General features: G+C 44.0%; 2 protein-coding genes across 4 annotated transcripts in view; both read right to left on the bottom strand.

Moving 5' to 3' along the window:
* Nucleotides 1-9948: 9948 nt before the first annotated feature.
* CUL1 (cullin 1) lies at nt 9949-180963 on the bottom strand. 3 transcript variants are annotated; one of them, XM_082258155.1, is made up of 22 exons: nt 180734-180963; nt 108716-109028; nt 93368-93542; nt 92257-92424; nt 72802-72852; nt 71515-71605; nt 64227-64390; nt 58667-58829; nt 56371-56501; nt 50255-50362; nt 50060-50166; nt 49878-49926; nt 47370-47501; nt 44771-44888; nt 40389-40465; nt 38397-38528; nt 37261-37353; nt 25543-25590; nt 23045-23127; nt 21932-22037; nt 17625-17738; nt 9949-10543 (listed from the first exon to the last, which is right to left on the bottom strand). In XM_082258155.1, exons 2-22 carry the CDS (start codon nt 108853-108855, stop codon nt 10463-10465), a joined length of 2331 nt encoding a protein of 776 aa, XP_082114281.1. In that variant the 5' UTR covers nt 108856-109028; nt 180734-180963; the 3' UTR covers nt 9949-10462. The 3 variants fall into 3 exon arrangements, with proteins under 3 accessions (XP_082114281.1, XP_082114279.1, XP_082114280.1); XM_082258153.1 differs by having other exon boundaries at nt 92257-92445; XM_082258154.1 differs by lacking the exon at nt 180734-180963 and adding an exon at nt 146724-146869 and having other exon boundaries at nt 92257-92445.
* Nucleotides 180964-250159: 69196 nt separating this feature from the next.
* CNTNAP2 (contactin associated protein 2) overlaps nt 250160-262142 on the bottom strand; it is a 2507009-nt gene continuing 2495026 nt past the window's right edge. Inside the window, exons 23-24 of the mRNA XM_082257542.1 lie at nt 259350-259424; nt 250160-250991 (exon numbers count right to left, since the gene is read on the bottom strand). Coding sequence (XP_082113668.1) covers nt 250792-250991; nt 259350-259424 — 275 coding nt within the window. The 3' untranslated portion in view covers nt 250160-250791. The remainder of the gene's footprint in view (nt 250992-259349; nt 259425-262142) is intronic.

Genomic DNA, 262142 nt, shown 5'->3' on the forward strand with positions numbered 1-262142 from the left:
TAAGACTGGGAATGTGGTCCAGCATTTGCCCTCCTCAGCCTTTATTGGTAGAGATAGGTTTACCATCTTCTACCCTGGCCAAATGAAGCTGTGTCACAAATGTGGAACCAAGGGACATTTCTCCTCTTCCCGTCCAGAACAGAAATGCTTTGTGTCATGAACTGGGGAAACTAGCGAGGGGACTGTAAGATCAATAAATATAGCTTATGTGATAAGATTGGTCACACCTATAGCCAGTGCCCCGAGGCTTTGCACAATAAGCCAGAGTTAGTGGAGGAATTCTTCCATCTGGGTAGGCTGAGGTTGTGTCAAGGGATCCTAGTGCCTCTGTCCCATCAGAATCTGTGTCTGAGGTGTCAATCATTAGTATCTGTGGCACTGGCTGCATCTTGGCAAATACGGCCTGGAGGGGGTTTGATGGGGTGAAAACCTTGTACAGAAGGGCTGAAAGCTTCATGCTTGTGAATAGTTGGATCAGACTGCCCTTTGGGGTTGGCTTGGGTGTGCGTCAGGGGTGTCCTTTGAGTCCTCTGCTGTATGCGTTCACAATCGATCCTTTCATCAGGAGGTTAGAAAGCAAACCGTTGTGTGGAGTGCCTTCAGGCATAGCCTCTGAGGGTCATGGCCTATGCTTGTGATGTGTCGGTTTTCATCTTTGGGGCAGTGGAGGTGGTCTCGGTGATGAACCATGCATTAGGCTGAAATCAATTAGGATAAGAGTGAGGTTTTCTGCATGGGGAGGAAGGCAAAGGCTTTGAGCTCCTGGATGCCTCTACAGAGCCCCAGCAGGAAATTAAAGTTTTAGGCATCAAATTTGGTCCCGGCAATTTTGGCCTTGCAAATCGAGTAAGCAGGCTGCAAGATGCCAATGCTAAGGTTGCCAGCTGGAAGGATTGGAAAATCTCTTACAGGAAAAGGATTGACATGATCAAAATGTACCTGATCCTGGCATTTCTGTATGTCAGCTTTGTCTGTTTGCCATTTTCTCTCTATGTGAGAATCTACAGCTGTTAAGGAGGAAACAGACTGAACCTTAAGGGGTCTGTAACCTACCTTCCCAGGCAGATGGGTGGGTTAGATAGATATGGTCAACACGGTGGTATTCTTTTCTATGATATTTTTGAAACATAATTTTGGTAATATGGTGGCAGAGGAACCGCCTCAGTGGGTTGGTATTTTTCAGTCCTGGTTTAAGGCCTTTTCTGTAGAGCTGGGAGAATGGTGGGCCAGTGAAAAGCCTGAAGGTCCAACATGGTAAGCTACCGGCTTGTTGCACCGTGCCTGAAAATGCTTCTGCAGTAGCGAGTGACAGCAGAGGAAAAGTGTCTGCCTAGGAAGGCCCTGAAGAGGAGGGTTGTTGAATCTGCCTTTAGCAAGCCATTGGCATTGAGGGATCACCCGGGCTCTGTTATGAGGGAGGGTCTGCATTTGAATAATCTGGAGAGAATCCCTTTTAAGTTGTGGGACTTGGACTAGCGCTCTTTCCATGGACTCTGTGAAGGTCAACCTGAAGCATCGCTCTGTGGAGAACCGTGGTTGTCCAAAAGTGTAGTGGGGTGGAGGAAATGATGCATAATTTCTTGCTTTATTGCCCCTTCAATGTAGAAGTCTATAAGCGGGTGGGTCTCTGGGTATCCCTTTCCTTTCCCGCTTAAGTTATGCGGAGTGGTCATGTGGAGCCTTTCCAATTCACTGGGATTTTGATTTAGAGACACTTTCTCTTATGTCCTCTGACAGTCACAGCCTGTTCGGTATACCTTCACAAGTGGATAATGGTACCCTCTGCAGGAGTAAGCTTGGCAGTGAAAGGTTAACAAAAAAACTTCACACTTAGACACACCTCTAGGGGGCCATCCCTCTGACACAGTTAGCAACTGTTATCCAGTTTTATGCTGCCTAGCGTCAGTAGGTCTAGGTTCCCAGCTGGGACCTATGTCTCAGGGGTGGTGCAAGATGTTCTCGCCCAAGGAGTCATACCAGTCCATCAACGGGACAGGTTTCGCAGGTTCTATTTCAACCTGTTCACAGTGCCCAGGAAGGAGGGCAAGGTGCGTCCAATTCTGGACCTAAAATCACTAAACCACTTTGTGCGGATACAGAAGTTCCGGATGGAATCCATCCGGTCGGTGGTGGCATTGTTGAGTCCAGGGGACTTCCTGGCCTCCATCGACCTAAAGGATGCATATCTGCACGTTCCTATCCTCGAGGGTCATCAGCGGTATCTCCGCTTCGCAGTGGCAGAGAAGCATTTTCAGTTTGTGGCTTTACCCTTCGGTCTCGCTTCAGCTCCCAGGGTATTCACCAAGGTTCTGGCTCCGGTGCTGGCTTTGCGGTCCTCTTATCTGGACGACCTCCTGTTAAGGGCAAGTTCGCATGCCACTCTGGCGATCTCACAGTCACGGTTCAGACGCTCCAGGAATTCGGGTGGACCATCAACTTTCAGAAGTCGGCTCTGACCCAGTCAGTTCACCTCAATTACCTGGGGATGGACTTGAACTCCGCTCAAGCAAAGGTTTTTTTCTCCTGGAGAAGAAGAAACTTCGGACCCTACAGGGCGAGATCAGGTCTCTCAGGGACAACGATCTCTCCTCTCTGCAGGCCTGCATGCGGGCTCTGGGTCTGATGGTTTCGGCTTTCGTAGCCAGCCCGTTGGCTCAGTTTCACACGAGAACTCTGCAAGCAGAGATTCTTGCCCGGTGGGACAGAAAACCTCAGTCGTTGGACAGGAGGATATCTGTGATCCACCTCACAAGGATGAACCTTTCGTAGTGGCTCCTGTCACCAGCTCTGACACTAGGTAAATCTTTTTGGCCTCTACTGTGGACGGTGTTAAAATCACGGATGCCAGCCTGTCGGGCTGGGGTGGAGTTCTGTGTGCACTTTGTGCCAAGGGGGTGTGGTCGGCGGAGGAATCTTCCTTACTGATCAACATCTTGGAGCTCCGAGCAGTAAAGCTCTGCTTGTTCCATTAGACTCAGCTACAGGGTCACCCGGTTCGTGTTCAGTCAGACAATGCCACCGCGGTGGCTTACATCAATCACCAAGGAAGTGGCCAAGATCCTGTCTTAGGCCAAGACGCACGTTCCAGTAATTTTGGCTGTTCACATTCTGGGTGTGGAAAACTGGCAGGCGGACTATCCGAGTCGCCAGTCCCTGGACCAGGGGGAATGGTCGCTGCATCCGGAGGTGTTTCGCCTCCTGTGTGCCCAGTGGGGGACTCCGGACCTAGATCTGTTCGCATCCCGTCTCAACAAAATGGTGGGAAGGTTCGTGGCCAGAACCCGCGATCCTCTGGCAGACGCCACGGACACGTTGGTGGTGCCCTAGTACCAGTTTGGCTGATATTTGCCTTTCCTCCTATTGAACTGTTATCCAGGTTCCTCCGCAGGTTGGCGTCGGAACAGGTGCAGGTAATTCTTGTGGCCCCAGACTAGCCGCATCGGTCTTGGTACGCAGACATCGTGCAGATGGTCGTCGATCCTCCCTGGTGGCTGGTTCATAGGGATAAAGGGGTCTTGAGACCCAATCAATCTTTTCTTCCCAAGGTGGTATCTGCTTTTCACCTCAACGAAGATATTGTTTTACCTTCGCTTTGTGCAAAACCCAAGCATCCCAAGGAATTTGCCTTATATTCCTTGGATGTGGTCCGGGTCTACTTGTCTGCCACAGAGTCATTTAGGAAGTCTGATTCCCTGTTTGTCCTTCCTGAAGGACCTCAGAAGGGTTTGGCTGCGTCTGTGGCAACCATTTCTAAATGGATCAGACAGACGATTGTTCAAGCCTATTCAATCGTCAGGTTCCTCCTTTCCCTGTAAGGGCACATTCTACTAGAGCTGTCAGTGCCTCTTGGGCGTTTCACCATCAGGCTTCTGTGGCTCAGGTGTGCAAAGCAGCGACCTGGTTGTCTGTGCACACTTTCACAAAATTTTACAAACTTGATGTGATGGCATCATTGGATGCTTCCTTTGGCCGCAAGGTTTTGAGTGCGGCGGTTGTTTGAAGAGACGTGTTGTTACGTCTCTTTTCTGGGGTGGAAGTTATTTTGTTCTGGATTAGCTCCTGTTGAGCTTCTGTTGCTTTGGGTTTTTTCTCTGGCCTGGTTGACATGTTGCCTTTTCTGTAGGTTGTGTCTTCCCACCCCTCACACCTGCACTGCTTTGGGACGTCCCACTAATGAAGGTATACCGAACGGGCTGCAGAGGACGAAAAAGAGAAAATAGAGTTTTTGTGAGAACTTACCGTAAAATTATTTTCTCTGAGTCCTCTGACATTCGCAGCCCCCACCCCTCTGGTTTTTTTCTTTGGGGTTGTTGCCTTCCGGTACTGCTTGCTACAAAACTGGAGAACAATGTAGATTTTTTTTTTTTTATTATTTATGTTGTATGCTTGTAAGGTTTTTAATAAACAAAAAATTACAATTGAAGCAAGCTCATCCTTTTAAAGGATAAGTTCACCTTTAGGAACATGTTCCACTTCATTTCAGGGTGGAACAGGTAACCGGTTTCTAGTGCTACAGTCAGCAGACCTTTTTCGGTCATGACCCTGTTGGACTAGCTGCCGTACACACGGGCTGAATGTCGGGCGGTTTCTATTGAACTGGCTTGATGCTGTCTGACATTCTGCCCATGTGTACTAGACTTACCTCTAGAATCCCTAATTCACGTGCTTCATGTTTGTTTGGTATAGTGGATCAGACAGAAGTTACTGAATTGCAAGTCATGCAACCAGCATGTGTCTCAAGTTCAGCAATGATGGTCTGCATATTTCCCATCATATTGTAAGACAAGCCAGTTTCAACGGTTATACGCACACATACACACTATGAGGGAGGTTTACGAAACCTGGTGCACACAAAATTTGGTGCAGCTGTGCATGGTAGCAAATCAGCATCTAAATTCTGCTTGTTAAATTAAGCTTGGACAATAAAACCTGGAAGCTGATTGGTTTCTATGCAGAGCAGCACCAGATTTAGTACATCTCCCCCATTATGTTAACTGAAAGACATAGCATAACAAGAATACCTTAAAAACAACCCTCTGCTTAAAGAGAAAACATTACATATTTAAAAATGTTTTTCATCCATTTAGTACGCATAATACATCACAATAACATTTCTCCTTTCAAAAGAGACATGGATGCTGCTAGTTGTCTGGCTGGTACATCAACTATTGTATCTTTACAGGGGTAGACGACTCTTTAAACTTTCTAAAAATTGCTGTCAGGCAGGATTTTTTTCCCCAGTCTATTCTGTTATAAATGCTTCCCTTTACTGGTATGTTGGTAATGTACACTGAGTAACGCATGCGCACCTCAGCAGGCATTTGCAGCTTCGTTCTGTGCCAGGATAATGTGACTCCTGTGCGCATGTGTGGGAGTGACATCATTGTGGCCCAGCCCATTTTTGTGGCCGGAGAAATCGAACCTAGAAAGAAGACCGGGCAAAGATGAAAGTGCCTATGACCAGCAGGAGCTGGGTCTTTACAAGGATAAATTACTGCACAGTACATATAGCTAGAGAGCTGAGTGAGGGCGTCTAAGGTATTTACATAACACATTCTGGATGGAACCTCTGCACACTGCTACACCCTTTCCAGCACACTATGCAATGAAAAAAAGGGGATATTTAGTTCACATATATTGCAATACATGTTTAAGCTGACCAACTGCATCAAAGTAATCCCTCTTCTGGCCAGTCCTACACTGCCTTGCCACTGCAAATGCTATGGGACACATACCTTGGGTTTTTATGCCCCGTGTTGGCATGGTGACCCATAGCAGTTGCAGTGGCAAGGCAGTGTAGGACTGGCCAGAAGGATTACTTTGATGCAGTTGGTCCGCTTAAACATGTATTGCAATATATGTGAACTAAATATCCCCTTTTTTTTCATTGCATAGTGAGCTGGAAAGGGTGTAGCAGTGTGCAGAGGGTCCATCCAGAATTTGTAGTGTTACTATGTGGTCACACCCCTTTAGCACCCGATAGTTCAAATTCATGAACAAGCTATTGGGATTTGAGCACAGGTATATCTTTTTGTAAGGTATTTACGTATTCTTTAAATTATACCTGTGCCCAGACTATGAACATTATGATTTTTAAGTCAGACATGAAGCAATATAGTAAACTTGACAGGAAACTAGCAAAAGCAAGCAATGGCAGCGCCAAGGCTCTCTCAGGAATGGGTTCCTTTAAAGCAGGGGTCTTAAACTGGTGGCCCTTTCAGCTGTTGCAAAACTACAATAAGGCATTGCAAGGCTGACACAGCTACAAGCATGACTCCCATAGGCAGATGCATGATGGGACTTGTAGTTTGGCAACAGCTGGAGGGCCGCCAGTTTGAGACCCCCTGCTTTAAAGGCTTCTCCGCAGTAATATCTGTTACTCGTAAGGCTGACATCATTATGAAAGTCACGTCTGCTATTTGGATTAATGGTCCCACACAAAAATATTCTATGATTTAACCCAGCATGTTAGGTGAAACGTGGAGGCTGCCACTGTTGACCACCTCCTCTGAAAATGCTTGTTGCTTTGCTGTCATGAAAAAATTCTCTTACTAACTTCACTGCTTTGAAACTGTGATCCTTAACAAGTATGCAGGTTTAAAATTCTGAATAACTTGATTCGCATAATGGTCTCAAGTCAGTGAAAGCACTGCATTAGTATAACACCAGCACTTGCAGATCAGCTATGGCACTACATATTTACTTTGAGGGATAATATAAATTGATAAGCCAGATTCACGCACTTCAAGCTACAGCCCATGTGACTTCATCTTGGTACACAGAGACTTGGCATAACTTAAAGTAGTATCACCCGCACATGAGAAGCTTGCTAAACCACCCAAAGGATCCAGGGGTCTTACCCCTCTCGCAACTGTTATCCAACACTGGACGAAGGAGACGGCAACTCAGCACAGGAGAGGTGGTGTGACCGCCTGCGTACACAGAGCCCACACAACCCTGCCTTCTCTATCTGTCCAAAGCAAACACTTTACATTTTTCTTGAAGCCTTCACTCACTGTATATTGCAATCTCTTCAGTCACAGCTTTAGAGGTCGACTTCTAAAAAATATTTTACAGTACACTATTAATCACAGTACCTTCTGCTTCGGTTGCAAACACAGACAGCCCTGTTCAGAGTGGTGTACACTTGTAAAACAAAACCAAAGACATTCCCAGCTCACTTTATCAACCAGCCTGTTAACCGACCGAATTGTCCTGTCTAAAAGTATGCGTTAAAAAAGTGGTTTAATTTGCACAACATTTGATAATACATGCGTAAGCTACAAAGCCCCATCAAGGCGCCCCAGTATTTTCTGTAGTCCTAACTAAATTTTGAGAACCTCCAAAAAGGAAGCACATGTATTATAATGGATAGGCAGAAGGCAGAGGGGAGGTGAGCTTGGAGGGAGCCCACCCCTCCTTAAATGCACAGGGGCGCAATGGACACCCAGCATATTGCACCATGGCAGCACAGGTGTCCAATACGTCCCCTCAACAATATTTCAACAGTAAAACAAATGGCCACTGCCCTCACATATATTTGGCCTTTGCGCTGTTAGACAGGATAATTTGGTTGGTTAACAGGCTGGCTGGGAAGTTTAGCTCGGAATTTCTTTGATTTTGTTTTGCATGAGTTGCCCTTCCACGTGCTCAATGCTGCAAAGGCCAGTTTATAGGTGAGGGCAGTGGCCATTTGTACTGGTGTACACTTGTGTCTCCCTACGGCACAAACTGCCCTGGAGAGAATAGCTGTTTTAGCTCATGTCCTCAAGAGAAGGTACTATGATTAAAGGGGGCATGTACTGCAGGAAAAATGGTCATTTGGAACAGTGTTCTCCAAATTGTGGCTCAAAGGCCGGGAGTGGCCCTTTGCTTGCATTTATGCGGCCCTTGGGACACCCCCCCCCCACGATACAGCCTACTATTCCGCCCACTGACACCAATGATGGGGCACTATTCCACTACTGATACAAGGCACTTCCACCAACAGTAATGATGGGGCACTGTTCCTTCCACCAAGAGCAATGATAGGGCACTATTCCTCCCCACGGATACCAATGAGGCTGCACTATTCCTTCCAGTGACACCACGGATGGTGCACTATTCCTCCTACTGATACCAACAATGGGGCACTATTCTTTTCAATGACACCAAAGATTAGGTTCCATTTCTCCTCCCACTGACCATGTCTGGGGTGTTTATTCCCACTGACTCTGGGACATTTTCTACTTCCACTGGCTACAGTCCGGTCTGATAAACTGGCCCTGTGTTTAGAGACCCCGATTTAGAAGTTGATCTCTAGAGCTGTGATTGAAGGGATTGCTTTAATATGCAGTAAGTGGAGGCATCAAGAGAAATTGAAAGCATTCGATGTGGATGGATGGGTATTTGTGGGACATTTGGAGTACTTGCTTGTCATTTGGGGCTCAGTCTCTCTTTCTTGTTACTTCAAAACAGGGAGCAGACAAGAGATTTGGAGGCACAGGGCTACAGACAGTTAGGGGCTCAGTGCTTACTGTAACTCCCCCATAAGAAAAGCCCATAATTTAGCCTTCAGAAAGAAGTGAAGTACAGTCAGCACTGACAGAAATAAAATATTTTATTTGAAAACCCTTGCATATATTTTAATAAAATCAAGTGCAATGTGCACTGAAATCCCCAGTTTGGGGGCGGGGGTGTTATACATCTTCTGACGATACTTGTATAAGAAATGCCAGTTTTGTGCTACAATGTGAAAATCTGAAAGCAAAATAAGGAAATAGATTGCCATCTCTTGTTTTAAAAAACATTCAGTAGATGGCACCATTACACTGAAAAGGAGCAGTAGAATTCCAACAGCCTGATCACTTACCACAAATTCACTAGAAGGTAAAATATTTGTGGACAACTCTTCAATATATTAAAGTGGTTGTAAACCCTTCTATATACCCAGTGAAGTGACTGGCCTCAGGTGATACACAGAGAGAAAACAAATCTTCCTATATATGTTGTACCTGTTCTTCTGCAGCTTTCCCCTACATCCAAAGTGCAGGATGTCTCAGCTCTGAAAAGCAGAGAGCAGAGGTTAGTGAGGAGAGCTCTGAGAGCTAATTGGAGGAAAGTACATGCCCCCTTCACACAGCAACAGAGCTGAGGCTGCTCCCTCCCATCACCATTTTTGTCATGGTGTCAGGAAAACTTGTCAGAAGTGACTCATGCTGATAGAGGAATGGAGCAGCAGACAGAAATGGCATATAGTGCTCTGTATTGAGACAAGCACACACTAGGGGTATGTTCAGGTCATATTTCATGTCTGAGGCTTACAACCACTTTAAGTTTCCAAAAAAGTCAGCTGTTATGGCTACAGCACACAAAGACATATAAGACAATTGTGTGCCTCCAAGCTTGTGGCAACAGTTTGGGGAAGATTATTTTCTGTTCCAGCAGAAATGTGCCCATTGCCAGTTCCATGAAGATGGGTTGAATAGGTTGGTGTTGAGGAACTTGGGTGTCCTTCACAAAGCCTTGCCATCATTGAACACTGTAGAGATGAAGTGGAATGCTGAATCCGAGCCAGGTCTCCTTGTCCAACATCAGCACCCGACCTCACAAATGTGCTATTGACTGAAAGTTCTCACAGACATGCCCCCACATCTTATAGAAAGCCTTCCAGAAGAGTGGAAGATGTTATAGCCGCAAAGAGGAGGCTGACTCCATATTAATGCCCAAAGTTTGGAAAAGTCCAAAAGCCCATACAAATGTGATGGGCAGAGGTCCACAAACATTTACCAATATGCTGCATCTCCACCCATCCATTCATAGATATCCCACATGGGTTAAGGACTTGCACATCTTGCCACTGTGAGACAAGCATTTTATATTTCCTTACCAACAGATGGTCATTCTATGACGATTTTAGCTGGCGATCACATTTCAGAGGGGTTAACATCTGAACACAACTCGTACAGAAATGTTTGAATTTTTTTTTTTTTCGGTTTTATTTTCACACATTAAAAAAATGAAACACACTATACAAATGGGATTTCATAGCAGATTACATTAGGTCCATTCCATACTCTAGGTCATTGTGCTGCCAATATAATTAGAACTAGCTTCATTGACATCTGGTGCCTGTACAGCAAAATTGGACTGATTTAAAAGGAGGGAGGTGGTAGCATGCAAACATCAGTTTGGGTACAGGCTCCCCTCAGTTCCTAAATTAAAAGGGCTTAGGTGTCCATATATCCATATTTACATGCTTGAAATGGTGGCAGTCCCCAGGCTGGCATTTGGGAGTCCTGTTTCTGGGTTGTTAAAAAGTGTCGGACCAAGTGGCAGCAATTCAGCTCCTATGAAGTTCCTCTGTGTCACCATTCTTTCCATCATACCACTTTCACTATCTGCTGAGTGTCACACAAATGACATTTATCCAATCAGGCAATTTCTAAATAATAAGTATAAAATTTTCTCTTTTTTTTCTTATTCAAGCCAGATAACTGTATGTGTCCTTTTCTCCATCTACGCGCTCCAAGTACTCCTTTTCTATAAGGATATCGATACATTTCTGGGAGGGGAAAAAAAAAAAAGTGTGAGAGGCCATTTCAGTACAATCAGACAATCAATTCCAGGGATATGTTAGGACAATACAAAGAAATTAAGATTCGTGTGTATGCAGGCAGAGTGACCAATTCTCTAAAGTGAAGTCGTAGGCTTGGAGAAGGTAGTACAGAAAGTACGCATAGCCTTTTTTTTTTTTTTTTATAGTTCAGGTTTTAAGGTATTTCGGAAGGGTGATAAAAACTACTTCAGCTTTACCCCCCTTTCATGATCGAGACAATTCTTGCGATACGGCACTGTTACTTTAACTGAAAATTGCGCGGTCGTGCAAAATTGTACCCAAATAAAATTGATTTTCCCCACAGTTAGAGCTTCCTTTTGGTGGTATTTGATCATCTGTGGTTTTCATTTTGTGCGCGATAAACAAAATAAGACCGACAATTTTGATAAAAAAAACAATATTTTTTACTTTCTGCTATAAAACATATCCAATACAATTTCTTTCCATCAATTTAGGCCAATATGTATTCTGTTTTTTGTAAAAAAAAAAAATCCCAATAAGCGTACATTGATTGGTTTGCGCAAAAGTTATAGCGTCTACAAATTATGGGATATTTTTATGCAATTTTTTTTTTTTTTTTACTAGTAATGGCGGCAATCAGCAACTTATAGCGGGACTGCGGCGGACACTAAGTGACACGTTTTTGGGAACCAGTGACACTAATACAGTGATTGGTGCTAAAAATATGTACGGTTACTGAACTAATGACACTGGCAGGGAAGGGGTTAACCTCCGGGGCGATCAAAGGGTTAAATGTGTTCCCTGGGAGTGCTTGCTAACTGTGTGGGGGATGCTTTGACTGGGGGGGGGGGGGGAAGGCAGAGATCTGTGTTCCTGCTTAGCAGAAACACAAGATCTCCATCTTCCCCTCTCACAGAACGGCGTTTTGCCTTGTTTACATAGACAGACTGCTGTTCAGCCTCTCTCTGGAATGAGCGCCGAATCCCGTCGAACATCGTGTCCGACTGACTCCACTGTGTCCTATCACAAGTACGTGATTTCACACTGAAGGGTCACTCGACAAAACCTACCAAAGAATCTCCAGAACCTCTTCAGCCATGGAGCGGTATGCATTTTGTCATGTGACAACAGCAGCAAAATTGTACCGCGTTTGGGGTGCCATTACGAAATAATGGCACCACAAGCGTATAGGGTGCTTTACTACGTTTCTGTAAACGCTGGCAGGAACATGTGATTCTGCCCACGTTTTCAGAGCAGCCAAATGTTAATGGGGCCTCTAGATTGTTTAAAGCTGAACTCCAGAAAAAACGCTAAATACAGATAAAATACATTACTGGAAGCCATTTTGCTTGCCATCGATTTGTATTTTTCTGCATCCAGCTTTCTCATGCACCACTAGCAGGATAAGAAAAATGGATTTTTGTAAGATCTTACCGTAAAATCCTTTTCTCTTAAGCTCATTGACAGACGCAGTCCTCCTTGATTAATATCAACTTGGGTTATACTGCCCTCTACAGGAGTAGGACTAGGCAGAAAAGAAAAACGTTCTGGCCACACCTTAGGGGCAGTCCCAGAGGGTATATCCTCTCTCTCTCTCTGCTACATGAAGTCAGTTATGTCACAAAGCAGTGTTTAGAGAATTTAACCCAACCCAACTCAAAAACAGAGGGGCGGGTACTGCGTCTGTCAATGAGCTTAAGAGAAAAGGATTTTACGGTAAGATCTTACAAAAATCAATTTTTCTCTGTCGCTCATTGACAGACGCAGTCCTCCTTGATTAATATCAACTCGGGTCGTCCCAAAGCAGTGCCACTAATGAGGGGTGGGAAAATGGAAATCAAAATCCAATCTAGAAGGCCCAACCGGTGCCAACTAGAAGTTTTAAAGGCTCATCAATCAAAAGATGAGACTCAACTGAAATTCCAATGGGAAAAAACCCTCGAGGTAGACCACCGGTCTCCTCAAATTGCAGCCTGCAAAACCTTGCGGCCAAATGAGGCATCCGCCGATGCCATCACATCAACTTTATAAAATTTTGTAAAGGTATGCACCGACGACCAGGTAGCCGCCTTGCACACCTGGACCACTGACTCCTGATGGCGGTAGGCCCAGGAAGTACTGAGCGCTCGAGTGGAGTGCGCCTTAACAGGGAACGGAGGATTCTGACCCTTAATAGAATAAGCCTGTACCACCGTCTGCCTAATCCATTTGGAGATAGTCGCGGCAGATGCAGGCAGCCCCTTTCTGGGGCCATCCGTGATCACAAAAAGTGAATCCGTCTTACGGAACGATTCCGTAGTCTTCAGGTATACCGATTGCCCGCACCACATCCAAGGAATGCAACGCACATTCTCGAGGATGACTGGGCTTAGGACACAAGGAAGGTAGCACAATATCTTCATTCAGATGAAAGTCTGAAACCACCTTAGGAAGAAAGGATGGCTTCGGATGAAGAACTACCTTATCCCTATGAATCACCAGATATGGGGAATGACACGATAATGCAGCCAGTTCTGACACCCTGCGTGCAGAAGTGATAGCCACCAAGAAGGCCACCTTCTGGGATAATGTAAGCAAGGGAATCTCCCTAATATTTTCAAAGGGAGGTTTCTGCAGAACCGACAACACCAAATTAAGATCCCAGGGCGGTAAGGGCGCGCGCACTGGCGGAGCCAAGTGCCGCACCCCCTGGATGAAATTCCGCACCAAGGAATGAGTAGCCAGAGGCTTCTGAAAGAAGATTGCTAACGCTGAAACCTGACCCTTGATAGTGCTCAAGGATAGTTTCTGCTCAACCCCCTTTTGCAGAAAAGCCAAGATTCGGGTCACCGAATAGGTACGTGGGGGAAATCCCAAACATTCACACCACGCGATATAAGCCTTCCATGTGTGATAATAGACTTTGCTGGAAGTCGCTTTCCTTGCTTTAATTAGAGTAGGGATCACTGAAGCTGACAATCCCCTGTCCTTCAGTACCTGGGTCTCAATGGCCAGGCCGTTAAAGCCAGCGACTGTAAAGCACGATGGAAGATCGGTCCTTGAGACCCCAGATCCTCCCTGAGAGGAAGTCTCCAAGGAGCGTCCGCGACTAGTCTGCCCAAGACGGCGTACCCGGCTTGACGAGGCCAGCCCGGAATTACCAGGATAACTGGAGTTCCTTCCACCTCTATCCTGCGGAGAAATCTCAGCAGCAACTTGAGAGGGGGGAGGACATATAGTAGCTGATACTGCCCCTACGGGGCGCTCAGCGTGTCTGCTGTGTCCGCTTGAGGATCGCGGGTGCGAGCTACCAACCTCCGCGCCTTCCTGTTGAGCCGACATGCCAACAGATCCACCTCCGGGATGCCCTATTGAAGACACAGCTGGTGAAATCCTTGGTGATCGACCTAAGTCATCACCATGGCATTGTCTGACTGGATCCGAACCAGGCTGCCCTAGAGCTGCTTGGTCCAGGCAATCAGACCAAGTCTGATCAGTTCCCACACATTTATCAGAAACTTGATTCCTATCGGAAGTGATAACTTTTCCTGGCTGAGCTTTAGAGAACGGAGTCACCGGACCAGAGACTCCCTAGTCCGCTCGCTCAACCGGATCCGATTCCTGGAGGGAACTGGGAATGATCTTTGGAAAAAGTAAAGAAAATGTTCTGCTCAAGGAACGGAAACTACCGCTCCCTGTAGCATATGAATGTTGGAAGGGAAGAATTGCACCGGTAGAAGTGATCGACACTCCATCTTGTATCCCGATCGTATGATCTCCTGAACTCCTTAGTCCGGGATTCAGGAAAGCCCTGGATCTGAACACCGGTGAAGACGTCCCCCCCACCCCTGAGCTGGGTGGGGGCGCACCTTCAGGCTGTATTAGTTTTATCTTCAGGTTTGGCTGAGTCGGTCTTTTGTTTACCCGACCAGCGCCCTTTGAAACCTCCTGAAGGGGCTTTGCCCTTCACGCTCGCCCCAGCGGAGCGAACTAACCTTTTATGAGCGGAAAAGGAAGGTCCTCGCCTGTTACGAGGTCCTTTAGCTTTAGCAGTCTGCGGCAAAAAAGTGCTCTTGCCCCCAGTGACATCCTTTATGATCTCATCTAGGGTGGCCCCAAATAGGCGATCCCCCTGAAAAGGGAGATTAGCCAAAGCTTTCTTGGAACCTTGATCCGCCGACCAACACTTTAACCACAGCACACGTCTGAGGACTACAGCTGACATCGATGCATGCCCTAACAAGAGAGTGGCATCCAGGGCTGCGTCACAGACGAACTGTAGTCCTCATATAATTTGCTCCATCAAATCAGACGCTGCCGGGGGGATACTTCTCCCCTTTAAGTCATGGTGTAGCAATTTTGCCCATTCTGTCAATGTTTGTGAAACTAAACCAATGGCAACCACTGGTCTAAAGGTTGACCCTATCAGGGAAAAAACAGTGCGGGATTCCGCTTCCATTTCTCGATCCACCGGATCCTTAAAGGACGGAGCGTCCTCCAACGGGATAACAGTGGCTTTATTTAGTCTGGAAATCGGTGGATCCACCACTGGTGGTACCGTCCATTTTTTAATGAGGGATTCCTCAAACGGATAGCGTCTAGCAATGCGTTTGGAAATAGTAAGGATTCGTTTCGGATGATCCCATTCCTCTTTAATTTTATTACCAAAACATTTGGGTAAGGGAAAAACCTTCGCCGTCTTGGTAGGCTTACTAGTCCCAAAAGGAATTTCCATCTCGGTTACTTCTGCCGGTGTAACCTCAAGTCTTAAGGTTTCCCGGACAGACACAACTAGTGCGTCCACCAACGCTTCTTCTTGTGCTATGGCGGAGGTAGAAACATCCTCCTCACTATCTGAGGAGACATTATCTGAGACAACAGCCCCAGCAGGGGGACCTGCTGCTGCAATGACCATTTTAGAATCTGAAGTATCAGATGAAATAGGGGTAGGCGGGGGTCGCTTTCTTGACCCCCGTCCCTGACAGGCCATCTCCACCCGGGATACCAAAGACTCCAAAACTGCTGATAATGCATCAATACTCTGTGAGGAACTGGAGGGTCCTGCAGCCACCTCGAGGGGATCAGGTGGGGGATACATGTGTGGCAGGGTCCATGATATACAAGACACTTGCCAAGAAAAATAAAAATTGCAATTTTAAAAAAAAGAAAACGTTTTTTTTTTTTCTTTTAGTCCCCCAGCGCAGCAGCGCCCCTCAGTGTTACCTGCTTTTGGACCCCACAGAGAGAGAGAGAGACCCCAAGGTTCACCACCTGATGCTCAGAAGTTTCTATTCACCTGCTTCCAGCACTGTCTGTTACAGACAGGAAGTCTTTGGCTTGCTTTCCCATGTAAAGGAGGCGGCTCCGCCCCTTTAGACGCCTTCCGGCGCCTCCCAATTACTCCACAAGGTGTTTGGTCACCTCAAACATGGCCGCCCCCATGCTGGAGACACAAGGCTACGCCAATATGGCGGCCCCGTGTGATCTGTGGGAAAATGGCGGCGGCTTGTGCAAGGTAGCAGCGGCCTGTGGGAGGTGTGCGCTCGGCCTGTGTGGCCTGCGGGAGGTAGTCCTCGGCCTGTGGGAGGCTGTGCGGCCTGCGCCGGCTTATGGAAGGATGGCGACCTGCGGATGCTGTATCCAGGCATAGGCATCGGCCTGTATACTGTCAGGTAGGATACTATCACCTCTATACCTCAACAGTAATGCCTTTTAGCAGTCTGCCACTGACTACAGTCATCTCCCTTACGGTGTCATCTAGTGACTATAGATAGTCAGCTCCCAAACCAAGCTTTTAAGAGGGGGATGACACCTGTTAGGATCACGTCCATCCATCCCAGAGAGGGGCCCACGTCCACCAACAAACCCGGCAGGGGGAGAGGGGGAACATTTTACTCACCATACCGGAACCAGGCGGAGTGGGGGGGCTGTCGACCAATCTGGACGCCGTGACTCTGCTGGTCATTGGCGTCCAGGCGAGACGTTTAACTCGCCGGGTCAGTCCCCGTCCAGTGGGACTATGTCGCGGCCGACCCAGCGCGGAGCTATGGCCTGCACGCGCTCGCAGGCTGAACTGGGGTGACCACTGGATCTCAACATCCAGCCCGTCGCCCAGTTTCAGCGTACTTGCTTGAAGATCTCACAGGAACACTGGAGAAGAAAAGCTGCCTAAAAAAGTATTTCTAAAAAATCTTGCCAGGACCAAAGATCCCAGCAAGGAACTTAGGTCCTTACTCCTAACTAGACAGAAAAAAAACTGACTTCCTGTAGCAGAGAGAGAGAGGATATACCCTCTGGGACTGCCCCTAAAGGTGTGGCCAGAACGTTTTTCTTTTCTGCCTAGTCCTACTCCTGTAGAGGGCAGTATAACCTGAGTTGATATTAATCAAGGAGGACTGCGTCTGTCAATGAGCGACAGAGAAACCTAATTTTTCTTTGATGCAATTAACACTTGCACATCTTTTCCCTTTCCCAACCCCCATTGAACAGTAAGGACAGTTTCACAATTGTTTGATATGGTCACACACACACACACACACACACACACACACACACACATATTATTGTGCATTGCATTAAAGGCAACCCATTCATTTTTAATGGGCTGCTCACACACCCAATTTATGTGTAAAATACTGCACCTGACGTTTTTCAGGAAATACAGTGCATTGGGGCGAGATGCAGGGTGAGTGTGTTGGCTTGGTGCAACTGGGTGCTATTCATTTCTGGATTTCATGTTTAAATAATCCATTGCAAAAGCTAATAGTGTCAGCCATTCTGCATCAAGTTCCTAAAACCCCAGTCCAGGACTGCCAAATTGTTATCACTGCAGACTACAAACAGATCAGGATGATCGCAGAACAGAAAATGTTGCAATGGTGGTTTGCCTTCTTGCACTACATTTTGTAGGACAAAAAAAGGACATGAACCTGATGAGCAGAAAAAAAAACCATCAATCCAGGGTCTGTTTTCCCATGTTTCAAATAAAAGGGATTCACAGAGAAGTTTTTTTACTGGGTGACATAGGTATGAGCAGGTAACATATGACCCAGGCATTCCACACAAATCTGAAATAAATTTTATATACCTTAATTACAGGAACGCGTGGCTTGAATCTTGATGATAGCTGGGTCAAGACTTCTCCAAGAAGTTGCTGGTGTTTCAAGACCTTTCTCATTTTCATAATTCGTACAATGGCGGCCTAAAATCAAAGAAAATATACATTAAATATAGAAACAAATATATAAAACAAAATATAAACATTCCAAAAACATCAATGAAAAAAAAAATTATATATATATTTTTTAATATATATATATATATATATATATATATATATATATATATATATATATATATTTTTTTTTTTTAATATATATATATATATATATATATATATATATATATATATATATATATATATATGTGTGTATATATTATATACACACACAAGTGTGTGTACATATATTATATATATATACATACACACACACATACATACATACACACACACACACACACACACACACACACACACACAATGTGTGTGTATATAATATATACACACACACATATAAATGTATATCTATGTGTGTATCTATCTCTATATATGTATCTATCTATCTATCTATCTATATCTATCTATCTATATATACACACACACGCACACATATATAATATATATATATATATATATATATATATATATATATATATATATATATATATATACATACATATACACACACATATACATACACACACACACACTAATTATAAATCTGCTATTCTATTTAAATCTATCCTATTACTAGGACAATTCTTTCAATCTTGTACTTCTAACAAACACTACCTGTAATCCAGCATAAGCTCTCCCTGTTACAGACTTCTGCTAAGAAAGAACAATCTACACTGACCAAATTAACATTATAGCAAAGTGAATCTATGACATCAAACCTAACCAAACTGGTGTCCTAAAAAAAAAAAAAAAAAAAAATATGGCAGATGGGTATCTCTGCTTTTGGATATGGCCTATCATTCAATTTTTTTCAGTAGCAACCCACTAAATTGAATTACTCATCTCTTTCTGTGGAAGCAATGTTTTTTTACGTAGATGTTTAAAAGCTAGAAACAACTTACCATATAGAAAAAAAAAAAATAAATCCACTTACTAAGTTATGTTGATAACTTCCAAGACTGAATTTAGTTGGAAGACTTCCCTTTGTCAGAGGCTGTGATCACGTTAGAATGGGGAGCAGGTATCTTATACAATACCCAACATGTGTAAATGACTGCAGGCCCTACTCTGTTCGATATCTGAATGAAAAGTATCCCAACTAAGAGCCAGCAGCTCAACATACATTTTTAAGTACTGGCATTGGAGTTAATGGTCCCTGGTTTCCCAGTCAAATCCTCATAAGTTCCATGGTAGGGAAGGTTCAGGACTGTTTCAAAGTGTTTACACAGTAATCAGAGAGTACCTGAATGGAGGTCTTGTAATACATGCCTCTTAAATTCATGCTATACCCCCCCCCCCCCCCCCCCCATTTTCAGCATATACTTGTAGGCATCATTTACATCAAAATTATTTCTTCTGTGTAATTTCCTCACATCTCATTTTTTTTTACTTACCTTCTTTCACTAAGTATAGGGAAAGGATTGGAACACAAAACCAGTATAAACAATTCAATTATACCTTGACTTTGGAATGGTTAGACAACATGATCTGCCTATTTTCAAAGCTTCACCATGTGGAATCTGTAAGGACTTTCTATGCGAACCACTAGAAAAAGCATCAGGCTTTATTAATTTGCTGACAGTTAAAAAGGGACACTGTCACCATTCCGCATATTTATGTGGAACATTCACATAAAAGCAGTCTATGGGCTCTTTCACACGGGCGGTCCGATCAGATCCGCCTGTCAGTTTAGGCGGATCTGATCGGATCCTCCATGCAGCTCTATGGGGCAGCGGGTGTCAGCGGAGACACCTCCGCTGACACCCGCTGCCATCCGCATCCGATCCTGTGCGTGAAATCTGGACGGATGGAAACCCTATTTTTCCATCCGTTCAGTAATCGGATCGGATCTGATGAGAGCGGACAAGCGGTCCGCTCTCATCCGATCCCCCATAGAGGGCAGCGGGGGCTGAGACACCTCCATCTCCGCTCTGCAAGCGGAGACGCAGCTGTCATCCGCCGGCTCAGCGGGGATCGCGGATCGATCCCCGCTGAGCAACACGGATCCGCCTACGGAGGCGGACCGTGTGCAAGAGCCCTACCTCTGAGGCAATTTGCCGATATGACCAGGCAAAGTCATTTACCCCCTCTGCAGCAAATTAGAGCACAAAAAAAGTAGGGGATCAGGTTAGTGATGAATTCGGAAGATGCCTGAGCTCATCTCGACATCTGAGATTTTCTCCCAGGTCTCTTGTGTGTTACATGCTCCCTTTAACCACTTGCCGACTGCCTAACGCCGATCTACGTCGGCAGTCAGCCCCTCACAGGCAAAGTGACGTAGGGCTACGTCACTAGCTTGTGAGGGTCTAGGGAGCGAGCACGCGCCCCCGGAGGCGCGCTCCCGCTCCTGCGTGGTCACGGACCCCCCCGCGCGTGTGACTGGCGGACCCGATGTCCGCCGGTCACTCGGCGATCGGCGGGGAGAGGGAGAAAGTCAGGCGGCTTGTGTAAACAAGCCGCCTGTCATTCTCCTCGGTGTAAAAACACTGATCACACGGATCTACTATGTAGATCCGTTGATCAGTGTCCTTACAGCTCAAGCCACAGCCAATCACAGTAGAAAGCACGCCCCTAGGGACACACACAGCCCCTCCCTCCCAAATAAAGTTAACCCCTTCACTACCAGTGTATTTTTACAGTAACAGTGCATATATAGCGCACTGATTACTGTAGAAATGTCACTGGTAACCCCAAAAGTGTCAAAAATGTCAGTCAAGGGTCCGATCTGTCCGCCCCAATGTCGCAGTACCGCAAAAAAAAAAAAGAAAACCGCAGATCGCCGCCATTACGCGTTAAAAAAAAAACAACAAAAATGACAAAAATCTTTCCCTTTGTTAGTAAACGCGATAACTTTTGCGCAAACCAATCAAAATACGCTTTTTGCGATTTTTTTTACCAAACATAGGTAGCATAAAACAAATTGGCCGAAAATGTTAAAAAATTTTGATTTTCACATTTTTTTGGGGGGGGAATTTCATATAAAAAAATGTGAAAAATATTGCTATTTTTGCAAAATTGACTCTCTTTTTTTGTTTATAGCGCGTGATCAAAAAATCGCACAGGTGATCAAATACCACCAAAAGAAAGCTCTGTTTGTGGGAAAAAAAGGACGCCAAATTTGTTTAGGTACAGCGTCGCACGACCGTGCAATTGTCCGTTAAAGTCACGCAGTGCCGAATCGCAAAATACCCCCTGGTCGGAATGGGGGTAAAATCTTCCGGGGCTTAAGTGGTTAAATATATATTTTTAAAATTGCAATATGGAGTTGACCACTAGATTTATACATTTTTCAGGAACTCTGGAAAACCTACATCAGTTCCAACTTGCACCTGTTCCTTTGGTTATAACCACAATCTTAGATTTATGTATTTTTCATGTTTTACATCAGAGGCAGAGACATTGGGTTCTAAATACTGCAGTCCCCAAGAAAAACAAGAAACTGGTTAATTTAACCCTCGCCATCTACCTGAAATGAAGTAACATCAAACCACTGTTACCCATTTAAGCCACGGTCCACCTCGTAAGTGAAACCCATCTGGTCCGTTAGATAAACTCTGACAAACCCCCCACCACCCTTCAGCGATCTTCACTGTTAAAAGTCCTGCTTTGAGCAGAAAATCCTTCTTTACAAAAGGTTCTCATGGTGTCCTCTTCATCCTGTGCATCGTGGCCCTACTCATTTCTCAGAGAAGCTGCAGTCATGGTAGTCTCCAGCATTCTGTTAAATTACCATTCTCCCCAAAGGAATGAATTGGACCGCAGTGCACATGTCCAGGATAAGGAGAATGAAGCCCACTTTCTGCATCGCTTGATAGGCTCTGTGAAGGGCTGTAGAGTGTAGATACAGGGACAGAGGCAAGTATTGGCCCAGGTGGGCTGTACTATTTACCAGATTCTAAAGATGAGAACCGTTTCAAAAGGTAAATTGATTCCATGTAGGAATTCCACTGCTCTTTTCATCAAGTAGATGATATTTAACAGGTGTCCTATTCTAAGCAAATAAACAGCGATGGCGAACCTTGGCACCCCAGATGTTTTGGAACTACATTTCCCATGATGCTCAATTACACTGCAGAGTGCGTGAGCATCATGGGAAATGTAGTTCCAAAACATCTGGGGTGCCATCACTGTCCTAGACCTAGAATTCAGTGTATTACCTGGATAAGAAGTTTTCGATCTTCCTCAATGTTTTTGTGCGTCGTCTCCTGTTCCTGTTTCTGCTCGGTTTTCATGGGGACGTTAATGTTAACTCTAAGCTTCTTACTGCCAAAGCAGACATAGAAAAAAATCGAATTATAGTGCTAGCCAATGCAAAGTTTAAAAATAAAAAAAGTTATCTTTTAGAACTGAAAGTGAAGACCACAATTTTATCAATTTAACCACTTGCCATTGTTTCGTGCAATAGCCAGTGGGGGGCGCGTTGGTTGGCCAGAGGGGGAGCTAATCAGCGGGTCTGGCAGACATGTCTGCCGGCCACCCGCAATCACTCTCCATAGAGACAGAACGACGGTCTGCCTATGTAAACTATTCAGGAACACAGATCTCTATGTTCATCTAGTGAGTCCATCCCCCACACAGTTAGTAAGCATCCCCTAGGGACACACTTAACCCTTTGATCGCCCATATTAGGGTTTTTAGAAACCGGATTTGAAAATATATTTCGTAAAGATGTGCGACTGCTTCCTGCTTTGTACTGTTGTGCAGTCACTGCACTTTACTTCTACTCTCTCAATGCCTGTCTAATTCGATTGATGGAAGAATTTCCATTCCTTGTTCAGGTATCATAACTGTCTATCTAAAAGACAGCAACTAAATTCTACAAATCTGTATAGAAAACACAAGAACTGAAACATGGAACATCAAGCTAGTAAAAGTTACATAGTCTTTACAAAAAGCGTACTTACTGAGCAGAGACTATGTTTTCTCATTAATACAAATTTATCCGAATAACATAGGAGCCAACAATACTTCTTTTGAAATATTTAGGCTTTGGAACGGTCGTACTGATCCTTGTTGCAACATCTAACATGTCTGAATACCCATTCGTTTTACACGAGTGATCAGCAGCTCATTAACTAGTAAAGATAAGGACGACAGCCCAGAGCCTACATCTTTTTTAAAAAAGCCAGCAACGGCAGGCCCCACATTTTGGTCTTCAAAGGTCCCACTTACAGGACAGCTATATACCAATCTATTCAGCGGAAAGAAAAAAAACCTATACCAAAATGATCCAATAGAACACAAACTGTTAGGAATTTACATCTACATACTTTTTATAGCCCAAATAAAGCTTTATTAAGATATCCGGCCTCAGCTCCACTTCATCAACATTTGCATTTTCATCTTCTAATACCTGTAGTAAAGGAAGAAATAAAAGAACAGAACATTGTTATTCAGTAATATCTGAATCATAACATATTTTTGGGCTTTCAGCAAATCTAGCATACTATTATAGAAATATTTAGAGGCAAGCAGTACTTAATTTTCAAGCAGGGGGTATAAAATAAAAAAAATAAAAAAATCTATGAACTACGCTTTTTCCATTTTTAATAATGTGAGAAGACCTGTCCAGTGTTTTTTCCACTCTCCCTGTCCATATTGCAGAGATTTCACCCATTTCCTGTCTTGGTGAGCATAAAGGAATTAAGGGAAAACCTTTCCATCAGGGACATAGATGGCAATAAAAAAAAAAAAAAAATGACAGAAGTTTTAATCCACCCCCCAAGCAACTAAATTTGTTTTTTTTTTTTTTTGCTGTCTGTTGGAGATTTTACTTTCACTTGCTTTGGCTATAGATCCACAGGGGGCCCATTCTTGAACATAAAACATTTAAAGTGGATGTAAACCCTCACCTTATACCCAGTGAAGTGAACAGCCTCAGATGATACAGAAAAATGAAACAAATCCTCCTACATAAGTTTTACTTGTATATGTGCTGTCTTCATCTTTCTACACCGTTTAGAAAGTGCACATTGTGTTACAAATCTTGTTTCCTCATTTAGCAGTGGGTGTGGAGTCTGGGCATACACTGTGTGGGAGCTGATTGGAGGAAAGGCATATGCCCCCCTCCACATAGGCAGAGGGAAAAAGAAACTTGCAGAGTTGTACTGTGACTAGACAAATTATCTGCTTATCTATCTCTAAACTCCCTCCCCAACACAAATTTCCAGCTGCTGTTATCTTGTGTGTGGGAGAACTTGTCAGAAGTGACTCTGCTGATAACAGATGAACGGAGAAGTAGAAAGACAGCACTTAGAGCTTTGGAGAGAGATAAGTAAACACTACAGATATATGTGCATAGGTCAGATTTCATGAATGGGGTTTACAACCACTAAGTAAAATGCTCATCATAAAAATAATCAGAGAAAATACAAAGAAATTCGTAATATATCTAAATTTTTGTACTTCAAAGCTGAACCCCCAGGCAGATACTATTTCATGCAGTCATGTAGTTATTAAAAAAAAAAAAAATCCTTACATTATTTTTAAAGCAGATGGTCAAAATTCTAAATCATATACTCATTTCCACATTGTATTTCAAATATTCCTAGTCTAGTCCTATTAATCTGAAGGACGTTTGTAAACTTAATTGGCGAAGACCCCCACACATTTGCTTCCTTGAATTCTGTGTCACATAGTCACTATGCCCTGTGAGTAGGCACTGCTGTGTCACACATTTCACAGAGCCTGCTTTCTGAACTACAGAAGTGCTGAGAGGAGGAGTTTCAGGAGGTGGGGTCCACACAGAAATCACTGTTTTCAAGCAGCAAGGTACCATGGGATATATAGTCACTGAAATTGTAAACAGCAGAGGAGAAGCTGCAAAGCATGCAGGGAATCCAGGAAGTTAAGAGATGACCAACAGACAGGAAGAACTCACAACATGACCGGAGATTTTTCAAGTAAGCTTATACTGGAATCTCTAAAATAACTCTTGTTTTCTTTGCTACTACCATGCTGATGTCATAAAATGTATGTGTATGCTGTGGCCATAAAACTCCTTTAAGCCCAGGTTCACACTGGGGCTCGCATGATTTCAAGTCGGCATTTTTGGCCGACTTCGGGGGCGATTTTACTGATATCTGTGCGGGTTCACATGACAAATCGGACCAATGTGAATGTGGGCTAAATGTAGCTAGTAGTGGTGCACTCGGCCAAACTGGCAGTTTTTTAAAAAATATATATATATATATATATCTTTATAAATAACCAATATATCTGACTTTGAATTATTATCATGAATTTAAATGAATTTGAATTTAATGTCTGTCATTAACTGCACCTTTTGAAGCGGTGTTAAAAATAAATAAATAAAAAACTGCACCAAAAACACACCTCCCTAGTGAAATGCATCGAAAACGCAGCAAGAATGCATCAAATTGCACCTGTGTAGCGTTTTTTTGATGATTTTTTTAAATCACATTCCTATGAAAAAGCACACCATAAGCAAGGTAAAATTGTGTCAAAATTGCCGTAAAATTGTGAGCGCTTTCGGAAGCCATTAGTGGCACTTTTTTTTCCTTTCGTCACAACGCTGAAAACCCTATTTTTGGCCGACAATTTTCAGCGGCCGAAATTTCAGTGCTAGTAGCTAGTGTAAACATCTGGGAATTTGACTTGGAATCAGTCTCTTGTAATTCCCTGTACAGTAAAGAGAGGGCTGTGTAAATCTCAGGACTGGACGACCAGAAACACAAATTCTTTGCCTGGCATTCAGCTTTAACAGCACACATTTTTATCATAATAAAAACAGTGACAAAATACTCACCAATAACTTTGATTTAAGCAAAATTTGTAGAACCTGTACCAGGATATCCTGCAACAGAAACAATACACCCATCTTAAAATCCTTGTGATTTGTTAGCATTAAGTCCAATATTACGTTATCTGGACAGTTTTCCAAAAAAATGTAAGTATGGCTCATTGGGGTTTCCTTGTATTTCTCTACACATTTCCAACACTAACAGATTTCCAAGCAGAACTGTAGTAGAAGTAATGCAATGCACAAATATGATGAGCAACTTATTCCCAGTAATACACCATCAGAATCTGATCGCCCCCCTTTAGACACAACCTTGGACTCCGCCCCCCTTCTCTTCCACACGGGTAGCCTGGCCACAGCTGTCAGAAGCATCTCAGATGAACTTTGTGTATTGGTTCCCATTGTACCACTGACAACAGCATGCACAAGTTTTTTGTTACCACAACAAACTGATACACATACATAGGAACTGTATGATTGATTAGATCAGATTGGGTTGCCTCTTAGAGAGCCACCTATGACAAAGATCTTTTTAGTGCCTATGCAAAGTGCTTGAAGATCTCAATATAGCAGAGCACATGACAGGGTAAGGACAGGGCAATTGCAAATTAAGCTCTGGAAGCTGCTGGATGTAAATGAATTCTGAGAATCCTAGAGATGCCTGAAAGATGTGCAGCTGTGTGCATTCATGCACGCCATATGGGAAAGAAAGAAATTAAGGACATGGGTAAAAACACATATGTTTGCAAACAGGACAAGGAAACCGCTTTAGGCTAGGTTCACAATGTTGTAGGTGCGGGACAGTGTGTAAATCGCACCTTACATAGTTACATAGTAGGTGAGGTTGAATAAAGACAATAGTCCATCCAGTTCAACCTGTGTGGGTGTGTGTGGCTGTAATCATCTCACATAGCCCTTAATGTCCTGATCCTTGAGATGTAAGTCTAAGAGTCTTTTGAAAGCCACCATACTACCCGCAGAAACCACCTCTTGTGGTAGAGAATTCCACCTATTCTAGCACTTGCAGCCACCCACAGCCAAAGCACACTGCTCTTTAGCAGATGTGCAGGGCTGCCATTCATTCTTAATAGTATCCCCATGCATTTAAAGACGTAATGCGTTTTTTAAGTGCGGAAAATTTCACCACACTTTCTCTGCGGCTGAGCTTTTAAAAAGGTGTAGGAACCTTTTTCCTGCACGTTCAGCAACCCATTCAAATAAAAGGGCTGATGTGCCCACGCAAACACGAGCCACAGCAAAGGCATAGGTGTAAACCTGGTGTTAACTGGCATCAGGAATAAGCCTATTAAAAATGGATTTTTGTAAAATCGTACCGTAAAATCCTTTTCTCTTAAGCTCGTTGACAGGCGTAGTCCTCCTTGATTAATATCAACTCGGGTTATACTGCCCTCTACAGGAGTAGGACTAGACAGGAAAGAAAACGTTCTGGCCACACCCTAGGGGCAGTCCCAGAGGGTATATCCTCTCACTTCCTGCTACAGCAAATCAGTTATGTCACAAAGCAGTGTTTAGAGAATTTAACCCAACCCAACTCAAAAACAGAGGGGCGGGTACTATGTCTGTCAATGAGCTTAAGAGAAAAGGATTTTACGGTAAGATTTTACAAAAATCCATTTTTCTCTGTCGCTCATTGACAGACGTAGTCCTCCTTGATTAATATCAACTCGGGACGTCCCAAAGCAGTGCCACAAATGAGGGGTGGCAAAATGGAAATCAAAATCCAATCTAGAAGGCCCAACCGGTGCCAACTAGAAGTTTTAAAGGCTCATCAATCACACGATGAGACTCAACTGAAATTCCAACGGAAAAAAACCCTCGAGGTAGACCACCGGTCTCCTCAAATTGCGGCCTGCAAAACCTTGCGGCCAAATGAGGCATCCGCCGATGCCATCACATCAACTTTATAAAATTTTGTAAAGGTATGAACCGACGACCAGGTAGCCGCCTTGCCCACCTGGACCACCTTAACAGGGAACGGAGGATTCCGACCCTTAATAGAATAAGCCTGTACCACCGTCTGTCTAATCCATTTGGAGATAGTCGCGGCAGATGCAGGCAACCCCTTTCTGGGGCCATCCGTGATCACAAAAAGTGAATCCGTCTTACGGAACGATTCCGTAGTCTTCAGGTATACCCTGATTGCCCGAACTACATCCAAGGAATGCAATGCACATTCCTGAGGATGATTGGGCTTAGGACACAAGGAAGGTAGCACAATATCTTCATTCAGATGAAAGTCTGAAACCACCTTAGGAAGAAAGGATGGCTTCGGATGAAGAACTACCTTATCCCTATGACCCACTAGATATGGGGAATGGCATGATAATGCAGCCAGTTCTGACACCCTGCGTGCAGAAGTGATAGCCACCAAGAAGGCCACCTTCTGGGATAATGTAAGCAAGGGAATCTCCCTGATATTTTAAAAGGGAGGTTTCTGAAGAACCGACAAACACCAAATTAAGATCCCAGGGCGGTAAGGGCGCGCGCACTGGCGGAGCCAAGTGCCGCACCCCCTGCACCCCAAGGAATGAGTAGCCCAAGGCTTCTGAAAGAAGATTGCTAATGCTGAAACCTGACCCTTGATAATGCTCAAGGATAGTTTCTGCTCAACCCCCTTTTGCAGAAAAGCCAAGATTTGGGTCACCGAATAGGTACGTGGGGGAAATTCCAAAGATTCACGCCACGTGATATAAGTCTTCCATGTGCGATAATAGACTTTGCTGGAAGTCTCTTTCCTTGCTTTAATTAGAGTAGGAATAACTGAAGCGGACAACCCTCTGTCCTTCAGTACCTGGGTCTCAATAGCCAGGCCATTAAAACCAGCGACTGTAAAGCACGATGGAAGATCGGTCCTTGAGACCGCAGATCCTCCCTGAGAGGAAGTCTCCAAGGAGCGTCCGCGACTAGCCTGTCCAAGTCGGCGTACCCGGCTTGACGAGGTCAGCTCGGAATTTCCAGGATAACTGGAGTTCCCTCCACCTCTATCCTGCGGAGAAATCTCAGCAGCAATTTGAGAGGGGGGAAGACATATAGTAGCTGATACTGCCCTTACAGGCTGTTCAGCACGTCTGCTGCATCCGCTAGAGGATCGCGGGTGCGAGCCCTGTTGAGCCAACCTACCAACAGATCCATATCCGGGGTGCCCCAATGAAGGGACAGCTGGTGAAATACCTCTGGATGAAGAGACTATACCTCTTGATCCAGAATCTGACGGCTGAAATAATCTGCCTGTCCACCACCGTGATAAATATCGCGGAGAGAAATGGAACAACTGTTCCCCCAATAAGAATGTTGGCCACTTCTATGGCCGCCAGGGCACTCTTGGTGCCCCTTGGTGATCGACATAAGTCATGACCGTGGCATAGTCCGATTGGATCCGAACCGGGCTGCCCTGGAGCTGCTCGGTCCAGTAAATCAGAGAAAGTCTGATCGCTCTCAGTTCCAACACATTTATCGGTAACCTTTTATTGGAAGGTTGGGAAGGAAGGATTTTCCGGCACATAGATTCTTTAAAAAATCAATTTTATTCAAATAACATAACACAAAAAGCAATCATGAGAAACACACAAAACATATAAACAAACAAAACAGAAAATATTGATTAAAAATTGACTGGAGCCAAAATGGGTTAACCAGTCAGAAATGAATAACATACAGCAGTTCTATTTGATGTAATCATACACATATTCATATTATTAGTCACATAATGCGACTACATGTACATATTTATATACTTAGAAACGTGATGACAGAAATTAGTAGTACGCTTGATCAGGTTGCTCTACATGTTTCGCCTCATAAAGAAGCTTCATCTGGAGCCTGCTTGTGATCAAAGAAAATGGTTCTATATAGGATAGAAACATACAGAGTTACTGATGGTATAGGTAGTTTTCAAACTTTGTATTATAATAATGAACATCTAAAATCAGAGAACTACATGCATGTTCATAGTGGTGTATTCAGTCACCGGCTGGGTCAGTGCAAACCAGGTGAGCGGCTAAACTCCATGGGCGCAATGGGCAGTGCACCCCGGAGGTCACCCATAGAATCACATGTGGGGGGCCACGCAGTGCTTATTTTATCTATTGGGTATAAGGAGGTGGTATATATACCAAAAAATAGCTGGGTACATACATACCTGTATAATTGTTATGCAGGACAACTGTCACCGCAGACAAATGGTAATGAATAACGAAGGGACAATCATGGATAGGTACAGAGCTCGGTATATATAGAGAGAAGATTAACCCAGGGGTAGTGGAGCCTGGGAGCCACCTGGATAAGGATGTAATAGCATACCCATTAGTACTAGTGTTAGGTAATATATATTGTCTATAAGGACTTATAGAAGGTTGTAGAGCCATAAGTAAGTATATAGGTGAATCGTGATGAAAGACTGATATACACCTCCCAAGAAAAACCGTGTGGAGACATATAGGAGTAAACAAGTACACACAGTAGTATCTTACCAAACAAATTGTACTATGGAAGCATCTCTCCATATATTACATGGAGGAAGGCCATGTGGATATGCCAACAGGTGTTAGTATGTCAAAATCCTAGGTAGATATAAATAAACTCTTTAGGGTATATTCTATAAGTTTCCAAGGGTCAGAGAAGGGATAGTTAGACTTGCCGAATAAAGATGGCGTATAGAGGTGGTGTATACCTTTCATTGGCTCTGTCCTAAAGTTCCATGATGTCTCCTCCGGATGGGGAACCGCCGCCATATTGAGGCCAGCGTGTATGGCCTCTTTATAGCGTGGACCCCAAGCGAAAACTGAATACCTTGAGCTGATCGGATGGGCATACCAATCAGCTCTAATTGATCAAGACACATATGACTTTTTGAATAACCGCTTCCCCAGACAAGCGACGTTTTACGCCTTACCTAAAACACACAAAAACCTTACATCTCCACCTGGTCGACCCATTGTCTCTGGCATTGGGAGTCTAACGGAAAATGCTAGCAGATACCTTGACTTTTTTTTGTTACCACATGTAATTAGTCTTCCATCCTACATCAAGGACACACTTGATTTTCTTAAAACATTGAATGATATGGTCGTTCCTCTCGATGCCCTGCTCGTGACTTTGGATGTTGAGGCATTATATTCCAGCATCCCTCACGAGCAGGGCATCGAGACGATACGTACCTTTCTATATGAACAGAATCATCGAACTTGGCCTTTTTGTGAATTTTTGTTACAATTACTTTCTTATATTCTTAGACATAACTGCTTTGTCTTCAATGGTTCCCACTACCTCCAGGTGCAGGGCGTGGCCATGGGCACTTGTTGCGCACCGGCTTACGCCAACCTGTACCTGGGGGGGTGGGAACGATATATCACATCTGCTGATGTTTTGTCCGAATATTTCGTCTATGTAGCCGTATGGCTTAGATACATAGACGACATATTTGTGATATGGACAGGGTCCAGATCTATGCTAGATGAATTCATTACAGCACTGAACTTTAATACTTTTAACCTAAAACTAACAAGTACGATCAATTCATCACAGGTCACATTTTTGGACCTTACAGTGCATAAATTAGCAAATGGACATTTGAGTACGGACCTGTACCGAAAGGAAACCGCAGGGAATGTTATTCTTCATGCCTCCAGTGCACATCCCCCGGCATTAATTCGTAGCATCCCGTATGCTCAATATGCTCGTCTCAGACGTAATTGTACGTCTGATTCTGATTTTAGAAAACAAGCAAACTCACTCCGTGATCGTCTTAAAATTAGAGGTTACAGCAAACGCATACTCAGAGACGCATTCAATCGAGCTGCAGAACATAATAGGAATGATTTGCTGTTTCGCAAAAAAACAGTTCCTACTCAACAAACTGTCAAATTCATCACAAAATACTCTGTACATACAGATATTTTACGATCCATTCTACAAAAACAATGGCACATACTCCACAACGATTCTACTATCAAAAAATACATTACGGATTATCCCCAAATAGTTTTCAAACGTACAACATCATTGAGAGACCATCTTATGTCTAGCCACTATGAACCATCGAAAACCAAATCTAAATCTCCTAGAGGTACATATAAATGCAGACGGTGTGAGTTCTGCCCCTGGGTTGAAGAAGCTACACAATATCCATTACCCAATGGGGAAACGTTAAGACCTAACTTTAGGGCAGATTGCAATACCCGAGGCGTAGTGTATTTAATGTACTGCGCCTGTGGTATCTTCTATGTCGGAAAGACAATTAGAGAACTACGACAACGGATAAAAGACCATGTCTATGTATCAGCCGGGGGGAAAATGCTCACACCAGTGAGTAGACACATAGATCTTCACCATAGATTTAACCCTAAGAAGGCTAGGTTCTTTGTCTTAGAGATTATCCCCCAAGATCCCCGAGGGGGTAACTGGGATAAACGGATCCTCCAGAGGGAAACCCTCTGGATCGAACGACTAAATGCCACTCAGAGGCCAGGAATCAATGAGATGTTATCATATAAACCCTTTCTATAGTTTTAACCTTTAAATGGCTAACTCATCTGGGGGTACGTGTTCCAATATCCCTAGATAATATTCTAGTCTATGTATATGTCCTTTGTTTGTTTCTCTGGTCACGGTCTATGAGTATATCCTTTCACTCAAATCCAAAATATACCATAAAAATAATCTTATTTTAATTCCAAACATAAGCTTCCCTTTCATTGGCCCAATATTATTCTTTGTATTTGATTTATTTCATTACTTTTGGTATTTTTTATATAACTAACATAATGTTTGTTATTATTATTATAACATTTTCAAATTGTTATATTTCAAAGCTATTACTGCATTTTGTATGGTGACAATTAGGTACGCTGATTGACAAATTTTATAATTAGATTTGTTATAATTAATTATATGCTTTCCTTTTTTTGTTTATTTCCTTATTTTGCTTGGTTCGCTGTAGTGGTGATCCACTTTCAGTCACGGACTGGGGTTTGCTTGCTATGCGGGCGACGACCATGGGTGGCGCTGGGCATGCTTCCTCGGTTTTTCCCCCTTTGACACATGTGCGGCCAGACAAGCCGCAGTGAGGTGACGCACTTCCGGTGCGCATTTCCTGCGGCATAATGGGCGGATGCAGGGACACCACGTGTCCCATGCACACGCCTGTTCCCGCTATACGTACCCGCGTTTTCCCGATGCGACCCATGTGATCGCTCGGGTCATTATGTGGGTACGTCGCGGGGCGTGGCCGAGGCGGCGACGTCATTGACGAGCCGCTTGGGGTCCACGCTATAAAGAGGCCATACACGCTGGCCTCAATATGGCGGCGGTTCCCCATCCGGAGGAGACATCATGGAACTTTAGGACAGAGCCAATGAAAGGTATACACCACCTCTATACGCCATCTTTATTCGGCAAGTCTAACTATCCCTTCTCTGACCCTTGGAAACTTATAGAATATACCCTAAAGAGTTTATTTATATCTACCTAGGATTTTGACATACTAACACCTGTTGGCATATCCACATGGCCTTCCTCCATGTAATATATGGAGAGATGCTTCCATAGTACAATTTGTTTGGTAAGATACTACTGTGTGTACTTGTTTACTCCTATATGTCTCCACACGGTTTTTCTTGGGAGGTGTATATCAGTCTTTCATCACGATTCACCTATATACTTACTTATGGCTCTACAACCTTCTATAAGTCCTTATAGACAATATATATTACCTAACACTAGTACTAATGGGTATGCTATTACATCCTTATCCAGGTGGCTCCCAGGCTCCACTACCCCTGGGTTAATCTTCTCTCTATATATACCGAGCTCTGTACCTATCCATGATTGTCCCTTCGTTATTCATTACCATTTGTCTGCGGTGACAGTTGTCCTGCATAACAATTATACAGGTATGTATGTACCCAGCTATTTTTTGGTATATATACCACCTCCTTATACCCAATAGATAAAATAAGCACTGCGTGGCCCCCCACATGTGATTCTATGGGTGACCTCCGGGGTGCACTGCCCATTGCGCCCATGGAGTTTAGCCGCTCACCTGGTTTGCACTGACCCAGCCGGTGACTGAATACACCACTATGAACATGCATGTAGTTCTCTGATTTTAGATGTTCATTATTATAATACAAAGTTTGAAAACTACCTATACCATCAGTAACTCTGTATGTTTCTATCCTATATAGAACCATTTTCTTTGATCACAAGCAGGCTCCAGATGAAGCTTCTTTATGAGGCGAAACATGTAGAGCAACCTGATCAAGCGTACTACTAATTTCTGTCATCACGTTTCTAAGTATATAAATATGTACATGTAGTCGCATTATGTGACTAATAATATGAATATGTGTATGATTACATCAAATAGAACTGCTGTATGTTATTCATTTCTGACTGGTTAACCCATTTTGGCTCCAGTCAATTTTTAATCAATATTTTCTGTTTTGTTTGTTTATATGTTTTGTGTGTTTCTCATGATTGCTTTTTGTGTTATGTTATTTGAATAAAATTGATTTTTTAAAGAATCTATGTGCCGGAAAATCCTTCCTTCCCAACCTTCCAATAAATTCTATGCAAAATTTGAGGATTGGCACCTTTAACAGTAACTTAGATGCTCAGATGGCTGCTATCTGATTGCATTATTATCAAACGATATTTATCGGTAACCTGGAATTTATCAGAAGAAATGACTTCCCCTGGCTGAGCATCGGAGACCGAAGCCACCAGACCAGAGCCTTCCTGGTCCGCTCACTCAATCGGATCAGATTGTCCAGGGAATCGGGATTCCGATTCCATATGGGAAGAATCTCCTCTTTGGAGAATTCGGGTATGAGACTGGGCAAACGGTACTGCCTCTAAGGAGGCGACCATCAATCCCAGCCAGTTGACGGACAGCAACCTCCGAATCATTGACTGAATCTTCTGGAGTTTCTCCGCATGGAGAAACACTCTTGCCAAGGATGTATCCAAAATTAGGCCCAGATAGTTCAGTCTCCTGGTGGGAACCAGGGATGATCTTTGGGAAAAGCAACGAAAACGCTGATGTCCTGCGAAGATGGGGATATGAGGATAGGCATCCTAAATGTCTATGGACGCCAAGAAATCCCCCTGATGCAGGGAGGCCACCACTGTATGGATGAACTCCATCTCTTCCAAGACCAGAATTGGACGCACCTAGCCCTTTTTCCTGGGCATTGTGAACAAGTTCGACTAGAACTCCTCCAAGGAATGGGAACTACCACTGCTTGTTGTATCAAGCTGTCCCCCACAAAGCTTTTTAAGCGACCCGGGGATGTCGAATATTGGAAGGGAAGAATCGCACCGGTGGAAGTGATCGAAACTCGATCTTGTATCCCGACCATATGACCTTGCGAACCCCTTTATCCGGGATTCTGGAAAGCCCTGGATCCGGAAACCGGTGAAGACGTCCCCCCCACCCCAGAGATGGGTGGGGCCCATTCTGTCAATCCAACGGGATAACAGTGGTTTTATTTAGTCTGGAAATCGGTGAGTCCACTATTGGTGGTACCGTCCATCTTTGAAATGAGGGATTCCTCAAAATGATAGCGCCTAGCAATGCGTTTGGAAACAGCAGGGCTCATTTACGGACGACCCTATTTGGGCAAGGGAAACCCTTCACCATTTTTGGTAGGCTTGCTAGTACCAAAAAAGGAATATGAGTCTCAGCTACCTCTGCCGGTGTAACCTCAAGATTTAGTGCTTCCAACGCTTCTTGTGCTATGGCGGAGGCAGAAGCGTCCTCCTTACTGTCTGAGGAGACCGTACCTGAGACAACAACCCCACAAAAGGGACTGCAATGACCAGCTCAGAATCCGTATCTGAGGTATCAGATGACATAGGGGTAGGCGGGGGTCGCTCTTCTTGACCCCCGTCCCTGACAGGCTACCTCCACCCGGGATACCAAAGACTCCAAAACGCTGATAATGCATCATCACAAGTGGGGTACTGGAGGGTCCTGCGGCCACCCTGAGGGGATCAGGTGAGGATACATGTGTGGCAGGGTTCATGTAACAAGACACTTGCCAGAAAAACAAAAAAAAAATTAATTGCAAGAAAAAAACATTTTTTTTTTTTTTTTTAACTTAGTCCCCCAGCGCAGTAGCGCCCCTCAGTCTACCTGCTTGGACCCCTCAGAAAGAGAGAGAGAGAGAGAGAGAGAGAGAGAGAGAGAGAGAGACCCCAAGGCTCACCTGATGCACAGAAGTTTCTTATCAACCTGCTTCCAGCACTGTCTGTTACAGACAGGAAGTCTTTGGCTTGCTTTCCCTGGGCCAAGGAGGCGGCTCCGCCCCTTTACACGCCTTCCGGCGCCTCCCAATTACTCCACGAGGTGTTTGGTCACCTCAAACATGGCCGCCCCCATGCTGGAGACACGAGGCTATGCCAATATGGCGGCCTCGTGCGATCTGCAGGAAAATGGCAGCGGCCTGTGTAGGATAGCGGCGGCTTGCAAGCTAGCAGCGGCCTGCGGGATGTGTGCATTCGGCCTGTGCGGCCTGTGGAAGTGCCTCGGCCTGCGGGAGGTGTCCTCGGCCTGCGGGAGGCTGTGTGGCCTGTGGAAGTGACCGGCTTTCTAGAGGGATGGCGATCTGTGGCTGCAGTAACTCAGGCATAGGCATCGGCCTGTGTACACACTAGACAGGTAGGATACCTCTATACCTCAATAGTAATGCCTTTTAGTAGTCTGCCACTGACTTCAGTCACCCTTACAGTCATATAGTGACTTTAGATAGTCAGCTCCCAAACCAAGCCTCCTGGTTTCTATTCACAAAAATCACACTCAAATTGGGGGATCTGTGACCTGTTATAGGATAGAGGGGAGACCCAGAAAACCGAGTGTCCGACCATCCCAGAGAGGGGCCCGCGTCCACCAACAAACCCGACAGGGGGAGAGGGGGAACATTCTACTCACCATACCGGAACCAGGCGGGCGCCAACTCCTGACAGACCCCCTCTCCACCGGGGTGGGGGGGCTGTCGACCAATACGGACACCGTGACTCTGTTGGTCATTGGCGTCCAGGCGAGACGTTTAACTCGCAGGGTCAGTCCCCGTCCAGTGGGACTATGTCGCGGCCGACCCAGCGCGGAGCTATGGCCTGCACGCGCTCGTAGGCTGAACTGGGGTGACCACTGGATCTCAACATCCAGCCCGTTGCCCAGTTTCAGCATACTTGCTTGAAGATCTCACAGGAACACTGGAGAAACAAAGCTGTCTAAAAAAGTATTTCTAAAAAAAAAAAAATCTTGCCAGGACCGAAGATCCTAGCAAGGAATCTAGGTCCTTACTCCTAACTAGACAGAAAAAAACTGATTTGCTGTAGCAGGAAGTGAGAGGATATACCCTCTGGGACTGCCCCTAGGGTGTGGCCAGAACGTTTTCTTTCCTGTCTAGTCCTACTCCTGTAGAGGGCAGTATAACCCGAGTTGATATTAATCAAGGAGGACTACGTCTGTCAATGAGCGACAGAGAAATCTTATTTGCCCACATGATTGGTTGAATGCATTGCCCTGTTCAGAGCCTTGTTGCAAATCAATGTTAACATACCCCAGCCAAACTAGTGTCTTATATATTTAAAAGAGGGCACTTGGTGGGCTTATGGTGTTATTTGAAAAATATTAATAAAATAAAAATGATCTATTTATTTTACGCACAGACATATAAATACATGTAAAACGTAGCATACCATTTTTATCTGCGTACTATCTGTCAGTTGCTGTACTGTGTATATATCTTCTGTGTTGTATTGTAGCAGGATTGCCATCTGGAATGTGGACGCCTAATAGGCAGAAAAATAACAGATATTGTATACTGCACCATATGTATTTTTTGTATGCATTGACGCATCAACAACACTTCAGCAAAGCGTTAAAAACAGAACATTAAAACCTTCTGCACTGGTCCCAACAATAGGGTGTAATTTTGATGCGTGCATCATGCTCAGTGCATGGGTAGAGAGATGCAAGCTGTATGGCAGGTTACAATAGCTCATAAAGCATTGTTAATTCCCCACTGTTCCCACCTCCTTCCCCTTAGTCTCTAACTCTTTACCTCTATATGGAATTAGGGCACTGAATAAATTACATTTGAGAAGATGGATCAAGAGATTAGTTGTGGAAGGTCCACTTCAGACATAATCAATGAATGGCAATCATCTCTTTATAATAACATGCTGCAGGGGTCAGCAAAAAAAAGTAGATTGCGATTTACTTGCTAATCAGTGTCATGTGAGAGGTAAATCACAATCTGCCACACTGCCCCTCTGTCAGAAGTGGTCACCCCCTCTTAGACCTTAGATTGAAGCACCAAGCAGCATTGCAGAGCCAAAGAAAGTCCTAGGCTCCTTGCTGGCTCTAAAACATACGAAACAGCCAAGGGAAGATCTGGAAGGATTTCACCCAATCTGCTGGGCGCCGTTGCATCTGAGGTCTGGCGAGTCAATCTTTCAGAGGAGGGAGGAATTGTGTCTGATTTAAGCTTGGGGGGGGGGGGGTAGGAGGGCAGATATTTGCACTGGAAGGGGGTATTTTTGCAATATGTGGGGGGAGGGGAATGTGTGTTACTACGGACCCTTGAACTTTTGTTACTTAATAATGACCACTAAACTTTGCATTACTTACCACTGACCCCTATACTCCCCAAACTCTCCTCACTTTTTAAATTGGGCCTTGTTAGGTTATTACCGAAAAAAGAAAAAGCAAGCTACACCCTGGTGATCTTTGATCTCTTTTATGTTGTTTGGGGAGATCTCCACCTCTCTCTAGGGTTGCCTACCTCTGTTTTTCAGTATTATCTTTCACAGCTCCCAACAATGTTACCAACCTGCAAGGTATATCGGTTTTTAAAGCAATTAGTAACCAATTCTCCTTTGGACAATTGATATAACCAAGTTAGTTTCCTTCCACTGTGGCGACTGGCATAAAAAGCTGTAAATCTCTGGTAACTGCGCTCCAACTGAAAGAAAAAAAAAAAAAAAAAAACAAACATTTACAGTTTTGCGGGGGTTGGGAATAAAGGTTTCACACAATGTATGTGGTAAGAGGGAAAAAATGCCACTTAACATTAACATACTGTGATTTGAAGTATAACTCTACTTTCATTAAAAAATTATATTTGTCCTCGCCCTGCAGCAAATGAAAAAAAAAAAAAGTCAAATGAATGGGATACTTTTCCTGAAGATAAAGGCCGATTCCAGCAGCATGGGCTGGTTCCAAGTTTACAGTCCACATTGCTGATCAGCTGTTACAGGCCACCACTAGGAGGTGCTAGACTGGAGCTGCATTGGGCTAAAAGTGCATTATTTACCAACAGCACCTAATTTCAGAGCACAGCAAAATGTGCACATCAAATTGGTGGAAACAGGATTTATCTTCAGGCGAAGGATCTTTATTTTTATTTTATTTTTTATTTGCAGGGACAGGTACAAATGTATAATGCATAGCAAAAGTTCTACTTTACCACTTGCTTATTGGGCACATATACCCTCTTCCTAACAAGGCCAGTTTTAAGCGATCAGTGCATTTTGAATGACAATTGCACGGTCATGCAACTTTGCACTCATATGACATTTTTATCATTTTTTGTTTAGAGATATAGAGCTTTCTTTTGGTGTTATTTATTTACCACTGAGTTTTTTATTTTTTGCTTAAAGCGGTAGTATACTCTTTTTTCTTTTACCTACAGGTACACCTATAATAAGGCTTACCTGTAGGTACAATTAATATCTCCTAAACCTGCACGGTGCCCTGCATGCAGCTGCTGATGCTAGTGGTGCATGCGCTCTGAAGGTCCGGCGGACGTTCAGAGTTCCTTGCCGGGCACTTGCTGGAAAGTGACTCCCGCGCGCAGGCGCATCGCCGAACCCGGAAGAGACGCCGAGGGAGCATGACCGCTCCCACAGCGGTGTCTGGGTGTCCGTGTCAGGGCTTTGTTTTAAGGTAAGTATTTCATAATGAGCTAGTATGCGATGCATACTAGCTCATTATGCCTTTGTCTTGCAGGGTTTGTTTTTCGTGGCAGTATACAACCGCTTTAACAAAAAAAGACGCAAAATTTTGAGGAAAAAAAAAAAAAGAAAACATTTTTTTAGTTTCAGTTATAACATTTTTCAAATAAGTAATTTTTCTCCTTCATTGATGTGCACCTATGGGCACTGAGAGGCTGCACTGATGGGCACTAATGGGGCTGCATTTCCTACTTCTTGCAAAAAAAAAAAGGTTTTGCTTTAGATATAATACAGCAGCTGCTCTTACTAACTACTAGAGGAAGGTACAGGTACAAGAAAGAATAAATCACCAGCACTAGTTGGGTTACCTTCTGTACTGGGTAACTACAGGGCTAATACTCATGCTTTGCAGACATCAATCTATTATGTGTTATTTTTGGTTTAACATTGGGAATCTTTACCTACCAAACAAAAGCTGACATTGTACAATATATTCAGCCTCACATTCAGCTTACATAGATATAAAAGCTGTAATGTATGCAGGAAAATTGATATTTTGTGGTATTAGTGTCCTGAAATGACTGCATAATTCTAAATGCCATAATGCTATTATTCTCCCTGATGTCAGCAGAAAATAACAAATATCAACAATCTGGAAAAATCACACTTTTTTTTTCTTTACACTTCCATGTCTAACAGACATTGCATCATTGATTAAGTTATCTCCCAAATGTATAGTAACATGTCTAACAATTCTTTTTAAAAAAAAAAAAAAAAAAAAGAAACCCACAGCTCTCAAAAAACTGTCTATTCTTCATAAAGGAAATGAGTAAATCCTTATTATGGAGGCAAATGTATCCATATCATACCTCAGAAGGTAATGCAAATGTGCAGAACTGTTGAAAAGGCCATGATCCAGAGCTGAGGACTTGTATGCTGAAATCCACTGCAAAGATAAAACACAGAAAGGTTAAATGCTTGTTACATATGAAACCAGACAAATGTCCATATAGTAGAAGCCCCCTACACAGAAACAGCGTTATAGTGTGATAAACTCTTTCCAAACGAGAAATCTGTACCAAGATGAAGGCAAGGGAACAGAAAACCAAAAGGTTTACTTGTTCACAAGGGGGCTTTTAGCTTTTTTTTTTTTTTTTTTGAGAGGGAACAAATCTAGTTGTTTTAATAAATGCTACTGATTTTTTTAATTTTATATATTGGATAAAATTACATCCTGGCAAAAAGCTGCAGCACCAAGGATCCAAGGCGGCTGCAGCACCAAGGATCCAAGGCGGCTGCAGCACCAAGGATCCAAGGCGGCTGCAGCACCAAGGATCCAAGGCGGCTGCAGCACCAAGGATCCAAGGCGGCTGCAGCACCAAGGATCCAAGGCGGCTGCAGCACCAAGGATCCAAGGCAGCTGCAGCACCAAGGATCCAAGGCAGCTGCAGCACCAAGGATCCAAGGCAGCTGCAGCACCAAGGATCCAACGCAGCTGCAGCACCAAGGATCCAACGCAGCTGCAGCACCAAGGATCCAACGCAGCTGCAGCACCAAGGATCCAACGCAGCTGCAGCACCAAGGATCCAAGGCGGCTGCAGCACCAAGGATCCAAGGCAGCTGCAGCACCAAGGATCCAAGGCAGCTGAAGCACCAAGGATCCAAGGCGGCTGCAACACCAAGGATCCAAGGCGGCTGCAACACCAAGGATCCAAGGCGGCTGCAACACCAAGGATCCAAGGCGGCTGCAACACCAAGGATCCAAGGCGGCTGCAACACCAAGGATCCAAGGCGGCTGCAACACCAAGGATCCAAGGCGGCTGCAACACCAAGGATCCAAGGCGGCTGCAGCACCAAGGATCCAAGGCGGCTGCAGCACCAAGGATCCAAGGCGGCTGCAGCACCAAGGATCCAAGGCGGCTGCAGCACCAAGGATCCAAGGCGGCTGCAGCACCAAGGATCCAAGGCGGCTGCAGCACCAAGGATCCAAGGCGGCTGCAGCACCAAGGATCCAAGGCGGCTGCAGCACCAAGGATCCAAGGCAGCTGCAGCACCAAGAATCCAAGGCGGCTGCAGCACCAAGAATCCAAGGCGGCTGCAGCACCAAGAATCCAAGGTGGCTGCAGCACCAAGAATCCAAGGCGGCTGCAGCACCAAGAATCCAAGGCGGCTGCAGCACCAAGAATCCAAGGCGACTGCAGCACCAAGAATCCAAGGCGGCTGCAGCACCAAGGATCCAACGCAGCTGCAGCACCAAGGATCCAACGCAGCTGCAGCACCAAGGATCCAACGCAGCTGCAGCACCAAGGATCCAACGCAGCTGCAGCACCAAGGATCCAACGCAGCTGCAGCACCAAGGATCCAACGCAGCTGCAGCACCAAGGATCCAACGCTTACAATGCCGAAGGCAACATTATAAAAAGGACCCAAAAATCAACTACATCAGTACATGAAAAATACTAAGGCCAGAATTGTCAAGAAACAAAAATGATCGTACTAACCTTCTGCTAGTGAAACTAAATGTTTACTCTCAACATCAAAAAGGTGTCCTGAAATAAGTTCCTCAGCATTGTACATATCACTTTCAGTATGTCTCTACAAAAAGATGGTTCCCTAATTTATGGTGTTTAGGATAACAGTATAAAGTAAGAAGGAGGAGGAACTTATATTGTACTAATGAAAAAAATAATTTTACTGAGAGAAAGCAACAATATATGCCTCAGACGCCTCTGTTATGGTATGAAAGTGGACGCAAGGTTTAAAAAAAAAAAAAAAAAAAATGGACACAGCCAGCATTAAACATCAAAATAAATATAAAAATGCAGTTATTCAAACTAAAGAGCATCTCTGATCACTCTGCTAGAAGTGGGAGGCAAATTGTTTCTCCAATAAAATCACAACCGCTGACCTATGACTAAGCAGGAGATGTAGAAGTGGTCGCACACAAGGCTTATGTGTAATTTTTTCCACACATATAGGACTGTTAGGAGCATGAACAGAAAGGACTAGAACCACTGTTTTTCTGAAACTGCATTGAGATTTTACACTATATTTATGTGATCAAGCTGGATACAGCAACTAGCAGGGCTCTTCTTCTACCAGCATTTAGGAACATTTCTTCAACTGGCTACTATAGTAGGAATGACTGACTGTGACCAGGGTAAGAACAGCACGTTGCCCGTCCGTGGAGTGATACCAAGCACACAGGTCAGCCATATTAACTACATAATTGCTTTCTAAATTGGAACTCTAGCAATAGCTTTTTCCTTCTAGGCTTGGATAGAGCAGGAAGCTCTAAAGCTTTTTTGGCTGTATGCCTCCACCTTTACCATTTGTCCTGGTAACTACGGTCAAGGTGAAATGCAAACATTTAAAATTGACACCACAATAGGAGTGGTACCTACTAATGGGGGCACATTTATTCCAATGACACCCGTCGAGGGTAGGGCTTCCAATTACTCTAGGGAGATTTCCACTGTCCCTAATCAATAAAGACAGGAATTAATACCTGATAGTTGCTAAACCCTTGCCCACTATATTGGGCAAGAATAAATTGGGCTAAAATAAATTGTTGTCTGAAGTTAAAGGCAATGGGGTAGGGTCACAAACTATTTTATCAATGTAGTGCACATTTAGTCCAATGTTTATTTTTATTCTTAAGAGTGCTGGAAAGCAACATCAAGTCTAGATGAAAGACTGCATTTTAATTAAAGTAGAACTATAGGCAAAACTTTTTTTCCCCATTTTAGATAGAGTAAGGGAGGGTTATAACCCGTCAGATTTTTTTTTTTTGCCATCTGTGTTTCATTGGGGAAACATACCTTCACTTTCTGTTCTGTAATCAAACAGGAAGTGAGGAATTTTTTGCAAAAAAAGGAATCCATTAGGGCCACCCAGGTCACCAGAACTAGGGGCAACATTGGAAGATTTACCCTCTATTATTTTTCCGGGGACAAGCTAAAATTTGGGAATTTCTTAAACTTTCACTTTCAATAATATTGGCAAACAGGACAGATAGAGAGGGTGAATCTCCCTAACGGGCCACAGACAATAATAAAAACCTAATAGATGTTCTAATCTATCTTCAATCTATCCAAAACAGGGGAAAAAAAAGTATTGCCTTTAGTTATACTTTAAAGAGGAAGTAAACCCTCCTCAGGAAGTTGTACCTATAGGTAAGCCTATGATAAGGCTTACCTATAGGTACTGTAAATATCTCCTAAACTTGCACCGTTTAGGAGATATTTACCTTTAATGCAGCCAGTGACGTCACTGGCGCATGCGCTCTGAAGGAACGGCTGATCGTGCCGTTCCTTCAGAGCCCCGTGCCGTGACCGTCGGCTCCCGCGCGCGTGCGCGGGAGTGACGTCACCGCGGCTCCGGCCAATCAGATGACCGGATGCCGCGATCCCGGAAGACGGGCGACATGTCATGTCGCCCGTCATACAGGTAAGAGAGCGGCACGGCGGGGGCTCGTTCTAAGGTAAGTATTTCATAATGAGCTAGTATGCGATGCATACTAGCTCATTATGTCTTTCTCTTGCAGGTTGTAAAAAAAAAAAATTTTTTTAAACGAGTTTACAACCTCTTTAAATACTCCAGCCATAAATGTCTTTGTGACAAAAACAAGCGATGGGCACACTGACCTAATGCAATACTATTAAAACATTTATTGAAGAATAAAAGGTAACATACATCATACTCACAAACAAATGTAGTAAAAAGTGCATGTCAAAATACTGCATAGACGGGTTGGCCTCCAGGATATGGACTAATCCAATACTGCAGGAAGAGCAGATGGCATCTGTAATGGCTGGGCTGATGCATTTCAAGGGCAAACCCTATTCCTCAGAGCCCTCTGAGGACTCCGAGGAGGAGGGTTCGCCCTGGAAACGCATTAGCCCAGCCATTACGAATGCCATCTGGTCTTCCTGCAGCATTGGATTAGTCCATGTCCTGGAGGCCTACCCGTCTATGCAGTATTTTGACATACATTTTTTACTACATTTGTTTATTAGTATGATGCATGTTACCTTTTATTCTTCAATAAATGTTTTAATAGTATTACACTAGGTAGGTGCGCCCTGCTCTTGTTTTTGTCGCTCTAGTACTTGTGGATACCCCTGGTTCTGAGAGGGCAGCAAGACCCCAGGTGCCGTCAATAAAGTCCAGGATACACTCCATTTCCCTGAGCATAACACCTGAGTGCAGGAGAGTTACGTTATAAATGTCTCAGTATAAAGGTACTCACAGTCAAGAGGTTCTGAATTTGTCAGGTGCTTTTTAAACTGTTCATTTAAGTCTTTGCTGACACCAATGTCTTGGAACATCCTTTGAAGCTTTGAGGTATATTCAAAACCACAGGCTTGCTGTAAAGATACGAGTGATAAAGCAGTGCAATTAGCTCTCCACCCTGACCTCAAATACCAAAACAGTGGGTGTGGAGGTGTGACATATTTTAATTAGGATTCAGTTATGCAGTATAAAAAGAAAATACATTTCATTCATGTAAATTAGTTTCGGCAAAGCTAGCTGAACCATGACCATACAGTATATGGCTTTTACAAGCAGGTACTTTCCTTTAGAGCAAAATAAGCTGGATTCATCAGTAAAAGCAGGGATCCTCAAACTACGGTCCTCCAGCTGTTGCGAAACTACACATCCCATGAGGCATTGTAAAACTCTGACATTCACCGACATGACTAGGCATGATAGGAGTTGTAGTTCCTGAACAACTGGAGGGCCATAGTATGAGGACCCCTGAGTAAAAGAAACAATGCTCTCATGTGCAGGTGCTTAGTTGACATGTCCCATCTCAGTAGCTGAACTGTTCCTTCAAAGTGGAATATAGGACACACCAATAAAGTCAGTGCAACAATGTAGCAGTATAGGTTCAGCAGGCTATACTACTTTCGTGACCAGCGCTTTTTTTAAGCTTAGATGTCCAGACCAAGTTGAGCTCACCAGTTAACTTGACACTAGGGGGGAGATTTACTAAAACTGGTGCACTCAGAATCTGGTGCAGCTGTGCATGGTAGCCAATCAGCTTCAAACTTTAGCTTGTTCAATTAAAGGGTAAATTCACCTTTTGACAAAAAATAATAAATGCAAATTTTTTGGCAGACCTGATGCAATGCAGGTCTACTGCAGATCCGTCAGTGTATCTGTTTGCTCGTACCTCGTTCTGACAGCGTCATGGCAGTTCATAAAAAACGACAAGCCGAGAGCCACAAAAGGCTGCCAGATCTTGTAGTTTTCCACTTACAGACCATTGTGAATGAATGGGTGAGAGGAGCCCTGCACGGCCGTGTTTTTTAAAAATGTTGACAGCTAGCGGGGGGAGAGAAGATTCCCTGATAGCGGTCACAGCGGGGTGCGGGAGATGGGGGAGGTTGGTGCATTCATGACAAGTTACATGTTATATCCTGAATATGGGCAACATGTTATGAAAGGTGAATTTATGCTTTAAGCTTTGAAATAAAACCCAGAAGAGAATTGGTTTCTATGCAGAGCTGCAGCAGATTTTGCACTCTATAGTTTGAGTAAACCAACCCCTAGGACTGATTTTTCTGACAGTGGGTCTGAAAACTAGGAACACACATTTACATATGTCTAGTTCTCCACTCAAGGTTATTTAACGTTCTCTGAGCAAGTAGTATTTTACACTTGGATGTCGTATTGCAGTTAAATAAGATACTGAAAATAGAACAGATAAAGTGAAGTAGGTGGGCTTGTTTATGATCAGTGCCTTATTAAGTGTCTTTAACGCTGGCGCCACCCAACCCTTTACGAGGTTTCTGATACCAGGATTTCTGATCATGTGAGCACCGTGACTGGCTGTCACAGCAGTCGCATGATTGGAAAGCTCCCAACTAGAGCCCGGGAGCTTTCCCTTAGCCGCTAGTAGCTGTGGCAGGAGCGCACAGGGCTATTTACATTCCAGTATGCATATATACCTGCTTGGCATTAAGGCCCACACACCAAGAGGTTGCATATATGCATTTGGTTACCTTGAAGCAATACAGAGTATCTTATTAACCTCTTCAAGCCAGCCAATTTCATTTAGGGATAGCATGCAAAACAGGGAACATTTAAATATAGATAATACTGATCTTTCCAAGAGGCAAACATACTAAAAATGTTCATCTTTTATAGTTCTAGGTTTAAAGAGGTTGTAGTCAGAAGGATTTTTTATCTTGATGCATTCTATGCATTAAGGTAAAAAGCCTTCTGTGTGCAGCAGCCCCCCTCAGCCCCCATAATACTTACCTGAGGTCCATCTCTATCAAGCAATGTCCACGAATGCCTCGGCTATCCTGCGACTCTCCCTTCTGATTGGCTGAGACACAGCAGCGGCGCCATTGGCTCCTGCTTCTGTCAATCAAAGCCAGTCTGCCAATGAGGAGAGAAAGGGGGCAGGGCTGAGCCACAGCTCCATGTCTGAATGGATAAACAGAGCTGTGACTCGGCTCGGGTGCCCTCATAGCAAGCTGCTTGCTGTGGGGGCACTCACCAGAAGGGAAGGGCCAGGAGAGTAGAAGAGCAGGATATGGGCTGCTCTGTACAAAACCACTGCATAGAGCATGTAAGTTTAACATGTTTGGTATTTTTAGTTTAAAAAAAAAAAAACTGAGAATTTACAATCACTTTAAAAGCCCCATTACGAAGAGGACCAGAAAGAACCACAATTTTCCTGTACAGAACCTGCACTGGGGTGTTAATCCACTGATGCACCCACACGGCATCGCAAAACATTTTTACTGCCATTATCCAAGTTAAATAAAAAAATAAAGTCTTCCTACCTAGGTTACTGACCAGCTAAACAAAAGATATGCTCTCAAATCACTTACCTTAAGTTTGGATATCATACTCGCTTCTGCATCATCGCTGGCACTGTTTTGGTGCACTAAACGTTTTGCAAGCATTTTTGCATAGAATTTCTGAAATACGTCTTTATCTTCTATGTATTTAAATACCACCATCTGCAGAAGGAAATTTTCAGAGTTCGTAAAAACCCCTTTGCCTTTATCAATTAAAGGGTAAAACAAAAAACACAAAAAATATACCAAACACATGAAATAGCCATTCAAAAAGAGCAAAAAGAGCAATAGCTGGTCTTTGCACTAGTACATATTGGTATATTTAAGTACAATAGGAAAAGGAAGAAGTGAGTTTAAAACAAACACATTTCAGAAAAAAAGTTTTTATGTCAGCAATTTTTAAAGCAAAAATATGCAATTTGCATAAGGCCCCTTTCACACTATCCGTCCGTCGGACAGATTCCGTTTTTATCAGCGGGGGATCGAGCCGCCGATCCCCCGCTGAGCAGCAGGAGGACAGCTGTGTCTCTGCGCTGTGTGCGGAGACACAGCTGTCAGTTCCCCGTGCATCTCTATGGGGGAAATCGGATGGGAACGGACCGTCGGTCCGTTCTCATCCGATCCGCTGGACGGATGGAAAATAGGGTTTCCATCCGTCCAGATTTGAGGGATCGGATGTCAGCGGACATGTCTCCGCTGACATCCAATCCCCCATAGAGATGCATGGTCCGTTCAGATCCGCCGAAAAAAATGGACAGGCGGATCTGAACGGTCCGTCTGTGTGAAAGGGGCCTAAGTGTGTTTTACCCAAGCACAATATGGCCACAAAGCACTGTTTTCATTGTAGTTTAAACTTGTAATAGACTACTTCAGTATAGAGCAGTGGTCTTCAAACTGCGGCCCAGGGGCCGAATGTGGCCCTTTGCCTGCTTTTATCCGGCTCTTAGGGCATTATCCCCTCCCCCACACTGACAGCAACAGTAGGGGAATAGTTTGTGTCACTGACCCCAAAAATTGGGCACTATTTACCTCAATAATGGGACACACTTCCACCCACTAGCACCAATGATGGTACACTATTCCTCCCACTGGCAACAAAAATGGGGCACTATCCTCCCACTAACACCAATGATGGGAAACTATTCTTTCACTGATACCAATGCTGGGACACTTTTTTCCCCACTAATATCAGTGGGGAAAAAAGCATCCCATCATTGTTAACAATGATGGAACATTATTCCTTCCACTGACACCAATGATGTGGAACCATTCCTCCCCACTGATAGCAATGCTGGGGCACTTTTCCTCCTACTGATACCAATGATTGTACACTATTCCTCCCACTGACACCAAATGATGGGACACTGTTCTTTCACCGATACCAATGATGGGGTGCTTTTTTTCCCCCACAGATAACAATGGGACCCTTTTTTCCCCTACTGATAACAACAATGGGACCCTTTTTTCCCCTACTGATAATGATGGGGTGCTTTTTTTCCCCACTGATAACAATGATGAAACACTATTCCTCCCACTGATACCAATGAGGGGGACACTATTCCTCCCACTGATACCAATGAGGGGGACACTATTCCTCCCACTGATACCAATGAGGGGGACACTATTCCTCCCACTGATACCAATGAGGGGGACACTATTCCTCCCACTGATACCAATGAGGGGGACACTATTCCTCCCACTGATACCAATGAGGGGGACACTATTCCTCCCACTGATACCAATGATGGGAACACTATTCCTCCCACTGATACCAATAAGGGGACACTATTCCTCCCACTGATACCAATGATGGGAACACTATTCCTCCCACTGATACCAATGAGAGGGACACTATTCCTCCTACTGATACCAATAATGGGAACACTATTCCTCCCACTGATACCAATGATGGGAACACTATTCCTCCCACTGATACCAATGAGGGGGAACACTATTCCTCCCACTGATACCAATGAGGGGGACACTATTCCTCCCACTGATACCAATGAGGGGAACACTATTCCTCCCACTGATACCAATGATGGGACACTGTTCTTTCACCGATACCAATGATGGGGTGCTTTTTTCCCCCACTGATACCAATGATGGGACGCTATTCCTCCCACTGATACCAGTGATGTAGACACTATTCCTCCCACTGATACCAATGAAGGGGACACTATTCCTCCCACTGATACCAATGAGGGGGGACACTATTCCTCCCACCGATACCAATGAGGGGGGACACTATTCCTCCCACTGATACCAATGAGGGGGACACTATTCCTCCCACCGATACCAATGAGGGGGACACTATTCCTCCCACTGATACCAATGAGGGGGACACTATTCCTTCCACTGATACCAATGATGGGACACTATTCCCCGCACTGATACCAACGATGATGCATTGTTTACTCCCACTGACTCCAGGACATATTCTTACTGATCACAGTCCAGCCCTCCTAATGTATGCTTGGTTGCCTAGAAAATTTGGAGACCCCTGGTATAGAGCAATGATACAATGTTGATTCTTACAACTTGATTAAGTGTGTCTTCCAATTCTGCCTCTTCTGGATTCTTGGAGCTATGAATAAACAAACAGAATAGAGTAAGAACAATTAAAGTACATACAAAGAAAAGAAGACAATGTGTATACTCCCAGATAAAGGAAGGATGAGAGTGTAATTTGCTTATTATAAGGCCTAAAAGATGCTTACCTCTTCTTTAATAGAGAGTCACAATAGCGGGCAAGTAGCTCTGGAGATTTGCTGGAAGACTGTGCCATTTTTGTCACTGCATTGTTATTTATAAATCGGCCACAAGCCTGTTGTGAAGAGCAGACTTGTATGTGGAAATTGTTCGGAATTAGTGGGTAAAACCGTAAATAGAAAACAAAATGTAAAAATACATACCTTGTCCAGTGCAGCCACAAACCCTGCATCATTGTTGAATGCTGACATAACTAGTGCATTATATTTCTTGTGGACATCCAAGACTGTCTGTACATACATTTTTGGATCCTGGGAAAACATTACAACAGTTTGTGTAGAAAAAAAAAATACAAATACATGCACAAACATATACATATCTATACATCTCTCACTATACATAAATCTCGCTCTCTCTCTCTCTATATCTATATATATATCTACACACACACACAGTGCTCAAAAGTTTGCATACCCTGGTAGAAATCATGACATTTTGGCATGTATATTGAAAATATGACTGATCATGCCAAAATCATGTATTTTATTTAAGGATAGTGATCATATGAAGCCATTTATTATCACATAGTTGCTTGGATCCTTTTTAAATCATAATAATAACAAATAACCCAAATGGCCCTGATCAAAAAAATTTCCATACCCTGGAATGTTTGGCCTTGGTACAGACACACAAGGTTACACACACACAGGTTAAAATGGCAATTGAAGAGTCATTTCCCCCATCAGTGGTTTTTTAAACTGCAGTTAGTGTCTGTGTATAAATAGTCAATTCGTTTTTTAGCGCTCATGTGGATGCACTGAGCAGGATAGATACTGAGCCATGGGGGAGAAGAAAAGAACTGTCAAAATACCTGTGTAACAATCTTCATAAAGATGGAAAAGGATATAAAAAGATATATAAAGCCTTGAATATGCCTGTCAGTACTGTTCAATCACAAATTAATAAGTGTAAAATTTGGGGATCTCTTGATACCAAGCCAAGGTCAGGTAAAATAAGAAAGACTGCAGCCACAACTTTCACAAGAGATATTTAGGATACAAAGAAAAACCCACAGGTAACCACAGCAGAATTACAGGCTGTCTTGTAAAAAGACAACGTGGTTGTTTCTCAGAGTACAATATGACGATACTTGAACAAAAATGAGCTGCATAGTCAAGATGCCAGAAAGAAGCCTTTAATGCACCAATGCCACAAAAAAGCCCCATTACAATATGCCCGACAACACCTTGACACACCACACAGCTTCTGGCACACTGTAACCTGGAGTGACAAGAGCTAAATAGAACTTTATGGTCACAACCATAAGCTCTATGTTTGCAGAGGAGTCAACAATACCCATAGCGACAAGAATATCATCCCCACTGAGAAGCCATGTGGCGGCTCAATTATGTTTTGGGGGGGTGTGAGTTCTCAAGGCATGGGGAATCTTGTGAAAATTGATGGCAAGATGAATGCAGCATGTTAGCAGAAAATACTGGCAGACAATTTGCACTTTTCTGTCACTGAAAGCTGCACATTGGGCACTCTTGGATTTTCCAGCATGACAATGACCCAAAGCACAAGTTGAACCTATTGTGGTTACAGCAGAAAAAGGTGAAGGTTCTGGAGTGGTCATCACAGGGTCTTGACCTTAATATCTTTGAGAGACTCTGGGGAGATCTCAAATGTGCAAATCATGCAAGACGACCAAAGACTTTGCATGACCTCGAGGCATTTTGTCAAGACAAATAGGCAGGTATACCACCTGCAAGAATTAGGGGCCTCATAGAGAACTATTACAAAAAAGACTGCACGCTGTCATTGATGCTAAAGGGGGCAATACACAGTATTAGGAAAACTAAGGATATGCAGACTTTTGAACAGGGCTCATTTCATTTGTTTACTTATTGCAATGTTTTGTATTAGGATTGTGCATTTCTGTTATGACCTACAGTTGAATATAAACCCCACCAAAAAACGGCGGCAAAGTGGCTCGTGTCTCTCCTGTGCTGGGTCATGTACCTAGTACTTGATCAAGCAATTTTGGCTAGGGGCGGACGGGCCAGCGCACGCACCACCGGCAAGCCGCTTATGCTGTGATTAGTCACAGCATAAGCTAATTAGCAGGTGCCGGCCAATGGATGACCACCGGCATCCGCTGATCGGCGAGGAGAAACTCAAAACAGAGCTCTGCCTATGTAAACAAGGCAGAGCTCTGTCCTGTCAGTGTGGATGTGCTGGATTTTGTTTCCCTGCAAAGGGAATAAAACCCAGCCCATTCCTTAGTAAAAGCACAACATAGTAAACACAATAACACTGTTTAGGTACACATTTAACCCTTTGATTGCCCCTAGATGTTTAACCCCTTCCCAGCCAGTGTCATTAGTACAGTGACAATGTATACTGTTAGCACTGATCACTGTATTGGCGTCACTGGTTCCCACAAAGTGTCAAAAGTGTCCACTGCAATATCAAAGGCCTGCTAGAAGTAGCCCGCCATTACTAGTATAAAAAAAAAAAAAAAAAAAAAAAATTCCAGTATACAGTATATGCACATAGTTTGTAGATGCTATAACTTTTGTGCAAACCAATGAAACTCTTACTGGGATTTTTTTTTTTTTTTTTACCAAAAATATGTAGCAGAATACGCATTGGCCTAAATTTATGAAGAAATTGGATTTGTTTTATTGGAATCTTCCCTTAACCCCCGCTATTATAGACGAGGTTACTAAGCTTTTTTTCTAACGCCCACCTAACCACCTGCCCCCTGGACCCTGTTCCCTCGCAAAAGCTTTGGTCACCCTGTGGCTCTATTCTACACTCTCTAACTCACATCTTCAATCTCTCCCTCTGTTCTGGCATCACTAAAACATCCACTAGTCACCCCCATCTTTAAAAAGCCCTCACAGGACCCCACCAATCTTAACATACACCCCCATCTCCTTACTCCCCTTTGCCTCCAAACTCCTTGAATGTCTGGTCTACAACCGACTGAGAACAAACTTCTTGATCCCCTTGAGCCCGGATTTTGCCCTCAACACACCACGAAAACTGCTCTCCTTAAACTCACAAATGATCTTCACTGCTCAAAAAAAATTATTATAGTATAGCATCAAGTCAATTAAACTCCTGTGATATTGATCTGGTCAGTTAAGTAGCAGAGGGGGTTGTTAATCAGTTTCAGTTGCTTTGGTGTTAATACAATTAACAGGTACACTAGATGGGCAACAATGAGAAAACCTGGATGAATGGTTTACAGGTGGACATTTTTTTCCCTACTCAGCTTTTCTGACTGTTTTTCCCTAGTTTTGCATTTAGCTAGGGTCAGTGTCATTACTGGTAGCAAGAGGCAATACTTGGACCCTATAGAGGTTGCACAGGCAGTCCAACTCCAGAATGGCACATCAATACGTGCCATTGCCAGAAGGTTTGCTGTGTCTCCCAGCACAGTCTCAAGAGCATAGAGGGGATTCCAGGAGACAGGCGGTTACTCTAGGAGAGCTGGGCAGGGCTGTAGAAGGTCCTTAACCCATCAGTAAGACCGGTATCTGCTCTTTTGTGCAAGGAGGAACAGGATGAGCACTTCCAGAGTCCTACAAAATGACCCCCCGCAGGCCACTGGTGTGAATGTCTCTGACCAAACAAACAGAAACAGACTTCATGAGGGTGGCCTGAGCGCCCGACATCCTCTAGTGGGCCCTGTGCTCACTGCCCGGCATCGCAGAGCTCAATGTCTGGAGCAGCCGTGGAGAACGTTATGATGCCTGTAACATCGTTCAGCATGACCGGTTTGCTGGTGGGTCAGTGATGGTCTGAGGAGGCATATCCATGGAAGGACACACAGACCTCTACAGGATAGACAATGACACCCTTAATGCCATTCGGTATCGGGATGAAATCCTTGGACCCATTGTCAGAGCCTATCCTTGTGCAGTGGGTCCTGGGTTCCTCTGGTGCACGACAATGCCCAGCTCCATGTGGCAAGAGTATGCAGCCAGTTCCTGGAGGAGGAAGGAATTGGTACAATTGAATGGCCCCCACGCTCGCCTGACCTAAATCCAATAGAACACCTCTGGGACTTTATGCGTCGGTTCATCCATCGCCGCCAGTACTGCACCTGAGTCTGTTTAGAAGCTCAGTAATGCCCTGGTCCAGATCTGGGAGGAGATACCCCAGGACACCATCCCTCGTCTCATTAGGAGCATGGCTCGATGTTGTCAGGCATGCATACAAGCACATAGGGGCCATACAAACTACCATTTTGAGTAGCTGCAATAAAATTTCAGCAAAACGGACTAGTCCGCTGCATCATTTTTTCACTTTGATTTTCAGAATGTCTTCGAATTCAGCCCTCTGTAGGTTAAGAATTTTTAATTTCCATCAAATGATGTGGCATTCTTTTGTTCCCAACACATTACCCAGTCCATATTATATCCAGCATATTTTTCCCCATTGAAATCTGATGTGTTTTCAACGTTTTCCTTTAATTTTTTCTTAGCAGTGTATTAACGGCTAAGACCAATGGACACTATTCTGTACTCCTACTCCTGGACATCTCTGCTGCCTTTGACAATGTTGACCACCCCCTTCTTCCTGAAAAACTCTACTCCTTTGGTCTTCAGGACTGTATTCTATGTTGGTTCTCTTCCTATCTATTCCACTGCACCTTCAGTGTCATTTACAATTCTGCTCCCTCTTTTCTTCGTCAAGGTTCCCCAAGGTTCTGTTCCTGGACCTCTCCTCTTCTCAAACTACATCACCTCCCTGGGTCAGTTGATTGCTTTCCATGGCTTTCAATACCATTTCTATGCTAATGACATCCAAATATATCTCTCTACCCCTCAGCTCACTCCATCAGTCTCCTCATGAATCACTAAAATACTAACAGACATATCAGCCTGGATGTCACACCACTTCCTAAAACTCAATCTATCCAAACCAAGCTCATATTTCCTCCCCCACGTGCCCTTTTCCTCTGACTTCTTCGTCAAAATCAACAGCGCAACTATCAACCTATCCCACATGCCAGGATTCTAGGTGTAATCCTGGACTCAACTATCCTTTCAGCCTCACATCCAATCACTGTCCAAAGCTTGCCGCCTCAACCCCCGCAACATCTTCAAAATACGCCCCTTCCTAATAACATCTCCTGCCTCACCTACTGCAACTCCCTCCTCGCAAGATTACCTTTACATAGGCTTTTCTCCCTTCAGTCCATTATGAATGCTTCTACCAGACTCATCCACCTTACCAACCGCAACTGCTCAGTGTTCGCTACCCTTCTCTGCAAATCCATTTACTGGCTTCTGCTCACCCAGCGAATTAAGTTCAAGATGCTAACTTACAAAGCCATCCACAACTCTGCCCCCAGCTACATCACTACCTGTGTCTCAAAATACCAACCTTATTGTTCCTTTCGTTGCTCCCAAGACCTGCTATCTAGCTCCCTCATCCCATGCTTGCCTCTCTAGGACTTCTCTAGAGCTTCTCCCATCCCCTGGAATTCCCTACCCCCCCCCCCATTTACATTTGGCACTTTTTTTTTGGGGGGGGGGGGGGGACCCAATTTTGACAGGTACCTGCTTCCCCACTTCCATTAAGATCGCCATGGCAATCTGAGGAGGAAGCTCAGTCCCCCCCCCCCCCTTTCCATGCCCCATAGCCTTCTGGAACACATCACAGGTTCAAGAAGTCTGAGGAACCATTCACAAAAGCACCGTGCATCTCGCGCATGCGCAGTTGAGAGTAGGTGCCTGCACCGAAAGCCGATTGAAGAATCAGCTGGGGTGAGGACAGCGCTGGATACAGGGGCAGGTAAGTGTCCTATTAAAAGTCAGCAGCTACAGCATTTGTAGGAGCGCCTCTTTAATTTACCTTCAGCTTCCCTATAACCTAATCTGGTGCATTACTGCATGCATGTTAATAGGTAGTATTTTGTGAATTAACATGAGCTACATTATAGTAGTTGACACCACAACACACCTGAAACCAGGCATGCACTGTTATTGCACAGCATCCAGTGTGCACTGCAATGTGCTGAAATGCATGCACGCATGTGAAGGTGCACTGGCAAGATGTGTTGGGGAACCAATAAAAATAAATTGCACTCTGTATTAGCTGCTACCACGCATTGCAGTGTTGCACGTTTTTCCACACATTACCACAATGCATAAATGCAAGCCTGCCTAAATGTCAACACAAAATCAGGAGATAAAAAAAAAAAAAAAAAAATAGCAGTTGAGCAAGTTGCAGATGAGGCTTCTAAGCTATGTGTACAAGTTTCAGCCCTTTTCTTAGTGGTGTAACAAACATTACTTACATTCTGTGCTGCCTCTCCACACTTTTCTATAGCAGCAAGTCCTTGATTGTGGATATGTGTTTCTAAAAGTTTTTTCAGCTCTCCCAGACCATCCTGTATTCGTGATACAAGATTGTACATTCGCCCCAGATCTAAAAAAAAAATGCTATATGGTTAAACAAGCAGTATATAGAGCCTGCACACTAACTCGAATAAACATTTTTTTTTTAAAAAAAGGGAGTAAACTAAAATATTTTACGAAGTTATGTTGAATAACTTAAAACAGAACTAAAGTCTTTAAAAAAAAAAAAAAAAAAAAAAAAAAAAATGCAGGCAGGTACTCTATTGCAGAAGAGACATGCAATGTCTCTTCTGCAAGAAAATAAAGCACCTGCCTGCTCGCAGTCTTCCCTAGAATGTACACTGAGCTGTACAAGCGCAAGTAAATTTACATTTCAACACAGATCCTGTGTGCCAGAATTACTCAAATTCTGCGCAAGCACAGAAGTGACATCATCCTCCACTGGCCAATGAAGACAGCCACAACAAGCACCCAGAAGAGGCCGTGTAGAAGAGAGATGTCGGACTGTTGTAAGTATTGTGGACTTTATTTACATTTTTAAAGGAAAACTATATAGAATTTATTCAGTAAGTACACACTTGAAGATCTTAAAGTGGTGTTAAACTCCGCAAATCTTATTCACTCTAAAAAGGAATACTCTGTAGGTTTATGCCATAAAGTGCGAGTATGCGGTCATACTGTCCTAGTATGCACCACATATTAGCACCTTATGGCAGACTTACCTGTCAAAGGTTGCCTTCCAGCTCTGTACTGTCAGTACTTGAGCGCTTGCGCTTCCATCTTCTTGCGGTCCTTCTTCCAGGTTTGCTCCATTCTGCCACTTAAATGCTTGGGCCATAATAACGTCACTCCCGCACATGTGCACTGGAGTGCGTGAAGGTCAGTGTACATTAATGATGACAGGCGCAGGGAAGCATTTATGACCGAAGATACCACTATAGGGACTTTTCTGCCATAAAAACTGTGCCTGTCAGAGTTTTACTTTTTTAGTTTAATACCACTTTAAAATATTTAGCAGAAGGTTTTTTCTTTTTGTGACCTTCACATTTTTGATTTCAGAATTAGATTTCCCTCTAGCAGCTATTTGTAGAGCAAGTATTGTAGTCACCGTTCCTGCTGAACGACTGCTGAGAAATAATTTCTGACTTAGACAAAGTAATTTATACCGAGAGGCAAAGCAATACATCACCAGTGTGCAACACTATTAAGTCAGAATCAGAGCCTGAATATTTAGGTTGTAAATTTTTACATATATAAAATTACAAGCTGTATACAGAAACAGGGTTTTGAAAACATTAAACGGAACGGGTCAGAATAGCAATAGTGGGAGACTTTCAGAGTCAGGGGTCTCTTGAAGTGTGGCCTGTTAACCGTCTGACCTCATACACACAAAGGATGGCAAAGAAGATGATGATAATCCTCACCGCTAAGGGCTCAGGCACACATGCTTAAACAATGCCCTTTTTACAGGTGTTCAGTTTTTTTTTTATATGCCCGTAAACGCCTATGTGGCCATGCATATCAGGTGTTTAGATCTGTATTTAAAGGGCAGCATTTAAAGCGCATTTCCACTGCATGGTACGGGTTAGAACGGTTCGGTACGGTTTGGTACAGTGGCGCTTTTCCACTACATGGTACGGCTCACTTAAACAGTACCACCTCGGTTGGGGTTCCAAGCAGGCCGTACCGATACCATATCCCACAATCCTTGCATGCAGCATTGATTGTTTGTCACTACTAGCCACTGATTGGTTAGAGAATCGTTGTAATCCCACCGACTTACTACTAAGTACTACAACAGTGGAAAAGCAAACCGAGCAAGTAGAGCTGAAAGGTGCCGACTCGTACCACGCAGTGGAAAAGCAAACTGAGCCGAGCTGGGCCAAGCAGTGCCGAGTGGAGCCGAGCCAGTACTTGCAGTGGAAAAGTGCCATTAGAAGCAAAAGAAAATTAAAAAAAAACGTAGCAAAGCTGCATTGAGAGAAGCGTATGAGCATAGGTGCAAAAGCGCACCTGTATATGGGTATTTGTATTTCAATGGCCAAAATAATTTAATATTCTGGCGAGTAGAATTCATTTGCACTCAATGCCATAGGTGCATACTTAAATTCATAAGCCTGTGTGCATAAGGCTTAACCTGAAACAGAAGAACGGTGAAGAAAACCATTTCTAAATAATATTTTTACAATTCATTAATCCCAATATAGTACATTGAACCAAAAGCTTCTAAGTCACCTTCATTCTTGTCTGCATCAAGTAAATTCTGGAACTCTGTATGGAAGATCTCCAGGTGTTTTTCTATGAGGACCTGTTCACATTTCCTCGCTAGCTCATCCTGAGTGCTCTCATGAAGATATACCTGTACTCGTCTCTGCTCTTCTAAAAGTCGAGCTTCAGCCTAAAAAGGAGCAAATAATAAAACTATTATACAACAATGACTGCAACATAACAAATCACTTAATAGTAAGGCATATTCATGATGACCAGAAGGTTGAATAGTTCATCTAAAGCAATCCTTATGAAGACAACCCAGAGGTTTATATCTGAAGGAGCCTGCATTGTTTGGATTACCTTTATAACACCTAAACTGCCGGTATCTTGAATGTAGCCACATGCCTGATTTCAATGTGGAAATCCAAGACAGGGACCAATACAGCATTCTCCAGGTGCTAAAGAATTGTGTTGATTTTCTTTTGCAGGGGAGGCACTTGACCTTCGGAAGATTTACCCCCCTTCCTAACCAGGCCATTTTTTGCAATACAGCACTGTGTTACTTTACTATTGCGCAGTCATGGGACACTGTACCCACACAAAATGTATGTCCTTTTTTCTCCACAAACAGAACTTTCTTTTGGTGGTATTTGATCAACACTGCATTTTACATTTTTTTGCGCTATTAACAAAAAAAAGACAATTTTGAAATAATATTTTTTACTTTCAACTATAAAACATATCCAATGGAAAAAGAAAATGTAAAAAAAAAAAAAATGTTGATTAAAAATCGAAATTTCTTCATAAATTTAGGCCAACAGGTATTCTGCTACATGTTTTTGGTGAAAAAAAAATCCCATTAAGCATATATTGATTGGCTTGCGAAAAGTTATAGCATCTAAAAACTATAGGATATATACCGGGAATTTTAAATATTTTTACTAGTAATGGGGGCGATCAGCGTTTGTGAGTATAATGTATGTCGTCTTTGGATTAATAAAACTTTTTTAGTGGCAATGCACGAGGTCGGTGCGCCCTTCTTTTGTTGCTGTTGTCTTTCAGTACATTTTGGATATCCTTGGTCCTGAGGGGGCAGCAAGACCTTGAGTGGTGCATATCAAGACCATACAAGTTCCTTTATCCTTCATTACATACCATCCGAGCGCAGGAGAATATCTTGTTTGGTCTCTAGATCAGCAACTTATAGCGGGACTGCGATACTGCGGCAGACATTTGGACACTGACACTTTTTGGGAACCAGTGACACTTATACAGTGATCCGTACTGAAAATATTGAGTCATTGTATTATTTGACATTGGCTGGGAAGGGGTTTAGCATTTAGAGCGATCAAAGGCTTAACTGTGTGCCTAGCCAGTGTTTTGGTGTACTGTGCAAGGTGCTTTTACTAAGACAAGTAATGGGATTTTATTCCCTGCTTTGCGGGGAAAGAATAACCATTACTTCCACGCTGACAGGACAAGGATCTGTCTTGTTTACAAAGGCAGGGCTCTGTCCTGTGGAAATTCAAGAGGATTGCGAGCACCAGCAGTAATCCAGTGGCCGGCATTCGCTGATCAACATCTGCTGTGTTTAATCAACTGGAGCACACACATTCCCTACCTGGAAGCGCAAGATCATATAATCTGGCGGAGCAGAGCCACCTTGCTGCCGTATATCTAGGTTAGATATATAGGTTTATCTAGATGGGCAGATACAGGCTGTTCCAAGGATCAGGTTGAAAACCTAACTAATGATAAATATAAGCTGTAGGCCACGAATCACTGAACATCTGTTATAGGGCTGAACGATATTCAATGTAACATCGAATATCGTGCTGCGGGCGTGGGCGATAGTCACATCGCCGAATCAGCCGATATTGGAGACTCACAGTGAAGAAAGGTGGAAGAATACAGCCCGACCGTCCCGCATGTTAAGTCCGTCCTGCAGCTCTCCTGACTGAGCGGTGAGCAGCGCGCCATGACCAGCGGAACAGGGAACCAGTCACGCGTGCCTGCTACTCACTACGTGATTGGTTCGCTGTGCCGCGCTCACAGGGGAGCTGCAGGACGGACTTAACATGCAGGACGGATGTCGGGCTGTATTCTTCTACCACCACTGTGCGTCCCGATTTCTCTACCTATGCATCCACAGCACAGTCACACACTGTCATGATCATCTTATTAACCTGCAGTTCCCTGGAGTGTCCACCCAGTTCCCTACATTACCATTAACCCTGGCCTGCCCTGTATGGTGCAACTGCAATGACATTTAGAAGAAGGCTGCTGCTGCACTACTTCCCAAATCCTACTACAGTAACATTAACCCTGGCTGGCCCTGTAGTACAATCAGAAGAAGGCTGCTGCACTGAATCCCTACAATAACATTAACCCTGTATTTAGCCAGGATTGATGGCTCTCTCAATAATCGCAATATATATCGTCGGGAAAAAAAAAAAAATCGCAATGTACTTTTTTCCCAATATCATGCAGCCCTAATCTGTAATATGATGAGGTAGAAGGAAGCAGAACTTCTCTCAGTATCTATGTAGCCATTTTTCTTTTACTTAAAAAAAATTATTTTGCATCCTAGAAATGCAAACACTACTTTATGTATTCTCCAATGTTATATTACAGTTAAAATCATAATGAAATGTTCCCTATTTATTTTATCCACCATCCATCCCTTAAACTTTATGACATTTGAAATGCTGAATCAAAGCCCAATTATAAAGCAATAGTCTCTATCTCCAGCACACTGTTAACTTGTTCCTGAATGCTGGATTACTAACCATGGCCATGCTAATATGCTTTAAACAGATTGAGTCAATTGCCTTTTGTTCTTGTCAGAAATGCTTCTCTCCCCATACATGCAAATAAAAAAAGCAGCTTAATGCAGCTTAGGAGGTCAAAAAAAGGTCCGCAGAAGGTCAACTGCAGATCAAATTCACTTGTCAATGAACTGCAAATGATCTCAGAAGTGTCTCGAATCAACGTCGAATGCAAGCAGAACCCAGCTGAAAGAAAGATGAATTTTAATTCAACACAAGCCCAAATCCTATTGACATAGGCCCTAAGAGAGTTCCTGTAAGCCTACGGAGAATCTAGCATTGCACTGTTACCGCAGAATCTTTATGCGTATGTATGAAGAATACATGAGGAACGAGGAGTATTTTAAAATATCCAAAGATGGACTCAACTTGTGCTTTGTTTCCAAAATGGTTTTAATATTGTTACCATTGATTCACAAAAAAACAAACATTTAGCGATACAGAGGATTTGCATCAGGTTCCACAGCCTTATTTGCCAGTTCTAGTTAGACAGCAGCGTGCTAAGCACTGCAATGCTCTCTGTGTTCCAGCACTGAAAGACACTAATGTGGGCGGTGTTATCGCGGTTATCACAGGGTTAAAGCTGATCTCCAGCTTTTAGTGAAGTTTAAAAGTGCTTTAGCTTCACTAAGATATATAGTGGCTATGTGCGCTGCATAAATTGTATGTAGTCTCAGCTGCATACACTGAACAGCACTGTGTTCCAGCAGTGGGACCAGACCTTCCTGTCCCGCTCCCAAAGCAAAATCGAGTTGGTCTCTATGGATGAATACAAAGCTTCCTCTGATTGGCTCAGTTGGAGACTGAAACACAGTGCTGTATACCGTATGTAGCTGAGGCTACACACGGCGGCTGCATCTCATAATGAAGTAAATAGTTCATATGGACCAAACCAACTATTTCAACTTCACTATAAGCTGGAGATCCGCTTTAACTTTCACTGCTACTGACCATCAATTCAGGGCAGCTGGGAGTTTAAATTTCACTGCCAGCGATCACCAGTTTGGGGGTAAGGTTAATTGTACTGACACCAATGCTGGGAGTTATTATTGCGTCCATTGACATCAATACTGGGGGTTATTGTGTCCACTGACATGAATGTTAAAGTGTTAATAAACCCACAACCGTAAAAAACAGTCTGTATTTGCAGTAAAGCATGCTGGTTATAGTCACTGTGGGACCTATACGGAGTTAATCCTTTGCATTGTGTAAAAAGGCTGTTTGATCCTGTCTTCTCTGACTCTCCCCTTCTTCCACAGTCTCCAAAACATTTCCTGATAGACCAGAGCCTTGGGGGCAAGCTGCACATGCTCAGTTTGGTGTGTATTGCTAGGACTTTTTTTTTTTTCTTGGGAGAGTGCATGTGATCAGTACAGGGCCAATCAGCATTGTCCAGCAGAGGGCCAGGGGTCCTGCAGCCTTATAGGACAATCAGGGGAGAATGAAAACTCCTACATGCTTTAATCAGACTGATAGAAGTCAAAAGATTGCTCTAACTGCTGATGAGAAAAGATATTTAGCAGTTTATATGTACTAAAATAATTGTATTTCCATGTTCTGTGAACTGTGAGAGACCAGATATAGTGAATGCAGGGTCATGGGTTTAGTAACACTTTAAAGATTATTATTGCACTCACTGGACACCAATGCTGAGGGTTATTATTACGGACACCAATGCTGAGGGTTATTATTACGGACACCAATGATGAGGGTTAATATTACGGACACCAATGCCGAGGGTTATTATTATGGACACCAATGCCGAGGGTTATGATTACGGACACCAATGCTGAGGGTTATTATTACGGACACCAATGCTGAGGGTTATTATTACGGACACCAATGCTGAGGGTTATTATTACGGACACCAATGCTGAGGGTTAATATTACGGACACCAATGCCGAGGGTTATTATTATGGACACCAATGCTGAGGGTTATTATTACGGACACCAATGCTGAGGGTTATTATTACGGACACCAATGCCGAGGGTTATTATTATGGACACCAATGCCGAGGGTTATGATTACGGACACCAATGCCGAGGGTTATTATTATGGACACCAATGCTGAGGGTTATTATTATGGACACCAATGCTGAGGGTTATTATTACGGACACCAATGCTGAGGGTTATTATTATGGACACCAAAGCTGAGGGTTATTATTACGGACACCAATGCTGAGGGTTATTATTATGGACACCAATGCCGAGGGTTATGATTACGGACACCAATGCTGAGGGTTATTATTACGGACACCAATGCTGAGGGTTATTATTACGGACACCAATGCTGAGGGTTATTATTATGGACACCAAAGCTGAGGGTTATTATTACGGACACCAATGCTGAGGGTTATTATTATGGACACCAATGCTGAGGGTTATGATTACAGGCACCAATGCTGAGGGTTATTGTACTCTAACTTCTTCATTGTGCTTTGGTATACGCTGCAAAAAAATACAGCAGTATCACTCACTGAGGAGAGTTGCGAATAGAAAATTGCTGTCCAGTACTACTGCTTAATGTCCAATTCACCAACATCAAACAAATGTTTACTTTATCCATGTGTGTAGATTGCAACCTTTTGATTCTTAAACAAATTTTAGGCCCCAACAACCAGCAATTGTACTGAAAAAGCAAATTCATGGTTTTTCTTTCACAGCAGTATGCAGTAGTTGGATGATTTTGCTTGAGATTTAAACTTAATAAATGAGAAAACAGACAAGGCTACATTGCCATGAACTGAAGTCACCTTCTTCATGTATTCTGTGACGGGGTTCTGCTGTAAAAACTCTGTGCTCTCTCTTGTGTAGAACCTCTCTGTGTCAGCCAAAAACTGAGATTCAAAAGATTCTTTGTACACGGTCAACGTGGGGCCTTTGGCAAATGCATCATCTTCATTCAAGCCCAGCTCGACTGCAAATAGAAAAGAATACCGTCAGGCTATGGTTTCAAGAGAGCATTGTGTTAGGAATTCTCAGGCCCAATATTCCCATTCTCCAATGACTGTAAATAGGGCACACATGTCAAATCCCATTTCCCCTATGCTTGCTCAATCTAAATGAGGTGTGCTTACTTTCAATTACCGCAGGGTCTTTTATTTCAAAGTGTTTATAAGCACGGATTACACAAGTCTGAGAAACACACACATTTTTATATTTGATCAATAACAGGACATTTTTTGCCAAGCTCTGTACTCGGGTTAATACAAACGATTTCATGACCGCAAAGAAAAAATTGATTGTAAACAGTCATGTGCTTTCCTAAACCAACAAAGTATTTCTTTAATCCTAAAACCTGTAGAAACATTTACCAGCAATCATCCTGTAATGACAGAATTTTTGTAAAAGTGCACAAGCAAACTAACTGATCTAGTCACTGTAGTCCGTTATCACTATGACAGAACTATGCACTTTGTATGAACTGTGTAACAAACTAATAAGGCCTAATACTTTATTTATTGGGTAAAATAAAATATGAATCTTACTGGCTATTAAGGGAAAAAAAAAGGCACAAAAGATATCCAATTATTTTTTTTGGAGAAATGTTTATTTAACCACACGACCTCCAGAAGATTTACCCCCCCCCCCCTCATGACCAGGCCATTTTTATGCGATACAGAATTGCGTTAATTTAACTGACAATTGCACGGTCACTGTACCCAAAAAAAACGTATGTACTTTTTTTTTTCCACAAATAGAGCTTTTGATCACCCATGCGGTTTTTATTTTTTTGCGCTATAAACAAAAAAAAAAGACTGAGATTTTTGAAAAAAAAGAAAACAACATTTTTAACTTTTTGCTATAAAAACACATTCAATAATAAAAGAAAAGAAAAAAAAAAAAATCACATTTCATAAATTTAGCCCAATATTCTGCTACATATTTTTGGTATAAAAAAAAAAAAACTTACTCAATAAGTGTATATTGATTGGTTTGCGCAAAAGGTATAGGGCAGTGGTCCTCAACTCCGGTCCTCGGGGCCCACTAACAGGCCAGATTTTAAGTATGACCTTAGGGAGATGCAGACTAGAGTACTGCAATCACTGAGCAGCAAATTATATCACCTGGGATGTATTTCAGTTATCTTGCAAACCTGGCCTGTTAGTGGGCCCTCAGGACCAGGGTTGAGGACCACTGGTATAGGGTCTACAAACTATGGGATATTTTTAGTTATTCATTTTTTACTAGTAATGGTGGCGATCAGAGACTTATGGCGGGACTGCGATATTGCGGCAGACATTCAGACACTTTTTGGGAACCAGTGATCAATGTCAAAAATATGCAGTCACTGTACAAATGACACTAGCTGGGAAGGGGTTATCGGGGGCGATCAATGGGTTAACTGTGCCTATCCAGTGTTTATGTGAACTGTGTGGGGTGCTTTTACTAGGGGAAGAGATGAAATTTATTTACCTGCTTTGCAAGGACACAACTCCATCCCTACAACCTTGTTTACATAGGCAGATCCCAGTTCTGTCTCTGCCTGACAACCGGCAGGTGCCAGCAGACAGAGTAACCGAACACTCGCTAATTAGTTTCCGATGTGTGTAATCTTGGCGAAAGCGAGCCGGTGGCGGCGTGCATGCATGCCCCCTACCCAGAAGTTCGGGATCACGTATATATACACATGCTCTGGCACACAGCTGCCGCCCTATACCAGTAAAACTGCTATAGTGTGGTCTGTAAGTAGTTAAAGTAACCCTGTGACTACAGGGTCAGAAGAGCAAAGAGCAAACAGCAGAAAGGAGAGACAGTATACTGGCCTCATTCACAGGGGCTAACTGATCAGTACATCCATGCAGAGGATTGTGCTTACCCACCTGCAAGGCACAGATGGTCACTGCAGCTTCGTGCAGTCAGTGTGTTCAAACCTACGACAATCAAACAACTGTACGGATCTTCACGCGCGCCGCTGGGTGTTCGTCTGCACAGGACCAATGCGCGTCTCCCAACGCAGTCTGTCTTTGTACTGATCTGTGCATTAGTCCCATACGGATGTACACCCAAGGATGCATGTGGAGATATGTGAAGCCACCCCCTATCATTGATTTGGATAGGCTGACTCAACACAGCTGCATGGACCACCTGTGCCTCCAGGACCTGCATTAGTGTACTGATCAGTATGCCTGTAGGAATAAGACACTAGGCAAGACAGGTTATGAAATGCCACCAAAGTGCTGCTCCTCAGCCGCGTGGATTCCTGCTACCCTCTGCTGTATACGGTGGTTACTCCCACCTGCTTGTACATCACTGAAGGACATACAAGCCTGCAGAAGAAAACAATGTGTGTGTGCACAGGTCAAAAATGGATACTTGACTTTTTCGGCTGGTCAAATAATTGTGGTGGCTAAGGACCAGCATCATGGCAGCATTTCAATAAAGGTAAAAAAGTTAGAAAGGTAAATATATTTTTTTATTCTTCCTGAAGGCATAAGCCAAATATGCAGATAAAGGCATAGAAAGTATATGTAGTATTGTGCCCCATGTTGCCAGATGCTTTCCAACCCTAAGAGACAGAACTGAGCCCCGGTTCACACTTCTGCGAGTGCCGGGTTCGCATGTAATGTCGGAGCGCACTGCTCCGACATTACATGCGATCAGCTGTGCGGTGCGAGTTTAGCCATACAGTTTGTATGGCTAAATTCGCATCGCACCCGGAGCAAACACGCACAGGAGGCATTTTTGCAGCCGCATCAGGATCGGATCGCACAGCGGTTCACATTTGTGCGATCCGCTCCTGTGCGAACTGCACGATCGCACTGCGATATGCGATCAAACTGGGGGTGTCGTTAAGATTACATTGACACCCCCAGCGTATCGCATATGGCAGTGTGAACTGCCGGGGGTGCGTGTGCGATGCGGGAACAGGCTGCGAATTCGCAGCCTTCCCGCATCGCATAAATGTGAACCGAGCCTGAAAGGCAATTAGGACAGATCTATATTAAATGCTTACTTGCAGTGTTTTCCGTTTAAAAAAAAAAAAAATTTTATTCACTTGCAATGTGTCTTTGAACTTACTATAAAAATTCACTTTGCCAACTAATTAGCACAGCCCCTCCCCACTCTTTGCATGTCATAGCCCACCCACCTTCCAGCAGAGTGTACAATTACTCTCTGTTAAAGCCCCCTCCTCCCCTTTAAACAGAACCTTTTATGCAGCTGCCAGGAAAGGAGCAGAATACATTAGATTCATTTGAGTGACAGCCCTGAGTCTGTTGGGTCTGCTGACATCATATTTGTGATGGTGGCACCCAGCAGCAGTCTCAAAGCTTCTGGATATCAATTCAACACAAGAGTGGCTTTTACAGGTAAAGAACATGCATACAATATGTTAAATGCATATATACACACATACATATATACACATACATATAGTGTAATCTCACAAAAGTGAGTACACCCCTCACTTTTTTGTAAATATATTATATCTTTTCATGTGACAACACTGAAGAAATGGCACTTTGCTACAATGTAAAGCAGTGAGTGTACAGCTTGTATAACAGTGTAAATTTGCTGTCCACTCAAAACAACTCAACACAGCCATTAATGTCTAAGCCGCTGGCATCAAAAGTGAGTACACCTCTAAGTTATAATGTCCAAATTGGGACCAAGGTGTCAATATTTTGTGTGGCCACCATTATTTTCCAGCACTGCCTTAACCCTCTTGGGCATGGAGTTCAACAGAGCTTCACAGGTTGCCACGGGAGTTTTCCACTCCTCCATGACGGCATCACAGAGCTGGTGGATGTAAGAGACTTTGTGCTCCTCCCCCTTCTGTTTGAGGCAGCCCCACAGATGCTCAATAGGGTTTAGGTCTGGAGACATTCTTGGCCAGTCCATCACCTTTACACTCAGCATCTTTAGCAAGGCAGTGGTCATCTTGGAGGTGTCTTTGGGGGGTCGTTCTGTTTGAGTACTGCTCTGAAGCCAGTCTCCGAAGGGAGGGGATCATGCTCTGCTTCAGTATGTCACAGTACATGTTGGCATTCATGGTTCCCTCAATGAACTGTAGCTCCCCAGTGCCAGCAGCACTCATGCAGCCCCAGACCATGACACTCCACCACCATGCTTGATTGTAGGCAATACACACTTGTCTTTGTACTCTTCACCTGATTGCCGCCACACACGCTTGATATCATCTGAACCAAATAAGTTTATCTTGGTCTCTTTAGACCCCAGGACATGGTTCCAGTAATCCATGACCTTAGTCGGCTTGTCTTCAGCAAACTGTTTGCAGGTTTTCTTGTGCATCATCTTTAGAAGAGGCTTCCTTTTGGGACGACAGCCATGCAGACCAGTTTGATGCAGTGTGCGACGTATGGTCTGAGCACTGACAGGCTGACCCCCACCCCTTCAACCTCTGCAGCAATGCTGGTAGCACTCATAAGTCTATTTCCCAAAGACAACCTCTAGATAGTGTGCACTCAACTTCTTTGGTGGACCACGGCGAGGCCTGTTCTGAGTGGAACCTGGCCTGGTAAACCGCTGTATGGTCTTGATCACCATGCTGCAGATCAGGGTCTTGGCAATCTTCTTGTAGCCTAGGCCATTCTTTATGTAGAGCAACAATTCTTTTTTCAGATCCTCAGAGAGTTCTTTGCCATGAGGTGCCATGTTGAACTTCCAGTGACCAGTATGAGAGAGTGAGAGCGATAACACCCCATTTAACACACCTGCTCCCCATTCACACCTGCTCCCCATTCACACCCGAGACCTTGTAACACTAACGAGTCACATGACAATGGGGAGGGAAAATGGCTAATGGGGCCAATTTGGACATTGTTAGGAGTGTGCTCACTTTTGTTGCCAGTGGTTTAGACATTAATGGCTGTGTGTTGAGTTATTTTCAGGGGACAGCAAATTTACACTGTTATACAAGCTGTACACTCACTACTTTACATTGTAGCAAAGGGTCATTTCTTCAGTGTTGTCACATGAAAAGATATAATAAAATATTGAAATATTTACAAAAAATGTGAGGGGGGTGTACTCACTTTTGTGAGATACTGTATATATACACATACATACATTTTCCTCCTAGGAAAATTTTTGAAAAAATGAATGGTCTGAGCAGGAGGCTTTTGAATACACACCTCCGTGAACTCGTGGACACAACACCACCACCAGCTAGAGTAGCCTCTCACCTCACTTTAACCACTTACCGCATATCGACGTAGGGCTACGTCGGTAAACTTTGCGGGCTTATACCGGGATGATGCCTCTAGCTAGAGACATCATCCCGGTACCGTGGTTTGAAGCAGACGGTCGGCTTTCCGTCGGTAATGACCGATGCGGCTCGGGAGCCGCTCGATCGTTACCCGGGGGGGCGGGAGGGGACGCCGCCTTCCGTGGCTTTGCTCGGGGCTCCCGTCCCACCGGAAGCCCCGAGCACCCAGCCGGCACGTCCGCCGGCTGGATGGAGTCCCGATGAATGCCGGAAACTGCATCGATCGGGTCTCCGATGACGTAACCCGGAGGCGACGTCCATGACGTCACTTCCGGGTTACTGTGCTGCAAAAGGCGGCAGTTTTAAAAAAACGGCTGTATGCAAAAATGCAGTTTTCGGCGTTTTGCATACAGGGAAGTGTAGTGGAGGGATCTAGGGTCTTTTAGACCCTCGATCCCTTCATAAAGTGTACCTGTCACACATATTGCTGTCACAAGGGATGTTTACATTGCTTGTGACAGCAATAAAAGTGATCAGATTTTTTTTTTTTTTTTTAAAAAACTGTAATAAAGTTGAAAAAAAATAAAAAATAAATAGGAAAAAAAATAAAAAAAAATTTAGCCGCCCCCGTCACTGTTAGCTCGCGCACAAAAAAAACGTATATGCAAGTCGAGCCGCGAATGAAATCGCTTTTCAAACCCCACATATGAGGTATCGCCACGATCGACAGAGCGTGGGCAATAATTAAAAAAAAAAAAAAGAGCTACACTCTACCTCAAAACTGGTAACCGTTAAATAAATTTAAAGCGTCGCAGATTGAGATCTCTATTGACCGTAGTTTGTCGCCATCCCACGGGGGGGGCGCAATTTTAAACCGTAACATGTTGGGTATCTATTTACTCGGCATGACATCTTCCACAATACACAAAAAAATGGGCTAACTTTACTGTTTAGTATTTTTTAAATGCAGTGAAATGTGATTTTTCAAATTTTTTCCAAAAAAATGGCGTTTTAAAGACCGCTGCGCAAATACCGCGTGACAAAAAATTTTGCAATGACCGACATTTTATTCTCCAGAGTCTTTGCTAAAATAATATGTATAATGTTTGGGGGTTCTAAGTAGTTTTCTAGGAAAAAATACTGGTTTTAACTTGTGAACAAAAAGTGTCCGAAATAGGGCTGGGGCTTAAGTGGTTAAGACCCAAGAGTCGCCCCGGGTCTCACACAGCTGTCCCCACAGTGGGTTATTAGGATGATAGTCCCCCAACAGAAGTATAAACGGATTCCAGGTGATGATTCAGATGCTCTCCATAGCAAGATACCAGACAGAGTGGAACCTGGAATCAGTTTATACTTCAATTGGGGGACTATCATCCTAATACCCCACTGTGGGGACAGCTGTGTGAGACCCGGGGTGACTCTTGGGTCTTAAAGTGAGGTGAAAGGCTACTCTAGCTGGTGGTGGTTGTGTCCACGAAGGTGGTTTACCATAAGTCTTCTCATGGGATCTTTATGATGGACTTTAACACAATTTAACTGCACAAGCATATATTTGGCACTTTTTAAGGAATTGGTTCAGCACTATTTTTATATTATATATATATATATTTTTTTTTTTATGTATTGTTATTTGGATTTGTACACATATTTTATGGTGTCTGGCGCAGCACTGTTGTATTATATTTAGTTTGTTTATGTGAAGAGTGAACACATTTGGTGTATGCAGCCGGATTGGGATTATTTCTCAATTATTTTTCATTTTTTATTTCACTTTTATTAATAGATCCCGTTTACACATTTATATACCGTAATTTTTGTGCTGGTAGTTTTTTTCACTATTTTTAAGTGTTAACATGTCAATGGGATCTTACCATAAGACTGCACAACTCCACTGATGAGCCTTGTGTTTATGGTTTCTCCATTTCGCTCTTTTTCAATCAATTTGAGAACTGCATTTGTTACCTAAAAAAAAAAAAAAAAAAAAGGGCTCATATGAATTTTCACTTTATATACAGAGGTGCTCAAAAGTTTGTATACCCTTGGAGAATTGGTAATATACAGTATGCACCATTTTTAAAGAAAACATAAGGAAGCAGGGAAAAAAAACACATTTCTTATGAGATTCAACTTCAGGTCCTAGCAGAATGGCACAAACATAAAACAAAACATGACAACAAGTAAACAAATGAAATGATCCCTTCTGGCAGTGATTAAACAGCATGGACTTAAAAATTTGAGGCTTTGGGTATCTTTTTATATATCTTTTTCGATCTTTATAAAGTTCTATTACCTTGTTACGCAGGTCTTTTGACAGTACATTTCTGCTCCCCAAAGCTCAGTATCTAGACTGCTCAGTGCATCAACATGAGCGCTAACAAACTCACTGACTATTTATACACAGATACCAATTGCAATTTAATAAGAAATTACCCTTGAATTGCCATTTTAACCTGTGCATGCCACCTTGTGTGTTTGGCCTTGGCACTGAAATTCCAGGGTATGTAAACATTTAATCAGGGCCATTTGAGTGATTTTTGTTTTAAAAAGGAGCCAAACAACTATGTGATAATAAATGGCTTCATATGATCATTATCTTTAAATAGAAGACAAGTTTTTGGCACGATTAGTCATATTTTCAATATAAATGCCAAAATGTCACAGTTTCTGCCAGGGCATACAAACTTTTGAGCACAAATGTGTCTCCAACAACCATGCCATGTTTAAAGTCACTTAAATCCAGGGTGGATAAAAATCCATGATTAAAAAAAAAAAAAAAAAAAATGTTTTTTTTTCATTTAAATCTGATTTTTTAGATTTTTTAATTACATTTATTTTAATAAAAAGGCCCACAAAGTGTTAGAGGTATCCCAGATGCAACCCTACTTATCAGGCTGATTTCCTTATCCAACAGCATTTTACCCTACGCCTAGTAGTATTTCAAAGCGAGTATTTGAATTGAACCTTGATTCTGTAAGAATACAGATGTAGCTTAACTGTTTTCTTTGTTTTCATTTGCAGATGTCGACATTTATTCTCAAAGCCCCTTTAAAAACCACATACATAGGTTTGTTCTTATAAGGTCAAACATGTCATCTGTTCTCACTGAATATCCGTTTCAAAGGGAGAGAAAAAGAATCAATGATGCTTGCAGCTCTTACCTGTTTGTTCAAAGGCCGGAAAAGGCAATCCCTCCAAGTAACTAAGGCAAGCTGGAAAGAAGAGAAATAAATGATCATTAGGTGTCCATTGCAAATAACAGAATGAACAATAATAAGCCCACCAAATAAGAAAATTAAGACTCAATTTATTAAAATGTGCAGGAAACCAAAGTTTTCTTATAAAAAAAAAAAAAAAAAAAAATTAAAAAAAAGGGAATGCATAACCGATATGCATAGATTATTATCACTATTATGGTCAACATTTTTTCCCCATCATGGTAACATTACATTTTACACAAAAACATTATGTTGTTCTGGAGAGCCAGCAGGTGACAAATTCGTTTTCTATTCAAATGCATTTTCACTTTCTCTACCACCTGTCCTGCTGTAAAAAGCATGTTAACAAAACACAATAGCTCAAGCTACAATTTATGCAACTGAAAGACAAATCACAGTGGTCCATATCTCTTGTCTGGCGGTTCACTCAGAGCTTTCAAATTAGGCAAAGCAGTGATAACTCATAGTGCACTCGGAATCCTTTGTCACAAAAATAAATGTTTCTTTTCAAGATTGTGAACCTAAATTCTATAGAAAGCATTCACCCCTTGAAAATTGATATATTTTAGTCATAAAAAAACTGCATCACAGTGGATTTAATTTTTCTCTTATTGACATGGATCAACAAAAATGCTCTCTAATGTCAAAATGACCGCAACCCTTTAAAAGTCAGCATTTAGTAGATGTGTTTTTTGGGCAATTACAGCCTTGGGGATAGTGCAGATTGGGGTCTATCAGCTTTGCAGATCCAGACACTGCAATTTTTTCCCAAGTGATACACATTTGCTATTGGATTGAGATTTGGACTTAAATTAGACTATTTCAGAACATTGTTTTTACCCTTTTTCTATTAACACAAAATTTTTAATTTTTTTCCCCACACATGGTAAAACCAGCATTTTTTGCTAGTGCTAGAAAGTTACTTAAACCCCCCCCCAAACAATTGTGTATTTTCTGAAAGCAAAGGCCCTGTAGAATAAAATGGTGCCAGTTACAACTTTTTAATGTCACGCGATATCTGGCACAACTGTTTATCAAATCTATATTTTCAATAAATACACTAAAATGAATATTAGTGCACATAAATAAAACCAAATCATAGATTCTATTACTATTCGTAGAATAGTATCTGACGTTCGGCCTGCCCCTGGGAAGAGGACACCGATGATGAAACGTGTCAGGATTGGCTGTTACTGAAGACATCACGTGTACTTAGCGGTTACTCATGGCATTCCTTTCTCATGAGCTGATAGTCTGCTGGTTTTTGACTCTTTTGTGCCTGTATACAACTCATTGAGGCTACGTTCACATGTTAGCGTAGCGGACTGCGGGCAGAATCACCGTGATTTTGCCCGCGATCCGGAAATCATTGCAAGTCAAGGGACACCTGTGCGTTGCAGTTAATTTGCAATGGCTTCCGAAACGCTGTGCGATGGTGCCGCTATTTCTGCCTGCCGAATCACGGTAACATCGCGCAAACAAAATTGCAGGTTGCATGACGCCCAAAAAAGGTACAAGAGCTTCTTTGGGGCGTCATGTGACCCGCGATTTTGTTTGCGCGATGTTACCGCGATTCGCCAGGCGGAAATCGTGGCAACATCGCACATTGTTTGGGGGTGCCATTGCAAATCGCGGGACGCCTGTGCGTTGCCGTTGATTTCCGGATCGCGGGCAGAATCGCGGTGATTCTGCCCGCGGTCCACAACGCTAACATGTGAACGTAGCCTGAAGGTACTTCTTATATATTTTAAATAAAAGATCCTAAATGTTAGCAGGCTTCACTATGCTTCATTTTTTTTTTTATATTCCCGATCCATTTGGAGCTGCTGCCGTTTATCTCGGATGCCGGGTTATTTTCTGCTTTTTTGACCATTAGAATTTATGGTCTATGCTACCTGGTAAGAATCGTATGCTAAGTGTTGGTGAATTTCATCAATTAACGTTACTTATACACTTTTTTGCACTTTATGGACACTCTTGTTTAATATTAAAAAGGACTTTTTCATTGAAAAGAACTTTATGTTCACCTAACACTGGATTTTGGACCAATTTCATTATATCACTTTCATATTTATTTTTTTCAGTGATATTTTTTGCTCATAATTTTTTCACTGCACGTTTAGTTGTTTTCATGCCACATTTTTTACCATATTGTTAATCGTGACTGCACTATTAGAATTTAGCATGCTTCTTATTTAGATTGATCATTTACAGCTGGTATCATAGTTGGTTAAGTGGCTGCTTACATTTTCGTTCTTTTTGCTTGACCTAGCGTGGATTTTTTCCCGTTTTAGAATAGAATACTAATTTTTTTTTTTGGAAAAATAAAAAAGAAGATTAGGTAGCATAAAGTGCCAAACATGGCAAGACATGGCAAACAAAAAGAAAAACAATGGTACCCAAAAATGTCCAAATCACCAAAAGTGATGCTTAAAAGCCTTTATAGATCATCAGTTTAGAGTTACCCATGAATGTTGGCCCTAAAACTATAGTTCTGCGTGCTATTTCAGAGACTCCCAAAGTGCTAAAAAGCGGTTTACACATATGCATTTGCATTTAGATGTAAGCCTGGTATAATAGGGTTACTTTAAAAAAAACCTTTATTTTTACATTTCTGCAGCACATTTTTTTTTTTTTATTTAAAATTACTGCTATAGCAATTGGACTAACAAGTCACGTATGTGATAGCATTGGCAGGTGAATGGTTCTCTTTATGGAGACAGTAGGTAGTCTATTGGGCCCTTAAAGCAGAACTGCATCTGAGCACCACAAATCAAAAACACAATTTTAATAATTTTTAATATTCAAAGCAAAGCCACCCATCCATCCATGTCTCCATGCTTTATTCTGCTAAGAAATCATTTTAAAAAACACCCCCTAGCATTTTTGGCCATGGCCATCTGTAATAAGAGCAGATGATTCATGTAGCCTTTACTTCCTGGAATTCATCTGTCCTTAGCTAAGGCATGCAGGTAGGAGGTTGTGCTTAGCTGAGACTCCAGGGATGTAGGATATAAATTTGCCTAGGCCTAGAACCAAGAAGTAACTAAAGAAATGTTAAAAAAAAATAATAAATATGATCTACTTTCCTATCCATTTACTAATGCTAGCAGCGTAAGGATTAAATAGTGTTAATTGAGAGAGTGAAGTTCTGCTTAAGGCCCCTTTCACACTATCCGTCCGTCGAACGGACTCCGTTTATCTTAGTGGGGGATCGATCCGCCGATCCCCGCTGAGCAGGAGAATGACAGCTCTTCTCCGCGCTGTGTGCAGGGATACAGCTGTCAGTTCCCCATATATCTCTATGGAGGAATCGGATGGGAGCGGACCGTCTGTTCGTTCTCATCTGATCCGATCCGCTGGACAGATGGAAAAAATGGATTTTTGTAAAATCTTACCGTAAAATCCTTTTCTCTTAGCTCATTGACAGACGTAGTCCTCGGTGATACACCACCTTCGGGTTATGTTGCCTCCACAGGAGCAGGACTAGACAGGAAATTAAAAAGCTCTGGCCACACCCTAGGGGCAGTCCCAGAGGGTATATCCTCTCTCTCTCTGCCTCAGCAAATCAGTTATGTGAAAAAGCAGTCTTTAGAGATTTTAACCCAACTCAAAAAACAGAGGGGCGGGGACTACGTCTGTCAATGAGCTAAGAGAAAAGGATTTTACGGTAAGATTTTACAAAAATCCATTTTTCTCTAGCGCTCATTGACAGACGTAGTCCTCGGTGATACAGCACCTTCGGGACGTCCCAGAGCAGTATCACAACTGAGGGGTGGGAAAATGAAATCAAATCCCAATCTAGAAGGCCCAACCGGTGCCAACTAGAAGTTTACAATGCTCATCCTTAATGATGAGACTCAACAAAAAAAGAGAAAAAAATATTTTTTTTTTTTTTTTTTTTTTCAAACAGAAAAAACCCTCGAGGTAGACCACCGGTCTCCTCAAATTGCGGCCTGCAAAACCTTGCGGCCAAATGAGGCATCCGCCGATGCCGTCACATCAATTTTATAGAATTTTGTAAAGGTATGTACCGACGACCAGGTGGCCGCCTTACATACCTGGACCACTGACGCCTGATGGCGAAAGGCCCAGGAAGTACTGAGCGCTCGAGTGGAGTGCGCCCTAACAGGGAACGGAGGACTCAGACCCTTAATAGAATAAGCCTGTACCACCGTTTGTCTAATCCATTTGGCAATGGTCGCGGCAGATGCAGGCAAACCCTTTCTGGGGCCATCCGTGATCACAAAAAGTGAATCCGTCTTACGGAAAGATTCCGTAGCTTTCAGGTATACCCTGATTGCCCGAACCACATCTAAGGAATGCAACGCATGTTCCCGATGATGCTTGGGCTGAGGACACAAGGAAGGTAGTACAATATCTTCATTCAAATGAAAATCTGAAACCACCTTAGGAAGAAAAGATGGCTTAGGATGAAGTACTACCTTATCCCTATGAATCACTAGGTATGGGGACTGGCATGATAATGCAGCCAGTTCTGACACCCTGCGAGCAGAAGTAATAGCCACGAAGAAGGCCACCTTCTGGGATAAAGTAAGCAAGGGAATCTCCCTGATGTTTTCAAAGGGAGGTTTCTGTAGAACCGACAAAACCAAATTAAGATCCCAGGGCGGTAAGGGCGCGCGGACTGGAGGAGCCAGGTGCCGCACCCCCTGGATGAAATTCCGCACCAAGGACTTGGTAGCTAAAGGTTTCTGAAAGAAGATTGCTAATGCTGAAACTTGACCCTTGATGGTGCTCAAGGCTAGCTTCTGCTCAACCCCTTGTTGCAAAAAGGCCAATATTCGAGTCACCGAATAGGTACGTGGAGGAAATCCTAAAGATTCGCACCACGCAATATAAGTCTTCCATGTGTGATAATAGACTTTGCTGGAAGTCGCTTTCCTTGCTTTAATAAGGGTAGGAATGACTGAAGTAGACAAACCTCTGTCCTTCAGTACTTGGGTCTCAATGGCCAGGCCATTAAACCCAGCGACTGTAAAGCATGATGGTAAATTGGTCCTTGAGACCACAGACACTCCCTGAGACGAAGTTCCCACGGAACGTCTACGACTAACATGTCCAAGTCGGCCAAGCCGGCTTGAGGAGGCCAGCCTAGAATTTCTAGGACCACTGGCGCTGATAGAATCTGAACCAGGCGTCCCTAGAGGTATCTGGCCACCGACCATCCGAGAAAGTCTGGTCGTTTTCTGTTCCCACACATTTATCAGATACCTGATTGTTATCAGGAAAGGTGATCTTTTCTGGTTGAACCTCAGGGACCGAAGTCACCCGACTAGAGGCTACTTGGCCTATCTGGTCAACCAGATCCGATTCCTGTGAGGTATCGGGACTAATCTTAGGAAAAGGTAAAGAAAAAGATCTATTCAGGGAACGGTAACTACTGCTTCCTGTAGTACTTAAATGTTGGAAGGGAAGAATCGCACCGGTAGTAGTGGTTGATGCTCGATCTAATGTCCTGAATACCGGTGAAAACGTCCCCCCACCCTGAAACCGGGTGGGGGCGCACCTTCAGGCTGTGTACTCCTTTGCTTCGGGTTTGGCTGGGTTGGTCCTTTGCTTGTCCGACCAGCCCTTCTTGAACCCTCCTGGAGGAGTCTTGCCTTTCCCGCTAGTACCAGCCGGGCGCCCTTTATGGGCGGTAAAGAAAGGTCCTCGCTTGTTGCGAGGTTCCTTAGCTTTAGCAGCCTGTGGCAAAAAAGTGCTCTTGCCCCCAGTGGCATCCTTAATGATTTCATCTAGGTTGGCCCCAAATAGACGATTCCCCTGAAAAGGGAGATTAGTCAAGGTCTTTTTGGAACCTAGGTCAGCTGACCAGCATTTTAACCACAGCACACGTCTGAGGATCACCGCTGACTTAGATGCATGCCCTAATAAGGGAGTAGTGTCCAAGGCTGCGTCACAGATAAACTGTAGCCCTTGTATAATCTGTTCCATCAAATCAGATGTCTCCTGGGGAATATCTTTTCCCCTAAGATCTTGGCGTACCATTTTCGCCCATTCCGTAAGTGTCTGGGAAACTAGACCAATAACAATTACTGGTCTAAATGCTGACCCTATCAGAGAGAAGATGGTGCGGGACTCTGCCTCCATCTTTCGATCCACGAAGTGTCCTCCACTGGAATAACCGTGGCTTTATTCAGCCTGGAAATAGGTGGATCCACCACTGGTGGTACCGTCCATTTCTTAATGATGGATTCCTCAAACGGATAGCGTCTAGCAATACGCTTGGAAATAGAAAAGGTACGTTTAGAATGCTCCCATTCTCCTTTAATCTGATTACCGAAACATTTAGGTACAGGAAAAACCTTCACCGTTTTGATGGGCTTATTAGTACCAAAAGGAATCTCTGTTTCAGTTGCCTCTGCCGGTAAAGCCTCAAGTTTTAAGGTTTCCTGCACTGCCACAACTAGTGCGTCCACCAATGCTTCTTCCTGAATTATAGCAGGAGAAGAAGCGTCCTCCTCACTGTCTGAGGGGGCTTTACCTGGGATAACAGCCCTTGCAGAGGAACCTGCAACTGCAGTGACTATCTCTGAATCTGAGTCAGAGGTGTCAGATAGTATAGGGGTAGGCGGGGGTCGCTTCCTTGACCCCCGTCCCTGACAGGCCGCCTCCACCCGAGCCACCATAGACTCCAAAATTGCTGTAAATGACTCTATACTCTGTGCACCGGCGGGTCCCGTGGCCCCCTCGAGGGAAACAGGTGGGGGAATATGTGTGGCAGGGTCCATGATAATTCCAGTCACTTCCTGGATAATATAATTCTAAAATAAATTTTTTTTTTTTTTTTTTTTTTCCAGACCCCCAGCGCCACAAAAGCCCCTTAGTGTTACCTGCTAGGGATCCCTATCGATCGAGAGAGAGAGAGAGATAGACCCCCAGGCTCACCACTTGATGCTCAGAGTTTAACCACTTGCCGACCGCCGCACGACTATCTACGTGGGCGGTCAGCCCCTCACAGGCAAAGTGACGTAGGTCTACGTCGCTCGCCTGTGAGGGTTTAGGGAGCGAGCGCGCGCCGCCGGAGGCGCGCTCCCGCTCCCGCGTGGTCACGGACCCCCCCGCGCGCGTGACCGGCGGACCCGATCGCCCCCGGCCACTCTGCGATCGGCGGGGGAGAGGGAGATAGTCAGGCAGCTTGTGTAAACAAGCTGCCTGTCATTCTCCTCTCTGTATGAGAGCTGATCACATGGATCTACTATGTAGATCCATTGATCACTCTGCATACAGTTGAAGCCACAGCCAATCACAGTTAGAATCACGCCCCTAGGGACACACACAGCCCCTCCCTCTCAAATAAAGTTAACCCCTTCACTACCAGTGCATTTTTACAGTAACAGTGCATATGTATAGCACTGATTACTGTAGAAATGTCACTGGTAACCCCAAAAGTGTCAAAAATGTCAGTCAAGGGTCCGATCTGTCCGCCGCAATGTCGCAGTACCGCAAAAAAAAAATCGCAGATCGCCGCCATTACGCGTTAAAAAAAAAAACAACAAAAATGACAAAAATCTTTCCCTTTGTTAGTAAACGCAATAACTTTTGCGCAAACCAATCAAAATACGCTTTTTGCGATTTTTTTTACCAAACATAGGTAGCATAAAACAAATTGGCCGAAAATATTAAAAAATTTTGATTTTTACATTTTTTTTTGGGGGAATTTCATATAAAAAAAAGGGAAAAATATTGCTATTTTTGCAAAATTTACGCTCTTTTTTTGTTTATAGCGCGTGATCAAAAAATCGCACAGGTGATCAAATACCACCAAAAGAAAGCTCTGTTTGTGGGAAAAAAAGGACGCCAAATTCGTTTCGGTACAGCGTCGCACGACCGCGCAATTGTCCGTTAAAGTCACGCAGTGCCGAATCGCAAAATGCCCTCTGGTCGTTTAGCAGCCAAATCCTCCGGGGCTTAAGTGGTTAACTGCAACAGGTTACAGCGCTGTCTTGACAAACAGGAAGTCTTTTGGCTGGCTGCCCAGGAAGAAAGGAGGCGGCTCCGCCCCTCTACACGCCTTCCGGCGCCTCCCCCAAGCTCCACGAGGTGTTTGGATCACCTCAAACATGGCCGCCCCCATGCTGGAGACACGAGGCTACGCCAAAATGGCGGCTCGTGCGATCCAGCAAAAAAAAAAATGGCGGCGGCCTGTACTGAATAGCGGTGTGCTGCAGGGCACACAACACTCTCTCTGCATGGGGATATGGCGTGGTTGGCGGTACCGGCCCTGGCGGACCGCATGGCCATTCGGGAGGCCTGCTAATAGCTGGAGATCTGATTAGGAAGGCAGTCTACATGTCCGTGGCTTCTGACTGGTAGGTAGCTTATTCTTAACACCGTAAGATTCCCAGAATGCCACAGATTACATCTTTTTAACATGTATACAATTAGATTGTTAGCTCCCAAACCAAGCCTCCTGGCTTTTTGCACATAAAATCACACTCAAAGTAGGAGGATCTGTGTCATGTTATAGGATAGAGAGGGACTCTATCTTACCATACAGAGAGGGGCCCGCGTTCACCACAAGACCCGTCAGGGGAAAAGGGGGAACATACTACTCACCATACCGGAACCAGGCGGGCACCAACTCCTGACAGTACCCCTCTCCACCGGGGCGGGAGGGCTGTCGACCGATACGGACGCCGTGACTCATGGTCTTTGGCGTTTCAGCGAGACGTTTAACTCGCGTGGACAGTCCTTTAATGGGACTTTGTCGCGGCCGACCCAGCGCGGAGCTATGGCCTGCACGCGCTCGTAGGCTGAACTGGGGTGACCACCGGATCTCAACATCCAGCCCGTCGCCCAGTTCAGCTTTCTTGCTTGAAGATCTCACAGGAACACTGGAGAAAAAAAAAAGCTGTCTAAAAAATCCTTTAAGAAAAAATTCTTGCCAGGACCTAAGATCCCAGCAAGGTATCTAGGTCCTTACTCCTAACTAGACAGAAAATAACTGATTTGCTGAGGCAGAGAGAGAGAGGATATACCCTCTGGGACTGCCCCTAGGGTGTGGCCAGAGCTTTTTAATTTCCTGTCTAGTCCTGCTCCTGTGGAGGCAACATAACCCGAAGGTGGTGTATCACCGAGGACTACGTCTGTCAATGAGCGCTAGAGAAATAGGGTTTCCATCCATCCAGATTTGACGGATCGGATGTCAGTGGACATGTCTCCGCTGACATCCGATGCCCCATAGGGATGCATGGGGGGGGATGCCCCATAGGGATGCATGGGGGGGATGCCCCATAGGGATGCATGGGGGGGATGCCCCATAGGGATGCATGGGGGGGATGCCCCATAGGGATGCATGGGGGGGGATGCCCCATAGGGATGCATGGGGGGGATGCCCCATAGGATAGCATGGGGGGATGCCCCATAGGGATGCATGGGGGGACCGCTGTGTGAAAGAGCCCTTAATGTATCCCTAGACTGCTTGATTGGCTGATAACCTGGCATTTCAGGTGAGGGTTTGACAGCACCGAGCATCTCTCGGCTCATTATTCGCAGAAGAACAGGAAACGTGTTCCTCCTGCTCGCCATCCCAACAGTTTATTTTGCTTTCATTTCTCCCATAGAGGAGTAGGAGAGCCCAAGATCCATGACAGTAAAGGGGGAAATGTGGCCAGGGGGACAGCACAATAAAGTTATTGGACACCTCAAAACTGCCTGGATCTCTTTTTCACATGAGCAGGGAGCTGGCTAACAGCTCTAGCCAGTGCCAAGCAACAGAGAATAATTTCCTTAAGATGTTTTGGAGCCACCACAAATACCCGTAGGACCTCAAAAACTGGGATAGGCCACTGTTTATACACAGGTTCAGCTGTGCATGAGAACGGATCAGACGTGCAGCCACGCGGAAACATTTAACAGTCTTAAAGCTGATGATACCCTGCTGACGGAGTTAAAGAACCTGCCATTATTGGTTCACAAACATGGAAGGTCTCTAAGGGACTTACTTGTCTAGGTGGACCCTAGACCAAAATAATGTTAAATCAGTCACCAGACTATCACAGAAACAGGGCTGTTACAGGTATTACAAATCTAACATCTGCACCTCCTTAAAGTGGTTGTAAACCCACTCTGATCACTTTTACCTATAGGCAAGCCTTTAATAAGGCTTACCTATAGTACTGTAAATATCTCCTAAACTTGCACCGTTTAGGAGATATTTACATTTCATGCAGCCGATGATGTCATCAGTGCATGCGCTCAGAAGAAACGGCCACCCGTGCCATTTCTTCAGAGCCCTGTGCCGTGACCAGCAGCTCCCACGCGCAGTCCAGGAAGGAAGATGGCATTAGATGGATGTGGCCGCAAGCAGGGACGAAGAGGGCTTTGTTTAGAGGTGTCACATAATGTGCTAGTATGCGATGTGTACTAGCACATTATGCATTTACTTTGCAGGGAAGAAAAAAAAAAAAAAAAAAGTTTACTTTCTCTTTAATATGCGGTGAAATCTTTGCACATTCACAAAATGGCAAGCCTTACCAGATACATAATTATTTGAACTGCACTACTGAATATTGTGTATCCCTTTTAAAATGCCCATGTGCACTGGTATATGTAGGCAAGACGAATGGCCCCTTTAAGCTGAGATTTTAGGGACACAGTGACATTAGGACAGCCTTAGCGAAGTCCTCACCAAACCCTTGGCTGTACATTTTGTTCCAAAAAACAAAACAAAAAAAACACATCAGGTACATGAATTTAGGGACATGGTAATTAAACATTTTAAACGTCTGGTAAGAGGTTGTGACTGTGATGGTCTCCTCTTACGCAGGGAGGCTTACTGGATTTATATGTTAAACACTCTACAGCCCATGGAACTTGACTCCAACCCAGGGCTTCCCAAACTTTTTTTGGGCCGAGACCCAATTGTGAATACAGTTATTTTTCGGGACCCACTTGCTTGTAACTGAATATTGTAAAGCACTACAGAATTTGTTGGCGCTATATAAATGCAAATAATAATAATACATATTTTAAAGGGAGGGGGATGTTTAATTAAAATATAAATTTACTACTTTTCAATATATTATTGAATACACTTGCCAGATGTTCTTAATGAGGGGTCAGAAACCTGTTGCATGTATGGCATATAAGCAGAGTTGTAAGTAATCAGCACCCTCAGACAGTATAAAGGCAAACAGAGGACAGAAATCAACCACACCAGGACAGTGATCAGCAGGCTATATGGCACCCACCCCCCTTCCTCTCCCAGCGGTCCACAGTGAAGGTGAAGCCCCTTATTTGCCCTCTGCAGGGTCCAGCACACCTCACCCAGAGTCTCCATGGTGAAGAGCTCTATGCTGATCTTGGTGTCCTGGCTCTTCTCCTTCAGATCCACTACTGGGGTCACAGAAGCAGCCGCAAACTCCTGACACCGCCAGGCCACCTGGTCCTCCTATGACACCGAGGCTGCCGTCTCTGCCTGCTATAGCTGAGAGAATCCCGCCGCCAGTCTAGCCACCACCGCTGCCGCCAGCAGGACCGAGGAGCTGGCTCTGCAACCCATGTACATATTCTACATAACAGCCCACATACGTACTCACTGATGCAAGTATCCTCCTCACGGGAAATGCAGACCAGCCTCCGTAAACTGTGTTGGCGGGGTCCTGAATCCATTGCAAATTTGACTGCTCTGGCTCCCACAGCACAAAGTAAGCGGGCCCACTCTCAGTGATTTCTGGCTCAGCGCGACCCACTCAAACTCAGCTCGCGACCCACCAGTGGGTCCCAACCCACAGTTTGGGAGCTCCTGCTCTAACCTATCCTTTACCCGTTTCCTTCATGAGAGATCATTTGGCATCGGACATGTTCAGGACTAAACTCTGTACGTTTATTTTTCACATTTGTCACCATTCCCCCCCCTTTTTCATTCCTCTTCTCCCCCCTCCCCCTTCTTGCTGCTTCTTTTTTCTTTGTTCTGTTCTCCATCTGCCCCCTTTTTTCTCTTGCATTCTTCTCTTTTCCGTTTCTTTTTTTCTTCCTTGTGTTAATGCGGTTTCGTAATTTTTATATCGTTCGTTTTTAATTTTGTATTTAAATTTTATTTACATTTTTTTTTTTTTTAATTTGCATTTTTTTTTTCTTTTGTTTCTATTTTTTTTTTTCATTTTCTTTACATTACTTTAAGTTTTTCACACATTATTTGACTTTCCTTTCCCATTCCCTGTGCTCGCTCTTTTTTTTTTTCCCCCTTCTTTACTTCTTTTTTTCTCTGCATTATCGACTACTCGGAGCTCCAGGACATTGATCAGTAGCCTGGACTCTTCCAGAGTCCAGACCCCCTGAACACACTCTGTGCCAAGGACGCCTCCCACACCCGGAAAGGCTGGTATTCGTGGTGACCACCGTCCAGTACAGGGGAAAAAATGATTTTCCCTGACGAAGTGCCAGAGAACAAAGCCACCAAACCAGGGACGCCCTCGTACTCTGGCTCAACAGGATCAGGTTGTCTAGAGACTGAGGATCCTTGTTCCATTTCACCAGAATCTCCTTTTGCAGAGGTTTTGTGGGGAACTGTGCAAGCAGAACCGCCTCGAAGGTAGACACCATCAGACCCAGCACCCGCATGCAAGTCTGAAGAGATGACCATCTGCTGGACAGCAGAAGCTGAATTGCCTCCAGCAACTTCTGAAGTTTTTCCAGAGGAAGAAACTCTGGCTGAGGCCGAATCAAGAGTCAGAACCCAGATAGTCCAGGCTTGTGGACGGAACCAGAGCAGACTTCTGAAGATTCAGAAGCCAACCAAACTCCCTCAGAGTTTGCAGAGTAACCTTCAAGTGGTCCAACAGAGCAGTTGAAGACTCTGCTCGCAAAAGCAGGTCGTCCAGGTACCCCAGCACAGCAATCCCCCGCTGACGCAGTAATGCTAGAACCGGGGCCAATACTTTTGCGAAGAACCGAGGAGCAGAAGCTAGACCAAAGGGTAACGCCACAAACTGATAATGCTCCTCGCCAACAGCAAAGCAGAGGCAAAGCGGAGGAAACGCTGGTGGGCGACACATATTGGGATGTGAAGGAAGGCATCCTTTATATCGATGGAGGCTAGCAGAAAAATACACTGACCAAGATCAGTGATTTAGCACTCACTGTCACAGCATGAATGAAAGTGAGCACACTCACAGGCAAATCATACGTGAAAAATTAATCAAATCATAACATTAAAGGAAGAAGCACAAGTATAGAACCTCATCCGTGGACCGTGAATCTTCACTGTGTGATGTCCATTGGGCAAAGAACAAAAACGATAACAGCAGCAAATTCTTTCTAATAAGAACAGTCTTGATTATCCAAAGGGCAGGAATGCTGTCAGGACCGGCAGCTCCTAGAGAGGTTGGGATCCCTCCAGACAAGCAGAAAAAACAAGAAAGCAAGGGCGCCAGGTCAAAAGGAGTAAATGAAAAGTGATAACTTTATTGTAGCAACTTACATTGGTAAATACAATCATCAGCCTGTGTAGTAGCCAGGAAGGATCCTCACAATGAAGGCAGATGGTGCGTGCTCATCTACAGACTCCGGCGGCAATCCTATCCTGTGTGAAGAGCTGTGCAGGCACTGGGCTGATGCTGGGTATAGCGAGGGCTCCCTGGATGGGCAGCCTCACTGTAGCCCGTGACCGGAAGTGACGCAATGGCGCACTACTGGTTCCTCCATGGAATCCGACAGGGGCCAACAGCAGAAGGCAAAGCGAATAGTGGAGGGCGGGCCGCAACGTCGTTTCGGAGGTCCACCTCCTTCATCAGGCAGGCCCGCCCCTCCACCATCAATGAACTTCTATGCAAGCTATGACTTTTGACCTCAATGAAAAAAGTGGACTTTGATTAAAAGACATCAAAATAGAGAAAAAAGAAAAAAACAAGGGACAATTGGAGGATTCAGAAAGAACCCTCATAATTATATCGTAGAAAAGCTGTATGGACAACTATGTCCTATTGTAAACATTGGTTTTCTCGAGGGTTGGTGTAGTACACCCCCACCTCAGCTTCACTAGTGCAGGATCCATCCCTTACATATCATTAAAAACTGCACAGCTGTGTATATCACAGAATTGCATACACATATTAAAAGAGAATAGGATAAAATAAATAAAAATTAAACGTTAAGACAATAAATGACTAATCTAAAAAGGAAGATGTTAGACATTACAGCATATTACAAGTACTTGTATATATCCAAATATCTTAACTCCTAATTATTTTTATAAAATTCTTATTAAAAACAATGATGAACTTATCAGAAAAAATGATGAAATTATGAAAATGATGGTAATTGGTTTACTGGTGAGATGTCGCCAATGATCATCAGTCTTCATCACAGGATGGTGTTTATTTCCAGCTTCTCATTTAACCCCCCAAGGGGCTAAAGAATTGAGGTTGGAAATCCAAAAAGTTTCCCTATAACAGAGGGACTGGAACCATTTTGCAATCGAGTCACAGGGAGGAATGGTCTCAATGACCCAAATACGTAATCCCTCAGTTGACCGATTGTGGTGTAAACGAAAGTATCTGGGAACACTATGTTCCACAGAACCCTTCTCTATCAGTCTCCTGTGGTCTCCAAAACGGGCCCGCACTGTGCGGATAGTGCGACGCACGTAGAGGAGACCACAGGGACATGTCAAACAATAAACAAATTCAGTGGAACAGCTGAAAAATAGTTTGAGAGTATTTCTTCCCAAGTGGGCCCTGAAACCATTTCTGTCTGGCACATTTTGCATTGGATTTTCTTGCACTGAAACATGCCCACTATGCTGCAGAAGGTGGTAAGGGACTGTGAAAAAGTCTTGGGCCTGGTGATTCTACTAGGGGCTACTATGTTTTTCACACTCCTTGGTCTCCTATAGATCACTTGAGGGCGCTCTGGTAGGACAGACGCCAATTTGGGATCCTGCTTGAGAATCCCCCAATGGCGTCTAATGATGCGTTCCATCTTTTTATAGGCATGTTGATACTTCATTGTGAGGATCCTTCCTGGCTACTACACAGGCTGATGATTGTATTTACCAATGTAAGTTGCTACAATAAAGTTATCACTTTTCATTTAATCCTTTTGACCTGGCGCCCTTGCTTTCTTCTTTTTTCTGTCGATGGAGGCTAGACAATCCCTCTGATGTAGGGACGCCACCACTGTGGAAATGTGAACTTCTGTACCCGAACAAAGCAGTTTAGCGCCTTGAGGTCCAGGATTGGATGCACCTTGCCTTCCTTCCTGGGAACTGTAAACAGGTTTGAGTAAAAACCTTAAAAAACGTTCCGATGCTGGAACCATCACCGCTTGAAGAGTAAAAAGTCTTGCACTGCCCCGTAAAGATCCCTTAAAGTGGAGTTCCACCCTAAAATGATACTTACCTCCATCCTCTCGCTCCGGGTCACCTGAAAAACAAATGGATAATCGCATTTTTTTTTTTTTACTTACCTCGTAGAGGATAAAATATACTTACCTTACTTCCTTCTGCCTCCCCTCGGCAGCCACGGCCCGTCGTCACTTCCTGGCTTTGCAATGATTCCTGGGAGCTGAACGTCATCGCTCCCAGGAATCATTGCGCCTGCACCAGCCCCGACGTCAGTTCCGGGGCGCGCGGGTCATTCCCTTCTAAACAGCTTCTGGGCATGCCCAGAAGCTGTGGAGGGATGACGCGCATGCACCGGAAGTGACAGCGGGGCCGGTGCAGTGCATCGTGGGACCGAAGAAGACGGAAGAGGACGCCGAAGAGGATCGCGCTGGCTTCAAGCTGCCCACACCTGAGATGGCAGTGCTGGACAATACTTTTTCAAGGTAAGTATTTGTCCTAAAAGGTAAGTGCAACCCAGGACAGATCAGAGGCTAGCCATTGTGGAATGTACTAGCCCTGACTGTCCCAGGGGTATTTTTTTAAAAAAAAGTATTCCAGGGTGGAACTCCGCTTTAAGCCACAGGTGTCAAAACACAAGGCCCGCAGACTGAATGTGGCCCCCCTGGCCATTTCATGTGGCCCTCGCACCTCTCCTGCGGCACCCCTCGTCTCTGCCCCCGCCTTGTCTCAGTAGTCAGCAGCAGAGAGGACAGGACTCCTTTGCCAGATCCTGCACTCCTCTGTGCAGCTGCAGAAAGGCTCGTGTTGCCCCCACCCCAGTCCGCAGCAGAGAGGAGGGCAGAACTGCCCCTGACCCACCCCCCCCCCCCCCAGTTTTAGCATTCAGCAGACTCTAGAAGCTGACTGCAGCCCTCCTTTGGTTCTTCTCCAGACCCTGCACGTTCTTCTTCTTCCCAGATCCACCCGCATCTTCCTAGCAGCAGCACAAGGTAAGGGATGCATTATAATGTAAGGAAGAGTGGGTGACTCTTGACTTGTCATGTAAGGGGGCGTGGGGTGCTCTGGACTTTCAATCTTACAGATATAACAGGCCCTTTGAGGGCAACCATAATGCTGATGTGGCCCGTGATGAAATTGAGTTGGACACCCCTGCCCTAAGCGAGTGCAGGTTGGAAGGGAAGAACCTTTCCGGGGGATATGATCGAAAGCCGGAGCGAATGACTTTGTGGATCAGGGATGTAGCCCCACCCCAGATAGGGGTGAGGGCACCCCTTCATGCAGTGGAAGTCTTGTCCGCAGGCCTGGCAGAACCCGCTCGTGGTTTGCCCGACCAAGACCTTTTAGAACCCCCAGCGGAGGCCCTGAAGGACTTAGATCCCTTGTCTTGAGACCCTGAGGGACAAAAAGGCCACTTGTGAGCTGAAAAGAAAGGCCCCCATCTACAATGGGGCTCTTTACCCTTGGAAGCCTGAGGAAGAGTATTCTTTCCCCCTGTGATGCCTTTTCTGAGGTCATCCAGAGAAGCTCCAAACAGGCAATAACCCACAAATGGAAGATCGGATAAGGCCTTCCTAGAAGCCTGGTCCACAGACCAGCATTTTCAGCCAGATATTACGGCGCAGGACCACTGCTGAGACAAATAGTCTAGAAATCAGGAAAGCGGCATCCAAAGAGGCGTCACAGACAAACTGTAGCCCTTGGACCAACTGATCCACCAGCTCTGCAAATGCGGGGGGGGCAGTTTCTCCTCCAGGTCCCGGCACAGAAGTTTTGGCTACAGTTTGTGACACGAGGGCAATAGTAAACACTGGTCTAAGTGCTACAGTGAACATATGGGTCAAGGCCTCTGACCTCCTATCAGCCAGATCTGTAAAGACAGGGACTCTTCAACCGGGATTACAGTGTCTTTATTCAACCTGGAAACCGGGAAGTCCACTACAGGTCCTTATGAGGATTCCTCATAAGGGTACCGCATCGCAAAACGTTTGGGGATTGCAAAGGTGCATTTTAGGCACCCCCACTATTTTGTGATAATATCGTTAAAAGACCTTCCCCCGCCTTTAAAGGACCTCTGGGTGCCAAAGGTGACCTGCGCCTCCGATGCTGCGTTAGTCGCATCCTCCATATCTAAGGTTTCCCGCACTGATACAATCAGTGCATCCACTAGTGCCTTTTCATGTTCGGCTAGAGGAGCAGAGGAATTCTCCTCACCATCTGAGCATGCAGGGTGCATGGACGCAGACCCCGAAGGGTAACTCGCAACAATGGCAGCCGAGTCAGATTCAGGATCTGATGAGACAGGGGAAACAGGTGAAGGCCGGGGGACGCTTTTTGCTAGCCCGTTTGCCCAGGACCAAATCTACCTTGGACACCAAGGACTCCAGGACTGCCGTCAGTGCAGTCAGTTGGTGGGACCCAGAGACTCCATGAATGGAGAGGGGAACCCACAAAAAAAGTGCACTACAATCCCCTGGGTACTACTACTGCAATAGCGGCAGGGCAGAGGGAGAGGAAAACCTCACACAAGGACTCACCACCAGTCAGGTACTCACAGTCTGAACTGCACACCATGCAGCGTTAAGAAAGAGATCCAGAAATCAGCACTAGAGGTCGAGGAAGGGCTCCCACCCGTCTCCAAAAACATTGCCGCTGCTTTTTACAATGGGAACCCACATACCCATTGTGGCTACACAAACATGGCGGCCGATCTGTAGGATAAAGGTCTACAAGAAAATGGCAGCAACACGCGGCTCCCGGGGGCCCCAGAGCCCAAAAAACGATCCCAACAGGAAGGGGGGCCCCAGCAGGCCCAACCCCCACCTGAGGATCAATCGTTAGCGCGCTCCCCCCACCGCCAGTGCCGCACCCCACGTCGACCTAAAAAGGTATGTCTAGTCTTACAGATATAACCGACCCTTTGAGGGAAACCACAATGCTGATGTGGCCCGCAATAAAGTTGAGTTTGACACCCTTGCTCTAGGGGTAGTGGGGGGGGGGGGGGGGGGAGAGCTACTTGGCACACCAGGAAAAAGGTGGGCACCGCCCTGGACAGGGCACCACTCCTTCGCAATGTGGGTGCTGTCAGCCAGGAGGAAATGATGAGACTCATGCCAAAGCCAGTTCGTATGCGCCTACGCAAAACGGTTAACTCGCAGGCCAGCCCCGTCCAGTGGGGCTATGTCGCAGCCGACCTAGCGTGGAGCTGCGGTCTGCAGGTGCTCACTGCCTGGACTAGGGGGACCCTAAAGGATTTATATGATCCAGTTCGTCACTCAGTCCAGCACTTGATTGTAGCTCTCACAGGAACAAAAAAATAAAGGAGGAACAAAATAAATTAATTCCATTTAAAAGAAAAAAAATGCCAGGACCAGAGATCCCAACAAGAAACTAGGTCCTTACTCAAGACTAGGCAGAGAAAAACTGAAAACCTATAGCAGAGAGTGGGAGTATACCTCAGGGACTGCCCCATGGTCAAGATTTTTTGTCTGCCTAGTGTCCTACTCCGGTAGGGGGCAGTATAACCCAATGGTCATGAAGATGAGAACTGTGTTCCTCAATGAATGAAAGAGAAATTACATTTTTGCTGCAGAGGATACCTAAAATAAAACTTGAATCTTAGTGCAGACTTCTGCGAAAATCGATGAGCCAATCACAAGCAGGAAATTACATTTTTGGAGGTGTTTTGCACAAAAGTATGCAGAACTCCTTTTAGGATGTTATATCGCATTGAATTTTACAGAAAATACATCACTATTACATAACAACATTACAATATGGCTACAATATTAATTTTTTTATTTGCTAGGTGTTTTTCCCACAAGAGTAGAATTACCCCTTTTTGTGGTTAACGTGCATCTCTGCTGACAATTTTCAAAAAAAAAAAAAAAAACACAAATTCACTGCAAGTCAATGTTAAAACATAAAAATACTTTTTAGAAGCACTAAAAATATATGTTAAACATCTGTTTAAAAACTTGTAAGATTAAGGAAAAAAAAAAAAAAAAAAAAAGGATTTTGACCCTAAACAATTATGGTTTTTCGGTACTTAAAGAATTAAGGAAGTAGAAAGAATAAAAAACGCCTACCGAGTAAATTTCATATATTCCTTTGCGCCCTTCATCACATTCACGCCGAACCCAATGGCGGTTGAGATATGCACAAATGCCATTCAATACTTTACTAGAAAACCGATAGTCTTCCCACTGTTGTGTGTAAAACTTTAGTACACTTTCATCCATGAGATCTTCTCCATCCTGCAGAGTGAGCACATAAACCTAATCATACAAAAGATTCTAGGGTCATGTTCTTGGAATATCTATGTTGGTTAGCAATATTTTAGGACAGAAATACATTCTATTTTACTCATGTTCCTACCACACATTCTAGTCAAAAAAGTGGATATCCCGTTAAAGTTCATACGAATCAGTAAGGCCTCATTTACACTGCTGCTGATAAACTAACGTTTAGGTGGCGTTTTTTTTCAGCAGCCCCTGAACTCTCCTCTATGTTATCTTATCTATCCACGTACACAGACATTTAAAGTCGTTTAGAGGCAGTTGAGTTTAGTAGCATTTTTTTTAAAGCAAAAAAACCAGTTTAGACGGAAGTTTATTGGCATTTACTATGCCAAATGCTTGTAACCGCGTGCAAACACATCTAAATGGGGTAACTTGCGTTTATAAGCGTTTCGTTTATAGGTGTTTTCTGACCATTTTACATTGTAAAAATGCTGCTAAACGCAAATGCCGCTAAATACGCATAAATGTGGCAAAACAGCGTTTTTCCCCCTCGGTTACTAGCTGTCATGTTCAGCATTCAGAAGAGGTTTTCAAACGTCCCGTGTACATGAAGCCTAAGGCAGATCACATTATTATGAGTAAATAAATAGTACCTTTACTTGCCATGCATAAAAAAAACGCTGCTCCCGAGCTCCCTCGTGTGACACAGAGCCTAGATCACATGCTTTCTGGCCACCAGGAGCACAGTGGGCGTTTCACATCATTAGAGACTGCAATGAAACTATTGTCAATCAGACAGACTCTGTCTGGTAGACTAGACGTAAAATAAGAGGAGCAAGGTACAACTATTGTGAGGTAGAACTAAGCAGCAACCAGGCTTACATTAAACTAATCTTTCAAATATACAGAAGACAAAATAAAAAGAAAAAAAAACTTCTCTTTAAAAAGAAACACTCACCTTCAGAAGATTTGTTAAATAACTCTTCAAAAACTCTTTTAATCTCTTGTAGAGTTCAAGCCCAACAAACTGAGCCCCTCCAGGGGTCTGGCCTTTTTTGGACTTTGATGGTGGCATTCCAGAACCTCGTGCTTGATTAGATTGGTGTACACTTGTACAGTAGTTATAAACGTGACTGAGCTGACAGGTTAAAGAGCAAAATAACTAGGATACATAAAACGCACATTTAGAATAGAAAACACAAAAAATGTCATGACATGGAAAAAAAAAAAAACACAAAAGTTAGCCCAATTTTTTAGTATAAATGTGAAAGATGATGTTACACAGAGTAAATAGATACCTTACATGTCAAGCTTTAAAATTGCGCACATTAGTGGAATGGCGCCAAACTTTAGTAACTCCATAGGCAACGCTTTCAAACTTTTTACAGGTTACCTGTTTAGAGTTTCAGAGGAGGTCTTGGGCTAGAATTATTGCTCTCACTCTACCATTCATGGCGATACCTCACGTGTGGATTGAACTGCATTTACATATTTGGGCGCGACATACGCATGCGGGGACTTGGGGCGCTTTAAAAAATGTTTTTTTATTGTTTATTTTTTTTTACACTTTCCCCTTTAAAAAAAAAATTTTGATCACTTTTATTCCTATTACAAGGAATGTAAACATCCCTTGTAATAGGAAAAGGGCATGACAGGTCCCCTTTATAGAGAGATCTGGGGGTCAATAAGACCCCAGATCTCTCCTTCAGGCTGGAAAGCCAGAAAAAAAAAAAATGATCTTGGCTTTCCAGCCGAGATCCTGGCAGTATTTACATCTGCCAGGCCGGACATGACATCATAACATCGCGCCCGGGCCTCCGAAAGTCAAAGAGACTGCTGGGTACCATCTGGTCCTCTGTATTCTCTCTGGTGTACTTCCGCCACTGGTGGATTCCTTCTCCGGCTCGCGGATCGCACAGGCTCGCTGGTAGAAGCACCGGAGGGCAGCAGGAGGGACGAGTGGGGGGTATCATTCAGATATCACCACTCAAAGCCCAGGAGATCACATAACGTTCTGTGGTATGTTGTGAATATCCTCCGTTCATCGTTGTCAGATCCTCCTCGCAGCTGTCAACTGCTAAGCTCAGCAGCTGTGAAAGTCTCTTGATGCCCACCTTCCTTTCTCACCTTCTCCTCCATTAAGAAATTCCTTGTATTGTTTTCACAGAATGCAACACATTCTGTGAATTGGGGAAGGGAGGATAAATGAGATGATCCCCTCTTCCACTCACAGAATGTGAGTTTGTGCTTAATGAAAGAAGGGGAGGGCAGGTGTTGGGGGAACTTTCTGTGAAAATTATCTTTCCACAATATCTTGTTTTGCAGATAGACTAAAATTGTGTTGGGTCCGGGTTCACATCTGTGTGGTGCATTGCATTTTACATGCAGTTTAGGGCACGTTAGCAAAGTACTCTATAGCAGTGGTCCTCAACTCCAGTCCTCGGGGCCCACTAACAGGCCAGATTTTAAGTATTACCTTGGGGAGATGCAGACTAGAATACTGCAATCACTGATTAGCAAATGAGATCACCTGTGATGTAATTTAGTTATCTTGCAAACCTGGCCTGTTAGTGGGCCCCGAGGGCCGGAATTGAGGACCACTGCTCTATAGAATGTGCATTTTCATGAAAGCACATCAAAGATGCAGCAAGCAGGATTCTACTTCCATACTGCACCTAAAATGTTTTGTCCAATCCAAAAAAAAAAAAAAAAAAAAAAAAAAAGGTTCAAGGAATTTCCAAGACGATCGGTTTAGTTTATGCTCAAAAATTACCAGTAAACAGACAAATGTCAAATAAAATTATTATCAGTGACAGATGTAAACTGTTGGTAATGGGAGTAATCAAAGAACGATCCCAGAACTGTGACATCTGTAGAAAATCTGCTACCTAACAGCACATATCACTGCAAAAATAAGTTATCTCCAGGAAAATGTAGGCTTTTAATAGAAATTGTTTGCATTTTGAATGATGTTACAACTTATACAGCTTCTTGTTCAAATCTTTGTGGGATTGGATAAAAGCGTTCTATAGCCAGCCCAAAAATGGGAGGGTGTGCATTGTGAGCCCATTACAAACTAATAGAAAATATTATTCGTAAAATCCCAAGGGTAAGTTTCTAAGAAGACCATATACAGTTCTTTTGGTAAAACGAACCCTCAATTATTTTAAATCCCAACTGAAGATTTACAGCTTTTTATCTTTATCCACTTGCTGACCGCCCTATAGCACTTTTACTGCTACAGTGCAGCAGCTGTGTGCAGGATCACATATTCATAAATTATTCTGCACTTCCGCCTACAGGGGAGGTGCACCATTTCTGCTGGGATTATTCAAAGCAGAAGCCGACCACTGGGTGCCAGGCACTATGTCTGCCGGCACCCGACGATCATCGGGAAGAGACTCGGAGTGGAGCTCTGCCTACGTAAACAAGGCAGAGTCCTGTACTAAAGGGGGAGGGGACACATTCTGTGTTCCTGCAAAGCAGGGACTCAAATCCATCTCTTACCCTAGTAAGGGGCACACATAGTAAACAAACACTGGCTAGGCAAACATTTAACCCTTTGATTTCCCTAGATCTTTAACCCCCGTCCCAGCCCGTGTCCTGAATACAGTGACCGTACAGACCGTACATATTTTTTAGCGCAATCACTATTAGTGTCACTGGTTCCCCGCAAAGTGTCAGTGTCGGATTGTCAGCCGCAATATCGCAGTCCCGCTAAAAATCGCTAATCACTATCATTTCTAGTTTAAAAAAAAAATTCTAATATATATATATATATATATATATATATATATACACACACACACATATATATATATATATATATATATATATATATATATATATATATATATATATATATATATATATATATATATATATATATATATATCCCCCACAGTTTGTAGACGCTAAACCAATCAATATACGCTTATTGGGATCGTAGAATACATATTGGCCTAAATTTAGAGAGAAAAATTCAATATTTTTTTATCGGATAGCTTTTAGAGTAGAAAGTAAAAAATATTGTTTTTTGTCAAAACTGTTGTCTTTTTGGTTTATAGCGCAAAAAATATAAAAAAAAAAAAAAAAGAAGAAGTGGTAATCAAATATCAAAAGAAAGCTGAATTTGTAGGGAAAAATTGTCAGTTAAAGTAAAGCAGTGTCATACTGCAAAAAGTGGCCTAGTCATTAAGGAGAGTAAATCTTCCAGAGGTAAAGTGGTTACAGTTACAATAATGATTTGTGGCTGATTTTCGCATGAAAAAGTGCTAAAATAACTTCCCTCTGTAAAAATTCTGCTCCTCCTCTCTCCACTGCTCTATGCTAGCATAGCTGAGTAACGGTCATATTCCTCCACACAAGTATGCTCACATAGACCTGTATTAGGAAGAGAAGGGCATGTCAGATTAGTTCTGTTACTGGAGGGCCATAGTTTGGACACCCCTGTGTTACAGAGTACTGAGGCTACTGAACAATTGTAAAAGGAAAGTTGTAAGACCATGCCTATCTGCATAGCTTTTTCTTTAAATGTAACTGGCCTTGCAGTGAAAAGAAATGCCTACTACATACACTGACCCCCCCCCCTGGCAATGCCCGGTTGTAAAATGTCCTGGCACCAAGCCCTTTCCCCATTAAGTACTTTAGTAGTCCCAAATGCATAATTATTACACCAATTAGGGCGTAAGTGAGCTATACAAGAACTTAACCACTTGACCCCTTGAAGGTTTTACCCCCTTCACGACCACAACATTTTTTGCTTTTCAGCACTGCACTAATTTAACTGGCAATTGCGCGGTCATGTAAACACTGTACGCAAATAAAATGTGTATGTTTTTCACTTTCTATTACAAAACATATTGAATGAAATCAAATTTCTCCATAAATTTAGGCCAAAATGTATTCTGCTCCTTGTCTTTGGTAAAAAAAATCCCAACAAGTGTATATTAATTGGTTTGTGAGAAAGTTCTAGCTTCTACAAACTATGGTATATATACGCAGCTTTAGACGCTATACTAGTAATGGCAGTGATCAGAGACTAAGGCCCCATGCACACGGGACGTTTTTAACGCCGCTGTAAGCAGCGTCAGGCGTTTTCTTTTTGCAGCCTAAAAACGCCCCTCCATGTTATTCTATGGCCTCATGCACACTCAGACGTTTTTGAGCTGTAAGTGGCTTAGACGTTTTTAGGCTGCAACAAGAACCCACCACCTGCGCGTTCTGAGGACCAGCGTTACAGCGTTAAAAACGCCTGACGCTGCTAAATGCTGAATAACTTTGCTATAACGTTGCTTAACGTGCGTTAAGCCACGTTATACGTTTTTTTTTCTTCTATTCAAAATCAATGGTTCCCTATGGGATCCTATTGATTTGAATGGAGGTCGCACCGCAACACCGCAAGTCGGATCCGACTTGCGGGGTGACTTGCGCTGTGGGAATCTTGAGGGGGAACGCCACGCCAAAATGGGAAAAAAACGGCGTGGGGTCCCCCCCAGGGTTCCAAACCAGGCCCTTCGGGTCTGTTATGGAATTTGAGGGTAGTCCCATGCCGAAAAAACGGCATGGGGTCCCCCCCCAAAATCCATACCAGACCCTTAACCGAGCATGCAGCCCGGCAGGCCAGGAAAGGGGAGGGGACGAGCGAGCGGCCCCACCCCCCCTGGACCACACCAGGCCACATGCCCTCAACATGGGGGGGTGTTGGTGCTTTGGGGCAGGGGGAGCTCTGCACCCCCCACCTCAAAGCACCTTGCCCCCATGTTGATGAGGTCAAGGGCCTCATCCCCACAACCCTGGCCGGTGGTTGTGGGGGTCTGCGGGCAGGGGGCTCATCGGAATCTGGAAGCCCCCTTTAAAAAGGGGGCACCCCAGATCCCGGACCCCCTCCCTATGTGAATGGGTATGGGGTACACTGTACCCCTACCCATTCACCCCATAAAAGGCAGTGTATGGAAATAACGACGAGACGTTTTGGAAAGTTTATTAAAAATCTTCATCCGACTCTTCTTGTCTTCTCCTCTCCGGGGTCTTCTGCTCTTTTGCTGTCCGCCCTTCTTGTCTTCTCCTCTCCGGGGTCTTCTGCTCTTTTGCTGTCCCCCTCTTCTTGTGTTCTTGTCTCCGGGGTCTTCTGCTGTCCCCTCTTCTGCTGTCCTCTCTTCTTTTCTTCTCCTCTCCGGTCTTCTGCTCTTTTGCTGTCGGCTGTCGGCTGTCTTCTTCCTCCGGTCCTCCTCCGACGACGTCTCCGCTGATTATGCCTATCTCCGGTCTCTTCAGCTTATTATATAGCCATTAGGGGCGTGGCCCCGATGACGTCATCTGGATGCCCCGCCCCCTCATGTCACACATGACGTCATCTGTGACATGAGGGGGCGGGGTCTCCAGATGACGTCATCGGGGCCACGCCCCTAATGGCTATATAATAAGCTGAAGAGACCGGAGATAGGCATAATCAGCGGAGACGTCGTCGGAGGAGGACCGGAGGAAGAAGACAGCCGACAGCCGACAGCAAAAGAGCAGAAGACCGGAGAGGAGAAGAAAAGAAGAGAGGACAGCAGAAGAGGGGACAGCAGAAGACCCCGGAGACAAGAACACAAGAAGAGGGGGACAGCAAAAGAGCAGAAGACCCCGGAGAGGAGAAGACAAGAAGGGCGGACAGCAAAAGAGCAGAAGACCCCGGAGAGGAGAAGACAAGAAGAGTCGGATGAAGATTTTTAATAAACTTTCCAAAACGTCTCTTGTCGTTATTTCCATACACTGCCTTTTATGGGGTGAATGGGTAGGGGTACAGTGTACCCCATACCCATTCACATAGGGAGGGGGTCCGGGATCTGGGGTGCCCCCTTGTTAAAGGGGGCTTCCAGATTCCGATGAGCCCCCTGCCCGCAGACCCCCACAACCACCGGCCAGGGTTGTGGGGATGAGGCCCTTGTCCTCATCAACATGGGGGCAAGGTGCTTTGAGGTGGGGGGTGCAGAGCTCCCCCTGCCCCAAAGCACCAACACCCCCCCATGTTGAGGGCATGTGGCCTGGTGTGGTCCAGGGGGGGTGGGGCCGCTCGCTCGTCCCCTCCCCTTTCCTGGCCTGCCGGGCTGCTTGCTCGGATAAGGGTTTGGTATGGATTTTGGGGGGGACCCCATGCCGTTTTTTCGGCATGGGGCTACCCTCAAATTCCATAACAGACCCGAAGGGCCTGGTTTGGAACCCTGGGGGGGACCCCCACGCCGTTTTTTTCCCATTTTGGCGTGGCGTTCCCCCTCAAGATTCTCACAGCGCAAGTCGGATCCGACTTGCGGTGTTGCGGTGCGACCTCCATTCAAATCAATAGGCTCCCATAGGGAACCATTGATTTTGAATGGAAGAAAAAAAAACGCTGCTAAAAGCAACGTGTCAAAACGTGCTATAACGCCAATGGAAAAAGCTACTGAAAGCACGTTTTTACAGCTGCTTTTTCCGGCGTCAGAACTAACTTTGACGTACGTTTTTTCTAACGCCCCGTGTGCATGGGGCCTTATAGTGTGACTGTGATAGTGTGGCGAGCAATCTGGCGCTAACAAAAATTAGCTGGGAGGGTCAATGACAGATATCGCTGGTGACATTAATACAGTGATAATACTGTACACTGTACTAATGGCACTGGCTGGGAAGCAGTTAACATTAGGGAGCAAATAAGGTGTTAACTGTGTGTGTTAACTGTGTGCCTAAAAAATAGGATGCAATGTATGCTGCTTTTACTCAGATCTGGCTGCTTTTTCTCCATGAACTCAAGAGTTGATTTCAGGAAGCAGAAACTGCCAGATCGCCGTTTGCTTGTAAACACAGAACTCTGTGCTGTGATTGGCCGAAATCATTGGCCGAAACCTGCTGACAAATTTGTGCGGTGTCCAATCACAGCACAGGTTAGCAGGGGGCATGCACGTGCGCACCCAAAAAGAGGCAGCGACGTAGGGGTATATTGCCTAACCTGTATTAAATATACTGTGGGTGGGCAGAAAATGGTTAAAGAGCAACTCCACAATTCCATCTAAGTGATCAATCTACATTGCAAGAAATTTATAAACTTTTTGGCAGATTCCCATCGGTTTGTGGTCTGAAGAAATAGCGGTTAGGCTAGGTTCACAACTTTGCAGCCACCGGGCCGCGGTTTGCGCATGCACAAAAGCACATTCATTTGATTGGGCTACCGTGCCCCGCGACATACAGGAAAGAAGTCCCTGAACCATTTTTGAAATTGCAGCCCGCATGTTAACCAAGGTTCCTTCATAGTACGGGTGCGATTTCCAGTGTGGGCGGCGTGCTATTAGGATTAATGGGTCCTGCATTTCTCTGCGTCGGTGGTTGCGGATGCCAGTAGTTGTGAGGATCCCACAGCGGCACCACTCGCACAGATGTGAACCTAGCCTTAGTCAATATGAAGAGTGAATCTGAATGGGAGTGCTTTTTTTCATTATTAGTCATCAGATCCACTTGCAGAGTGTGAAAATTAAGTGCAGACTTCGCAGGACGCCCAAGAAGGAAATTACATTTCTGGGGAAGTTCTGTACACCAACTGTATAAAAAGCAAAAGGTAATTTTTAACCACTTCCCACTGCTGCCTCCTGGCACTTTAGGAGGTTCTAAATGCCAGGAGGTGGGCATTCCGATCACGTGACCACTGTGATTGGCTTTCATATGGGCAGAACTTCCAGTTCTTGCTGATAACTGTGCTGGGATCACACTCTCGGCACAGAAAGATGTTTACATAGGGCCGCATATACGCAGCCTCTTGGTGTTAAAGCCCACCCGTCAAAAGGCCGCATATATGCGTATGGCCAGTGGGAAAAAATGACCACCATTCAATTACAATATGACTTGTGCAGCAATTGTATAAGCTATATATTTTTTTGTTACAAAAGGGTGGCACCCTTATGGTAAATTGCAGCAACAATGCTCCAATTTAACGTGAATATGTGAAGAAAGAAAATGTGAGCTATTACTGACTTTAACGCTGTATTCTTCAGGGCTTTCATATTAAACTTAGTTTCATTGCCTAGAATCACTGCCCTGGAACAAGCATGCAGTCAGCGAATACCGAAAGTCAGAACTCTGGTACACATTCATAGTTAGGGAAAGGTAGGCGTGTTTGTTAGCAGTAGGGAGTACTGTCTTTGTAGTGCTGCACCATTCTTTACTCAATTTTCACAGTTTATTTCTTTATTGGGTGCGAGCGGCGTAAAGTTTGGATTCTTAGCGCCAAAGGTTCCTTTTATCAGTTTACAATAGGTATTGGATATAGGTAACCAAGTATAGAGGGAAGAGGATTTTTCTTCCCTTTTACAATTATCAATTAATCATCTCCCCTCATCACGATAAATATGTTCATCTCATATGTAATTAACACATTTTTTACAATATACTAAGCCAAATAAGAAAATACTATATGTAAAAGATACTGTAAATGGGATGTTGCTTTGGGTGCCAAAAGGTGGCATGTCTATAGTCCCCAGTAAATACACAAATGTTTTAGCCTCTACAAACTATGGGATATATACTGGAATTTGTATTTATTTATTTTTATACTAGTAATGGTGGCAATCAGTGACTTACAGCAGGACTGCGATATTGCAGCAGACAATCAGACACTGACACTTTGCAGAAACTAGTGACACTAATATAGTGATCAGTTCTAAAAAAAAGCACTGTCACTGTACTAATGACACTGACTAGGAAGGGGTTAAACATCTAGGGAGCTCACAGTGTTAACTGTGCACTTAGCTAGTGTGTGTTTAATATGTGTGCTACTTTTACTTCTCCCTGTCAGAATGGAACTGACTTGTTTACACATATACACACATACATAGATATACATACACACAGTATCTCAGAAAAATGAGTACACCCCCCCCCCCACACACATTTTTGTATATATTTTGTTATATCTTTTCATGTGACAACACTGAAGAAATTACACTTTGCTACAATGTAAAGTAGTGAGTGTACAGCTTGTATAACAGTGTAAATGTGCTGTCCCCTCAAAATAATTCAACACACAACCATTAATGTCTAAACCTCTGGCAACAAAAGTGAGTACACCCCTATGTGACAATAGCCAAATTGGGCCCAATTAGCCATATTCCCTCCCCGATGTCATGTGACTCGTTAGTGTTACAAGGTCTCAGGTGTGAATGGGGGGGCAGGTGTATTAAATTTGGTGTTATCACTCTCACTCTCTCATACTGGTCACTGGAAATTCAACATGGCACCTCATGGCAAAGAACTCTGAGGATCTGAAAATAAGAATTGTTGCTCTACATAAAGATGGCCTAGACCCTGAAACTGATCTGCAGCACGATGGTCAAGACCATACAGTGGTTTAACATGAGAGGTTCCACTCAGAACAGGCCTCGCCATGGTCGACCAAAGAAGTTGAGTGCACATGCTCAGCGTCCTATCCAGAGGTCGTCTTTGGGAAATAGACGTATGAGTGCTGCCAGCATTGCTGCAGAGGTTGAAGAGGTGGGAGGTCAGCCTGTCAGTGCTCAGACCATACGCCGCACTCTGCATCAAATTGGTCTACATGGCTGTCGTTCCAGAAGGAAGCCTCTTCTAAAGATGATGCACAAGAAAGCCTGTAAACAGTTTGCTGAAGACAAGCAGACTAAGGACATGGATTGCTGGAACCATGTCCTGTGGTCTGATGAAACCAAAATAAACGGATTTGGTTCAGATGGTTTCAGGCGTGTGTGGCGGCAGCCAGGTGAGGAGTACAAAGACAAGTGTGTCTTGCCTACAGTCAAGCATAGTGGGGGGGGGGGGGGGGAAAGTGTCATGGTCAGGGGCTGTATGAGTGCTGCCGGCACTGGAGAGCTACAGTTCATTGAGGGAATCATGAATGCCAACATGTACTGTGACATACTGAAGCAGAGCATGATCCCCTCCCTTCGGAGACTGCGCCACAGGGCACTATTCCATCATGATAACGACCCCAAAACGCCTCCAAGATGACCACTGCCTTGCTAAAGAAGCTGAGGGTAAAGGTGATGGACTGGCCAAGTATGTCTCCAGACCTAAACCCTATTGAGCATCTATGAGGCACCCTAAAAACAGAAGTTGAGGAGCACAACGTCTCTAACATCCAGCAGCTCCATGATGTCGTCATGGAGGAGTGGAAGAGGACTCCAGTGGCAAACTGTGAAGCTCTGGTGAACTCCATGCCCAAGAGGGTTAAGGCAGTGTTGGAAAATAATGGTGGCCACAAAAAATATTGACACTTTGGGCCCAATATGGATATTTTAACTTAGGGGTGTACTCACTTTTGTTGCCAGCAGTTTAGACATTGATGGCTGTGTGTTGAGTTATTTTGAGGGGACAGAAAATTTACACTGTTATACAAGGTGTACACTCACTACTTTACATTGTAGCAAATTGTAATTTCTTCAGTGTTGTCACTAGGGATGCACCGATCCGATATTCGGATCGGATATCGGCGCAGATATGGCCATTTTAGATGGATCAGGGGATTGGTAACATTTACCGATCCACGGGCCGATCCGGTTTTTGCTGAGTAACGGCTCAGCCATCCCTTACTAGGTGCAGTAGTAGTATGGGATGGGAGCCGCTACTTCCTGTATAGGTCCGGATCACAGGCAGAGTGATATCAGATGCACTCCGCCTGTGAATGGAGGAGCCGTACACATGAAGCAGCGGCTTTGCTCTGTACTGCAGCCGTTTGCTTTGTGTGTAGCTCCGGATTGGTTCCTGTATCGGCGATTTCACAACGCCAGATATTGGTATCGGGTCCAAAAAAGTCGATCGGTGCATCCCTAGTTGTCACATGAAAATATATAATAAAATATTTACAAAAGTGTGAGGGGTGTGCTCACATTTGGGAGATACTGTGTGTATATATTATATATATATATATATATATATACACACACACACACACACACACACACACACACACCTATTCATATATATTACACACATAATCTGGCCCACAGATGCTGCGCTGTAGCAGGAAAAATGCTATAGGGTGGTCAGCAAGTGGGTGTAAAGCCTAAACTTTGGTATTTTTAGTGCAGGGATTGGTTTAATCCAGTCAGTTTATTTTTTTGCCATTTGTGTACTGCTGAGGAGATTTACCTCACTTCTTTAGATGCTACAGAAGGTTTACAGAAAATCCCCTCCCCATCCCCCCTGGTCCCACTGTACCAGATTGCCACGATCCCCCGCTGATTTCAAATCCCCAGACCGGTGAAGGGGCTTTCGGTGTCTGACAGCAGGGGACCGCAGCAATTTGGTACAGCAGAACCAGAGAGGATGGGAACGGGGTCCAGTGTAAGATCACCTTACAGATTTTCTGTAAAGGGAAACTTACACTTTAAGTTAAGGGAAGTGAGGGAAATTCCCCTTTTTGACAGCTGTCACAGTAATGGTGTTACCATTGAAAGATTTTTCCTCACTAGTAAGGCCCCTTTCACACGGGCTTTCCACCCAGCAGACTCCGATTTGCTCAGCGGGGACCGATACACTGATCCCCACTGAGCAGGCAGATGACAGGTCCATCTCCGCTCACTGTGCTGAAACAAACCTGTCAGAGCTCCGCACTCCTCTATGGGAGATCGGATGAAAACAGACCGACTGTTTTCATCCGATCTGATCCTCCAGACGGATGGAAAATAGGGTCAAATAAAAAAAGATTAGAAAGGCTGAGACTGTAGCCCCAGCACAGGGAAGCCTAACTACTCCTGACGCTAGGCAGAATGAAACTGAGTTGGGAGTGGTCACTGCAGGGGGGTATTGACCAGTGGGACAGCCCCCATGGGTGTGTATATGCAAATGCCTTAGTTCTTTTGACTAAGTCTTTATGCCTAGCTACTGCTGCGGAGCGGAAGTCGATACCCAATAGTGATGACTTAGAGGAGGCGGCGACTGTCAGAGGACGCAAGAGAAAACGGAATTTTTGTAAAATCTTACCTGTAAAATTCCTTTCTCTGAGTCCTCCGACAGTCGCCGCCTCTTCATATTCGTCACATATGGGGTATTAGACTTTGCTCCGAAGGAGTAGCTAGGCAACAGAATATGTTAACAATAAAGCTTTAACATATCCCACCCTCAAGGGGTGGTCCCCTCAGTCAATACCCTCCTACTTCCTGCAACCATATCTCAGTTTTAGTGGAATAGCAGTAGAGTATACATTCAAACCCCAAAAGAGGGGCGGGGGCGGCGACTGTCGGAGGACTCAGAGAAAGGAATTTTACAGGTAAGATTTTACAAAAATTCCGTTTTCTCTTACGTCCTCCGACAGTCGCCGCCTCTTCATATTCGTCACATATGGGGACGTCCCAAAGCAGTGCAAACATGAGGGGTGGGAAACGCATCCGCGCCGAAAGGCAACGCAGTCTCCACATCAAAGAAAGGAACCTTACCAAAGGAAGGAAACCAGCTGGGCAACAGCAAAAATAAGTGCTCAACAGGAGCAACAACCCAGGAAAAGACAAAAAAACCAGGGGATACAAAAAACTATCCCAACAGCCAGGAGTCCCCAACAAGGGACCCTATGGAACAGCCGCACTAAGAACCTTGCGGCCAAAGGAAGCATCCGCCGATGCCTGAACATCTACTATGTAGAATTTTGTGAAAGTGTGTACGGTCGACCAAGTCGCCGCCTTACACACCTGGGCTACAGAAGCCCCATGACGGCAGGCCCAAGACGTACTCAGTGATCTAGTAGAGTGCGCCTTCACAGGCACAGGGGGAACCTTCCCCTGCAAGGCATAGGCCTGTTCAATGGTCTGCCTGATCCATTTGGCAATGGTAGAGGCGGAAGCCGCCATGCCCTTCCGAGGACCCTCTGGAAGAACAAACAAGGAGTCAGTCTTACGAAAAGACTCAGTCGATTTAAGGTAAACCCTTATCGCCCGAACAACATCCAGAGAGTGCAATCTCACCTCCTTCGGATGTTTAGGCTTCGTGCACAACGAAGGCAAAACAATATCCTCGTTAAGATGGAATTCCGAAACTCGTTTCGGTAGAAAAGAAGGATTAGGTCGCAAGACCACCTTATCCAAATGAACAACCAGGTACGGAGACTTGCAGGACAAAGCCGCCAGTTCCGACACTCTGCGAGCCGAAGTGATCGCCACCAAAAAGGCGACCTTTTTGGACAACATAGACAACGATATCTCCCTGATCTGTTCAAAAGGAGCACGTTGTAACACAGCCAGGACTAGATTCAAGTCCCAAGGGGGCAAAGGATCCCTCCTAGGAGGAACCAGATGCCGCACACCCTGAATAAAAGTGCCAACCAAGGAGTTGGAAGCCACGGGACGTTGAAACAGAACGGCCAGCGCAGACACCTGACCCTTTATCGTAGCCAGCGCCAAACGCTGATCGACACCCGTCTGAAGAAAAGACAGCACACGGGAAACCGAGTACGTGCGGGGTGAAAACCCCCTGGACTCACACCAGGCAAAATAGGCCTTCCAAGTACGGTAATAAACCTTTCCCGAGGAAGACTTCCTCGCGTTGATCAAGGTATGAACAACCTCTGGAGAGAGACCCTTCTCCTTCAGGACCTCGGTCTCAACAGCCAGGCCGTCAAAGCCAGCGACTGTAAAGCAGGATGGTAAATCGGTCCTTGAGACAGTAGATCGTCCCGAAGAGGCAGACGCCAGGGGGCGTCGACCGCCAGATTCACGAGGTCTGCGTACCAGGACCGGCGAGGCCAGTCCGGTGCCACAAGAATCACCGTCACACGGGCCAACCAGGGCTGAAGAAAACCGAGCAATCGTCCCCCCACCCCAAAACTGGGTGAGGGCGCCCCTTCAGGCCGAACTGTTATGGGCCGCAGGTCCGGATTGGCCGGACTTCTGTTTCCCAGACCAGGGTTTCTTCTGAGAGCCCTGGCCCTTGAACGGTTTGCCCTTGTAGTGCGGCCGAAAGGCACGAAAGGACCCCTGAGGGGGCCGAAAATGAGCATGCTTCTTCCCAGAAGCCCCCTTAGCCTTGGGGAAATGGGGCAAGAGAGTGCTCTTACCCCCGGTCCTGACAAGCTAGACATTAAAACTGAGATATGGTTGCAGGAAGTAGGAGGGTATTGACTGAGGGGACCACCCCTTGAGGGTGGGATATGTTAAAGCTTTATTGTTAACATATTCTGTTGCCTAGCTACTCCTTCGGAGCAAAGTCTAATACCCCATATGTGACGAATATGAAGAGGCGGCGACTGTCGGAGGACGTAAGAGAAATGGGGTTTCTTCTGTCTGGATTTAACGTACAGGATCGGATCGGATAGCAGTGGGTATCAGCAGATGTCACTGCTGACACCCGCCGCTCCATAGGGGTGCATGGAGCATCCGATCAGGTTCGCCTGAAAAACTGACAGGCGGACCTGATTAGAAAGCTTGTGTAAAAGGACCCCAACTCCTCTAAAATTTTGGATTTTCTCTCGCTTTCTGTCTCAGTAACGATGATCAGTACAAACAGAAGAGTGAGCCACCACAATGGGCTCACATACAGAAATAAAAAGATTGAGGCCCCTTTCACACTTGTGCGACTTGTCATGCGATTTGGGACAGCAAAATCGAATGACAAGTCGTTCATTATTTCCAATGAGCCCCATTCATAGCTGTAGTCCCTGCACTACTTTTGGCATGATTTTGATGCGTTTTGAGTAAAAGACATAAGTCCAGTCAAACTCGCATTAAAATGTCACGTCAAAATCGTGGTGAAGTCGCACAAGTGTGAAAGGGGCCTTAAAGTTCTGTCTTTACATACGCTTAGGACAGTTGTTTCATTTGATGAAGCCAAGTAGCATCAATAGACAAGTCTCCTCAACAATATTTCACTGCTTAACACAGTACAAAGCACACAGCTGTTTGTGCCCCTTCAATAAGCAGTTTTTGCATCGCCATCAATAACACTTTTAAGATCGCGGGGAAAAAAAAAAAAAACTTAAATAATTTCCAGCTGTAAAATTGGGATCATTGACTAGAACACACTATTAAATTTGAATCCTGCCCAGCCCTTCAAATCAAAAAGGCCAAGTCAGTCTCCAGGTTTTTGAATTCCACTGGAATCTGAAGTTTCCCAAGTTCTAGAAACAAACAGCTCAGCAATTAGACCAAGAAAAGCTACATTTTCTGATAATTTGCCAATATGCAGCATTTTGCCATTTTAGGAAATATCCCTACAAAAACAGATTTCAAAAGATTTCTATTATTTTATATCCAGAAGATTTTCCAGGGTCTGACATTTCCACGTCCCAGGATTCCTTTAAGATTTACCAAGAAGTGCAACGCTTTGGAAGCAGATTTAAGGATACGTATAGAGTTCCATGTATCTGGACTTTGCCATGCTCTGTCTGGTGTAAACTTGTTGGATGCCGGCCCGCAGGTCATCCCAGATCTGGTCCAAGCCAATCTGTTTAAGTCCATGAGGATTCTGACCCCTGTTTGATGACATTTTATTTCCTTACAGCTCTCCTTTTCTTGCACTTGTTTGAAGTCCTTCTGGGCAGAACCTCCTTAAAGCTAGACTAGTTAATCCTCCATAGGATGGCACATTCCAAGCTGTGGCTGGGTATAAAATATATTCTGAAGGTGTGGAGTTAACACAACGGTCTTTAGTCAGAACACCTGAAAAACATACAGATTGGCAGAGTTACAAAATAATACAAATTAATCTAAGCAATCTTACACTAAAAAGGTTTAAAGTGATAATAAAGGCTCTTGTTTTGTTGGCCCCTCCCCCGTGTAGAGTGCCCCCATGGTAAGCCATTTGCTATGGGGGCATTCATGCGCGCTCTCTCCTGAGCCACCTCTGTTTCCATAAAACACACACAGCGCAGCTCGGCCCTGCCCCCCGCCTCGCTGGCTGTAATTGCCAGCAGCAGAAGCCAATGGAACCCCCATGCCATGTCTAAGCCAATAAGGAAGGAAAGACCCAGGAGAGCCGCTGCCCTCATGCACATTGCTGGATCGAGATGAGGCACGGCTAAAGTTTAGGGGGGGCTGCTACACACTGAAGGTTTTTTTACCTTTGTGCATAGAATGCATGAGGGGAGGGATGCACGGATATATCGGCCACCTAAAATTATTGATCTAAAATAGGGTTATTGGCTTTTTGCCAATAGAAAAACAAAAAAAGGTGCTGATAATGGCACGCTATGTCCCACTGACCTCAATGCAAAAATCGTGTCCCACTGACCTCAATGCAAAAATCGTGACCCACTGACCTCAATGCAAAAATCGTGACCCACTGACCTCAATGCAAAAATCGTGTCCCACTGACCTCAATGCAAAAATCGTGTCCCACTGACCTCAATGCAAAAATCGAGTCAAACTGACCTCAATGCAAAAATCGTGTCCCACTGACCTCAATGCAAAAATCGTGTCCCACTGACCTCAATGCAAAAATCGAGTCAAACTGACCTCAATGCAAAATCGAGTCCCACTGACTCCAATGCAAAATCGTGTCCCACTGACTCAAATGCAAAATCGAGTCCCACTGACCTCAATGCAAAAACGCTAGCCACAATAATTTAATTTTTTTTTTTTTTTAAACTGTTCATTTTAGTTTTCGGCCAAGTGCATATTTCATTTTCAGTCTTGGTACCAGAATTTTCATTTCAGTGCACCACTACATGAGGGCAAAAAAAAAAACCTTTTTAACTCACAAAGCTTATACAGAAGGATTCTTAGACAAAAAAGTGAGTTATTTTCAGAAACATTTGTGTGAACTGAGCCTTATATACAGTATGAACATAACAAAATAGAATAAATTACAAATTGTATACTTCAGGTACAGTTGAAAATTTTTAATTACTAAAGTAAAGCTATTTAAAAAAAAAAAAAAAAAGAAGTACAAAAATATCCACTAAACTAAAGCTATATTTAGAATGGTATTACTTTGTTTTGGCAATATTTTTCCTGTTAGGGACAGTATAGTCTGTACTTTGTGAACATATATTTTACGGTATTATGTATGACTTTGTTGTTAAGCACTTACCGACCGACCGCCTAACGATAGCTGCCATAACCCCGGTATTTTTTTTTAAACGGCGGGCGGTCGGCTTTCAGCTTTCGCCGCGGGATCACCCTTACGGTGTGGCGGAAGAGGTGCCCCCCCCCTCCTGCCGCGTCCCTGCCATTTTCCTCGCTTACCGGAACTGCCGGCAGCGGGGGAAAACGATCAAGTCCCGGATCCTCTGAGACAGGAAGTCGAGTGAGGGCAAGGTGATGGCAAATCACCCCCCCCCCCGCCCCCCCCCGAGTCTCTGCCGGACTGGGAGTTTTTGCAGTGTATACTGTTACCAGATTGGACGGTTTATCCTTTACTTAAATGGGAGTGTTACTATTCAATTTTTTAATAAAATATAGAATTATTTTACAATATGACAGATTCCTTCATATATTTAGGATCTAACATAGGAGTAAATCCGAGAGGAGCAGCCTAGGAGGACACACACGGGCAGACCTACAGCGATAGAGCACTGAGGAGAGACGTGCTGGCAAAGCAATGCTTGATCTATAAAACAGTATACGACGTCCCGTAAGACGAAACCCGTCGGGCGGTACCTGACGCTCAACCACCAAGCCCCCTAGGCGCCTGGCTTGTATACTACACGCGGGATGCCGCAGATTTTATAGGATTCATTGATGCGATTCTTTTTATCTTCTAAATGTAAGTGCAACTTAGAATACATTTTATTGCTTACACAAAACTGGATTACGCTATGGGTCTCCTTGTCTCTTCCCCATATATCTGATGTATATGTGCCTGGATCTGTGATATACTGGATCTGGAGGAGACAGACTCCCCATCCAGGGTTCTATAGGAAGGAGTTTACAGACAATACATCTCAGCGTGTATGGCCTGACCATTGATTTGGGGGGCCGTAGCTTCCGGTAAGCAGCCAAATTACACATTTGTCACGGGTGTTTTCCAGCTGTAACATCTCCTTGGGATTTCAGCTTGCTCTCCAGCTACTATCCATTCTGGGACCTGCATATTCATTATGGAAGTTTTTCTTTGGACTTTTGTTCACTTTATATGCACGTCCGATGACTGTTAATTTATGCACTTATGGTTTCACTTTATCATTTTAGTGTTGGACCAATTTATTTGTGATTTATCACTTTTGTGTACAATTTATGATCACAAGTCTTTAAATTCATTTTTTATATTAATTTTTCACGATAGCGCTGCACTATTGGTTTTCCACGATTATTTGATTTATATAGATCAAGTGTATCAGCTGCTTCACATTATCAACCTTTTTCACCATTTACTTAGCGCAGGATCTTCCTGGTTTCTTATAAAACAGTATAGATTGAGCCTTAAGGTGAGCTGCAATCCTCTCAATATATTGCAACACGCTGTCAAAAACAGGATTATTGAATTTAATGGGAGACACGCTGATACAGAAAGAAGGAAAAATCACCATTTGAAAGTTTCCTTTTGCACACATTGAAGATCAATGTTTCTTGGGACTTCCTTCCATATTTTAATATCTAATATTAATATATTTACACCAAGGTTGTATCTACTGGGTGCATAATTTAGCTATTACCATTTATTTCTATTCTATATGTCACATGTACATATATTATATACACACACATATCACACTGGTGCGAACTGAAATTCAAGAGACTTGGAAGTGATGTCTGTGTAATCTTGAGGTCGATGGATCTCAAGTTGCATCAGTCAGACCAAAGTAGTTCAGGAACTACTTTGAAGTCGCTGCACATATATGAACAGCACTCATTGCAAATCATGGGGTACAACTTGTCATGCGACTTTGCAGTTCCAATTCTCAGGACAAGTCGCACAAGTGTGAAAGGGGCCTAAGAGCACTTTATATACCATGAATTTTAGAGTTGATTTTTATTTTATGCACTTTCATATTGATGAACTTAACACAGAGCACTTTATATTAACTATAAGAATCAACCACTTAAAATGGAGTAGTGTTCCACCCAGTTGTTGGGACACTTATGCCTCGTTTCCACTGAGCGGAACGGTTCGGGTCGGTACAGTTTGGAAGAGTTAGAATGGTCCGGTCTATTCAGGTGAGCGTTTCCACTGCAAGTCGGGCCACCAGGGACCATGCGGGGTTTACACCAAATGAGGTGTTTGTTTTGCTCTTTCATTTGACGTGAGCATTGAAGTTTTCCTGTCCGCCAATCAGTGGAATCTATCGTGTGACGCCAGTAGCTCCGCCCTAACCGTACCGTACCATTTCCTATGGCCCTACATCTGAAGCAGGACCAGGAATGGTGCGGTTTGGTTCGGTTGTATGGGCCACTTTCATAATGGAAACACCCAAAATAGCGTACCGAACCGAACCGACCCGAACCGATCCGCTCAGTGGAAACGAGGCATTAGACATTTTAAATAACCTTTATTGGTTTTCACTCCATACACAATTTTTAGCAAAGCGCTACATCATTTATATCTAATAACAGTATATATGTGGCGACACATTAGGCCGATGTGAGCAGCTGCTGCTTTTTAGAAAAACATTATCACCTATTCATTACGATAGCGCATAGGAATACCACTTAATCACATGTCTAGAATCAGATGTTGCAACCACAAAGACCAGTTAAGCAATGCAAAGGCCCAGGAGGGCCTCAAGTACTCACAAATACCTGGACAGCTGGTAGCAGGTGAGAGTCAATGACCAGAGGGTCTGATGGCCAGGGGTGACCAAACGCACTGTAGATGGGCAGCAGGAACAGATCAAGGATTGTAGCTCTCTGCAAAATGCTTCCTTGAAGTTGTGTGGTGGGAAACAAAGCACAGGTAATGACACCTGTGCTCAGTCACACAACGAATGGCCTATTCACTAAGTGAGCCTTCAGAGACAGGGCATGCGCAGAGGCAATGCCAGTAGTGTTGGACCTGGAAAGCATGGAAACCACTGTCCGAAGGTCACTTCCAGGTTAGCCCCGCAATACCCAGTCCAGCAGGGTCTGGATGGAGTACGCTTCAAAAGCCAGGCAGTAATGTAGAGAAGATCTTAATTGAAGAAGAGGACAGAAACTGAGGCATGGAGGTATTAGGAAGTATTATCCTGGGGTGGCATACAGTTTGTTTGCTAGTGTCCAAGCCTCCTGTTGGCAGCAGTATAACACATAGGTTTAATTAGACTTCCTCCATCCATCAACAGATGTGAAATAGAATTATAACAGAAGATTAGCACATTGATAACATTCACGTGTATATCTTGAAAAACATAAAAAAAAAAAAAAAAAAAAAAAGAAGGACTATACCTTTTGTTGAATGGTAAAAATGTAATTTGTCCTAAATTTGCAAAGTACTAAAAGCAAAGAATCCAGGATAAAAAAAACTATTAAACAAGCTAAAAAGATGTAGAACATATTCATGAATACAACTACGCATGAAACAAAGTTAGAGTATTACCATATTGATGCTGGAGTATGCAAATCAAACGACGCAGTTGGAATTGAGCTTTCTGTACATACAATGTTTCTTTGACTCATATTTGCCCACTCACCATGACTAGTGTGAAGGAAAGTCTGTCTGATTCTAGCAAAAAAGGGAACCCACTCAGACATGGAAGGGAAAATAACCAAACTGAACAATGTCATAGCAGAAAGGAAAGCTGAGCCACACCTCCCCGTAAAACCCTCACACGATACTATCACAGCCCTGAAACCGTTGTGCTCACACACCTTCAAAGTAGGAATTTTCAAAAGCAAGAAGCAACGTCACAAAAGTAATCACCCTCACAAAGTTTAGAAGCCAACATAAAGGAGCCTTGACAAATGATACTTCGTATTAAACTATCACACATAGTGCAATTAACACTTAGCACTAGGGGTAGCTGTAGCCAGAAACGCCATCCCTGTATGCACACCGTCTGCATCAAACAATGGTCAGAGGCTCTAGTTGTGTGTAATCATTCCCATAAGCAATTACACACAAACACCACCAGCCACTGATCTTAAGGCTGCATTCACATGTCAGCGTATTGATCGCGGGCAGAATCGCCGCGATTCTGCCCGAGATCCGGAAATCATTGCAAATCGCGGGACGCCTGTGCGTTGCCCGTGATTTGCAATAGCACCCCAAACGCTGTGCGATGTTGCCGCGATTTCCGCCTGCCGAATCGCGGTAACATCACACAAAAAAAAAAAAAAAAATCGCAGGACGCATTACGCCCCAAAGAAGCTCTTGTACTTTTTTGGGCGTAATGCGTCCCGCGATTTTTTTTGCGCGATGTTACCGCGATTCGACAGGCGGAAATCGCGGCAACATCGCACAGCGTTTGGGGTGCTATTGCAAATCACGGGCAACGCACAGGCGTCCCGCGATTTGCAATGATTTCCGGATCGCGGGCGGAATCGCGGCGATTCTGCCCGCGATCAATACGCTGACATGTGAATGGAGCCTTAGGCTCCATTCACACCTGAGGCGTTGTTTTTGGGTATTTTTCAGGCGTTTTTTTTTTTTTTTTTGCAGGCGTTTGGAGGCAGGAATTGACATCTAACAAAAATGCTGGTAATCTGCCAAAAAAGAAGCTCATGTATGTTTTATGAGCTTCGGGCATTTTTCTTCAGGTGACAAAACGCTAATATGAGAACAGGGGACATTGAACTGAATGGTATTTGGCTTGTTGGGCGTTTTGAGACTTCAGAGATGAGCGTTTTAGAAGCTGAAAAACGCTCAGGTGTGAACAGGGCCTTAGGAGTACAAATCTGACAGTTGGTCTGATCAGTGGAGGGCAATCACACAATCACTTGCAGTTAGAGACAGAAGCGCGCCCCTAGAGATAGTTTGCGGACACTCTCAGCCTGTCATTGATAAGTGAGTGATTAAAATTTTCCTAGACTCCACCTAATAGTTTGACACCCATTTCTGTGGCAAAGTATGGGAATAGAAGAAAAAAACCCATCTACATGGGCCTCTCTCCTGCAGCATCAGTCTGATACTGCAGCTGTCCCCCACTGGCTCCAAGCCCGAGAATTGAGCGATCACATGACCGCTGATCGTTCAGTTCTCAGTCTGCTCTAAGCAGAAAGCAGTGACTGCCAGCCACCACTCTGCTGGGCCCCATCCAATGCTCACTGGAGCAGCTGGTTCAGGCTGTCTGCAACACATTGAGATGCTGAGCCAGCAGCTGATCACGTATCGAGGTAGATCCTAACATTATTGTCGGGATCCTGTAGTGGTTCTGTGACGTTAGCTGAAAGAAGACTTTAGCCTGCTGTCAGCTGATTTTGGGTCGCATGAAAACAAAAAGTGCAATCTTGCGACCCACAAGAGATGTCCAAAAAGCTTTAGCTCTACTTCTCTTTGAAGTGTTACTAAACCCAGGAACCTGCAGTCACTATATCTGATCTCTCACAGTACACAAACCATGGAAATGCAATTATTTTAGTAATTGTATACTGCTCATTCTCTTTTCTCATCAGAAGTTAGAGCAGTCTTGTGACGATCACTGCGTGGTTAAAGCTTGTAGGAGGAGTTTTCATACTGCACTGGTTGTCCTATCAGGATGCAGGACCCCTGACCCTCCGTTTGGACACTGCTGAATGGCCCTGTGCTGATCGCATGATCTCTCCAAAGAAAAAAAAAAAACTCTAGCAATACACTGACTCCAGTAACTGTTTTATCCGGACATTTTTTGGGGTAATGCAAGAAGGGGAGGATCTGTGCATACAGGATCAAACAGCCTTTTTACACAATGCAGAGGATTAACCCCTTTAAATTCCACAGTGAGTATAACAAGCATGCTTTACTGTATATACAGACTGATTTTACGGTTGTTGGTTTAGTAACACTTTAAAGTGCAACTCCACTTTTGTTGAGGAGAAAAAAAAAAAAAAAAAAACATTCCCCTCTGGGTGATCTATGTACATTGCAAGGATTAGAACAATCTTTGTTGCAGATTCCTACCTTTTGTTATTCTGAAGAAACAACTTTGTTCCTCTGTGCTGAGTCAGTCTAATGGCAGTGGGTTCATAATCAATCAGCTGTGCAGCTGCAAAACATAAATGAGGAAAGCTGCTGGGCCTGCATTCCTTTAGATGTGTTCCTATTGGGAGTATCTCACCAAAAATGAAATTTTTGTTGCAGGGGATGCCTGAAATCTGACTTGTATCTTAGGCAGACTTCTGGGAAAATTGGTGGGGGTTTCTTTCTGCCTCTAAACACCCCTCCATGTTAGCCTATGTGTCCATGCAAACACAGGCATTTACGGGAGGTAAGAGGCAGAAAAAAAAACGCCTGACGCACCTTAGGTGGGTAAACACGTCTAATTCTGCCTAAATGCTAGGCGCATTCAGCGCTTGAGCACTTTTTCATTTCAATGTCCAGTATAAATTAATATTCTGGATTCTGGCCAATCAAATGAATAAATGCCCAAGTGCTTGATGTGCCTAAACAAGTTTCCAAAAACGCAGCTTAGGCACTGGGAAAAATTCTTACAAGGGCCCCAGTGTGCACAAGGTCTATAAGGTAAAGAAGCAATCTTAAAGCTAAACAAATAAAAAAAAAAATTAAAAAGGGGGGGGGATGGGATCAGGCTGTCCCACCTCTCCACTTCCAATCAGAGGACCAGCTTGGACCAATGTAACTATGTATATATACTTTGCTGACCCCCCCTGGAAGCTGGAAATAAGTGTAGTAGGAACCACCACTACATTGATTTCCACAAGCTTCCAGATCCCATGCCAAGCAGCTGCCCGCCAAAGCTAAATCATCAGTGGCCATCCAATGGAACTACAAAACAAATCTTGCTGCACATGTGACACAAAACCTTTAAATATGTTTTAGCTTAGACTGGATAGATAAATTCTACTGAAAATTTGCATGCTTCTTTAGTCCCAAATGGGAAATCATATATACGATGAAGACTACACAGAAAGTAATCAAAGGATATAAACATGAGCACTGGACCACTAAAACCAAGTACTTATATAATCTACAAGATATGCAAAACTATTGTGCAAAGATCCAAAAACAATACATACAAACCAATAGCTGTGAAAGCTCATGTATGTATGTATATATATATATATATATATATAATAAAAAATAACACAACACACATTAGATCCTAAAAGTTATAACTAGACGAAGTTGTAACCACAAGTGCTAGTGACATGTCACTGATAACTTAGTCATCTGATTGATGAAGCAACAGATGTAGCTTTATATATCTTGCATCATCCCAGATCATCAATCATTTATGACCAATTAGTGCCGGTTCACATTTCTGCGATGCGGGAACGCTGCGAATATACATCGTGTTCCTGCATCGCATCCGCACCCCTGGCAGTTCACACTGCCATATGAGATACGCTGGGGGTGTCAATTAAAAGTTAACGACACCCCCAGATCACATCGCATATCGCAGTGCGATATGAAAGTTTTCACAGAATCAGATCGCACTAGTGTGAACCACCATGCGATCCGGTTCTGCTACAGACCAAAAAAAAGGGTCCTGTGCGTGTGGGGTGTGATTGCGGTGCGAATTCAGCCATACAAACAGAGATCGCATGTAATTTTAGGAGCAGAAATGTGAAACGGAACTTAAAAGCTGAGACAACATACAGTGCCTTGCGAAAGTATTCAGCCCCCTTGAACTTTGCGACCTTTTGCCACATTTCAGGCTTCAAACAAAGATATAAAACTGTAATTTTTTTTTTTTTTGAAGAATCAACAAGTGGGACACAATCATGAAGTGGAAAAAAAATTATTGGATATTTCATTTTTTTTTAACAAATAAAAAACTGAAAAATTGGGCGTGCAAAACTTTGTAGCGCCACCTTTTGCTGCGATTACAGCTGTAAGTCGCTTGGGGTATGTCTCTATCAGTTTTGCACATCGAGAGACTGAAATTTTTGCCCATTCCTCCTTGCAAAACAGCTCGAGCTCAGTGAGGTTTGGAAGGAGAGCATTTGGGAACAGCAGTTTTCAGTTCTTTCCACAGATTCTCGATTGGATTCAGGTCTAGACTTTGACTTGGCCATTCTAACACCTGGATATGTTTATTTGTGAACCATTCCATTGTAGATTTTGCTTTATGTTTTGGATCATTGTCTTGTTGGAAGACAAATCTCCGTCCCAGTCTCAGGTCTTTTGCAGACTCCATCAGGTTTTCTTCCAGAATGGTCCTGTATTTGGCTCCATCCATCTTCCCATCAATTTTAACCATCTTCCCTGTCCCTGCTGAAGAAAAGCAGGCCCAAACCATGATGCTGCCACCACCATGTTTGACAGTGGGGGTGGTGTGTTCAGGGTGATGAGCTGTGTTACTTTTACACCAAACATAACGTTTTGCATTGTTGCTAAAATATTTGATTTTGGTTTCATCTGACCAGAGCACCTTCTTCCACATGTTTGGAGTGTCTCCCAGGTGGCTTGTGGTAAACTTTAAACAACACTTTATGGATATCTTTAAGAAATGGCTTTCTTCTTGCCACTCTTCCATAAAGGTCAGATTTGTGCAGTATACGACTGATTGTTGTCCTATGGACAGAGTCTCCCACCTCAGCTGTAGATCTCTGCAGTTCATCCAGAGTGATCATGGGCCTCTTGGCTGCATCTCTGATCAGTCTTCTCCTTGTATGAGCTGAAAGTTTAGAGGGACGGCCAGGTCTTCGTAGATTTGCAGTGGTCTGATACTCCTTCCATTTCAATATTATCGCTTGCACAGTGCTCCTTGGGATGTTTAAAGTTTGGGAAATCTTTTTGTATCCAAATCCGGCTTTAAACTTCTCCACAACAGTGTCTCGGACCTGCCTGGTGTGTTCCTTGTTCTTCATGATGCTCTCTGCGCTTTAAACGGACCTCTGAGACTATCACAGTGCAGGTGCATTTATACAGAGACTTGATTACACACAGGTGGATTCTATTTATCATCATTAGTCATTTAGGTCAACATTGGATCATTCAGAGATCCTCACTGAACTTCTGGACAGAGTTTGCTGCACTGAAAGTGAAGGGGGCTGAATAATTTTGCACGCCCAATTTTTCAGTTTTTTATTTGTTAAAATTTGAAATATCCAATAAATTTCGTTCCGCTTCATGGATTGTGTCCCACTTGTTGCTGATTCTTCACAAAAAACTACAGTTTATATCTTTATGTTTGAAGCCTGAAATGTGGCAAAAGGTCGCTAAGTTCAAGGGGGCCGAATACTTTCGCAAGGCACTGTAGCGCTCTTTTACAAAGACAATAATATTCACTATAGCTATAAACTGTTTCCTGTTGCACTTTAGGTTTGTTTAAATCAAATTGACCACAAATGATATTTGGTCTAGCCCAGCTAGAAACAGGGAACTACAGTACTGTGCAAAAGGTTCAGTCCCCGTTCGCCTCACAGGTCGCCTTCCATAGGGAAGCTGCGGACCCATTCTAATAGGAGCGACACAAGTCGCTCCGACTTAGAAAAAGGGTCCGGAGCTTCTTTGGGGCGACCCGGAGGCGACCGCCATAGACTTCAATGTTATGAAGTCCGTGGCGGCCGCTCCGAGGTCGCGGCGCGCTGCTCGCACCGCGACCTCGGAGGTCGCCCCCCGAAGTCGGATCGCCCCTGTGTGAACGGGGCCTTAGGCAGGTGTTGAAAACATGCTGTAAATCAGGAATGCTTTCATAAATAGAAGTGCTAATACTTTATTTTTATCAACAAAATGGAAAGTAAATGAACAGAAGAGAAATCCAAATCAAATCAATATTTGGTGTGACCACCCTTTGCCTTCAAAACAGCATCAATTCTTCCAAGTACACTTACACACAGTTTTTGAAGGAATTCAGCAGCTAAATTATAAACATCTTGGAGAACTAACCACAGATCTTCTGTGGATGTAGGCTGCCCCAAACCCTTTTCTCTCGCTTTATGGAATCTTAGACAGATCCGATGATGTTGAGATCAGGGCTTTGTGGGGGCAAAACCATTACTGTCAGGTCTTGTTCTTTCTTTACACTGATGGTTCTTAAAGTGCTTGTAAACCTCAGTCATGAAATCTGAACAAAGCACATATCTGTACTGTTTACTTGTCTAGCGCCAAAGCTCTGTCATTTCTCTCTGGTGCTTCGTTCCTCATGAGCATGAGTCACTTCTGACAAGTTTTCCCGATGCATGAGATAAATTTGTGACGGGGGCAGTGGACTTAGCCCAGAGCTGGTCTATTCAGAGCACAGCTCTGTACCCTTACTTCATTCCTGTGTGAAGAGAGGTGTGTCTCTTTTCTCCAATCAGCTCTCACACACTGTACCTGCAGCTCTCTGCCCCCTCCTCTGTAATACTGACAGATGAAGGATTTTATCACAATTCCGCACTTTTGTATGAATACAGAGAAGAGAAGACAGCTAAACAAGTAGAATATATATATATATATATATATATATATATAGATATATATAGATATATATGATAGAAGGATTTGTTACATCTCTGTATTACCTGAGGCTATTCACTTAACTTGGTATAAGAGGGTTTACAACATTTGCTCTATGTTTGGGGTCGTTGTGCTACTGCAGAATAAATTTAGGGCCAATGACACGTCTCCCTGATAGTTCATTATCCATCATGTGACACCATCTCCAGCGTAAAGAACAAGGAGTTCTGGAAGTGATGGTTTGGCCACCACAGAGCCCTGATCTCAACCTCATGGAGTCTGTCTGGGATTACAAGGAGACAGAAGGATTTGAGGTTATTTCTCCAAGATGTTTGAACAACCTACCTGCTTAGTTCTTTCAGAAACTGTGTGCAAGTGTACCTAGAAGAATTGATGCTGGTTTGAAGCTAAAAGGGTAGTCACACCAAATACAGATTTGATTTTTCTTCTGTTCGCCCACTTTGCATTGTGTAAATTTGATTAAAACAATTAAAATATATATTTTTGATAGCATTCTTTATTTAGAACATTTCTTTGCGTTTTCACAGTACTTTATATACTGACAAAAAGATGTCTACTGTACTTACGCTCCGCTGACCAAGCCCAGACATGCAAAGAAAGATCCCTTGATCAATATACCTAAAGTGGCCTGTTCTAAAGCTTTTCTAAAAGGGAACAGTGCTGAGCTTCAGATACCTTTTGTTGTCTGCATGTACCTGTGAGTCTTTTAAAATCAATACCTGTGTTCCTGTACAGTCCTTTATTTACATGAAGCCTGAACTTCTCCAACAGAAATAAAATCCAACTTCCTCCAGTCCCACCCCTATCATTTAAAGAGGAGTTCCGGCCTATTTTGCAACTTAAGTGATTCCTGGAGTGCTCGCTATGCTGATCAACAATTGGGCATTTTCAATTTTTTTCGGGGGTCCCTTGCCTTATTTTCAGGGCATTTTTGATTGTACTTTTTTCCTTCCTCCCCCTCTGTGGCCATGGCCACCGACATCACTTCGCCCTTTGCATTGCATCCTGGGAGCTGTTTGTCATCACTCCCAGGAGGCTGGAATCAGGAAGAACTCCCAGAACACTCCCTGGAATCAGGAAGAAGGACACAGCAGATTACACTGCGGCTTCAAATGCCCACGTCTAAGATAGCCGCGTCCAGACAGTGTTTTTAAAAGTAAGATTTTGACTAAAATCCAATACTGTACACCTTGTAAGTATGAGAATAGCGGTTCTGTAAAGGGCGATGGATTAGTATTATAGGGGTATTTTTAGTTAAAAAAGGTATTTGAGGCCGGAACTCCGCTTTAACTGTCAAGTGCCCAAACTTTAGTAATAGAGGCTTTGGCATTTTAACAAATAATTAGCAAAGGTGAGGATAAGCTCCAATTTGACAAGACTTAATCCTGAAACTGGGAAGAAGTTGAACAGCGTGGGCTTAGGATCCAAGAGGCATTCACAAGGACACAGGGATTGTTTTGAAGCCCAATAAATGGATTTTTGTAAGATCTTACCGTAAAATCCTTTTCTTAGCTCATTGACAGACGTAGTCCTCTTTGATTAATATCAAATTGGGTTATGCTGCCCTCTACAGAAGTAGGACTAAGCAGAAAGAAAATGTTCTGGCTCCACCTTAGGGGCAGTCCCAGAGGGTATATCCTCTTCCTGTCTGCTACAGGAAATCAGTTCTGTCACAAAGCAGTGTCAGAGAATTTAACCCAACCCAACTCAATGATAGAGGGGCGGGTACTACGTCTGTCAATGAGCTAAGAGAAAAGGATTTTACGGTAAGATCTTACAAAAATCCATTTTTCTCTGTCGCTCATTGACAGACGTAGTCCTCTTTGATTAATATCAAATTGGGAAGTCCCAAAGCAGTGCCACAAATGAGGGGTGGGAACAGAATCAAAATCCAGAAGGCCCAACCGGAGCCAACCAGAAGTATCAAGGGACTCATCTAGCAAACAGATGAGACCTACCCAACAAACCCTCGAGGTAGACCAACAGTCTCCTCAAACAGCGGCCTGCAGGAACCTTGCGGCCAAAAGAGGCATCCAACGATGCCAGCACATCAACCTTATACAATTTTGTAAAGGTATGAACCGACGACCAAGTAGTCGCCTTAAAAACCTGAACCACTGATGCCTGATGGCGGAAGGCCCAGAAAGCACTAAGCGCCCGAGTAGAGTGCGCCTTAACAGGGAACGGGGGATCCCGACCCTTAAATAGAATAAGCCTATACCACCATCTGTCTGATCCATCTAGAGATGGTCGCGGCAGAAACAGGCAACCCCTTCTTAGGGCCATCCGTGATCACAATAGTGAATCCGTCTTACGAAATGAATCCGTAGTATTCAAATATACCCTGATCACCCGAACTACATCCAAGGAATGCAACGCAATTCGAGGATGACTGGGCTTAGGACACAGGGAAGACAATACAATGTCCTTATTCAAATGAAATTCTGAAACCACCTTAGGAAGGAAGGATGGATTCGGACGAAGAACAACCTTATCCCTATGAACCACCAGATTTAGGGAACAACAGGATAATGCAGCCAGTTCTGACAACCTGCGTGCAGAAGTGATAGCCACCAAGAAGGCCCCCTTCTGGGATAAAGTAAGCAAGGGAATCTCCCTGATATTTTCAAAGGGAGGTTTCTGAAGAACCGACAGCACCAAATTAAGATCCCAGGGTGGTAAAGGCGTGCGCACTGGCGGAGCCAGGTGTCGCACCCCCTGGATGAAATTCCGCACCAAGGAATGAGTAGCCAAAAGCTTCTGAAAGAAGATTGCTAATGCTGAAACCTGACCCTTGATAGCACTCAAGGCCAGATTCTGCTCAACCCCCTGTTGCAGAAAAGCAAAGATTCGGTTCACCAAATAAGAACGTGGAGGAAACCCAAGAGATTCACACCACGCGATATAAGACTTCCATGTGCGATGATAGATCTTTCTGGAAGTCACTTTCCTCGCTTTAATTAGAGTAGGAATAACTGAAGCTGACAATCTCTTGTCCTTCGGCACCTGGCTCTCAACCGCCAAGCCGTTAAGCCAGCGATCGTAAAGCAGGATGGAAGATCGGTCCCTGCGACAGCAGATCCTCCCTGAGAGGAAGTCGCCAAGGAACGTCTGCGACCTGCCTGACCAGGTCGGCGTACTAGGCCCGTCCGGAACTACCAGGGTAACTGGGATTCTCTCCACCTCTATCCTGCGAAGAAGCTTCGGCAGCAACTTGAGAGGAGGGAAGGCATACAGTAGCTGATACTGCTCCACGGGGCGATCAGCGTGTCTGCGGCGTCTGCTAGAGGATCGCGGGAGCGAGCCACAAACCTCCGCACTTTCCCGTTGGGCCGAGATGCCAACAGATCCCATTCGGGGTGCCCCAACGGAGGCACAGTTGGTGGAATACCTCTGGATGAAGAGATCATTCCCCTTGATCCAGAATCTGACGGCTGAGATAATCTGCCTGCCAATTTTCCACCCCCGGAATGAATACCGCGGAGAGAGCTGGAACAATCGTTCCGCCCAATGAAGAATGCTGGTCACTCTATGGCCGCCAGGACACTCTTGGTGCCCCCTTGGTGATTGACGTAAGCCACAGCCGTGGCGTTGTCCAACTGGATCCGAACCGGGCTGCCCTGGAGCTGCTCGGTCCAGTGAATCAGATAAAGTCTGATTGCTCTCAGTTCCAATACATTTATCGGTAACCTGGACTCTTCCAGGGACCAAAGCCCCTGAGCGGATACTTTGCCGAGAATTCCTCCCCACCCGGATAGACTGGCATCTGTGGTGAAAATCATCCAATCTATTGGAAGACATGACTTCCCCTGCTGAGCATCGGAGACCGAAGCCACCAGACCAGAGACTTCCTGGTCCGCTCGCTCAGTCGGATCAGATTGTCCATGGAATCTGGATTCCGATTCCGTTTGAGAAGAATTTTTTTTTTTTTTTTTACACCTTAATGCATTCTCTGATGTTTAGCTCGCCCCGTAAATACTTAACCGAGTCTGATCTCGGTCCAGTGTTGTGCCCGAGAGCAACAGCTCTTCTCCCCTCTCTCTATTCTCTCAGAGAAAGCAGTGGGAGTTACTGGCTACTGCCAATCAAATCACTTTTTTTTTTTTTTTAATCCTGTATCTGCAAGGGAAACCAATAGAGATCACTTCCTCCACCCTTTCCTTCCCTTTTGGTCTCCATGAACCACTTTGACAAGCCATTTAATGGGGACATGACCTGCAAACGGCATCATCACAGCAGGCAGGGCACCTTCCAATTCATGTTGACAACCCTTAGTTATTGCCGATCATGAGATTGCTGTGATTATCATGAAAGTACTTGTCTTGCTGTCACAGTATAATTAGTGTTTGCCACAACCACCATGGTGGATGTCAACCTGCTTCTTGCTGTGCTTTGTTTAATTCTTAGAAAACAAAATAAATAAATGGGTGCAGGAAAGGCACACAGAGAGATCTTCTTGTTTATCCTTGTGAGCAGAATGAGAGAAAATGAATAGATCCGTCTATTCTAAACATAATAGACAGGAACCTCCCCTGCCAACTACTGTACTCGGACAGCTGCTGCTTCTGTGGCTGTCAGAATACCAGGACAGTGATGGCATATGACTAGGGGCAGTTGTTGTTTGGCAGAGAATTTTCCACCCAACTGCTCCGGTTTGGTGTATAGCTGGCCAAAAAAAAAAAAAAACATTTTTCTAGTCAGTGACATAAGCAGGCCATGTATTATGCAATTTTCTTTCCTCCAACCCCCATCAATGCTGACTGTGCAGCTATTGTATTCTGACAGCGGGAGGTTTTCCAGCCATCAGAATACAATGAGCACTGCTTGGGGCATTAGCCACCGGCAGTGATCGAAGGGGAACAAAAAAAGTCTTCAGTACAACCAGACTGCCCATACATCGAATTAAATTTTGATCTATCTGTGGCCAGCTATAGAAAGTACTGAAGACAAGGTTCATCAGACAGCTAGCATTTTTTAGAAGAGGAGACCCATGATGGTAGCCTACATATTTCTCTTATGACAGGTCTCCCTTAAACAGTACAAGGTAAAAATAAATAAAATCATGCAGTACATTTTTTGCACTACATGCACATTTTCCCATGTTTTATCCAATTAAAGGCTCTGAAGAACATAAAATAACCTGGTTGGTCTGCCAGAAATCAACCAAGCAAAACAAAAATTAAGCGAAGTGCTCTCTAGTGTTAGTCCCCGTCCACACTGGGGCGACCTGGTCGCCTCACAGGTCGCCGTATGTCGCCTTCCATAGGGAAGCTGCGGACCCGTTCTAATAGGAGCGACACAAGTCGCTCCGACTTAGAAAAAGGGTCCGGAGCATCTTTGGGGCGACCCGGAGCGACCGTCATAGACTTCAATGTTATGAAGTCCGTGCCGGCCGCTCCGAGGTCGCGGCGCGCTGCTCGCACCGCGACCTCGGAGGTCGCCCCGGGAAGTCGGATCGCCCCTGTGTGAACGGGGCCTTAAAAAAAAAAAAACTAATATATACTTAAAAAAAACAAAAAAAAAAAAAAAAACAAAAAAAAAACACAAAACACTAGTCACAATAGTATAAAAAAAAAAAAAAATCAATCATAAAAGTCCTACTTTTCAAAAATGATATACTGTCCCTTTTTAAATTATGACCCAAAAGCATGCTGTACATCCTCCCAGAAGCCAGGCATGCAGCGGTGCGATCCGTGACCACAGTGTCCACCAAATCAGGCCGCAGTGATCACATGTCCGGTAGTAAATAATGGCTTTCATTAAGAATGCCATTGCTTACTATTGTAATCTTTGATTGGTAACGTAAATCACATGGCACAGGTCTACTTACATCGGCCCTGTACCGTGTGTGTGATAGCTGTAGCCAATCCCAGCAATCCCAATGCTAAGCAATTCATCCTGAATGAAAGCCATTCGCGACAGTTAAAAAGATTGTTTATACGGTAATCATCATTATAATACGCAATTATTGTGTACAAAAAAAAAAAAAAAATCCCTATCACCAGCGCCACGGAAGTAACCGAGTCCCCGACCAGTGGCAAAGTGATAACCGAGTCCCCGACCAGTGGCAAAGTGATAACCGAGTCCCCGACCAGCGCCACAGCAGTAAACGAGTCCCCGACCAGCGCCACAGCAGTACCCACAAGTCCCACTGTCACCAGGTCAGTGTATGCTAGCAAATGTTTATCAGAACCACACCAGTGTAAGCCAGCATTGGTGTCTCTGATCTATGTGTCGCCATAACAGTCCCAGTGTCACCAGCAGTGGCGGCCTGTGCATAGGGGGCGCCAGGGCGCCGCCCCCCTTAAAAAAAAAAGAAAAGGAAAAAAAAAAAAAATTACAAAAAGAACAATAAAGTTAAAAAAAAAAAAAACCGTGTTCGCCGGCCTGTGGTGGCTATGGGGGGGGGGGGGGGGGGTTTACGACCCAGAAGAGGTGCCGATTGGCTGCCTTCTGGGGGCGTAACCTGGGCGCAGGTCATTGCGCTAGGACACCCCCACTTTCGTTATATCCTGGCTGTGATTGGTCCAGTCTCCAGCCTGGACCAATCATCATCCAGGACATCCGATTGTGACCCCGCTGACGTCGCAATGGGGGCGGTGCCGGTGCGTGCATCAGTCACTCACCGTCACCGCCCGGTCAGCTTCCCGCCGCCGAAGAGGAGTCCAGTCCGGAGAAGAAGCTGGCGCCGCTCACCTTCCCGCCGAACGAAGAAGAGGAGAGGGAGAAGCCGCAGTGACTCACAGGTAAGTGCACTGCTCTCAGTCGGGCACGCACGCATAGCTCTGCATTGGGGACATGTATACTGGTGGTCACTGGCTGCACTGTAGGCACACACGCATAGCTCTGCATTGGGGACATGTACACTGGTGGTCACTGCACTGGAGGCACGCACGCATAGCTCTGCATTGGGGACATGTACACTGGTGGTCACTGCACTGGAAGCACGCACGCATAGCTCTGCATTGGGGACATGTACACTGATGGTCATTGGAGGCACACACGCATAGCTCTGCATTGGGGACATGTACACTGGTGGTCACTGGAGGCACGCATGCATAGCTCTGCATTGGGGACATGTACACTGGTGGTCACTGGAGGCATGCACGCATAGCTCTGCATTGGGGACATGTACACTGGTGGTCACTGGAGGCACGCACGCATAGCTCTGCATTGGGGACATGTACACAGGTGGTCACTGCACTGGAGGCATGCACGCATAGCTCTGCATTGGGGACATGTACACTGGTGGTCACCGCACTGGAGGCATGCACGCATAGCTCTGCATTGGGGACATGTACACTGGTGGTCACCGCACTGGAGGCATGCACGCATAGCTCTGCATTGGGGACATGTACACTGGTGGTCACCGCACTGGAGGCATGCACGCATAGCTCTGCATTGGGGACATGTACACTGGTGGTCACCGCACTGGAGGCATGCACGCATAGCTCTGCATTGGGGACATGTACACTGGTGGTCACCGCACTGGAGGCATGCACGCATAGCTCTGCATTGGGGACATGTATGCTGGTGGTCACCGCACTGGAGGCATGCACGCATAGCTCTGCATTGGGGACATGTACACTGGTGGTCACTGCACTGGAGGCACGCACGCATAGCTCTGCATTGGGGACATGTATGCTGGTGGTCACTGCACTGGAGGCACGCACGCATAGCTCTGCATTGGGGACATGTACACTGGTGGTCACTGCACTGGAGGCATGCACGCATAGCTCTGCATTGGGGACATGTATGCTGGTGGTCACTGCACTGGAGGCACGCACGCATAGCTCTGCATTGGGGACATGTACACTGGTGGTCACTGCACTGGAGGCACGCACGCATAGCTCTGCATTGGGGACATGTGTACTGGTGGTCACTGCACTGGAGGCACGCACGCATAGCTCTGCATTGGGGACATGTACACTGGTGGTCACTGCACTGGAGGCACGCACGCATAGCTCTGCATTGGGGACATGTATACTGGTCACTGCATTGGGGACATGTATGCTGGTCACTACATTGAAAGGGGGCATTTATACTGGTCACTATATTGAAGGGGGCATGTACTGTGGGGTTTGTGCTAGGGGCCTGTACTGTGGGGTTTATGCTAGAGGGCCTGTACTGTGGGGTTTGTGCTTGAGTTGTTTGTGTGGGGTTTGTGCTGGGGGAGGTCTGTACAGTGGGGTTTGTGCCACTCTCAGTCCATGTATCCCATAATAGGATGTCTCTCACAGTATATCCCATAATAGGGCCCCTGTTCCCCATTATGGGATATACTAGTACTGATGGACCTCTTAATAATGGGATATATTGGGAGAATTGGTTCACGCAAGCAAAATACAGGGGACAAAATGAGTGGAGTCTATAAGGGGTGGGGCTTCTGAGAAATGGGAGGGGTCAAAATGGAAGGGCGGAGTCTTGCGCCCCCCCCCCCCCCCATCTTAAAACTTCACCAGCTGCCACTGGTCACCAGACCAGTGTAAGTCCGCACAAGTGTTCCCGATTGCTGCCACACAAGCCCCCAGAAGTCACCTGTCCAGTGTAAGAAAGCAACAGTGTTCCTGATTACCACTACACAAGCCCCATTGCCACCAGACCACTGCTGCCAACAACACAGTGTTCCTGATCAATGCCACACCAGTGCAGGGTTGCATCTGTCTGCCTCCTGTACCAACACTGGCCTGTTTATTGATATCATTTCTCCCTGTTGTTCCTGGACCAATCCTTTGCCTGTTTCCTGACCATGTCGCGACCTGTGCCTGAACTGTCTGCACATCTGACTGACTATGCTTTTGCGAGACACCGGTTCCAGCCATCCCCTGCGGACAACTGCACTCCTGGAACCACATACCCTCTTTTATTCTTCCTTTCTTTAGTCTCCTATACTTCCTGGTCAGTGAGGCTAGGCTTGCTTGGCTTATAGGAACTGGGAGTGCTATAGGTGAATTCAATTGGTTGATTTGAGCGATATACAATGTCCAGTATATAATCAATCCAAACATTGAAAAGTCTCACACGTGGCATCGCCATACTCGGAAAGTGGAGTAGAATGTGTATTGGGTTGTAATTCTAAATATGTCCATGCTGTATTTGAAAAAATTTAATTGACAAAAAAAAAAAAAAATTCATTTTCATTTTATTTCAGCATTTTTCAGAACCTTGTGGCAAAAAAAAAAAAAAATGTAGGTCCTTAATAGACTCCCTGTGCCTCTTAGAAATGACCTTGGGGTGTTTGCTTTCCAAAACGTGGTCATTTTATGACCAGAGTTTCCATGGTCTTCATGCTCCAGGGGCACCAAATGTGTGATAGGTAGTCAAGAAAATTGGGGAACAAAAATTACATTTTCAAAAGGCTCATTATGGCTTTCAGAAAATACCTTGGATTGTTTGCCTTCCAAAACTGGGTCATTCTGTGGGTGTTTCCACTGTTCTGGTGCTACAGGGCCTCTAAAAAAACTTGATCGGTGGTTAGGAAATTAGATGCATCATTTATGAGTAATATATTTTTCATGGAAGCTCAAAAAGGTGCTTCTAGGATTTTGGGACCGTCTATGCACCTAGGCTGTGTTAAAAAAAAAAAAAAAAAAAAAAAAAAAAAAAAAAAAAAACCACAGCCGGTCAGATGGATGTACACAGTGGACAGGAGGTTAAATGCAGGTCAGATGGATGTAGACAGCAATTTAAATGCAGGTCAAATGGACGTACACAGCATTTCAAATAGAGGTAAACAGCTGGTCATATGGTCAAACAGCAAGTCAAAAGCACCTGTCAATGAATTCTGAATAAGCTCAGAAGTTTCACAAACTGATGTCAAACCAAAACCACTCAAAAAAAGTTTAAAACCTGTAGCAGCCAGCTTTTTTTTTTTTTTTTTTAACTTACAGGGCTTTCTTTTCGGCCAGAGATGGCCAACCATTGATCTCTAAAGGAGGTTGCTGATAAAAGTGACACTGATATAAGGGTCTCTATGCTGGCTTTCCTAAAATTGCACGTCAGATAGGAAACACCTATTGCAAGGAAATTGTGTTTAGTGTCATACATTCCTCACACATGGTGTCCCCCCCCCCCCATCTTTCTCTTCATAAACTCCTCCTACACAGTCCCCCCCCCCCCCATCTCAAACATTGTCCCCCCTGATCTGTTCCTGTTGGTGGGGCCCCAGGGGTGTCTCCTCTCACCTGAGAAGTAGAGTTCAGCCAGCTCCCGGGGCCCCACTTCAGATTGCCTGCCCTGCAGGGCTCGGCCAGGTCACTCTCTGCCATCAGGCAGAGTCAGGGCTCACTGTCGGCTCCTCCGTGCACCGTCCTCGCCGTTTTCCTAGCCAGCCAATCGTGATTAGAGGAGGGTCAAAAGGGGGCAGGAAGCTCTGGCCAATGGAGAAGGGGAGAGGCTGACAGGCTGCCCAATCATCACTCCCCCACCCAACGCAGGCATGCGATACCCATCAAAGGAGAGACGAGATTGGTGGAGAGGTGGGGAGTGAAGTGGGCAGCTGCCCAAGGAATTGCTCATGACTGGTGCCACTGCAAGCGGTAAATGGGATGGTGGAAGCCCAGGCGCCGGGACCCAATTCCTGGTCGCTGTGATATTTACAACAAAAAAAATCTCAAAGTATTAAACTTTTAAAAATATGTTTTATTAAACATTACAGAGGAAGTAAACTTCCATGGATTGTTTGTACCTATAGGTAAGCCTATAATAAGGCTTACCTATAGGTACTGTAAATATTTCCTAAACTTACACCATTTTAGAAGAGGTTTACTGTATATGCCATCGATGACGCCATCGGCGCATGCAGTCTGAAGGAATGGCTACCTGTGCCGTCTCTTTAGAGCCCTGTGTGGTGACCGGCGGCATCCCTACGCACGTGCAGGAGTGACGTCACTCAGCTCCGGCTAGTCACGTAGTCGGAATCCGCACACCCAGAAGGAAGACAGGCGAAGATGGATGCGGCCTTCAGCGGCGACGAGGGCTTCGTTTGCAGGCAAGTTTCACATAATGTGCAGTTTGCAGTCACACCTGAGCGGTTTCCGTTTTTCTTTTGCACATTTTTATGCGCAATTTTGACGTGTCTTTATTCAAGATTTGCGCATTTTTATACAGCGCTTTTGAGCTCTAGTCTTTTTTCTTTATCAATAGAGAAAACTATCATCTGTTGCATTATTTGTTGCTAGGTGTTCTAGCTTTTCCATCAGCTATTATTATTATTAATTTATTATTTTTTATAGTTTTTTTTTTTTTTTTAATTAGGGTAAGGGGTTAGAGTCGAGGTGTGAATGGGGCCTAAGGTACAGGTTCACTTTAGCCTACAAAATCCCCAGCCCACACACTACAATTACTAAACTAAAACCATAGCCTCCTCCAACAAGTTTCCTAATTTCAGGGAAAGCAGCCTGCTGCTCTGTTTACAGCCTCTAAGTAGAAATTCTGACCTATGCTGCCCATGCTTGTGCAGCAACTTTCCATAGACCTGAGTAGACCATACCTGTACTGTTGGATTCAGGTCCCTCAACAGACCATACCTATACCATTAGTCCCGCACAAGTCAATAAAAAGTTACTGCATGGGCAGCATCTGACAAGATTTCCACACTGTAGGTTGCTGCCACCATAAGAAATAAATAAATGGGCATCTGGGTGAAAGGAGTTTAGCTTAGAATAGGCTTACAAGCTATTTAAGGGTGGGGCTGTAATCCTGTCCAAAAAAAAGCCACTATGCGAAACAATTACCTTTTTTTTTTTTTTTTCCATATAAAATTTGTTTTACATTTTCCCAACTTACATGTACTCCAGCAATTGCTACCCACCATTACTCAGAGCAGGTTTTCTAATGGTGACAACAGTAGACTAATGTGGTAAATATACACCTACAGTAGTCTCCATCAAAGCCAAAGTGACAGATTGACAATGCAGGAGGAGAGAGTGGGTTGTTCTATAGTCCTAACACACATTGTGCCGTAGGGGGACAAGCCTGCTATTCCGAAGATGGATTTGGAGGCCATTCTGTGTTTTCTATTTATGTATGAATAAAGATTTTTGTGGGTAAGACTGCTATTCGTCCTATTTTATTTTTCAAAGATATTTTTATTAAATTTTGTCATGTACAGAAAGAAAACCAGCTAATGTCTATTAGGCTTAGACATTAATACATAGAAAAAGGGCAACATGCAGCTCTATAGGGATACTGCAGTCAGCAAACATTAGGTGTATCACAAAGCAAAAAAAAAAAAACAGTAGTATTGGTATTACACTCCCAGATCCAAAGAGGCTGTGATAAAAGGATTTGCAGTCCATCGACTCCATACCCTAACAAAAATTTTAAGGTTTTTTTCCTAAGCTTAAGTGCTCTTTCACGCGGCCGCTCCGTGTGTCCGCAAATCATCCTATTTTTTTGCGGATGATTTGCGGACATAATGTAAGTCTATGGCATTGCGGATGTCAGCGGAATACCATCCGCTGACATCCGATTTTCCTCCTTTCAGTTCTGTTCCGTTTTTTGGAACGGAACAGAACCCTATTTTTCCTCCCTTCAAAAAACGGAAAGGAAGGAAAATCGGATGTCAGCGGTGTCATCCGCTGACATCCGCAATCCCCATAGACTTACATTATGTCCGCATATCATCCGCAAACGGATGGGATGATATGCGGGCACACGGAGCGGATGACACAAATGTCATCCGCTCCGTGAAAAAAAAAAAGTCCCGCAGCGGAGCTTTCACACGGAGCGGCCGTGTGAAAGAGGCCTAAAAGTTAATTTATATAAACAGGAGATTACCATTAACCAGGGTCTACAAGTTTCAAAAGTAAGTTGTGAACCACTCTTCCAGGACATAAAATGAGTTTAGCATAAAAGTAGAAAATACACAGCAGACGTTTGTCATATTAAGACCAGTGAAGGTTACCAAAAATCCCCAGAAGACAATTTTTAGGGTGACCAAGTGCAGTAGAAATAGATTTACAGCTGACCAGAAAGAGGAGACAATAGGGCAACTCCACATACAGTGCAGAAAATCAGCAGTCACCCCACACCCTCCTGTTTGTCCCATTGTGGCTCCAAAAGGTCCCCATTTGCTATTGTGCATAGCTTTTTAGTCCCTAAGGACACCACCTGATACATTTTTAGGCGAGTCAGTACCCCTTTGAATTTGGACATTATTGGAGTAGCCAAAATGTCCTGGGCTGGGTCCTGTTTTTAAGTATAGTTTAAAGCACAGTTCCCAAAAGTGACCCCAAAATGCCGCATTTGGCATGTCATTTTTTTTTGGGGGGGGGGGGGGGGGGAGGTAGCAGCTCAAGTAGAAGTTTTCCTCTCCCTCTCACTCCCTGCAATCTTCTGGGACACGTCACAGGTCCCAGAAAATTGCCTGTCCACTCAGGACAGGCAACTTGCGCACCCAGCTGTGAAACCGCAAGCGATCGCAGCCGGGTGCCCACACTAGTCATGCTGGTGCCGCGGGAAGAAGAAGAGGGAGAGAACAGAGGCTCCCCCCGGCCACAGCGCTGGATCATAGGAAAGGTGAGCGTGTGTATTAAAAGTCAGCGGATACACTTTTTGTAGCTGCTGACTTTTAATAAACACAAAAATGGGTGGCACTCCACTTTAATGTTCCTGATGATACCGAACAGTGATTACGCATAGTCCTCTTAAGGCAGAAAGTGTGTTGCTGGGGCCCAAGGTAGAAATTAAAAAAAAAAATCCTAAATAAAAAAAACATATGAATCCACCCAATCCAAGACTAACAACCTGCTAAAAAATTTTTTTTCTTGGGTTCAGTTGCACTTTTATAAAGAAACTTACTTTTGAGAACAGCAAGGTTTTTTTTTTTAGTTTTGGATATAGGTGAGAGGGATTAGTACTCGTCAGATTTTATTGCTGTCTGTGCCCCCATAAAGAAGATTCACACTCTCTATTTGTCCTGTCTACAATTATAATTTAAAGTAAAAGTAAAAGAAAATTCCCAATTTTGGGTTGTCTTGAGAAAAGTAATAGCGGGGAAATCTTCCAATGGGAACACTAGTTCTGGTGACCTGGGGATCCCCAAAAAATTCCCCTAATTTGCATTGATTTCCTCTCGTTTCCTGTTTGGCTATGGGACAGGAAGTCAAGGGAAATCTTCATAATGAGACTCGGATGGTGAAAAAAAAAATAAAAAAATCTGACAGGGGTCATAACCCTGCATTATTCTATCCAATATGGAAAAAAAAATAAAAAACTGTTGCCTATATTTTTACTTTAACTACTAGAAGACCAAGAATTTTCTGGCACTTTTTGTTTCCTTGTAAAAATCTTTTTTTTTTTTTTTTTTTTTGCTAAAAAGTTACTTAGAACACCCAAACATTATATATTTTTTATAGCAGAGGCCCTAGAGAATAAATTGGTGGGTTTTGCTATTTTTTAAACGCAATTTTTGGGAAACAAAATACACTTTTAAATTTGAATGCAAAAAAAATACATAACACTATTTTTTTGCAAAATATAAAAGATGTCATGCCAAGTAAACAGATACCAAACATGTCACGCTTTCAAATTGCACATGCCCACGTGATGGTGACAAATGGTGCAAATTTTACTATCCATAGGTGATGCTTGAAAAGCCTTTACAGGTTACCTTTTCATATATTCAGAGGAGGTCTAGTGCTAGAATTACTGGCCATGAGCCGATGTTAACAGCGATACTGCACGTGTGAGATTGACGCACATGTTCGCCTTTGCGTGCGAGCATGATGGGGGGGAGGAAACAGGGGCACTTCAAATTTTATCATATATTTTTTATTATTTATTTTTACACTTAATTTTTTTTTATGTTGATCACTTTTTTTTTTGCTGTCACAAGGAACGTAAACATCCTTGTAACAGCATTAGGCATGTGACAGGTACTCTTTAGGGGTCTTTCAGACGGCTGCTCCACTGCTTTTGTCCGCTGCGGGACTTTTTTTTTTTCACGGAGCGGATGACATTTATGTCATCCGCTCCGTATGCCCGCATATCATCCCATCCGTTTGCGGATGATATGCGGACATAATGTAAGTCTATGGGGATTGCGGATGTCAGCGGATGACACCGCTGACATCCGATTTTCCTTCCTTTACGTTTTTTGAACGTATGAAAAAATAGGGTTCTGTTCCGTTCCAAAAAACGGAACAGAACTGAAAGGAAGAAAATCGGATGTCAGCGGATGGTATTCCGCTGACATCCGCAGTGCCATTCACTTACATTATGTCCGCAAATCATCCGCAAAAAAATAGGATGATTTTCGGACAAGCGGAGCGGCCATGTGAAAGAGCCCTTATGGAGGCACCTGGGGCCAATACGACCACAAATCCCTCCTTTGCAAGTGAAATCATTCAAACAGCCAAGACTGGCGTTTTTGAATACTTTCGATTTTCAAGAAATGGCTGTTGACATCCAGGTAAACTGGAACGGATGTCAGGCCATCACTTCCGGATTACCATAGTGGAGACCTGATCAAAGCCAATTCAGTCTTTGTATAGGTCTCTGACTAGGGGGCGGATGCACCTCGTAGTAGCTTGGGTCTCCAAGTGGGAAGGGAGAGCAGCGTAAGGTGGCAAGAGGACGTCCCCTCCAGCCGCTTGTAATTGCAACCGAGTGGCTAGTTAGCCGCTCTGGTTGCCATTACTAGAGAGCCGATCGTCGATTCTAAAAAATGGTACCGGGGTACAACCACTTGCAGTCAAATGACGCACCAGGTACATGATTTGGTGGCAAGTGATTAAAGTGGAACTTGAAAATCAAATCCTGCTAGATCACTTCAGGTTGGTCCCTTTTGCATGTATATCCATGTAAAACATTAAAAATAAGTGCCTATACTATTTAAAATCCAGTAATACACTGTCTCACCCTGCTCTGCACATGCTCAGTTGCTCTCAATTCTTAGGCACTGCTGATTTTCTAGAGGCCGATCTGCTGACAGTGTAAAGAAACCCTCCTATCCTTCACAGCCAAGGAAGGTGCTTCTGTTTGATCTGCAACTGCTATGGTGCTGCACATGTGAAAAGTAAATGACACCAGTCATTTGATGGCTTGACAGTTTGGTTGAGGGCACAAGAAAATGTGACAGTTAGCAATCCCGGCATTCCAGGAATGTAACATTTTTAAAACTGTTAAATCAAGGTGTTTAGTTCCGCTTTATGATTTACTGCTGTTCAGGGGCTTTGGGCTTCAGCAAAATAGCAGCCTCCAGCAAGAAGAAACAGGAGCAATACTGGAGGCAATTTACAGTACATACTTATTATGGTAGCATAAATATAAATGTGGAACGCATGTTCCTTGCTAAAGAACAAATTGTTTTTTTATCAAGTTGTTATAGGCAATGTTCCGCTTTAATTGAAAAGTGGCAAAATGTCTTCAACATCACAGGGGAGGACCAGTTGAATGTGACTAAGTACAAGTTATACCATAACTTGGATATACCAGAACCTTTATAAACATTTCACTTGCTTACATTTATCTCGGTCAAAATCTAGCAAAATCGAGTGAAGAATTTGCACAGAACAGTTTTATATATTGCAATTTTACCCATAGAAAACTGTAGAGTATAAAACATCAACCCTTCATATATAATCTCCATTGCACTTTTAAAGTGGAACTGTACTTAGTTGCCGTGTTTGACTCCAGCTATGACAGAACAAAGACATTCCTCGCAGTTCATTCTTTTGACACTGATGTTCTCTGCCGCAGCTTCCAGGTCTCATGTCACTGATCTCCTCCCAATAAGTATCTGCTTCTGATGCAAGACCTACAAAGTACATTGTCCACATCACCCAGCTACATTCCTAGCATCTTAAAATTCTGAGAATGAGCCAGGGTGTACATTACAGTGTGCCTATATCTAAGGAAGTGTACACTATTCTAAAACTGCTAGAAGACAGAGGAAAACATTTTTTAGAAGACAATTTGAAAATCTCTTTTGATACAAATCTTCTAAAAATTTTAAATAAACCCCCAAGTTCTGCTTTAGGCCCTTTCACATTTGTGCGACTTGTCCTGTGACTTGAGACTGAAAAGTCACATGACAAGTCGTACCATTCATATCTGTGCAACTTCATCGCAGTGGCTTTAAAGTCTTCCCTGCACTACTTTAGGCCGAGTTTGATGAGACTTGAGGTCCATAGACCTCAAGATTACACAGGTATTGATTGCTTCAAATCCAGTCAAAGTCGCATCAAAATCAAAGAAAATTTGCACGACTTTCAGGTCTCACAAGTGTGAAAGGGGCCTTAACAAACTAACTGCCTCCTAATAATAGCAGGAAACAAACATCCGTCACCCAACTGTCACTTTCCAGTCCAAGAGTGACACTACACAAGCGACACTTCATTTGTTCTTCCACCATCATATATTGGAGACCAACTGTAAGCTCCGCTAATTGCTGCCTCAGGGTCATTGCGTTTACTGTAAAGTGCTACAGAATTCAAAAAGAATAAAAAATAAATAATATATACGTTATGTAAATGTACCTTGGGCACTCCAACTGATCTTATCAGCGGTTGTGTTCTGTGGTTCCTGAATCAAGATGAAGATTTTTTAAGAGCAACTACTGGTGTGCGGATCATCTTTCTACACGTTGGGCCCTCCACCAGGTTAAAGAGGAGTTCCACCCAAAAGTGGAACTTCCGCTTTAGGGAGTCCTGACCCCCTGACATGCTACATTTGGTATGTCATTTTTTTGGGGGGGGGAGCGGGTACCTAGTTTTGACAGGTCCCTGCTACTTCTTCCGCGGCGCCCTGAACGGAAGTTCTCCTCTCCCCCTCCCTCCCTGCAATCTTCTGGGACACGTCAGAGGTCCCAGAAGATTGCCGGCCAATCGCGGCGCGCAGCGCGACTCGCGCATGCGCAGTGGGTACCCGGCTGTGAAGCCGCAAACTGTCACAGCCGGGTGCCCACAGCAGTGATGCCGGCGCCGAGGGAGAGGATCGAGGCTTCGGGCGGCCGCATTGCTGGACCGTTGGACAGGTGAGTGAATGGCTGGAACTCCGCTTTAAAGTGAAAGAAAATCCATAGATTTAACATTTTTTAAAACATTCCTGGAATTTCTAACTGTCACATTTACTTGTGCTCTAAACCAAACTGTGAAACCATCCAACAGCTGGTATCATAACTGATTACCTATGCAGCATCATGGCAGTTGGAGATTAAACAGAGGTCAGGATGGCAGCTTCCTTGGCTGAAAACGATAGAAGAGTTTACTTCCACTTTCACTGATGTGCACTGCTGAGGAGGCACAGATAGGCGACACTGATGAGCAGGCACTGAAAGGCAGCACCGATTTGCACTGTTGGGGCTGCATGGTTAATCAGTGCCCTGATTATCAGTGCAGGTCTCCCCTGTGAGGAAATACCGCTGATCGGCTCTCCTCACCTCACATGCTGTCAGTTTGAGGAGAGAAAAGCAGATAACCGGCATTTCCTTGTTTACATGTGATCAGCTGTGATTGGACACAGCTGATCACATGGGTAAAGAGACGCATCACTGGCTCTTTACCAAGATCGGGGATGCGCCGTGTCCCAGGGGCGCAAGCACGGTGACAGTAGGATGATGTCATATGACATTGTCCCACATCAATAGAACCACTCCGCAGCAGTCACTTCACTATACATTACAGCGGGCAGGAGATGGTTACATTGAGACTCCACTGCTAGGATGGGCACCAGAGATCAAACTGCTCTGTATTACCACTGATTCCTCGACATTCAATCGATCAGAAATGACTGACATAATTCCACCATGGTTGGTCACCTAGCCAGAACCTCAATAAGGCCCTGTTCACATCTGAGCGATTTTCTGCTTGAAGCTCTAAAATGCTCATCAAGCCAAATCCTATTCAGTTCAATGGCCCCTGTTCACACCTGAGCATTCCGTCACCTGATGCAAAACGCCTTATGCTCAGAAAAAGTACAAGAAGTTTTTTTTCCTCTTTGGCAGATTACAAGCGCTTTTGAGCTCATAGACTTCAACAGAAACACCTGAAATTGCGTGACTTGAGCATTCTACGAGCGTTTTATTGCGCATTTTCTGCTCAAACAGCAGAACCCTAACCCTTATTTTCTCCCCCTCTCCTTCCTCTGGTGCTTTATGTTGGCTAAACAAAAAAGCCTGAAGCTATAATAAGCTTCTGAAATGCTTGTAATACACTTCCAAAAATGAGCAAAAACTCTCAAATAAAAAAAGCCTGAAAGTCACTCTGCTCAAGTGTGAATGGAGCCTAAAATAAAATGCTTATTGGATTTGATCACTTTAAATACAATGAATGACCATAATGATATATGGGTGGCTATACACGCTACAATCTGATTGTATAATCACATTTAAAGTTAATGTAAACAATCACCTTTAAGACCGCATTCACACTAGTCCGACTTGGACCGCGACTGGTCAGCCTGACAAGTTGCGGTCCGTTACGCTCCCATTGTGCGGTACAGGAGCCGTTCTAATAGGAGCGACACAAGTCGCTCCGACTTAGAAAAAGGGTCTTCTACTACTTCGGGGCGACCTGGAGGCGACTTGCATAGACATTCATTTTATGAAGTCCGTGCAAGTCGTGCCAAAGTCGCGGAGCACACGACTTCACAGGTCGCCCCCGAAGTCGGAGCGACCTAGTGTGAACCGAGCCTTAAACAACGCATTACGTTTATAATAGAAATGAAAGGCAAAATATTTTTGTATAGATATAAAAAATACATTATAAATACCTTTTCTCACTTTTTTATAAGCGAGTACATTCCCTCTGTTCTCAGCGGCATAAGAGCTTAGAACAGAGAGAACGTACTGAACTTCCCAGTAAATGGCTGTGCAGGAGGGGTGTCAACACATGTCTGATCATTGGCCGAGTTCCCAGCAAAGCTAGAAAACTGACCATGGTGTGCTTTTCCGGTTAGTTTGGTCAATTTTTATCAAGAAAGCAGAGGAACTGGCAGGAACACCAGACAGTTCACATAAAGGAAGCAATACAAAGAACAGGATACAGTTCCATACAGGTACATGGTACAGCAGCCACATATCAGGAATAAGCTTTGGGGTAACACTTTAGGGCAGGCCATAGTTTTTTTGTTTTTTTTAAACCTCTCTAGTGGTATTCCCGAGTGTGGCTCGGGTTTAATATACAGTGCCAAAAGCGGTAACCCTGAGCCACACTAGGGATTACCCCACAAATCAAACTTACCTTCCACTGCCGTCCCGCACTGTCCTCCCCAGCTGTGTGCTTCTTCCGGCTCCCTTCCCTGCGAGCGCCGCGATGCAGGGGGTTGGAACCGGTGGGAGATTCAAAAAAATAAATCAAATTACATAATACAGTGTAATCTGTTAGATTACAACTTTGTTTCATGCCATTTCACCACAGCTTTTCACCTAATGGCTTTTCCAGTGCCCTGCCTGTACTTTTTGCGGTACTTTGTGCCTGGAAAATTGATGACGTCCATGGAGTGTTCTTTTAGCTCAAAAGCGCTTTTGGACGAACTGGAAAACAACGACGGTGAATCGGAAAGATTTGTGGGAAAATTCGTCATCAGGTACTCAAAGGGACGACAGTGTCGATTCTGCGACTGAGCTCAGTGATGCGCAAACTTGGTGCTCTATTGACTGCGGTACGGATCAGGCAGCACCCCCTGGATTCCCATTTACCTGGCATGAAATGGCGCTTTTCCACTGCATAGAACCGTACCGGCTCGGCACGCTTTTGTGCTTTTCCACTGCGGTACCGCATGGTATAGGGTCGGAACGGTTCGGTACGGTATAGGTTTGCTTTTCCACTGCATGGAACCGAACGGTACGGTACGGTACGGCTCTGAAAAAAAACAGTACCTACTCGATTGTGGTTCCAACAGGTACCAAACTGGTACCATATCCCACAATCCTTTGCATGCAGTCACTACTAGCCACTGATTGGTCAGAGAATCACACCCACCCCGTTGTTATCCCACCCACTTAACTTTAGTACTACTTTAGTGGAAAAGCAAACCTATACCGTACCGTACCGAACCGTTCCGACACTATACCATGCGGTACCGCAGTGGAAAAGCAAACCGGGCCAAGCAGGGCCGAGTAGAGCCAAGCCGGTACTAGCCGGTACTTGCAGTGGAAAAGTGCCAAAAGTTAGCGTTGACCATGACAACCCCTTGGCATACCTACAATTATTTCTGACCGATGAGGTTATTGAAAAAATAGTTACCGAGACAAACCTGGTACAAAGACCAACAATTAGCTACTCTGCACCGGAAGTTTCCAAGAAGCAGAAAGTGGGAACCAACGACCAAAGATGGCATTTGGAAATTTCTGGGCCTGGGAGTGGTGGGGAAACCCCTGCAGAAGTGGTATTGGACAACCATTACATTACTTGCCACTCCATTCTTTGGCACGGTCATGTCAGAGTACAGATTCTCCCTCATAATGAAATATCTCCACTTCGAAAACAATGAATTTATGATTTCGTATTTCAAACTTTATCATACCTGGGATGTCTACTAGACTCTCGTTTGGACAGATTTAGGTGAGTTATTCCTAAGAATCACAGGCCTACAATATAAAAGAACAGATTTCCATGCAAAACAATGTACCGCTTTTAGCAAAAAAAATCTGACATAATCAGACCACCAAGGAGGTCAATTCAAAAAAAAAAAATCAATGTATTTTTACTGTAATCAGATTTTTTTCATTTTTATCAAATTTTAATAAAATGCTTTTGGAGTAAAAAAAATCAATCTAAAGATATTTTCTATTTAAGCTACATTAATAAAGTAGTTTTTTCAGCATGAAATGGAGCTTAGTTATGTAGCATGAGGCTGTATATTCTGCAATATTTACATTTTTGGTAAACTCATTCAATGAATCCAAGCTCTGCAAGTGGAGGATAACATGCACTGCATTGATGCATTCACACAATTTCACACTAACTACCAGCAAGAATGAGGTCCTTACAATTAGCGGGCATCCACGTCCCTCACCATGTTGCGTCACTGCCTCATCACCAGCCGTCCCTTTAAATTGAATAGAACGGTTGGTGAGTCAACAACGGGTTAGAGGAGGAGCCGCTGCGGGACAGAGATGACAGTTGCTCTTTAAAAATTATCATTTAAATCGAGTTGATTTAAATCAAGCCTTTTTACTTGTGATTTAAATTGACTGGATGATGCATTTTTTTTTGTCCAGCCAGCATTCTGAAAAAACAAAAAAAAACAAAAAAAGGATTTGATTCCCCCATCCACACACTCAGTGAGTCAGGGGTAATTAAATAGATTGAGTGTCACCACAGAATGGCACTGTGGAGACTTAAAGGGGAGTTCCACCCAAAAGTGGAACTTCCGCTCATTTGTTTCCCCCCCCCTCCGGTGCCACATTTGGCACCTTTCAGGGGGGAGGGAGGGAAAAGGTACCTGTTTTGACAGGTATACTTCCCTACTTCTGGGATACGGCACCGTCCCTCGGATGTTTGATCCCCTCCTCCATCCCCCGCCGCCGAGCCAATAGGAACCTGCAGCACGCTTCGTGCAAGCGCAGTAGGGACCCGACCGTGAAGTTGCAAGGCTTCACTGCCGGGTTCCCTTACTGACAATGGCGGCGGCGGCGGCACCCGACAGCCGATGGACTCCAGGACAGGTAAGTGTTCTAATATTAAAAGTCAGCAGATACAGTATGTGTAGCTGCTGACTTTTAAATTTTTGGAAGGGGAGGTGGAACTCCGTTTATCTCCACTTTAAGATAAACTGTGCCTCATCCTGAATTACATGGAACAACGAATAAAAATTAGATGAACTTTGGTAGCACAACATAGACTTACAGAACGATAGTTTAGTTAAAAAAAAAAAAAATAGTAGTATTATTAGGTAGTAGTAATAATAAAGTACTATTTATTTTATTTATAGTACGCAAGATGGCGTCGGATGGCGCCAAAACAGCATGTAAATCAGCCCACAGTGAAGCCAACATGCTTGCCCAAATTAAAGATGGCAGACCGCGCAGTTTTTCCCCGCTGCGGCCGCCACACACACAAAGTCTGCACCCCCTAACACACACCGAAGTGACACAGGGGAAGGGGCCCCCACACAGATACACAGCACCGCATGTATAGAGAAGACCCCCACAGCGATCGCAATAGGGAGCCCCACACGGGCACAGACATGGGGGACACACAGCAACACAGGACTGCCACCCCAGACAGAGGCCCCACACAGAAGTACTTACCTGTACCAGATGGCGTGGGGTGCCTCTCAGAACGGAAAACCGCTGTCCTCATCTGACAGGGAATGCCGTTTACCAAGGACATTACACCGCAGTATCGCAGATGTGTCCAGTGAGGTAGCCACCTCACAGCTGCATCCCTGCTGCGAGCAGGGATGGGTCGTTGATAATGCCAGGATGAACCATGGCTGAACACTCGATGTCGGGCTGGGGGTCCATCTGACCCTCTGCCCTGGAGAACCAGGGAGCGATCAGTCCGATTCCCAGCTCCGCATGAAACCATCTTCATCTGAAGAGTCGACTAAAACTAAAGCTGACAAAATAAACAGCTAGTATAAGAAAGAAAAAAACTGACATTTTCCAAAAGAAATCAAATAAAAAGATTAGAAGGCTGAGACTGTAGCCCCAGCACAGGGAAAGCCTAACTACTCCTGACGCTAGGCAGAAAGAAACTGAGTTGGGAGTGGTCACTGCAGAGGGGGTATTGACCAGTGGGACAGCCCCCATGGGTGTGTCTATGCAAATGCTTTTGTTCTTTTTACTAATTCTTATGCCTAGCTACTCCTGCGGAGCGGAAGTCAATACCCAATAGTGATGACTTAGAGGTGGCGGCGACTGTCGGAGGACTCAGAGAAAGGAATTTTACAGGTAAGATTTTACAAAAATTCCGTTTTTTTTTTAAAAAGAAAATTGTTTTGTAAGGCTTTGTTGTGCCACTAAAGTCCATCTATTTTTCATTATACGCATTCATTTGTTTATAGACATGGATCATACACCTACTCTTCAAGAAGTGGCGAATTTAGTCCACGAAACACGTCAGTCTGTTATGATTTTATTCAATTACCTTTTTACTATCGTCAAATTGCCTTGCTGGTTTCTTTGAAGCTGCTTTGGGGGTTATTTATCCCTTTTTACCACTCCAGTCTCATACAAATGACATATTATGTCTGTACCTTATTTATCATGTTTATACATTTTTTGCAGGTATTAATAAATGTGGTATTTTTGCCCTGCCAGCCTTGTACTGTCAGGTCTCTCATGCAAAGTCCCAACCTTTATTTCTAATTGAATTAGGGATGGAGGCGCACGGCAAATCCCACCGTGTGCCTCATGTAAAGTCCCACCCTCCCCCCCCCCCTTCCAATCTATTTTTCATTCGTTGTTCTCGGTGTTGATGGGGGTATCCTACTATCTTTTCCATGGAATCACTGTATTCTGACAGCGGAAGGAGTTACCGGCCATCAGAAGACAATGATCAGTATTGTTGGTTACAGCCGGTGGCACTAATCGAGTGAAAAAAAAAAAAAACACAACAAGCTTGTTGTACAGAAGACCATCAAGAAAGTACAACCAGCCTGCCCATAGATGGATCAAAATGTGGCCGGTCAATGCTGAACCAGCTGAATTCTGATCCATCTACAGTCGACTTATAGTCACCAATATGAGGATAAACCCATACAGTCCAATCTGTTTCTATCCAATCACATGGACCTTAGTTGTTGGCAGATCTAAAGTTTGTATAGTCTTATTAATAAGTGTGCGGGGGACAAACACGAGCGCTGCGATTGCCGATCTCCTGGAAATAAAAAGTTTAAAGAATGACAAAGCTGAGGCTGACATACTATAAGGAGCACAGAGTGTCCAATCAGATTGTATAGTCAGTAGAGTATGACTGATAGTGTATGGCCCTGATCAGTCCTCTCCCATGCCTCCAATCAGATTGTATAGTCAGTAGAGTGTGACTGATAGTGTATGGCCCTGATCAGAGTCCTCTCCCATACCTCCAATCAGATTGTATAGTCAGTAGAGTGTGACTGATAGTGTATGGCCCTGATCAGAGCCCTCTCCCATACCTCCAATCAGATTGTATAGTCAGTAGAGTGTGACTGATAGTGTATGGCCCTGATCAGAGCCCTCTCCCATACCTCCAATCAGATTGTATAGTCAGTAGAGTGTGACTGATAGTGTGTGGCCCTGATCAGAGTCCTCTCCCATACCGCCAATCAGATTGTATAGTCAGTAGAGTGTGACTGATAGTGTGTGGCCCTGATCAGAGTCCTCTCCCATACCCCCAATCAGATTGTATAGTCAGTAGAGTATGACTGATAGTGTATGGCCCTGATCAGAGCCCTCTCCCATACCTCCAATCAGATTGTATAGTCAGTAGAGTGTGACTGATAGTGTATGGCCCTGATCAGAGTCCTCTCCCATACCTCCAATCAGATTGTATAGTCAGTAGAGTGTGACTGATAGTGTATGGCCCTGATCAGAGTCTTCTCCCATACCTCCAATCAGATTGTATAGTCAGTAGAGTGTGACTGATAGTGTATGGCCCTGATCAGAGTCCTCTCCCATACCTCCAATCAGATTGTATAGTCAGTAGAGTGTGGCCCTGATCAGAGTCCTCTCCCATACCCCCCATCCTCCTCAGCACTATCCTATCATTCTTATATAAGAGAATGACGACTGATACAATGTGATCCTCACACACACAGTCCTATACATGAGACCTGACCCCAGCTGACTCAGCACACACCAGCAGTAATGTGTCCCTGAGGTGTGATGGCTGGACTGACATCTGCCATCCTCCTATGAGGTGTGATGAACGTATAACAGACACCGGCTCGGTACCGGAATAACACACACATTACACTGCCCGCTCCCAGCACTATCCGGGCCCGCCTCTACCCCCCCCCCGTGCCCAGCTCACGTAGCCACCTTCCCCTCCTCCCCTCACCTGAGTCTCAGCGGCAGCGCAGGAGACAGAACCCCCAGGGAGAGCCGGGCACTGTCAACCGGAAATCCCTCCTTTCTCCCGAGCTAGTCAACCAGTCAGCGCGCAGAGTAGAGCAGCCAGGACTTCCGGCCAACCGACACGCCTCTTCCTCTGCCGCTGACGAATGAGCGCACGTAGCGGACGTCACCATTCCGAAACCGGTATTCTATCGGGCAAGCCCGGGGAGGCGTGTCTATGCAAATAGTAGCAAGTGACGTCCGTGTATAGTGTTCGAGCCTAGATAAACGCGGCGGCCAATCAGAGAAGGCGGGTTACCGGGATCTATGGAAACAGCACACAGCGAGCGGCAACCAGTGGATGTGTATAGCGATGGGCTAGGAATTATCTCCCTGCTGTCCAATGTACACAGTGATAGGAAATAAGAGGGAGAGGATGACGGGGATTTGTGTTCTCTCTGACACATGATAACTAGCAGAGGAAGGCTGGACGAGGAATGCTGGCAGATCTGCCCCCTCCCCCCATTGATCGATAATCATTGCCAATATGCAAGGAGATGTCCCAGGAGACACCAAGTGAAGTGACAGCAAGGTGACAGCTGTCACCAATTGTGCTAGCCCACATTAACCACTTGGAGGCCAGGCCTTTTCTGGAACTTTTTCTTTAAATCAGTATTTTTTGTTAGAAAATTACTTAGAACCCCCCAAACATTACACACACACACATATATATAACACACACACACACACATATATATAACACACACACATATATATAACACACACATATATATATATAACACACACACATATATATATAACACACACACACATATATATAACACACACACACACATATATATAACACACACACACATACAGGGCTGCCATCAGGGGGGTACAGCCCATACAGATGTAGGGGGCCCAGGCGTCACGAGGGGCCCAGTCCCAAGGGATGCCCAGGCTCCAAGTTGACACCCCCCCTTTTTTCCTTTCCTCCCCTACACTGGCAACTAGTCCCTACTCTCGCTTGTGCCACCCGTTGCACTGGCTCCCGACTCCCAGCCTCCCCCTGGCCGCCACTGTCAAAATGATTGGTTGCTAGGATCCTCTGGTGTCCTTGCATTCAATTAAATGCATTCACAAGCCCAGGCAGAGGAGGAGGATGTAACTTGGTGGTCAGGCCCGGGGGGCCCAGGCCTAAAGCTGTGTAAGGGGCCCCAAAATTTCTGATGGCTGCCCTGCACACATATATATAACACACACACACACACATATATATATATATAACACACACACACATATCCATATATATAAAACTCACACACATATAAAACACACACACATATCTATATATATATATATTTATAACACATCTATCTATCTCTCTTTCTATTTTCTATGTATATATATATATATATATATATATATATATATATAGATATGTGTGTTTTATATATATACAGTAAAACCTTGGATTGCGAGCATAATTCGTTCCGGAAGCATGCTTGTAATCCAAAGCACTCTTATACCAAAGCGAATTTCCCCATAAGAAATAATGGAAACTCAGATAATTCGTTCCACAACCATTTATTCATAAGTCCTTCAGTTTATAGTTCATATAAAAAGATTATAGCATTGCGATAGGTTGTGTAACCATAAAATGTCCATCCACAAATAGCCGCTTCCATAAGGGGATTAGAAGCAAAATACAGCAGGAGCTACAGAGTATAAAAGAGAAGAGAGGGCGCCTCTAAGTGTAGCAATATGGTTACATTTAATGAAGGTACAACATTTAGCAACTCACATGGTTGATGAATTAAACAGGGACATCTAAGTATGCCGGCATCCGGGGTAAAGCTGTCCACATAGACCATCTTCTGCACCGCCAGCTGCCAGTCTGTAATCCTGACCGGGAAGACCACCCTGCAGTAAAGCGATCTGAAAGCGAGGGGCAGCATGGAAGGGATGACATAAATGTCGGTGTGGAGGACGGTCTATGTTGACAGCTTTACCCCGGATGCCTGCATACTTAGGATGTGCCTGTTTTAATCATCAACCATGTGAGTTGCTAAATGTTGTACCTTCATTAAATTTAACCATATTGCTACACTTAGAGGCGCCTCTCTTCTCTTTTGTGGCTACTTGTATATCAAGACATCGCTTGTATATCAAGTCAAAATTTATTTGAAAATTTTGCTTGTCTTGCAAAGCGCTCTTAAACCAAGTTACTCTCAAACCAAGGTTTTACTGTATATATATATATAAATATAGAGATAGAGAGATGGATATGTGTGTGTAATATATAATATATAGATAGATAGATAGATAGATAGATAGATAGATAGATAGATAGATAGATAGATAGATAGATAGATAGATAGATAGATAGATAGATAGATAGATAGATAGATAGATAGATAGATAGATAGATAGATAGATAGATAGATAGATAGATAGATAGATAGATAGATAGATAGATAGATAGATAGATAGATAGATAGATAGATAGATAGATAGATAGATAGATAGATAGATAGATAGATAGATAGATAGATAGATAGATAGATAGATAGATAGATAGATAGATAGATAGATAGATAGATAGATAGATAGATAGATAGATAGATAGATAGATAGATAGATAGATAGATAGATAGATAGATAGATAGATAGATAGATAGATAGATAGATAGATAGATAGATAGATAGATAGATAGATAGATAGATAGATAGATAGATAGATAGATAGATAGGTGTGTGTGTAATATATATAGATAGATAGATATGTGTATGTAATAGATAGACAGACAGACAGACAGACAGACAGACAGACAGACAGACAGACAGACAGACAGACAGACAGACAGACAGACAGACAGACAGACAGACAGACAGACAGACAGACAGACAGACAGACAGACAGACAGACAGACAGACAGATATGTGTGTGTAATAGATAGATAGATAGAGAGATAGATAGATAGATAGGTGTGTGTTCTATCTATCTATATATTACACACACATATCTATATATGTACAGTGTATATATATATATCTATGCGCTCCCCGTGGAAAGAGACCGGCAGTCTACTGTTGTAAACACAGCAGACCGTTCTTCTCTCTAGAATTAATACAGAATGCCTGTGTTCCTCCCAAATAGGATCACAGGTCTCTGTGTTGATTCCACAAGCCCATCCCCCTCACAGTTAGAAAACACCCCCTAGGCATACATTTAACTCTTTGATCGCCCTGGGTTAACCCCTTCCCTGCCAGTGCCATTATGACAGTAACAGTGCATATTGATTAGTGTAGTAATGTGACTGGCCCCCCAAAAATGTCAGTTAGGGGTCCGTTCTGTCCACCGCAATGTCGCAGTCCCGCTAAAAATCGCTGATCGCAGCCGTTACTAGCAAAAAATAAATAAATAAAATGACAGAAATCTTTCCTCTAGTTTGTAGACGCGACAACTTTTGCGCAAACCAATCAAAATACCCTTATTGAAATTTTTTTACCAAAAAATATGTAGCAGAATACAAATTGGCCTAAAATGATGAAAAAAATGGATTTTAACTTGTTTTATTTGGGAATGTTATATAGCAGAAAGTGAAAAATATATATATATTTTTTTTTTCAGAATTGTAGCTTTTTTTTGTTTATAGGGCAAAAAAGAAAAATCGCACAGGAGATCAAACACCACCAAAAGAATGCTCTATTTGTGAGAAAAAAGGACATCAGATTTATTTCGGTACAGCGTCGCACAACTGCGCAATTGTCTATTAAAGTAACGCAGTGCTGAATCGCAAAAAGTGGCCTGGTCATTAAGGGGGAAAATCTTCCGCTCCAGAAGTGGTTAAACTACCAGCATCTCTTTTTTTGGAGTGTGGGAAGAAACCCACACAAGCACAGGAATAACAACCAAACTCCATGCAGATAGTTGGAATTCAAACTGAGGGTACTAGTGCTGCAAGGCAAGGCTGTTAAGAACTAAGACACTGTGCTGCCCATCAGGGCCGGAACAAGGGGTGGGCAGGAGGGAAGTTGACCTGGGCGCAATGGTTTATTGCAGGGATGGGGGGGGGGGGTGCCCTGACCTTATCCCTAAGGGAAGGTGGGGCGCAGTTTGACATCCTTGCCCTGGGCACTGGATGACCTTGTCCCGGCACTGCTGCCCATTGTTGCAAGGGTGAAATCAGTCACTTGGCTGTTATTACAAGCAGCGGAGGAGACGTCCCTCCCTCCCGCCACCTTCCACCACTCAGCACGGGTCTCCCATCCCACCAGGAGGCCCGATTGACCATCTGGCTTGTCCGCCAGCTGGCCAAAGACCTGAACAAAGCCAGAATTAGCTATGATCAGGTCTCCGATGTAGTAACCTGGAAGCGATTTCATGACATCACTTCCGTTTACTGAAGCCTTAATGGCGCCAGATTTTTAAAAATATGACAATATTCAAAACAGCCAAACTTGGCTTTTCTAGCAAAAAAGAAGTCGATTTTTACATGTAGGAGCAAAGTGTCAGAAAGGGCTTGAGACGGAGGTGGTTAAAGTGATACTAAAGTCTCCAGCCAATGGCGCCGCGCTGTCTCAGCCAATGAGGAGGGGAGTCCCAGGCAGCCAAGACACTCCTGCAACATTGCTGGATCTAGAGGGACCTCAGGTAAGTATTAGGGTGGCTGACAGGGGCTGGTGCACTCAGAAGGCTTTTTATATTAATGCATGGAATGCATTAAGTTAAAAGACCTTCTGCCTTTACAATCACACCAACGGAATGCACAAATGCGGCCTATCAGGGTGTGGGCTTTCACGCCGAACGGCCGCATATATGCGACCCTGTTTAAAACACTGACTGTGCTAAAAAAACGCACTCCCTGCTCACTCACAGCATGGTAGCAAGCAGTTCCCGGAACGCTCCCGATACATAATAGCCATCGGGAGTTTTCCAATCGTGACAGACAATCGTGGCGGTCACATGACCCCGAATGCCGGCCTCCTGGCATTTAGAACCCTAAAGGTCCGGGAGGCGGCCGGTAGGAAGGGGTTAACACTATACAGCCTTACAGTAAAATACAGTATATACAGTAAGTATGTGTAAAACTCATTAACAGTTGTCAATTACCTCCTAGAATACTTTTTTGATGATTTGTATCAAAATGTTTTTTCCCCGTATAAGTATAGTTAACCACTTAAGCCCCAGGCCTATTTCTGACACTTTTTGTTTAAGTTAAAATCAGTATTTTTTCCTAGAAAACTACTTGGAACCCCCAAACATTATATATATATATATATATATATATATATATATATATATATATATATATATATATATTTAGCAAAGACTCTGGAGAATAAAATGGCGGTCATTTCAATATATTTTGTCACGCGGTATTTGCGCAGCAGTCTTTAAAACGCCATTTTTTTGGAAAAATTACAAAAAATCACATTCCACTGCATGTAAAAAAAACTAAACAGTAAAGTTAGCCCATTTTTTTTTGCATATTCTGAAAGATGATGTCACGCCGAGTAAATAGATACCCAACATGTTACGGTTTAAAATTGCGCACACCCGAGGAATGGCGACAAACTACGGTCAATAGAAATCTCAATAGGCGATGCTTTCAAATTTTTTAACGGTTACCAGTTTAGAGTTAGTGTAGCTCTTTTCTTTAAACTATTGCTCACGCTCTGGCGATCGTGGCGATACCTCACATGTGTGGTTTGAACAGTGATTTCATTCGCGGCTTGACTTCCGTATACGTTTTCTTTCGTGCGCGAGCTAACGGTGACGGGGGTGGCTAAAAAATTTTTTTTTCCTATTTATTTTGTTTTTTTCTTAACTTTATCACAGGTTTTTAAAAAAAAAATAAAAAATCTGATCACTTTTATTGCTGTCACAAGCAATGTAAACATCCCTTATGACAGCAATATGCAGTGACAGGTACTCTTTATGGAGGGATTGAGGGTCTAAAAGACCCTAGACCCCTCCACTACACTTCCATGTATTAAAAACGCAGAAAACGGCATTTTTGAATACAGTCGTTTTTTTAATCTGTTGCCTTTTGCAGCAGAGTAACCTGGACGTGACGTCATGGACGCCGCCTCCGGGTTACGTCATCGGAGACCCGATTGAAGCCGCTTCCGGCTTAGATCGGGACTCCATCCAGCCGGCGGACGTGCCGGCTGGTTGCCCGGGTCTCCCGGTGGGACGGGAGACCCGGGCAGAGCGGCAGAAAGCAGCGGGAGGTGGGGGGACGTCCCCTCCCGCTCACCCGGGTAACGATCTAGCGCTCCCGAGCCGCATCGGTCGTTACCGCCGGAAAGCCGACCGCCGGCTCTAAACCACGGTACCGGGAGGGTGCCTCTAGCTAGAGGCATCATCCCGGTATAACACCGCAAATTTAGCCGATGTAAATATACGTTACTTTGCGGTAAGTGGTTAAAGTGGAACTTAAGTCTATAAAATAAAATGTATGGGCAGACGGGCTCTTTTTTGCAGAAAAGACATGCAATGCGTTTGGGGTGCGTTGTTAATGTAGTCCTCCTGTGTTATCACAATGCCGTTATCTGCTTCCTATGTAAGCATAAATAAAGAAGGCAAAAGCTTTTTATAAGCACCATATGCAATTATGCACAGTATATGTGTGGTTCAAAGCTTGCATTACAGTCAGCTTGATTTCTGATAACCGCAAGCCTGGAAATGTCCTACGAATCACTAAGATGTGGGTGCTGTGACTGAGCCATGCATAACTGTAGACCCAGTAATCATGATCTCAAGCCTGAGCTGTAAATGATGACTACTACCACCTCCACCCACCATGCTGCTATTAGATGAGCAAGTGGATAATTGCTGTGTATACTAAATCCACTGAACAAAATTATAAATGCAACACTTTTGTTTTTGCCCCCATTTTTCATGCACTGAACTCAAAGATCTAAGACTTTTTCTATGTACACAAAAGGCCTATTTCTGTCAAATATTGTTCACAAATCTGTCTAAATCTGTGTTAGTGAGCACTTCTCCTTTGCCGAGATAATCCATCCACCTCACAGGTGTGGCATATCAAGATGCTGATTAGACAGCATGATTATTGCACAGGTGTGCCTTAGGCCCCTTTCACACGGTGCGCCTCCGTCGGCAGACTCCGTGCTGATCAGCGGGGGATCGAAACACTGATCCCCACTGAGCAGGCGGATGACAGCTCCATCTCCACACAAGTCCATATGCAAGCTCCTGTAGGATGGCAGCTTAGTGTGCAAGTAAGAAGAGACTTGTGGGTGGCTGGGCAGAAAACACAAGCACCATACTAAGTGCCACACATGAAACTTTTTTTTCAATCTGTTGAATGTTACTCACAAAGTATATCCAAAAACCGAGCATTGGGAAAAGCGCTGCAAGATTCCCTGTCAGTGGAGCAGTGTCAGGATGCCCTCAGCGGTTGTGAATCGGGGGGATGTGGCCGGTGGATGTTGGCACTTCCTGGAGCCCTAGGGCGCTCGGGCAGCTGATCCTGACGTCACTTCCAGGTGCATTTCCCAATGTTTGGTTTTTGGATATACCGTACTTTGTGAGTAATACTCAACAGATTGAAATTAAAGTTTCATGTGCTTGTGTTTTCTTCCCAGCTCAGGTGCAGCTCAGCTTGTCTGAAGTGTTTTACACTGGTCCAATAGGGAGGCATATTGGAAAGTGGGAGGAAACCTGACAAATAAGTGCATAGGCATATACTACAGTTCTGGTGATTGGCAGAGGAAAGTGCCTCGGTGCATGCTGGGATACTGTATAAAAGCCCCCCCCCTCTGTAGAAGCTGCCATGCGGCCTCAGGTAGTCGACCTAAGGGCTTGAGAGCTAGAGAGAAGCTGAACCCAGAGGTCCTGCAGAACTGACTGGAAGGGAGACACTGGAAAAGGATCTGATTCTGCCTACAGTGAGTACAGATCTGTGTCATGGGGCCTGTTTTGTGAGGGCCATCCCTTCTGCTAGAAGAGTCACTGGACGGGTGTCAGTCAAGGGGATGCTAGAGAGTGTCCTGAAGATAATGTAGTTGCATCAAGTCTGCTGCTAGAGTGGCAGCATGGTTAACCACTTTACCACTAGAGCATTTTGCTGTCTTACGTCTGGGCCACTTTTTGCGATTCGGCGCTGTGCGACTTTAACTGACAATTGCGCGGTCGTGAGATGCCGTACCCAAACAAAATTTACGTCCTTTTTTTCCCACAAACAGAGCTTTCTTTTGGTGGTGTTTGATCACCTGTGCAATTTTTACTTTTTGCGCTATAAACAAAAAAAGAGCGTTTATTTTGAAAAAATAACAATATTTTTTAACATTTTTTTATATGAAATTCCCCCCAAAAAAGATGTAAAAACCAATTTTTTTTTAAATTTTTGGCCAATTTGTTTTCTGCTACCTATGTTTGGTAAAAAAAATCGCAATAAGCGTATTTTGATTGGTTTGCGCAAAAGTTATTGCGTTTACTAACTAACGGAAAGATTTCTGTCATTTTTGGTGTTTTTTTTTTTAACGAGTAATGGCGGCGATCTGCGATTTTTTTTTGCGGGACTGCGACATTGCGGCGGACAGATCGGACCCTTGACTGACATTTTTGACACTTTTGGGGGTACCAGTGACATTACTGCAGTAATCAGTGCTATATATATGCACTGTTACTGTAAAAATGACACTGGCAGGGAAGGGGTTAATTTTATTGGAGAGGGAGGGGTTAATGTATGCCTGGTGCTTACTAACGTGTGGGGGGGGGGAGGTGACTGAGTGAGCCAGGGACAGATCGGATGTTCAGCTATGCTGAACACTCCGATCTGTCACTCCCTGTCACTTAGGAGATCCGCCCGCTCTGTTTACACAGGCGGGCGGATCTCCAAACTGGATTCCCCGACGATCGGGGCAGAGCAGCGGCGATCGCCGCCGCTCCTCCCCTGGCCCGACTGTGAATGAAAACAGCGGGAGCGCGCCTCCGGCGGCGCGCGAGCGCCGCCTACAGGGGGAGGAGTCTAGCGACGTAGGTCTACGTCGCTAGACGATAACGAGCCACTGTGCCGCAGTAGCAGCACAGTGGCTAGTGGTAAAGAGGTTAAAGCAGTGTATCTTCTTCCACAAATAACCTGGTGAGGCCAAGTGAGAGTTGTCCTTATCTACTGTGAATAGTTCAAGTTGGAGTATACCACTATTCCCTTCTCCCATCCAAGTTCCAGAATAAATATAAAACCAAATTCCCTAGACTGTTTATTAAGTAACGAGCTACTGGGAGCAAGAATGGATGTGTGAACTGTCCCTAAGTGACTGTCTGAAGGTAATCAGAGGAGACCCAAGAAGTCATCATACAGCAATCCCTACAGGGACAGTGCTACACTTGCACACTTGGGCCCAAATCCTACTCTGAACATGCCCAAGCTAATCACTACTGATATGCAAGGGGTGCTGTGAGAATGTCTTCACTAGGTGAAGGCTAGGCTGGGGCAATTTTACCAACACAGTTGGTTTCTATGTGCCCTTACGTTGATCCTCCTCTGAACATGCATTAATCTTGCATTGGTCTATGAGGATCACTGCAGCTTAGCAGACATGGTGTGAGTGAGCCCTAAATGCCTACTTGTCATAATAAAGTCATTTTATAGCTGAAGCAAATAGTAGACAACTGACTCAGAGCTATATGTAAAAATACTGAGTGATGTGTAACATACACACACACCCCTTGACATAAACCATTAATAATATATTGTCACAGATGGAATGCATCTGTTTAGCAGAGCAGTTAAAAAGCATTTTTTTTACTTCTAACATTCCTGCTGCAAAGTAAGACAGAGAAAATTCATCATTTTTGGCACATCTATTGAAAGGGAAACCCAAAGGATTTGTTATTTTTTTTTAGATTAAACCAGCCATTCACAACCAGGGTTCTGTAAAAAACCTAGGGTTCCACCATAAATTGGTAGACGTTCTTTGAGCTGTGGCTAAATGGCTTCCCATTTGATGGAGTTTGTTTCAGAACCAATGCCACTTGGCAAAGACAGCTGCACACCAGTTATCCTTTAAGCTCTCTGCAAGAGTGGCCTTCTGATCACCACTGTAAGGCTCGGTTCACACTAAGTCGCTCCGACTTAGGGGGGGGCCTGTGAAGTCGCGTGCACCGTGACTTCGGCACGACTTGCACGGACTTCATAAAATTAATGTCTATGCAAGTCGCTCCAGGTCGCCCCGAAGTAGTAGAGAACCCTTTTTCTAAGTCAGAGCGACTTGTGTCGCTCCTATTAGAACCGGTCCTGTACTACTCAATGGACCGCAATGGTGCGCGACTTGTCAGGCTGACCAAGTCGCCTGACAAGTCGTAATAGTGTGAACCTGCACTAAGGGTTTCATCTTCTAACCATTAACTTTCCTATTGATCCCTTGATGAGTTTGTTTTTTTAAGGATTCCCCAAGACATGAAAAGTATTTCAGGGGTAAAAAGGTTGAGAAAAGCTGATTTGGACATTGCCATCCCCTCCTTCTTCTACTTTGTTATATTTTTAGGCCATTCATATACCTCAAACTGTAATCTGGTTTGGGACCACCACAGCCTATGTCCTCTACCACTTCTGATCCTCCAAGCTTTGCCTATGAATGAGCATTTATTTTTTTAGAGCTAGAGTGGCTACCTGCTTACAAGGATCAAGAGACCTGCCTAATCCTAGAGCCTGTGGTCTTGTTGGTGTTGTCTTCAGGAAAATGTGTTTTGGTAAACAGGAACCCTTCCTCCTGACCTACTGAGGGTGGATAATGAATATTCACCAATGGTCATTGGGCTCCATTCACAAAAGCATCTTGGATGCGGTATTTACAGTAGGTGACTGTAACTGTCAACTTACTATACCGTCTTGCCGTATTTATTACAAAACGTATTGTAAATACCGCATGAACAGGCATGAAAAAAAAAAATGGGAATGCCAAAAAAATGTTTGCAAAAGGCCCGAGCAGCATTTTACCGCATTTCTTAAAAAGGTAGATACAGCTTTGTGAATGGAGCCCAATGTCATCCATTTTTCATTAGAATTTCATCAGTTTATTGGTATATATCACTCACCGATGTGCAGATGAAATTAGTATTTTATAATCAAGAAATTGTATGGTGTTTGGGGTTTAGTGTCTATATAATAGCTGTTTCATTTCAGGCCTATACAGCAAGTTTAACATTCATGGTTTCTGTCAATATCCCAATATATTGAGTGCTAAAACTTTATAATATTCTATCCAGATACAGCATAGAAGTGTCACAACCAGGCCCTTTTTCAGCTGGAATTCCACCATCTCTGGCTCAGGCCTTCGGCTCTCTGCTTACCACTATCACCTGTGAAAACAGACATTCGGCTTCTGTATTTACCAGGGACAGCTTGTCTCCCAGTGGCTCCCACTGAGTGCAGAATGGGGATAAGGGAGAAGCAGATGCCCAGGGTGCCGACAACCCCACTGGATGATCTCCCTGCAAATGAGAGAGCCACCTACAGTGTGCAGGGAGGTACTAAAACCGGATGGGTGCTTCAGCTTAACCACTTTAGCCCCAGAGGATTTGGCTACTCAATGACCATGTGATTCGGCACTGCGTGATTTTTAACGGACAATTTCGTGGTTGTGCGACGCTGTACCCAAATGAAATTGACGTACTTTTTTTCCCACAAATAGAGCTTTCTTTTGGTGGTATTTGATCATCTGTGCGATTTTAATTTTTTGCGCTATAAACAAAAAAAGAGCAACAATTTTGAAAAAATAACAATAGTTTTCACATTTTATTATATGAAATTCTCCAAAAAAAAATGTAAAAATCTAAATTTTTTAACATTTTAGGCCAATTTGTTTTCTGCTACATATTTTTGGTACAAAAAAATCGCAATAAGCGTATTTTGAATGGTTTGCGCAAAAGTTACTGCGTTTACCAACTACGGGAAAGATTTATGTCATTTTTATTGTTTTTTTTTTTAACTAGTAATGGCGGCGATCTGCGATTTTTTTTGCGGGACGGCGACATTGCGGCGGACAGATCGGACCCCTGACTGAAATTTTTGACACTTTTGGGGGGTACCAGTGACATTACTACAGTAATCAGTGCTATAAATATGCACTGTTACTGTAAAAATTACACTGGCAGGGAAGGGGCTAACTTTATTGGTGATCAAGGGGTTAAGTGTGTCCCTAGGGGCGTGATTCTAACTGTCAGGGGGCATGGCTAGTGAAGTAACCACAGAGACATGCGATCCTATATAGCAGGATCGCATAGCCTCTGTGCTTACTTCAGGGAGAATGACAGACGGCTGTGTTTATATCAGTCGTCTGTCTTTCTCCCTCTCCTGCGGGAGATCGTGAGTTGCAGGCGGCCATCGGAGCCGTCGGTCACACGCGCTGGCTCCCCAGGGAACGAGCGGGGGCGGGAGCACACCGCCGGCGGCGCGCGCTCGCCCCCTACAGTCTCGTGGGCGAGCTACGTAGGTCTACATCGCTTTGCCTGTAAGCGTCAGAGTGCCGCAGTAAATCTACATTAGGCGGAGCTAAAGTGGTTAATACAGCAACAAAAGTAAGACGTGGAAGATGATGGAGCTTTTTGGGGGGGGGGTGAGGGCAGTGGGGGGGGGGGGGTTTGCATGCAGAGGTTAGAGCTGAAGAGGGGTAAAAGAGAGATGTGGATGGGGGATGCAGAGGTAAACAACTGTTGAAGAAGGCTGAACTCTATATTCTGCAAAATCTGCACGTAGCACACCCCCAAACTCTGCACGCAGCACACCCCCCAAACTATGCAAGTAGCACACCCCCAAATTCTGCATGTAGCACGCCCCCAAACTCTGCACATAGCACACCCCCAAACTCTGCATGCAGCACATCTCCAAACGCTGCACGCAACACACACCCCAAACTCTGCACGTAGCACACCCCCAAACTCTGCATGTACCACACCCCCAAACTTTGCACATAATGCACTCCTGGTATTTAATGCCCATTTAATACCCTCCCACTGTTAGTGAAATTGGACCACACCCATTATTTGGTGTGGTTTGGAAGGTGAGTGGGGGGGGGGGGGCGAAATTTGGCGGGTCGTGGTTGAGTTCATGCATCTATTTTCTGAGAAAAAAAGCCCTGGCAACCCATCAGTTTTTTATAGAAATCTGGCCATTCACTAAAGTATCTGATTGTACAATCTACTTTTAGCTTTACCAAAAATGTATAATATGAGAACGTACCTTTCAAATCAATTCAAATTGTGTATATACTGAAAAGGAACATGCTGAAAGGAGGAAGGAGCAGAGGGATGAGTTAATTAGTCCGCTGCTGTTCCTTCACTGTCCAGTTACAGACTGGGGCAGAGGTGACATAGCTGTATTGTGTAACTGCAGTAAGGTTTTCAGCTTGGCAGTGCCGTCTGCAACAGTTGTGTAAATCCCTAAAAAATTTCAGTAGCATGTTTTTTAAAAGGGAAGGGGAAGGGAGGAAAAATATAACCAGATTAACTATTTGAAAATCATACGCTCTCATCCGGTGATTAGCTTACTACAGGAACAATTACCAAAAGCGATGGAAAAAAAGCACTCTGGCATGTAGCAGATGACAAAACAACTAATAAATATAGTGATATGCTGTTACATCTTTCAGTGTTCTAATTTATTATGTAAGGTAACTAAAGCAGGATCAAACCAAAAATAAAAAACTGTAATACACTGCAGCTTACCAATCCTTAAATGTGGTAGCTGCATTAGTTTTCTTTTTGAAGCTTTTTTCCCTTTATTTAACATATAAACTTAGAAAGATATGATCTGACCCTGGCGAAACAAGCAAATAATGCAGCCAGTTTAGTTAAAACTTTAGGCCTCATGCACACAGCAAGTTTTGCTATCTCTCCTAGAGGCCTTTCCTCCTGGCAGCAGCGTTTCGGCAGAAAAACTGAATTTTCGAAACAAACGTGTATCCTGTTTAGGCGCATCAAACGCTAAGGCATTATTTATTTTTTCGGCCAGAATTATAATTTATACTGGTAATTGAAATGAAATAACGTTCAAGTGCTAAACGCGCGTTTACATGTGTTTATATGCATCAAACTTTTTTTTTCTGCTAAAATGCCCCTTCTTCTAAACATCTCTAAATGCCTTTGTGTGCATGGACACATAGGCTAAAATGCAAGGGTGTTTAAAGTAAAAAAAAACACATGCCCCTAAGTCTAGGTATACACGGAATGCGGCTTTGAAATCGTGCAACTTCACTTGAAGTCGCACGATTTCAAAGCCATGTCAGTGCGAGTTCAGGTGAGACATCTGTGCGACTTCATGCACAGATGTCTATGCAAGTCGCACCTGAAATTGGCAAAAGTAGTGCAGGAGCTACTTTTTCAAATCGGTGCGGCACCACAAAGTCGGCGTCGCACTGGTTTGAACAGTTCCATTGCCAACAATAGTGCGGTTGCACTCTGCAAGTGCAGTTGCTCCAGAGCTTAGTAAATGAGAAGAAGCTCTGTTGACTTTTATCATCCAATCAAGCCAAAAGCAGCTTTTTTTTTTATTTTCCTAGCATGTGATTGGGCCCTTTTTGCAAACTGAAACTTTACCTAATTTACTAAGAGTGCAACTGCACTTTGCAAAGTGCACAGTCTATTTGCCTTTAGTAAATCAAGCCTAAAGTGTTAAAAACACCGCTTTTAGGGGCATCTTGTGTGTTTTTTTTATGCGTATAAATGCTCCTTTATGTTGGCCTATGGGGTTGATTTACTAAAGGAAAATTGACTGTGCACTCAAGCTCAGTTGCTCCAGAGCTTAGTAAATGAGGTAAAGCTTCACTTTGCAAAAAAAGAATAACCAATCACATGCAAGGAAAATAAAATAAAAAAAGGTGTGCACAGTGCAAGAGAGAGAGGAGGTGGGATGGAGGAGATATGATTGGAGGAGGAGGACATGGGATTGAGGAGATAGGATTGAAGGAGGAGGAGGAGGAGGACATGGGATGGAGGAGATAGGATTGGAGGAGGAGGAGGAGGACATGGGATGGAGGAGATAGGATTGGAGGAGGAGGACATGGGATGGAGGAGATAGGATTGGAGGAGGAGGAGGAGGACATGGGATGGAGGAGATAGGATTGGAGGAGGAGGACATGAGATGGAGGAGATAGGATTGGAGGAGGAGGACATGAGATGGAGGAGATAGGATTGGAGGAGGGGGACATGGGATGGAGGAGATAGGATTGGAGGAGGAGGACATGGGATGGAGGAGATAGGATTGGAGGAGGAGGACATGGGATGGAGGAGATAGGATTGGAGGAGGAGGACACGGGATGGAGGAGATAGGATTGGAGGAGGAGGAGGAGGAAGAGGACATGGGATGGAGGAGATAGGATTGGAGGAGGAGGAGGAGGACATGGGATGGAGGAGATAGGATTGGAGGAGGAGGAGGAGGACATGGGATGGAGGAGATAGGATTGGAGGAGGAGGACATGGGATGGAGGAGATAGGATTGGAGGAGGGGGACATGGGATGGAGGAGATAGGATTGGAGGAGGAGGACATGGGATGGAGGAGATAGGGTTGGAGGAGGAGGACATGGGATGGAGGAGATAGGATTGGAGGAGGAGGACATGGGATGGAGGAGATAGGATTGGAGGAGGAGGAGGACATGGGATGGAGGAGATAGGATTGGAGGAGGAGGAGGACATGGGATGGAGCAGATAGGATTGGAGCAGGAGGACATGGGATGGAGGAGATAGGATTGGAGGAGGAGGACATGGGATGGAGGAGATAGGATTGGAGGAGGAGGACATGGGATGGAGGAGATAGGATTGGAGGAGGAGGACATGGGATGGAGGAGATAGGATTGGAGGAGGAGGACATGGGATGGAGGAGATAGGATTGGAGGAGGAGGACATGGGATACAGGAGATAGGATTGGAGGAGGAGGACATGGGATGGAGGAGATAGGATTGGAGGAGGAGGACATGGGATGGAGGAGATAGGATTGGAGGAGGAGGACATGGGATGGAGGAGATAGGATTGGAGGAGGACATGGGATGGAGGAGATAGGATTGGAGGAGGACATGGGATGGAGAAGATGAGACGGCAGGAGGAGGACATGGGATTGGGGAGATGGGATGGAGAAAGAGGAGGGCATGGGATAGAAGAGGACATGGGATGGAAGACCACATGGGATGTAACTTGGTGGGAAAGCCAGTGGGGGGCCCTGGGGAATGTTGATGGTCAGGTCCAGGGGGGCCCAGGCCTAAAGCTGTGTAAGGAGCCCCCAAAATTCCAATGGCTGCCCTGGGCAGGGGCATTTAGAGGCAGAACAAAAAAACAAAAACAAAGGCCAGTATGTTCAGAAGAGGAGCATTTCAGAAGAGGACCAAAAATGCTTGGCACGCCTAAACGCGTGTAAATGCACTTTAGCGGTAGGTGCATTTAGGCACGTCAAGTGCCTGGGCGTTCATGCATTCCAATGGCCAGAATACATTTATATTCTTGCCAATGGAATGAACGAACACATCTTTAGGCACGTTTTTATTGCTACTTTTTCTTTCCCTGGAGCATGGGTGTCCAGGAGAGTTCAAAAAACAAGTGTGTGCATGGGGCCTTACTATTACTATAATGTATTTTAGAGGCTAGTGGCTGTTTAGGGCAGAATATATTAGTTCCGACCCACATCCATTTAGATATAGAAAGTATGTAGTAATATATATATTTGGGTTCTGTGGCTCATTCACATCCTATAATTTCACTAGCCAACCCTTCAAACCCTCCAGCTCAGTCTCAACCCACTCTGCCTCTACTATATACCGTGCCTTCCGAAGTCCTTAAGTCACCTTTGTGAGTTCATCTCTCTACTGTTTTTATAACAGTCTTTGGTTCCGTGTACGTCCTTTCACAGCTTTCATTTATCTATAAACATTTCCTAACCCTTAGACAGGAATCATTTTTTCCATTTATATAGCAGAAAACAGGCTGTGCTTATAAGTGTACTGTCAGAACTATAGCATTCATATACAATAGAATGGGATATGTAACAGGCCGCTGTCTTTTATATACAATTGGGGTTGCCTAAATTAATGAATTAAAATAGAATAGTAGTGCTTCTGTTGAAAATCAGTCATCTGGTCGCACAAAGAAAACATGGAACTGGAACAAATGTATATTTTATTAAATCGCTAGATAGTACCTTATACCTTTGTCACAAAATGTAAGAAAACAAGCAGCGGCTCTATTTGGTCAGAGGTAAAATGCTAATGGTGTTATTTCCTGTGTGTGTGTGGGGTTCAGGGTTCATCTCAGATACTTTACCTTTTAAGCTTCCTTGCTAGACTAGAGGTTCCTCATAGTTCAGTGGTTTCCAAACTGTGTGCTGGGGGCTGGATGTGGCCCATTGCTTGCCTTTATCTAGCCCTTGCGGCACTATTCCTCCCACTGACACCAACAAGGGGGCATGATTGCTGGCTGCCACAGACAACAATAGGGCACTGTTTCTCTCACTGACACCACTAATGAGGCACTATTTCTCCTGCTCACATCAATGAAAGGGTACTTATTCTCCCACTGACACCAACAATGGAGCACTATTCCTCCCACTGACAACAAACAATGGGGAACTATTCCTACCACTGACACCAATGAAGGGGCACTTTTTTTCCCACTGACACCAACAATGGAGAACTATTTCTCCCACTGACACCAACAATGAGGCATTATTCCTCCCCTTATTACCAAATATGGAGCACTATTCTTTCCACAGACATCAACGATGGGGCACTATTCCTTCCCCAATACCAAAGATGGGACACTTTTCCAACCACTGACACAAATAAAGGTGCACTATTTTTCCCACTGACACCAACAATGGAGAACTATTTCTCTCACTGACACCAACAAGGGGGCATAATTCATGCCATGGACAACAAGAGGGGACTATTTCTTTCACTGACACCAATAATGAGGCACTATTCCTTTCCCTATTACCAAAGATGGGGCAATATTCTTTCCACAGACACCAACAATGGGGCACTATTCCTCCCCCTAATACCAAAGATGGGACACTCATCCTTCCACTGGCACTAATAATGGGGCATTATTCCTCTTACTGACACCAACAAAGGGGCACTATTCCTTTCAATAAAACCAACAACGGGGCACTATTTCTCCTGCTCACATCAATGAAAGGGTACTTATTCTCCCACTGACACCAACAATGGAGCACTTTTCCTCCCACTGACACCAATAATGGAGCACTATTCCTCCCACTGACAACAAACAATGGGGAACTATTCCTACCGCTGACACCAATGATGGGGCACTATTCCTCTCACTGACACCAACAAAGCGGCCCTATTTCTCTCTCTGACGACAATGAAAGGGCACTAATTCTCCCACTGACACCAACAAAGCGGCCCTATTTCTCTCGCTGACGACAATGGGCACTAATTCTCCCACTGACACCAACAATAGAGCACTATTTCTCCCACTGACACCAGCGATGGGGCACTATTCCTTCCGCTGACACCAACAAACGGGCACTTTTTCTCCCACTGATGTAAACAATGGAGCACTATTCCTCCCACTGACACCAACAAGGGGGCAGAATTCCTGCCACAGACAACAATAGGGCACTATTTCTCCCACTGACACCAACAATGAGGAACCATTCCTCCCCCTATTGTGCTGTCTCTTTAGCTAAATCACAGTGCCCAGGAAATTCTTGGTCATCATGTCATTAAAGGTACATTTGTAAAACAAAGACTATACAGTATATATACGTAAATATACAGTATCTGAGTATTAAGTGTGTTTCAGATTTATGTGAGATGGCCCTCTCAAGGGCTTAAATGTGAGCCTAGGGGAGTGATTCTAGCTGTGGGGGGGATGGGCTTCTGAAATGACCATAGAGACATGTGAGCCTATAAAGCAGGATCACATGGGCTCTATGATCATCCCAGGGAGAAGAACGGTTGGCTGTGTTTACAACAGCTGACCGTTCTTCTCTCTCAGCAGGGAATGATCGCCTGACCCATGCATCGGCTTCCCCACTGACGAGCGGGGGCGGGAGTGCAGCGCGGGCGGCATGCGCTCGCCCCCTAGACTCCCGAGAGCGAGTGCCGTACATGTATGGCGATTTGCCTGCAAGCGGCTGCCTGCTGCAGTATAACTGCGGCGGGCGGTCGTTAACCGCTTAATGGGATCTATAGTTACTTATCTGAGTTCTTACATCCCCATGTTGGAGAGAAGGTCTGGCCTTCTATCAGGTTGAGGTCAAGACTCTGTGAAAGCCAGTCAAGTTCCTCCACCCCAAACTCGTTCATCCATGTCTTTATGGGCCTTGCTTTGTGCATATATATATATATATATATATATATTTATTTTTATTTTTTTTTCTTTGGTAATACATTTTTTTAAGCCAGGCCCACATTTCCTGGTTTTCCTGCCTAATTGAGTTTCACAAAGCCTCGCTGCCAACAGCTTTCTGGGATGCTAATGTCCTGCAACCCAAGAAGCTTTGGGAGCCATCTATTACAAATTACACATTGGTGCGTCATCAGGGGGCCGGCTGCAAGAACCCTGATGATGTCACAGATGGCAGTGTGGTACTCTATGTACTTAAAAATGAAAAATGATTCTAGATTCTTAATACTGTAGGCTTTGCTAATGAGGATGGCATGAAAGGAATCCAACTGTGAGATAATCAAACCATGAATGTGATCACCACATACAGAGTACTTAAAGCCCTATGAACACAGCATGCTTGGACATAATGATTGTTTACTAGGAAATAATATTTCCTATGCCTAGAGCAGGCATCATTGTATATTTAATACAACTTTTAAAAAGTAATAAGGAATTAGACAGAAGGATGGGGTCCTAAGGTAATTAGCTGCAGTTATTTATATGCCATACTTTATTTACATATTAGGTAACTGTTAAAATCCATAGTATTGGATCATAAAGATTTGCTATCTGTAGGCAACATTACAGCTCTAGGAAGCCATTGATAACTTAGGACCTAAGGAGGAAGGAGTGGCAGGGGAGCACTAGCAAGGTAAGTATATGTGGATATACATTTGCAAAGACACTGTCACTATGCCCTGAGTGTGTATTTCTCTATTTTTCTATCTATAATCAACCCCCCCCCCCCCCCCCAAAAAAAAAACGGTTGCAGCCCTTCAAAAGCCTGATTTTTTTTTTTTTTTTACCCGAATCCTGGGCCATGCCAAACAGCAACTCTGGTCTGCTCTTCCTGCCTTCTGGTAATGGCCAGTGAGGACACCCATCATACTAACGGGCAATTAGGAATGTGTTACGCAATAGTCTCAGAGCTTTGCCTGGCACAGTGACCCAGGATTTGGATGAAAAAGTGGGGTCTTTGTTGCAGGTAAATACAGGCATCTCTAGGTGTCTGCACTTTAAACCATACAACTATAACTTCACGTTAATAAAGAAAAATGTAGACTTGCAGTGGTGTTCCACTGCCTGCACTTTAAGGTTACATGAGTTCAGGGGTGCAAGGATATGGTGCGTTACTTACTCCAATCCTGGCTCCGGCAGGGTCCCTCAGTCCATGTGACCATTCCCCCAGTCTCCGTAGCACGCTTTCTGAGGCTTGCGTCCTCATGTACAATGCAATGCTTAAAGCGCCATACTGTGCGGAATGACACCGGACAACCACCCACAGCCTGGAGCTTGCATGAGCCAGGAATAAGGTAGGTCACATATGACAAGCACAAGGTCCGTGGGCTGAATCCGACCCTCCAGGCCTTGTCATGTGGCCCTCACATTCAGTTTTGCAGCTGGAACATGGTGGAACTCCATTTCGCCTCCTCCAGCTCTCACCCTCCGCTTCTGATCTCCTCTGTCACTTGTAAACACAGAATCCTTCTGTGTTTACAAGGGACAGCTTTGTTTTTAGCTGCTCCCGAATCTAACAGATCTCTGCACGCATTCATGCGGGGACACATCTCCAGAATATGATGGAGAGAACGATTTCCCTGCAGGGCGAGACAGAACCACCTATACAGGGAGGTAAAAGACCTGGGCCAGGTGGTGGTGGGGGGTGGTTGGGGTTGAGGTTGCACACCCTGCACTCTGTGTACAGAACACCCCTGAACTTTGCACTCTGTACATAGTGCACCCCTAAACCCTGCATTCTGTACATAGCACACCTCTGAAGCTTGTACTCTGTACATAACCCGCTCCTGAACACTGCAGCCTGTATGTAGCACACCCCCAGATACAATTGGCCCTTTGGGCAACCATACCGCAGCCCATGATGAAATTGAGTTTGACACCCCTGAGGTAAGGATTACAAGCTTATCTCTGCACCCCTATATGAGCATTTAGCCTTTGCAGTGCAGTGGGGTGCCGGTGTTCTACCGAAAACTCCAACTCGCCAAAATCTTCAACCATGTCACTTCCGGTGACTCTACAGCAGGAATCATTGGAAATTTTGACGAGTTCCTGTTTTCACAGTTTACCGGTGTTCCGTGGAAAAACCATACCCGTGAAAATTCCCTACCCTCGTCACTTCCGGTGCACCTACGTCGCACCTACCTCTTGGACCAGCTGAGCAGGTTACCATTGCGCATGCTCAGAAGTCCGGAGGGTAGGGAATTCTCACGGGGTAGTGTGTTGTAACCTTACACCGCATCAGCTGTTGCCACGGTAACATTAAAACATGTCCGCTGCAAGATAAAATCATCTCCGCTCCTACCCCTGTCACTTCCCTGATCTTGGCTACTAAATATAAAAGCGGCGGCGGGTCTATGAAAATATAAATCACGGAGCCGAGATCTCCGTGGTTTATATTTTCATACACCCGCCACTTTTACATTTAGTAGCCGAGATCAGGGAAGTGACAGGGGTAGGAGCGGAGATGATTTCATCTTGCAGCCGACATGTTTTAATGTTACCGTGGCAACAGCTGATGCGGTGTAACTCTGAGCATGCGCAATGGTAACCTGCTCAGCTGTTCCATGACGTATGTGCACCGGAAGTGACGAGGTATGGAATTTTCACGAGGTATGGTTTTCTAACGTTACACCGGCAGCCTATAGACTACGGTACATGCTATAATGACTGGACATTGTTAGTAACAGCCGCTACTAACCAACAACATGGCCGCCTCTAAGGCCACGACAACTTTTTTCCTCCTTACTCGGTGTTCTGTGAAAAGAGGCAAGTGGTTGTGTACTGGAGTGTACAGGCTGCCAGTAATCTGTGAAAACAGTAACTCGTCAAAATCTCCAAATATTCCTGCTGTAGAGTCACTGGAAGTGACGTGGTTGGAGGTTTTGGTGAGTTGAAGTTTTCGGCAGAACAACAGTGCCCAACTGCAAGGGTACATTTTGTCTCATTCTCAGAGTTTAGCTTTAAAAGGGTTAGTTCACCTTTTCAGAAAAAAATACAAAGGTGATCTAACACCCTACACTCTCCCCACCACCCTAGTCCCCAATGTACTTACCTCCCAGGGCGCATCAGTCCGTGGATTCTTTCTGCAGGGTTTCTGGGATGGATCAGAGCGTTTCTCTGTGCCAGCACTGACCAATCAGAATGGCTCTGATCTGTCCGGGAAGTCCTGCACAGAGAAGAGTGGGATTACAAATGCCCAGACTGCTGCACCAGCCACATGGGCACTGACAGCTCATCACCCAGGGACAGAAGGGACTGGAGGGTGTACAGTGTTCACTTTTTCTGTAAAAATGAACTAACACTACAAGCTGCTGCACATCCCCCTTCTCCTAAACTAAATACCAGGCAAAGGTGAAGGGAGTGGCTTTTAACTGCACGGCAGGACAAGGTTCTGAGTCACTGACGTAAAACAAGTGTATAGATTAACATATTCGGCGGCTGAACGTGTTGAAGCAAGACAGCGAGAAAGCCAGTCAGCATGCATTTTCAGACAGAGTGGCAGCTTCTATGTTTTTCTCATAACTGGTGTACTGTGTTACAATATGACAAATGATCAAACAATGGTGGTAAATGGCGAATAATTTATTTCAGAGGCAACTGATCCTCTGGAAAGGTGTGCTGACATTTGACATTTACTCTGATTGGGGGAACCTTAGTGGGTGACGTCACATGCTTGTGATGAGGAAACATATCTTACAACACATCGTCGTCACATGCCTGTGGTATGTGATCACATGTAGGTTTTATTTTACTTGTCTCTCTTCCTCCTTTATTTCTCACTTGTATGTTTACTATAGAAAGTAGCAAACACATAACTGGCTGGGATGGTATGTTCCTCGAAAATGCTGTCAAACGAGATATGTAAATGCTATAGTTACATTGTACCATAACAAAGAGTCTACTAAATTCACTGCCTTAGATATTATGGGTTGAATTGGCTTCCAACTGATATCTATAAACATTAAAGGAGGGCATTACTCTCCCAATCAACATTGATTATTTTTAATCCTCATGCTGCTAGCATTAGTAAATAGATAGGAAAGTATGTCATATTTACTTGTTTTAAAAAATGTCTTCAGTTACTTCCTGGTTTCTTGCCTTGGCAAATGATGTCATACATCCCAAAAATTTCAGCAGGGTCAACAATTGGGGTACTTTTTAACTGCTTGCGGACTGCCCCACGTACAGATACTGTGACAGGGCGGCCGCTCTGTGCCAGATCATGTACCTAGTATGTGCAGTGCTGTATTTTGGCCTAGGCCGACAAGGCCCAGGCCTAGGGCGGCACTTTGCAGGGGGGCAGCAAAAAAGCCGCCCCCCCTCCACCTGAGACTCTATTGGCCACTGGTTGCCAGAGCCGCCTCTCTCACCTCTCTCTCTCCCTCCCTCACCCACCCCCCTCTCTCTCTCACAACCCCCCCCCCCCCCGGGGTGCGCCCAATTTTAGTCTTGCCTAGGGCAGCACAAAACCAAAATGCACCACTGAGTATGTGACCTAACGTTCTCGGGCCTGGGGCACATGCGCGCCCTGTAGGCGACCTGCTCCGTCTATGATTGGACAAAGCAGGTCTGGCAGACGCCATGTCCGCTGGGACCCACCTATCATCTGGGAGACAGGCAGAGCGGCGGTCTGCCTATGTAAACAAGGCAGACCGTTGTTTTGTAAGAGGGGAATGTACTGATCCTGTGTTTCTAAGCAGGAACACGGATCTTCACCTTACCCCAGTCAAAGTACCTCCCCCACAGTTAGTAAGCACTCCCTTTTTTACATGCTTGATCATTACTATTTTTCAGGCCATTTAGGGCACAATTCGGCGCTTCCCTTTTTTGTGGACTGTTCTGATTTGGTGTTGAGCTGGAGGTTTTGACACTAGTTCGGATCTCGTGCCTTGTGCTACTTGAAAATGGCCGCGACGCCAGAAGTGACATTCCAACGCCGGTGTTGTATCAGATTTCCCTACCTCGTCAGATTTCCCTACCCTCGTCACTTCCGGTGCAGACGGGTCATTTATCAGCTGTTGCCGCGTCCCAGTGCGCATGCCCAGCCAGCAAATGATGAATGGCGCACCCGCACCGGAAGTGACGAGGGTAGGGAAATCTGACGAGGTAGGGAAATCTGACACAACACCTGTGCTGAAATTCCTTTGAGATGAAGTTCATAGGATATGATGTCCTGGACTCCGTAAAGATGGTGTCGAGACCGGAAGTGACGTTCCGCTGTCGACTTTTAGCCTCTTCAGACGTTTTCTTACAGGATATGACGTCGGAGACTCCTAAAAGATGGCGACGAAACCAGAAATTAAATCTTGCTGTCCCCAATTAGGAGAAATCCGATGTAAGATGAGCACCATGTATATATTGGACACATAGGCTACATTAGCAATGCAAAACAACAAGAGAAGGGCGCACCTACCTTGCACATTACCACTAAAAAGGTTTATTAAAATCCAAAAAGGTAGCATACATTGCACTCACAAACATAAGATATAGACACGCATGTAGGAAATCGGGACCAATCGCTTCTAGACCACTCCAATGCTGCTGGATGACGTGATGGCATCCGCAATGACCTGGCTGACGCATTTCGAGGGAGAACCCTCTTCTTCAGAGCCAAAAGTGTCACTTATAGTACCTTTTTGGATTTTATTAAACCTTTTTAGTGGTAATGCGCAAAGTTGGTGCACCCTTCTTTTATTGTTGTTTTTCAGTGTAATTGGATACCCTTGGTCCTGAAGGGGCAGCAAGACCGCAAGTTTTGTGCAAAAAGACCATTCAGATCACTCACCTTCTCGCATATCACTTGAGCACAGGAGAGGTAATGTTTTGGGATATCACACATTAGCAATGCTTCTGATGATGCGCGTGGCGTGAAACAGCCATAGAGCCCAATGATATGTCTGAGGTCCAGCAGCCATTCTATGATTAGTGTGGCGGCATCTGATGTAAGCGATATTTACACTACCTGTTTCCTTCGAATATATTGGACCCTGTTTTTATCTATCCGCCAGTGCTTCAATTCATTGATCTGGCTACTTGTTGTTTTTTTGGTGACTTGTGTACATGAGTCAAAGTTTTTTTATGTAATTTTATTTTGTTGTTTTTATCTTGGATTCAATAAATACTACACTATGAGTATTTTTCTCTTATGCCTTGATTTATTCCGGTTTGTTGGCTGAGACATCCTTGAAGGCCTGGTATTTTGGGGAAATTTATCATACATATCTGCCAGTGGAAACCCGAGAAGAATATCTCATCAGATGAGGGTGTGATTGCTTTCCTATAATTTAGACAGCAATTAATTCTGGTGAGTTTGCATTTCAGCTATTTGGTGAAGGCGTATATAGCACGGGAGACACCTGAGATTTACGTTCTACACCTGGCATATGATATGAATACCTGTTTTTCATTTTGATTGACTTCAATGGACACTTTTTTATGATCAAAGACACTGTATCTGTATTGCACATTTAATCACTGAGCACCTTATATCTTTATTATATTAATTTTAATAATAATTTTTTAATATGGACATTTTATTTATGATCATGGACACCGTATTAGGAGTAATTTTTCATTGTGATTATTTTAGCGCTGCATTCTTTTTCACACTCCCTAGGAACACATTTAACCCTAATGTTAACCCCTTTCCTGCCAGGGATATTAGGACAGTGACAGTGCATATTTTTTTAGCACTGTTCACTGTATAAATGTCACTGGTCCCCAAAAAAGTGTCAATTCAGTGTCCGATTTGTCCGCAGTCCCTCTATAAGTCGCTGATCGCCGCCATCACTAGTAAAAAAAAATCCCATAGTTTGTAGATGCTATAACTTTTGTACACATTTTTATAAGCTTATTGGGGTTTTTTTTTTTTTTTTTTTAACCAAAAACTATTTTGCAGAATATATATTGGCCTACATGTATGTAGAAATTTGATTTTTTTTTTTTTACATTTTTTTATTGGGTGTGTTTTATAGCAGAAAGTAAAAAAATGTTTTTTTTGTTCATAGTGCAAAAAATAAAAACCGCAGAGGTGATCAAATACCACCAAAAAATAGCTCTATTTGTGGGAAAAAAGGAAAACATTTTATTTGGGTATAGCGTCGCACGACTGCGGAATTGTCAGCTAAAGTAACGCAGTGCTGTATCACAAAAAAATGGCCTGTCATGAAGGGGGGTAAACCTTCCGGAGCTAAAGTGGTTAAGTAACCAAGGAACCTTCAGGAGGAGTGGAGAGGAGGGAGAGGAGGAAGGGTTTTCTCAGCTAAGCACACTCTCCTGCATGCATGCTTGAACTAAGGACAGATGGATTCCAGGAAGTAAAGGCTACATGAATCATTTGCCCTTACTCAAGATGGCCATGGCCAGAAATGCTAGGGGGTTGTTTTTCAAAGTGATTACTTATTAAAATAAAGCATGGAGACATGGATGGTTGGGGGAGTTTACTTTGCATATTAAAAACAAATTAAATAGTGTTTTTGGTTTGTGGTGCTCCAATGCAGTGAAAATGCGCTTTATTGTTAGCCATGCACACATACTGTAGATTTCTCTTTTTCAGCCCATAGACTCAACAAGAGAAATCTAATAGATTCCTCCATCCACGATGTAACTTCTTGAGCACTCAGGAACCCCGAATCCCAGGGTGTTTTAATATGCAAAAACCAACGCATTACATATTCAAGCCCGCACCATCTTGCCTTCCAGTGTTTCCTATTGACCCATCACTATGATAGGTAGCCTTTGTGGCATGAAAGGTGGAAGGGATAGGCCAGCTCTCAATCCAATTAGGAAGAGGCAAAATCTGCATTAGCGTTTCCCAGTATTCAAGGCTCCCTAGGTCAGAGATGGTGAACCTTGGCACACTAGACTGAACCTTGGCACACTAGTTTTATAACTACATTTCCCATGATGCTCAACTACACAGCAGAGTGCATGAGCATCATGGGAAATGTAGTTCCAAAACATCTGGGGTGCCAAGGTTCACCATCACTACCCTAGGTACTCGAGAAGATGCCTAGAAAATGTATACGCTGATCAGCAGTTAGTTTAGAATCTTATAATACTGTCCATTGTGCTTTAAATTAGACATCTAAAGACAATATCTGATTTTGATTTTCTGTGGGAAAAAAAAAATCATAGTTTATCGTTACTTCCATTTTTTTCTTGTTCAAATTTTCTATTGAAAGATTTTTAATGACTTGCTGACTACCCCATAGCAGATTTACTGCTACAGGGCAGGAGTGCTGCGCAGGATTACGTATATGTACATATGTAAACAAGGCAGAATGCTGTTCTGTCAGTACAGAAGGCATGGATCCTGTATTTCTGTAAAGCAGAAATACCGATTACTGTCTTCCACTAGTAAAAGCATGTCCCCCACTACACTGAAACACCAGCTAGGCACACGGTTAACCCTTTGATCGCCCCTTATGTTAACCTCTTCAACCTGTCATTAGTACAGTGACAGTGCATATTTTTAGTACTGACCACTGTAATATATAATTACATAGTTTGCCAGGTTAAAAAAAGACACAAGTCCATCCAGTTCAACCAATGAAAAAAAAAAAAAAACAACAACCATACAATCCCATTTACACAATCCTATACCCACAGTTGATCCAGAGGAAGGCAAAAAAAACACAGCAAAGCATGATCCAATTTGCTTCAGCAGGGGGAAAAAATTCCTTCCTGATCCCCCGAGAGGCAATCGGATATTTCCTGGATCAACTTTACCTATAAATGTGAGTACCCAGTTAAATTGTGTTTATTTAGGAAAGAATCCAGGCCTTTTTTAAAGCAATCTACTGAGCTGGCCAGAACCACCTCTGGAGGGAGTCTATTCCACATTTTCACAGCTCTTACTGAGAAGAAACCTTTCTGTTTTTGGAGATGAAATCTCTTTTCCTCTAGACGTTAAGAATGCCCCGTTGTTCTCTGTGATGACCTTAAAGTGAATAATTCAACACCAAGTTCACTATCTGGACCCCTTATGTATTTTTACATGTTGATCATATCCCCCCCCCCCCCCCCGCCCCTTAATCTCCTCTTCTCAGGAGAGAATAAATTCAGTTCCTCTAATCTTTCCTCATAACTGAGCTCCTTCATGCCTCTTATCAGTTTGGTTGCCCTTCTCTGCACTTTCTCCAGTTCCCCAATATCCTTTTTGAGAACTGGTCCCCAAAATTGAACTGCATATTCTAGGTGAGGTCTTACTAATGATTTGTACAGGGGCAAAATGATATCTCTCTCTATGGAGTCCATGCCTCTCCTAATACAAGAAAGGACTTTGCACGCTTTGGAAACCATAGCTTGGCATTGCATGCTATTATTAAGCTTAGGATCTACCAAATCCCCCAGATCTTTCTCCACCATTGATTCCCCCAGTTGTACTCCCACTAATAATAATGTAATAATATCACTGGTCCCCAAAAAAGTGTCAAAAGTGGCAGTTAGTTGTCTGATTTGTCCACCGCAATATTGCAGCCCCGCTATAAGGAGCTGTTTACCACCATTACTAGTAGGTAAAAAAATATATATATATAAATATATACTGTATATCCTATAGTTTGTAAACGCTAGAACTTATGTGCAAACCAATCAATATATACTTGTTGAGATTTTTTTTTACCAAAATTTGTAGCAGAATACATATTGGCCTAAATTGATAAAGAAACTTGATTTGTTGTTGTTGTTGAAAGTTGTCAGTCGTTCTTTGTTTATAGTGCAAAAAAGAAAAACCGCAGAGGTGATCAAATACCACCAAAAGAAAGCTCTATTTGTGGAAAAAAAAGGAAATACATTTTATTTTTACCGCGCAATTGTCAGTTATAGTAACGCAGTGCTGTATCGCAAAAAATGGCCTGGTCAGGATGGGGGGGGGGTAAATCTTCGGAGGTGAAGTGGTTATCCTTATCTTAGTAAATAAAACAGGTCAGTCCCACCTGAGGCACAGTGTATACAGCAGAGCCATATCTGGAGACAAGTATACACCATCTATACTGTCCATAGCAACCTGTCAGTCAAATGCGTCCTTTCATGTACTACCTTCTATTTGGAAAATGCTGGAATCTGGTTGCTTTGGGCACCACAGGCTGATCCTCTTCTTAAAAGAGAAGTATGGCTACTTACAGACGTGAGATGGCCTGATACAGCAATTTATCGCTGGACAGGGTAATAATTTCTAGTCTATAAGTAATATCAGACATCACCAGGTTACCTCTCAGGATCACCATACACTTTACAATCTGACTATACAATCCTGGTTCAGTCAGCCATAGGCGTGCGCACAGGGTGTGCCAGGTGTGCCTGGGCACACCCTAATCATCCTATGTGGCGCAGATTACCCCTGTTTAGACCCTAAAAATATTGTAAAAAAAAACTAAAACTAAAAATAATAAAAATAAAAAAGAAATGAAAAAAACTACAGTCACCATCCACTGCCCTACTGACACCAATCTCTGCCCGACTGACACTGTCCACAGCTCTACGGACACTGTCAGTATATATATATACATGCACACACGTGTTTGAGCTTTGGGGTGCACACCCTAATGCCATAGGCTGCGCACACCTATGCAGTCAGCTTTAGATTTTCCAAAGCTATGTAATATGAGGACCTACCTAATCTATCCAATCAATTAACGAGGTGTGTCTGAAAAGTTTGGTGAATTATCCAATATCTCAATGGAAACATGGGCCAGGTGCACGTGCATGAATATGACTATCCAGAGACACAATGAGAAGCGCTACCTAGCGTGGAGTACACGTGACCATTCGGGTAAACCCGCTGCGGGCAGTTGAACGTAGTCAGTGTGAGAGGTAGGGTCACAGTGCAATGGAGCAACAAGTGAACATCAAGTTCTGCCACCAATTAGGGAACATGGTGACTGAGACACACAAAATGTTGGTGTACAGGATGGAAGCCGTGAGCAGAAGATGTGTTTACGACTGGTTCAAACGCTTTCCCAACGGAAAGTAATTGACTGAGGATGAAGTTCGGGTCAGCCGTTGATAAGCAGAATCCCAGACATGATCGAACGAGTGAGACAAATGCTGGCACCAGATGGGCGACTGACTCTACAATTAATGGAGGAGGAATTGGGCAATAGCAAGGACACGGTATGCACCATGGTCTGGGAAGATTTAGGTAAGCGGAAGATCTGTTCCCGTTTTGTGCCGCACAGGCTGACAGATGAACAGAAAGTAAAACAGATGGAAACCTCTGGAGATTTCATTAACATGTTTGACCATGATCCATCCTTTCTGCCAATCATCATCACAGGGGATGAGACCTTGTGCTACCAGTTTGATCCTGAATCCAAGCGTGCCTCAGGGCGGCGTACCTGTTCTCGATCATTCACTGCACTCCCCTGATCTGGCGCCTGCGGACTTCTTTCTGTTTCCCACCCTGAAGAGCGTCATGAAAGACGCACGTTTTGCAGACGTGGCGGCAATCCAAGAATGTGTGACAGCGGTTCTGCGACCGATTCCTAAAGAGGCCTTGGCCGTTTCCAGAAGCTTTATGAACATTGCCAAAAGTGTGTTGTAAAGGATGGCAAATGTTTTGAAGGCCAATAAGAGTAACTTACATAGTTACATAGTTAGTCAGGTTGAAAAAAGACACAAGTCCATCTGGCTCAACCAATAAAAAAATTTGTATCTTCTGTATTGTTTGTTTTCTGATACCTTTCAGACACACCCCATATATCCAATCAGGCAGACCCTTGCACTACGTAGTTGTTGATAGATCTATGGCTCCATTCACATTTGGCGTTTTGGACTCTCTGGCAGACTTGCTGCGATAATGCCCGCAATCTCAAATCGCACTACAATCGCATGTTCGGGTGCCATTAATTTTCAATGGCCCCTAAACTTGGTGCGGTTTTGGCGGGATGATCGTGCGGCAATCACAGCGAACTGCAAAGCGCAAAGTTTGTTGTCCAAAGGAAGCTCCTTTTTGGGTGACAAGCTCCACGCATTGTGGTAATCACGGCAAAACCATACCGCGTTTAGGTGCCATTAAAAATGAAACTGTCCGAGATCCTGAAATGTCAAATGTGAATGGAGCCTAAATAATATTGTAAAATCAGATTGTTTATGTTTTGTAAACTTTAGGGGGAGGATAAACCAATCAGATGGGTTACAGCAGCCTTTTTCAACCAGGGTGCCTTAAGGGATTTTCAGGGGTGCCTTGGCAAAATGCCTAAAAATTGCCCAAAAATTGTATACAAGCTGGCATGTGGATAAAGCCTGCCTTTTAGATACACAAAGCCACAGGTTTTCGATGTACACCATTACAACCTTCTAGCCGCCAGCATTCTAATGACCAATGGCATCACCAGGTGATAAGAGGATGTCAATCACCTGTATAGCATCTTTGTTTCATCCTTCCCTGCCCCCCTCCATCAGCATTGAGGGCACCTTAGCTGAGTGATGGAGAAAAACTGAGGGAGAAGAGAAACATTGGAATACTAGTCAGTACCAGTTTGAAAAAGTGTATTTGCCATGGATGAACAAATCACCTCTAACGTTGGGTGCCCTACTCGTGTGGATGTTTCTGCGTTATGCAAAACTATTCGGATCGTTTTTAAATTTTAGAAAGGGGTGCCTCAAGACTGTCCATATTTTTTAAAGGGTGCCTCAAGACGTTCCATACATTTTAAAGGGTGCCTTGACTGAAACAAGTTTGGGAAACACTCTGTTGGAGAACCCATTACAATAACTTGTCACTGCTCGTGGTTAGCAGTGCCTGGAGCAACCATCTCTTGGTTAGCCAAGGTAGCGGTGCATGTTTATCTCTGTACCCAGGGACAGGATTAAGTAGCACAAGGAGCCATTTAGTTGTGCTGCAGTGCATGGAGCATGCCGTTAGAAGGAGAGAGCAGAGTGACAAAAGGAAGAGCTCATCAGTCTGCTGCTTCGCCTTTTACTTTCCAGTAGTAGGTTAGGGGCATCAAGGAGTTTAAAAAGTGTTAGGCAGGCTATACATGGTGAAAATTTCTTTCCTGCAACCACAGGTTGCAGGAAAGAAGTTCGCAGGATTCCCCCATCAACATAGGCAGTGTTGACAGGGGAATCAGCAACTGTCTTCTCCCGGCAAGGGGGCGGGCAGAGGAAGTTCTCCCCACCGGGAGAAGGCAGTGATTATTGCTAGCAGCTATAGCCGCTGCTTACAATAATCCCAAGAGAACCCAGCAGGCTGGCTGTACCCAAGTTGATCCATCGATCAACTTGGTACATTCAGCCTGTCAATTAACGTTTCGAATCTCAGCCGGTTCCTGCTGAACCGGCTGAGATTCAAATCCTGTATGGCCGGTCTTACTGTACTGCAGAGAAGAATCAGCTCTCCTCTTAAATTGATCAACTTGGTACATTCAGCCTGCCCATTAACCTTTTGAATCTCAGCCGGGTTCCTGCTGAACCGGCTGAGATTCAAATCCTGTATGGCTTACTGAACTGCAGAGAAGAATCAGCACTCCTCTTCTGCCAGAAGGGACTATGTAATGTAGCAGATCTGTGTAGATCTCAGGGATGGATGGACAGAAATGCTAAACAGTCCCCTTTTATATATTTCAACTTAAACTTCCAATTAAAACCATGCCAACAAAATTAGGCTACAAGTATATTATAGGGCACCATACCCCAAATAAAACCAGGTTGAAAAAGATGGCTACAGCATGAGGCGGCATTTGGCCATGGTCTACTGCAGCTAAATGGTCGCTTTCATAGGCGTGCGCACAGGGTGTGCCAGGGGTACCTGGGCACACCCTAATCACTCCGTGTGGAAGAGATTCCCCCTGTTTAGACCCCTGATATTTCACCAAAGCCTCCTAACGGGCTCCTAAAAAAAACTGTAAAAAACAAAAGTAATTGTTAAACACAATAAAAAATAAAAACAACTGACACTATCCACTGCCCTACTGACACCAATCTCTGCCCTACTGACACCGTCAGTGCATATGTGTTTGAGCTTTGGTGTTTGCAGTCTTCAAACTATGGCCCTCCAGTTGTTCAAGAACTACAATTCCCATCATGCCTAGTCATGGCTGTGAATGTCAGAGTTTTACAATGCCTCATGGGATGTGTAGTTCCGCAACAGCTGGAGGGCTGTAGTTTGAGGATCCCTGCCCTAATGCCACAGGCTGTGCACGCCTATGACCGATTTGATGACATCATTTACTATACATTCATTGGCTCGCACTAGCGTGTCAAAACTTCTCTTTTCAGACAAATGAAAGTATACTGAACATGTGACCATGACGGAGGCCACCAATGTGTAGTTCGGAGAGCGGTCACCGAGTCACAATGTGGTATCTATGCGCCCTTACTATCACTATTGAGACAATATAAATATATTGATTCTGATTCACATGTAACATTTGTTGTTAGTGTTTCACGTGGCTTTGTTGCAAGATGCTTTCGATTCTTTGTATCAATAAGTAAAACATAAAAAAGAAACAAAATGATAAAAAATCTTAAAGATAACAAACACAGAAAATCATGATAGATGGATAGATAGATAGATAGATAGATAGATAGATAGATAGATAGATAGATAGATAGATAGATAGATAGATAGATAGATAGATAGATAGATAGATCGATCGAATCCCATGAACCCTACCAGCATTCTCTCTGGATCGTGTAGCCTCCTCCCTCCATATATCACATAGGTTACGTCGATTGGCAGATGTCAGCGGACAGGATAGCCTCTTCTATTCTGGCAGGAATTAAAAAGACGCAAGAGGAAGGAACATAGAGTGAGTAAGGCCTCTCTGTACAAGGCCTGCCTGGAAGGCAGATGAGGCCTGTGATCTCATGGTCACAGCACTACTCCTCCCACCGGATTGTCACTAGCTACTCCCACTATTACCATAAGGCAAGCCCACAGCTCTCAAATGACAATCAGAGCTGTTCCCAGATAATGACATCACCAAGCCCTATTTATAAATGACTGCTCACGTTGCTCCTGGTGCCCCAGCAGAGCTCTGAACACTCGATTCACATTATCACACTAGCTGCATTGTGTTATTATGTTACCGTCATCTCCCATTCATGCACTCATTTACTTTGGGAAAGACACAGGGACTTCATGCCTTCTTTTTTTTCCCTTCATTTGTCTTCAGTTGTGACGATATTCTCTACTTTAAGGTGTTGTATAATAGGTCTCTCTCGTCTCTTCGTCTCTCATTCACTCACCTAGTAAACGATTGTTCCTTATACAGAATGGTGCACGGTTATATAACCCATCCTGGACTACTTTCAGAGATGTATAGTAACGAAGTAGAACTACTTAAGTACTGTACTTAAGTACCGAAATGCGGTATCTGTACTTTCCTAGAGTAGAATTTTTTTCTCCTACTTCTACTTTTACTTCACTACATTTTTTCGATGATTTCGATACTTCTACTCAAGTATTTTTTTTTTTTGTGCTGCATAGTTACTCGTTACTTTTAAAAAAATTACCACTGCCAGAACAGTAGATGGCAGGTTGCATAAAGCTCAAAAAAATGTGTATAATGTCATTTGTAAATCAGCGCATACGAAAATAAAGGCTGTGTATAATAAAAGCTGCTATACCAAATCTTTCCAATAAAAAGAAAATATGAAACAAACAAATAAATGGTGCTACAGCGCTTAAAGTGCATCAAGAAACTACTAACAAACACAGGTTAATCATTTGAATAAATCATTTGAAATAATAAAAACAATATGATGTTCATACTTTTGACTTCTTTCTTTAATAACTACATAACACAGTACTTGTACTTCTACTTTCAGTACTTGAGTAGCATTTTTTTTTTATAACTACTGGTACTTTTTACTTTTAGTACTTAAGTAGCAAATTTTTTGAAAAAACTACTTGCAATACTTAAGTAAAAAAAATGTTGAATACTTTAGTACTTCTACTTAAGTAACTTTTTCTGCGAGCACTTCCACTTCTACTCAAGTAATTTTTTGATCGAGCACTTGTACTTTTACTCAAGTAGAAATTTTGAGTACTTTATACAAGTCTGACTACTTTCCACTGAAGAGAAGCAATGAGGCAGCACGGAGCGATGATGACGAACAAAGTGCGAGAACACATAATCAAATTAGCTGTAAACATAAGCTGAAATTTCATTGGTTTCTGAGGGGTACTGCGCTACCCTTTTAGCCATTTATACTGTTTATAGCATAAACCTGAAAGTACTGAAAGTGGAACTTTACCCATATCTTGATAAAAAATAATGTTCTTTAGCAAGAAACCTACATTCCATATTAATAATTATGCTACCAAAATGAGTGTGTGCTGTAAATTGCCTGCAGCATTGCTCCTGTTTATTCTTGCTGGAGTCTGCCATTTTGCTGAAGCCTAGATCCCCTGAACAGCAGTAAATCATAACCCGGAACTAAACCCATCAGTTTCAAAAAAAAGTTACGTTTCTGGAATGCCAGGATTGCTAACTGTCACATTTGCTTGTTTCCTCAACCAAATTATTAAAGCGGAGTTCCACCCAGTGAACGTTTTTTTTAATAAAAATACCCCCGGGACAGTCAGGGCTAGTGCATTCCACAATGGCTAGCCTCTGATCTGTCCCGGGTTGCACTTACCTGAAAGAAGAAATACTTACCTTGAAAATGTATTCTCCAGCGCTGCCATCTCAGGTGTGGGCAGCTTGAAGCCAGCGCGATCCTCTTCTGCGTCCTCTTTCGTCCTCTTCGGTCCCACGATGCACTGCGCCGGACCCGCCGTCACTTCCGGTGCCGCAGCGTCATCCCTGCACAGCTTCTGGGCATGCCCAGAAGCTGTTTAGCAAGGTATGACGGCGCCTGCACTGGAACTGACGTCGGGGCCGGTGCAGGCGCATTGATTCCTGGGAGCGATGACGTTCAGCTCCCAGGAATCATTGCAAAGCCAGGAAGTGACGAATCGCCGTGGCCGCCGAGGGGAGGAAGAGGAAGTAAGGTAAGTATATTTTCTTCTAAACGAGGTAAGTAAAAAAAAAAATTGCGATTATCCATTTGTTTTTCAGGTGACCCAGAGCGAGAAGATGGAGGTAAGTATAATTTTAGGGTGGAACTCCACTTTAAACTATCAAACCAATCGTCAGTAAATTTACTGACAGTTTGTAAAAATCTGTGACTTTTACAACTGACCTTTAAAGCAGAGTTCCACCCAGATTTTTTGTTTACCTAAAAATACCCCTAGAACAGTCAGGACTAGTGCATTTAACCACTTAAGCCCCAGAAGATTTTACCCCCTTCCTGACCAGGGCCTATTTTGCGATTCGGCACTGCGTGACTTTAACGGACAATTGCACGGTCGTGCGACGCTGTACCCAAATGAAATTGACGTCTTTTTCTTCCCACAAACAGAGCTTTCTTTTGGTGGTATTTGATCACCGGTGCGATTTTTTGATCATGCGCTATAAACAAAAAAAAGAGCGACAATTTTGCAAAAATAACAATATTTTTCACATTTTTGTATATGAAATCCCCCCAAAAAAAATTAAAAATCTAAATTTTTTAACATTTTAGGCCAATTTGTTTTCTGCTACATATGTTTGGTAAAAAAAATTGCAAAAAGCGTATTTTGATTGGTTTGCGCAAAAGTTACTGCGTTTACTAAGATTTTTGTCATTTTTATTGTTTTTTTGTTTTAACGAGTAATGGCGACGATCAGTGATTTTTTTTGCGGGACTGCGACATCGCGGCGGACAGATCGGACCCTTGACTGACATTTTTGACACTTTTGGGGGTACCAGTGACATTACTACAGTAATCAGTGCTATACATATGCACTGTTACTGTAAAAATGACACTGGGAGGGAACGGGTTAACTGTATTGGAGAGGGAGGGGTGAAGGGTGTCCCTAGGGGCGTGCTTCTAACTGTGATTGGATGTGGCTGTGTGTGTAACAGCAGAGATCAACGGTCCTACATAGCAGGACCGTATGATCTGTGCTGTTACACAGGGGAGAATGACAGGCGGCTGTGTTTACATTAGCCACCTGCTTTTCTCCAGGTGTAACCGACGATCGCGAGTGACCGGCGGACATCGGGTCCACCGGCCACTCGCACAGGGGGGTCCGTGAGCGAGCGGGAGTGCGCCTCCGGCGGCGCGCGCTCGCTCCCTAGAGCCTCACAGGCTAGTACCCATACGTCACTTTGCCTGTGAGGGGCTGACTGCCGCCGTATATAGTTGTGCTGGCAGTCGGCAAGTGGTTAAGCAAGAAACCTACATTCCTACATATTAATAATTATGCTACCAAAATTAGTGTGTGCTGAATATTGCCTCCAGCATTGCTCCTGTTTATTCTTGCTGGAGGCTGCCATCTTGCTGAAGCCTAGATCCCCTGAACAGCAGTAAATCATAAAACAGATCTAAAACCCATCAGTTTAAAAAAAAGTTACATTTCTGGAACGCCGGGATTGCTAACTGTCACATTTGCTTTTTTCCTCAACCAAATGATCAAGCTATCAAACCAACCGTCAGTAAATTTACTGACAGTTTGTAAAAATCAGTGACTTTTACAACTGTCCTTAAAGCGAAGTTCCACCCAAGTTTTTTTTTTTTTTACCTAAAAATACCCCTAGAACAGTCAGGACTAGTGCATTTAACTAACGATAGCCTCTGAACTGTCTCCTGTTTAGTGTACCTGTAAGAAGAATTACTTACCTTGTAAAGTTCTTGTCCAGCGCTTCCATCTGCGGTGTGGGCAGCTGAAGCCGCAGTGTCCCTCTTCCTAGAGTTCGCGAGTCCCAGAATGCCATGCCTCGTCACTTCCGGTGCAGGCACGTCATCCCACAGCTGGTTCTGTGCATGCCCAGAAGCTGTTCTCAATCATTCAGCAGGGAATGACGCGCCTGCACCGGAAGTGACGAGGGACACCGGTGCAGGTGCATTGACTCCTGGGATTGATGACACTCATCTCCCAGGAGTCAATGCAAAGGAGGAAATGGCGTCGGCGGCCGCGACCGCATAAGGAGGAAGTGGCAGGAAGATAAGTTAATTTTCATTAACAATAAGGTAAGTGCACCAAAAAAAATAAAAAAATAATCCAATTTGGTTTTAGAATGTGTTAATGTTATGTTTGGTGTAAAGTGTAAAATTAGGGTGGAACTCCGCTTTAAATATTCGGGGCTGATAATTTTGTCATGCTGTGTTGACCTTTGTAAATGTAAACCAGGCAAATTACTTCTTTTTTTTAATCAAAGTTTTATTGGAAAACGTGCTCAATACAAAGTAAAACATTAAGCGAGCAATAACATCAGTATACAAACCACAATATTAAACCTGTAAACAATTTGAGCTCTGAGAAACTATGCAGAATGTCGAGGTTTTCCATCGACCATGAAAGTGTAGTAAACTTTAACAGATGGTGAGTAACTTTTTCGCACATAGCAGACACAGGGAAGTAGGAGAGGGAAGCGAAGTGAAGGGAATGCATGGCGGGGTGGGAAGGGTAGGGGGGTAGAAGGGGGGGAAGAGGGTGAGGGAGTAACCAGTACCTCAAGATTGATGAAAAGATTGCAAAAGGACTACTGCCATCCTATGTGTATAAGAACATTGTCAGTGTTTCCATATCGTGTTTATATTGTTTACATAATGATTGTCTTAGTTTTTAATAGTAGTTCTGTCATTTTTCAGGATGTCAGTAAAAAATGTGCTCCGTCAGTAAATTTCCAGTGTTTTGTCAGTAAAAAATTCTGTGGGAGGTTGGCAACCCTGCTGGTGTCATAACAGATCACATGTGCAGTACCATGGCAGGTAGTGATCAAACAGAAGCAGCTTCCTTTGCTGTAAAGAAGGTTTATTTCCACGCTAAAGCTGTCAGCAGATCGGCCTCTATAAATTTGTCATTGCCTAAAATGGAGAGCAACTGAGCATGTGCAGAGCAGGGTGAGACAGTGTATTACTGGATTTTAAACAGTATAGACACTTATTTTTAAATATGTTTTTCATAGTTATACCTGCAGAAGAGGCCAGCCTGAAGTGATCTAGCAGGACCTAAAGTAGAACTATAGACAAAACTTTTTTCCTGGTGCCTCCATGGCAGCATACTAGTGATAGAGCTCCGCTTCTACTCCTCCCTCAGGACCAGTGAGTAGCATAAAAGAAAGGCCCAGCCCCCTGTCCCATCATTCTCCTTTTTTTCCTCATACCTTCCTGACTGGTGAAGAATAAGCAGTATGTCCATACCTCTGCCTTTTGGCAGCATTCCGCCGGGTTCAGCCTCTCCCGTGTGCAGACCCTGCTCTTGGGTCGCTCAAAGCACTAAAAAGGCCGGGAACCCCTTCTGTGGATCTTTGGGGTATCATGTGCAGTGTTTCCTCATAGGAATGCATACTGCCACTGTCTCTTTAAATCACAGATGTTTGGATTTGCAAGATTTTGCGCGAGGACCGTCTTTTTTTTTTTTTCTCTTTCCTCTCTTTTTGCAGTTTGGGTTCCCCTTTATGTTATTCCTTCTCTCCCCCTTTCTTATTTGCTGTCCATTTTCCCCCTTTCTCTTTCCCCTCTCTCCCCTTCGCTTACTTCTTACCTCCTCTGTATCCGTCTCTTTAAATCGGGCCAGGCATCCGATCCTTTTTTGGGTGTCTTCCAGGTCTGATATTCCCCCTGCAGCGCCATTAGCTCTAGGCCGCCCCTCTCCTGTGCTGTGCAGCGGCGTCTCTGCAGGCCTCCTCGCTGGGACTGAGAGTAGAGCCGTCCTCAAGGAGCGTTCTGCGCAGTTCGGTTGAGGCCTGGGCGGCCATCTTGGATGTGGGAACCAGGTAGCAATTTGCCCTGAGTTCCCACAGGAGTTAGAGGGAGGGGTATTCCTTACTCCCTTTACTATTAAAGGGCCATTCCTCCTTCTGCCTACCTGAGGACAGCATCTCTTCCCTGCTCCCTCTGACTTCCTTAAAGCCCTTGGTAGGAGGCACTTTTGCTACTTTTTTTTTCTCTCCCATTTAAACTTGATGGCAGGTTCTGGATTTAATTTAAAAAAATAAACCTTTTTTTTTTCCTTCCGTTTTCTCTCTTTCCCTCTTCTTTCTCCTTCCTTCTTCCTTCCTTCCCTTTTTTACAGCCGGTCCTCCTGCAACGCCCTGCAATGAGCCACTCGTCACGCAACCAAGATCCTCACAATAGGTATGAGACCACCTCTCGTAAGTATTGAAGAAAGAAGAAAAAGAGTGCCTTTATGGACTAACAAATGTCCTTTTTTCCAGCCCGGCTCACTCCAAGAGATCCGGAAAATCCTCAAGGCATCGTGACCATGATAGTCCAGACCGCAGATCAAGATCATCCCACTATAGATCCTCTGAGAGATCGAGGTCAAGACACCATCGCTCTCCTTTTCCACCATCCCACTCCTCGGGGAAGAAGTGCTGGGCTTGTGGCGCAGTGCCTTTACCTGGAAAGTTAGTCTGCCAGGACTGTTTTTTGGGACTACGCATGCAACCGCGAGCTGGAGAACCAACAAGTGGTAGATCTGCTCAAGCAGACTATGAAAGATTCCCTCTCAGAATTGACAACTTTGTTCCCTGCACAGACAGCTCCTTCTACAGCTCAGGTTCCAGACAGGGATGCTAGCGCTCCAGGCCCCTCAGGCCTAAATACTTCTCGCCCTTCGGCTCTATTACATGGGGAGGCATCTTCAGAGCACCTCTCGGAGGAATCCTCAGAGGAGTCAGATCCTTCAGGCTTTAATTATGCCTTAATCCCACCCTTTATTCAGGCAGTCAAGACGGGGATTGCCTGGGAGGATCCCAAAGAACCCATTCCAAAATGGAGGACATACTTTCCCTTCCTAAAAAGGAAGCAGGTATTCTTTCCTCTAATGGGTGAGATAAGAGAGATCATCGAAGAGGAATGGACGAAGACGGAATAAAAAGTTCTCCTTAGGCCGCCTTAATAAGCTGTACCCTCTAGCCAAGGCTGAGGCGCAGTCGTTGAATTTTATGCCGGTGGTAGATGCTGCAGTCATACGACTCGCCAAAAATTTCACACTGCCTATGGAGGATTCAGCTTCTTTTAAGGACCTGCTAGATCGAAGAATCAACCTAGACCTAAAAAGGAGCTACTTGGTTTCGGGCGCGGCCTGTAAACCAGCTATTGCCCTCACATCTGTCTCCAATGCCATCAGGGCATGGACTGAAAATGTTGAGACAGCTCTATGCCAGAATGTCCCCAGAGAAGACATCATTAAGGCGCTGGAGGAGCTGAAGATATCGGCAGACTTCATTGGGGAGGCAGCCATTGATACCATCCGCTGTTCTGCGCGGTCAATGCTCCATACAGTAATTGCCAAAAGGGCTCTCTGGCTAAAGCCTTGGGCAGCTGATCTTGTGTCCAAACAAAGTTGGTGTAGGATCCCGTTTGATGGTAAAGCCCTCTTCGGAGAAAAAATGGACAAGGCAATTTCCAGGGTTACTGGAGGCAAGTCTGGTCTCCTTCCTCAAGACAAAAAATTCAGAAGAACAAGAGTCTATTCATCTAGATTCCGACCCTCAAATTCCAGGGATTATATGCAATCCAGGCAGAGCAGAGATAACAGAAGACCCTGGAGAGGCACCCAGGCCTCCTTTCTGAACACTCGCAAAACCAAGGCTTTCACCGACCCCCAGGAGGCAGCGAAGCCTTTTTGACGCCAGAAGATTCCAGTCCCTCCCGGTCGGAGCCAGACTGCAGGCCTTTCTCCCAGTTTGGACTTCTCATTGCCAGGACCCTTGGGTTCTGTCAACAATCCGTCTGGGTCACCGGTGGGTATTCTCTCCTCCTCCTCCTCACGCCTCGTTTCAGGAGACAAGGATACCAGCCTCTCCATCAAAAGCTTTGGCATTATCCCAATTCCTGACAGACCTTCAGCTTCAGGGTGCAGCCATGCCAGTTCCATTGGCGGAGCGTTACACAGGTTTCTATTCCCCACTCTTTCTAGTTCGAAAGAGGACGGGAGGTTGGGGGCCGGTGATAGACCTCAAGAGGCTCAACCGATATATAGAGCTCGAGAGCTTCAAGATGGAGTCTTTGCAAACTATCACCAAGGTCATCCAACCAGGAGATTGGTTGATATCTCTCGATCTGCAGGACGCATATCTACATATCCCAATCTTTTCAGCTTATCAGAGATTTCTGAGATTCGCTGTAGGCAAGACACACCTTCAGTTCAAGGCTCTTCCATTCAGGCTCTGCACATCTCCTCGAGTATTCACCAAGATCCTGATAACTGTTCTCACCCCCCTCAGGGAGTGGGGGTTAAGAGTGTATCATTATCTAGATGACATTCTCCTATTAGCAAGCAATCCGGATCAGCTCAGATCCCACAGGGAGATTCTTCTTCAAACCTTACAGGAGTTTGGTTGGCTCATAAATTTCCAAAAGAGCAACCTATCCCCGACACAACAGATTATTTACCTGGGGGCCATGTTCAATACCCAGGTGGGGACAGTGTCTTTACTCCTCCAGAAGATGGATATGATCATACAGAGGATGTTCACTGTAATTCGGAGTACTCATCTGATGGCCTCTCAGTGTCTGAGTTTAGTGGGCACAATGTCCTCGTGTATTCCCATGGTGCCGTGGTCCCACTGGCACTTGAGGCTCTTATAAACAGGCTTTCTGTCACAATGGAGAAAACAACATCTTTCCCAGAAGATCCAAGTGACCACCTTAATGCGCAGAAGCCTGTTTTGGTGGACGAAGAGAGAGAATCTCGCCAACCTCCGTCACCTAGGCTCGTTCAACTGGACCATCCTTACTTCCGATGCAAGTGGACACGGATGGGGTGCCCATTGCGGAGACATCAAGCTACAGGAAAGATGGTCTCACTCAACCAGAATAGTGGTATCCAAAGTTCTAGAACTAAGAGCGGCATTCCTGGCTTTGATTTCCTTGACACCCCTCCTCCAGGGCCACAAAGTTCTCCTAAGATTGGACAACAAGGCGGCAGTGGCATACCTGCTAAGACAGGGGGGTACTCGCAGCAGGACCCTCCCACGAGAGGTTGAACCCATAATGCTATGGGCAGAAAGGAACCTGCGAGATCTCAGGGCAGGTTACATTCCGGGCCGGCTAAACACAGTAGCAGACTCACTATCCAGAAGGTTCCTAGACAACAACGAGTGGTCTCTACATCCCCACGTTTTTCTCCAAATCTCCAACCTCTGGTACCCTCCTCAAGTGGACATGTTTGCCACTCCGGAGAACTCAAAACTCCCCAGATTCTACTCTCGCCTTCCCTACACTCAGTCGGAAGCAGTCAATGCCATGACATGCCCATGGAATTTCTCCACGGCATATGCCTTTCCTCCTCGCCCGCTGATTCTGAAGTTTCTCCAGAGACTCCTCACAGAGTCAGTACAAATCCTAGCGATACTCCCTTTTTGGCCGAAGAGACCGTGGTTCCCTCTAGCCATCCGTCTCAGTGTGGAACCCCGATCAGGATTCCTCCTTTTCCCGACCTACTATCCCAGCAGGGACTATATCATCCAAACCCTCAGAGGCTGGATCTTCGGGTTTGGAAACTGAGAGGCGAAGGTTTCAGTCCTTAGGATGTACCCCTGGAGTCATCTCTACACTGTTGAAGGCCAGAAAACCCTCCACCAACACGGTCTATTCAAAAATCTGGAATAAGTTCCTAGCATTTTCCACAGGGCAGGACTTCAACCCCATCCTTCCCTCTACCTCTCAAGTTTTGGCCTTCCTGCAGACAGGATTGGATTAAGGATTGGGTCTAAAGGCCTTAAGGTGCAGGTGGCAGCAATCTCGGCTGCAACCAACAAGAGATGGGCAAAAGATCCTCTAGTAGTTACCTTTTTAAGGGGAGTGTTAAAAATCCATCCTCCCATTAGGCGCCCTTTTCCACAGTGGGATCTTACCCTAGTCTTGGAGGTTCTATCTAACCCCCCATTTTCTCCTGTGGAACAGGCTTCTCTCTGGAATTTGTCATTACAAACTGCCTTACTCTTAGCCATCACCTCTGGCAGACGAGTCTCCGAACTGCATGCCCTAGGAATAAGTGAAGATCACATTACCTTCTTCCCGGACACAAGCTCATTTAGACATTAAAACAGTCTGTTTGTCATCCCGTTCGGGAAAAACAGGGGCACCAAGAGGACTCTATCTTCATTGATCATCAAGCTCATCCAGAAAACCTATAAGGTCAAGGGGCTATCTCCACCTTCCCAAGTCAGAGCCCATTCAACAAGGGCAGTCTCAGCTTCCTGGGTGGCAAGGGCCAACGTTTCCTTAGAGACGGTTTGCAGGGCCGGCTCATGGTCATCACGTCATAAGTTCTTCAAGCATTATCGTATCGACCCAGGGTCTCTCACAACTATGGAGTTCGGCAGAAGGACTATTCAGGCGGCCATGTCTTTGTCCAATTAAAGATTCACACATTCAGCATTACCCACCCATGCTAGTTATTTATCACTAGTATGCTGCCATGGAGACACCAGGAAAACGGAAACTTGTACCATACTTACCACAATTTTCCTTTCCTGGTGCCTATACATGGCAGCATATGCTCCCACCCCTGGTATTCTATATGACAGAGAATGATGGGACAGGGGGCAGGGCCTTTCTTTTATGCTACTCACTGGTCCTGAGGGAGGAGTAGAGGCGGAGCTCTATCACTAGTATGCTGCCATGGATAAGCACCAGGAAAGGAAAATGACAGTAAGTATGATACAATTTTTCCGTTTTTTTGTCATTTTGGATAGAGAAAGGGAGGGTTATAACCCCTGTTTTTTTCCAACCATCTTTGGCCCATTGCAGAGATTTTCCTTCACTTCCTGTCCCACAGTCAAATTAAGGGAATTTCTTGGGGACCCAAAGGTCACCAGAACTGGTGTCCCCTTTGGAAGATTTCCCTTCTATTACTTTTCTGGGGACAACACAAAATCGGGGTTTTCTTTTACTTTCACCTTCAATGATAATGGTAAAAAGGACAAATACTTAACGAGGGCATAGACAGCAATAAAAATTGACAAGTGTTCTAATCCCTCTCCACTCTATTCAAAATTACAAAAAAAAGTTTTGCCTTTAGTTATACTTTTACTAAAATTCCACTTTAACCACTTTACCTCCGCTTACATGGAGGCTACTGCGGCAAAGTGCCGCGATCCCGTCCAGCGACGTAGACCTACGTCGCTGGACTCCGCCCCTTGTGGGCGGCGCTCGCGCGCCGCCGGAGGCTCGCGCGCCGCCGGAGGCTCGCTCCTGCTGTGTTCATTCACAGCGGGAGTCGGGCCAGCGGAGGAGCAGTGGCGATTGCCGCTGCTCTGCCCCGATCGTTGGGGATCGAGTCTGGAGATCCGCCCGCTGTATGTAAACACAGCAGGCGGATCTCCATAGTGACAGGGACTGACAGATCGGAGTGTTCAGCATAGCTGGACATCCGATCTGTCCTTCTGTCACACAGTCACCTCCCCCCCCACACGTCAGTAAGCACCAGGCATACATTAACCCCTCCCTCTCCAATAAAATTAACCCCTTCCCTGCCAGTGTCATTTTTACAGTAACAGTGCATATATATAGCACTGATTACTGTAGAAATGTCACTGGTACCCCCAAAAGTGTCAAAAATGTCAGTTAAGGGTCCGATCTGTCCGCCGCAATGTCGCAGTCCCGCAAAAAAAATCGCAGATCACCGCCATTACGCGTTAAAAAAAAAACACCAAAAATGACAGAAATCTTTCCCTTAGTTAGTAAACGCAATAACTTTTGCGCAAACCAATCAAAATACGCTTATTGCGATTTTTTTTACTAAAAATAGGTAGCAGAAAACAAATTGGGCAAAAATTTAAAAAAAATTTGATTTTTACATTTTTTTGGGGGGGAATTTCATATAAAAAAATGTGAAAAATATTGTTATTTTTTCAAAATAAACGCTCTTTTTTTGTTTATAGCGCAAAAAGTAAAAATCGCACAGGTGATCAAATACCACCAAAAGAAAGCTCTGTTTGTGGGAAAAAAAGGACGTAAATTTCGTTTGGGTACGGCGTCGCACGACCGCGCAATTGTCAGTTAAAGTCGCACAGTGCCGAATCGCAAAAAGTGGCCTGGACGGAAGACAGCAAAATCCTCCGGTGGTAAAGTGGTTAAAAAGCATCTTCACTCTCTCAACCAACAATGACTTCTTTACTGTTAGCATTAGTAAATACCTAGGTAAGTATATCATATTTACTTGTTTTAAACTTTTCTTTTTTACAATTCTTCGGTTACTTCCTGGTTTCCAGCCTAGGCAAATTATGTCATACATCCCAAGAGTCTTCAGGAGAGGAGGAAGGGTTTTTTCAGCTAAGCACACCCTTCTGCCATCATGCCCGAGCTAAGGGCAGATGGATTCCAGGGACTAAATGCTACATGAATTATTTGTCCTTACTCAAGATGGCCATGGCCAGAAATGCTAGGGGGTTATTTTTCAAAGTGATTACTTATTAAAATAAAGCATGGAGACATGGATGGTTGGGGGAGTTTACTTTGCATATTAAAAATTAATTAAATATTGTTTTTGGTTTGTGGTGCTCCGATGCAGTGAAAATCTGCTTTAATGCTAGCCATGCACACATACAGTATCTCACAAAAGTGAATACACCCCTCACATTTTTGTAAATATTTTATTTATATGACCCCAGCCAGACATGCTAGACACATTTTCCCAGTGCTAAACCTTTTATCCAGTTTCTAAATTGCTACATTTGTAAATTCCAAAAGGCAATATAAAGGAATAGTATTGGTAAAAAAAAGCATTCATGGGTTTAAGCAATCTTTTTTGTTGTATAATCCTCCTTTAAGGGGGCGTGACAGGGGGTGTGTCCTATGCCTACATACTTTTGCTAACAGGTGTCCCTCGTTTCCAACTTAGGAAGTTAGGAGGTATGTAGAAGGTGTTTTTCAAAGTGTTTTCTCAGCAAACTAAAGCGTGAAGACGTGGATGGGTGGGTGAGATTGCTTTGAATTTTAACCACTTTCCGCCCTTAGGACGTACCCTTCCAAACTCAGATTAAAGTGGTTATACCAGGGTCATGGCTGCAGCTACAGTCATGACCCAGTATCTTTCTTTTTTCTTTTTAGGCGGCGATGCTGATTAATGTAAAAGATATCTCAGCGGCTATAGAGCATCTGGATCACTTTTACATGTGGTGAAAGAGGGTCCTCCCCCCAGCCGCTGCCTTCCGCCACCTTCCCAGGTTCTCCCGTTCCGCTGGGGAGCCTGGGACTGAAACCGGCGGTTGCTGGCTGACCATAGAGATGAAGGAAGAACGAAAATTCCCCGATCATCCCTATGGCCTATGAAGTCGGAAGGGACAATTAGTATGTCACTTCTGGTTCCGGTTTCGTTACCAGCTTCTAACAGCATCTGATCAAACTGATCTCGGTTTGATCAGATGCTTTTGAGGGCAGAGGAGAGCTCTGGGGTCTAATAGACCCCAGATCTATGCATAAAGAGGACTTGTCATGGTCCATGCTATCACAAGGGATGTTGTTTATAGCAAAGAAGTTGATAAAAAAATAAAATAAAGAAAGAGAAAGTTTAAAAAAAATGTGAATATAATAAATAATACATTTTCTTTTTAATTTCCTTCATCCCCCCGTGCTGATGCTCAAAGGGGAATGCATATGTCAGTCCTGCATGCATGTGACCACACCACGCATGTGAGGTATTGCCACAAATGTCATAGTGAGTACCCGAGTACCTGTCACAACCCCTCATAGTACCTGTCACCACCTATTCAGGGTACCCAAGTACCTGTTATCAGCCCGTCAGAGTACATGAGTACCTGTCACCAGCCCATCAGAGTACCCGAATACCTGTTACCAGCCCATCAGAGTACCCGAGTATCTATCTGCAGCCCACCAGAGTACCCCAGTGCCTATCTTCAGCCCATCAGAGTACCCAGGTATTTGTCACCTGCCCATCAGAGTACCCGAGTACTTGTCTCCAACCCAGAGTACCTGAGTACCTATCTGCAGACCATCAGAGTACCCAATTACCTGTGTCCAACCCAGAGAACCTGAGTACCCATCTACAGTCCATTAGAGTACCAGAGTACCTATCTGCAGTCCATTAGAGTACCTGAGTACCTGTCTCCAGCCCATCACAGTACCCGAGTACCTGACTCCAGCCCATCAGAGTACCCAAGTACCTATCTTCAGCCCATCAGAGTACCAAAGTACCTATCTGCAGCCCATCAGAGTACCCGAGTACCTGTCCCCAGCCCATTACAGTACCTGAGTACCTGTCTCCAGCCCAGAGTATTTGAGTACCTATCTGCAGCACATCAGAGCACATGAGTACATGTTACCAGTCCATCAGAGTACCTGAGTATCTATCTGCAACCCATCAGAGTATCCGAGTACCTATCTCCAGCCCATCTGAGTACCTGTCACCAGCCCATCAGAGTACCCAGGTATTTGTCACCAGTCCATCAGAGTACCCGAGTACCTGTCTCCAACCCAGAGTACCTTAGTACCTATCTGCAGACCATCAGAGTACCCGATTACCTGTCTCCAACCCAGAGAATCTGAGTACCTATCTACAGCCCATCAAAGTACCCAAGTACCTATCTGCAGCCCATCACAGTACCTGGGTACATGTCTCCAGCCCATCAGAGTACCCGAGTACCGGATTCCAGCCCATCAGAGTACCCGAGTACCTGTCCCCAGCCCATCCCCAAGTACCTATCTCCAGCCCATCAGAGTACCCAAGTACCTATATGCAGACCATCAGAGTACCTGAGTACCTATCTGCAGCCCATCGGAGTACCCGAGTACCTGTCTCGAGCCCATCGGAGTACCCGAGTACGTGTCCCCAGCCCATTAGAGTACCTAAGTACCTGTCTCCAGCCCAGAGTATTCGAGTACCTATCTGCAGCGCATCAGAGTACCCGAGTACCTGTCTCCAGCCCCTTAGATTACCCGAGTATCTATATCAGAGTACTTGAGTACCTATCTGCAGCTCATCAGATTACCCGAGTACCTGTGTCCAGCCCATCAGAGTACCCGAGTACCTCTCTGCAGTCAATCAGAGTACCCGAGTACCTTTCCTCAGCCCATTAGAGTACCTGAGTGCCTATCTGCAGCCCATCAGAGTACCTGAGTACCTGTCTGCAGCCCATTAGAGTACCTGAGTACCTATCTGCAGCCCATGCCTCATAGAATATACATTGGGGTGTTTTCTTTCCAAAGTGGGGTCATTTTGTGGGCGTTTCCATTGTCCTGATGCTCCAGGGCCTTCAAAAGTGTGAAAGGTAGGAATTAAATTAGATATGTAATTTATGCTCCTAGAATGGCTGAAGGTGCTACTTCAATGTTGGGCCTCTGAATGTGGCTGGGCTGTGTAAAAGTCTCACACATGTGGTATCACTATACTCAGGAGGATTAGCAGAATGTATTTTGGGGTGTCAATTTTGGTATGTCTGCTGTGTCTTAGAAATATCTTATAAATTGACAACTTTGTGTAAAACAAAATACAATTTCATTTTCTTTCCACATTTTCCAAAAACTTGTGGAAAAAAAATGAAATGTTCAAATAACTCATAATGCCACACAGAATATACGTTGGGTTCTTTACTTTTCAGAATGGGGTCATTTTGTGGGTAATTCCACTGTCCTGGTACTCCAGGGCATTTACGTATGTGATAGGTCGCTTGGAATGATATGTGTAATTTATGCGCCTAGAACACCTGATTGTGCTCCTTGCAGTGAAAAAGTCTCACACATGTGGTATCCCCATACTCAGAAGGAGTAGCAAAATGTATTGGTGTAATTGAAAGTATGCATATGTAAGCATATGTGTGTGAAAAATAACTTGTGATTATGGCAATTGTGTGAAAAAAAAGAATTGTAGAAAAAAATTACAACTTCAAAAAACTCACCATGCCTCTTACTAAAAACCTTGAATGTCTACTTTTCAAAAAGGGGTAATTTGGGGGGGGGGGGTACTGTCCTGACATTTCAGGGCCTCAAGAAATTAGATAGGCTGTCAGTGCATCAGGCGTGATTAGGTGTGATACATTTTTAATGATTGGCACCATAGCTCGTAGACTCTATAACTTTCACACAGACTAAATAGTATCCACTAATTTGGGTTATTTTTACCTAAGATATGTAGCAGTATAAATTTTGGCCCAAATTTATAAACAAAAATTACTTATTTGCAAAATTTTATATTAGAAACCAAAAAAAGTGTTTTTTTTTTCAAAATTTTTGCTCTTTTTTTAACTTATATCCAGTGGTGGCTGGTGCATTGGGGGCGCAGGGGCACCGCCCCCCCCCTATCTATGCATCCGGCCCCCTAATCTACATGCGGGGCGCCGGACGCATGGACTTCAATGGGTCTTTTTTTTTTTTTTTTTAGCCATGTGCTTAGAGCCAGAGGCTCTAATAGGCTAAAAAAAAAGGGTGGGCTCGGGGCACAGAGCGCTGCGCTCCGAGCCCACCCAGTTGTGTGACAATAGCGAATGAAAATTCACTATTGTCACACGGATCCTCCTCCTGGCCAATCAGGAAGCGGGTTCTGAGACCCGTTTCCCGATTGGCCAAAAGGAGAAGCCATGCCATTGGGCAAGGAGGGAGGAGATGCAGAAGACGGGGAAGAAGCCTCCGCCGTCGCTGTCTCCATTGCTTGCTGCTGCAGATGCTGCTCTATTTGTGTAAAAAAAAAATGATAAAAATTTTGATTGGGTACAGTGTTGTATGACTGAGTAATTGTCATTCAAAATGTGAGAGCACTGAAAGCTGAAAATTGGTGTAGACAGGAAGAGGGTGAAAGTGCCCCATATTGAAGTGGTGAAAGGGTAACTCCACTTTTAAAGAAAAAAAATATCGCTTGCTCTAGATGTACACAACCTAGAGCTGATTTTGTACACCTAATGTGGAACTGTCCCGATATTGGAAAATCATAGTAGATTTGCTGTCTTTGGTGATCACTTTTCCTGTCCCGCCTACCCCAGAAGTTTGTCTGAGACTCTGAGATGAAGAACTGTGCCCCAGTTACCCAAGACTCTGTTCTGAGCCATGAAGATTATGCATATGATTGCATTTGCCTTTTATGGCAATAGATGTTGCATGAACACATAACTGGACATTGTAGTCTGACTGTTCTACTACAAAATGCATATTATGTCAGTGTATATTTTGTGCAATAAACAGCATCAATAAATAAATAAATAAAATATTGCAAATAAAAAGAAATAAAATAGCATATACAATTGGATATTTTTACAAATGACCTTTCATTTTCAATTATGTAGGGATGTACCTGGGTAAACTTATTTTAAATAACACACGGGGGATGCCCTTAACCTGCCTGTGAAGTGGTGCATCTCTGTGATCTATACTAGGGATTGACCAATATCGATTTTCATTGCAGATACCGATACCAATATTTTGGTCATTGCATATTGGTATCGGTATCTGCATATTGTGACAATTATTGACACAAATCTGGTACTGAACATGTTCATTTTTGTTTAATGGCTGGCTTGCTGGCACCCTGTGGTGGGTGGCTGGCTGTCTGTCACTCTGTGGTTGGTGGGTGGGTGGCTGGTTGGCACCCTGTGGTGGGTGGCTGGCTGTCTGGCACCCTGTGGTGGGTGGCTGGCTTGCTGGCACCCTATGGTGGATGGCTGGCTGTCTGGCACCCTGTGGTGGGTGGCTGGCTTGCACAGTGGCTGTGGGTGGCTGGCTGGTACAGTGCCTGTGGGTGGCTGACTGTCTGGCACCCTGTGATGGGTGACTGGCGGTCTGGCACCCTGTGGTGGGTGGGTGGCTGGCTGGCTGGCACCCTGTGGTGGGTGGCTGGCTGGTACAGGGCCTTTGGGTGGCTGGCTGGTACAGGGCCTGTGGGTGGCTGGCTTGCAGGTACAGTGCCTTTGGCTGGCTGGTACAGGGCCTGTGGGTGGCTGGCTGGCTGGTACAGGGCCTGTGGTGGCTGGCTTGCTGGTACAGTGCCTTTGGCTAGCTGGTACAGGGCCTGTGGGTGGCTGGCTGGCTGGTACAGGGCCTGTGGGTGGCTGGCTGGCTCACTGGTACAGGGCCTATGGGTTTGGGTGGCTGGCTGGCACCGGGCTGCTGTAGGTGAGTGTATGGCTGTGATACACTCCCGCGAGACTAGTCCCGACTCCAGACGAAGCTGTCTAAGGTGAGGGAGGCAGCATAAGAAGGCAGAATGACGTCATGAAAATATCGGCAATATCGGTAAATTCTGGGGCCAATTCCGATATATCGGGGGAAAGTACATATCGGCCCTCGATTATATCGGCCTTGCCGATAATCGGTCGATCCCTAATCTATACAACCTACTGCAGCAAAATTGACATTTACAAACAAATCCAGCTTAAATTGCCAGCAAATGACAGATGCAGTCATTTTCCTTCTGTTTGTAAACAAACAGTTGTGGGTTCACTTCACCTATACCAAACTCTGATCCTAGATAAGGGTCGGCTACAGATGGCAATTGGGGACCCCATGAAAAGGGGGAGGGCTTATCGGAATCTGGAACCCCCCCACCTTACTCATTCACAAACAAAAAAGTGAAAAGTAAATGAAATCATACACAGTTTTTGTCCTTCAATTAAAACATGTCCCACAATGTAAACCAACTATTAATTGGCTTGGGCAGCTAGTGGTTGAAAATGCTTTAAATAGCTTTTTTAATTTGTGGTGCTCAGATGCAGTGTGGTTCCGCTTTAAAGGGTAACGCCACTTTTGAGAAAAAAAATATTGCTTGCACTTGATGTGCACAACCTAGATCTGATTTTGTACACTTAATGTGGAACTGTCCCTATATTGGAAAATCATAGTAGATTTGCTTTCTTTGGTGATCTCTATTCCTGTCACGCCTACCCCAGAGGTTTGTCAATTGGAACTCTGAGATGAAGAACTGTGCCCTAGTTATAATAGCCAGGTATAACAAGGACAGCGGCCAATACTCTGTTCTCAGCCTTGAAGATTATGCAAATGATTGCATGCAAGTGGATGCAGGCCTCTCCCCTCTGTATCTCAGTGGGCAAACTCAGTAAACCAAAGTATCCCCTATAAGAAGGTTGTCTATGACAACAGAGGATGCATTCATAAATACTACAAATTTTGGGATGCCTGGTGTAACTCTACCCTCACTTTAAATATCAACAGAGGTTAATACTCTTTATTACCACATTTTGTTTGTGTCATGATCAGGTCTGAAATATTACAGTTTCTACATGCTATTTCACTTTACTACTGATAATGATAACACAAGACGGCTGTTCTTTGTTTTCTTGAACCTGTTTATTGCCTTTTATGGCAAAGGTTGTTGCATGAACACAAAACTGGACATTGTAGTCTGACTGTTCTACTACAGAATGCATATTCTGTCATTGTATATTTTGTGCAATAAACAGCATTAATAAATAAATAAAATATTGCAAATAAAAAGAAATAAAATAGCATATAAAATTGCTACAAGTCATATTGTAATTGAATATTATTACAAATTACCTTTCCTTTTTAATCTGTAGCCACTGTCATTTACTGTAAAATTCAATGCAATATGCCAACTTGGAGGAATTCTGTACACAGTGTACAGAACTTCCCCAGAAATATAATTTCTGGCTTGGGCGTTTTGCTAACTGATTTTCCCAGAAGTCTGCACTAAGATACAAGTCAGATTTTAGGCATCCTTTGCAATTGAAATTTAATTGTGGAACTGTCGGATTTTCCCTGCTCGATCAGTGCTGCAGGCACTGCTTCTGATCAGAGTATTCTGAAGGTGGGGAAGTCTCCCCGCAGTCAGAATAAAATATACAATATACGGTGTTAACAGGGACAGACTCAGGACAAACTCACTTTGACATTGTTCAGAAAATCTTGCAGTCAGCCATTATACCGTCTCCTGAGAACATCCAAAAGGTAAGAAATATGTTTTACATTTTTTTAGTTATGCTGTGTAAATGGGAACACACAACAAACAAGTAATGGATTTTTTAAAATTTGACTGCAAACTTGGAATATACGCTTTAAACAGGGACAGACTCAGGACAAACTCACTTTGACATTGTTCAGAAAATCTTGCAATCAGCCATTATACCGTCTTCTGAGAACATCCAAAAGGTAAGAAATGTGTTTTACATTTTTTAGTCATGCTGTGTGAATGGGAACACACAACAAACAAGTAGATGATTTTTTCAAATTTGACAACAAACTTGGAATATATGCTTTAAAGACGCCTAAGTCAAACCTATCACTGCCCCTTCTCACACTGTAAGTTGTTCCCCTTATGTAGGGATGTTCTTGGGTTCGGTTCAAGGCAGAGAAGTTTGTGTGCTGAATATTCTGTCATTGTATATTTTGTACAATAAACAGCGTTAAATGATAAATAAATTCATTAAATATTGTAAATAAAAAGAAAGAAAATAGCATATACAATTGCTACACAAGTCATATTGCAATTGAATATTTTTAGTCCCCGTTCACACTGGGGCGACCTGTAAGGCGACCTGGTCGCCTCACAGGTCGCCGTAGGTCGCCTTTCATAGGGAAGCTGCGGACCCGTTCTAATAGGAGCGACACAAGTCGCTCCAACTTAGAAAAAGGGTCCGGAGCTTCTTTGGGGCGACCCGGAGCGACCGTCATAGACTTCAATGTTATGAAGTCCGTGCCGGCCGCTCCGAGGTCGCGGCGCGCTGCTCGCACCGCGACCTCGGAGGTCGCCCTGGGAAGTCGGATCGCCCCAGTGTGAACGGGGCCTAACAAATTACCTTTCATTTTTAATTAAGTAGGGATGTACCTGGGTTCAAGGAAGGGAAGTTCAGGTGCTGAATTTGAACTCCATTGAATATAATAGCAGCTTAATGATAACATTCAGTTCCGCCCATTTTCTAGGCTAATAGACAAAGGGTTGTCTGGGCACTGCCCTGGGAAACGTACCAAAGAAAAAAAAATGTTTACAAAATTTTGTTTAGCAGGGAGCACCAATTTTAATAGTAGTTAAAATAAAACATTAAAAATACACAATTCCTTTAACTAACACACTAGGAATGCCTCTTCTTTCCCCTTTCTTAAGGACAACACTGGCATATGTGCCTTTGGTTGTGACAAGGATAAAGTCCACCCTTTTTTGGCCGCAGTTGCCATTATGTGCCGGGTTCAGATGTAACCTCCCAGATACTAACACCTTGCTCTGATAAGAAGTGTACGCAGATATTGTATTCAAGCTTGATTGGCGGATGTTCTGAGACATTGGTTTTATACTATACATGTAAATGCAGAATTCATCATCAATACAAACTACAGAATTAACGCATTTTTGTACCCCTGAAGAAGAAGCTATGCAAGCTTTGAAACGTGTCCGGTAATTTTGTCGTTGATGTGCAATATTCTCTACATATATGTATTGATGTAACGCAAATGTTGTACATCCCATGTATAGTGGGGATCGAAAGTTTGGGTACCCCAGGTAAAAATTTGTATTAATGTGCATAAAGAAGCCAAGGAAAGATGGAAAAATCTCCAAAATGCATCAAATTACAGATTACACATTCTTATAATATGTCAACAAAAGTTAGATTTTATTTCCATCATTGACACTTTCAAAATTACAGAAAACACAAAAAATGGCGTCTGCAAAAGTTTGGGCACCCTGCAGAATTTATAGCATGCACTGCCCCCTTTGCAAGGCTGAGACCTGCCAGTGTCATGGATTGTTCTCAATCATCGTCTGGGAAGACCAGGTGATGTCAATCTCAAAGATTTTAAATGCCCAGACTCATCTGACCTTGCCCCAACAATCAGCACCATGGGATCTTCTAAGCAGTTGTCTAGAAAACAGAAACTGAAAATAGTTGATGCTCACAAAGCTGGCAAAGCGTTTTCAGATGTCAATATCCACTGTTCGGAATGTAATTAAGAAATGGCAGTCATCAGGAACAGTGGAAGTTAAAGCAAGATCTGGAAGACCAAGAAAAATATCAGACAGAACAGCTCACAGGATTGTGAGAAAAACAATTCAAAACCCACGTTTGACTGCACGATCCCTCCAGAAAGATCTGGCAGACACTGGAGTTGTATTACACTATTCCACTATAAAGAGATACTTGTACAAATATGGTCTTCATGGAAGAGTCATCAGAAGAAAACCTCTTCTACGTCCTCACCACAAAAATCAGCGTTTGAACTTTGCAAATGAACATATAGACAAGCCTGATGCATTTTGGAAACAAGTTCTGTGGACTGGAATGGGCAAAGGTACGTTTGGAGAAGAAGGGGCACAGAATTTAATGAAAAGAACCTCTGTCCAACTGTTAAGCATGGGGGTGATTCAATCATGCTATGGGGTTGTATTGCAGCCAGTGGCACAGGGAACATCTCATGAGTGAAAGGAAAAATGGATTCAATTAAATTTCAGCAAATTTTGCATGGTAACTTGATGCCATCTGTGAAAAAGCTGAAATTAAAGAGAGGATGGCTTCTACAAATGGATAATGATCCTAAACACACCTCGAAATCCACAGGGGATTACATCAAGAGGCGTAAACTGAAGGTTTTGCCATGACCTTCACAATCTCCTGACCTCAACATACTTGAAAATCTATGGATAGACCTTAAAACAGCAGTGCGTGATAGACAGCCCAGAAATCTCAAAGAACTGGAAGACTTTTGTAAGGCAGAATGGGCAAAGATACCTCAAACAAGAATTGAAAGACTCTTGGCTGGCTACAAAAAGCGTTTACAAGCTGTGATACTTGCCAAGGGGGCAGTACAAGATATTAACTCTGCAGGTGCCCAAACTTTTGCAGACACCATTTTTTTGTTTTCTGTTATTTTGAAAGTGTAAATGATGGAAATAAAATCTAACTTTTGTTGACATATTATAAGAATGTCTAATCTGTAATTTGATGCCTTTTGGAGATTTTTCCATCTTTCCTTGGCTTCTTTAGGCTGGCTCGGCTGCACGAAACGACATAGGGGTGCGGTCGTCACGAGAGTGGTGCTGGGAGGCGAGCATGTGCCACAGGCGGCTCGCTCCCATCCCCACTAGGCAGCAGGGATGCAGATCCATGGACCTGCGGCGGCGATTCCTGCCGGGCACCCGCGATCGCTTCCCGTTGAGAGAGAAGGACGGTCATCTGTTGAAAACACAGCTGACCGTTCTTCTCTCTGAAATGATCACAGAGCGCCTGTGATCCTCCTATATAGGATCACAGATCTCTATGATGATTTCACAAGTCCCTCCCCCCCACAGTTCAAAAACACTCCCCTAGGCTCACATTTAACTCTTTGATCACCCCTAGATCAACCCATTCCCTGCCAGTGTCATTAGTACAGTAACAGTGCATATTTGTAGCACTGATTACTGTAGTAATGTCACTGATCCCCCCAAAAGTGTCAAAAATGTCAGTTAGGGGTCCGATCTGTCCGCCGCAATGTCGCACTCCCCCTAAAAATGGCTGATCAACGCCATTACTACTAAAAATAAATTAAAAAAATAAATGAAAATGACATAAATCTTTCCCCTAGTTCGTAGACGCGATAACTTATGCATAAACCAATCAAAATACGCATTTTGAAATTTTTTTTTACCAAAAATATGTAGCAGAATCCAAATTGGCCTAAAAGGTTGAAAAATTTTGATTTTTAATTTTTTTTTTTATTGGGAATGTTATATAGCAGAATGTCCAAAATATTGTTTTTTATTTCAGAAATGTTTTGTTTATAGCGAAAAAAATAAAATCACACAGGTGATCGCACGGCCGCGCAATTTTCTGTTAAAGTAACGCAGTGGCGAATCACAAAAAATGGCCTGGTGATTAAAGGGGCGAATCCTTCAGGTCCGGAAGTGGTTAAAGTGTTGCTAACCTGTGCTATATGCTGTACTATAATGTGCTGTATTGTGCTACATTATTACTGCAAACTGCTGATGTGATGGGTTACGTAGTTTGTACCTCCCTTGTCTTCACTGTGCTGTATTGTGATACATGACTGTGAATTGCAGTGTGTTAGGGTTTCATATTATTGTGTACCCACCTCTGTATTCACAGTGCATTAACCCAATTGTCTTTTTTAGGTTCACTTTTTTGTATGTGCTACAACAGATAGTGTTTAGCTGATGCAAAATCTCAGTGTTGCTTTTTTCTGCTCAATTATTGTATTTTTTTCTTTTTGTAATGCTTTCTTTTTTAATTTTAGACAGTACAGAAAGCAAAGTTTTTCACAGTAAGACATGAGAGTATAAAGTCAAAGGGAGAAAAAGCAGTGTTCCAAATTTAATTATTTTGAGGGTGGTATATGTTATTTAAAAATAATTTTGCTACGAGTTTTTTTGCGGTCAGCAGGAGCGACGTACCTAGCGGCACCAGGGGCCCATCATTTATTTTTTTTGCACCACCCAAAAGCGATGGAGATGTACTGTAGTTCCTGTCGTTGCAGATGTACACCCCCCCAGCTTAAGGGATAACAGATGGGGGGGCTGGAAAAAGGCAGCTCAACCACAAGGTTTTACAGTCCCCTCCCCCCCAACCGCTTATATGAACGAGCCCTAATAGACAAATAAAAAAACCTCAGCACATTCATTTTAATAAAATGAAACTGCTCCATTACATTTTTTGCTTTTCTACAGCCTATCTTGCAGACGAACTTCAGAAGTAATGTACTTACAGTGCAGTAGTCAGGAGTATGAAATGTAAAATACAGCGAGGGGAATTGATCAAAACTGGAGCAGAACAGAAAAGGGTGCAGCTGTGCATGGAAACCAATAATTTTCCATCTTCAGCTTGTTCAGTTAAAGCAGAGTCCCACTCATAAGTGGAACTTCCGCTTTAAGTGGTTCTGACCCCCTGACAAGCCACATTTGGCATGTCATTTTTTTAGGAGGGGGGAGCGGGTACCTAGTTTTTACAGGTACCCGCTCCCACTTCCGCTCAGGCCACCTAGGTGGCTCAGGCGGAAGTTCTCCTCTCCCCCTTCCCCCCTGCAATCTTCTGGGACACGTCCCATGTCCCAGAAGATTGCCCGTCCATTCAGGACATGCAGCGCGACTCGCGCATGCGCAGTGCGCACCTGGCTGTGAAGCCGCAAGCTGTCACAGCTGGGTGCCCACACTAGAGATGCTGGCGCCACGGGGAGAAGACGAAGAGAACCGAGGCTTCCCCTGGGCGCATCGCTGGATTGTGGGACAGGTGAGTATGTTTTTTTTAAAAGTCAGCAGATACACTTTTTGTAGCTGCTGACTTTTAATGAACACAAAAGCCAGTGGAAATCCACTTTAAGATTTGAAACAGAAAAATAGAAGCTGACTGGTTGCAATGCATATCTGGCTCAGATTTTGGCTGCTCCAGTTTTGACAATGCACAGAACACTTTACAGAGTACAGCCAATATTACCCTCTTTTCCCAGTACAAATGATTGCCCCAAGCCCATTTCCCCTCCAGTACAAATCTCCCTTAACTTACCTAAATACCCCCCCCCCCAGCCTAACCCCCTCAGGACAGAACCCCCAAACACAAACCCCTCAGTACAGACTCCCTGTCCAGCACAGACCAACCCCCAACACAGACCAGTCCCCCAGCACAGACCCCTCAGTACAGACTCTGCCCCCCCATAGCACAGACCCCTTCAGGACAGACTCCCCGTCCAGCACAGAGCAGCCCCCCCAGCTCAGACCCCTCAGTATAGACTCTGCCCCCCCCCCCCTGCACAGCACGGACCCCTCAGCACAAACCAACTTCCTTAGCACAAACTAAACCTCCAGCACAGACTGACCCCCATCAGCACAGACCAACCCCCCAAGCACAGACTGACCCACCCACCAGCACAGACTGACCATCCAGAACAGACCCCTCAGCACAGACAGCCCCTCCCAGTACAGGCCAACCTACCCAGCACAGACTGACCCTCACAAGCACAGACCCATCAGCACAGATCTGCCCCCCAACACATCCCCCCAGTACAGACTGATCCCCCCAGCACATACCGACTTCCCCAGCACAGACTGACCCCTCAGTGAAGACTCCTCAGCACAGACTGACACCCCTCAGCACAGACCAACCCCTCAGCACAGAACAATGTCCCCAGCTCAGGACTGACCCCACAGTACAGACTCCTCAGCACAGACCAACCAATCCCAGCACAGACCAACCCTCCCAGCACAGACTGACCCCCCCCCCCTAGCACAGACTGACCCCCCAAGCCCCTTTCCCCTCCAGTACAGATTTCTCTTAACTTCCCACAGTACGCGTTGACCCCTTCAGTACAAACCCCGCCCCCCACCCACTGCACTGAAGGGCACTGGTGATGCTGCATTTATGGGCACTGATCAGGTGGCACTAGTGTGGCTGCACTGTTGGGCACTGATGAGGCTGCATTGATGGACACTGGTGAAGCTACATTGATGGGCACTGGTGAGGCTCCATTGTTGGGCACTGATCAGACTGCATTGATGGGCACTGATCAGGCTGTGCTGATAGGCACTGATGAGGCTGCGCTGATGGGCACTGATAAGGCTGTGCTGATGGGCACTGGTGAGTATAATACACTCTTCAAATGTGCTTTAAAATGCATGGTTTTCCATTTCATGAACAAGAAAAAAATTACGTTATGCTGTTGGGCTGGTATAATAATGCTATGGGGCTTATATGAAATTATTTCCTGGGCTGGGTTTTATACCCAGTCCAGGCCCTGACTGTTTTCCTCTGCAGCTGCGCCAATACTGCCAAGTAAATGTACGGCACCGCCATATGAATACAGCGCTGCTATGTGACTACAGCGCCGACCTGAGGTCTCCTCCCTCCGCCTCTCTCGGCACTCCCCAGTGTCCTCCAGTGCTGCTTGCAGAAAGACTATAGAGGTGGAGGCAGAGCCTCCAGTTGCTAATGATCCTGCTGGAAGGATGCCTGCAGGATTTAGTTTTGCAGGATGTGTGGAGGGAGATGGGTTGGCAGGTTTCGCAAGACATTGAGACTTGCATGCAGGGGCTTGAGAAAGGGGCTTGAGATGGGGGTGGGGCAGTGACAGCAGTGTCTGCAGCAGGGTAGGGGACAAAAACTAGTGCTGTACAGCTCACATAAATCGCTCCATGCATGCCACTGCCAAGTGGCCTCTGCAGTGCTGGAGCAATGAATTAGGACTCATTCACACCATATACTTTTTATCCTCTGCTCCCCTCTTCTGCACATACTACCCACCGCCATACACTCCACACCTCTCTCCTACACGTACCACCCACCGCCATACAATACGCACCCCTCTCCTACATGTACCACCCACTGCCATACACTCCGCACTCCTCTCCTACACGTACCACCGACTGCCATACACTCCACACCCCTTTCCTACACGTACCATCCACCATCCACTGCCATATACTCCACACCCCTCTCCTACACGTACCACCCACTGCCATACACTCCACACACCTCACCTGCACATACCACCTACCACCATACACTCTGCACTCCTCTCCTACATGTACCACCCACCGCTATGCACTCTGCACTCCTCTCCTACACGTACCACCCAACGTCATACACTCCGCACTCCTCTCCTTCACGTATCACCTATGACGGACCCCCATACTCAAGAAGAGTATGCCTGCCGTATAAGCTTCCCTTGCCCGGTACCAGCATGATCCAAGATCCCTCAGCCCAGCCAGTAACTTGTCGAGGCATCAGTGTAGGGTGGTAAGAAGCATAGGACTGTTTATTCAAACACAGGCACAAAGAGATATACACTCAGGGGACGATCCCCCTTTTTTGAATAATGACATAGGGCGGGGTAAACTACATTCAGTAACATGACATACAGGTATATTCAGACTTTTCAACAAATAATTCAATCAGTAACTGGGAACCCAGACAGCCTTTAGGAAAGGCTACTTGAGAAATCCCCCCATCCCATTATCGTTTGATCCCAAGGCAGACAGAAACAATCGAACAATGGGATGCAGGCACTTAACAACCACATAACAAGAGCAAGGCTGACATCCTCCTGTCCCAATGCTAGACCTTTTTCTAAGGTTGTGTCAGTGGAACCCAAAGTCCCATCCAATACCACAGGAAATCCAAGCTCTTTTGCTGGGTTTCTGTCTGTGGATACCACAGTCCCATCCACCAATATCAGCTCTGGCTGCAGTTGTGAGGTGCTGATTGCATGCTCTCCCTGGAGCTCCTGTGGAGTTGATTGTTGTGGGCAGAGGACAGTAGCGTTCTGCCCAGTTGCCAGCTGAAATGTGAAATGTCGGTGGCCTTGCACAAATCCTTCAGGGCTACCGATTGTTGTATGCAGAGGTCAACAGTGCCATGCTCTGAAGCCAGCTCTTCTGCTGGAGGCTCACCGGGTTGTTCCTCCTCAGCATAAAAGTCTATTAAATCCCCAGTTTCTGGAAATGGTTTCTGGGGATAGAGGTTCACCATCTCCTGTCCATAGAACAAAGAAGATGTTACTGACGCTGGGCAGAAGCTAGCAGAGCTCTGCCCTGTTGTTAGCACTTCAGTTTAAATTTCAGTGAATGTTACATCCTTCACTGAAAAAGTCAATTAAATCCATACTGTGATCTGTGGCTGGGGAATGAGGACGGCTTCCTCTTCTCCCGAGCCCTTGAACCGCAAATGAGAAGATGAGCTGGCTGCTCCATCTCCTGTACCCTTCTCTGGCTGATGAAAGAATGTATTCCTCCATCCAGGCTCATCCTGTGCAAAAACAGGTTCGTCCAGATGAGTTAAAACTTGCTGCATCCGCCATAAGAGCTCCGCTTCCATACCAGGGGGTGGAGGTGAGCAAAGTACACTGTTACTCTGCCCCATTGCAGACACTTCAGCCATGATTTCAGGACTGTCGACTGGTACTTCTGAATAGTCCCAGGCAAAGGGAGTCCCAACCTGCTGCTGAGCAGAGTCTAGCAGCTGTCTGTAGGCGATCTCCAGCTCCCATTCCTGAACGGCCAGAAACTCCAAATCTTCCCATGCCCATAGCACTTCCGAGACATTAAGTGTTCGGTCTCTGTAATCCATGATTTCCTCCAAACGCCACTCCAGATCACTAACAAAGTCAGGGTCCGTGCTGCAATATAGTACAATTTTGGTTTTGGGCTTAATACCACTTTAAATTAAAGGTACGTTGAAATTGTATTTATTGTACCAACCTTTTAAAGACAACTATAAAATAAAAAAAAAATAAAAAAAGTTACTTGTTAATGAAGAATTCTAATTTTGGCTGTAAATCAGGTAAATATTTCTAGCTGAAATGTCCCATTGTACATTGGTTCACCCTATGTTTGTCCAGTGTCTCACCTATTATTTTATGAACCTTACTAAATTTACTGATTGGTTTACCCCACTGCCGGCTCACATCCTGTGTTCATTACGCTGCCAGGATCAGGTGTAGTTTTATAGGTGAACTCATTTATTTTATATCTTTAAACAATAAATTGACCCAATGCCCTCTAGTTCCTTCTTGTAATATTGACAAATGAAATTACATTTTATGAGTGAGTGACTTTTTCCTTCTTATGTAATACAGTAAAACCTTGGACTGTGAGCATAATTCGTTCTGGAAGCATGCTTGTAATCCAAAGCACTCTTATATCAAAGCAAATTTCCCCATAAGAAATAATGGAAACTTAGATGATTCATTCCACAACCATTTATTCATAAGTCCCTCAGTTTATAGTGTAACCATAAAATGTCCATCCACAAATGGCAGCCTCCATAGGGGGATTAAAAGCAAAATCCAGCAGGAGCTACAGTGTATAAAAGAGAAGAGAGATGCCTCTAAGTGTAGCAATATAGTTACATTTAATGAAGGTTCAACATTTAGCAACTCACATGGTTGATAATTAACCACTTCTGGGCCGGAAGATTCTCCCCCTAATAAGCAGGCCATTTTTTGCAATTCGGCACTGGGTTATTTTAACTGACAATTGCGTGGTTGTGCGACGCTTTACTCAAATAAAATTTATGTCCTTTTTTTTTCCCACAAATAGATTTTTCTTTTGGTGGTATTTGATCACCACTGTGATTTTTATTTTTTTGCGCTATAAACACAAAATCAGCAACAATTCTGACAAAAAAACCCCAATATTTTTCACTTTCTGTTATATAACATTCCCAATAAAAAAAATCAAAAATCAAATGTTTTCATCATTTTAGACCAATTTGTATTCTGCTATATATTTTTGGTAAAAAAAATCCCAATAACAGTATATTAATTGGTTAGCACAAACGTTATCGTGTCTACAAACTAGGGGAAAGATTTATGTCAGTTGTATTTATTTTTATTTTTTTTACTAGTAATGGTGGCAATCAGTGATTTTTAGCGGCGGACAGATCGGACACCTAACTGACATTTTTGACACTTTTGGGGGGATCAGTGACATTACTATAGTAATCGGTGCTAAAAATATGCACTGTTACTGTACTAATGAAACTGGAAGGGAAGAGGTTAACACCAGGGGCAATCAAAGGGTTAAATGTGTCCCTATGGGGTGCTTTTTAACTGTGAAGGGGGTGGACTTATGGAATTTACACAGAGACCTGTGTTCCTATATAGGAGGAACACAGGAGCCCTGTGTTCATTGGTGACAGGACATCGATCTGTCTTCACGGGGAGTGATCGCGGGTGCCTGGCGGCAATCACGGCTGCCGGACCACCAGATCAGTTTCCCTGTGGCGAATGGGCCCGCGCCCCCACAAGCGGTCCCATGAAGCAATGTACAGTTACGTCATTTTGTGGGACTGAGCCAACAGTATACAGTATCTCACAAAAGTGGGTACACCCCTCACATTTTTGTAAATATTTTATTATATATTTTCATGTGACAACACTAAAGAAATTACACTTTGCTATAATGTAAAGTAGTGAGTGTACAGCTTGTAAAACAGTGTAAATTTGCTGTCCCATCATAATAACTCAACACACAGCCATTAATGTCTAAACCTCTGGCAACAAAAGTGAATACACCCCTAAGTTAAAATGTCCAATTTGGGCCCAATTAGCCAATTAGCCCAATTAGCCATTTTCCCTTCCCGGTGTCACGTGACTCGTTAGCGTTTCACGGTCTCAGGTGTGAATGGGGAGCAGGTGTGTTAAATTTGGTGTTATCACTCTCACTCTTACTCTCTCATATCGGTCACTGGAAGTTCAACATGGCACCTCATGGCAAAGAACTCTCTGAGGATCTGGAAAAAAGAATTGTTGCTCTACATAAAGATGGCCTATGCTATAAAATGATTGCCAAGACCCTGAAACTGAGCTGCAGCACAGTGGCCAAGACCATACAGTGGTTTACCAGGGCAGGTTCCACTCAGAACAGGCCTCGTCATGGTCGACCAAAGAAGTTTAGTGCACGTGATCAGCGTCATATGCAGAGGTTGTCCTTGGGAAATAGACGTATGAATGCTGCCACCATTGCTGCAGAGGTTGAAGGGGTGGGGGGTCAGCCTGTCAGTGCTAAGACTATAAGCCACACACTCCATCAAATTGGTCTGCATGGCTGTCATCCCAGAGGGAAGCTTCTTCTAAAGATGATGCACAAGAAAGCCTGCAAACAGTTTGCTGAAGACAAGCAGGATTAGGACATGAATTACTGGAACCATGTCCTGTGGCCGGATGAGACCAAGATAAACGTATTTGGTTCAGATGGTGTCAAACGTGTGTGGTGGCAACCAGGTGAGGAGAACAAAGACAAGTGTGTCTTGCCTACAGTCAAGCATGGTGGTGGGAGTGTCATGGTAGGGCTACATGAGTGCTGCCGGCACTGGAGAGCTACAATTCATAGAGAAAACCATGAATGCCAACATGTACTGTGACATACTGAAGCAGAGCATGATCCCCCCCTTCGGAGACTGGTCCGCAGGGGAGTATTCTTTATTTTTTACAGGTGATCACATTACCTCTGTCTTCATAAGAGCTGGGGGAGAGAATCAGCAGCACACTGAACTTCCCAGTGAGTGGGGGTGCAGCGGAGGGGGGGGATATCAGGACAAGTCTGATCATTGGAGGAGAGTACGCTGAGTTCCCAGCATAGCTAGAGAACTGACCACATGTGCTCCCCTGCTTAGTGTGGTCATTTTTTATTAGGAAAGCAGGACTGGCAGGAACACCAGGGATTTCACATACAAAAAGCAATACAAAGTCAAGAGAATCCTTTATCATACAAGCACAAAGTTGTCACTAAAAGATAAATTGCTCACATATGACATGGGTATATGTAGAATGACACCCCAAAATACATTCTGCTGCTTCTCCTGAGTACAGGGATACCACATGTGTGAGACTTTTTGGAGCCTAGCTGTGTACGGGACCCCGAAAACCAATCACCACCGTCAGATTTTCTAATGGCGTAAATTGCTTATTTTACTTCCTCACTACCTGTCACAGTTTCGGAGGCCCTGAAATTTCAAGATAGCACAAACCCCCCCATGACCCAATTTTGGAAAGTAGACACTCCAAGCTATTTGCTAAGAGGCATGGTGAGTCCATGGAATATTTTATATTTTGCCACAAGTTGGGAAAATTATTATTTTTCTTTTTTTTTTTACACAAAGATGTCACTAAATGAAATTTTTCTCACACATGTCATGGTTATATGTGAAATAACACCCCAAAATACATTCTGCTGCTTCTCCTGAGTATGGAGATTGGTATGTGTGAGACTTTTTGGCAGTCTAGCCGCGTACAGGACCCCCAAAATCCAATCACCGCCTTCTGGCTTTCCAAGGGCAAAAATTGTTGATTTCACTCCTCACTACCTATCACAGTTTCAGAGGCCATGAAATGAAAAGAAAGCACAAACCACCCCCAAATGACCCCTTTTTGGAAAGTAGACACCCTAGGCTATTTGCAAGGAGGCATGTTGAGTGTTTTGCAGATCTCCCTTTTTGTCACAAAGTTTTAAAATTGGAAAAAAGAGAAAAATAAATGCATTTTCCTTTATTTTCTTCATTTTTTAAAATAAATGAGAGCTGTAAATACTCACTATGCATCTTAACAAATATCCTGGGGTGTCTACTTTTTGACAAGGGGTCATTTTACTAGACTGCCAAAAAGTCTCACACATGGGGTATCCCTGTACTCAGGAGAAGCAGCAGAATGTATTTTGGGGCACAATTTCACATATACCCATAGCATATGTGAGCAATATATCATTTAGTGACAACTTTGTGTAAAAAAAACAAAAAAAAAAAAAAAATAATAATTTTCCCGAAACTTGTGGCATAATATAAAATATTCACCATGCCTCTCAGCAAATAGCTTGGATTGTCTACTTTGCAAAATGGGGTCATTTGGGGGGGGGGGGGGGTTGTGTCATCTTGAAATTTCCAGTCCTCTGAAACTGTGACAGGTAGTGAGGAAGTAAAATAAGCAATTTACGCCATTAGAAAACCTGAAGGTGGTGATTGGTCCTGTACACAGCTAGGCTCCCAAAAAGTCTCACACATGTAGTATCCCTGTATTCAGGAGAAGCAGCAGAATGTATTTTGGGTTGTCATTTCACATATACCCATGGCATGCATGAGCAATATATCATTTAGTGACAACTTTGTGAAAAAAAAAAAAAATTGTCATTTTCCTGAAACTTAGGGCAAAATATAAAATACTCCATGGACTCAATATGCCTCTCAGCAAATAGCTTGGGGTGTCTACCTTCCAAAAAGGGGTCATTTGGGGGTTGTTTGAACTGTCCTGGCATTTTATGCTCAATCTTAGCCACACATCACCCACTCTTCTAACCACTTGAAGACCAAGCCTTTTCTGTGACTTTTTGTTTACATGAAAAAATATTTTTTTTACTAGAAAATTACTTTGAACCCCCAAACATTATATATTTTTTAAAAGCAGAGGCCCGTCAGAACAAAATGGTGGATGTTGCAATTTTTTAAGTCACACGGTATTTGCGCACAGATTTTCCAAACGTAATTTTTGAGAAAAAAAAACATTTTTTTAAAATTTAATGCACAAATACACTATATAATTCCTAATTGTTTGGTAAAATTTAGAAGATTATTTTATGCCGAGTACATAGATACCAAACATGATATGCTTTAAAATTTTACAGGCCCGTGCAGCCGCAAAAAATACGTACATTTTTAAAAGTCTTTATAAGTCTTTACGGGTTACCACTTTGGACTTACAGAGGAGGTCTACTGCAAGAATTACTGCCCTCGATCAGGCGTTCGCGACGATACCTCACATGCATGCTGCAATTCCTGTTTACATATGTTACACTAGACCAATGGTTACATGGTTACACTAGACCAACACTTGCGTACACCTTTGTACGCAAGCACGGGGGGACAGGGGTGCTTTTTATTATTTTTTATTATTTATTTTGCTTTTTTTATGTTATTTTGACACCTTCGCTTTCATTTTTTTTAATCATTTTTATTGTTATCACAGTGAATTTAAATATCCCCTATTATAGCAATCTGTAGTGGCAGGTACTCTTTTTAAAAAAATTGGGGTCTTTTAGACTCTAGATCTCTCCTCTGACCTTAAAGCATCTGACCACACCAGGATTGGTGGGATAAGATGCTTTTCCAATTTCCCAATGGCACTTTTTATTTCTGGCGAAACATAAGACATGAAATGTTCGTAGCTTCCGGTATCTTAGGCCATAGAGATGATTGGAGCCATTCTCATCTCCAATCAGCTCTATGGTTAGATAATTAAACCACTGGCTGCACTGTCTGGTTACCTGGTGGGACAGGAGAGCCCGAGAAAAACAGCGGAAGGTGGCGAGAGTGGGGGGGGGGGAGTCCCCTCCCACTGCTTGTAAAAGCAGTCTAGCGGCTAATTATCCGCTAGGATCGCTTTTACATGTAAGCCGACCGCTGGCTGTAAAAAACTATACCAAGATGATGCCTAAATCTGCAGGCATCCTCTTGGTATAACCATTCAAAGTCCAGCAACCTACCAGTACATTGCTGGTCCTTGTTTGGCATATATTGTAGGATTTTTTTTTTTCATGCAGCCTTTGGGGTTGAACGAAAAAAAGAGAACCTAACAGATTCCTACATCCATATCGATCGATGTGGATAAAAAAATCTCCACCAGAAAATGTGTAGTATACCCATCATTTACCGCCCAAAACATCCAACCCACTTTCTAATGATGGGTATACATGACAAACGCCATGTATACCTAATTTGTTTTTTACTGCGGTGGTTTTTTACTGCGGTGGGGAAATCAACTCCTACAGCACTGCCATCAGAGATTTCCATATATGCTGAGCGCAAACACTGTTTGTGTCAGAATATATAAAATCAGTGTGGCAGCTGATGAGTGTACCTGCAAGACAAACTAGTTAACAATAGAATAGAAATAAAATATTACATTGGTACCTGAAAAGTAAAAAATGGTTACCAATGAAAAACAGTAACAAAGTACAGTAAAAGTAGGAAGAGTTGAAGTAGAGTGTAAGAACAGAAAAATAACTCAAACAACAGCTATTTTTGGCTTTTTATTTTATTTTTTATTTTTATTGTAAGTATTTTTGTAACTTTTATTTTTACATTTTTTTTTTCTTCAACTGCAACATTACAGCTTAGGGTCTCTCAAAATGACGATAGCCATCGAACATCTTTCGAGACCCTGTATAAGTGTGCCCTAGATTGTGCCGTGCTGTACCCTACGCTAATACTCCACTAGTGTGTGGTAGCTTTGGAAACATTCCCCGATGCAGAGACCAGGTTGGCCAGGACAGAAGGGACAATAAGTGCGGATGTCACGCCTAAATCCGCGCTTACGACAGACATGACATCTTCTTTGGGGGTACTCGGGAAGACATGTGGAAAATGCCTCTCATGCAGCCGGCTCACTGCATCTGGTAGGGAAAGTGGGGCAGGAGCACCTCCTGGATACAGGTAGGCACTGATGATCTCTTCCTGGAATTCTAGGAAGGATCCAGTTGGTCCTGACTATTTGTATAGCACAAAAGCATTCAGCAAAGCCAATTGGAATAAATAAACAGACACTTTTTTTGTACCAGCGTCTGACTTTACAGGCAACTAAGTACGGTGCCAAAAGCTGGTCGTTGAGGTCCACCCCTTCCATATTAAAGGTATATTCGTGGACACAGAGGGGCTTTTCAAAAACACCCGTTGCGGTATGAATTTGGACCGTCGTGTCTGTGTGAATTGAGGACAGAACGAAAACATTCTGTGTATTCCTCCACTTCACTGCAAGCAATTTTTCAGTTTTCAAGCAGGCTCTCGCCCCCCGACTAAGTTGTGAATCTACAAGCCGTTGGGGAAAGCCCTGGCGATTATGTCGCATGGTTCCATATGCGCCAATTTGAAATTTAAGCAGGTGACTAAAAAGTGGCACGCTTGAATAAAAACTGCTATCTTTACCCTCGTAAACACAGAAACTAACTGTATAGCCTGTGGCCCTGTCACCTAGCTTATACAGCTTGATCCCGTATCTGGCACGCTTGTTGGGGAGATACTGCTTGATAGCAAGGTGGCCAGTAAACTTAATCAGGGACTCATCAATGCAGACAACTTGTTGGGGGGTAAACAAGGCTGCAAACCGCTGATTGAAGTGGTTTACGAGGGGTCGAATTTTATGGACCCGGTCATATCCAGGGTCTCCCCAAGGACGACAGAGTTCATTGTCCCTGAAGTGCAGAATTTGCTCGTATCTCACCCCTGCCATGAGAGCAGAGAACACGGGTATATGGTGAATTGGGTTAGTGGACCAATATAACCGCAACTCACTCCTTTTAGTTATACCCATGTTGAGGGAAAGGCCCAGAAAAGTCTTAAACTCGGAAACCATTATAGGTTTCCAGCCAAATGGTCTGGCAAGGGACGAATTTGGATAGGTGGCGATGAATTGACCAGCATATAAATTGCTTTGATCCACAATAGATCTGTAAAGATCTTCCGTGAAAAACAACTCAAAAAAATTAAGGGGAGTAAATTGGCTGTTTCCACGTGAATTCCGGGTCGGGCAGTGAATGGGGGAAGTAAGGGCGCTGTAGAATCTGTGGGCTGCCAATTAGGATATGCCAGCGCTTCAGGGAGGGCACTATGGGCTCTATGGGTCTGTCTTCGAATTCTCGATGGCTGTGGGCGACTACTTGTGCTAGCCACCGCACCAGCTTCAACTGCACTTATAGGACTCGCCACGTCACCAAGTCTTACTGCAGTGCTGGTTTGTCTACGACCAGGATGTACTAGGCCGCTGGTGCTTGCCAGTTCACCAGAAGTGTGAGCGGCACTAGTACCAACTCTCTGCTCCATACAAGCACGCTGCAATCTCTACACCTCAGCAACCCCAGAATGGGGTTGGGTAAGCCTGACCTTAGCAGGGACCCCTCCGTCGTCTGAGCTATCTGTCAGGGAGCCACTGCTCGTATACTGACCCTGATTCTGCCAGTGAGGCTTCCCCATCGCTCTAATCTGACATGGTCAGTAAGCTGTAGGCCTCTTCACTACTGTACCAGCGTTTCGACATTTTAGCCACTAAATTTACAGGTACACTAGTGTGACTCACAGGTAAAAAAGCACCTGGTTGTCGAGGACTATTTCAACCGCTACAAAAAAACTGCTAGTGCTAGCAGAGATCAGGCCTGACTCTGGTAACGCTGCGGTTTGTGTGTTGTGTTTTTGGAAGTGACAGTAATCTATTGATTACTCACTTGCCTGGGTGGGGTGGTGTGGGCTGGGCAGAGGGGCTAAACGCAGGTGCTGGCAGGTGTCGGGACCGATCCTGCTAATGCTGTGTTTTGGGAACCCTAAACCATTGGGGACACTAGTATAGTTCTGATCCGATCAAAGATATTGATCCGTTCAGATACTATACTAGTAATGGAGGGAGGTGTATGGGTGTGTTACTGGCAATCAAAGAGTTAAATCATATTTCTAACTATGCGGCGGGGATCTGGGCTGTACTAGACTGACGCTAACTAGCGTTAATGCTAACTAATGTCACCTGTGACACTAATAATAGTGATCAGAAAAAAAAACTGTACACTATAAAAGTGACACTGTGACAGGGCAATGAGGGGGTTAACTGGGGGTGATCAGGGGGTTAAATCTTTATGGGGGGGGGGGAATGGCGGGTACCCTAAACCTACTTGAGACAGAAACTAACTCGCTAACGCTAAATCAAGTCACAATCACACTATTACAGAAATACAGAAAACCGCTATATACCTGTATATAGTGTGTAATGTGACAGGGGGTGAAGGGGTTAACTGGGGGTGATCGGGGGGTTAAATCTTTATGGGGGGTGGCGGGTATCCTAAGCCTAAAAGTAACAGTCGCTAGCGCTAAACCAAGTCACAAGTCACACTATTACAGAAATATAGAAAACTGCTATATGCTGTATATACAGTGGGGATTGAAAGTTTGGGCACCCCAGGTAAAAATTTGTATTAATGTGCATAAAGAAGCCAAGGAAAGATGGAAAAATCTCCAAAAGGCATCAAATTACAGATTAGACATTCTTATAATATGTCAACAAAAGTTAGATTTTATTTTCATCATTGACACTTTCAAAATGACAGAAAACAAAAAAATGCCATCTGCAAAAGTTTGGGCACCCTGCAGAGTTAATATCTTGCACTGCCCCCTTTGGCAAGTATCACAGCTTGTAAACCCTTTTTGTAGCCAGCCAAGAGTCTTTCAATTCTTGTTTGAGGTATCTTTGCCCATTCTTCCTTACAAAAGTCTTCCAGTTCTTTGAGATTTCTGGGCTGTCTGTCACGCACTGCTCTTTTAAGGTCTATCCATAGATTTTCAATTATGTTGAGGTGTTACCTGTATCTAGTGTGCAATGTGACAGGGGGTGAAGGGGTTAACTGGGGGTGATCAGGGGGTGATCAGGGGGTAAATGTTTATTGGGGAGTATCCTAAGCCTAAAAGTAACGGTTGCTAGCGCTAAACCAAGTCACAAGGCACACTATTACAGAAATATAGAAAACCGCTATATACTGTGTATAGTGTGCAACGTGACAGAGGGTCTAGGGGATGACTGGAGGGGGGGGGTGATTAGGGGTTAAATGTGCCTATCTAGGTGTGTGTGTGTATGCTTGGCGCAGTACTCACAGATTGATCCTCTCTCCTCTCACGCTGGAATCCAAAAAGGATTTGGGGAGGGGAGAGCGGGTCATTTCTGTTCCCGTGTTTACATTACACAGGCACAGCTAGGTCTGTCATTGATCAGGACCGATCAGGACCCAATCAGACGGTCCGCGGGGCGGGGGGCACGGGGAAGCGTGCCCCAGAGCCCCGGGAACGAGCGACGTAGAGCTACGTCGATTTGCCCAGCAGTGGCTGCCTGCCGCAGTAAATCTGCGGTGGGCAGTCGTCAAGTGGTTAAAAATGTCATTAGCATGTTGATTGAGGAAGGGCAGGACCTGTCCAGGAATTCAGCGATGTCAGCACCCCAGCCTATGTTTCCATCCGCTCTCGGGTGTTGCCTCCGCCATTGTCTGTAAGGGAAACCCGCAGTGAAGCCTTGTGGCCTCACAGCTGGTACCCTACTGCGCATGCGTGCAGAGATGTATAGTAACCAAGTAGAACTACTTCACTACTGTACTTAAGTACCGAAAGGCGGTATCTGTACTTTCCTGGAGTAGAATTATTTTCTCCTACTTCCACTTTTACTTCACTACATTTTTTCGATGATTTCAATATTTCTACTCCAATATTTTTTTTTTTGTGCTGTATAGTTACTCGTTACAATTATAAAAATTACCACTGCCAGAACAGTAGATGGCAGGTTTCATGAAGTTCAAAAAAATGTGTATAATGTCATGTGTAAATCAGCGCATACGAAAATAAATGCTACTGTATGTATAAATAAAATGGTCTACATATCTGCTGTTAACCACTTAAGCCCCGGAAGATTTTACCCCCATTCCGACCAGGGGGTATTTTGCGATTCGGCACTGCGTGACTTTAACAGACAATTGCGCGGTCGTGCGACGCTGTACCTAAACGAATTTGGCGTCCTTTTTTTCCCACAAACAGAGCTTTCTTTTGGTGGTATTTGATCACCTGTGCTATTTTTTGATCACGCGCTATAAACAAAAAAAGAGCGTCAATTTTGCAAAAATAGCAATATTTTTCACATTTTTTTATATGAAATTCCCCCCAAAAAATGTAAAAATCAAAATTTTTAACATTTTCGGCCAATTTGTTTTATGCTACCTATGTTTGGTAAAAAAAATCGCAAAAAGCGTATTTTGATTGGTTTGCGCAAAAGTTATCGCGTTTACTAACAAAGGGAAAGATTTTTGTCATTTTTGTTGTTTTTTTTTTTAACGCGTAATGGCGGCGATCTGCAATTTTTTTTGTGGTACTGCGACATTGCGGCGGACAGATCGGACCCTTGACTGACATTTTTGACACTTTTGGGGTTACCAGTGACATTTCTACAGTAATCAGTGCTATACATATGCACTGTTACTGTAAAAATACACTGGTAGTGAAGGGGTTAACTTTATTTGGGAGGGAGGGGCTGTGTGTATCCCTAGGGGCGTGCTTTCTACTGTGATTGGCTGTGGCTTGAGCTGTAAGGACACTGATCAACGGATCTACATAGTAGATCCATGTGATCAGTGTCTTTACAGCGAGGAGAATGACAGGTCGCTTGTTTACACAAGCTGCCTGACATTCTTCCTCTCCCCCGCCGATCGCCGAGTGGCCGGCGGACATCGGGTCCGCTGGTCACACGCGCGGGGGGGTCCGTGACCACGCGGGAGCGGGAGCGCGCCTCCGGCGGCGCGCGCTCGCTCCCTAGACCCTCACAAGCAAGCAACGTAGCCCTACGTTAGTTTGCCTGTGAGGGGCTGACCGCAGACGTAGATAGTCGTGCGGCGGTCTTGGTTAAGGGGAAAGAGAACCTGCCCCAAACCAAGGAGAGTCACAAACGTACATAGACCTTTTTTCTGGTAAGAGGCTGATTTTGCTTTTTTCACTGGAAGTTGAGAGCACAGGTTTTGCAGTTTTGTTTCACTGGAAGAGTCTATTTGGATATTATTTTGCACTTACCTTCATCCGCCGGGTAAGGGGGAAATCCACAAGGTGGGGGGAGTCTGCACCTATTATTTGGAATAGCACCTGTTTGATTCCTGCACCTTTGAAAATATATTCATCTTGTTTTGTCACATATATATGGTATTATGGAATTATGGCATTATATATATGGACTTTTATTGACTTTGATTTCATACACTCTTCCTTTATTTCATTATTGGAATATATTGTTGTATATCACATTGGTTGATATATGATTTTGCGCACCAATAAGCTGTGGAGAAAAAAAAACACGCAGGAAAGAGGAGGGATGCTTTAAAGGGGAAAGGGAGGGACATACTTTATCTGTTTTTGTTTACAAAAAGTTACAGCCAAAGGAATTGTGATTGTCCTTTAGGTTAATCATTTGAAATAATGAAAAAAAATATGATGTTCAAACTTTTAACTTCTTTCTTTAATAACTACATAACACAGTACTTGTACTTTTACTCTCAGTATTTGAGTAGCCACTTTTTTTAAAAACTACTGTTACTTTTACTTTCAGTACTTGAGTAGCAATTTTTTTTTAAAAAACTACTTGCAATACTTAAGTACAGAAAATGTTGAATACTTTAGTACTTCTACTCAAGTCACTTTTTGATAGAGCACTTCCACTTCTACTCAAGTCACTTTTTGATCGAGCACTTCCACTTTTACTCAAGTATGGGTTTCGAATACTTTATACAAGTGTGCATGCGTGAAGCACGCTGCGCTTTCTGAATGGCTCCGCGGCGGGGGAAGGAGGAGGGGGGCTGAACTTTCAAGTGATCGCGTTGCAGCGATCTCACTGAACTGGGGACAGGTACTTGTCAAAAACAGGTATCTGCTCCCTCCCAAAAGGTTTCAAATCGGGCACTGGAGAGGGGGAGGAGTCAGATAAGCAGAGCTTACACTTTTGGATGGAACTCCGCTTTAGCCCCCACTACCCTAAAGGCAGTAATAATAATTAAAAATGCTTGGCACAGAGGGGGTGGTAAAAGCAGATGCGTAGTGTCAAATTACTGTGGGAAGAGTACAAACTATCAGTTTGGGGTCTTTGTTTCAAAACATTCACTTTAGGAAAGAAATTACCTGCCTTTTTTTTCCCCTGTTGCCCATTAGTTTGCAGAGTTTGTTGATGAGTAACGGTAATACTTTTTATATGGTTATTTCTTTTTTATGGTACCTGTTATGCTTTGAAATGTTATGCAGCTGCTGTTCCAAGTATTTTTCTACAGTGTTATTTACTGTGTAATAAAAATATCCAATCATAGGAATAGTAAAACTAATAGGAATAGTAAAAAAAAAAAATGAGTATTCTTATTAGAAATCAAAAGTCCTCTGCATATGGAGTGACTTTTAGTAACAGAAGCTTTACATTAAAAATAATACAGTGATATTAACCATCACCTTTTTTTTTTAGACCATTCTTGTCAGTGGTATTATAATGGTAGGATACTGCCACCTGCTGGATATAAGTGCATACAACAACTTGACTTCAGTAGAGGCATTGTTCAGAAAAGGATAGCACTAAAATTAGAATATTCTATATAGCCCCAGAATACTCTGTACTGGCAGTTAGGTACATTTGTCAACATTGTCACCCAAAAAGGCAGTGCAGGAGAAGGTGTTAATTTTTAATTTCTTTTAATTTTTTTTTTTTTTTAAAGATAGCAGCATAAATCGTTTGTTACCCCAACATTTCATATTCCTGATATGTGCCTTCTGTACCATGTACTCGTATGAGAAAGTATCCTGTTCTCTTTGTATTGCACCCTTTATGTGAAATCCCTGGTGTTCTTACTAGGCCCTCTGCTTTCCAATTAACCACTTTACCACAGGAGGATTTTGCTGTCTTACGTCCAGGCCACTTTTTGCGATTCGGCGCTGTGCGACTTTAACTGACAATTGCGCGGTCGTGCGATGCCGTACCCAAGCAAAATTTACGTCCTTTTTTTTCCCCACAAATAGAGCTTTGTTTTGGTGGTATTTGATCACCTGTGCGATTTTTACTTTTTGCGCTATAAACAAAAAAAGAGCGTTTATTTTGGACCCTTGACTGACATTTTTGACACTTTTGGGGGTACCAGTGACATTACTACAGTAATCAGTGCTATAAATATGCACTGTTACTGTAAAAATGACACTGGCAGGGAAGGGGTTAATTTTATTGGAGAGGGAGGGGTTAATGTATGCCTGGTGCTTACTGACATGTGTGGGGGGAGGTGACTGAGTGACACAAGGACAGATCGCATGTTCAGCTATGCTGAACACTGCAATCTGTCACTCCCTGTCACTTAGGAGATCCGCCCACTCTGTTTACACAAGTGGGCGGATCTCCAAACTGGATTCCCCGACGATCGGGGAAGAGCAGCGGCGATCGCCGCCGCTCCTCCCCTGGCCCGACTCCCGCTGTGACTAAAAACAGCGGGAGCGCGCCGCCTACAGGGGGAGGAGTCTAGCGACGTAGGTTTTCGTCGCAGGACGGGGTCGTGCCACATTGCCGCAATAGTGTCAATGTGGGCGGTCGTAAAGTGGTTAAAAACTGACCAAACTAAGCAGGAGAGTACAGCGTGGTCAGTTATCTAGCTATGCTGGGAACTCAGTGTACTCCCCCCAGTGATCAGACTTGTCCTGACACGCCCCCGCTGCGAAGCCTCTCACTGGGAAGCTCAGTGTGCTGCTGCTTCTCCTCCTCCTCCCAGCTCTAATGGAGCTGAGAATTGAGGGTATGTGATTTATATATACAGTGGGTACGGAAAATATTCAGACCCCCTTAAATTTTTCACTCTTTGTTATATTGCAGCCATTTGCTAAAATCATTTAAGTTCATTCTTCTTCCTCACGAATGTACACATAGCACCCCATACTGACAGAAAAACACAGAATTGTTGACATTGTTGCAGATTTATTAAAAAAGAAAAACTGAAATATCACATGGTCCTAAGTATTCAGACCCTTTGCTGTGACACTCATATATTTAACTCAGGTGCTTTTCATTTCTTCTGATCATCCTTGAGATGGCTCTACACCTTCATTTGAGTCCAGCTGTGTTTGTTTATACTGATTGGACTTGATTAGGAAAGCCACACACCTGTCTATATAAGACCTTCCAGATCACAATGCATGTCAGAGCAAATGAGAATCATGAGGTCAAAGGAACTGCCTGAAGAGCTCAGAGACAGAATTGTAGCAAGGCACAGATCTGGCCATGGTTACAAAAAGATTTCTGCTGCACTTAAGGTTCCTAAGAGCACAGTGGCTTCCATAATCCTCAAATGGAAGACGTTTGGGACGACCAGAACCCTTCCTAGAGTTGGCCGTCCAGGCAAACTGAGCTATCGGGGGAGAAGAGCCTTGGTGAGAGAGGTAAAGAAGAACCCAAAGATCACTGTGGCTGAGCTCCAGAGATGCAGTCAGGAGATGGGAGAAAGTTGTAGAAAGTCAAGCATCACTGCAGCCCTCCACCAGTCGGGGCTTTATGGCAGAGTGGCCCGACGGAAGCCTCTCCTCAGTGTAAGACACATGAAAGCCCGCATGGAGTTTGCTAAAAAACACCTGAAGGACTCCAAGATGGTGAGAAATAAGATTCTCTGGTCTGATGAGACCAAAATAGAACTTTTTGGCCTTAATTCTAAGCGGTATGTGTGGAGAAAACCAGGCACTGCTCATCACCTGTCCAATACAGTCCCAACAGTGAAGTATGGTGGTGGCAGCATCATGCTGTGGGGGTAATTTTCAGCTGCAGGGACAGGACGACTGGTTGCAATCGAGGGAAAGATGAATGCGGCCAAGTACAGGGATATCCTGGACAAAAACCTTCTCCAGAGTGCTCTGGACCTCAGACTGGGCCGAAGGTTTACCTTCCAACAAGACAATGACCCTAAGCACACAGCTAAAATAACGAAGGAGTGGCTTCACAACAACTCCGTGACTGTTCTTGAATGGCCCAGCCAGAGCCCTGACTTAAACACAATTAAGCATCTCTGGAGAGACCTAAAAATGGCTGTCCACCAACGTTTACCATCCAACCTGACAGAACTGGAGAGGATCTGCAAGGAGGAATGGCAGAGGATCCCCAAATCCAGGTGTGAAAGACTTGTTGCATCTTTCCCAAAAAGACTCCTGGCTGTATTAGATCAAAAGGGGGCTTCTACTAAATACTGAGCAAAGGGTCTGAATACTTAGGACCATGTGATATTTCAGTTTTTCTTTTTTAATAAATCTGCAACAATGTCAACAATTCTGTGTTTTTCTGTCAGTATGGGGTGCTATGTGTACATTCATGAGGAAGAAGAATGAACCTAAATGATTTTACCAAATGGCTGCAATATAACAAAGAGTGAACAATTTAAGGGGGTCTGAATACTTTCCGTACCCACTGTATATCTATATATATATATATATATATATACATATTTTTTTTTTTTAATATCTATACAAAACTGTTTTGCCTTTCATTTATATTTTAAACTGAATGGGTTGTTTTACAAGATGAGCGTTTAAAATCACTTTAAGTCAAAGATAATTTTTTCAACTAGGTAAACCTGAAATTAGATATTGCAGACCTTTCCTTTCAAAAGTGCCAGTCTCTTTAATTCTTTGAGTCACTGACCAAGGACATTAAACATTTCCTCGCCTGCTTATTGTTGTGTGACAATGGCTTACAATAGGTACACTCTAAGCCCTGGTTCACATTGATGCTACTTTGAAATGGTAGTACTTCACTTGAAGTAGCACCACTTCAAAATGGTAGGTCAGCGCTATTTCAGGCGCTATTTGAAAGACATCTCTGCAGCTTCATGCACAGATGTCTATTGAAGTCGCACCTGAAATCGGCAAAAGTAATGCAAAAACTACTCTTGCTAATCAATGCGGTGATGCAAAATTGGCGCTGCACCGATTGGCACGGTGCCATTGCCGACTTTGCGGCTACAGCTGCGACTTCTCATGTGATTTGACTTGTCAAATTGCATGACAAATCGCTCCAATGGGAACGAGGGCTAAAAGTGATGTAGAACAGTGGTCCTCAACTCCGGTCCTCGGGGCCCACTAACAGGCCAGGTTTGCAAGATAACTAAATTACATCACAGGTCATCTCATTTGCTACTCAGTGATTGCAGTATTCTAGTCTGTTAGTGGGCCCCGAGGACCGGAGTTGAGAACCACTGATGTAGAACATGCATCTGACCAATTATTAATTGCTAAAGGACAAAAGAACACTGCGCTAGAGTAAAAAACCAAGCTTGGACCAACCCCAGTAGACGTTATCTGTGACGAAACACGTAGGGAGTCCACTACTGTGATGTCGTCATGTTTGTTCCACCTGATTGGCTGACTTCTCTGCGGAGCTGAATACACAAGGTGAAGCCCACAGGAACACTGGTATATACACGCCACTTTACAGTCTGGATCTTGTAAGTGCAATCTCATATCTACCTATTGAAGTGGTATATTTTAATGCACTATGGAAGCCTCTTTTGTTTTACATTTCCTGGGATTCATTTGTGCCTGCTGAACGGGCTTTCCATTCCATGAGAGACCTACTGATATATGCTCCATTTGATCACCTATAATCAAGTAGTTTTACAATCTGGTAGGCAGATTTTATCACTTACTTTGGGTGTGAAGCTACCATTCTGAGTCACCCTTTTTCTTCCTTGAATGCTTACATCTGTCATCACCAGTGGTCCATTCCCTGCTGCGACTACTTCTGTGGATTGGTGTTTTTACTATTGATCGACCGATATAGTTTTTTTTTTACCGCCGATACCGATATTTTGATCATCAGATATCGGATATCGGTATCGGCTGATATTTTTGGACATTCATTTTAATGTCTACAGGTACTCTTGTGGAGGGATCCCTCCTCTGCACTTGAAAGCATTCAAAATGCCAAGTTTGGCTGTTTTGAATGCTGTAAGTTTTTTTAATACGGCGCCACCAGTACCCGGAAGTGATGTCATGTCATCACTTCCGGGTACTCGGCGACGCCGAATTCAAAGAAATGGAGACCCGGTCATACAGTGGCGGTTAAGGTAGGATTCCCAGGTCCCCTGGTGGGACAGGAGACCCGGGTGAGCTGCGGAAGGCAGGCGGGAGGGGGGGGGGGGGGACAGCCGAGTGGCTTCTCAGCCGCATCAGTTGTCATTACAAGACAGCCGACCATTGGCTAGGGACACCGGTACCGGGGTGATGCCTCTAGCTGCAGGCATCACCCCGGTACATGCACTTTCCTGAAATATCGGCAATATCGGCAATATCGGTAAATCAAAAGGCCGATTCTGATATATCGGAGAAAATGCATATCGGCCCCCTGATGTATCGGTGTTGCCGATAATTGGTCGATCACTAGTTTTTACACATTTATTGGACTTTCAGAATTAGTTCATATTATCAGTTTGTTTATTGTTTAGTGCTGCACTTTTCTTGTTTGTAAAACTATTAGTTGCTGTTTGTTCATTACTCATCGGTCAGTGAGCTCCCTCGCAGACACTGACATCTTCTAGTGAGTTTGGAGTCTTCAGCCATCTTAATTGGCTGGGCAGGGATGATGTAACTTTCACGCATGCGCACACAAGTTCCTTATTTCCGGCACCACAGCATTCCAGTGCTCATGTTTAGTGTACATTTTAAAGCATCTACTGAGGAGGAAGGTAAGAAACCCTTTTATTATAAAAGAGACATAGTAGGGTTGAGTTAAAAAAAATTGGAGAGTGCAAAATCTGGTGCAGCTGTGCATGGTAACCAATCAGCTTCTAACTTCAGCTTGTTCATTTAAGATCTGTCAGAAAAACCTGGAATCTGATTGGTTTCTATGCAGAGCCGCACACCAGATTTTACACTCTCCTATCTTAGTAAATCAACCCCAGTGTGTCTCTTCTCCAATAAATTCTTCCTACTCACATTTTTCAAATCAGGGCTAAATTCCGCTTTGGGTAACAAACTGTCACATATGTGATTTTTAAAGCGTAACTTCACTTTTGTTGAGCAAAAAACATTCCTCTCTGGGTGATCTCTGTACATTGCAAGGATATTAACAAACTTTGTTGCAGATTCCTACCTTTTGGTATTCTGAATAAATCACTGTTTGTTCCTCTGTGCCTCTGTGCTGAGTGGGTTAAATGGGAGCAGTTTTATAATTATCTATCAGCTGTGGCAGCTGCAGGGCTCTAATGAGGAAAGCTGGTGGGCCTGTATCCCTTTAGACGTGTTCCTATTGGGATTATCTCACCAAAATTACATTTTTGTTGCAGGGGATGCCAGAAATCTGACTTGTATCTTAATGCAGACTTTTGGGAAAATTGGACCAATCACACAAGCAGGAAATGCTGTTTCTGGGGTGTGGTCAGTACACATTCTGTATACAGAACACCTCCAATTAGCCGTATTGCATTGCATTTTCAGAAAATTACAGTGGCTGCAGATTGAAAAGGAAAGGTCATTTTTAATAACATTTAATTATAATATGATTTGTTTTGCAATTGTATACGCTATATTGTTTTTTCTTTATTTGCTATTTTTTCCCTACAAAAGTGAAGTTACCCTTTAAATAACTTGAAGATATGTATAGAACTTCCACAGATGACTGTCCTGGATTGCAGATGCAAGGGTCAAAACAAGAGAGCTGTACCTACCTTATTGGCATTTGCGGTCCAGTGCTAGGATTGCTACCTCATCCCTTTAAAACCGAACACATATTCATTTCACAGGTTCTGTGGCTGATTAAGGTGGTAATTAAATTTACTTGGTGCCTTATCGGCATTAAATTAGCTACAGAACCTGTCTAATTTATATGTGTTTGGCTACAGTGCAGGCTTCCAGTTTTCGGGAGGGCGTCAATAGACGTCCTCCCGTGATAGCGCTGCTCACGCACCCCCCTGCGGGGTGCAGGTGGCATGCTCTGTGATCATTGAGTCCTTTGGACTCGGCTATCACAGAACAGGGTGAAGGGCCAATCACACCAGCCCTTTACCACGTGATCAGCTTTCAGCCAATGACAGCTGATCATGGAAGTAAACAGAAGCGGCCTATCGGCTTTTTGTTCTCCTCACGATCAGCGTAGGAAAAGACGAAATGGCTCCGCAGTAACCGACTTTTGTTACAGGGACATGGGTCCCAATCTGTGCCAGCCAGTGCTGCTAATTAGTGCAAACTAGTGCCACCTATCAGTGTTCTCAGTGCCATCTATCAATGCCCACCAGTGCCACCTATCAGTGCCCATCTTTGCTGCCAATCAGTGCCCATCAGTGCCACATATCAGTGCGGCCTACCAGTGCCTATCAGTGCCACCTATCAGAGCCCATTAATGCAACCTATCAGTGCCACTTGTTAGTGCCCATTAGTGCCACCTATCAGTGCAACCTCATCAGTGCCGCCTCATCAGTGCCCATCAGTGCCACCCTATTAGTGCGCATCAGTGCTACCCACCAGTGCCGCCTTATCAGTGCCCATCAGTGCACATTAGTGAAGGAAAATAATGACCTGTTTTCAAAATTCTAGAAATAATGAAAATTTTTTTTTTCAAAATGTTTGGTCTTTTTTTGTTTCTGTAACAAAAAAGAAAAAACCCAGTGGTGATTAAATACCAACAAAAAAAAAATCTGTGTGGAAAAAGTTTGGGTACAATGCAGCATGACCGCGCAATTGTTATTTAAAGTGCGACAGCCCTGATAGCTAAAAATTGGCCTGGGCAGGAAGGGGCTATAAGTGCCCGGTAAGAAAGTGGTTAAAGGGATGAGGTGGCAACCCTATCCAGTGCCTAGGACTACAGTTTTAGAGGGAATGCATCAAGCCTCAAAATGTACAAAAAGTGAAATTGTTTTCCTTCTTTCCATCTTTTTTCCACTTGTGGCCAGTATGCTAAATTCAGCAGGAGAACTGTATGGGGAATTAGGTTCTGGGGTTTCTGAGAGGACAAACTGTTGGTTTGTTTGGTTGTCTGTATAGTTAAAATGTGGTTCTGCATAAAAAAGCAGATAACATGCTTCTTCCAATAGTATATTCTAAAATTCGTTTTTTAATAAAACAATCACAGGACAATGGGGTAGGACTTGTACAAAGAGATATCTTAACTTATGTCTGCCTAGGACAGTATGATAACTCAATATAACCCACATAAGAGACAGTTTGATTCGTGTTAGGTATGCACTTAATCATTCTGTATTTTGCTTAAAGTGTTACTAAACCCACAACAGTAAAGCATGCTTGTTATACTCACTGTGGAACCTAAGGGGTTAATCCTGAACATTGTGTAAAAAGGCTGTTTGATCCTGTCTTCTCTGATCCTCCCTTCTTCCACAGTCCCCAATCTATCTCCTGATAGTACAGAGCCTTGGGGGCAGGCTGCACATGCTCAGTGTGGTATGTATTGCTAGAGAGATTTTTTACATTTTTTATTGGGAGAGTGCATGTGATCAGCACAGGGCCAATCAGCACTGTCCATACAGAGGGTCATGCAGCCTCATAGGACAATCAGGGGAGAGTGAAAACTCCCCCTACAAGCTTTAGCCAGACACTGATAGAAGTCACAAGACTGCTATACACTGCTGATGAGAAAAGGTATTTAGCAGTTTATATTTACTAAAACTATTGAATTACCATGTTCTGTGTACTGTGGGAGATCAGATATAGTGAATGCAGGGCCCAGGGTTTAGTAACACTTTAACCTCTTGTCTACCACGTAATGCATTTATGTGGGGGGCAAGAAAAGTGGCTACTGCACACATATATCCATGACCGATGCTGCCACAGAAAGATTTAGGTCAAGGCCTCTGTCTCTGAGATAGCGGCAGGGGCTCCTGGTCATGTGACAGCCAGTCACAGCAGTCACGTGATAAAAAAATCACACTGCCTCCCAATGGCGGCTTAAAGAGGAAGTAAACCCTCCTCTGTAACTTGTACCTATAGGTAAGCCTATGATAAGGCTTACCTATAGGTACTGTAAATATCTCCTAAACATGTACCGTTTAGGAGATATTTACCTTACATGCAGCCAGTGACGTCACTCTGAAGGAACGGCCGCTGGAGCGTGCGCGGGAGGGATGTCACCGCGGCTCCGGCCAATCAGATGGGCGGATGCCGCGATCCCGGAAGACGGCCGGCTGGACATGTCGCCCGTCATACAGGTAAGCGGACGGCATGGCGGGGGCTCGTTCTAAGGTAAGTATTTCATAATGAGCTAGTATGCGGAGCATACTAGCTCATTATGTGTTTCTCTTTCAGGTTGCAAAAAGAAAAATAATAATTTTTTGGGGGTTTACAACCTCTTTAAGTGAGGCAGCAGGTTCCCGCGAATCGGCATACCTGTATGCCAATTCTCAAGTGGGGAAGATGATCCGTGGGGCCAGTGGCCATGATTGCTGCCGGGCACCCGTGATCGCCTCCCCCATGTGGGGAGAGAACAGCGGTTGTTCGCTCAGCAATCAACACAGAGCTCCTGTGCTCCTTCTATTTAGGAACACATTTAACCCTTTGATCACCCCTTCCTCGGCTGGCTGTTGAACTTACAGAAGAGCCAACTGGAGCCGATTCAACGCCTAGTTTACATAGGGGCTCAATTCGACACCGTCAGGAGTACGATCTCCCTTCCTCTGGAGAAAATCCCGGTGGTTCGGGAAAGGATTCATCCAGCTCTTGCCTCCTCCCTTCTGACGGCTTCTCAGTGCCTCAAAATCATTGGCACAATGGTGTCAAAGGCTCCCATGGTCAAATGGGCTCTGTGGAGAATGCGGCCTTTCCAAAGAGGCTTTCTGCAGCAGTGGAACCCAGAGGAGCAAGAGCAATATATTCACATCTCCTCCAGCACGAGGACCAGTCTTTGGAGGTGGCTCCAGCACAAGAATCTACTCAATTGCCATTCCTTGACTCCAGTCTCATGGACCATCATTATGACAGACGCCAGCAACTCCGGCTGGGGAGATCATTGTCTGACAGAAGTCGCCCAAGGGTGGTGGCCTCCTCAAGTTCCCACTCCTGTTTCCAACATTCTGGAACTTCGAGCAACATTTCTGGCTCTCAGAGCCTTCCGCTACCTTATAGAAGGGAAATCCGTACTGCTCAGGATGGACAATACCACGGCAGTGTCCTATGTGTAGACCCGATCATGACCTGGGCCCTGGCTCATCTTGTCAATATATCCGCAGTATACATTCCGGGGTCTCAGAATGTCCAAGTGGATTTTCTGTTCAGAGTTCAGTTGAACCATAACAAATGGTCTCTCCACGTAGAGTCGTTTAAATGGATTCTGTCACTTAGGGTTTCTCTCGAAGTCGATCTATTTGCCTCTCCCTGCAATCACAAGTTGGAGAAATATTTCACCAGAGGCAGGTGTCACCAAGCCCGCGGGACAGATGCGTTGACCAACAAGTGGGAGTTCAGCAGGGCATATGCCTTTCCTCCAATTCCCATCATCCTCAGGTTCCCGCAGAGACTCCAGGCAGAAGACGTGGAGATTGTGATGGTGGCTCCATACTGGCCAAACAGGCCCTGGTTCCTGCTTCTCCTGCAACTCAGCTATCCGGACCCCATCCCTCTTCCCCTCAGACCAGACCTTCTTTTGCAGGGAGCAACATTACACCCCTGCCCTGCACTACTCCGGTTGATGGTCTGTTTCTTGAGAGGGAGAGGTTGGAATCCCTTGGCTGTCCCTCGAGGGTCATTCCCACCTTGATGAGTTCTAGAAGACCGAGCACAAATAGAGTTTATTGCAGAATCTGGGCAAAATTTATGGAATTCACATACCCGGAAGGAAGTTCCTCTTTAGTTTCTGGCATTCAAGAAGTCCTGCAATTACCTCAACCAAAAGGGTCTCAGAGAAAAGTTCCCTCGGTCACAAGGAACCGTTTCTAACCTTCTTTCCAGATCGGGTGATCCTTATACTCATGCTGAGTTTGAACCCGAAAGTCACCTCGGTGTTTCCTGAGAACCAGGAGATTGTTCCCCCTACCTTCCGGTCTTCAGATGAATCGAGTCTTCATCCCTTGGATGTAGGTAAAAGCTTGAGAATCTACCTTCAAGCTACTGCACCTTTCAGACAGTCAGACAATCTTTTTATCCTCTTTTTGGGAATGAACAGAGGGAAGCGTGTTTCGTCCAGAACCATTGCAGCTTGGATTGTGGCAGCTATACAACAGGCCTACAGAGCAGAGGGTTTGGCTCCTCTAGAGGCGGTGACGGCCCATTCTACAAGAGGTATCTCGATTTCCTGGGCAGCTTCACGTCAAGTGTCTGCTGACACCCGCCGCTATCCAATCCGATCCTGATAGCGGCGGGTGTCAGCAGACATGTCACCGCTGACATCCGCTACTCCATAGGGATGCATGGAGCATCCGATCAGGTCCGCCTGAAAACTGACAGCCCGTGTAAAAGGGGGCCTTAGAGTGGCTTTTTATTGAGGTCAGCCTAAGGCACACTTGTGCAATAATGCCACACCTGTGAGGTGGATGGATTATCTCGACAAAGGAGAAGTGCTCACTAACACAGATTTAGACAGAATTGTGAACAATATTTGAGAGAAATAGGCCTTTTGTGTACACAGAAAAAGTCTTAGATCTTTGAGTTCAGCTCATGAAAAATGGGGGCAAAAACAAAAGTGTTGCGTTTATAATTTTGTTCAGTGTATATATTCTGCATATATGTATGTTCTGCAATATTTAAATTTTTAGTAAACTCATTTAATGAATCCAAGCTCTGCAAGCTGAGATAACATGCACTGCATTGATGAATTGACACAATTTTACACTAACTACCAGCAAGAATGAGTCCTTACATTTAAAGAGCACCTGTCATTTCAGATCCATCATGCGATTATAATTTTGTTCAGTGTATATATGATACATAACTAAGCTCCATTTCATGCTGAATAAGCACAATTATTAATGCATCTTAAATAGAAAAATTCTCCAAAAGCATTTTGTTTTAAATAAATTTGATAAAAATCAATAAAATCTGGTTTAAATAAAAAAATCTGATTTTGTTTAAAAAAAAATCAAAAAAAAAATCGATTTTTATCCACCCTGGTTTCTTGCAGCAGGGACCTAGGCAGAGGTTCTAGTTATGCCTCTGCCACTAGTGGAACTACCAGGGTTGGAAAGGTTGCACTTGCGATTGGGCTCTGGTGTTCTGCTGACTGAGGAGAAGAACTAGTTTTGCTCGGATCGGGATTTAGAAGATAGTACACTCTGACCATAGTAACCGCACAGCGGATTGTCCTCCCAGTCTCTCTGCCTATTCAATTTGCAGCTGCAGGCAGATGGGGCATATTGTCGGGGAGCAGAAACTGGAGTCAGCTGACTACAGTGAAGGGGAAGGAGCTGGAGGAGGTCTCATTTGTATGAGGTGACCCACCTCAGGACACAGGATGACAGAGATGTGGAGGGCGCTAATCAGCTGCAGCCCGATGGTAGATGGACAGCGCAAAGGGCCTATGACAGCGGTGGCCTGGCTCAGATAGCAGGGTGGCCACAGACAGTGTTGGCTGATTAGAAGACTGTGCCGTGCCGAGGCTGCGATGACTTGTGTGGTTTGAGTTGACAGTGGGGAAGGAAGGTGACAGCGGAGGAGAGAGAGGTGCTGGCTGCCTCTGGACACCCAACAAGCTACACCGGGAGGACAAACTTGTGTAAGTCTCACTTGTCCTGTATGACTTCTCTAATCCTGGCCAGTACTTCTACTGCAGGTGGCATGACTAGTCACTTAATCCTGGCAGCCCATCTATGGGAATGCTGCTCTGTTGTGTTTCAGTGAGATGTAATAATGTGCTGTAACCTCTAGCATCCAATCAGTAAACAGTAGTAATCTGCTGTAATCTATAGCAATCAACCAGTGAGTGGTAAGGATGTGCAGTAACCTCTGACAACCAATCAATGAGCGGTAAGGATGTGCAATAACCTCTAGCTACCAATTACTGAGCAGTAACGATGTGCAGTAACCTATAGCAACCAATCAGCAAGCGGAAACTATGTGCTGTAACCTCTAGCAACCAGTCAGTGAGCCGTAATGTGTGCTGTAACCTCTAGCAACCAGTCAATGAGTGATAATGATACGCTCTTACCTCTGGCAACCAATTGCAACCGCTGCCTGATCTGCTGCAGTAAACTTGTTTTGAGTCTAGCTGCTATTTATCGTATGTCTCAAAGCAGGTGAAGAGCGAACTTGCATGTGCAAGAAAATATTTACCCAGGGTCCAATCAATATGAAAGTTGGCTCTGCTCCCATAATGGGCTTTAAAGTGTTACTAAACCCAGGACCCTGCAGTCATTATATCTGGTCTCTGACAGTACACAGTGCATGGAAATGCATTTATTTTAGTAACCATAAACTGCTAAATACCTTTTCTCATCAGTAGTATATAGCAGTCTTGTGACTTCTTTCAGAGTCTGGTTAAAACCAAGAAAAAAAAACCTCTCTAGAAGTACACACCAATCTGAGAATGTGCAGAGTGCAACCAAGGCTCTGCACCATCAGCAGATGGAATGGGGACTGTGGAAGAAGGGGATAATGAGAGAAGACAGGATCAAGCAGCCTTTTTACACAATGTGGATTAATAAATAGAGATGTATAGAACTGTTCGCCGGCGAACAGTTCCCGGCGAACTTAGCATGTTCGCGTTCGCCGCTGCCGGCGAACATATGCGATGTTCGGTCCGCCCCCCATAAGACATCATTGAGGCAAACTTTGACCCTGAACTTTACAGTCAGCAGACACATTTCCAGCCAATCAGCATACCTCCCTCCCACACCCTCCCACCTCCTATAAATAAGCAAGGGCAGCATCCATCTTAGATCATTCTGAAGCAGTGTGTGTAGTGAGAGTAGGGAGAGAGCTGCTGCTGCTGCTGCTGCTGTTAAGCTAGGGACAGTTAGTCAGTGTTCCTGGTCTTGCAGTGTTCTTGGTCCACTACTGCTGTAATATCAGCACCCCAAAAAGCCCTTCTAAGGGCTGGTATTTGTGTAATTTTTTTATATATATATATATATATATATATATATATATATATATACCTAGCGTCCCCAAAAGCCCTTTTAAGGGCTGGTAATTGAGTTGTTTCTTCTTATATATATATATCTATATCTATCTAGTGTCCCCAAAAGCCCTTTTAAGGGCTGGTAATTGAGGATTTTTTTTATTTATATATATACATATATATATATATATAGTGTCCCCAAAAGCCCTTTTAAGGGCTGGTAAGGTAATAGAGTTTTTTCTTTATATATATATCTATATATATCTATTGTACACTGCAGTTGCCTGCCCGCTGTGTGTGAGAGGCCACAGACCTACCACAGACTGTACTGTGTGCACACCACACTCATTTCGGGTGGCACAGGCACAGTACCTTGCATTTTAAAAAATATTTTTTTTTTCCTCTGTCATAATTGCAGTGAGTGCTGTGTCAGGTCCACAGAGTGCACTGTACCCACTGCAGTGCACTGCCCACCACTGATATATATACGGTGGCACAGCATCTTGTTGCAAATTAAAAAAAAAAATATTTTTTATTATTGCAGTTGCCTGGGCTGCCAGTTACTGTCAGGTCCACAGAGTGTACTGTGCCCACTGCAGTGCCACTGTGTGCCCACCCACCACTGATATATAAGGTGGCACAGCAGCTTGCAAAGTAAAAAAAAATATATATATTTTTTAATTGCAGTTGCCTGGGTGCCAGTGACTGCTGTCAGGTCCACAGAGAGTGTACTGTGCCACTGCCCACCCACCACTGATATATAAGGTGGCACAGCAGCTTGCAAAGTAAAATAAAATATATTTTTTTAAAATTGCAGTTGCCTGGGTGCCAGTGACTGCTGTCAGGTCCACAGAGAGTGTACTGTGCCACTGCCCACCCACCACTGATATATAAGGTGGCACAGCAGCTTGCAAAGTAAAATAAAATATATATTTTTTAAAATTGCAGTTGCCTGGGTGCCAGTGACTGCTGTCAGGTCCACAGAGAGTGTACTGTGCCACTGCCCACCCACCACTGATATATAAGGTGGCACAGCAGCTTGCAAAGTAAAATAAAATATATATTTTTTAAAATTGCAGTTGCCTGGGTGCCAGTGACTGCTGTCAGGTCCACAGAGAGTGTACTGTGCCACTGCCCACCCACCACTGATATATAAGGTGGCACAGCAGCTTGCAAAGTAAAATAAAATATATATTTTTTAAAATTGCAGTTGCCTGGGTGCCAGTGACTGCTGTCAGGTCCACAGAGAGTGTACTGTGCCACTGCCCACCCACCACTGATATATAAGGTGGCACAGCAGCTTGCCAAGTAAAAAAAATATATATATATTTTTTAATTGCAGTTGCCTGAGTGCCAGTGACTGTCAGGTCCACAGAGTGTACTGTACCCACTGCCCAACACTCCTATAGGGTGGCACAGCACCTTGCACTCATAGTACACAACACATTAAAAAAGAAAATGACAGGCAGAGGCAGGCCACCCCGCAAGGGCCGTCGTGGTCGTGGTGCTGTGATTTCCTTAGGCCCTAGAATAATGCCCAGTGTTCAGAGGCCACCACAGACCCTGAACTCAAAAAATTCTGAGGCCATAGTTGACTGGCTTACACAAGACACCCAATCGTCTACAGCTTCCGCTCAGAACCCTAATGCACCATCCTCCTCCAGCTCAGCTTCGGGCACCTCTCAATTTACCACTCGCCAGCCCGTCGGCACCACCACCAACACTAGCACCACAGCCGCTTCACTTGATCCGTCAGAGGAGTTATTTTCACATCAGTTGGAAGAAATAAGTGATGCGCAACTATTAGTGCCAGAGGATGTAGATAACGGGGATATGTCTCAGTCAGGCAGCATTATACACATGGACGTACATTGTGATGATGATGATGTTGTACCTGCTGCTGCTGCCTTTGCTGAGTTGTCAAGTGAAGCGGCTGATGATGACGATGTGTCTGTGGATGTCACCTGGGTGCCTGCTCGAAGAGCAGAAGAAGAGGGGGAAAGTTCAGATGGGGAGACAGAGAGGAGGAGGAGACGAGTTGGAAGCAGGGGGAGGAGGTCATCGCAAGGAGCTAGTGGCGCAGTCAGACAGCATGTAGATTCGGCACCCGGGGTCAGCCAGACAGCACGCCAATCAACGCAAGCTGTTGCCACCACCAGAATGTCGTCCTTGCAAAGCTCAGCAGTGTGGCATTTTTTTTGTGTGTCTGCCTCTGATATCAGCGATGCCATTTGTAACCTGTGCCAAAAGAAACTGAGTCGTGGGAAGTCCAACACCCACCTAGGTACAACTGCTTTGCGAAGGCACATGATCTCACATCACAAACGCCTATGGGATCAACACATGAGTAAAAGCAGCACACAAACTGAAAGCCACCATCCTCCTCCTGGTCCAGCATCTTCAGCCACGTCAACCACTGCTGTCCTCCATGCCCCCTATCAACAACCCGCCCCTCCGCCTCTCACCTTCAGCAGTTCCTGCTCGTCACCTGCCCACAGTCAGGTGTCTGTCAAGGAAATGTTTGAGCGTAAAAAGCCAATCTCGCAGAGTCACCCCCTTGCCCGGCGTCTGACAGCTGGCTTGTCGGAACTCTTAGCCCGCCAGCTTTTACCATACAAGCTGGTGGAGTCTGAGGCCTTCAAAAAATTTGTCGCTATTGGGACACCGCAGTGGAAGGTACCCGGCCGAAATTATTTTTCACAAAAGGCAATCCCCAACCTGTACTCTATTGTGGAAAAGGAAATCATGTCACGTCTGGCACACAGTGTTGGGGCAAGGGTCCATCTGACCACTGATAGCTGGTCTGCAAAGCACGGTCAGGGCAGGTATATAACGTACACTGCGCATTGGGTAAACCTGCTGGCGGCTGCCAAGCATGGAATGCGTGGCTCTGCTGCAGAGGAGTTGGTGACACCGCCACGACTTGCAGGCAGGCCTGCTGCCACCTCCTCTACTCCTCCTACTCCATCCTCTTTGCTAACCTCCTCGGCTGAGTCCTCTTCTGCTGTTGCGTCTTGCTCCACACCAACTGCACCCCCCCAGCTCCCCAGGGGCTATTCCGCATGCCGGATACGACAGTGTCACGCTGTCTTGGGGTTGACTTGCCTGAAAGCAGAGAGTCACACCGGACCAGCACTACTGTCCGCCCTGAACGCACAGGTGGATCAGTGGCTGACCCCGCACCAACTGGAGATCGGCAAAGTGGTGTGTGACAACGGGAGCAATTTGTTGGCGGCATTGAATTTGGGCAAGTTGACACATGTGCCGTGCATGGCACATGTGTTGAATCTGATTGTGCAACGTTTTGTGCAGAAGTACCCAGGCTTACAGGACGTCCTCAAGCAGGCCAGGAAGGTGTGTGGCCATTTCAGGCGTTCCTACACGGCCATGGCGCACTTTGCAGATATTCAGCGGCGAAACAACATGCCAGTGAGGCGCTTGATTTGCGACAGCCCGACACGTTGGAATTCAACACTGCTAATGTTCGACCGCCTGCTCCAACAAGAAAAAGCGGTCAACGAGTATTTGTATGACCGGGGTGCTAGGACAGCCTCTGCAGAGCTGGGTATTTTTTTGCCACGTTACTGGACGCTCATGCGCAATGCCTGTAGGCTCATGCGTCCTTTTGAGGAGGTGACAAACCTAGTGAGTCGCACTGAAGGCACCATCAGCGACATCATCCCATATGTTTTTTTCCTGGAGCGTGCCCTGCGAAGAGTGCTGGATCAGGCCGTAGATGAGCGTGAAGAGGAAGAGGAAGAGTTGTGGTCACCATCACCACCACCAGAAACAGCCTTACCATCGATTGCTGGACCTGCGGCAACACTGGAAGAGGAGTGTGAGGAAGAGGAGTCAGAGGAGGAATGTGGCTTTGAGGAGGAGGAACACCAACCACAGCAGGCATCCCAGGGTGCTCGTTGTCACCTATCTGGTACCCGTGGTGTTGTACGTGGCTGGGGGGAAGAACACACCTTCAATGACATCAGTGAGGACGAGGAATTGGACATGAGTAGCTCGGCATCCAACCTTGTGCAAATGGGGTCTTTCATGCTGTCATGCCTGTTGAGAGACCCTCGTATAAAAAGGCTGAAGGAGAACGACCTGTACTGGGTGGCCACGTTACTAGACCCCCGGTATAAGCAGAAAGTCTGTGATATGTTACCCAATTACCGGCAGTCGCAAAGGATGCAGCAGCTACAAAATAAGTTAAAAACTATGCTTTACACAGCGTATAAGGGTGATGTCACAGCACAACGGGAATCCAACAGGGGAAGAGGTGAAAGTAATCCTCCTCCTACCACCACAACCACGCCGGCAAGGACAGGACGCTTTACAGACGTCTTGTTGATGGAGGACATGCGGAGCTTTTTTAGTCCTATGCATCGCCACAGCCCTTCGGGGTCCACCCTCAGAGAACGACTCGACCGACAGGTAGCAGACTACCTTGCCTTAACTGCAGATATCGACACTCTGAGGAGCGATGAACCCCTTGACTACTGGGTGTGCAGGCTTGACCTGTGGCCTGAGCTATCCCAATTTGCCATTGAACTTCTGGCCTGCCCCGCTTCAAGTGTGCTGTCAGAAAGGACCTTCAGCGCAGCAGGAGGTATTGTCACTGAGAAGAGAAGTCGCCTAGGTCAAAAAAGTCTTGATTACCTCACGTTTATTAAGATGAATGAGGCATGGATCCCGAAGGGACTGACAGTGGGGGATGCATTTGACTAAAAAAGGCCTGGTGATGACTGAGATGCCTTGGCCTAAAAATGGTCCACACGCTGCTGTATATAATCATTCTCTGCATGCCGGATGACTTATGTGACGTCTCCGCCACCAACTACGGTTCAAGCCGCAATGTTTTAGTGCACTTTCTGCCTTAAAACCTCAATTTTTCAGGCCGCTGCTACAGCAGCGGCTGCAACAATACCTACTTTTTCATGCATGTGTACATGCCTAATTTTTCTGGCCTCTGGTGCTACACTGTGGCTGCAAAAAAACAAAAAACAAAAAAAAAGGCACATACATGTGTCAATTCCCCTTCGTGATCGTTACCTTGTCGTGGTGAAGGGGCTTGCGTATCACAATGAAGCGATCACCTCTAGGATTGTGTTGGCACACCCCAGATGATAAGGTCGTTGCTTCATTGTGTACAGACCAAAAGCGATCCGCAGGATAATTTTTCATAAAAAAAAAACATTCATTTTCTTTCATTCTTTCTGCGGAGCTGGGTATTTTTTGGCCGCGTTACTGAATGCTCATGAACAATGGCTGTAGGCTCATGCGTCCTTTTGCGGAGATGACAACCCTGGTGGTCAGTCGAACCCAAGGCAACATCATCGACCTCATCCCATATGCGTTTTTTCTGGAGCGTGCCCTGCGAAGAGTACTGGATCAGGCTGTAGATGAGCATGAAGAGGAAGAGTTGTGGTCCTCATCACCACCAGAAGCAGCCTTGTCGTTGTCAATTGCTGGACCTGTGGCAACGCAGAGAGAGGAGTCTGAAGAAGAGAAGTCAGAGGAGGAAGGTGGCTTTGAGGAGGTGGAATACCAGCCACAGCAGGCGTCCCAGAGGGCTTGTTCTCACCTTTCGGGGACCCTTGGTGTTGTATGTGGCTGGGTGGAGGAAGAGACCTTCAATGATGTCAGTGAGGACAAGGAACGGGACATGGCTAGCTTGGTATCCAACCTTGTGCAAATGGGGAGTTTGCGGTTGTGCAAATGGACTGACTGACTGTTAAACGGGGAGTTTGGTCTGTCAGAGTTTGGTCTGTCACTGTGAAGCGGGCGACGGGCGTAACCCTTACACTACTTGACCGATAAAACATCATACCTGATCGTATTCACACACTGGATGTTTTAGTGCTGGTTTACACTGCCGCTACCACTAAAGTAGCGTCGCTTCCAGTGCGACTTTGGCGCGACTTAGCGCGACTTTGGTGCGACCTCATTGCGAGGCGACTTTTTATTTGGCCAATCACAATATCATGTTTTGTGACCGTCACCTAATTTCCTTTTCCTGTTTTTTGTTTTACATATTTCCCCATGTGTGCAGTGTTGTCTGTGTCATAGCTCAACTGATAGGCATGTTTGCCTTGGTATATCATATTTCAGCTTGCCAGAAAGAAAAAAAGACAGCTGGAAAGACACTGCATTAGTTTTCTACTAAAAATCATAAGAAAAATGCTGTTTTTTTTGGGTTGTGGACATACTACAGAGCTGAAACTTGACAGGTACACTTTTTAGACCCCCCAGACACTAAATACAAAAAATGACATGCCTGCCTAAAAAAATGCCCGCTAAATGCCTGCAAGAAAAAAAGCCAGCCGCAGAGAAGCCATATTCCTGAAAATATAAGAAAAATGCTGTTTTTTAGGGGTTCTGGACATGCTACAGAGCTGAAACTTGACAGGTACACTTTTTAGACCCCCCAGACACTAAATACAAAAAATGACATGCCTGCCTAAAAAAATGCCCGCTAAATGCCTGCAAGAGAAAAAGCCAGCCGCAGAGAAGCCGTATTCCTGAAAATATAAGAAAAATGCTGTTTTTTAGGGGTTCTGGACATGCTACAGAGCTGAAACTTGACAGGTACACTTTTTAGACCCCCCAGACACTAAATACAAAAAATGACATGCCTGCCTAAAAAAATGCCCGATAAATGCCTGCAAGAGAAAAAGCCAGCCGCAGAGAAGCCGTATTCCTGAAAATATAATAAAAATGCTGTTTTTTAGGGGTTCTGGACATGCTACAGAGCTGAAACTTGACAGGTACACTTTTTAGACCCCCCAGACACTAAATACAAAAAATGACATGCCTGCCTAAAAAAATGCCCGCTAAATGCCTGCAAGAGAAAAAGCCAGCCGCAGAGAAGCCGTATTCCTGAAAATATAAGAAAAATGCTGTTTTTTAGGGGTTCTGGACATGCTACAGAGCTGAAACTTGACAGGTACACTTTTTAGACCCCCCAGACACTAAATACAAAAAATGACATGCCTGCCTAAAAAAATGCCCGATAAATGCCTGCAAGAGAAAAAGCCAGCCGCAGAGAAGCCGTATTACTGAAAATATAATAAAAATGCTGTTTTTTAGGGGTTCTGGACATGCTACAGAGCTGAAACTTGACAGGTACACTTTTTAGACCCCCCAGACACTGAATACAAAAAATGACATGCCTGCCTAAAAAAATGCCCGCTAAATGCCTGCAAGAAAAAAAGCCAGCCGCAGAGAAGCCATATTCCTGAAAATATAAGAAAAATGCCGTTTTTTAGGGGTTCTGGACATGCTACAGAGCTGAAACTTGACAGGTACACTTTTTAGACCCCCCAGACACTAAATACAAAAAATTACATGCCTGCCTAAAAAAATGCCCGCTAAATGCCTGCAAGAGAAAAAGCCAGCCGCAGAGAAGCCATATTCCTGAAAATATAAGAAAAATGCTGTTTTTTAGGGGTTCTGGACATGCTACAGAGCTGAAACTTGACAGGTACACTTTTTAGACCCCCCAGACACTAAATACAAAAAATGACATGCCTGCCTAAAAAAATGCCCGATAAATGCCTGCAAGATAAAAAGCCAGCCGCAGAGAAGCCATATTCCTGAAAATATAAGACAAATGCTGTTTTTTAGGGGTTCTGGACATGCTACAGAGCTGAAACTTCACAGTTACACTTTTTAGAACCCCCAGATGCTAAATCCAAAGAAATTTTTTATTTTTATTTTTTTTTAATTTTTCCAATAATTGGCTCTCTATCAAAAAATTATAATTTTTAAGAACTTTTTTTTGCGTGATCCCTCTCCGGCATGCCACAGTCCAGGTGTTAGTCCCCTTGAAACAACTTTTCCATCACTATTGTGGCCAGAAAGAGTCCCTGTGTGTTTTAAAATTCGCCTGCCTATTGAAGTCTATGGCGGTTCGCCCGCTTCGCGAACATTTGCCGATGTTCGCGTTCGCCGTTCGCGAACGGCGAATTTTAGGTTCGCGACATCACTATTAATAAATCCTTAGGGTTCCACAGTAAGTATAACAAGCATGCTGTACTGCATATACAGACCCACTGTTGTGGGTTTAATAACACTTTAAAAATCCAACTGAGCTCCACAACAGCCACTACATTAAGCTTAGCAGTGGAAACTCGAAAAAATAAAACAAAATGAAAATTTGAGTTTGTCTGGTTGCCATGAATCCCATTATATGCTCATTTACAATTGCATATACTATAGAAAAGCAAAGTACCATTCATAGCAAACATTTAGATACCAGCTTTATTTCCACAGTGCAGGCTAGAAATGGAGAGAAAACTTAATTACAACTGAGGGCAATGCCATAATTGTTACTTAGCTATATTTTTTGCAAAACAATATGGCATTTTATGTATCTGCTAGGATTTCTCTTATAAGTAAAGGGCTGGAGTACAGGAGCTTTTAACTTGGTTATAAAATTGTATATATTGTTAGCAATTTTTCCTTAAAATATAACAAGTACCTGACATATCTGCCCACAATGTTAGTATACCTCTAATTTGTGTTTTCATTCTTTTTCTTTTTTTATGACATTTGTCTGTTTTGCTGTCAGTGTTATCTATGATGATCATACAGTCTTATAAAAACGGCATCATCAGCTACTCCCAATTTATATACAATTTATTACTTGTCCAACTTGCATATTTTCAAAGGGAATGAATCTAAATCTAAATTAATATATATTTTTTAATAATAGGAACAATGTGACTATAACAATACATACTATTAGACAGAGGTAAACTGATTTATGCATAAAAATAAACACTGATAAAATGTTTGGATATATATTTGTATTGTGCGTTAAAATATAGTGAAATAACATTTTTTAAACAGATTTCATGTTTCATTTTTATTTTATTTTTCTGATATATATTTTTTATTTTTCAGAAGAAGGCATTTTAATTCTGCAGATTCTAAAAGTGTCATATTATCATGTAATATATTACTGTCCATAAGTGATCTCTGGCTGATATAAGAAAACCCAGATAGTTTGCCAGAAAGAGAGAGGGAGAGAGCAGCAGTATTGTATATCCTGTGGCTCAGAGGCAGTTTCTTGTTACATGATTTTCATAACCAATCTTTTTAGGATTAACTTTGTAATATATAGGATTAACACTGTAATATATTCTCTAGTGATCAGACCAATTAGATCAAATATGTCAAGCTGGTGTTTCTTTGGACAGAAGGCCATGTAGGCTTGGGATCTTTTAAAAACTGAAACCATATGAGGCCCCATGTTTTTCAACAGATTATTAACTGGAAAACTATAATAGTTTGGGTTTTGTTATCTATATTCCCCTGCTACTGTAAACTTCTGTTTTAGATCGTTTTTTACTATGTAGATAAAATCTTTGTTTTACTAATAAACTTCTAATACAAGATGCACCTGTTAGATAGGAATAACAGGCGTGGGAGTATTGTATGGTTTTAGATAGAGAGTACAGTGAAAGCTGTTTGCCTTCAGACTCTCTCTCTCTAAATTAAACTTCAGGATGAGCCTTATAAAAAAGCAGACAAAGTGAGGAATTCATTTTCAGAATTCAGTTGTTTGTGTAAATTGAAGCTTGAGCAATTTAATTATGTTAACAGGCTTTTTTCAGCAAAGCAGATAAGGATTGCATTGAAAGCATGCAGAAAGATGCCTAAAACTCCACCTTCTGGCTCTATATGAGAATTAAAAAAAAAAAATCTTATGCAATATTTAATATTTACCAGATGGAAAAAAATATTTTTTAAACCTGCATTTGTTAGGTTCTGGCTATAATAAAGAAAGAAAATATATGCAAAGCCAGTATACATTCCCATTAAGGCTACAGGTTCCCACATAATTCTGCAGCTGGATGAATGAAAAAACAATTATACTAACTTTGCCTAAAATATTTAGAATATTTGCTTTATAATTAAAATCTTAAAGCATACCTTTAGTGAACATAAAGTGCCTGAGCGGTCTTTTGAGTGAAATAGCATTCTGCCCCAAGTGTCTCAACGTAGGCTCAGATTTGTTTCAGTGGGCCTGGGATCTCCAAATTCCAGCTGTCTTTTATGCAGCTAGGAAACTAGGCTGGTAAAGTCAAGCTGTCAGCTTTCCCCTTTTCTGACTTGTATACTTTATTTAAGTGGAAGTAAACCCTCCTATCGTTGCCTCTGTTTAATCTTCAACTGCCATGATGCTGCACATGTGATCAGTTATGACACCAGCCATTGGATGGTTTGACAGTTTGTTCGAGAGCACAACTAATGTGACAATTAACATTTCTGGCATCCCTGGAATAAACTGTTATTGAAAAAGTTAAATCGATGTGTTTACTTCCGCTTTAATGGCCACTGGGGGTGCACATCCCAGCGCTAGGCCAATAACTGGGTGTGGTGGCAGAAAGGGGCAGACTTGTGTTTTCCTTTTTAAGATCTGTTTGTAATTTGCATTATAGAGCTTTCTGAGTTTTGAAGGATACCAAGAGATCTGAATCAAGCTAAGCTAACACGTACATCTTTAGTTACCAGCAATTTCAAGTGTTGATTTTGGCACTTTACATCAATTAAAGGTATGCATCAATCAAAAATGATTGACAAAACGAATTTAAAAAACCTGCTACAATAGCATTTAGCTTAATCCTATTTATAGAGATTTACTATAAAATGTATAATCTGATCCACTCTGTTCTGTAAAGCCTGATGAACCGTTGAATGCAGTCCAGATGGTTATGAGTAGAAATGGGCCATGTTTCTGCAGCAGTAAACTAAGGGCTAAGATCCTTGGCATCCCTGTCCAGGTTAGCACCGCCCACTTGAGTCTTACAACAGTGGTTCAGAGAGTTGCTGATAGAGGTGGAATTAAAGTATATGCGGAATTCACAGGATGGGACCTTAGGGTTAATCTGTTCTTGGAGCATCAGCCCTGGGTGGGCTGGTCAGTAGTGGTACCGCTCTTTTGTTTTCAAAATGGGGTGCTCATCATTCCTAAGAGATCAAGGGAGTAAGAAGAAAAATAAGCTGCAGAGTGTCATCCTGTCTAAGACACATTGGTGGAGCTGAAGGAATTTAGCTACAGTGTTAACGTCTAGTGCAGCAATGTGAAGAAGAGCTTGGGATCAGTGATGTGTGCTCTTGAAAGACTTTGTTGCCAGGCCAAGTGTGTTGACTAAAGCACTCTAAAAAGTCTTCTTGTTCCCTATAGTTGTGAATGTTACTACCTTGCCTAAATTACTCTAATGGCACTTTTCCACTGCAAGTACCGGCTCAGCTCTACTCGGCCCTGCTTGGCCCGGTTTGCTTTTCCACTGCTGGTACTGCATTGTACGGTGTTGGAACGGTTCGGTACGGTATGGTTTGCTTTTCCACTAAAGTAGTACTAAAGTTAAGTGGGTGGGATAACAACGGGGTGGGTGGGATTCTCTGACCAATCAGTGGCTAGTAGTGACTGCATGCAAAGGATTGTGGGATATGGTACCGGGTATGGTACCTGTTGGAACCACAATCGAGTAGGTACTGTTTTTGAGAGCTGTACCGTTCGGTTCCATGCAGTGGAAAAGCGCCGCCGTAACGTACCTTACTGAACCGTTCCTACACCATACCATGCAGTACCAGCAGTGGAAAAGCACAAAAGCGAGCCGAACCGTTCGGTTCCATGCAGTGGAAAAGCGCCGCCGTACTGTACCTTACCGAACCGTTCCTACACTATACCATGCGGTACCAGCAGTGGAAAAGCACAAAAGCGAGCCGAACCGTTCGGTTCCATGCAGTGGAAAAGCGCCATAAGAGTACCTTTCTAAACACCTCAGCTATCCTGAGTAATGAATATGCCAAATGTTATAATACATGCTTAATCATGTAGGAGGCTTAAGGATATGTTTCCTCTGAGAAACATAGGGGCTGCCATTGTTGATTTTTCTGTAGAAATTAGGTGCCTGGTTGTCATGCTGATCCTTTTGCATCCATAATTTAAGTCACTGACCTGGGACACATAAGCAGATCAGAACTTTTGCCTTCACTCTGAGTTTTCTGATTTGCATGCCTGTTCTGGGTCAGTGACTCATGAAGTATTAAAAAACAGCTTAGCAACTAACATTTTCAGCAGCAGGTCAGCAATGCCAGCTTCCTTATTTCTTTTAGAAAATGCTTGCTGTAATTGTAGACTTCCAGGTACATTGCAATTGTAAATCCTAGAGTAAGCTTTCCCTGAACCCAACATATTACAACACTGAGTAAAGCCTAGTACACACTATGTGTAAACTGTCAGCTCTTGTCGCAGCCGCTGTACTCTCGACATTCGGCCCGAGTGTACGGGGCTTTTTAGGGAGCTTGGCATCCTTCATTATAAACTGGCAACATTTAGCTAGCCCATCGCTTAATAAAAGCCTTGTCAAAATTGATAATAGATCTAATTGTTTTTGAAAGTTTTAGAGTCAGACTCAGAGGAAAAAAATCATTTAATAAGCTCAGCCAATTGTCCTTTACATAAACAAGTAACCTTAGGTACTTGAACAATAGAAATTTTCCAATATGCTAATAAACTTTTTTTTCCTTCTATGAATAAGCGCATTTTGTGCATACAGAGCTTCTTGTAAGAAATTTTCAAGCCAACAAATGGAATCCATTAAGCTAAGTTTCTAGGAAAAGTAAAACCTGAAAATCATCATTGACTACTTGTTTTTTTCCTTCCATTTGACCTGGTAAAATAGAAACTGCTCAAATACTTTAAAGGTGTGATTTCCTAAAGGGAAGGGAAATTAAACATCCGATCCTCTGTAGAGAAACTGAAGAAAACAAAGCTTCTGCACATGATTGGATGTTTGAAACAAACACTGATTGTTCTATATCACTTCACTTTAGAAAATCCTCTGTTAAATATTTTTATGAAGACAAAAAAGAAGATGCATAAGCCATTGTACCAGAAAAAAAGGTGCAATATATTTCATAATATTTTTTTTTCTTTTGCAATGTGTACCATTCAAACATTTTGATTTTACTACACCAAGAATACCTTAGTGCATAGTCCCCATTTTTAGGGTTAGGCAACTTATGGCTGACCTCTAGTTCCATCTATGGTCTGTACACTAGTAGCACAGGTTGTCTATCCCTAAATGTATTCGAATATAGCAACAACTTCTAAAAAAATGGCAAATACATTCTTTATTGGCATGGTAATGCTCCAACCTAAACCATTCTGAGTTACCGCAGTGCCTATGCATGCAATGAAAGTATTTCTGATATATAAAGGACAAAGGAAGTAGATGAATTTGAGGACAATTACATGGTTTGTGTGTCAGATTATATATAAACACTTACACAGGTTTATATATAACAGTTGGTGTATATAATATATATTGGCTTCTTTAAGTTAATATTTCAAGGGCTTATAAAACTTTATAAAACTGACCCTTTAACTTCGTTTAGTATTTAGATTGCCTCTAAACACACACACAAAAAAAAATTCAGATATAACTGACAGATCCAAACCAAGGCTAAAACGCTAAAAATTGATATTTCATATTTTTGTTTTGGACAGGGAGATAGAGAAGGAGCAAAACCAAAGGTAAACATAAACCAAAAAAAAAAACAAAAAAAAAACAAATGCTTTCATCAAAGTTTATGAATTTGCAATTTTTTGTCGGTGTTGTGTTTGGCCCTTCAGGGGCCACCTGGCTGTAACGGTCTTGTGAGGATAAGTCTGGAGCCGAGCACTGGCAAGACATAGTCCCTCTCTACACACCAGAACCCATTCTTTTGCCACCGATGTGACCACAGTTAGATTAGCCATTCCTTTTTGCTCTCGTCGATGGTCTCAGTAAAGTTAGGGTCATTGTTGATGATGGCAGCATCAGCATTGTCTGCAGATTCAGCTCCCTTAGCTTCGTTGGTGTGATAGGTCCCCTTGTGGCGGAACATGTAACGTATCAGGAAAACCAAGGTGCACAGTATGGTAAAGATCACCACTGCGATGATACCTGTAGGGACATGAACCCAATGTTATTTTACAAAGCACCAAAAATGCATGTATTTAAATAAATAATTGCATCGTCATACCCTTGTCCTATTAAACCACAAATCCTTTTTTTTTTTCTTTTCTGTTTTTTTTTTGTAATAAACTTCTGTCAATGAAAATAATTGACATACTTGAAATTGAAATACTTTGAAAGTGCAGTACTTGCTTTTCAAATGAAAAACTTAGTTGAAGAAATGTAAGCTTCAATATCATTACATTTTCTAAAGCATCCCAAAGAGACTCACTCTATCAGTCACTATATGTGGAATAGACTCCCTCGAGAAATAATTCTGACCAGCTCAGTAGATTGTTTTTTTAGTAAACCCCCCCTCTCTTTAACATCATTTTGACCTTTGCCCCTTACTTACTTTTTCAATAAAGTATTGAGAATAATAGATAGTATATACTGTATATGGTTTAATGTTACTATGGATGTGTAGTGACTGAATATTTTTTATTCATTAAGATATTGTCATAAGCTCCCGAAGAAGCGCTTAGTCGCAAAACATTTCGAGCTGGATCTAGAGGCCCGAGGTTGTCCGACCAATTGACAGTTTCTAGTCTGTTCCAAATCTACCAATAGTTACATTCATGGGCTCAGTCAACCTTACATAGGGGAGATCTATGTTTTAAGAGTATCTACAGTATGTATAGTTGCATTATTTATCCCCCCTTCAGTCCATCATGAACGCTGCTGCCAGGTTCATCCACCTTACAAACCGCTTGGTGTCTGCTACCCCTCTTTGCCAATCACTCCATTGGCTGCCACTCAACCTATGAATTAAATTCAAGATACTAACCATAACTTAGAAAGCCATCCATAACTTGGCCCCCAGCTACATCACAAACCTGGTCTCAAAATACCAACCAAATCGTTCTCTTTGTTCCTCCCATGACCTCCTGCCCTCTAGCTCCCTTGTTCCTCCCAGGACCCATGCTTGCCTCCAGGACATCTCCCGAGCCTCTCCCATCCTCTGGATTGCTCTAGTCTACGCCAATCTGTCCACCTAGCACCCACTTTGTCCATTTTCAGACGATCCATGAAAACCCATCTCTTCAGAGAAGCCTATCGAGCCCCGACCTAATAACTGTACATTTATTTTCTCCATCATCACATCCCCCCACATTAATTACTTCCATATCTTTTGACCCTCCTTCTTAGATTTTAAGCTATAATGTGCAGGGTCCTCTGATTCCTACTGTATTAAAGTGTATTGTAGTTGTACTGTCTACCCTCAAGTTGTATAGCACTGCATAAACTGTTGGCACTATATAAATCCTGTATAATAATAGTTATTTGTACAATATGGATTTTTACCTATGTGTATAATAAAGATAGTTACATTTTAATTATGTTGTAGCTAAAGTGCCTTCAAAGTCCATTTTTTTTTTTGTGGTATATCTCTATTGTGACTAAAATTCAGGACGTGGCACAGACTTAATATCATATGTCCATGGTTTCACCATGTGGTGACATAAATTTTCTCCCAATCTGAGTGTTTTACTAAAAGAGTTGGAGGCATTCATAAATGCACAAAGTATACTTGGATATTAATATACATAGGTAATAACACCAGATATTATTTATTCAGGGAATATCTGATTGTCTTTTGAGAGATCAGGAAGAAATGTAATCCCTCTGCTGGAGCAAACTGGACCATTCTTTATAGGATGGGGGGGGGGGGGGTGGTACCTTCCTCTGGATCAACTGTAGACATAGGGCTCTGTATATAGAGCTTTTCTATTTATTTATTTATTCTCTTTATGTATTTTTTTTCTATTGGTTGAACTAGATGGACTTGTGTTTTTTTTCAGAGGGCAACCTGCTGCGGGAATGAATTGCACATTTTGGATTTTCCAGAGAACATTCAAAGTGTAGCCGCCTTTTTTGTAGTTTTAGCTGGAATGGGGTTAAAATCATTTTATTTTGTTTTTATTGCCCAAAGGAGACACTTTAATAATTCAGTAGTAGTTGAAGCAACTAGTGATTAGCAGCAAATAAAAACAGATAAAAACATCAAAACACAATGAAAATTCACAAGAACCTCAACATCACATTATGGGGTTGATTTACCAAAACTGGAGAGTGCAAAATCTGGTGCAGCTCTGTATAGAAACCAATTAGCTTCCAGTTATTTTTGTCAAAGCTTAATAAAATAAGCTGATGTTAGAAGCTGATTGGCTACCATGCACATCTGCACCAGATTTTGCACTTTCCAGTTTTAGTATATCTCCCCTATGTGTTTTCTCAGAAGCTGTTATGGACCACTTTCCTGTATATTTCCACAGAATCATAGCATTTATATGATAGCCTTCAACATCTATTGTTACTATAGCTATGAATCAGCCGGTGTTTTCTTTGTACGTAATTCATGTAGTCTTTGCATCTTGTACTTTCAAGGATATTGCTGTCATCCTTTGGCATTGAACATGAGTATCTCATCACAAAACTCCAATTTTATAAACATGTTATTTTGTTGTATAAAGCCATGTTTTTAGCTACTTCATAATGGACATAAATTTGAATTCTTTCATACTTAGCAGCTAATGCATGGCTTCCAACTGTCACTCATTTAAAAAAGCTGTCCCTTTTCTGGAGCCCAAATCCCTTTGTCCCTTTTTCCACCTTAGTTATCCTTCTTTCTTATCTGATGTACAGATCTCTGCAAATAAAATGTACTTTTTAACCACCAAAAGTGTTAACTTACACTAAACCTTTCACCAAACTTCTAAATGATTGCAGGAAAATTAGAAGTGAAAAAAGCACTTGCATTTATTAACAATCTTTTTGGCATGTATTTGTGTTCCTCTTAACCAGGGGCTTGGCAGGGGTGTGTTCTTTATCTACATACTTCATCTCAGAAAGTTAGAAGGTATACAAATGTACAAAGGGAGTGACTTACTAAAGATATCTAGACTGTTCACTTTGCAACGGAATTTACATTTTGTAAAGACATCTTCCCCAGAGCTTAGCCAATGCGGGGAAATTTCACTTTGCAAAGTGTAGCCAATGCAAGGAAAATTTAAAAAACAGCATTTTTGCTTGCATGTGTTTGCATAATGTAAGTCTGCAAAACTTTACTTCCTTCACTAAACCCTGGGGATAGTTCCCTTGCAAAGTGCAACTTCCCTAGCAAAGTGAATAATCTAATTTAATAGTAAATCATCCTCCAGTTTTCACACATGTAAAGTTTAACTCCAGGAACTTAGCTACTTTGTAAAAAGTGCAGGCATACAGTATATGAGTTAAGGCCAACAAGGTGCATGCCACCTCGTGGACTTATCTCTATTTTTTATATCTGACAGGTTTTTGGGGCTCCTGGAAGACAGCTTCAAGAGCTCAGACCTGGACCTTCTTATCTAAGCTCCTTCTAGTGCAGTGTCAATGGAGCCCCCCACCTCCTCCTGCTAAATCACAGAAGCCTTTGTATTATGTGACATCATTAAAAAAACAAAGGCTTCTGTGAATGTGCAGCAGAGGGGAGGGGCAACTATAGCAACTTTGTGCGCTTCTCTCCTTTCAGTGCCCTGAGTGACTCCTCTGGGAGTGCCAAAAATATGTTGGATGTAAATAATAGAGATAGGTCTAGGAGTTGGCATGCACCTCATTGGACCCAACTCATAGTATGCTTGCACATTTATCAAAGTGGCTGAATTCCTGGATTTAAGCTTTAATTATCTGTAATATTGTGATAAACCATTTACTACAACTGGGATAATGACTGTCCTACTTAGGGCCCCAACAAAGTTCATCATTGTACTCCCTTAACATAACATAAATCCAGTAGCAAGTCAGTAGTATTGCAGATTTCCCTCTGTCACAGGGGAATATACTTGTATTTATAAAAGGCAATCCAATGTGTCCATAAATCACCTGCATCAGCTACAGCGTGAGCAAGGTGTATATTGTATATCAGCCGTATGTCAACTCTGTATCTGAGTTGTGACAGGTATCTGTTCATTGCTCATCTCACAGCACCAATGTCATGCCTGAGGCAGCTATCATATTCATCCATTATTTTAATGTTAGCCACCGCTGTCTCCACTTAAACTCAACAATAAATTCAAATATCCTTGTGCAGATGCCCAGCTCTATTTACCAAAACTTCTCATTGCTCTACAATTGCCTGGATTGTATGCACTGTGATTTAGTGAGCCAGCTCGTGTTAAGGTCAAACCTCTTTATTTTATGGCATTTGTAAAACCAGTAGCCGCACAGCGCATTCTAAAAATGAAGAAGGATTATTATTTTGGATAGAATGGATATTTTTTCCTCAAGCATTAGATCAGTGCTTAGGGGGCAAGTAACATTATACTTGCTATTCAATCAATGAGGATATTTTAATCTGAAAAACATATTTTTTTTGTTCAGCACAAAAACATTGCAGCTACTGGGCATGACTTGGGAATGATCATTGAAAAAGTCTCCACTAGAAGCAGATATGACAGGGTGACAACCTAGGAGCAGTGAAAAGCAGCAGAGGCATTCCCCACCCCACGGCTGCACATATACAATCCCCTTGCCTACGTTTGGCTGCAGGGCAGTGAATGCCTCTGCTGCCTGTGATTGACTGTTGACTTTGACAGCTTTCAGGCTGGATAGCTCAGTCAGGTTCGGACTCGTGGCCGTACATGTCTGAGCTCATCCCTACCCAGGAAAGCTATTGCATGACAGGAAAAAAGCATTGTCACCTTTTCAGCAGAAGTGCTTGTGCAAATATTTTAATCAGAGCTGTTGATTAAAAAAGGTTGAAAATAGTTTTAGAATGATATTCCTTTTACAATTAGCATTACATTAAAGTGGTTCTAAAGGCTCTGTGCAGCACCCCCCAGCCCCACCTAACTCTTACCTGAGCCCTGTTGTGATCCAGTGATGTGCGCGAGAGCCTCAGCTCTCAAGGAACTCTCCCTCCTCATTGGCTAAGACAGCAACAGGAGCCATTGGCTCCCACTGCTGTCAATCACAGCCAGTGAGCCAATGAAGAGAGAGGGGGCGGGGCCGATCTGCGGCTCTGTGTGTGAATGGACATGCAGAGCAGCGGCTTGGGAGTAAGCCCCTTGGGTGCTCCCATTGCAAGCTATATGCTATGGGTGCAGTCGATGGGAGGGAGGGGCCTTTAATATTTCTTTCATTAAAAATGGCTGCCAACAGGAAGGCAAGCTAAGGAGTTATACAAGACGCTACCATCACCAAAACTCAGAAGTATCAATGTGACCTTCATTCTCATTTTCCGGGCTGGCACCCTGGTGAGGAAGAAAGTATTGATCTCTTCTCGACTCTTCAAAGATCCAGGAGCATCCCCCACTGATCCAGGAGCATCCCCCACTGATCCAGGAGCATCCCCCACTTACATTAACGTTGGATAGGAACTACCTATAACAAGCGTGGGCTGAGAGTCTATCTGTGTGGGTCAGTACCACAGTGGCTGGGGAGGTCCAACTCTACTTTGCTGGCTATTTACCTGTGACCCCCCTGGGGTACCTCCATTTGGTGAGTGTGGTCCAATTGGGGGAGCACAATTGCACCTGCTTGCACAGAGTGATTTCCACACCATCAAAATTACGAACTATTTTTTGCACGAGTTTTTGGACTTTGCACAATATTGGGACTATTGGATGATACACTTAATTTTTATTCCTATATATCCTTTGATGATGATATCAATTCATGATTTAGTATAATAATAATTTTTAGCATTGTAATAATTGCATTTATTAAGTACTATAATTAATTTGCACTTTGCACTTTATTTTTTTATTCAATATTTGTATGGTTACATTTGAGCACATATGACACTTTATTCACATGTTATGCTACTATGTATTTTTGTATACAAGGTTTTCTTCTTTGCACATACGACACTTTACCTTTAGGCAGCGCCACTTTACCTTTCCTTTTTCATATTGTTATACCCCTTGGGTTATTAAGGGTAGCCAGCAGCCTTTATATTCCTTAGATATCTTAGAGCAGAATTTATACAATTTTTATTTAGGTATAACATGTTTGCCTTTAATATCGCTTTAATTAAAAATTATATAGGATTTCAGTGATTGGGCTTACGTCTATGTTAAGTCCCATTTAGAATATAGGTGTTAATATAGCACATTATCGTGTTACTTGAAGACCAGGCCTTTTCTGGCACTTTTTGTTTACATGTAACAATCAGTATTTTTTGCTAGAAATATCTTAGAACCCCCTAACATTATATATATATATATATATTTTTTTTTTTTAAGGCTGAGTTCACACTTCAAACAATGTGGCTGACAGCAAGGGCCTGGGGTGTCCCTGTCCTCACCTCACCTCAGGAGCCACAGTAGATGACGTCACCTGCTGCTATCCCATCAAGCTGATATTTTTCATTTTTCTTATATATTGCTCTGCACTGTGTGTTATTTTGACTGTATTGAATATTAAAACAACAAATATATTTGAAATGCATGGAGAGTAAGTGCCTGACTTTGACCTGGTATCTTCTTGCAGTCCTCTATGCCTTAGCACTCTAGGAGAAGGAGAAGCAGCACAAGGAGCGAGTCAAGTGTGCTGCAGTGATTGATCATGTGCTAAAAAGGAACTTACTGATAGGAGGAGAGAGCAGAGTGATTGAGAGGTGAGCTCACCATTCCGTAGCTTCTCTGTACAGTCACAGACTGGGGGCATGGTCTAGACCAGTGTTTCTCAACTCCGGTGCTCAGGACCCTCTAACAGGCCAGGTTTGCAAGAAAATACTGAAATATATCACAGGTGGTATAATTTGCTGCTCACTGATTGAAGTATTCCAGTCTGCATCTCCCCCAAGATAATACTTTAAACCTGGCCTGTTACTGTGCCCTGAGGACCACTGGTCTGGACCTAGTAGTATTTCTTAATTAAACATTTTTGGTGCAGCGCTCACCAAAAATGTTAAATGATAAATGACAAATAAACAGTGAATCATGCATGATCATAATGTGCAATATAGTCAAATCAATATCTTCACAATATTTTTTAAAAAAAGATGAAATAATACACATTACAAAGGACCGACCAGAGAAGCGTGGTGACGTCACCCCTGATGACGTCAATCTTGTGATGAAACGGGTTGGGTGGGACCAGACGTGACGTCACCACGCTTCTCCGGCCAGTCCTTTAGAATGTGTATGCTGCAGCTCTGATCTTTTTCTGGATTCGTTACATGCTTTTATACTACGATGTTTGTAAGTGCACTAATCTCTTAATACATTTATTGATCTGTTTTGAATTATGCTATGACTCCTTTTTTATCCATGCATATCGGAATCCCAATGCCTCATCAATGTTCAGCTGATTGAGTATTACTGATGCTTCCATATACTTTGGATATTAATTCTGCCTAGCATTTTTGGCTTTTCCCTTGATTTGGAGGCCATTTGTTTCGGTAAGCTGCCATCCGCTTCAGTGTTTGGTGTGGCGTTTGCACATATTGGAGTTTCCTTTGGAGATTGCTCTTCACGCATGCTGGGACTGGTGGTGCTTTCTATATGCCTTTCCATTTGAATTTCCACAGTATTGGACTTTTTTCTCTGATATTCTCATTATAATATTTTTTTATCACTTGGACTTTTTATGGTACTATATTTTATCTTTTTATTAAGAAATTGTGAAGATATTGATTTGATTATATTGCACATTATGATCATGCATGATTCACTGTTTATTTGTCATTTATGATTCAACATTTCTTGTGAGCGCTGCACTTTTTATTGTTTATTGTATATGGGTATATCTATTGAGCTGTGTTAGCTGCCACTTTATTCACTTTTATTTTTTATTGAGCGCATGTTTGTTTTACTTTTTTTTCGTATTTCGTAATTGCAGTAGAGAAAACCCAGGTCTTTTGACAGGTACCAACTCCCACTTCCGCTCCAATCGCCTAGGCAATTGGAAGTAGAAGTTCTCTTCCCTCTCCCCCTGCAGTCTTCTGGGACATGTGACAGGTCCTGGAAGACTGCATCCACCATTCACGATGCGCGGCGCTGCTCATGCATGCGCAGTGGGCACCCGGCTGTGAAGCCAGAAGCTGTCACAGCTAGATGCCAATATTTAGGATGCTGGTGCCGAGAAAAGAAGACAGCTGGTGAAACCGACTGGGGCTGAGCAAACCACTAGATTGCAGGACAGGTGAGTTGTTTTTATCGCTGCTGACTTTTACTTTTTTCACTGGAGACTGGAACTCCTCTTTAAATATATATAACAATATCACTACTCCCAAAGTAAAGTTATCATAAGGATATGCTGAGACTAAAGTGTTGTTATCACTGTTCAAATAAAGGAACAATAATTAACATTTCCTTCATTTACCTCCAATGATTGCAGAGTTTCTGTTCACGCCATCTTTAATAGCTTGTCCTTCATTGTTCGGGAAGTTGGCAGTCTCTGTTTGGAATAAAATTGAAAATGAAGATATAATTAAAAATTCAAAAACAAACTATTATAGGTTGGTTATTAATATGTGTTAGGAATTCAGTTGCTCAAATGACACAATAAGGCATCAAGTTAATCGGCTTGTTTGTTCTGCGTTTGCAGGAATCAGAACTATAGTCCTGTAACTGTAGTTGGTAACGCCATGAACACCAGGCTTTAAGATTGATCTCAGAACTAGTGTACCAGTGGGCATGAGCCCTAATACACAGATTCCCCACCTTTTGTTATGCTCTTGTAAACCCACTTAATGATTTAGTCAGGCTTACAACACATTAGTTATATAGAGACCATAGAAATGTATGAAGATGTAAAATTGAAGACAAGACCTGCCATGATTCTCAGTGCCAAGTCCCATCCTCAGCTCAGTGCATATACTGTACACTATTCATGTTAGTCAGGCAGGGGTAACTATGGTTTTTGGCACACTGAGATGGTTTTATATGGTGTAGAAGTCATATTGTAATTGAATGTTATTATAAATTATTTTTCCTTTTCAATCTACAGCTCTGTAATTTTCTGTAAATGCAATGCAATATGGCTACCTGGAGATGTTCTGTACACATAATGCGTACAGACATAATTTCCTGCTTGTGTGATTGGTTCATTGATTTTCCCAGAAGTCTATACTAAGATACAAATAAGATTTCAGGCATCCCCTGCAACAAAAATGTAATTTTTGGTGAGATATTCCCAATGGAAATCAAGTCTAAAGGGATGCAGACCCTGCAGTTTTCCTCATTGGAGCCCTGCAGGTGCAGGAGCTGATTGATAATTATAAAAACACGCCCATTAGATTCACTTACCACATGGAAACAGAGAAGCACACAGGGATTTTTTTTTTCAGAATAACAAAAGGTTAAGGACTCTGCAACAAAGTTTGTTAACATCCTTGTAATGTAAATAGATCACCCAGAGTTACTCTTTAAATCTTTCTCATGGTGGAGAAAGACTGCCTCTGTCAATGGATCATCCCAAATTTAAACTCAAATATTTATACCCCTTTGCCTAAGTCTGTAGATAAAATAGCGGGGATAACTGTTCATACACTATATTGTCAAAAGTGTTGGGAAGCCTTTACACGCACATAAACTTTATTGGCATCCCAGTCTTAGTCCTCTAACAGCTTCAACTCTTCTGGGAAGGCTGCCCATGAGGTTTGGAGTGTGTCTATGGGAATGTTTGACCATTCTTCCAATAGCGCATTTGTGAGATCAGGCACTGATGTTTGACGAGAAGGCTTGGCTCGCAGTCTACGCTCTAAGTCATCTCAAAGATGTTCTATCGGGTTGAGGTCAGGACTCTGTGCAGGCCAGTTAAGTCACACCCCCCCCCCCAAACTCACTCACAAGAACCTTGTTTTGTGCACTGGTCCAAATCATTTGGTGGAGGGGTTATTATGGTGTTGGGTTATTTTTCAGGGGTTGGGCTTGGCCCCTTAGTTCCAGTGAAGGGAACTTTTTAGGCGTCAGCATACCAAGACATTTTGGACAATTTCATGCTCCAAACTTTGTGGGAACAGTTTGGTGATGGTCCCTTCCTGTTCCAACATGACTGCGTATCAGTGCAAAAAGCAAGGTGCATAAAGACATAGGTGAGCGAGTTTAGGGTGGAAGAACTTGACTGGCCTGCACAGAGTCTTGACCCCAACCCGATAGAACACCTTTGGGATAAATTAGAGCAGAGACTGCGAGCCAGGCCTTCTTTTCTAACATCAGTGCCTGACCTCTCAAATGCGCTTCTGAAAGAATGGTCAAACATTCCCATAGACACACTCCTAAACCTTGTGGACAGCCTTCCCAGAAGAGTTGAAGCTGTTATAGCTGCAAAAGGTGGGCCAACTCCATATTGAACCCTACAGACTAAGACTGGGATGCCATTAAAGTGCATGTGTGTGTAAAGGTAGGTGTAACAATATAGTGTAACATTACAAAACCAAAGACGGGTTTGAGACAATCTCTTAAATTTCATCTTTGAAAAGTAGTGAACTTATGCAGAGTATTATATAACATACTGATGACAAAATCACACCTGAGGGATAATCAACATACTCGTGGGATGAATTACGTTCTGTATCTAAGTAACTAAATGCTTAAACACATACACGCTTCGGAAATAAAAAAACACAGCGAGTTGTTGTGCTTTACAGAGCATGAATGCAAAAGAGACATTACCCTGCTTACTTGTAGAAGATAAATATAAGGGCACCTTGAATGAGAGATTTGAGTGTTGTGTCCTGCCACTGAATGTGAAGGTTACTGCAAATAGCTTAATGTTTAATCCTAGATCATATCTGTACAGGTCTGCAATATTAAACTCTTGACATGTCACAATATACAGCAGAGGTATCTTTTTCATAAAAACAGGTGGTGCAGGGAAAAATGTTGCCTCCTCACCTTCCGATTTAATGGTTTAAATGCTACATAACCTCACCGCAATCACATGCTTCACGTGGTTGCAGGGTGGGCCCATGGGCCTGCATTGGTCGCAATCAGTGATGGCAAAGCCTGCCGAATAATATATATGTATGCCAATGCCAAATATACTTTAATAAAGCTGCTTATGATTGACTGGTAATCCTCTCTGAAGATATCGTTTGGACCTTTTAGTGCTCCTTAATAAGCCCCGGAAGATTTTACCCCCTTCCTGACCAGGGGGTATTTTGCGATTCGG

Source organism: Pelophylax lessonae, assembly GCF_965119305.1.
Source record: "Pelophylax lessonae genome assembly, chromosome: 5".
NCBI lineage: Eukaryota > Metazoa > Chordata > Amphibia > Anura > Ranidae > Pelophylax > Pelophylax lessonae.

Bases quoted from the DNA above. Each gene is read 5' to 3' on its own strand.
- CUL1 (XM_082258153.1), bottom strand. From the start codon at position 108,855: ATGTCATCAAACAGGGGTCAGAATCCTCATGGACTTAAACAGATTGGC. The intron at 38,529-40,388 runs GTATGATATGGA...TTTTTCTTTCAG, and splicing joins CATTTGCATTACCTTCTGAG to TTGGAGCGCAGTTACCAGAG. The intron at 17,739-21,931 runs GTAATACACTGA...CTTTGATTTTAG, and splicing joins ATCGAAAACTTCTTATCCAG to GCCGCCATTGTACGAATTAT.